Here is a 278,658-nt window from a genome sequence, read left to right as displayed (position 1 = left end):
GTACAGTACAATATTTTGAAAGTGAGAGAGATCACATTCACATAACTTTTTAAATAGTATATTGTTATAATTGTTCCATTTTATTATTATTGTTGATAATCTCTCATTGTGTCTAATTTATAAATTATACTTTATCATAGGTATGTATGTGTAAGAAAAAAATAGTATATATAGGGTTCAGTACTATCTACAGTTTCAGGCATCCACTGGGTGTTTTAGCACATATCCCCCATGGATAAGGGCACACTACTATATTCTGCTGTTTTATGAAGTGTTCCATATGTGTATGTGTCTGTTAGGTCTAGTTGGTTTACAGTGTTGTTTAAGTCCTCTACAAGCATACCTTATTTTATTGTACTTTGCTTTACTGTGTTTCATAGATATAAAGGTCTTCTTACAAATTGAAAGTCTGTGGCAACCCTGCATCAAACAAATCTATTAGCATCATTTTTCGAACAACATTTTCTCACTTTGTGTCTCTGTGTCACATTTTAGTAATTCTCACAATATTTCAAACTTTTTCATTATTATTATATTTGTTATGGTGGTATGTGATTAGTTATTGACTTGCTGAAATCTCAGATAGTGATTAGCATTTTTAAGCAATGAGGTATTTTTTCATTAAGATATGTACATATTTTAGAAATAATGCTATTGCACAGTTGATAGACCACAGTATAGTGTAAACATAACTTTTATATGCACTGGGAAACCAAAAAATAAACTTGACTCACTTTATTGTGATATTTACTTTATTGTGGTGGTCTGGAACCAGACTCACAATATTTCCAAAGTATGCCTGTATTTACTTATTATGCTATGTCTAGTTGTTCTATCCATTGTCGAATGTGGGGTATTAAATTCTTCAACAACTATTGTAGAAATGTTTATTTTTCCCTTCAATTCTGTCAATTTTTGGTTCATATATTTAAGCTCTCTTTTTTAGATGTATGTATATTTATAATTGTTGTATCTACTCGATTAATAGATTGATCTTTCATCATCATATATTATCCTTCTTTGTCTCCTGTAACAGTTTTTCACTTAAAGTCTATTTTATCTGATATCACTAAGGCCACCCCAGATCTCTTTTGGTTACTATTTGCCTAAGATACCTTTTTCTGGTTTTTTTTTTCTACTTTAAACCTATTTGTATCTTTGGACCTAAAGTGAGTTTCTTGTAGGCAGCATATATTTGGTTCATGTTTCTTCATTCCCTCTTCCAATCTCTTCTTTTAAACTAGAAAGTTTAATTTATTGATATTTAAAGTGGTTACTGATAAGGAAGGATGTACATCAGCCATGTTTTTATTTGTTTTCTGTGTGTTAATGCCTTTTTTATTCCTTAATTTCAACATTACTGCCTTATTTTGTGTTCAATTAATTTTTATGTTGTAATGCTTTATTCTCTTCTCTTTTCATTTTCTGTACTTTTAAAGCTTTTAATGGTTACCATGAGGATTCCAATTAAAATCTTAAATTTATAACAATCTACTTTGAATTAATACCAACGTTATACAGTCTTATACAAAATTCTCCTTCTATACAGCTTTTTCCCTCTCCATTTATGTTGTTATTGTGATAAATTACACTATAAAGTTTATGGTTAACATTAAATTACACTACAAAGTTTATGCTTAACATTATGTTATCCTCATTAACTTTGATTTATGATTATTGTTTTATGCATTTTCTTTTCAATCATATAGGGAAAAAAATTCAGTTTCAACTGAAGTATAATGCCCACACTCAAATGTTGGATAGCATGTCTATATCCTAAATAGCACCTTGCACATTCAAGGCACTGTTAAGTAACATAGTGTCCTCATCTAGCATAGAGAGTTGTCAGAACTCTAAATTCTTAGCACATTTCATATTGGTCTTAATAGCTTGTTTAGGTTTTCTGAAAGTACTAAAGTTGTGTTCCTGACCTTTCCATCTGTCATATAAAATTACATTTGCATAGCTTCTTGGGGTACGTGACCAACATATCCAACACAGGTTGAGTGCAATGAGCTTAAGGGTTCATGTCATCCCAGACTCTGATTCATCTTTCCACAGGCTGAAAGAATCAATATCTGGCCTTACTTGTTATGTGTTCATGGCACATCAATTGAGAAGTTAGGCTATGCTTCATTCAGCCTCCATTCTGGATGGAGAATCATTCACTCAAGGGAGATTTAAAAAATGTAGTATGTCATGTTGTAGGTAAGATTATAAAATGTTCCCCAAAGATTTCCTTCTCACTGGTGTGTATGTCCTGCATGATCCCCAGCACTGTGAAGATGATGCATTTTATGCTTATGATTAGGTTATGTCCTGTGGCACAGTTCATCTTAAGATAGGGAGATTATGTGGTGGGATTATCCTAATCACATGAATAATTTAAAAGTAAAGAGTTTTCTCCAAAGAGGAAGTCAGAAAGATAAGCTCCAGGTGGTCTTGAATAAAGCAAACACCAATTTTGTGAGCTGCCATTGGAGAGGGACAGCCTGTAGTAGCAGAGCATTCTTCAGCCAACAGCTAGCAGGAAAATAGACTTCTACAGCTGCAAGGAAATGAACTTTCCAACAACCTGAATGAGCTTGGAAGCAAATTCATCACTAGAGTCTCCAAAAAAGAATGAAGTCCGGCCAACACCATAATTTTAGCTTTGTGAGACTCTGAGCAGAGAACACTGCTACACCATGTCTGAACTTTGATAGAACTGTGAGTTAATAAATGGATGTTGTTTTCAGCAGCCACGTTTATGGCAATTTGTTACACAGCCATAGAAAACCCATATATTTCTTTTCCCTGATGAATTCAGATTTACAGAGAAGACCATCTTAGAGACAAATGTGTGAGATCATTTACTTTAACTCTGTGTGCTGCTGTGGTTACTTTCTGGGAGTTTGTAATAAGATAACTTAACAAGGCTTTATGCTACTACTATTTTACTGCTATCAGAATCTCATCTGAAGGATAAGAATATTACTGAATCATTTACCAACCAATTGTGGATAAAAAGTTAGATGGGAAACTGTAACTGAGTGGATGACTATATAGTGTTGGGGGGTGTGAATACTTGGTGGAAGAAAGGAAAAGATGGAATAACCATCCTGTGAGTAACAGGAAATACATTGATACCTACCATATAGACTTGGAGGGTGAGTCAAGGGGTCTGGGAAGTTGTATTAGCCAATACCTCGAGAATGAAGCACAAGTATTTAAGGAAACAAAATAAGGCATGGGATATGGCTTAAGCATCTTGTAAGCAAATTAACTAGTGTGAAATTAGAAACAAGTTCTTCAAAATTTTGATTGTGTGTGTGTGTGCTGTACTTTTTTATTTTCCTTGTGTTCTTCCTTCGCATTTTTTCAAATCTTTTAAAAATTTCAGCCTTTTGCAACTGTGCTAAGAGAAACCAAGGAAAGAAGAAGTTGTTCACACTTTTGCCAGATATTTAATGAGAAAATAGTGTTCAACTGGAGGCCAAGCATGGTGGTTGGAGCTGGAAGACAAGCTTCAGGAGAGTATTTCCTCATAGAAGCTACTTCAGAGAGATTAAAATTTAGTTCAAATTGAATGCTCCTTGGGGATGCCTAACTGGCTCAGTAGGAAGATCATAAAACTCTTGATCTCAGGGTCATGGCTTTAAGCCCCATATTGGGTGTAGAGATTACTAAAATTAATTAATTAATTAATTTAAAAATTGAACATTCCTGATATGACTGACTATAAAAAAGTAGTACAAGGGAGCTTCTTTCTTGTGATAATACAGTTTTGTATTTTGATGGGGGTGGTAGTTACATGTGATAAAACTTCATCAAAAAATACCCAAATGAATATATGAATGCATATAAAATCTGATGAAATCTGAATAAGGTCTATGGTTTACATAATAGTATATTACCAATGTCAATTTCCTGGTTTTTATAATGTACTATGGTTAAATAAAATATTATCCTTGTGGAAATCTGGGTAAAGAGTACATGGAAATTATTACTTTTGCAATTTCTCATGTGCCTTCACTTATTTCAAATTTAAAACTGTTTAATTCAAAAACAGAACTGAACACCCTTAGATTTCTGGCACCTTACCAGAAATTACTTCCTGAAATTGCTATCCTGATCCAGACTATGGATCATGGGAAAGGGTTTTTATGAAGTGTTAACAACCATGAGACACCTGCTAAACCCTGGCCCCACAACAGAATCACAAAACACCTGGAAATGAGAGGCTCTGCCTCAGGCTGCTCTGTCAATATCAGGGCTGTAAACACATTCTGAAGAAATACCAACCATGTCTCTCAATCCTCTAACTCACTCTCCACCTTCCATCCCTAAACCAGCTCTCCTATGGGAATTAATACCCAAAAGTGAGAAGCAGAGGATGTTAAGGAAAGGTCAATAACATTGTTACTGAGCTGATTGCAAGAAAAACCCTCAGGCCTCTGATTTACATGTCATGCACCACATGACTTTGCTTATTGTCACCTCTCTTCTAATCATCAATGTGACTTAATATGAGGCACTGTCCCAAAGGCTAGTGCTTGACAGAGAAACAATGAAAGACTCAAAGAGCAAAGGCTTTGTCTGTACTAAGCAACTGTTCATCAAGGCTACATCCTTCCTGAGAGAATTCAGGCTCCTAACATGTTAGCTTCCTGTTTTACCATAAGAACATACCAGTTTTTGTAGATGTCTTCGTTTTCTTCCATCTTCTCTCCCTTTATATATTTTTGTAAAAATCCATCCTTGCTCTTCTTCAAAATCCAGGCTCAAAGAGCCTCAATGACCACATCATTCACCCTGGCTTAAAGCAAAGGGAAATGACAATTTTTAAACGAGGACAGAAGTGATATAATATATAAGAACGTTTTGTCTAGGCTAGTATTGGTGTAAGGTAGTTTTTAAAAAAAGCTTGAGGGGCGCCTGGGTGGCGCAGTCGGTTAAGCGTCCGACTTCAGCCAGGTCACGATCTCGCGGTGCGTGAGTTCGAGCCCCGCGTCAGGCTCTGGGCTGATGGCTCGGAGCCTGGAGCCTGTTTCCGATTCTGTGTCTCCCTCTCTCTCTGCCCCTCCCCCGTTCATGCTCTGTCTCTCTCTGTCCCAAAAATAAATAAAAAACGCTGAAAAAAAAAATTAAAAAAAAAAATAAATAAAAAAAGCTTGAGTTCTAAACTTAACCAGATGGAAATGTGCCTGCTGAGAATTGGACCTAATTCAGAAAAGGTTGTTAGCCAATAGACAAACTAATTTAGACCAGCATATGCCAAAAATGGTCAATCAAGTTGTCCCAAGTGTGACTCCCCCATAGCAGATGCCACTGTCTCTCTGAAGGCTTTTGAGTGTCATCTTTTAACATGGAGGTGGGTTTTTATGTGTACACATAGACATAAATAAAACCTTGGCCTGTAGCTACTCTTCGTTTTATTGCATTATGACCCTACCACTCTATCAGCAAAGAGCATTAGCTCTCTTTTAGGAATTTTAAATGAACACAGATTTTGCAAATCAAACAGAAGCTATGAACATACACAATCCAAGCAAATGTCTTCACTTTTCTTATCTTTTCATGTTCCTCTATTGTAAAAACAACAGAAATCTGAAAGTGTACTTGTCCATACTGTCATCACCTAATAAAAGTCAGTCTTTTCATTTTCCCATATTACTTTTCATTCCTTGCCATTTTGTTTATCCAATTTTGACATTTTCACTTTAATATAAACTAAAAATGAAAACTTGCCCTCCTAAAAATAGGCACACACTGGAAGGGCTCTGCTTTCCCAAACCTGGACAATAAAGGGATACCCAAAATGCAATAATGACCTTTTTGGTACTTATTGGTTCAAGAAGCCCTTTCATATCCATTGTCTCATTACATTCTTATGAAAAACTTGCAAGGCAGGTAGGACTCTAGAAACAGACAAAAGGTAGAGGTTTTCTTGTCAGTCCTTCTCCCCGACTAAACCAGAATACAAGCTCCCCAGGTAGGCCAGTGCAAAGAGCTTCAGAAGCATAGAGGAGGTTGAGGCCATTTCTAAGTGAGGTAAATGACATTTGAGCAGAGTACTAAAAGGTGGGTAACATTTGGATCTGGAGAGAGGCCAAAGGACAGAATAGAAGGAAACACAGCCAAGACAACAAATTAGGAAAGCATGTAACATATTCAGCAAGCTGTTTGCTGGAGTACAAGATACATAAAGACAAATCATAGGAAACAAGGCTGAAGAGATAAGTGACAGCCAGATCATGGAGGGCCTTGAATGCCATATTTAAAAGTTTCATTTGTTTTCAGTAGACAAAATGTTTTTTTTGAAGTAAAGTATGCCAAGGATTCCTTGTGATATTTAGGTTCTGTTGCTCTCTAATCAAGTGACCTTGGGCAAGTTAACCTCTCTGTGCTTCAGTTTCCTCATTTGTAAAATGGGTATAATAACAATTCCTAGTCCAGAGAATAACTGTAAAGATTAAGTGAGATAATGCATGTAAAGCACTTAGGGCAGTGCCTGGCACAAAAGAAGCATTCTGTAAATTCTAGATGTTATTATTGTAACAATTCATCTTCATAATCAGGCTCTGTTTCCTCAACTGTAAAACGAGATAATTGGACTATTTAATTTCTAAAGCCCCTTGACATCTTCAACACTATTATCATCTTCTTGCTCCCTCCTATACTTGTTATAGGGATGGTGAGAATTTAGGCTTTTTATATATAGAGAGAGGTTAGAAGTGATCACGAGGCCCTTACATATTTCATCCAGATGAGTAAACAGCAAGTGGTTAGGAGAGAACCTGCAGGCTTCCTTTGGGATAATCACAACTCCTCTGTGATAAAGAACATAATCAGTTTGGATGAGAAGTCCCAATAATTGTTAGATGCCCTGGGTTGAAGAAGACCAGCTTCTTCTCAAAAACAAAACAGCTATCCAACCCACGGGCACACAATTGTGTAGATTATTATGCACTTTCACATTTGAGGCTCACATCAACTCTGTGAGATTAATATTACTATCTTTATTTCTAGACTATGAGAAAATAAATGTATAGAGAAAGGAATGACTCTCCCAAGGTCACACAGCTGGTTAGTGGTAGAGTCAGCACTCAAACCCAGGTCTACAATATTGTGCTTGTCCTTACCACTACAGATCACCATCTCCACTACATCAATTACAGATCTAGAAACCTGTTAATTTGCCCAATTTCATTCAAAGAGGTGGACTGAGCCTTCCAGAGAAAATGGCAGCCCATTTGGCTCTCTGTGGAAATACCAATAACAATTTGTAACAACAGCACTTTGTAGGAAAGCAATTGAAACAATTACAAAAGAAAAATGAGATCTTTGACTTATATGAGAAATTTCTGCCCTTCCTCATCTGTATGGAAAATTGAAGGTGGACCTAAGCTCTGTTTTCATTGAGAACAAGTAGATGGTAACAAGATTCTGGATCTTTAGTTAAGATACATGGACTAATGATTTAAATGAATAAAGAATCTGCTATGTCAAGAGATAATGTTTCAAGATATTAAGAGAAATTGACCACAATTTGTGTTAATCTATTTGCATTAAGCACATTGGGCCTTGCATTAAAGTTGTGTTTTCTTACTTCATCTACTGAAAAGTAAGCTCCTTATGAGCAAAGAGTGCATCTTTCTTATCTGGGTCCTTATGGTAGGAATTTGCCTTAGACTTTGAATATTATAGACACTAGATAAATAAATACTTGTTCAGTGAATCAATCCGTTCTTTCATTGGTTATAAACTAAACCAATGATTCTCATCCTGTTATTTATTTTTGTGAAGTGAAATGGATAGGTTATCTTGTCTTCTCCCATAATGAAAAGTCATAGAATGAAATTAAGTTTGTAAATCTAAGTGAACAGCTAAAATCACTAGCAACCTTCATTAGTCAACACGTGTGATCTTTAAAAGTTACAATAGTTAGTACCAGAAAGATGGTGGGGTAGGAGGACCCTAAGTTCACCTTGCCCCATATTAACAACTAGTTATCAGTATGTACATGCTAATTGTTAAAAAGATATGTGCAGGGATAATACCATATAAATGATACAATAATAATAAAAAGTTGACTTAAAAAACAACTAGTTATCACTCATATCTGAGTCAGTAAACTTGAAAGCAATCTGAAGACTACCAGAATAAACCCCACAAATAAATGTAAAGAAGAAGCCACATCAGAGAGGTTAGGAAGGTCAGAAACTGTGGTGGGAGCTGCCCACAGGAGGGAGGGAGGTGTGGCCACGGAGAGGGAAAAGCACCAGGGAGCTTACACAGGGAAATGAATCCCCATAACATCTGGCCTTGAAAACTGGAGGGGCTCAATTCCATGAGCTTGTATAACCAGCAGAGGTACTTGGAGCCTGGAGCTTTACAAGTCGGCTAACTCAGCGTTGAGTGATAGCAGAGTCAGTCCCTTAAAGAAAGAACAGGCCATAGAGAGGAAACATACAATTGACAGTTTGCACAATGCCTGGGGCAAATGGGAAGGAGATCTGTTTATAAGGATTTCAGAGCCTGTTGGGGGACTTCTTCAGGAACAAGGAGCTGGCAGGCACTATTTTCCTCCCACTGCCTCCCAACATAAACACAGAGTCATCTGTGGGAAGGTGGCACTGCACAGACATTTCCTACCTAACCTGCTAGCAGTGTGCCCAGACCATGAGTTCTCCCAAGGACTTGCCCACTCTAACCTGTTGGCCTTGGCCCAGAGCTCAGCACCAATTTAACCCTGAGCAGGCCTCACACAGCTGCCACCTCTGTGCTGTGCTCCAGTGGCCATCACAATTCAGGGGATCGAGCCTAGAACTAAGAGCCCAGCTCAAATTTTGCTAATGCCATGTGGATCCCATACCCTCACCTTGCACACAAACACTGCACACTCCCAGCTGCCATTGTGCTCCACAACCAGAGACAACCTGTGTTCCTGTCTGCTGCCATGGACTTTGTCCCTGGCCACTGCTGCTAACCCATGCCATGCCACACCACCAGCCACTGCCATACTTTGGGGAGATCTGGGATAGGATTAGGAGCTCAGTGCATATTTTGCTAACATGCTCTTCCCAACCACGAGTCCCTACTTGCCACCTCACTCTGCACCAAGCATCTGCACTCACAGACACTACGTGCCACACCTAGTCACTGTGTGCCTCTGGCTACTAGGGCAGCCTCCCTCCTTGCCCTCAGCCACTGAAGCTAATGCACTCCACACCCCCTGGCCACCGCCATGCTTTCAGGAATCCAGCTAGGGCTAGCGGCTTAGTGAAAATTTTGCTAACAACTCCGCCCTGTCCCTGAGCCCTCCTTCTGCCATGATCCCTCAGAGCTGGTCTGATTTGGCCTCACTAACATCACAGAGAGAAAGCATAGTCACCACAACAGTCAGAGAATCAGTACAGATGTCTGTACTGAAAGGAAAAGTGACTCAGACAAAATAGCAGGACATAACACACATAGGAGACTCCCTGAAGTGTTAGTTTCTGGTGAACAGGGGACACTCCATTGCAGGGCACTACAGGGCCTTTTTTTCATAGAGCCACTCTCGATTTTCAAAATCAGAAGACATAGCTGACTTTCCTAAAACACAGAAACAGACACAGAGAGGTAGACAAAATGAAGAGACAGAGGAATTTGTCTCAAATGAAAGAACATAACAAAATCACAGCAGGAGATCTAAGCCAAACAAAGTAGTATGCTTGATAGAGAATTTAAAGTAATGATCATAAAAATACTCACTGGACTTCAGAAAAGGATGAAAGATGTTGATGAGATACTTGGCAAAGAGATAAAAAATAACATATCAGAAATGAAGAACTCAATAAAATTAAAAATACAATAGATGGTATAAATAGTAGGCTACAGGAATCAGAGGAACATACCAGTGACATAGAGAATAGAGTATTGAAAAACAATCAAGCAGAACAGGTGAGAGACAAATACTGCATAGTGAGAATAGATTTAGAAAACTCAGTGACTCAATCAAGCATAACATTTGCATTATAGGGTTCTCAGAAGGAGAAGAGGGAGAAAGTGGGGCAGAAAATATATTTGAAGAAATAATAGCTGAAAACTTCTCTAATGTGGGGAGAGGAACAAGGATCCAGATTCAGGAAATAGAGATTCCCCCAACAAACCCAACCTAGAGGTGTCCACACCAAAACACATAATAATTAAGATGGCAAAAAAATAGTGATAAACAGAAAGTGTTAAAGGTTGCAAAAGAAAAGAAGACAGTGACATACAAAGAAAATGCCATAAGGCTATAAGGATATTTCAGCAGAAACGTAGGCCAGAAAGGAGTGGCATGATATATTCAAAATGCTGAAAGGCAAAAATCTGCAGCCAAGAATACCCTATCCAGCAAGGCTAAAATTCAGAATAGAAAGAAAGATAGAGTTTCTCAGATAAACAAACTAAAGGGGTCCATGGCCACTAAACCAGCTTTATAAGAAATATTAAAGGGGACTCTTTGAGTAGAAAGGAAAGACCACACTTGAGAGTATAAAAAGTAAAAAAAATACAAAAGCAGTAAAAATAGGTATTTCTGTAAAAATAAGTCCAGGGATTCATATAATAAAAAGATGCAAAATAACATACCAATTATCTCAAACATGGAGGGGAGAGCAGTAAATAATGAGTTCAACATTAAGTGAGCATCAGCTTAATATAGATTGTTATATGCAGAAGATGGAATTTAAGAAACAAAACATATGAACATGGTGGGGAAGGAAGAGAGAGGCAAACCATATAATAGACTCTTAAATATAAACAGACTGAGGGTTGTTGGAGGGGACGTAGGTGGAGGGATGAGTTAAATGGGTGATGGTTATTAAGACGAGCACTTGTGATGAGCACTGCATGTTATGTGTAAGTGATGAATCACTAAATTCTACTCCTGAAATTACACTATATGTTAACTAACTGGAATTTACATAGAAACTTGAAACAAACAAAACCGGAATGGTAACCACACACACAAAAAAAAACAGTAATAGATATGCAAAAACTAAAGAGTAAGGAACCCAAATATATCATTAAAGAATAACAACAAACCATGAAGGAAAGAAAGAGTGGAAAGGATCATAGAAAAGCTACAAAATAAGAAATAAAATGACAATAAATACATATCGATAATCACTTTGAATGTAAATGGACTAAATACTCCAATGAAAAGACATAGGGTGCCAGAGTGAATTAAAAAAAAAAAAAAGACCTATCCATATGCTGCAAACAAGAGACGAATTTCAAACCTAAAAATACAGTCAGATTGAAAGTCAAGGTATGGAGCAATATTTACCATAAATACGGATGTCAAAAGTAGCAATACTTATATAGAATGAAATAGACTTTAAAACAAACACTGTATGTAACAAAAGATAAAAAAGGACACTATATAAAATAAAGGGGGGTGCCTGGGTAGCTCTGTCAGTTAATAGTCTGACTCTTGATTTTGGCTCAGGGCATGATCTCATGGTTCATGGTCTTAAGCCCCACGTTGGGCTCTGTGCTGACAGTGTGGAGTCTGCTTAGTATTCTCTCTATCCATGTCTCTCTGCTCCTCCTCCACTCACTCATGTGCACTCTAAAAATAAATAAACTCAAAAAAATAAAGGGACAATCAGACAAGAAGATCTAACAATTGTAAATGTATATGCATGCAACATGAGAGCACCTAAATACATGAAACAGATAATAACAAACATAAAGGAACTAATCGATAATAATACAATAATAGTAGGGGACTTTAACACGCCACTTACATCAATGGGCAGATCTTCTAAGTAGAACATCAAAACAGAAACAGTAGCTTTGAATGACACACTGGACCAGATGGTTTTAACAGATATGTTCAGAACATTCCATCCTAAAACAGCAGAATACACATTCTTTTCAAGTGCACATGGAGCATTCTACAGAATAGATTACATATAAGGCCAAAAACCAACCTCAACAAATTCAAAAATATTGAAGTTATATCATGCATCTTTTATGACCACAATGCTATCAAACTAGAAGTCAACCACAAGAAAAAAATCTGGAAAGACCACAAATACATGGAGGTTAAATAACATGCTGCTAAACAGTGAGTGGGTCAACCAAGAAATTAAAGAAGAATTCAAAAAGTACATGGAAACAAATAAAAATGAAACAGTGGTTCAAAACCCTTGGGAGGCAGAAAAAATGGTTCTAAGAGGGGAATTTATACCATTATAGGCCTATCTCAAGAGCAAGAAAAATCTCAAACAACCTAACTGTACACCTAAAGGAGATGAAAAAACAATAAAGAAAAGCCAAAAACAGCAGAAAAATGAAATGATAAAGATTAAGATGACAGCAGAGCAGGAGGACCTTAAGCACATCTCATCCCAAGAATACAATTAGATAACTATAAAATCATCCTAAATACTCCAGAAATTGACTTGAAGACTGGAAGAATGAACTCCACAACTTATAAGGTAGAGAAGATGCCACATGAAGAAAGTAAGAAGTATGGAGAAGCAGTTTGGAAGAGAAACAAATCATGGCCACTGTAGTGGGGAAGGAACCACAGTTGAAAGAACGAGAGACAGAATAGCACACAGGGACCCCACACAGGGAAGACGACCCCCCATAGCAATTGGTTTGGAGGGTGAGATGGGCTGAATTTCCTGAGTTTGTACAACCAATGGGGCTTATATCCTGGAGTTTAAAGGTCAGTGGGCTTGGCTCAGAGAGAGCCTAGAGAGCATTGCACTGCTCTTGGAAAGAAAGCAAGGCAAACAGCCTGCAGACATACAGTGTGGAAACAGAAATCTGAAGAATGTCTGGAGTACACAGTGGGGAGGGGTTTTTTTTGTTGTTGTTGTTGTTGTTTTTTTGTTTGTTTGTTTTTTTCTGTCCTTGGAGAGTGTTCCAAAGAGGCAGCATTCATGAAGATACCCCTTCCAGAACAAAGAAACTGGCTTGCACCATTTCCTCCCCTGCCTATTAGCATAAGTATAGGACCACATGTGGGAACCAGTGAAGCATGGACACTGGATACCTAACTTGCTTACGCCCAGCTCTGCCTTTGCACTCTGGAGGAAACATCTTTCCCAGTTATCCTTCTCAGTGTTGCGGGCTTCCTACCTCAGAAGACCAGCTCAAATCTCAGCCCACACTGTGTCTTCTAATCTGAGAATTTTGCAGGGCCTCCATTCCAGTGGCAGTGGTGACAGGTCTCATTTCACAAGCAGACCAGAGCATGCGTAGCTAAAATTGGCCGTTTACTGGCCAGGGACCAAATATTGCCCATTACAGGCAAAGAGAGCATCTGCAGATGAATAGCCTGAAGGATAAAGTGTCGAGGACACAACAGCAGAGTACATGCAGCACATATTTGAGACACTCCCTGAAGTGACAGACCCTTGGGAACAGGGGACACTACACTGCAAGGCACTACTGTACCTATTCTTTGTAAGGCAATACCTTCAAGAGCAGAAGACATAGCTGATTTTTCTAACACAGAGAAGCAGGAACATAGACTTAGACGAAATGAGACAACAGAGGAAATTGTCCCAAATGAAAGAACAAGACAGTGCCGTGGCCAAAGATATAAGTGAGACAGATATAAGTAACATTTCTGATACAGGATTTAAAGAAATAATCATAAAGATACTTGCTGAACTTGAGCAAGAATGGAAGGCAAGAGTGAGACCATTAACATAAAGATAAGGAATAACATAGTAGAGAAAAAGAGTTCAAAAATGAAATCAGAAACATGCTTGATAGAATGAACAGGAGGCTAAGAAGCAGAGGAGCAAATCAATGACCTAGAAGACAAATGATGGAAAGTAATCAAGCTGAACAAAAGAGAAAAAAAGAATTATACAAAACAAGAATAGACTTAGACAACTCAATGACTCCATCAAATGTAATAAAATTTGTATTATAGGAGTCCAAGAAGGAGAGAAAAGAGGGCAGAACTTTTATTTGAGGAAATAATAGCTGAAAACTTTCCTAATCTGTGGAAAGAAAAAGAATTCCAGGTGCTAGAGGCACAGACAACTCCCATCAAAATCAGCAAAAGCAGGCCAACACCAACATATATTGTAATCAAATTTGCAAAATATAATGAGTAAGAAAAAAATCTTAAAAGCAGCAGGACGAAAAAGTCACTTATTTATAATGAAAACACATAAGGGTAGTTGGAGATTTGTCAAGAGAAACTTGGCAGACCAAAAGGGAGTGGCATGATACATTCAAAGTGCTGAATGGGAAACATCTACAGTCAAGAATCTTCTATACATCAAGGTGGTCATTGAGAATAAAGGAGAGATAGTTTTCCAGACAAACAAACTAAAGGAGTTCATGACCACTAAACTAGCTCTGCAAGAAATATTAAAAGGGACTCTTTGAGTGGACAGGAGAACCCAAAAGTAACAGTAGAGAGGTAGGAAACACAAAAGCAGAAAAAATGAACATTTCTGTAAAATGGAAAAATGTAGTAATAAAGAAAAAAATTTTAGAGCAGCAAGACAAAAGAAGACAGTTACATACAAAGGAACCCCATAAGGCTATCAGCAGATTTTTCAGCAGAAACCTGGTAAGCCAGAAGGGAGTATCATGATACATTCAAAATGATGAAGGAGAAAATTCTGCACCCAAAAATATTCTATCTAGCAAGGCTAACATTCTGAATAGAAGGACAGATAAAGAATTTCCCAGGCAAACAAAATTAAAGGAGTTCATGACCACTAATCCAGCTCTAGAGGAAATATTAAAGGGGACTCAGTGAGTGAAAAGGAAAGACCAAAAATGACAGTATGAAGGTAGGAAACACAAAAGAAGTATAAATAAATATTTCTGTAAACAATCAGTCAAGAAACTCACAAAATAAAATGATGTAAAATGTCACAACATATACCTAAAACGTGGGGAGTAAAGGAGTAAAGAATAGGTTCAAACATAAATGACCATCAACTTAATACAGACTGCTATACGTAGATGTTACATACAAAACTAACGGTAACCACAAGTCAAAAACCACTAAAAATATGCAAAGAATAAAGAGAAAGAAATCAAAATATACGACTATAGAAACCCAACAAACCATGAAAAAGACAAAGACAAGAAAGGATAGAGAAAATCTTCAGAAAAAAAACATAAAACAAGTAATAAAATGGCAATAAATACACACACATAAATATATATATATACACACATATATATGTATTTATATGTATATATATACACACATACATGTATATGTGTATATATACACACACACATGTGTATATATGTATATATATAATTACTTTGAATGTAAATGCCCTAAATGCTTAAATCAAAAGACATAGGATGACTGAGTGGATTAAAAACAAGACCTATCCGTATGGTACCTACAAGAAATTCGTTTTAGACCCAAAGACACCTGCAGATTGAAAGTAAGGGTATGGAGAAATATTTACCATAAAAACCATGTCACAAAAAGCCAGAATAGCAAAATTTATATCAGAAAAACTAGACTTTAAAATGAATACTATAATGAGAAACAAAAAAGGACAATATATCATAATAAAACGGACACACAACAAGAAGATCTAACAATTGTAAATATTTACACGCCCAACATGAGAGTACCCAAATACATAAAAAGATAATAACAAACATGAAAGAACTATTTTATAACAATACGATAATAGTAGGGGACTTTAACAGTCCACTTACATCAATAGACAGATCTAAATAGAACATCAACAAGGAAACAGTTGCTTTCAATGACATACTAGACCAGATGGTTTTAACAGATATATTCAGAACATTCCATCTCTAAAAGAGCAGAATACACATTCTTTTCAATGCACATGGAGCAGTCTCCAGAATAGATCACATATAAGGCCACAAAACCAGCCTCAACAAACTCAAAAATATTGAAGTTATATCATACATCTTTTCTTTTTTTTTAATGTTTATTTATTTTTGAGACAGAGAGAGACAGAGCATGAACGGGGGAGGGTCAGAGAGAGGGAGACACAGAATCCGAAACAGGCTCCAGGCTCTGAGCTGTCAGCACAGAGCCCGACACGGGGCTCAAACTCACGGACCGCAAGATCATGACCTGAGCTGAAGTCGGCCGCTCAACTGACTGAGGCACCCAGGCACCCCAATCATACATCTTTTCTGACCACAATGCTATCAAACTGGAAGTGAACCACAAGAAAAAAATCTGGAAAGAACACAAATACGTGGAGGCTAAATAACATGCTACTAAACAGTGAATGGGTCAACCAAGAAATTAAAGAAGAATTGAAAAAGTACATGGGGGAACAAATAAAAATGAAAACACAATGGTCCAAAACCTTTGGGATACAGAAAAAGTGGTTCTAAGAGGGAAGCTTATACCGATACAGACCTGTCTCAAGAGTAAGAAAAATCTCAGGTACACAGCCTAACCTTACAGCTAAAGGAAATAGAAAAAGAACAACAAACAAAACCTAAAAGCAGAAGGAAGGAGATAATAAAGATAAGAGCAGAAATAAATGATATAGAAACTGAAAAACACAATAGAACAGATTAATAAAACCAGGTTGTCGTTCTTTGAAAAAAATCAATAAAATTGATACACTTATATCCAGACTTATCAAGAAAAAAGAGAAAGGACTCCAATAAATAAAAGTACAAATGAGAGAGGAGGAATAACAACCAGCACCACAGAAATACAATTATAAGAGAATATTATGAGAAACTGTATGTCAACAAATTGGACAATATAGAAGAAATGTACAAATTCTCAGAAACATATAAATGACCAAATTGAAATAAAAAGAAATAGCAAATTTGAATAGACCAATAACCAGCAATGAAATTGAATCAGTAATAAAAAATCTCCCCCTTCCCCGCAAAAGTCTAGGGTCAAATGGCTTCACAGGTGAATTGTACCAAACATTTAAGGAAGAGTCAATACCCATTATTCTCAAACTGTTCCAAAAAATGGAAAACTTCCAAATTCATTCTATGAAGTCAGAATTATTTGGATACCAAAACTGGATAAAGATACCACTAAAATAGAGAACTACAGGCCAATATGCTTGATGAACAGAGATGCAAAACTGCTCAAGAAAATACTAGCAAGTTGAATTGAACAATACATTAAAAAATCATTCACCATGATCAACTGGGATTTAATCTGGGTTTCAAGGGTGTTTCAATATTCATTAATCAATGTGATACACCACATCAATAAGAGAAAGGATAAGAACCATATGACTATTTCAATAGATGCCAAAAAAGTATTTGACAAAGTACAACATGCATTCATGATGAAAATCCTCAACAAAATGGAAGGAACACACCTCAACATAAGAAAGGCTATATATGAAAAACCCACAGCTAACATCATCCTCATTGGGGAAAACGTGAGAGATTTTCCCCTAAGGTCAGGAACAAGGCAATGATGTCCACTCTTACACCACTTCTATTCAACATAGTACTGGAAGTCCTAGTCACAACAATCAGACAGCAAAAAGAAATAAAAGTCATCCAAATCAGTAGTGAAGAAGCAAAACTTTCACTATTTGCAGATGACATGTTACTATATATAGAAAATCCAAAGGACTACACACAAAACTGCTAATACACGAATTCAGTAAAGTCATAGGATACAAAATCAAATAACAGAAATCTGTTGCACTTCTATACACTAATAATGAAGCAGCAGAAAGAGAAAATAAAAAAATCAATGCCATTTACAATTGAACCAAAACCCGTAAGATACCTAGGAATAAATCTAGCCAAAGAGGTAAAAGATATGTATTCTGCGAATTATAAAACAATGATGAAAGAAATTGAAGATGACACAGAGAAATGGAAACACATTACATGCTGATGAATTGGAAGAAAAAATATTGTTAAAATGTCTATGCTGTCCAAGTAATCTTCACATTTAGTGCAATCCCCAACAAAATACCAACAGTATTTTTCACGGAGCTAGAGTAAGCAATTCTGAAATTTGTATGGAACCGCTGAGGACTCCCAATAGCCAAAGCAACCTGGAAAAAGAAAAGCAGAGCTGGAGGCATCACAATTCTGGACTTCAACTTATATTACAAAGCTGTAGTGATGAAAGCAGTATGGTACTGGCACAAAAATAGACACATAAGTTAATAGAACAGAATAGAAAACCCAGAAATGAATCCACAACTATATGGTCAATTAATCTTTGACAAAGCAGGGAAGAATATCCAATGGGAAAAGGACAGTCTCTTGAATAAACGGTGTTGAGAAAACTGGACAGCCACATGCAAAAGAAAGAAACTGGACCACTTTGTTACACCATACATGAAAATAAATTCAAAATGGATTAAAGAGCTAAGTGTGAGACCTCACACAGTAAAAATCCTAGAAGAGAACACTAGGAGTAACCTATTTGACCTCAGCTGTAGCAACTTTTTTATATAAAGGTCCCCTGAGGCAAGTGAAACAAAAGCAAAAATGAACTGTTGGGACTACATCAAAATAAAAAGCTTCTGCGCTGGGAAGGAAACAACAAAAGTGAAAGGCACCCTACAGAATGGAAGAAGATATGTCATATCCACTGAAGGGTTAGTATCCAAAATATATAAAGATCTTATAGAACTCAACATCCAAAAAACAAATAACCCAATAAAAAGTGGGTAGAAGGCATAAACTGAAATTTCTTCAAAGAAGACATCCAGATGGCCAACAGTCACATGAAAGATGCTTATCATTACTTATCATCAGGGAAATGAAAATCAAAACTTCAATGAGATATCATTTCACACCTGTCAGAATGGCTAAAATAAAAAACACAAGAAACAACAGGTGTTGTTGAAGATGTGGAAAAATGGGAACCCTCTTGCACTGTTGTTGGGAAAGCAAACTGGTGCAGCCACTGTGGAAAAGAGTATGGAGCTACCTCAAAAAGTGAAAAATATAACTATCCTGCAATCCAGTAATTGGGTTACTGGGTATTTACCCAAAGAATACAGTAACACTAATTCAAAGGGATACATGCACCCCTATGTTTATAGCAGCATTATTTACAATAGCCAAATTATGGAACAAGCCCAGCTGTCCATGGACAGATGAATGGATAAAGAAGATGTTGTATATATGTACAATGTAATTATATATATATATATATATATATATATATATATACAAAAAATGTAATATTATTCAGTCATAAAAAGAATGAAATCTGGCCATGTTCAATGACATGGATGGGGTTAGAGAGTATAATTCTAAGCAAAGTAAGTTAGTCAGGGAAAGACAAATACCATATGATTTAACTCATATGTGGAATTTAAGAAACAAATGAGCAAATATATTCTCCCATTCTGTTGGTTGCTTTTAGTTTTGATGATTGTTTACTTCGCTGAAAGGGTTAGTATCCAAAATCTATAGAGAACTTATCAAACTCAACACCCAAAAAACAAATAATCCAGTGAAGAAATGGGCAAAAGACATGAATAGACACTTCTCCAAAGAAGACATCCAGATGGCCAACCAACACATGAAAAAATGCACATCACTCATAATCAGGGAAATACAAATCAAAACCACAATGAGATATCACCTCACACCTGTCAGAATGGCTAACATTAACAACTCAGGCAACAACAGATGTTGGCGAGGATGCGGAGAAAGAGGATCTCTTTTGCGTTGGTGGTGGGAACGCAAGCTGGTGAAGCCACTCTGGAAATCCACTCTTGGGCTCAGGTCTGGAAAACAGTATGGAGGTCCCTCAAAAGACTAAGAATAGAACTATCCCATGGCCCAGCAATTGCACTACTAGGTATTTATCCAAGGGATACAGGTGTGCTGTTTCGAAGGGACACATGCACCCCCATGTTCATAGTAGCACTATCAACAATAGCCAAAGTATGGGAAGAGCCCAAATGTCCATCGATGGATGAATGGATAAAGAAGATGTGGTATATATATACAAGGGAGTATCACTGGGCAATCAAAAAGAATGAAATCTTGCCATTTGCAACTACGAAGAAGGAACTGGAGGGTATTATGCTAAGTGAAATTAGTCAGATAAAGACAAATATCATATGACTTCACTCATATGAGGACTTTAAGAGACAAAACAGATGAACATAAGGGAAGGAGAACAAAAATAATATAAAAACAGGGAGGGGGACAAAACATAAGAGACTCTGAAATATTGAGAACTGAGGGTTACTGGGAGGGCGGATGGGCTAAATGGGTAAGGGGCATTAAGGAATCTACTCCTGAAATCATTGTTGCACTATATGCTAACTAATTTGGGTGTAAATTTAAAAAAATAAAATTAATTTAAAAAATAAACAAATGAACCTTCATAAGCTTTTTACGTGCAATGAGAAACAATGAAATATGGCCCTTTGCAGCAACGTGGATGGAACTGGAGAGTGTGATGCTAAGTGAAATAAGCCATACAGAGAAAGACAGATACCATATGTTTTCACTCTTATGTGGATCCTGAGAAACTTAACAGAAGTCTATGGGGAAGGGGAAGAAAAAAAAAGAGGTTAGAGAGGGAGAGAGCCAAAGCATAAGAGACTCTTAAAAACTGAGAACAAACTGAGGGTTAATGGGGGTGGAAGGGAAGGGAGGGTGGGTGATAGGTATTGAGGAGAGCACCTTTTGGGATGAGCACTGGGTGTTGTATGGAAACCAATTTGACAATAAATTTCATATTAAAAAAATAAATGAGCAAAGCGGAAAAAGAGAGAGAGGCAAACCAAGAAACAGACTATAAACTATAGAGAACAAACTGATGCTTGTCAGAGGGGAGGAGAGTAAGGGGATGGGTTAAGGGGAGGAGAGTCAGGGGATGGATGAAATTGGCGATGGGGATTAAGGAGTACACATGTTGTGATGAGTACTGGGTGATGTATGGAATTGTTGAATCAGTATACTATACAACTGAAACTAATATAGCACTATATGTTAACTCTAGTGGAATTAAAACGTAAAAATTAAAAATAATGAAATAAAATCACTTATGTCTTTAAAAAATAAATAAAAGTTACAGTAGACAGGATTTGGAAGAAGCCAAGTGTCCATCAATAGATGAATAGATAAGGAGATGTTATATACATCCATAATATATATGCTATACAAAAAGAATGAGATCATGCCATTTGCAACAAAATGCATAGACCTAGAAGTGAAATAAGTTAGGCTGAGAAAGACAAATACCATGTGATTTCACTCACATGTGGAATTTTTAAAAACAAATAACAAACAAAAAGCAGAATCAGATCTACAAATATGGAAAGCAAACTGATGGTTGCCAGAGGGGAGGGGAATGGAGGGATGAACAAAATGAATGAAGGGTAGTGGAAGATCCTGAAGGCTTCCAGTTATGGAATGAATAACTCACAGGAATGAAAAGCACAGCATAGGGAATATAGTCAATGATATTGTAGTAGTGTTATATGGTGACAGATTGTAGTCACACTTGTAAGCATAGCATTACATATAGAGAAGTTGAATCACTACGTTGCACACCTGAAATTAATGTAACATCGTGTGTCAACTATATTGAAATAAAAACAAACAAACAAACAAATAATAAAAATTCCTAGTCTTTTATGTAAAGACCAAATCAAAGTTTCATGGAGTAGTTAAAAAGCAATTAAGATATTTTTTAATCGAGTTGTGCCTGGGTGGCTCAGTTGGTTAAGTGTCCAACTTAGGCTCAGGTCATGATCCCATGGTTCATAGGTTTGAGCCCCACATTGGGCTCTGTGCTGAAAGCTTAGAGCCTGGAGCTGCTTTGGTTTCTGTGTCTCCTTCTCTCCCTGCCCCTCCCCCCACTCGTGCTCTGTTTCTTTCTCTCTCTCTCTGAAAAATAAACATGAAAATGATATTTGTAATTGAAAAACTCTACGTAGTGCAAAATTCAAGCAGTTCTAGATGTTCATTTGTAGGCTGCACTCTAATAATAACAACCATTATTGATCACTTATTATTAGAAGAATGTTATCTCACTAATACTTATTAGAATGTATTTTGTATCTGGTAAAACTGAACTTCAGGTAGTTCAAGATGCTTGCCCATGGTCATCAGGGATCTAAAACCCCAAAACCAAAACTGACTGATACTAGTCAGTGACCTTGACTACTTATGTTATATTCCTCTCAAATCCTTGCTAGAGATTTTCTACATGTGAGGGAAAGCCATCATGTGGGAAAATTGGTCCTAAAAGAAATAATGAGATAAAGAATGATCTTTAAAGAAAAATGTATCCTGATTGTATCAAAAGAGATTATAACTTTATAAGCAGTTAAAAAATTATTGATTAAATAGAGACCAATTGTTTGTTACTTTATTTTCTTTTTTTAATATGAAATTTATTGTCAAATTTGTTTCCATACAACACCCAGTGCTCATCCCAACAGGTGCCCTCCTCAATACCCATCACTCACCCTCCCCTCCCTCCCACCCCTCATCAACCCTCAGTTTATTCTCAGTTTTTAAGAGTCTCTTATGGTTTGGCTCCCTCCCTCTCTAACTTTTTTTTCCTTCCCCTCCCCCATGGTCTTCTCTTCAGTTTCTCACAACGGAACGGGAAAAGTTGTTTGTTATTTTAAAAGGACACTTACTAAAGGTAATTACTTACTGATTTTATGCTTATTTTTCCAATGCAGGGTACTATTTGTACTTTTTGATTTGTATTGAGAATTGTTAATACTTTTCCAGAAAATGAACTCACACCCCCCTTAACTGTCATTTTAAAAGAGTTCTTGCATTCTTTTTTTAAATGTTTATTTAATTTTGAGAGAGAGACACACACAGAGTATGAGTTGGGGAGGGGCAGAGAGAGAGAGGGAGACGCAGAATCCGAAACAGGATCCAGGCTCTGAGATATCAGCACGGAGCCCAATGCGGGGCTCACTAACTGTGAGATCACTGCCTGAGCCAAACCACCCAGGTGCCCCAAGAGTTCTTGCATTCTTGAGTGTGTACTTTTTAATTTATCATTTGGTCCCAATTCTTCCCATTATGGAAGGTTGTTGAAAATGTGATTTTATAGGGATTGCATTAAATCTGTAAATTTCTTTGGGTAGTATGGACATTTTAAAAATATATGTTCTTCCAATCTATGATAATAGAACACCTTTCCATTTCTTTGGGTCATCTTCAATTTCTTTTATCAATGTTTTATAGTTTTTGGAGTACAGATCTTTCACCTCCTTGATTAAGTTTATTCCCAGGTATTTTATTCTTTTTGATGCAATTATAAATGGGATTGTTTTCTTAATTTCTTTTTCTGCTACTTCATTATTAGTGTATAGAAATGCAACAGATTTCTGTATATTAATTTTTTATCCTGCAACTTTACTGAATTTATCAGTTCTAGTCATTTTTTTGGTGGAGTTCTTGGGGTTTTCTATATATAGTATCATGTCATTTGCAAATAGTGGAAGTTTTACTACTTTCTTACCAATTTGAATTGTCTTATTTTTTTCTTGTTTGATTGCTGTGGCTAGGGTTTCTAGTACTATGTTGAATAAAAGTGGTAAGTATGTATGTACATCCTTGTCCTTGTTCCTGATCTTAAAGGAAAAGCTTTCAGATTTTCACCAAAAAGTATGATGTTGGCTGTGGGTTTTTCATATATGGCCTTTATAATGTTGAGGTATGCTCCCCCAGATCTATTATGTTGAAAGTTATCATGAATGAATGTTATACTTTGTCAAATGCTTTTTCTGCAACTAGTTAGATGATCATATGGTTTTTATCCTTTCTCTTGTTGATGTGATGTATCATGTTGATAGATATGACAATATTGAATCACACTTTCATCCTTGGAATAAATCCCACTTGATCATGGTGAATGATTTTTTAAATGTATTGTTGGATTAGATATACTCATATTTTTTGAGGATTTTTACACCTATGTTCATCAGAAATATTGGCCTACAGTTTTATTTTTTGTAGTGACTTTATCTGATTTTGGTATCTGGGTAATACTGGTGGGAATGTCAATTGATGCAACCTGGGGAAAATAGTATGGAGATTCCTCAAAAAATTAAAAGTAGAATTACCAAATAATCCAGTAGTTCCACTACTGGATATTTACCCAAAGAAAACAAAATCACTAATTTGAAAAGATATGTGTTTATTGCAGCATTAGTACATTTTCCAAGGTATAGAAGCAATCCAAGTATACATCCATAGATGAATGGATTAAAAAGGTGTACACACACACACACACACACACACACGTGCGTGCTCACAATGGAATATTATTCAGCCTTAAAAAATGGAAATCTTGCCATTTGCAATAACATGTATGGAGCTACAGTGTATAATGCTAAGTGAAATAAGTAAGTCAGAGAAAGACAAATACCATCTGATTTCACTCATATGTGGAATTAAAGAAACAAAACAAATTAACAAGCAAGGAAATTGAGAAACAAACAGACTCTTAAATACAGAGAACAAATTGGTGGTTGCTGGATGGGAGGTTGGGGGGATGGGTGAAATAGATAAAGGCAATTAAGAGTACATTTATATTGATGAGTACTGAGAAAGGAATAGAATTGTTGGATCACTGTATTGTACACCTGAAACTTATGTAACACTATGTTAATTGCACCTCAATTAAAAAAAAGAAAAGAAAATGTGATTTGATTCACAAATGTGCTTTGTGGTAAGGAAGATTTTATTTAAAGTAAATATATTTAAATCAAAGGTAAGGAAGACTTGATTTTATAGAACCATGAAATATTGGTATTGGAAGGGAAACTAGAGGTCGCTGAGAACAACTCTGTATCTGACTCATGAATCAAATTATTAACTACAACATCTCTGACATTTTTCTTGGAAAAGTATTTTCTTACTGTTTGCTGTAGCCTTAATGCAGGTTCTTTTTTTTTTTTTTTAATTTTTTTTTTTTCAACGTTTTTTATTTATTTTTGGGACAGAGAGAGACAGAGCATGAACGGGGGAGGGGCAGAGAGAGAGGGAGACACAGAGTCGGAAACAGGCTCCAGGCTCCGAGCCATCGGCCCAGAGCCTGACGCGGGGCTCAAACTCACGGACCGCGAGATCGTGACCTGGCTGAAGTCGGATGCTTAACCGACTGCGCCACCCAGGCGCCCCCTTAATGCAGGTTCTTAAACTCAGCAGTAGATGTAGGTTTAATTTTAGAAGTTACATTCTAACACACTTTAGAGCAATGTATCATTTTTTCACTCTTTTCAAGATTAATTCTGCATCTACATGAGGAAATTAAATAATCATTTTTTTAATTTGCCAAAACCAATTAAAGTAGGTGCTTGTGGGGTCATTGGAAGGCAAATCATTTACTCTTCAGCATGGATATTGTTAAGTTATTTTTGGCCAAACTATTTTTAAAAAGAATTAAGATGTTTTATTTTAACAAAAACAACCAACTCATTCTGGAATATTTTCCTTTGCTAAACCATATATGTTTATTTTAACAAAACATGAATATGATCTCTCAAATTGTTTACTTAGTGATATGTCTGTCTATTTAACTATAATTTTAAATAAAAATCAAATCCCTTTCCATCCATAAAAAATTTTATGTAAAGAACTTCGTTTTCATTCTCAACTTTCTATTTGTGCGCTTGAAAGATTAATATTCTTTTTTATATTTTTCAAAATTCTTCTCAAAAATGAAAATGTCTAATGGGAGAAAATAATCCTTCTTTACCTGTATAAGAAGCTTTCTGGTATTAAAACCCAGATCCATCACTGTGAACATCTGAATTCAGGTATTTACGAGCTTTCTATTCATTTGCCTATGTGACTTTGCTGAAAGCCTTAACAGTAAGACTGTATCATTGAAGGATTGATCATTGACAAATATTTTTTGAGTGCCTTCTTTGTACCCAGTGCTGTGCTAGAGGCTCAGGATATAAGATAATTCCAACCCAGATCCAATCCCTACCATTGAGTTCAATTGGGGAGCTAGAGATATTAAAAAAGCAATTATAATGCAATGGCTATCACAGAGGATTGTACACAACATAGAGAACAAATTGACTACCTCTGCCTTAGGAAATCAAGGAAGACTTCACAAAAGAACTGACTTATGAGTTCAACTGATACGTAAGTAGGAATTCTCCAAGCAGAGATAGTGGGAAGGGCATTCTAAGCACAGGGAATAAGACGTACAAAAGCATGGAAGTATGAATAAGCATGGTATACTAGGAAAAATTTTTTTAAAGGTTAATATGCCTGGAGGGTACATGTGTGGTAATTAAGTGGTAGGATATGAGATTCAAAGGATGGACTAGATGTAGTTTGCGAAGAACACTGCATGCTAAAGATGTAAGGATGTTTTCCTGTCAGCAGTGAAATGTTATTAATGGTTTTCAACAAGGAAATGATAGGATGAGTTTTGTAGTTTTCAAGAAGATCACACCAGCTGTGATATGAAAGATTAAATAGGGTGAACAGGACTTAAAGTAGTGAAAATTGTTATGTTTCTACAGTAGTCCAGAATAAGGGCTTGACCTAGAACAGTGGCAGAAGGAGGAAAAGGGAAGGAAACATACCCAATAGACATTTCTGAGGTAGAATGGATATGGATAAGGGAGAGAAAGGAGACAAGGATGACTCAGATTTCCAGGGTACAGGGTGGAATTGTAAGGATGGTAGCAAGTTCAGTTTGAAATGCCTGTAGGATAGCTATGTAGAGAGGGCATGTTCTATATTTATTTAGTTCAGAAATATATTCCAGATAATGTCATGGCCAATATTGGCTAGAAATTTATGTCAGATTCTGTCTTTTAGTTTTGGCTGGGACCAATCACTGATACTTTCCTGAGAGAGAGCGCCACATGTTCTAGTGTGAAGGTACTTTGTAAGCCTTTGCGACTTGTTGATTTGCTAAGAAAACTTTTCTAAGCTGTTTTACTATCATTTTACTATCATTTCTATTTCACATGAATCTCAGAATGCACATAGATTGGTTTTTCCAGTGCCTATTGGATAAGTACCTGTTTTCTAGCCCAGGCCTTGTGCTAGATGCTGGGGCTACCAGGATGAGTGAGATTTAGTTTCAGCCCCCTCAATTCTCAGGGCCTGATGAGAAATATATAGAAGCCTTTCTGTTATTCCCTCAAACATTAAGTCAATTCCCTGTTCTTCTGGAGTTTAGCCCAAATTTAGGAGAAGGTGGGTAAGTTTTGAAAAGAAGAGACCATTGTCTTTCTAACTTAAGGTCATATTAACATGAAATTATCACAGAAACTTCAACTTCATCAGCCTTTGCTTTACAATTTTACCACAAGAAATAGACTATTGGTTTGTACTTACTTAGAAATGTTTGTGTCATACAGATTTTTGTCTTTATTTTGGGTGAACAGAATTTTAATTACAACGGCTAAAATACCAAGGTCATTAAAGCACTTAATTTTCACCAAATTGATTACATATGTTTTCTCACATGTGTACTTTATTTATTTTTCTTTTTGTGTGAATAATGGAAAACCTCAAAACAAAGAGGGCTTCATGAATGTGCATGCTGAAGCGTGACTTAGGTATTGTACTTGTTCTTACACAAGTAGTATCTCTTTTTTTCCTTTCTTTATAAAAATAATATTGATTTTTGCATATTTTTATTTTTTTCTTGGAGTTTTTATTTCATCTCATTTGATGCAAAAAATGCTTTTGGCAAAACCTAATACCTTTTCATGTTAAAAAAAAAACTCAAGAAACTAGGAATAGGAGGGAACTTCCTCAATGTGGTAAAAACCATATATAAAAAATCCACAGCTAACATTATATTCAATTATGCAAGACTATAAGCTTTTCTCCTAAGATCAGAAACAAGACAAGGATGCCCATATCCACTATTTCTTTTCAACATTGTATTGGAAGTGCTAAGAAAAGCATTTAGACGAAAGAAAGAGAAAGAAAGAAAGAGAAAGAAAGAAAGAAAGAAGCAAGCATCAAAATTGGAAAGGAAATAGTAACACTATTCCTATTGATAGATGACATGATCTTATATCTCAAAAACCGTCAAAAATCCACAAAAAACCCTATTGAGTTAATAAATTCAGCAAAGTTACAGGATACAAAATCAAGCACAAAATCACTAATATTTCTATACCATAGCAATGAACAATCCAAAAATGAAATTAGGAAAACAATTCCATTTAGAATAGCATCAAAAATAATAAAATAATTAGGAATATATCTAAAAATAGAATAAAACTTATATACTAAAAACTACTAAAAATTGTTATAAGAAATCTTATTTTATTTTTTTAACGTTTATTTATTTTTGAGACAGAGAGAGACAGAGCATGAACAGGGGAGGGGCAGAGAGAGAGGGAGACACAGAATCTGAAACAGGCTCCAGGCTCTGAGCTGTCAGCACAGAGCCCGACGCGGGGCTCAAACTCACGGACTGTGAGATCATGACCTGAGCCGAAGTCGGACGTTCAACCGACCAAGCCACCCAGGCGCCCCAGTTATAAGAAATTTTAAAAGACCTAAAAAAATAAAAAGACATCCCCTGTTTCTAGATTGAAAGACTTAATATTGCTAAAATGACAATACTCCCACATTGATCTACAAGTCCCTACAAAAATCCCAGCTGAATTACTTTTCTTTCTTTCTTTCTTCTTTCTTTCTTTCTTTCTTTCTTTCTTTCTTTCTTTCTTTCTTTCTTCAAATTTTAATTTAAATTCCAGTTAGTTGACACACAGTGCAATATTAATTTCAGGTGTAGAATTTAGTGATTCATCAACATCCAGTGCTCATTAGAACAAGCGCCCGCCTTAATCCCCATAAAGATAGAATGGGTTAAATAAACCCATACCCCTGCCCACCTCCCCTCCTGTAACTATCAGTTCTCTATAGTTTAGGGTCTGTTTCTTGGTTTGCCTTTCATTTTCCCCCATTATGTTCATTGCTTTGTTTCTTAAATTCTACATATGAGTAAAAATCATATGGTGTTTGTCTTTCTCTGACTGATTTCGCTTAGCATAATACATTCTACCTCCATCCAAATCATTGCAAATGGCAAGATTCCATTATTTTTATGGGTAATATTGCGCTCGCACACACACACACACACACACACAAATATATATATATATTTTATGATACATATATATTATGATATATATATATATATATATATATATATATATATATATATCACGTCTTCTTCATTCATTAGTCAATGGACATTTGGGCTCTTTCCATAATTTGGCTATAGTTGTTCATGCTTGTATAAACATCAGTATGATTGTATCCCTTTGAAACTTTTTTTTTGTATTCTTTGAGTAAATACCTAGTAATGTAATTCCTGGATCATAGAATAGTTCTATTTTTAACTTTTTTAAGAACTTGCATACTGTTTTCTAGAGTGGCTGCACCAGTTTTCTTTTCCACCAGAAATGTAAGAGGATTCCCCGTTCTCCGCATTCTCACTAAAATCGGTTGTTTCCTGAGTTGTTGATTTTAGCGATTCTGACATAAGGTGATATCTCATTGTAGTTTTGATTTGCATTTCCCTGATGACGAGTGATGTTGAACTTCTTTTCATGTGTCTGTTAGCCATCTGGATGTTATCTTTGGAAAAATGTCTATTAATGTCTTCTGCCCGTTTTGTCACTGATTATTTATTTTTGGGTGTTGAATTTTATAAGTTCTTTATATATTTTGGATATAACCCTTTATCAGATATGTCATTTGCAAATATCTCTTCTTAGTGTACAGGCTACCTTTTAGTTTTGTTAGTTGTTTCCTTCGTTGTGAAGAAGCTATTTATTTTGATGATATCCCTATGGTTTATTTTTGCTTTTGTTTCCCTTTCCTCAGGAGACAAATCTAGTAATAAGTTTCTATGGCCGATGTCAAGGAAATTACTGCCTATGTTCTCGTCCAGGATTTTGATGGTTTCCTGTCTCACAATTAGGTCTTTCATCCATTTTGAATTCATTTTTGTGTATGGTGTAAGAAAGTGGTATAGTTTTATTCTTTTGCATGTTCCTATCCAGTTTTCCCAGCACCATTTGTTGAAAAGACTTTTTTCCATTGGATATTCTTTCCTGCTTTGTCCAAAACTAATTGCGTTTATAGCTGTAGGCTCATTTTTAGGTTTTCTATTGTGTTCCATTGATCTATGTGTCTGTATCTGTACCAGTACTTTACTTTCTTGATCGCTACAGCTTTGTAATATAACTTGTGTCCGGAATTGTGATGCCTCCAGCTTCATTTTTCTTCTTCAAGATTGTTTTCACTATTCTTGGTCTTTTGTGGTTCCATACAAATTTTAGGATTGTTTGTTCTAGCTCTGTGAAAAGTGCTAGTGGTATTTTGATAGGGATTGCATTACATGTGTAGATTGTTTTGGGGAGTATAGATATTTCAACAATATTTGTTCTTTCAGCTCATGAGCATGGAATGTTTTCCCATTTCTTTGTGTTATCTTCAGTTTCTTTCATTAGTGTTTTGTAGTTTTCAGAGTATAGACCTTTTATCTCGCAGCTGAATTCCTTACAAAATTGACAAGCTGGTCATAAAACTCATATGGAAGTTCAATGGATAAAGAATAACCATAACATTCTTTAAAGAGAACAAAGTTGGAGGATTCACACTTCCCAATCTAAAAACATACTGAAAAGGTATATTGATCAAGACTGTGGTGTTGGTTTAAGCACAGAAATATGTATCAGTTCAATACAATTGAGTGTCCAAAAAACCATACATTTATGTTCACTTGCTTTTCAACAAGTATGCCAAGACAATGCAATGGGGTAGAGGAATAATAATGTTTTCAACTTATGGAACAACTAATGGAACAACTGGATATCTATCTGCTAAAGACCTAAGTTGGACACATACCTCACACCCCATAAAAATATTAAGTCAATATTGGTCAGAGACCCAAAAGTAAGTGCTAAAATTATAAAACTCTTAGATGAAAACAATTGGTGATTTATATGGGGGCTGACAACCTTGACTCCATCTTTGGCCCTCAATCTCATTCATGCTTGTGCAATGATATCCCTTGGGGCTATGTGTTTTAGGCCCCTTGGAGGTTGATGTATGTCTTGGAGTGGAATATGGGAAAGCTTGTTTTGACCTTCCCTAAAGAAGGTGCTACTTTTGGGGGGCCTGGGTGGCTCAGTTGGTTGAGTGGCCGACTTCAGCTCAGGTCATGATCTCGCAGTCTGTGAGTTTGAGCCCCACGTCGGGCTCTGTGCTGACAGCTCAGAGCCTGGAGCCTGCTTTGGATTCTGTGTCTCCCTCTCTCTCTCTGCTCCTCCCCTGCTTGTGCTCTATCTCTGTCTCTCAAAAATAAATAAATGTTAAGAAATTTAAAAAAAGAAGGTGCCACTTCATATAACTAGTAGAGATAGCTGGTGCACAGATGGCACCACTTTATTTATTTATTTATTTTTCAACATATGAAGTTTATTGTCAAATTGGTTTCCATACAACACCCAGTGCTCATCCCAAAAGGTGCCCTCCTCAATACCCATCACCCACCCTCCCCTCCCTCCCACCCCCCATCAACCCTCAGTTTGTTCTTAGTTTTTAAGAGTCTCATGTTTTGGCTCTCTCCCACTCTAACCTCTTTTTTTTTTCCTTCCCCTCCCCCGTGGGTTTCTGTTAAGTTTCTCAGGATCCACATAAGAGTGAAACCATATGGTATCTGTTTTTCTCTGTATGGCTTATTTCACTTACCATCACACTCTCCAGTTCCATCCATGTTGCTACAAAGGGCCATATTTCATTCTTTCTCATTGCCACGTAGTACTCCATTGTGTATATAAACCACAATTTCTTTATCCATTCATCAGTTGATGGACATTTAGGCTCTTTCCATAATTTGGCTATTGTTGAGAGTGCTGCTATAAACATTGGGGTACAAGTGTCCCTATGCATCAGTACTCCTGTATCCCTTGGGTAAGTTCCTAGCAGTGCTATTGCTGGGTCATAGGGTAGGTCTATTTTTAATTTTTTGAGGAACCTCCACACTGTTTCCCAGAGTGGCTGCACCAATTTGCATTCCCACCAACAGTGCAAGAGGGTTCCCGTTTCTCCACATCCTCTCCAGCATCTATAGTCTCCTGATTTGTTCATTTTGGCCACTCTGACTGGTGTGAGGTGATATCTGAGTGTGGGTTTGATTTGTATTTCCCTGATGAGGAGCGATGTTGAGCATCTTTTCATGTGGCACCACTTTAGATAACTCTCTTTCACCTCACCCCAGTACCCCTCACTCTATAAAAGCTGTAGGTTAAAATCCAGACTGGGGGGAGAATAGCTGCGTGGCACTTGGATCCTTTGTGTGCCCATCTCCCCAGTCAGTACATTACCCTGAATAAAACTGTGTAAACAGTATGGAGTAGCTTCCTTCATTTTTCTGTTGTAAAGTGCCTTCTGCATCTAGAGGATACTTTTCTGTCCCTCAGTCACCTTCGAACATGTCCTTGGATTAGACGTCAGTATGTGAGATATGACATAAAAAGCACAGGTGATGAAAGAAAAATAGATAGTTGGACTTCATCAAAATTAAAATCTTTGTACTTCAAAAAATATTAAGAAAGTAAAACGATAACCCAATGATTGGGAGAAAATATTTGCAAGCCTCATTTTTGCCAATTGACTTTTACATGGAATATATAGAGAACTCTTACAACTCAATAATAAAAGACATATAACTCAATTCAATTAAAAATGGGAAAAGAATCTGAATATACTTTTTTCCCCAAGAAGATATACAATTTGCCAATAAGCACATTAAAGGATGCTCAAATCATTAGGTAAATGCAAATAAAGACCACAATGGTATGCCATTACACACCCCATAGGAAGACATAACAAGTGTTGGTGAGAATGTAGAAAAATTGAAACTCTCATACATTGTTGGTGGGAATGTAAAATGGTACAGTTTCTTTGGAAAACAGTCTGGCAGTCACTCCAAAGATAAAACATAGAATTTCTACATAACCCAGAAATCCCACCCTTAGGCATATACACAGGAAAATGAAAACAAAATCTTGTATAATAATGTTCATAGCAGCATTATTTATAGTAGCCAATAAAAGGAAACAACCCAATGTCCACCAGTTGATGAATGGATAAATAATATATGGTATATCTATACAATGGAATATGATTGATCAATAAAAAAGAATGAAATTTTGATGTGAGGTACAACATAGATGAACCTTGAAAACGTTATAGTAAGTAAAAGAAAAAAGTCACAATGTTGTATGACTCATTTATTTATATAAAGTATTCAGAATAGGTAAATCTATAGAGACAGAAAATAGATTAGTGGTTGCCTAGGTTTAGGGAGGTTGGAGGAAATGGAAGGTTACTGCTAATGGGTACAAGGTTTCTTGTTTCTTTTATGAGTGACAATGTTCTAAAATTGATTACACAACTCTGTCAATATACCAAAACCATTGAGGTGAGTCTGGGAAGATGGTGGAGTATGAGGACCTTAAGCTTACCTCATGGCATGGATACAACTAGATAACACTCACATCTGTGTGAACAGTCCAGAAAATGACCCAAACTAGAAGAACAAACTCCATAATTAAAGGTAGAGAAGAAACCAGACTGAGGAATGTAGAAAGGACAGAAATGCAGTTCTGGAGTGAAGGAAACTGTGGCCATCTCAAGTCTGGAGTGAGCCAGGGGCACGGTGAAGGGTGAGAAACAGACTATCACACTGGGAAGCCTGCACAGGGAAGATAAATTCCCATAACATTTGGCTTTAAAAGCAAAAGGGGCCAAATTTTGTGAGTTCTTACAACCAGCAGGATTTAAAGCCTGGAATTTGAAAAATCAGTGGGCTTGGCTCTAGGAGAGCCAAGAGGGCATTAAGAAGTTGAGTACCCTCCCTTAACAAGACAGCATGCCAAATAGCCCATGCAGATACAGCATGGATACAGCAGTCAGGAAAAGGCCTGGGGCACAAGGGAGGGAGAATTATTTATTAATCTCAGAGTATGGCCTGGAGAGGCAGACATCCCAGGAAGATCCCTCCAGGAACAAAGGATGTGACAGGCACCATCTCCCTACCCTACTCCCCAGCATAAGCACAAGGCCACCTGCAGAAACTAGTGCAGTGCCAACACTTGCTTACACCATGCCCTGCCCCCACTGGCTTCAGTGGATCTACCCTTTCCAGTTACTCTTGCCTCAGTCCTGGTGCTGCAGGTTCCCTCCCCTAGAAGATCATCTCAAATCCCACCAACACTGTTTCTTCCCACCCAGATCTTTAGTTTCAGAGTCAGTGGTAGCAGGTCTTATGCAGGCAAGCCATCACACACCTTGTTAAAATGTGCCACACCCAGCTGGGGACCAAACACTTCCCACAAACAGGCAAAGAGAGCCTCTGCAGATGCGTGGGCTGAAGGAAAAATTGGCCAGGACAAAACAGCAGGGCACATGCAACACACATAGGAGAGATTCCCTGAAGTACCAGGCCCTGGGGAACAGGAAGCACTGCACTGCAGGGCACTACAGAACCTATTTCTCATAAAGCCATTACATTCAAGAGCAAGAGACATAGCTGGATTTCTTAACAGAGAGAAACAGACATAAAGAATTAGACAAAATGAAGAGACAGAGGGATGTGTCCCGAGTGAAAGAACAGGACAAAAACCACAGCAAGAGATCTGAGTGAAATGTATGTGAGTAATATGCCTGATAGACCATTTAAAGAGATGATCATAAGGATACTCACTGGATATGAGAAGAGTGGAGGACATCAATGAGACCCTTAACAAAGAGATGAAAAAGAACCAATGAGAGATAAAAAACACAATAAATGAAATTTAAAATACACTTGATGGAATAAATAGCATGCTAGAGGAAGCCCAGGAATGAATTAATGACCTGGAAGACAGAGTAATGGAAAGTAATCAAACTGAGCAAATGAAAGAAAGGGATTATACAAAATGAGAATAGACTTAAGGAACTCAGTGACTCCATCAAGTGTAATAACATTCACATTATAGGGATCCTAGAAGAAGAAGGCAGAGGAAAGGGAGAAGAAAATTTATTTGAAGAAATAATGGCTGAAAACTGTCCTAATCTAGGAAAGGAAACAGATATTCAGAGCTCAGAGTCACAAAGATATCCCAACAAAATCAATCCAAGGAGGTCTACACCAAGACACACAGTAATTAAAATGGCAAAAAGTAGTGATAAGGAAAAATTTTTTAAAGCAGCAATAAAAAAGACAGTTACATACAAGGAAACTCCATAAGGCAATCATAGGATATTTCAGCAGAAACATTGCAGGCCAGAAAGGAGCAGTAAGATATATTCAAAGTGCTGAAGGTCAAAACTCTGCAGCCAATAATACCCTATCGGGCAAGTCTATTATTCAAAATAGGAGAGATAAGAATTTTTCAGACAAAAAACATACTAAAGGAGCTCATGACCACTAAACCAGCCCTAAAAGAAATATTAAAGGGGACTTTATGACTAAAAAGGAAAGACCATAATTGATGGTATGAAAATTAGGAAACACAAAAGCAATGCAAATAAGTATATCTGTAAAAATCAGTCAAGAGATTAAAAAAATAAAATGCTGTAAAATATGACACCATATACCTAAAATGTGGGGATGAGAGTAGTAAAGAATACTCTCATCCCCACATTTTAGGTATATGGTGTCATATTTTACAGCATTTTATTTTTTTAATCTCTTACTACTCTCATCCCCACATTTTAGGTATATGGTGTCATATTTTACAGCATTTTATTTTTTTAATCTCTTGACTGATTTTTACAGATATACTTATTTGCATTGCTTTTGTAAATGAATATTATATAGAAACACAGGTAATCAAAGCAAAAGATAATGGAAACTAATTTTGTTTTGCCTGCACATAAAATACAATTAAATTACTCCTCAAATTAAAAAAAAAAAAAAAAAGAATGGGTTCAAACTTAAGGAATCATCAACTGACTGTAGACTGCTATATGCAGAAGATATTATGGACAAACCTAATGGTAACCACAAACCAAAAACCAGCAATAGATATGCAAATAATAAAAAGAAAGGAATCCAAGTATATAAACAAAGAATGCCAACAAACCATGAAAGAAGGCAAGAGAAGAAAGGAAACCACAAAACAAGTAGCAAAATGGCAATAAATAATACCTGTCAATAACTACCATGAAATAAATGGACTAAATGCTCCAATCAAAAGACATAAGGTGACAGAGAGGAAAAAAAAACACCCATCCATATGTTACATACAAGAGTCTCATTTCAAGTAATTTTTATGTCCAACATGGGGCAAAAACTCACAATCACAAGATCAAGAGTCACATGCTCTACTGACTGAGCCAGCCAGCCACCTCTAGAGACTCATTTCAGATCTAAATCCACCTGCAAGTTGAAAGTAAGGGGATAGAGGAATATTTATCATGAAAGTAAATGTGAAAAGAAAGCCAGGATAGTAACACTTATATCTGATAAAACAGACATTAAAACAAATACTGTAACAAGAGACAAGGAAGGACACTATGTGATAATAAAGGAGGCAACCCAACAAGAAGACATAACGATTGTAAATATTTATGCACTCAGTGGGAGTACCCAAATACATAAAACAATTAATAACAAACATAAGGAAACTAATTGATACTAATACAAAAATGGTAGGGAACTCTAACACCCCACTTACATCAATGGACAAATCAACCAAACAGAAAATGAACAACGAGACAGTTGCTTTGAATGACACACTGGACCAGGTGGAATTTCAGAACATTCCATCCTAAAACATCAGAATACACATTCTTTTCAAATGCACATGAACGTTCTCTAGAATAGAGCACAAATTAAGCCACAAAATGAGCCTCAATAAATTCAAAAAGATCAAAGTCATACCATGGGTCTTTATGATCACAACACTATGAAGCTAGAAATCAAACATGAGAAAAAAAAATCTGGAAAGACCACAAATAATGGAAGTTAAATAACATGCTACTACAAAATGAATGGGTCAACACAGAAATCAAAAAGTACATAGAAACAAAAATGAAAACACAATTGCCCAAAATCTTTGGGATGCAGCAAAGGTGATTCTAAGAGGGAAGTTTATAGCAATGCAGGTCTACTTCAAGAGGCAAGAAAAAGCTCAAATAAACAACCTATCCTTTAACCTAAAGGACCTAGAAAAATAATAAGAAACAAAACCCAAAACAAGAAGAAGACGGAAATCATAAAGATTAGGACAGAAATCAATGAAATAGAAACTAAAGAAACAATAGAACAAATCAATGAAACCAGAAGCTTATATTCTTTGAAAAGTTCAGCAAAAGTGACAAATCTGTAGCCAGACTTATTGAGACAGGGAGAGAGAAGAGGGAGAGGGAGAAAGAGAACTCAAAGAAAATCACAAATGAGAGAGGAGAAATAACAACCAACACCACAGAAATACAAACAATTGTAACAGAATATTATGAAAAAGTATATGCCAACAAATTAGACAACCTACAAGAAATGGATAAATTCCTAGAAGCATAAATTACCAAAGCTGAAGCAAGTAGAAATAGAAAATTTGAACACACCTATTACCGGCAATGAAATTTAATCAATAATCAAAAATCTCCCAACAAAGAAAAATCCAGGACCAGATGGCTTCACAGGTCCATTCTACCAAACATTTAAAGAAGAGTTAATATCTATACTTCTCAAACTATTCCAAAAAATAAAAATGAAAGGAAAACTCACAAATTCATCCTATAAAGCCAGAATTGCCCTGATACCAAAACTAGATAAAGACATCACAAATTCTTGATGAACATAGATGCAAAAATCCTCAATAAAATACTAGCAAACCAAGTCCGACAGTACACTAAAGAAATCACTCACAAATAAGTGGGATTTAGTCCTGGGTTGCAAGAGTGGTTCAATATTCACAAATCAATCAATGTAATACATCACATCAAAAAGGGAATGGATAAAAACCATATGATCATCTCAATAGATGTAGAAAAAGCATTTGACAAAGTACAGCATCCATTCATGATAAAAAACCCTTAACATGAGGGAACAAACCTCAACATAATAAAGGCCTTATATGAAAAACACACAGTGAACATCATACTCAATGAGGAAAAACTTAGAGCTTTTCCTCCAAGGTGAGGAATGAGACAGGGAGGTCCACTCACAACTTTTATTCAAAATAGTAATGGAAGTCTATCTACAGCAATTGGAAAACAAAAAGAAATAAAAGGCATCCAAATTGATAAAGAAGAAGTAAAACTCACTATTTGCAGATGCCATCACCAAAGACATCACCAAAAAACTAATTGGACTGATAAATGAATTCAATAAAATTGCAGGATACAAATTCATTGTACAGAAATCTGTTGCATTTTAATACACTAATGATGAAGCAGCAGAAAGATAAATTAAGAAAAAAATTCCTTTTACAGTTGTACCAAAATAATGAAATAACTAGGAATAAACCTAACCAAAGGAGTGAAAGACCTGTACTCTGAAAACTATAAAACATTGTTGAAGAAATTGAAGATGACACAAAGAAATGGAAAGGCATTCCATGATTACAGATTGGAAGAACAAATATTGTTAAAATGTATATACTACTCAAAACAAGATACACATTTAATGCAATCCCTATCAAAATACCAACAGCATTTTTCACAGTAATAAAACAAACAATCCTAAAATTTGTATGGAACCATAAAAGACCCTGAATAGCCAAAGCAATCTTGTAAAAGAAAAAACAAAACTGGAGGGATCACAATTACAGTCTAATTTATATTACAAAGCTGTTGTAATCAAAATGGTATGGTCCTGATACAAAAACAGACAAATAGATCAATGGAACAGACTAGAAAACCCAGAAATACACCCACAGTTATATGGTCAATTAATCTTCGACAAAGGAAGAAAGAATATACAATGTGAAAAATAAAGTGTTTTCAACAAATAGTGTTGGGAAAACCTGACAGCTACATGCAAAAGAATGAAACTTTGTTACACCATACACAAAAATAAATTCAAAATAGATTAAAGACTTAAATGTGAGACATAAAACCATAAAAATCCTAGAAGAGAACACAGGCAGTAATGTTTCTAATATCAGCTGTACCAACATTTTTCTAGATATGTCTCCTGAGGCAAGGGAAATAAAGCAGAAGTAAACTATTGAGACTACATCAAAATAAAAAGCTTCTGCACAGCAAAGGAAACAATCAACAAAACTAAAACGTAACCAACTAAATGGAAGAAGATATTTGCAAGTGACATATCCAATAAAGGGTATCCAAAATGTATAAAAAACTAATATAATTCAACACCCCAACAACAAATAATCCAATTTACAAAATGGACAGAAAACATGAACAGACATATCTTCAAGGAATACATGATCATGGCCAACAGACACATGAATAGATGCTCAACATCAGTCATCGTGAAGGAAATGCAAATCAAAAGTACAGTGAGATATTACCTCACTCCTGTCAGAATGGCTAAAATAAAAAACACAAGAAACAATAGGTGTTGGTGAAGATGTGGAGAAAAAGGAACTCTTGTACACTGTTGGTGGGAATGCAAACTGGTGCAGCCACTCTGGAAAACAGTGTGGATGTTCCTCAAGCAGTTAAAAATAAAACTAACCTATGATCTAGTAATTGCACTATGGGATATTTGTCCCCAAAATACAAGAACACTAATTCAAAGGGACACATGCACCCCTATGTTTATTGCAGCATTATCTACAATAGCCACATTATGGAAGCAGTCCAAGTATATATTGATATATGAATGGATAAAGAAGAAGTGGTATATATATACAATGGAATATTACTCAGTCATTAAAACAAATGAAATCTTTCCATTTACAACACCATGGATGGAGCTAGACAGTATAATGCTAAATGAAATAAGTCAGTCAGAGACAAATACCATATGATTTCCCTCATTGTGGAATTTAAGAAAGAAAAAAATGAACACAGGAAAAAAAGAGAGTAAATCAAACTAAGAAACAGACTTAACTATAGAGAACAAACTGATGGTTGCCAGAGCAGAAGGGTTGGGGGGATGGGTTAAATAGGTGATGGGGATTAAGGAGTGCACTTGTCATGATGAGCACCCAGTGATGTATGGAATTGTTGAATCACTATATTGTATATCTGACACTAACATAACACTGTATGTTAGTTATATTGGAATTAAAATTAAAAATAAAATCATTGAATTGTACACTTTAAAATAGTGAAATGTTTGCTATATATATTATGTCTCAGCTAAGCTTCTTTAAATATATAAAAAATAAACCATAACCAGTTGAAAGCATGGGGAGAGAGAGATGTGATGATGCTGAAAATTGCTGGAGTGACTGGGGCACCCGAGGCAGGTGATTACAGGACAGAGAATATCCTAGAGTTGGCAAAATAAATGCTATAAAGTAATTCCATAAAGTAAATTCATGGGCAGGGACTAGAATAGTGTAAACTGATTATGTCCAAGTGTTGCCAGGCAATGTGCTTACAAACACAGTCCTCTCAGTGGAATCTTGTTTTCCACCATTTTCTTTTTCCTATGGTACATACCTGAAGAACTCTGGTATTCCAGAGCTGCTATAGCCACTTCTGCCACTGGTGCCACCACTGCTACCACTGCTGGTGTACAACTAGCCATGGTGCTAGCACCAGGAGTTGATGTATGTTAAGGGCCTTATTTTCTGCACCATGTACCTTCTTTGAGCCAGTATATGCCTCCACTTTTGGGCTACATTTAACAAGAAAGTTCCCAAAGCAGGGCTGCCTTATGTTTCTTATATCTGATCTGTTTTTGGCAAAAGAGCTGTCACTGTTTTTCCTCCTGTCATACACTTTAAAAATCATATCTTGAGTGTCCCAAGATCTGGGCCAAAGAACACGCTAAGTGGTAGACACTGCAACCAGAGCTCTATTCAGTTTTACCTTTCTCTCTCATGCTATTGATCCAGGCTTGTGGACGTCCATTCTTTTTTTCCTTCAGCTGAATTCTTTTTCAGAAGACTTATCAGTCTCTCATCAAAATAGATCCCTAAAGAGACTACCCCATCAGTCCTTTATATATGTTGAATCCTATGCTAAAGGGTATGTGCTTAAGCTAAGACCTCTGCTCCATCCCATAAATGGTACAACTTTTATTCAATAATTCATACATTATTTCCTAAACACCTATTATGTGCCAGGTTCTATTCTAGACACTGAGGATATAATGGTGAACACAATGCAATCCCTGTTCTCATGAAGTTTCTGTCTGGAAGGGAACAGAAAATAAACAAAACATTATATAATTTTTTCTTTAATTGCATTTGTGATCTATAGGAAAAATATAGGCTGCTGTGACAAGATTTGATAGTAGGATCCAAACAACACAAAGGTGGCAGGAAAGTATACTTAAGGTAATGATATTTCTATTGCATCCTGGAGCCTGTGGAAGAGCTAATCAGGTAAAGGAGTTTGAAGAAGGGAGATGAGCTTTGCAGACAAAGGGAGCAACATTCATCATTCATCCATCTGTCCATTCCTTTATTCATTCATTCAGCAAGTATTTATTGAACACCTGCCATGTATGAGGCATTGTTACAGGTACTGAGGATTCAATAGTATAGGAAAAGTCACCAAATAAAATATGTGTTATCATGTTGCTTACATTCTAATAGAACAGAGGACAAAAATAAACAACACAAATATGTAAAATAATTAGTATATTAGATGGGAAATGCTATGGAGATAAAAAAGCAATGAAGCATGGGACAGCTGGCTGGCTCAGTCAGTAAAGCATACAACTCTTGATCTCTAGGTCATTAGTTTAAGCCCCATGTTGGGTGTAGAGCTTACTTAAAAATCGTTTTAGGGGCGCCTGGGTGTTTCAGTCAGTTAATCGTCTGACTTCAGCTCAGGTCATGACCTCCCAGTTTGTGGGTTTGAGAACTACATGGGCTCCAGAGCCTGGAGCCTGTTTCGGATTCTGTGTCTCCCTCTCTCTTCCCCTCTATCCCTCATGCTCTGTCTCTCTCTCAAAAATAAATAACCATTAATTAAAAAAAAAAAAGAAGCAATGCAGCATGATTGGGAGTGCTTTGAATAAGTATTGGGGAAGGAGGTGGGTGCAGATCTAAGGTAGGGAGGCTTCTACTACTTTCCAGAGGCTGAAAGTAGGCAAGCATGGCTGTGAGATGAAGAGTGAATGCTTATACTACATTTTTCTATTTATATGGCATTTTGTTTTCATGTACATTTCATACACTGCCCAGTGTTGTCTAGTCCTTGCCAACACAGCATAATTGACCCTTATTCACCAAAAGCTCTTGATTCAGTGTGTTTTGGGGACAGTTTCCATGGGGACATATCTTTAACTTTATAATGGAGAATTAGAGAATTAGGATTCTCTTTAGAGAAATATGGTTTTAGTCAACTTTGCTGCGTTGCAAACGCATTTGTGGAAATTAATATTTTAGAGCTTTAAATTTTAGCTGATTAGGACATACACACTTGAAAGCACATTGGCAGAATGACCAAATGTGCAAACCAAGATAATTCTGACTTCTGGGGGAAGACAATATTCAGACTTTTGCAAAGCAGGGAAGTGGTGGGTCTGGCTTTCACAGGAGGTGATATGTAGGTGAATGTTTAGAAGTCAGGTCTCCTCTAATACATAATCAAGTCAAAATCCATCATCATGTTTGTGTAGAATGAGTCTAAACTGCATTTCTAGAATGAGTTTCTGACACATTTGACACATTGCATGGCATTAAAAAAACGCTGAGAAATAATGTAGGTATTGGGGTTCAAGGTGGAGAGAAATGGAGACTTTATAGCTGGTAAGCAAACACACCTTTTAGTCTGGGCTTTGTCACTTACTACCTATAGACAAGTCACTTACTACCTTTGAGCAAGGCTGAACCTCAGTTTTACCATTGTAAAACTAGAATGGGAATATATCTTTCACAGGATGCTGTGAGAAATAAATGAGATGATGAATGTGGAAAGTATTTTAGGATAGCAATAGCTAATTTTTATTGAGGTATTAGTATCTTCCAGGAACAATTTTAAGCATCTGACATATATTAACTCATTTGATACAACAACCTGAGGAAATTGGTATTATTATTATTTTTCCAACTTTACAGTCGGGGAAACTGGAGTTCAAAAATGTTAATTGATTTACTCAAGGTCACACAGAAAACCAGGATTAAAACTCCGGAAGCCATGCTCCTAACTTTCATACTATACTTCCTGGGTAGCAATTAAAAGAGTGATGGAGTTAATTACTCAGAAGGAGGATATGAAATCTGGCTATTAAATAGCAGAAATAAGGTTCAAACCTTGGTCCGTCTACAGAGTCTGTGCTTTTTTCACCATGCAACCTTATGTGCTGACAGCACATAATAATAGTAGCTATAATTTGTTGACTGCCTATTTACCAAGCACTTTATGCCTACATAATTTTAATAAGATAAATAACCCTACAATGTAGATATTATCCTCATCTGACAGGTGAGGAAAATGAGCCTCAGAGTCCAAAGTCCCACCACTCAGAGTTTTAATCTACATCTGCTTCACACCAGAAATTATATCAACTGTACCTTGCTATTATTGTCGCAAAGTGTAAAGGGTACACCTGGTCATTTTCAGCACATGACAAAAAGCATCAGCTGTATGCTTTGGGTAACTCAATTGATATTATTTTATATGAGGATGGTGCCAATTAAATTAACTCTACAACATCCATCACCTAATTTAAGGTGGCATATCTGCTTATTTCTGATATCCCCTTCCCTTCTAGCTCTTTCTCTCCCTTGAATCTTTCCCTCCTTGTCTTCTTTTTCTTTCCTTCCTACTCTCCTTTTTTCTCTTCCTGTTTCCTCCTCCAACCCTTTCCCCATCTTTAAGGCCATTTGGGTTCAGGCAGGGAGACATGAGGGCATCTTCTGTGGGATAAGTTGTCTTCAGGGTTACACCAACCCTGGAACTGAAACATTAATAGGGAAAAGCCTGGAAATTGGCCCAGCCTCATCAGATTTTTTATGAATACGTTGACTAAGCCAGGCTCAAAAAAGAACCGACTGAGGGGTGCCTGCGTAGCTCAGTTGGTTAAGCGTCCAACTTTGGCTCAGGTCATGATCTCACGGTTTGTGGGTTTGAGCCCCACATCGGACTCTCTGCTGTCAGCACAGAGCCCGCTTCAGATCTTCTGTCTGTCTCCCTCTCTCTCTGCCCCTCCCCTGTTCATGCTCTGTCTCTCCCTCTCACAAAAATAAACAAACATTACAAAAAAACCCCATTCTTTGTAGACATTCATTAGGAACATTCATCTATGGGGCATGGCTGGTCAAAAATTATACATAAAAACATCAGATCATTCACTTATTTAGACAATTTATTCTTCAAATGTAAGTGCTGTCTGAAGAATAGACAAATTGTCTGAAGAATAGACAAAGAGAAGGAAGTAAGTTCCCCGGCCTCAAGGAATTTAGAAGTTCTAAGTTCATCGTGGGAGCAGACACATGCTCAAATAGTTATAATACATGGAGATAAGTGCTTTAATAGAGAATTATACTAGGTGTCATAAGAACCCAGAGTAAACAGCCAATTATTTTTGGGGGGAGGAAGGAAGAGTCAGGGAAGGCTTCAATAAGGAGGTGGCATTTAAGTTAGACCTTGACAGGTGAGCAGCAGATCACCAGAAAAGGAGGGAAGGACATGTCAGGAAGAACAAAGAACTTGTGCAAAGGCATGGAAGCGTGAAACAACATGCAGCTTCTGGGCACAGCAAGTAGTTCAGTATTTCTGGTAAGTATTCAACTTCATCACTTATCAACTACGTGACTGGGCTAAGTCACCTGCCCCTCTTGGCTTATTTCCTCCCCTATTAAATGGTAAGAATAAAATAATCATTTTATACACACTATGTATCAAATGAAATGGTTAAGGTGGAATTCTGGCATCATGTGGAGGTATGAATTTAGTAATTCTTTTCAATATTTAAAGGCTATGTTAAAGTAGATGTGAAGTGACTTTATAAATTATAAAGCACCATACATGTGTGCACTGGTAACACTATAAATCTTATGGACCAAAACTACAGCACCGCAGGAAAGCTAAAGAGTTTAGTTTTCAGCCACCTGGCTCCAGTCCCTCCCTTGGTTAGTTTGGTGCAAGGATTCCTCCCTCCATCTGCTCATCCCCCATAGCTACTTTTTACATTAGTTTATGTGGGAGAATATGTGAGCAAGACGATTTTCCTGTACCCACTCCCCATCCTATTCTTAGCTCCTTATCTTTTTGTCTCTGGGCCTCAAAAGGGAACATATATCCTTCAATTTTCCCCTCCTTACTCCACTCTCCCCTACTTCATTCCAGGAGTTTCAGGAAAACTTTAACATTCGTATTTATTCAAGAATTTTAATTCCAACATCTGGGACCCTGGATTGTCATTTCCAAAATCCTATTCACAATGTCTCCCATGGTGGGTGGGTAGTGTGTGTCTAAAAGACATCATCAAATAGACCTGGTGGTCTACCTTAACCTCTTAGGACTTCAATATGAAGAATTGAGTTACTTTTGTGTTTAAAGTGTTGGTGGTTAGAATGTGGAAATTAGACATGTTTTATTTTGATCCATGAAATGGGCAGGGTATATTTGCCCTGGGTAATTAGTAATGTATCATAGGAAACCCAAAGAAAATAGATGTTTCCAAAAAAAAAAAAATGGCAAGCTTTCCTGGCTGAGTCATCGTTCTAAGTTCTACTTAGGCAATGGACTCTCTGACCTATCCTTAGCAATATTTCATTAGTCATACCTGTCTGCAGATGATTATATCTGGCTCCATAAATGTCATATGTGTGTATGTTTCCTTTCTGGATAGACCCTACACTTATAAAAGGCACTACCTATATCTTGTCTATTTATGGATCTCTATGTCATGCCCTAGCTTAATGTGTGGCCCATAAGGGCTCAGTTAATTAAATGAATGAATTAATAAATGATAAAAAAATATGCTAAGGGAAACAGGATAGCTTGACTTGGGAATTCTCAAGAAATCTTTGCTGTTTGAACTATAATACTACAGGGAGTTACAATTTCCTCTTGGTGATAGGGGAACCAATACTTTCTCAGAGACAGGCACTTATTCTATCTACATCATAACTCTGATGGTTAGGTAGTACGTTGTTGCCCCCAGCCTACCTTCCACAGCTACTTACCTTTATCCTGGAAGTGGAAGGCAAATCAACCGTTTTGAAATTTCAACAATAATTAACTGAATGCCTAATATATGTCATGCCCTGGGATAAGCAACAGGTTACACAGAGATGAATAAGACATAGTCCCTGGCATTGAAGAATATGCCCTCTTATCAGAGACACAGACTTGTATTCACACACTTATAATATAGAAGACAGAATGCACCGTGTAAATTCAAAAGAAAGTGATATTAATTCAGTCTTGGAGGCTGTAGTGGATTGAATGGTGGCCTCCCAAAATATATGTCCAAGTTCTAATGTCTGATATCTGTGAATGTAAATTTATCTGGGAAAGGGGTTTTTGCAGATGTAATTAAGTAATGGACCTCAAAATAACATCATCCTGGATTAACCAGATAAGATCTAAATCCAATGACAAGTGTCCATATAAGAAGATGAATAATAGATGGGCATCTGAATGGCTCAGTTGGTTAAGTGTCTGACTCTTGAGTTTGGCTCAGGTCATGATCTCAAGGTTTGTGAGATCAAGCCTTGCATGGGGCTCTGCATTGACAGTGTGGGGCCTGCTTGGGATTCTCTCTGTCCCTCCCTCTCTCTGCCCCTCCCCTGATTTTCTCTCTTTCTCTGTCAAAACAAATAAATAAACTTTACAAAAAGAAGATGAACAATAGAAATACGGTCAAGAAGGTCATGTGAAGATGTAGGCAGAAATATTAGTTATGCTGTTACAAGCCAAGAAATATCAGGAGCTACCAGAAGTTGGAAGAAGCAAAGAAGGATCCTCTCCTAGAGCCCTGAGGGGAGCATGGCCCAACCGACACCTTGATTTCAGACTTCTGGGCTCCAGAACTGGGAAAAAATAAATGTATGTTGTTTTAAGCCATCAAGTTTATGGTAATTTGTTGCAACAATCCTAGGGAAATAATACAGGAAGATTAAAGAAAGACCTTAGAAAGGATATGACACTTTAACTAGACTTTAAAGGAAGAAGGATTTTGAGGTGCAAAGGAGCTCAGGCTGAAGGAACAACATGAACAAAGACATGGAGATATAAAATGGAAAGTGTCCATGTGTTTGGAGTGCCAGCTATGTAGAGCAGTAAAGGTATTTGGACTGTTTCATGATTATTAGTTTAGGGATTTAGACATTTTGTTATTCAGAGTTTAGGGAGCCATTGAAGATTTTGAAGGTTTGAAGTAACAAGAGAGAATGTCCTGTTATTTAACAAAGCTGAGGGCACGCATTGACTGCTAGGAACAAATAGCCACAGTGGGTAGTGTGTTGATTCTACATTTTCTGCCAATGGACTGGTTTGTGTGTAGCCAAAAAAAAAGTGCTCAGGGAGCATTTGTGTTAGATGAATGGGAACATCTCTTCTTGACTTGTTCTGCATTTACTCTTTTTTTTTTTAAGTAGGCTCCATGCTGAGCATGGAGCCTAACATAGGGAACAAACCCATGAACTTGAGATCAAGACCCTAGCCTAGATCAAGAGTCAGATGCTCAAAGAACTGAACCACCCAGGTGCCCCCACCCTTTACTCCTTTGAAACAAATCCTCCATACTGTGCAGGATCTGCTTAGAGGCTACATAATCTCTAGAGCAATGTTCTTGGGGATTTGGCATGATTGCCTATATGGATAGACCTAAAGAGGCTAGTTCAGGGAAAGACAGGCCTTGAATCCAGCCAGAGATTTGTTTCCTTTCTAAAGTAATTTTCTCTCACTCTCCTTTTAGTTTTATTATTTTTCTAAGGTCTGAGCCAGTCATTACTCTCCACATTATACTATCACCATCACCATCATCACCACCATTATCAAAATTAACAGCAGGAGCAGCAGCTATTAACAGGGCAAAAGGAGAATATCATGGGAACTGTTAATGTAGATAGAAGAAATTTCACAATTTCCCCATCAATAACTTAGGAAGCTTCCTGCAGAAAGGGAGATTTTAGAAACTTCTGGAGTACATGCACAGACATATTTATTATATGCTTCTATATGCCAAGCCTTTTGTCAGGTGTTTTTGTATACCTTAACTCATGAACTTCTCACAAGTTCTCTGTGAGGTAGAGATTATTATTATTATTATTATTAGCCTCTTTTTACAGATGAGATTATGGCTTTGAGAAGACTCAGTAAACCACCCAGGACCACATCAGTAAGGGACAGAACCCAAGGTCATGTGATTCCAAGTCCAGTGTTCTTTTTACTACAGTACAGCTTACCTGCTTGTCTCTACTTGGGTTGGTGGGAGCGTAGGACGAAGTACACTCTTGAGGTATTGAATTTTATATGAAGAGGAGTCTTTTAAGGTCCTTTCCTTAAAGGAAAAGAGATAACAATGTTCAAGAAACTCTGGACCAGATGTTTCGAGGGCTAGTTGAGCTTGATCTGTCTGGGTCTCCTCACTCTAGGACTACTGTTCAAACCATGAGACTACATTGCAATTTCCAACAGTGTACATTTGATAGTTTTAATACATACCTCCCACACTGAATAAAACTTGTGAGGCTGTGCCTGAGAAAGCTCACACTGCAGGGAATTCTGGGTGGTGCCTAAGCCAGGGAAACCCAAAACCCACATTCAAGACACTATCCACCTAATGGCAGTGCCACCTGGGCACCCAGCTGCATGATGGAGAGCTGAATTTCACTGTGATATCTGGTTAAAGAAGTCTGCTGATCTCTGTCCAAGGTCCTTCCCTGAGTCTGGACACACTTCCTCATGGCCCATGTTTCCACTCTTATCTTGCTCAGGACCTTCTCAGTGCCGCCATGCCACAAACATTTGGCCTGTGGCTTCATCTAGGGCTTCTCCAGTGGCCCTTGGCAACTGAGGATGGAAATTATTTTCTCCAGATCTCAATTCCCTAGCTTTGATTCACTCATCCTGTCTTACCATGTTTCAAAGGCTCACCCTGAGAAAGAAAGTACTCAGTGACAGAAGCTGTTTCTGCCTAGGCTGGCTTTGAACACAACAGCCAAGGCACATGAGCATGCTGGGAAAGTTGGATCAGGACACCCCAGACACTCTTGATTGGAACCAACACTTTGTTCATTTTACCTCAATTGGTGGTCTCAGCTGTTGCAACTCAGCTCTACCACCACAGGTAGTGAGTAGTCATGACTTCAACCAACAAATTTTGTTTGTTTGTTTTAAGGCTTAAGGAAGCAGGCTTCAAGGAGGGGGGGGGATTTGCAGTGGGACATTGTCTTTAAATACATTGCCATGACAAAACAGCATGATGTATGTGAAAGTTCATAATTCATATATGTTCCTCATTGCTATTATCTGAACCCAAAGATACAGTGCCTCATCTAGCTAGCTAGCTAGTGTGTGGCCATGACCTGAATTTTCCACATTTCTAAAGTTGAGAGCAAGAATCCAAAGATAAAATATCCTAGAGTTCCAAAACTTCCCAGTATGGCCCCATTCAACCTATCCAAATTTGGAAACTGGAGTGATCCCTGGCTCAAGCCACATTATATATGTCACTAATTCCCAAATACATTGCTCACCATACTGTGTCATACTCAGCTCATACTCTTCCCCATGCTCAATATACTCTTCTCCTCACTGCCTATCATAGTTATATTTCTCCCTCTGGCCCACCACACCTGGTGCATGCCAGGGGACCCCAAATTCCTTTGGTCTGCTAAGCAAAGTGTCCCTGAATTATTCTCACCTCTCACTGAGCCCTAATTATGCACAGCCTGGGTATTGCTTTCCTGTGTTTCCATCCCTAGGCTAATATACTATAGGCTCCTTTTAGGTAATAATATGCCTTTAATTGTCTCTATTTTCTCCTCCTGAGACCTAATACAGGACCTTAGCCAAACACTAGCTAAATAATTGATAGAATGAGGATTTCCCTTGCCCCTCTTAGGGCTGATGAATGAAAAAAATTAAATACTTGTCTATTGTCAAGAGGGAGAGAGCTATGGTTTTCTAATGACATTTAGGACAAAGAAGGGTAACTTGTTGGTTCCATTTTATTTAATGGAAGCCCTCAATGTTCTGGGTGCTGCCCCTGAAATAAGAAAAACAACAATGCTGGTTTCAAATCTGGATCCCCTGAGTTCCTTTGGGCCATTATTTGGAATTCGCCAGGGAAAGGTGTCATAAAGTCCCAGCCAGGTGTGATTATTACCATTGTTAAATAGTCTCTGGACACAATAGTGGTACATTATGTGAAAAACAATACGGTAGTTTCTTTCCTTGTATACATTCATGATACTGTGATAATGTTACTCTGTCATTTACCTTGTTTCCCCGTTTGAAATAAGTAGAGCATAAATTTGAGCTGAAAAATATGCTACATCTGTCCTCAACATTATAAAAAGAAACTCCCTGGGTTCATCTCCAGGATGGCAACATCTCTTATGCCCCCCAAATATCCAGACACTATCGCTCCCTTCACTGAGAACAGGCTGAATTGTGGGACTCTTAGGAAGTATGGAAGGCTGAAAACCACAATGCCTTTGACACTTGGTTGGTATCTGAAAGGCTGTGGCCATTTTGGATACCAGTTCCGGAGGCTAAGAATTATCCAGACATGTAAGATGGAAGTAATGGAGGAGTTAAATGTTTTCTCCAAAGAGAAATTCCAGCAAATATTCTTTAAACTTTGTTATCAAGCTTTAGTAGGTTATGAATAAAGAGATTATTCTCTCAATTCCCCCCCCATGGAAAAACTGAGGGTCAGAAAGTTTCAGTGATTTGTTACATATCACAAGTTTGCCAATGGAAAAATTAAGACCAAACCCCAAGATTCTAGGTCGTAGTCTGATAGGCTTTCATTACCCTAATTTGCCCCAATGGACATGCTATAATGGACTGTTAAAGAGCAGGGACCAATTGTTCCCAAATGGCACCTTCTTGCATTGAGGCCTCACAGTGATTCCTGCGATCTATCTTACAGGGAGAATAACTATAGAAAAGATCTTTTGTTACTGTTTTAGTCAATAAAATCCCAGGGAAAGGGATGGTGTTTGCCAAGACAGCTAACTTGACCTGAGTTTACCGTAGACAAAGCAAAGAATGTAGTGAAAATCTGATCATTGCCTTTATGTTGAGTGCCTCTGTTGTGCTAGGTACTGTGCTTAGGCATGGGCACCAAAGCTAAATGTACCTGCTCTCCTCAACAAGATACTAGCCAAATGGATCCAAAAATACATTAAAAGAATTATTCACCATGACCAAGTGGGATTTATACCTGGGATGCAGAGCTGGTTCAACATCCGCAAAACAATCAACGTGATACATCACATCAATAAAAGAAAGGACAAGAACGACATGATCCTCTCAATAGATGCAGAGAAAGCATTTGACAAAATACATCTTTTCTTGATAAAAACTGTCAAGAAAGTAGGGATAGGAGGATCATATCTCAAGATCATAAAAGCCATATATAAAAGACCCACCGCTAATATCATCCTCAATGGGGAAAAACTGAAAGCTTTCCCCCTAAGGTCAGGAGCAAGACAGGGATGTCCACTCTCATAACTGTATTGGAAGTCTTAGCCTCAACAATCAGACAACACAAAGGAATAAACGTCATCCAAATTGGCCAGGAGGAGGTCAAACTTTCACTCTTCACAGATGACATGATACTCTATATGGAACACCCAAAAGATTCCACCAAAAAACTGCTAGAACTGATCCATGAATTCAGCAAAGTAACAGCAAATCAATGCACAGAAATCAGTTCCATTCTTATACACCAACAATGAAGCAACAGAAAGAGAAATCAAGGAATCAATCCCATTTACAACTGCACCAAAAACCATAAAATACCTAGGAATAAATCTAACCAAAGAGGTGAAAAATCTATACACTGAAAGCTATAGAAAGCTTATGAAAGAAATTGAAGAAGACACACAAAAAAATGGGAAAATATTCCATGCTCCTGCATAGTAAGAACAAACATTGTTAAAATGTCAATACTACCCAAAGCAATCTACATATTCAATGCAATCCTTATCAAAATAACACCAGCATTTTTCACAGAGCTAGAACAAACAATCCTAAAATTTGTATGGAACCAGAAAAGACCCCGGATAGCCAAGGCAATCTTGAAAAAGAAAACCAAAGCAGGAGGCATCACAATCCCAGACTTCAAGCTATATTACAAAGCTGTAATCATCAAGACAGTATGGTACTGGCACAAAAAGAGACACTCAGATCAATGCAACACAATAGAGAACCCAGAAATGGACCCACAAACGTATGGCCAACTAATCTTTGAAGAAGCAGGAAAGAATATCCAATGGAATAAAAACAGTTTCTTCAACAAGTGGTGCTGGGAAATTTGGACAGCGACATGCTGAAGAATGAACCTGGACCAATTTCTTACACCATACACAAAAATAAACTCAAAATGGATGAAAGACCTCAATGTAAGACAGGAAGCCATTAAAATCCTTGCAGAGAAAGTGGGCAAAAAACCTCTTTGACCTTGGCTGCAGCAACTTCTTACTCAACCCATCTCTGGAAGCAAGGGAAACAAAAGCAAAAATGAACTATTGGGACCTCATCAAATAAAAAACTTCTGCACAGCGAAGGAAACAATCGGCAAAACTAAAAGGTAACCAACAAAATGGGAGAAGATATTTGCAAACGACGTATCAGATAAAGGGTTAGTATCCAAAATCTATAAAGAACTTAGCCTCTGGAACTGGTATCCAAAATGGCCTCAGTCTTTCAGATACCAACCAAGTATCAAGGGCATTGTGGTTTTCAGCCTTCCATACTTCCTAAGAGTCCCACAATTCAGCCTGTTCTCAGTGAAGGGAGCGATAGTGTCTGGAAATTTGGGGGGCATAAGAGATGCTGCCATCCTGGAGATGGATCCAGGAGATGGGTGGCTCAGTTGGTTGAGCGTCCGACTTCAGCTCAGGTCATGATCTCTCAGTTCGTGGGTTCGAGCCCTGCATTGGACTCTGTGTTGACAGCTTGGAGCCTGGAGCCTGCTTCGGATTCTGTGTCTCCCCCTCTCTCTGCCCCTTCCCCGCTCATTCTCTGTCTCTCTCTGTCTCTCAAAAATGAATAAACGTTAAAAAATAAAAAAAATAAAGCAGGCAAAAACCTCTTTGACCTCGGTTGCAGCAACTTCTTACTCAACACATCTCCAGAGGCAAGAGAAACAAAAACAAAAATTAACTATTGGGATCTCATCAAAATAAAAACTTCTGCACACCAAAGAAACACTCAACAAAACTAAAAGGCAACCGACAGAATGGGAGAAGATATTTGCAAATGACATATCAGATAAAGGGTTAGTATCCAAAATCTATAAAGAACATAACAAACTCAACACCCAAGAAACAAATAATCCAGTGAAGAAATGGGCAAAAGACATGAACAGACACTTCTCCAAAGAAGACATCCAGATGTCCAACTGACACATGAAAAAATGCTCAACATCACTCATCATCAGGGAAATACAAATCAAAACCACAATGAGATACCACCTTACACCTGTCAGAATGGCTAACATTAACAACTCACGCAGCAACAGATGTTGGCAAGGATGTGGAGAAAGAGGATATCTTTTGCATTGTTGGTAGGAATGCAAGCTGGTGCAGCCATTCTGGAAAACAGTATGGAGGTTCCTCAAAAAACTAAAAATAGAGCTACACTACGACCCAGCAATTGCACTACTAAGTATTTATCCAAGGGATACAGGTGTGCTGTTTCGAAGGGACACATGCACCCCCATGTTTATAGCAGCACTATTGACAATAGCCAAAGTATGGGAAGACCCCAAATGTCCATCGATGGATGAATGGATAAAGAAGATGTGGTATATATATACAATGGAGTATCACTGGGCAATCAAAAAGAATGAAATCTTGCCATTTGCAACTGCGTGGATGGAACTAGAGGGTATTATGCTAAGTGAAATTAGTCAGTCAGAGAAAGACAAATATCATATGACTTCACTCATAGGACTTTAAGAGACAAAACAGATGAACATAAGGGAAGGGAAACAAAAATAATATAAAAACAGGGAGGGGGACAAAACATGAAAGACTTAAATATAGAGAACAAACAGAGGGTTGCTGGAGGGGTTGTGGGAGGGGGGATGGGCTAAATGGGTAAGGGGCATTAAGGAATCTACTCCTGAAATCATTGTTGCACTATATGCTAAGTAACTTGGATGTAAATTAAAAAATAAGTTAATTTTAAAAAAGTTCCTGCTCTCAAGTGAAATCAATATCTTGAAGAGATATCTGCACGTCTGTGTTCATTGCGGCAGTAATAACCAAGGTATGGAAACAACTTAAGTATCTGTAGATGGATAAATGGATAAATAAAATATTACACACACAGATGGAGAGAGAGAGAGAAATATTATCCAGTCTTTAAAAAGAAGGGGATATTGCCATTCGTGACATGCATAAAGCTAGAAGATACTATAGGGTAATAAAATAGACACAGAAAGATGAGTACTGCATGATCTCACTTATGTGGAATGTGAAAAAGTGGAATTCATAAAAACAGAATAAGATGGTTTTTGCTGTCAGCTTGGGGTAGGGCAAAAGGGGAGCTATTGGTCAAAGGGTATAAAATTTCAGTTATGCAGGATGAGTATGTTTGGAAGATCTAAAGTACAGCATGGTAACTATAGTTAACAGTACTGTATTTTACTTGAAATTTACTAAGAGAAATTATCTTAAGATAATATATAACTATGTGAGATCATGGATGTGTTAATTAGCTTGATGATGGTATCCATTTCAAAATGTATACATATATCAAAACATCACAATGTACACCTTAAATATAAGCAAAATTTTTTGTAAATTAGAAAGTACCTGCTCTCCTCCCTTTAAGTGAGTAGTCTAGAAGGGGAAGAATATATATAAGTAGACAGTGTTAGTATCATATGCTTGGTGTGTTAATTAAGGTAAACCCAGGTTGTAATAGGAGCAGAGAGGAAGACACCTAGGCTAGACTACAGGTAGAGATAGGCCCTCAAAAGTTTTCCTGAAGTGACTACAACTAACAACAGTGCCTTGCCCATTGAACGCACTCAATAAAAGTTATCTATTATTACTATGGCAGTAGACAATATTCCTGCCCTCAAGGAACTCACAGTCTAGCATGGAGAAAGTACCAACACCTAACTATAATAATATGTAATTTGTGCTCAATAGTCTGTTGGAGAAAACAAGAACAGATAATAGCTCACATTCAATGAATGTTGCCTGTTTATCAAGCACTGTTCAAAGGATATCATATATATTCCTTCATTTAGTTCCCACAACAACCCTATGTTTAATTCCATTTCCTCAATTATAGATGAGGAAACTGAAGCACAGAGAAGTAAAGTAAGTTGTCTAAGGCCAAGTTAGTTACAACTAATAAATGGTGCTAAGTAGTCACATGTAACGGGAAAAAATGCAGCCCCTGATACATGAAATCTGGCTTGGCACTCACAGGTAGGCCATGTTGTTTCCCTGTTGGACATAAACAATCTCACAAAATACCAACATCAGACAAGGTTACTCTGAGAACATGATAAAGAGAGACAAAACAAAGACACCTCATAATGTAATCTAAGCACAAACAAAAACAAGGTCACTATACCATGCACAAAAACTTTATCCCTACTTGGGCACACCCTTCTTATAGGTAATATTTATTAAGATGCTCAATCATAAAAAGAATTCAAGGAATCCATCCCATTTACAATTGCACCAAAACCAATAAGATACCTAGGAATAATCCTAGTCAAAGACGTAAAAAATACGTACTCTGAAAACTATACAACACTTATGAAAGAAATTGAAGAGGACACAAATAAATGGAAAGACATTTCATGCTAATGGATTGGAACAACAAATATTGTTAAAATGTCTATACTACCTAAAGCAATCTACATGTGTAAGGCTATCCCTATCAAAATATCACCAGCATTCTTCAGAGAGCCAGAACAAACAATCCTAAAATTTGTATGGAACCACAATAGACCCCAAATAGCCAAACAATCCTGAAAAAGAAAAGCAAAACTGGAGGCATCACGATTTTGGACTTCAAGCTATATTATAAAGCTGTTGGATCAAGACAGTATGGTACTGACACAAAAACAGACACATAAATCAAGGGAACAAATAGAAAACCCAAAAAAGAACCCACAACTATTTGGTCAACTAACCTTCAACAAAGCAGGAAAGAATATTCAATGGAAAAAAGACAGTCTTTTCAGCAAATGGTGCTGGGAAAACTGGACAGCAACATGCAGTAGAAGGAAACTGGATCACTTTATTACACCATACACAAAAATAAATTCAAAATGGATATAAGACTTAAATGTGGTTGAGAACATCATCAAAATCCTTCAACCTCGTCTGTAGCAACCTCTTACTAGACATGTCTCTAGAGGCAAGGGAAACAAAAGATTCATCAAGATAAAAAGCTTCTGCACAGCAGAGGAAACAATCAACAAAACTAAAAGGCAGCCTATGGAATGGGAGAAGATATTTACAAATGACATATCTGATAAAGAATCTATACAGATCCATAAAGAACTTATAAAATGAAACACGCAGAAAACAAATAATCCAGTTACAAAATGGGGAGAAGACACGAATAAACATTTTTCCAAAACCATCCAGATGGCTAACGGACACATGAAAAGATGCTCAGCATCAGCTATCATCAGGGAAATACAAATTAAAACCATGATGAGATAGCACCTCACATCTGTCAGAATGGCTAAAACTTAACAACACAGGAAACAACAGATTTTGGCAAGGATGTGGATAAAGGGGAGCCCTCTTACACTCTTGGTGGGAATGCAAACTGGTGCAGCCACTCTGGAAAACAGTATTGCATTCTTCAAAAAGTTAAAAATAGAACTACCCTATGACTTGGCAAATGCACTACTAGGTATTTATCCAAAGGATACAAAAATATATATTTGAAGGGGTACATGCACCCTGATGTTTATAGCAGTATAATCAACAATAGCCAAACCATAGAAAAAGTGCAAATGTCCATCGACTGATGAATGGATAAAGAAGATGTGGTATATATACAATGGAATACTACTCAGTCATCAAAAAGATTGAAATCTGGTCATTCACAATGATGTGGTTGGAACCAGTGTATTATGCTAAGCCAAATAAGTCATTCAGAGAAAGAAAAATAACATATGATTTCACTCATATGTGGAATTTAAGAAACAAAACATATGAACATGTGGGGAAAAAAAGAAAGAAGGATACAAAGTAAAAGGGACTTAACTATAGAGAATAAACCAAGGGTTTCTGAAGGGGAGGTAGGTGGGGGTGGGTTAAATGGGTGATGGGCATTAAGGAGGGCACTTGTTATGATGAGCACTGGGTATTATATATAAGTGATGAATCACTGAATTCTACTCCCGAAACCAATATTCCATTATATGTTAACTAACTATAATTTAAATAAAAATTTGAAAAAAAAAAAGATTCCCAATCATAGAATTGCCCTTGCTTGCTGACAGCATTTAATACAGCATGAATCCCTACTTTCTAAGACTCTCCCCTAAATTACCCAACCAAAGCCCAAAGCCTAGAAGTCCTTACTACCATCCTTTTACTATGACACCCCATGTCCTTATTGTATTTGTCTGCTAGGGCTGCCATAACAAAATACCACGGGATGAGTGGCTTCAACAACAGAGATTTATATATTTTCTCACAGTTCTGGAAGCTAGAAGTCCAATATAAAGGTATTGGTACATGTGGTTTCTCCTCCAACTTCTCTCTTTGGCTTGCAGATGGCTGCCTTTTCACTGTGTCCTCACATGGTCTTTTCTTTGTTTGCATATGCCGCTGGTGTCTCTTTATGTGTACATATTTTCTCTTCTTATGAAAGAACATAAGTCAGATTGAATTTGGGCCCATCGTAATTACCTCATTTTAACTTAATCACCTCTTCAAAAGTCCTACCTTCATATACAGTCACATCCTGAGGTATTGGGGGTTAGGGCTTCAAGATATGAATTTGAGAGGGGAAACAGTTCAACCCCTAATATCTCTGATGTACATTCTCCCTCACTGTAACAAGTAATAAACCTAACTTTTTCAACTGAGGGTGCGTACCTGGTAGTCTTTGGATGGAGAACATTGACACAAATTATAACTGGTAACTAATAAGCAACTAACTTAAATTTTTTTAATGTTTATTTTTGAGAAAGAGAGAGAGAGCGATCAGGGGAGGGACAGAGAGAAGGGGGACAGAGGATTCGAAGCAGGCGCCCCTAAGTGACTAACTTTAAGAAAGAAGAATAGTGTACTTCATTAATATAGGTGAGAACAATGCTTTCCAACAATGGGAAAAGAGCAATTCATTGTAACACTTGAGATCCATCCAATACCATGGTGTAGCATTTCACATGTTGAATATTATTTGTTTGTTTTTGTTTTTGAGGGCAGAAGCCAAATCCTTTTTTTCTTCATATTTATCCCAGTGCCTGAAAGAAGCAAATGTATTTGCATAGTGCTTGATGAATAAGATGCAAGATAAAGGTTTTGTTTCTTTTCTCAAGTTGTCTGTATCTAACTTCTTTGTGACTCAATTTTCTCACTTGTAAAATGGGAGTAATAAAATTGTTAGGATTAAGTAAAATAATTTGCACAGTATCTGGCACATAATAACGACTCAGTGAGTGTCAATTATCTAAGGATGGGCTATTATTTATGGATGAGTTTCATAGATATGAAATGAGAGGGGGGGAGAGGATAAGAATGTTCCAGGGAGGTGGAATGGCAGAAACCAAGGCATGGAGATGACAAATTGTAAAAAGGCCCTCAATGCCCAGCCACTTTACTGCTCAGCAATGAAAGACCCATGGAGAGTGCATGAAACTTGATAAGGAAACCCATATTTTGTTGACAGTGGGATATCTACAACATTTGTCTCTTGTACTTTGTTAGGGATAGAGAAATCTCCGTCCCCCCTACCCCCCTCCAACCTGTGCTGTTTCTGGAGAGGGGTTGTGTCACAGGCCATAGAAACTCTGTTGAGGGTAACAGTGAGAAGTTGCACACATCCAGTCTCAAAGCCTGAGCAGTGGCAGCAAAATGAGGCTGCAGCTGTGGCAGTAGACAAACCTGAAATCTGGCCCTGACTGAATGGTGAAGCCGTACTTTAGCAATGGGCTGCTGCAACAAGTGCACACAAAGTAGCTTAGTTTTACCCCTTCTGTTCTAGCACCAATATTTCCCTCTCTTGCCCTGGCTCCTAGTGGTGGTGGTTCAGAGGCTCAGGCCCAGCCTTACATCCAGGGTTCCAGGGTGCTAAATAGTCCCTTCTAAAGTTGCTCTACAATCCTTTGCCATTTCCTGTTGGGTCCCCAGGAATTCTGAAGGGTAATGATCACCTAAGGGATTTCTTAATGACCGCAGTCAGGTAGATTACTCTTCCTTCCTGGGGCTTATTCATGTTCCCTTCTCTCCTTCTTTATTCCAGAAAACGCCCTTCTCCAATTCTCTGGGGAATGGCCCTTCATCTAATCCTTCATGACCCACCCCCTGGGGGCCTAGGCTCTGAAGTTAAGGGTAGGTAGAGATTGAATGGTTAGATGCTTGGTGGAGGAAGCCATTGGACTCTTATTCCCCAAACTTCAGAGCGCCCCTCTCTGTACACATAACTGCTCTAAAAGATGTGGGAGAGTGGTGTCCAGCTGTGAGTCTGCCTAGGGAAGAACTCACCACGGGCGCGGTGCACTAGGCTAGCTGCAAGAATGTGAGTGGGGGGCGGGGTGGGGTGGGGAAGGGGGGTGCGCGCCCTTTATGACAGGTGGCCGCGCAGTGCGCGCTCCCGGGCGCCTGAGGGGAGGGAGGGACAGACGGACAGAGTGGGAGGGGGTACATGGGGAAGGGACCGTAGACAAGGTAGAGAGAGCAGGATGGAAAGGGAAGGCTATGGTGGGGAAGGGAGATGGGGGTAGAACGCAGCCAGCAAGAACAACCGTTTTGGAGGAAACAATAGCAGGGGCAATAGCGATGGTGGCAGCTGAGGCAGTCCCACTCTGGGCACCTTTCTGAATGGGCAGAGGCATCTCAGGGAGAAGAGGAGACCAGGCAGCGCCCGCCAAGGCTCTGAGAAAAGCAGCGGAGGGAGGGGAAGGAGGAGAAGGAGGAGGAGAAAGGGGAGGAGGAGGGGGGACGAGGCAGGGGGAGAACCCGGGAAGGAAAACCAGTAGCATCAGCATCAGCATCAGCAGCCGCCACCGCCACACCAGTAGCAGTAGCAGTAGCGGCAGTAGCAGCATTTAGCAATAGCTTTAACGACTACAGCGACAGTAGCAGCCTCCCTCCTTCTCTCTCCCTCCCGCGGACCGCCGCAGCCGCCGCACTGAGAGGGCTCCAGCGCCGCGCGCGCAGCCGGCTGCTGAGATAGTCCCGGCCCGAGCGAGCGGTGGTACACCCGAAGCACGGACCCCGGGAGCAGCCCATAGTCACTGAGGCGCTGAGTTTCAGGGCCAGAGCCTGACAGCTCTGACTCCATCTAGCACCGCGGCGGCGGCGGCGGCGGCGCCTGAGGGACACAGGCGCGTCCACCTGGCGGGCCTGGCGCATGGAGCTGAGGCAGAGGCGGCGGCGGCGGCGGCAGCAGTAGCAGCGGCGGCGGCGGCGGCGGCGGCTAGAGCAGCTGCGGCGACAGCGACAGCCCTGCCTTGACTGCGACCGCGCTAGTTCCAGCGCCCGCTGCCTGAGCCCGCCAGCGACTTGCGCCTCTTGAGGCGGCCTGTGAGGTGAGTACCAGCGTTGCCATCCAGCTCCCTGGCCTTCTCGCAGGCTCCCTGGCTGACTCGAGGTGGAGGTGGCAAGGGGTGGAACGAATTGGGGGCAGCCGAGCTAAAAGAGGAGGAAGGGAAAACGGAAGGGAGGACCTCTGTGTGAGAATGGCGTACATGTGTGTGTTTGTATGCGAGGGAGCGAGGCAGCAAGGGCGAGAGATCTCGGCCAACCCTGACAGGCACTGCAATCTAGGAAAGGCCTCTGTGCTCGCGCCGGGAGAGGGGGGAGGGGAAGCGAGCGGGCCAGAGCGGTGGCGCTCGCACGCACGCAGCCGGGCATGGGAGACTGCAGTGTGCCGTCTTCTTTCGGGCTGGTGCCGAAGAGATCCTGGCCAGGAAACTGGCACCAAGACCACACGCTTCCGTGCGAGCGGGAAAACCCATGCGGCGGCCGCGACTGGGAGCTAGGGCCAAAGCGGCAGAGGTGCGAAGTACGGTCGCCAGCGCCCCCTACACGCTTGGGGCTCCCCTGCCAACCACAGAGCGCTCCCCAGCACACACCGCCCGACCAAGGGCCGCGGGCGGGCTTATGTTGGGGGTCCTAAAGAGCCTCGCCCAGCTTGTCACCTTTGCAAACATTGGCCCTCGGCCCCTTCCCGCTTTCGCTGGCAATCGAATTGACACTGTCCTGCGCGGCTTCTGGTGCTTCGCTCTGCCGCGCCCCTCTGCATAGGTCCGCTTGGGTCTCGCACACCCGGTGGGTCGGGAGGCCGCGAGCCTGAGTGAGGAGCCGGCCCGCTCTGGGAAAGTATGGAAATCGCGCCGCTGAGTTGGCGCCGTTCTGCTGAGGAATCCAGTGGTTTCAGCATGACTGCTTCTCTGTCTGATTCGTGAGGGACCGAATCACCCGCGCAAGGTTTCCAATCTTTTTCGAAGTTAAAAAAAAAAAAAAATTGGCCTCTCCATCTCAACATCGACATACTTGATTTTTTTGTCGAGCTTCTGACTGCGTTTTGGAATCAGTAGGTTTCATATTTTGCTTTTGGGTTTTGGCTCCCAGCATATTGTTGAATGCTGTGCACAGCATAGTACTTAGCTATGTGGCCTTTTCCTAACGTTCCATTTTCTAGATTCTTATCTGAAGAGACATGATTTGTGTGTAGGGCTGCTAGGGCTGTTTTTTAAAAGCATCCAAAGGCTGTCAACCAGTCATTTGAATATCTCCACGGTTGTTTTTGGTGGAGGAGCAGAGTGTGCAGATAGTTCCTGAAATATTTTGTTTGGTGAGAAAAGGTGTTCCAATAGTCTTCTCTAAACTATAGAGACAATTTAGGTTTCAGGGGACGAATATGCCTTACATCTTTTACAAATAGGGTGCCATAACCAAACATTTTATTTACAGCAGTGACGTTCTCATGGCTGAGGAGAATTTACACTTATTTAAAATATATTTTTAGAAGGGAACAGAAAAGCCCTAAGTAACTGTCATTTTACATATTAACAGGGAAACTGGCTAATCAAATAAAACTGGCTGAGTGTCTGAAACTATCCCAGTGAAATATGTGGCTGTGAATATAATTAACCATCTGTCTAGTGAGCAATTTAAATTTGGGCTGGTACATTTTTATTACAGTGTCTAATTTCTGGAAGACTTGTACATTCTACCCAACAGTAACAACAAAAACGTATTTGCTTACTAGGTCAAAGACTTACTTGTGTGGTGGTGGGATTTCCCTTCCTCCCCGCCCCCCCCCCCATCTTTCTTAAAGTCTTCACACTCCTTGATCTGGAAGGTCAAAATGAGCCTCTTGCTTTTCCAAATGGTATATTTCAATAGAAGAACTCAAACTGGTAGCTAGTGATTAGACATTTTTGTTTCTCAAAAATACCTTCCAATATTTTACCTTCCACAGAATCTAGAAAGATTGCATGCATTTGAGTTGAACAAAATATAATTTTTATGCACATGTGTTCAGATGGAGTTGGGTGATTCAACAAAATTTAAGACTTAAAATTTGACTCGTACTTCCTTTTATTCTAATTACACACTTGCTGTCCCCTAGCTGTCCCAGCCACCTTCCACACTTCACAAATACACACTCACACACATAAAATCATGTCCTTTTGTCCCTAAAGCCAGTTTCTTAGGTTAACAGTATTCAGATCTGTGATTTTAACAATATGTTGAGAAACTGTTTTTTTTTTTTTTTTTTTGGAAATCAAGAGTGTAAAATAGAATAACAGGAAAGGGCATTGTACATATTTAAAAATTTTTCCCTATGATGTGATTTTAATTAGAAATTTGTTACTAGGAAAAAAAGGAATAGATTTTGGGTGGAGATGAAATGGCCCTAGGAAGATTAAATTTAAAATAGCTGATGTTAACAGAACAGAATAAAAATGAACCACTGATTGATTGTGCAGTGGACTAGAGAAAGTCATTTAAAGGAAAATACTTTTAAAACAAATATTTGGCTAAATAATAGCTTTGATTAATGGGTAACAATTATGTAAGCACATGGTAGAATTTGACATCTGTCAAGTCTGTTAAATAAATCAACCTGTTCAGTGAATAAATCTTTGATGCATCAATGCTTTTTAAAACACACAAGCGCACATGCACATGCAAACCTATAACACCCTGTTGTCAAAGTCAAACAAGAGCAGAACACTGTCACTTTTTCTCTGTTTCACTGCCTCTTTTCTCTCTTTTTCATTTTTTCACAATCTTCTGATTATCTGTAAAGTACCCAGTGAGCAGAGAACTTAAGATATGATGGTGTTGCCTTAGGAGTGGGAGAAAAGAGATGAGGAAAATGATAGTGCTGGAATTTAAACACTCAAAGACAAGCTCATGGATTTCTGACACAATCACCATGGAGGTCTCAGTTTTGCCAAAGTATTTACTTAACCAAGAGGGACTAGCTTAACCAAAAAGCATTCACTAATTACAGTTTCTCTGCTCCTAAGTCCAGTTCTAACGAACACTTTTTTTGGTCTAAATCCCTTTGTAAGGGGAGAGGAGATTTTAATTGGCCTTTGTTTGTTACCTTATCTTTAAACTTATTTGTCTGGTGACACATACATGATTAAGTGTTCCTGCTTGTAGTTGGCAAAAGGAGAGAAGAACCAAAGTGGATCATAGGCAAGAAAAATGATAAAATAAGGAGTAGGTCATCTGGCTTCCCTGCTTTTTCCATATTAAAGATTTCAGTGACAATAGCCAGACTTTCAGGATCCTATAAGTCTTCTTTAACATATGAAAATCACTTTAGAAACTTCCTTTATCTCTACCGCCCAACTTAAAAGTATACAATCAATCACTCCTCACAATCATAGTGCAGCTCTTTCGGCCCACAGGCCATGTCCCTGTGCTTTAATAAAAACAACTTTGCACGGGAAAAAGAAAGATTTCAAGTTTGAACACTTTATTTTTTTTCTTTATTTTTCCCCTTTACCTCCTATGAAAAGTTGCCCATCAACTAGCTCTCCCACTAACAGGTTCTCCACCATAAAGTACCCTTTAAAACCATGGGGCCATAGGGGTTGGACATAAAGAACTTGCCCTGCTCTTTATGCCACTTTTCTAGGGCTGCTTGAAAACAAAACAAAGGGCACTGAATCAGAGACTGCATCACTTGGGCCTACCTTTAACTTCAGGCAGAGGGCAATATTCCTTTCCCAAGCAACACTGGTCTTGTGCATCAATAAGCATATCACAACCTTGGAGAAATCTGGTCTGGGATGGCGTCAGCCTGGAGAATGGAGGGTAGAGGGGAGAAGCTGCCTTATTCTGATGGTAGCACATTTCCCAGGCAAGTTACAGGTAAGGGGTGCTCTTTGTCTCTCTTCCCTTCAGTCCTTCATTGCCCATGGGTGATTCACAGGCCTCTGCTAGGGAGTGTGCTCTTTTTGGCCTCTTTTTCTGTAGATAAACACTATGACCTGATGTCTTTCCCTCCCTTGTTCTCTGGTTGTAAAAGGACTGAAGTCTTCAAGACCAACTACTATGCACATAATTTTTACTTTTCTAAAAGGGACTTCAATGGGTCATCTTACCCAGTAAGATTATTTTGATATAAACAATTATCTATTATTTTGTCAAACACCCTCAGACCGCATTTAAAAAGTTATACCTTTCTCCTTTACTAGCCCATTTCAAGTGTTACATAACTAGCTTAAGCAAGGAGGTACTCCTAATATTTAACCTCAGAGGGTTTAGAGATTAGAGACCAAGATTATACCATGGGCCTGACTGCAAGAGTAATGAGAAGCCATACTCCATTGAGAAAAGGCACAAAGATTCATTTTCTTTGGGGCAAGTTAAACCATCTCCTTTATGGAGGACTTTAAGCAGGGTGGCCATATATTATAGTTTATACCTCTTGTCCCAACATACTTATTTTACCCACAAAAGCATCCCAGTTTGGACAAAAAATTCTATGGTCATCCTAACTATAAGCCTGCTAAGTCAATGAGGAAATAAGAACAGAAGCATTTGTGCCATGAAGGCTGGTAATCTTGCCTCAACTTAGCTACAGATAATATCTGTTTGCAATGAATTTATTTGTTGTGTTAAAAAAAAAAACAGGGCATCTACACTTATTTTCTAATGAGATAATATATAAATAATAGAAAAATGCACCAAATTAGAAAAAGGATGGGATAAATTAATACAGATGACAAAAAGGCTCAACTAGGAACAAAGCTAATTTCCTATAAGACAGGAGAATCTGTTTTAATATTTTCTCTGTCCCCAGTATTTCAGTGCTTAGCACATAGTAGGTGCTCAATAAATGTTTGCTTAATTAAAATAGATATGATGATTAATGACCCAAATTTAGTATTCTATTAGCCCTAATGCTCTGCCATACTCCAAACTGCTAAGATAAGAAGCAGAGACAAGCAATAAACATTCATTTCTGGATAGGAATACCACCTATTCCTACCACCCCAACTGTAAGGCACAGATGTGGCGTATATTCTTGTTTGGAGAGCTTAAGAAGCTTTGACTTTAATATACGTTAGATCTCCAGTGGGGTTAATAATCCAAAAGGCCCATAAGTACCAGGGATCCTCATGAGGATATCTGGATACCACCTTCTTCTCTGATTCCACCTAACAATCAACATCAGGTCCATTGGCTAAGATAAATATACAAAGAGAGATAGAGGAAAGAGAGATGATGGGGGTAGGCAAATATGCATGAGCCTTTATGGAATATATTTTATATATTAATAATGAATTTGTGGAGAGTGTTGAACAGACATTCTTAAGATTCTGAAAGTTGACAAATCAAGGATTTGGAGACACTGTCCTTGACTTGTTTTTAGTGAGAATAGTAAGTCAGAGTGAGTGCTAGGTAATTTCTTTTTCATAATAAAAAAATACCCATGATGGCTAATCAGGAAAATGCTTGTAACAGTAGCTGAGAGCTGTGGACCATAAGTATATTAATAATAGGCTTTCTTGAAAGAATAATTTTCATATCTTCCATTTCAAGCTACTATGACCATAACAGTCATGCAACAGGAATTCTTGAGGAATTCTTATAACAACTAAGAAAAGGTTAGGGCAGAGGTTTTTAAGTCAGAATTTATGGCTGTACTTCCTAAAAATGTATGCAAGTATCATATATGTAAATGTGCACTTTTCTGAAGACAGTCTCCTTGACATTCATTGAATTTTCACAGGGTTTCATGCCAAAAATAAGGGTCAGGAACCACTAAGCTAGGTGGTGATGGCCCACTTTTTCTGCTCCTTTACTTAGTAAGGCATGTCTTTAGAATGTGTTCCAGTTACTTAGTAACTAAAGAGACAGAAGGTCTCTGTTCAAGCAGGTTACTCAGACCTGGTCTCTAGGTTAATAAATCACATGCATATTTGGAATAATATGGCAAATATTGGGAAGGAGGCCAGAAAGAATTTAGTAGCACCACGAAATTTAGGTTACTGAAATAGTCAGAAAACAAAAGATACTATTAACGTTTTGACTCAAACAAACAAATTCACATGTGGATTTTACTTTTGGGGTCATCACCCAGACACTCCACCAGGTTCTGGACAATCTCCCAAACCCTAAATATCAGCTGATAGGTACATGTTCAGGAAATGTGGACCCATTTTAACACTGGCCTAACTAAAGCTCAATTACTAAAGGGAAGTTTGGAAACATTTGCAAAAGCAACTCTAAATAGCTCCACGTTTTCTTCTTGTTTGCATTATTTCTTTTTCCATAGCAGGCCAGATTTGACCTGTGGACCACAGTTTCTTTTGACCCCTGCCCTAGATCAATGAAAGCCAATCAGAGATACTTAGAGCTGGAAAGTAGTTTAAAAGGCCATCTTGTCCATTACAGAAAAAGCAAATGGAAATATATATAATATCTATATATGACATATGCATATAGATATGGATAAAATTTATATATTTATATTTGGAAAGACCACATGCAAACTATTCTTGACAGACAGAGAAGTGTGCAATTCTCAAAACATATTTGAAAAAGATGACTTCACACTTCCATTGGTACCACCCTCTTTTGTCTTACAACAGCCCTGGTAAGGATGATCTTTCTAGCAAACCCAAATACTTCCTGATATGCTTTAAGTTTATTACCTATCACCAGTCTTTCATGAAAGTAAGAATAGCCATGCTCCATCATGTAGATTGCACCTCTTTGTGAGTATGTTTGATTTAAAGGTAGCATATTTAATAGGGAGTAACATGCCTCTTTTCCTTGCAATTCTGAAGCAAGATTTCTATCATTGCTATCATTGGTGATGTGGAGTTGCAAATGGCATTAGCCATGATGTATGAACTATTAAGGTTATAGTACATAGTTATTGACTTTTGAATCATGAGTGACTTGAATTGAGTGTACTCTGCAAAAGCCCATTGCCCATCTTTGAGTGAGTGAACTTTTAACCGCTAGTTGGTGGTTGTATTAGTTTGCTATGGCTGCTGTAACAAATTACCAAAAACTTAGTAGTTTATAAACAACATTAATTTATTTTAGTTACAGAGGTCAGGAATCTTAAAAAGGTCTCATGGGCTAAAATCAAAGTGTGGACAGGGCTGTATTTTTTTCTGGATGTTCTAGGAGAGAGTTTTTTCCTTTATTTTTCCAGCTTCTAGAGTGTGCCTGCGTTTCTTGGCTCATGAAGCCCCTCCATCCTCAAAGTCAACCATAGGTTGACTCCTTACATTGCGTTCCTTCAATCTTGCTTTCATTGTCACATGTCCTTCTCTGACTCTCATGCTTCTGTCTTCCTCTTCCACTTCTAAAGACCTCTGTAATTACATTAGGGCTACCTGGATGGATAAAACAGAATAATTTCCTCATCTCAGGGTTGGTTGATATGCAAACTTAATTCCATCTGCAATCTTAATTCCCCTTGTGACATATAACTTAACATATTTACAGGTTCTAGAAGTAGGATATGGACTAGTTTGGAGGATCATTACTCTGCTTACCACAGTCACTTGATTTTTTTTCTTTTCTTTTTGTAATAATTGTAGATTCACAGGATGTCATAAGGACAGAGAAGTCTTATATACCTTTTACCCTGTTCCCCCAGTGGTTACATCTTACATATACATATATAGTAAAAGATCAAAATCATGAACTAGACACTGGAACAATGGGTGTGTGTAGTTCTGTGTCATTTTATCACATGTGTAGATTTGTGTAACCACTGCTACAATCAAAATAAAGTACTTTTCCATCACCACAAAAGATCTTTCTTGTGCTATCCATTTATTTACCTTGTAGTCGCACTCACGTCCCTCACCCCTACTATCCCTAACCCCTGACAATCATTAATCTTTTTTTTCTATATCTATAATTTTGTCATTTCAAAAATATTATATAAATGGAGTCAGAGAGTATGTTACCTTTTCATGTTGGTTTTTTTATTCAGCATAATTCTCTTGAGATCTATCGAAGTTATTTGTGTATAAACAGTACATTCCTTTTTACCACTGAACAGTATTCCATGGTATGAATGTATCACAGTTTGTTTAACACTTACCTTTTGAGGAACATTATGGTTGTCTCCAGTTTTTGGCTCTTACAAATAAAGCTGTACAGGTTAGTGTACAGGTTTTTGTGTAAACATAAGTTTTCATTTCTCAGGAGACAACTGAGAGTTTTCTCTCAGCCCAGAGTGTGGTTGCTGAATCATATGATAAGTGTGTGTTTAGTTTTTTTAAGAAACTTCAGAATTATCTTCCAGAGTGCCTGTACATAACTTATCACAATCTACTAGTATCAACATTTTACCTGTTTGACTAAACTTTACCTTTTATCCACCTTTACTTATAATATTGTTGAATTAAAGACTTCCTCTGCATATATTTAGAACTACATCAGACAGTGTTACAGTTTTTGTTTCAACTGTCAAACATAATTGAGAAAACTCAACAGGAGAAGCAAAGTTAATTGTATTTACTCTTACTTTGGCTTTTTCTGTTGTTCTTCCTTCCTTCCTGAGGTTCCATGATTCCTTCTTTTATATTCTTTCCATTTAGAGAACTTCCTTTAGCTATTCTTTTAGTGCAGGTTTGTCGGCAGCAAATTCTCTTAGTTTTCCTTCATCTGAAAATTTCTTAATTTCCCCTTTATTCTTAAAAGATATTTTCACAGGATGTAGAATTCTGAGTTGACAGCTCTTTTTATTTCATCACTTGAAAAAGTTGTGCCACTGCCTTCTGGCCTCCATGGGTTCTGATGAGAAATCATTCAAATTGGTTTTCCCTTGGAGGTAAGGCATCATTTCTTTCTCACTGCTTTCAAGATCCTTTTTTCCACATGTCTTTAGAGTTTTCAGGAGTTTGACTATGCTCTGTTGTGACATGGATTTCTTTGGGTTCATCCAGTTTGAAATACTCCCAGTTTCTTGAATCTATAGGTGTATGTGTTATGCCATATTTGGGAAGTTTTCAGCCATTATTCTTTTCAATACCTTTTCTGTCCTGCCTTCATATGTTTTGTTGCTCCAGGCCTCTATGATGACAGGAAAGTTAGATATTTTTTATAGTCTCACAGGTCCATGAGGCCCTGTTCATTTTTTTCAGATTGTTTTCCTCTGTTGTTCAGATGAATAATTTCTATTATTCTATCTTCAAGTTGGCTAATTCTTTCCACAGTCCCCTCCATTCTGTTATAGAGCCCATCTTTTGAGAATTTTTTTTATTTCAGCTATTTTATTTTTCATTTTTAAAATTTCTACTTGGTTATTCCATGTATCTTCTGTTTCTTTGCTGAGACTTTTTTTTTTTTAATTATCATGTTAGTTAACATACAGTGTAGTCTTGGCCTCAGGAATAGAACCCAGTGATTCATCACTTACATATGACACCCAGTCCTCATCCCAACAACTGCCCTCCTTAAAGCCCATCACCCATTTAACCCATCCCCACCCCCATGAACTCACAGTTTGTTCTTTGTGTTTAAGAGAGTCTTATGGTTTGCCTCCCTCTCTGTTTTTATATTATTTTTCCTACCCTTCCCCAATGTTCACCTGTTAAGTTTCTCAAAGTCTACATATGAGTGAAATCATATGAAAACTGTCTTTCTCTGACTGACTTACTTCGCTTAGCCTAATACACTCTAGTTCCATTCATGTTGCTGCAAATGGCAAGATTTCATTCTTTCTCATTGCTGAGTAGTATTCCATTGTGTGTGTGTGTGTGTGTGTGTGTGTGTGTGTGTGTATGCCACATCTTAATCCATTCATCAGTTGATGGACATTTGGGCTCTTTCCATAATTTGGCATAATTTGGTTGATTGCTCTGCTATAAACGTTGGAGTATATGTGTCTCTTCCAGTCAGCATTTTTGTATCCTTTGGATGAATACCTAGTAGTGCAATTGCTGGGTAATAGGGTAGTTCTATTTTTAATTTTTTGAGGAATCTCCACACTGTTTTCCAGAGTGGCTGTACCAGTTTCCATTTCCACCACCAGTACAATAGGGTTCCCTTTTCTCCACATCCTCTCCAACATCTGTTGTTTCCTGAGTTGTTAATTATAGCCATTTTGATGGGTGTAAGGTGGTATCTCATTGTGGTTTTGATTTATATTTGTCTGATGATGAGTGATGTTGAGCATCTTTTCATGTGTCTGTTAGCTATCTGGATGTCTTCTTTGGAAAAATGCTTATTCATGTCTTCTGCCCATTTCTTCACTGGATTATATGTTTTTTGGGTGTTGAGTTTGGTAAGTTCTTTATAGATTTTGGCTATTAAGCTTTTATATGATATGTCATTTGCAAATGTCTTCTCCTATTCTGTAGGTTGCCTTTTAGTTTTGTTGATTGTTTCCTTTGCTGTATCTTTGCTGAGACTTTATTTTTTGTTACAAGAGAGTAATTGATCATTGAAGCATTTTTATTGTGGCTACTTTAAAATGTTTGTGAGATAATTCTAATGCCTCTGTCATTTTGGCAGAGATGAGTGCTAGGGAGATATGGGCTGCAGGGAACCTACCTGGACAGTATGGACCCAGCAGAGTTGGTAGAAACTATATCATAGTATTAACCAAATTTTTTCCTCTTGACTCTTGTAAGAGAGATGGAGTGACATGCTGCAGATTCCTGTACCACTCAACTTGGTTAAAGAGACAGTATCCCCTATTGGGGAGAAGTTAGTCTATTCATAGCAACAAACTCACTCCATCTCCATGATTGAAATTACCATCGATTGAGTAAATATTAACAGAAAAGAGAAGATTATGAAAAGGGTATTCATTCCATTTTGTTTTTAGAATCTAGGGGTTATCTGGCATCTTTGTGGCCCCAGTGCTCTGATCCTTGAGGCTTCCAGCCTGCTCAGGCAAGTGGGAAGCATTTGTGAAAGAGCTCTGTCCTTCACAGAGGTCCATGTTGACTTTTTGGCACTTTTTGTCCAAGGCTCAGAAAATCAGTAGACCTTGTTACACAGCTTCTTTGTGCGCTGGCATAACAGTTGCTTTCTCAAAACCTTCTTTCCTTACACTTATAAGGGTGTCCTCAGTGTAGATTCAGTGTTTTTGATCTCCCCTTGGGGCAGTTCAGTAACATTTTCTTTACTGGCTCTCTGTTTGTGTGTACATCTCTGTGTGCTTGTTTTTATGGGCTGCCTATCTACTGTATCCCTTGGGAAGGAAAGAGCTATACTCACTGCTTATTGAAGGTGTGTTGTATGTATGGTACAAAAGTCACACTGCTTTTTCCTATAGCAAATCCTAAATGTGCCAAGCTGTAGCCTTGACATGTTAAGATGTTTCATAAATGACCTAGTCAAATCCATTTGGCTAAATAGATGAAAGGAAGGGGAATTGTGCCAGTGCTACAGTGAGTTTTTCATATTTATGTGGTTTGACTTAAAGCTAAACAAAAACACATACACATCCGAGAAGGAAGCAATTTGAAAGTTGCGTGGTAAAGAGAAAGGTAGACATGCTCTATAACCCAAGGCCAATGTGTTAAACCCTAGGCTAGCTCACCTAGATCCTTATGTATGTGTGTTTGTGGGGAAGAGGTGAGTGTACCTGGTCTCTTACTCAAAGATATGGAAATGATATGGTGGGAGCAACCAAAATCTAATTTGTCACTTTTTCTCTCAAGAAGGCTCCAAATATGCTATTTAATTTTGAAGACAATGGTCACCAGTTAAGCAGAGAAGCCAAAGGATCAGGATACTGCTATATAGATCTGGGAAGAGAACTTGGAATCAATCTTCCTTGCCACTGACTTCACCCTTTTCCTATAAGCCACTGTGGGTTTTTTTTTTTTTGCCCTATTTCAAAAATCCTTTCGTTGCTACATATATGTGTATATTTAGCACCTGAATAAATGTAAAGACCCATTTATTTACTGTTCAAATAAGGTGGTGATGTCATGATATTGCCAATGATTCATGATTCATCAAGGACAAGTTCCTTCTAACCAACCAATGAAATATGCTAAGGAACAGGTAGGTGGACTAACCTCTCCTTTTGATTTTCACCTCTACATTCTACCGTTAGGTATGACTTTGATATCTTCCAGCATGGAGTCCCATTGGCTAATGGAAGCCCAAAGTGGATGCAGCTAATGTCAGGAATAAGGGTCCTTTATTTTCTGAAAATCCAGTTTGTTAGACTGAAAAATCCACAGAACTGCCTCAGGCATCCAGGCCATATACTAGACAAGAGCATAATCAAATTACTATTTTAAATGAAAAGTCATTTGGCATAATATGGACTTAAAGGAAAAGTGTGATCCTAGCTCTTTGTTTTGCCTTTAGTCCTTTTGGACTTCCTCAGCCTTTTTCTGATCTGTGTAGCTCTCACTCCATTCCCAATAACCCTCTAAGAAGCCCTTTGTAATGAGCTTATCCCTGCTGCATGTCATTTACTTACAGCACTGAAATGCTGGGTGTCACAGGGTATAAGATATCATTGGTCACATGGGCCAAGAAGAGAGTGCAAGGGGTCCATCTGTTTTCAGACCCTCAGGTAGAAGGGATGCTCAAGAAGTTGGGACAGTCTGAGGTGGGAGAGGCTGCAGTGAACAATAAGGCAGTGAGCTGCTGTCTGGGCTTGTTGCTAAGATGGCCAGCTGAAGGAGACAAATGTGTATTTAGTAGTCCTGTGGAAGTGAAAACTCAGACTGACATGTCTTCTTTCAAGAGACTAAATTACATTAGGGGAGTATAGGCACTAATACTGCCAATAATAACACCTCATAATTCGATAGCCCCTCTCTTCTAGAGAATTTAAAGGGCTCCAATGTTGATTTTCATTTGGCCTCACAAACAACCTCATGGACTTAGGAAAGGTAAATATTGAAGACCGTGTATGACAAGTTGCTTCCCCTCCCTGGACCTCAGAGTTTTTAAACTATGAATTGAGGGCTTGGTTGAGAGTTGATCGCTAAGGTCTTTTCCCACAGTAAGAGATTTCCATGATACTAATGTTTCCAGGTGGGGGAATTGAGTCTCAGGTACTTTGCATTGAGTTGCTCAAAGTCACACTGTAAATCAGGGACAGAATGATCATTACAGGCCAAGCTCTGATCCCTTCCCTTAGATTGCTCTATCAGTGGTCTTTTTGAACAGTGAGATAAGGAGGATTCTGGTTTCTGAACTCATGAAGCCTGTGCTTACTCATTCCATTTAACACTTTCTCCTACATGACCACCTTCCCAATCTAACCCACACGCCCCCTCACTTATCAGCAGGACCTTTAACCTTCCCCTTGATGTCGCCTGTGGTCCATAACTTGTTTCACTGTAGTGGATTTCCCGGCATATGGTGTGGCTGGATGCAAGGTCATTGCTACCCTGAGAGAGCAAAGTCTGGAACCGACACTTCAGTTACATCAGCTGAGAGAGGTTATGTCTCCTGGGTGTGGCAGATGGTCAGGGTGAAGAGCCATTTAAAAACATCATATTGTGAAGTGCCCACAAAAAGCAAGGAGGGTTTGGGGAAAAGGGCTGACAAAGGGGCCATGGGGAAAATCAAGAGACAGTGAGTTGATAAAAGCAAATGGATTAAATGGTCGTTCAATATGAAGCAAAGAACCAAGATGACTGAGATTTCTTCAGAGTTGGAGGATAAAATAACATTTCTGACTGTGACGGGGATTTAGCTTGGGGGAGGCCAGTAGGGGAAAAAGGAAAGCTTTATCTTCAGCATGTTCAGCTTTTTTAGTAAGACATTTCATTTAAGAAGTGTTGTGAACTGAGTACTGTGAGGCAGTAAATTCAGAGAGCCACATTCCCCATATGATTCCTGGAAACCAGTAAGAATTTGGCTCAAGAAGGGATGGCAGAAGGTGATTTGTGGTGTTGTAACAGTCGCCTTGGAAGCTGAGATGGAAAATTTGTCCCTGAAAGGCTAAGCGATTGGAGGAGACTCACTGGAAGTTTCTGTCCAGAGAAAAATCACTGAAATGCAGTGGGGTTTTAAATATATGGTGGAGGATGGAGGCTGGAACACTCAGGAGTTCCCATTTTGTAAATCGTTTGTAATTCGTTAAGTCTTTGGTTTATGATCTAAAATAAGAATTTGTTAGTTACTTTTGGAAAAAATCTAATCCTAGTGACACCCCTCTTTCATTTTTCTTTGTCCTGTTACTTTTTTCTCTTTTCTCTTTCCATTTTCCAAGTTTTGAGATTAAAATCACTTGTCATTTATCAAAAGAATCCCTGAACACTTTACAGATTTTGAAAAATATAAATCTAATCTTTTGTCTTTAATGATGACATGTTATTTTGAGTAATTAGAAAAAGTACTGAAAAACACTAAGAATCAATAAAATAAAAAACACACTTAGATTTCTACTCAGAATTGACAAACTTAACTTTTTTTTATTGTGGCAAGAACAGTTAACTTATCTACCCACTTAACAAATTTTTAAGTGTACAATACAGTATTTAACTATAGGCACAGTGTTAAAAAGTGGATCTCTAGAACTTACTCTGTTGAATAACTATTACCATTTTTAAAGTTTATTTTGTTTTTTATCTTTATTGAAATATAATTGACAAATAAAATTGTAAGATTTTTTTGTTCAAGTGTACTTGACATACAATATTATATAGTTTCAGGTGTACAACATAGTGATTTAACATTTGTATATATTATGAGGTGATCATCACAATAAATCTAGCTACCATCTGTCACCATACAAAGTCATTACATATTATTAACTATACTTTCTATACTGTACATTGTATCCCCATGTCCTACTTATTTTATAACTGGACTTTTATACTTCTTAACCCCCCTCCCCTATTTTGCACATCCCTACACCCTCCCCTCTGGCAACCACCAGATTGTTCTCTGTTACCATTTTTAACATCAAGTTTGCTTTAGATTTTTTTCTAGTGGGAAAATAAAATGTTACAGATAAGTCAAATTTTTCCCCTATTTCCAGCCCCATTCTTCTCTATCTATTCCCAGAGGCAAAGATGAATTTGGTATGCATTCTTCCATTTAATTCATATATATATGTGTATGTGTGTGTACTTAATATATTATATAGACTATATATGTGAATATATAGTCTATATATAAATACATATATATAATTTTTCTGTGTTCTTAATTTACATAAGTAATATCTTAATGTATGTGTCATTCTGCAGTGTGTGCCTTTTGTTCATTCAACATCTTATTTGGGGTTGTATTTCATTATCCTTTTTACATTTCCTTTTCCACTCTAACCATGCTCTGGAGTCAATGACATGTACATTACTTTTTCATTATAAAATAGTATATAATCACATTATAGGAAAATTGGAAAATTCTACCAACTAATAGCTCTTAGGACCAGAGAGGCCTAAGTCCTACTGTAGACTTTAATTTGCAAAGACTGTAGGCAGCTCAACCAGCCCAGTGATTTTGGCCATAAAATATTCAAGAGCAAAATTGGAGGGGTATCTAGGGATACCTTCTTTTCAGTCTCCTACCCCATTTCATGCGAGTAACAGAGGCCCAGAGAAGGTAAATGACTTAGCAAGGGCACACTTCCATTTAACATTGTACTTGAGACTCTTGGCTCCTTCTCCTGTATGTGAAACCTTTCCATGTTCAAAAAAGGAAAAGAGAGAAAAAAGAAACCTAAAGCTGTATTTTTCTCATTATAAAAATAATTCATTTTATAATATAAAAACAGGGAGGGGGACAAAACAGAGGAGACTAATAAATATGGAGAACAAACTGAGGGTTGCTGGAGGGGTTGTGGGAGGGGGGATGGGCTAAATGGGCAAGGGGCATTAAGGAATCTACTCCTGAAATCATTGCTTCACTATATGCTAACTAATTTGGATGTAAATTTTAAAAAATAAAAAATAAAGTTAAAAAATAATTCATTTTAATAAAGTGTGGGAAAAACAGAAGGGTAAAAAAATGAAGTAATCACATACTGCCCATTTTAATATTTTGATCTAATCTTTTTCCTGTATATTTTTATGTAGTTGGTACCTATCTTGATTTTCTTTCACTTAACATTATAATGTCATTTTGCACAGTTTTCAAAAGGCAGATTTCTACATTGGAATATTTTTTAAGGCACAACTTTGCTATTTAGTCATTAAAATAGCACAGGCAAGGATTTGTGTAGAGAAGGAAATGAGGACTGTGGTATATATCCCCAGCAAGTTTGTTCCTGTCTTTTGACCAGATCTTGTTCTAAAAGACAAAACAACAACACAAATTTAGATTGATATTTCCACAATTCCTGCTCCTGAAGTATTCATTCAGAATAGTTAGATTATGCTCTGAAATAGCTTGGGGTGTGACCAAGGGATGCCCTAATAGACTTCTCCACCTCCAAACCGAGGTCAATAGGTGCTGTTAAAGCCCACAGGAATCCGATTCTGGAGCTGCTTAGTTCAAAGAAACCAACTCTGAGGAAAAGACAGTGGTTGTTTTCCCTGGTCATTGGGGTAGGATGGGGTGTGTAATTTTTCCAGAACTGGAGCACAAAGAGGATGGCAGTCTTTAAAACTTCTTCAGCATTTACTGTGTGAGAGAGAGGCATCTGTCCCTAACAAACCACACCATTTCTATACACATACATACACAATTATCATTTGTTGAGTACAATTTTGGTTGCATTTATTGTAATACACACAAAACTGCATCAACTATCAAGACCTGCTGGGACAGAGGTGATGGTTTATCATTCTAGACAGTTGAATGTGTTTGAAACAACGAAGCACTGAGAGATTAAGCCAGTCGCTCAAGCAAAAAAGCACCATGCTGAAATTAAAAAATAAATAAAAAAAATGAAAGCACTGTTATTCTTGGTCTTGGGTCTTGAAAGACAGACCTTAGCCCACTGAAGCTCGCTGCGCTTCTGCTTTAATCAGTTTAATTCTTTGCTAGCTGGCCCTTGCTGCCTTTGATTCTCTTTGCATTGGCCAAATGTTTATTTGCAGTTGTTCAGAAGCGTTGGACAGTTTCAACTTTTCAGTTACGAGCTCTATTCTTTTACACAGGACTGGAAAGCTAGGGGTCATGTCAGTGGCTAGCTGCATCTCTGCCCTAAACTTACTGGGAGCTGTGTGTGTGTGTGTGTGTGTGTGTGTGTGTGTGTGTGTTCATTTGCATGTGCCTGTATGTCTATGAATTAGTGAGAACTGTAGGATTGGGAATATTTAAGATTTTAAATTGAAATAATTTTAAAAATCCCTGTAAAAAGAACCATCCCCCCTGCCAAAAGATTTTATTTTTAAGGATACTTATTTCTGCAGTTGATTGAAGTTTAGAAATAGGCAGGATAAGGCTCAGTAAACACGCATTTCGCTGGGACATAAGGTGCTCTTGTTTCCAGGCCATAGAAACCAATGTTGGAACAAGTCCCAGCTGTGTTTACGCCCCAGATTCAAGTTTCAATTCAAGGGAGCTTCTTTCCACACCCTTTTCCCCTACCACCAGCAAAAGCTGCTGAGCCAAAGCTGCCTTTAACAAGGAGTGGCTTTAGACACATAGTAGCATTTCCCCTTCAAAGTGGGCAGACAACTTCTTTGTGGGAGTCTTAACCTGCCACACCTATCAAAGGCTTTGGGAAATGTAAAGTGGCGCTTATTGCATCTAGACTACAAAGAACTTGCCTGCATGCTGACCTGCTTGGCCCTAGGAAACCTTGCAATTTTTTGCCTATCCAAAGGCCCCCACTTAACCAATAAGTTCTGAATGTGTGGGTGTAGGGAGCATAAGGGGACTGCAAAAAACTTATAGCTGTCCTCAGACTCAGGGAGGGTGGCAGACCAAGAATTCTATTTTTCATCTGTTTCCAGTGTCTTGGGTAAGTGAACATTGCACTTCTCGCTGGAAAAGACAAGGGAGGCAAGTAGATGAGGAAGCCCAAAAGAGTTGCAAGGGAATTCAGCCATGGATCAGCTGGATCAGTGCTTCCCAGCGTTTTCATACTTTTCCAAACCCTTCTGATATCTTTTTTATAAGGTCCAGGGCTTCTATGAGTTTTTCTTCTTCTTCTTCTTCTTTTCTTTCTTCTGAAAAAAACTGCATTTATTAAATAATATCTTCTCCATGTTCATGCATGTGCACACACGTGTGCATCAGACCTTCTGATCAGCATGGATAACCAATGATATTGTGCTTGGTTGCTGTAACTCAGGGAAAAACAAAGAAACTTGACATTTAGATAATTGGGGCATCTGTGTGATAGTTAAGTGCTCTGTTTTCTTTAAAGTTTGAAATCCTGAAAGTGACTTAAGGATCCGAATGATTACCTTTGTGGTCCATTAAGAGGACCAGAGACCTCAGGCTGGGAAGCACTGATCTACTTAACTCTTACCCCCTCCATTTTTGGGTCAGCAAGTAAGGCTTTTGGCCAAATAGAAAGTTAATCTTTGAGCTGGGATTAAAACTCACCTCATTAGGGGCCAGTTTGCATTCTTTTACTTGGCTTTCTTTGTGACACTTTTGGCCTATAACTTTGATTCATCTATGATCAAATTTTTTTGTAAATGTCGGCGCCTGGGTGGCGCAGTCGGTTAAGCGTCCGACTTCAGCCAGGTCACGATCTCGCGGTCCGTGAGTTCGAGCCCCGCGTCGGGCTCTGGGCTGATGGCTCGGAGCCTGGAGCCTGTTTCTGATTCTGTGTCTCCCTCTCTCTCTGCCCCTCCCCCGTTCATGCTCTGTCTCTCTCTGTCCCAAAAAAAAAAAAAAAAAAAAAATTAAAAAAAATTTTTTTGTAAATGTCACGAAGGGCACTTTTGATCAAAATCTGTATTAGTCAGAATTCTCCAGAGAAACAGATAGCTAGCTAGATTTTATATATATATATATATGAAGTAATTGGTTTACATGATTATGGAGGCTGAGAAGTCCCATTAAATGCTGTCTGAAAGCTAGATACCCAGGAAAGCTATTGGTATACTTCCAGTCTGAAACCAAAGGCCTGAGGACTAGGAGAGCCACTTGCGTAAGTTCCAGTCCTAAGGCAGAAAAGGACCAATGTCCCAGCTTAATAGTCAGGCAGAGACAGACTTTAATTACCTTAAAGGCACACAGTATGGCTTGGAATTGCCTTGAGATTTGAGACATGTCCTCAGTTTCTGGAAGGGATATTAAAGGAGCTCGCTCATTCCATTTATCTGAAGCTCAGTTGTTCATAGATACAGTATACTGAAAGACTACCTACTGAGTTTGAGATACTATAGCTGGGAGGAGGGAGGTGGTAGGAATAATAATGTGTTAGGTGAGTAAAATAGCCCTTATTTCAGGGAAACTGTTTTATTAGGGGAGAAATATGTGCACAGGACTATTTCTAAGGCAACATGTAAGATAGTGCATGCCTCTGGGGGTTGTAAATTGCATATGTAATACTTTGTTCACCAGGATTCCCTGGAAATAAAAGGTGTATAATGGAACGAAGTAAACCAGCGACTGTACTATTTCTAACTGCCTGCTAGAAGAAGACAAGTGTTGTAAGTTGTGCTTCGCTGGTGCTTTGTGCAGCAAATCACAACAAAATTTAGAAGCACTACCTTCATGCTATTGTATGTTTATCAGTTAAGTCTCACATTGACTCTTGGCCACAAATGTTTTCTGCCACCTGGTCATAACTAGATCATCAGTAAACTATTTTTATCTGATACATTAATCACCTTTTCTAGATTACCTTGCCTAGATATATACATGGACAAGCAACTACATCCAAAGGCAGTCCATGCCACAACACTATTCTTCTAATTTAATTTTATTATTTTAATTGTGCTAAAATACACATAACATTTAATTTGCCATCGTAACTATTTTTAAGTGTACAGTTCCGTCAAATTAAGTACATTCACGTTGTTATGCATCATCGCCACCATCTATCTCTGGAACTCTTTTCATCTTGCAAAACTAAAACTTTGTACTCATTAAATAATAACTTACAATTTTCCCCCTCCCTTCAGCCCCTGGAAGCCACCATTTTACTTTCTGTCTTTATGAATTTGACTATTCTAGGTTCCTCTAGTCCTTTTGTAACTGGCTTATTTCACCTAGCATAAAGTCCTCAAGGTTCATCCATGTTGTAGCATGTGTCAGAATTTCCTTTTTTAGGGCTGAATAATACTCCCTCGTATGTATATATTATATTTTGTTCATCCATTCATCTGTTGATAGATACTTACTTGCTTCCACCTTTGGGCTATCATGAAAAATGTTGCTATGAACAAATATTTCTTCAAGACCCTGCTTTCAAATCTTTTGGATATATACCCAGAAGTGAAATTTTGAGATCATATGATAATTCTATTTTTAATTTTTTGAGGAGCTATTTTCCATAGCAGCTGCATCATTTTACATTCCCACCAACAGTTGTTCAAGGGTTTCAAGTTATCTACATTCTTGCCAAAATTTGTTGTTTTCTTTTTTTTCGTAAATAATGGCCATCTTAATGTTTGTGCAGTGGTATCTCACTGTGGTTTTAATGTCTATTTCCTGGGGTGCCTGAGTGGCTCAGTTGGTTGAGCATCCGACTCTTGATTTTGGCTTAGATCATGGGATCCAGCCCCGCGTTGAGCTCCACACTGAGCATGGAGTCTGCCTAAAATTCTCTCTTTCTCCCTCTGCCCCTCTCTCATGCTCTCTCTCTCTAAAAAATAAGAGAAATATATTCATTTCCCTAACAATTAGTGATGTTGAGCATCTTTTCTTGTGCTTTTTGCCATTAAAAAATATTTTTTGGAGAAATACCTATTTAAGGTTTTTGCTCATTTTTTAATTGGATTATTTATTTTTCTGCTGCTGAGTTATAGAAATTCTTCATATATTTTGTATAACAATCCCTTTTCTGATATATGATTTGCAAATATTTTCTCCCATTCCATGGATTGCCTTTTCAATTTGTTGATAGTATGAACTTTTCCCCTGTGTTTTCTTCTAAGAGTTTTATAGTTTTAGCTTTTACATTTAGGTCTTTGATTCATTTTGAGTTAATTTTTGTATATGGTGTGAGGAAAGGGTCCAGCTTCATTCTTTTGCATGTGGATATCCCATTTTCCCAACACTATTTATTGAAAAGAGTGTCCCTTTCCCATTGAATGGTCTTAGAAACCTTGTTGAAAATTACTTGACCATTGGGGAGCCTGGGTGGCCCCAATGGCCTGGGTGGCTCAGTCAGTTAAGTGTCTGACCCTGGATTTTGGCTCACGTCATGATCTCATGGTTTGTGAGTTCAAGCCCCACATCAGGCTCTGCAACTGACAGTGCGGAGGCTGCTTGGGATACTCTCTGTCTCTCCCTCTCTTTGCTCCTTCCCTGCTCATGCTCTGGTGTACTCTATCTCTTTCTAAATAAATAAACAAACAAACAAACAAACAAACAAACTTTAAGAAAAGAAAATTACTTGATTATTAATTTGAAGGTTTATTTCTGGGCTCTATTCTGTTCCATTAGTATATGTGTCTGTCCTTATGCCAGTACCATAATGTTTTTATTACTGTAGCTTTGAAATACGTTTTGAAACCAGGAAGTATGATGCCTCCAACTTTGTTCTTCTTTTCAAAATTGTTTTGGTTATTTGAGGTCCCTTGAGATTCCATATGAATTTTAGGATGGATTCTATTTCTGCAGAAACTGTCATTGGGTTTTTTGTATGCACTGAATTGAATCTTTGGGTGGTATTGAAATTTTAACAATATTAAGTCTTCCAATCCATAAACGTGAATGTCTTTTTATTTATTGGTGTTTTATTTAATTTCTTTCAGCAACATTTAGTAGTTTTCAGTGTACAAGCCTGCCTTTAACTTTCTTGTTTTAAATTTATTCCTAAACATTTTATTCTTTTTGATGCTAATGTAAATGGAATAGTTTTCTTTATTCTTTTGGGTTGTTAATTGTTAGTGTATAGAAACACAACTGATATTTGTGTGCTGGTTTTGTATCCTGCAACTTTGGTTAATTTGTTTATTCTAACAGTTTTTTGTGGAATCTTTAGGGTTTTCTATGTATAAGGTCATGCCATCTGTGACTAGAGATAAATTTCTTCTTTATTTCCAATTTGAATGCTTTTTATTTCTTTTCAGAAAGCCTATTCTTAAATTGAGCCAAAATGTGTTTTCTTGAAGCTTTACCTGTTTTTTTAATAAACTTTTTATTTTAGAACAGTTTTAGATGTACAGAAACACTGTGACGATAGTAATAGAGAGTTCCCATATACCCTGCATACAGTTTCCTCTATTATTAATATATTTTATTACTATGATACGTTCATCACAACTAACAAACTACTATTCCTCTAATGTTTTTTTTCAAGGACCCCATCCAGGATACCACATTACATTTAGTCATCATGTCTCTTTAGCTACTCTTGACTTTGACAGTTTCTCAGACTTTCCCTTGACAGTTTTGAGGATTAGTGGTCAGGTATTTTGTAGAATGTCCCTCATTTTGGATTTGTCTGATATTTTTATAATTATTAGACTAGAGTGATGTATTTTAGGGTGGAAGACCAGAGAGGTAAAGTGCTATTCCCATCATGTCATGCCATGAGTACATACTATCAACATGACTTATTACTGTTGATGTTGACTGTGATGACCTGGCTGAAGTGTGTTTGTCAGGTTTCTTCACTGTAAAGTTACTTTTTAAAATTTCCATAATGTGTTCTTTGAAGGAATTACTTTGAGCAACACACATTTTAAAGACTGGGGAATTATGTACCATCTCTTGGAGAATGGAGTATCTACATGTATTATTTGGAATTCTTGTGCACTGGAGATGTGCCTGTTCTCTCTCATTTATTTATTCAATCATTTATTTATATCAGTATGGGCTCATGGATTTTTACTAAGTTTTTAATTTTAATTCCAGTATTGTTAATGTACAGTGTTATATTAGTTCCAGGTGTACAATATAGTGATTCAAAAATTGTATACATTACTCAGTGCTCATTATGATAAGTATACGCTTTAGACCCCATCACTATTTAACCCATTCCTCAACCCACCTCTCTTCTGGTAACCATCAGTTTGTTCTCTATAGTTAAGAGTTTCTTGGTTTGTCTCTTCCTCTCTTTTTTGTTATTTGCTTATTTGTTTTGTTTCTTAAATTTCACATATGAATGAAATCATAGGGTATTTGTCTTTCGCTGACTGACTTATTTCACTTAGCATCATACTCTCTAGCTCCATCCATGTTGTTGCAAATGGCAAGATTTCATTCTTTTTTATGGCTGAATAATATTGTATGTATGCACCACTCCTTTATCCATTCATCTATCGATGGACACTTGGGCTACTTCCATAATTTGGCTATTGTAAATGGTGTTGCAATAAACATAGGAGTGTATGCATCCCTTTGAATTAGTGTTTTTGTATTCTTTGGGTAAATACCCAGCAGTGCGATTGCTGGGTCATAGGGTAGTTCTATTTTTAACTCTTTGAGGAATTTCCATACTGTTTTCCAGAGTGGCTGCACCAATTTGCATTCCTACCAACAGTGCAAGAGGGTTCCCCTTTCTCCACATCCTTGCCAACACCTGCTGTTTCTTGTGTTGTTGATTTTAGCCATTCTAACAGGTGTTGGGTGATACCTCATTGTAATTTTGATTTGCATTTCCCTAATAGATTTTTATTTTAAACTTCGGGTTGTAGTCCAATACTACTTAATTTTGATTCTCAAATTGTTCCAGCTTTGGCCATTGGGAGCTTTTTCAATTGGTTCTTGTGTCCCTTTGACATGCTTCCATTATTGTGGGTCAATTTTGTTTTCTTTTGAGTCTGGTTGATTTTTGTTCTGCCTTCAGACACACACACACATACACACACACATCTTTGTTATATGTAACAACACTTCAGATTTCTGAAAACAGCCATGATTACTCCATGTAGTCTTCTCCAAACTAAACATTTCCCACACACTCCTTCAGACACTCCTCATGTAACAGATCTATTGACTTCTTCTCTCTTTGTTGCTTTCTTCTGGAAACATTCCATTTTGTCAGTTACTTGAACTACCTCCTTCCACTCTCTTTACCCTCCATTACGTTGTTTTATAAATTTTGAGAGAAATCAAAAGTAGTTTCACTTCTGGAAACTATTTTTGATAGTACTTAGTACATAAGCTTTATCAGTGAATGAATAAATAATCCTGTATTAGAATGAAGACTGCTAGGAGAAATATAATGCTTCTGCTTTGTGCAGAGCTTAATATTTTTCAAAGTGACTTAGGAACTTATTTCTTTGACCCTTCTAACCCTTTTGTATGCAGATAGGGCAAGTAGTGGCATGCCCAGAAAATGAAGGCTCAGAGAAAGTGCCTTGTCCAAAGTCACCATATAAGTTAGTTGGAACTGGGTTCTCCTATTATTCTGGTAACCTTTATATTTTGCTTAAACTTTGACTGTGTAGGCTAATATTTGTCAGACCTTCAACTTAATCAGAATTGCCAGTACATTTGCATATGGGCTGAAATTAGCCTCCTGTTATAAAATGAGATATAAAATGTAAGTCTGAAATGCAAACATTTATAAAATGTTTTTAAAAATAAAATTCATCTTTGTGTGCTTGTAGATAGATATCAATTGGGTGGTCAAGCCAGAACCTAGAAAGCATATGGTTAGCTTTGGGAATAGAAGTGTGAACAGAACAAAAATAAATGTTTTCTAATTGTCCTTGCTTGCTGTGAATATTAGGCAGCTAGCTTTGTGTCTTTTTTTTAACCACTTACCACATTCTAATGGAAAGGTGCTGAGTAGCAGCTAATCCCAATGTATAATCCCCAGATAATTTATACAGTAATATTTTGTCACACATACACACCCCAGTGCCCAGTCCCTGCTCTTCTGTTTTGGAGGTTGCAGAGTATGTACTAGGAGACTTGGCAAATGGCACCAAGTTTTATTACTGGGATGTCTCTGTTTTTTTATAACCAGGGCAAGAAGATAGTAACAGCCTTGTCATATGGGCTAGTACTGAGATGTGGAGAAAATAAAAGAGCTGGAAAAGTTTTCTCCCTTTCTACCTTATCACTCCCTCAATATTAAAACCAGTTTGTACAAACCAGAAACTGTAGTGTATACAGAATATTTGAGATCACAATTCTTGGGGGTGAATGGTTGCCACACCCAAAGAACCTGTTGCCTTCAAGGAGTTAGCGGTTGAAAAGAAACAGCTAGCTGTCTATGGCGCCACCTACTGGTGTGGGTCGGATGGAAAAGGTAATTTATTTGAAAGGAGGTGGGAGGTTTGGTTGGCAAATAGGGCTGAATTTTAGGGCTGAGGGAGGGGAATTATCAATAGAAAGAGGAGGGCAGCAAAGGGATGAGAACTAGACATTACAACTATAGTGACAAAGTATAGGGAGGATTTAGTGGGTATAGACACAAATCCCTACTACAAAAGTGGAGGTTGATAAGGAAGATCTCTTAGCTTTAATATTTTATGGATCTCTGAGATGGAGGATTGATAGAAGAACCTGGGAAGCACGACTAAGAAGTAGTTGAATCTTCTATAGAGAAAAAGGAGATTGGGATGGGCTTTTAATTATTTGAACCTATGAATTTGTTTCTTTGCAACCTGAAAGAGGTTCTAAAGTACATTGAGTAAGGAATGTGAATTCTGCAGATATAATATCTTTTTTAATAGAGGAAAGACTAAGCCCTTTGGAAACTTGAACTTTTTAATCCTCCTTTACCCCCCAAAATATTAATAATTGTAAATTCAATCAACATGCTCCTTCCCTAGATAGGGATAGAGGGCTATCCCTCTGACCTAATTAAGGGCGGAGCCAGGTAATGAATTGAAGTCCAAATGGCCCTGACTAATCCTGGTAATTGAGCAGCTTTTGAGTAAATTTAGGAGAAAAAAATGTCTGCAAAAGGTCTGATGAGCTCAAAATGAGACTTTGAGGAAAAGCTTCCACACCATCCATAGATATTATCTGATTATGTATTCATGGGCACTGAATATTTTTTAAATCTTCTAACTTATCTGAACCCAGTCTTCCCATCTCCATCTTGGGTGCCAGATATCCTCATTCTCTCATCTCTTCTCTGGGCCATGTTTGTTGAATGCACAAGATTAAGTAAAATAATGTTACACACAAAATAAAATGACTTGGTTGGCTATGACTTTAAGGCCAGGCATAAGATAGTCTATACAGGTCTTAGCTCCCTCTTCAGATGAACTCTTCAAGTCTTTTTAAAAAGGTGAGAGGGAGAAACAAGAAAACTTTGAGATTCTAATTCTTACATTTTCTCTGCAGCCTTAGGACTTAGAACTAGGTGGTGAAGATTGATACTCAAAAAAAAAGACAAAGTCCTTTTTCCTCCTTGTGCCTTAGCTTCTAGAATAAAATTAGACACATTCAGTTTCCTATTATCTGAAGTCATCTGCTTTGGAGATTATTCATACTTTTGTTTTTTTATGCTTCAGCTGTTCAGTGTCACTTCTTCTTTTCTCTCTCTCTCTCTCTCTCTCTCTCTCTCTCTCTCTCTCTATATATATATATATATATATATATATATATATATATATATTTCTGATCCTACTTGAAGAGTGGTTGCAAGGCTTAAGCATGCAGAAGGAAACAAAATTGTCGGGGCAAGAATCAGTCAATATTCTTGTACTCTCATTCTTTCATACCTAGGTCATCATCTTTAGTTTTAAAAAAGTAACTGTCTAGCTCCTCCTCCTTGCTCACTCCCTCTCCCATACATACATATTCTCTTTCCCCTCTCTCTCTGCGTCATCCTCTTCTCTTCCCCTCTCTCCCTCTTTGGCAAGTCCAGTGAACAGACTAGTCTGACACCTCAAAAATACTCTAATTCCAAGAAAGAAACTAAATTTTGCTTCTGACATTTCATTCCCCCTGTGGTTTTAATTAGGTGTAAATTCTCCTATGCTTCATTTGAAACATGCCTCAGGATCTTAGGGAAATGGTAGGCAGATGGGGTATTAATGCAGGGTGATGTTTCTCACTTCACAGTGCCCATGCAACATTTATTGTCATTAAAATAGTGCCATTTAAATGGGGTGGCTGATGTTGGGAAATGAATGCAAAGTTGATCATTGTTCTATGGATCTAAGCTTTGATGAAGTAGCTGAATAAAGGCAGCACTTCAACTCTGCTTATGCAATATGTATCTGTGTATCATTCAATAGTGAAACCCTAGAGACTCTGACAGGAGGACAAAGCCTCTAAGGTTCAGTTATGGTGGTGAGGATAAAAATATCTGCTTTTCTTATTTTACCAGGCTATGGGGAAAATGAAAATTATACTATGTGTACAGCAGCCTGAGTGCCTAAAAAGAAAAATGTACATGTTTTATTAGCTATGTGTAAGATCTTTGGTTAATTCTTCAGAGCCCTGTAGAATTCTGGAAGCCCTGTCACTAATTTCTCTTTTCCCTCCTTAGGTTTTTGTTTTCCCCTAGAGCCCAGGTTAAAGAGAAATTGATTCCTGTCTATCTTCTGTTTAGCTTTTGTCCCTTTGCATTGAAGCTTTGAATTAGACAAACCTCTTTGGGTCCGTATGGCTCCCCATTAATGTTTAGGCTTAAACATTGAACAATCTCACAGAACTAATTAGATTTTATCGCCTATGGCAAAGTCAACTAATTTTGCTTCATAGAATTTCCAAGAGAAAAATAATATTTAAGATGGTAAAACCTCCCTTAAAATATATCATGAAAGTATTGCTGACCCTGGGAAAATGTTTTGTACAGCCTGGGGACATACAGTTTTTTTTGTGCTGTACTCTTTATGACTTCAACCCAGGTTGAGTTGTGAAAAGGTGAAAGGGACAGGAGCCATTTTGGAGAAGTAGAATAGACTAAATCAAATATCTAAAGAGCATGGCTTGATTAATTCAAAACTGAAGTCTTAGGCTCCCCAGTCTCATGCTCCACAGCAATAATTTCTCCTTGGCCAGAGGCCTAAGCATCTGTCTCCAAATCTCATACTCCTTCCTGGACAGATTCATCAAGTCAAACCTTGGGTTTGCTTGAGTTTTTTTCCCTGCATCATCCCCTAATTTAAATTAAGCTTAAAAATGAGATCCATTAAATAGTAAAACAAACAAACACACAACAATAACAAAACATTATGTCCTGGCCCTCAGAGGTCAATTTAATGTGATTAGCAGCATAACATTTCGCAAAAGCTTTTGCTGGAGGATTACCAGAAACAGCATCATTTAATATGTTGCCACGTGCTACCATTCTTCCACTTTGGCATTATTTATTGATTGTAGCTGAAGCACAATACGTGTACCTATGAAGCCTTTTCGTTTCCTTTCAGCTTTTCCTGAGTAAAAGCAGAACTGTACCATTATTGTTAAACCATTCTCAAGGCCAGAAAACCTCTTGAATATTGTTTACATCCCTGGTTACAAAGGCAAGTACTGAGGTGGAGCTGCTCTGCCTGCTTTGATTCATTTCAAGGGTAACACTTATGCGTGTGTGTGTGTGTGTGTGTGTGTTCGTTCATGCAGGAAGGAGGAGTAAGTGGAGAAAGAAGTTTAAGGGAGGAGAGGGCCTGTAAGGGAAAACAACTTTCAATGAATTGAAACTGCATAATGAAAAGGTTCTGAAATTTAATTACAAAAAAAATGACTGTGTTTTTTCTCTCACCTCCTCCTCTCCTACTTCCCTCCTCCCCACCCTCCCCAAAAGCACTGAAGTAAAATGAGACTTTCAGATCAAATCTACACACCCACTCTAGGTCTGTTTTGAGAAAGGGTTTTTTTTCCCCTTATTTATTTTGTGGCAGTGACAGAATGGATACTGCAAGATGTAGTTATGGTGTGGAGTCTTGTCACTGTTTGGCTTAGTTCCCCTCCATTGTGCTGCTCTCTGGTCTGGCAAGCAGGGTCAAAGCTTCAAAAACTTGCTGTGGCCACATTTCTCACCACCTCTTGTGGTTTCACACTTGGCCGTTCGTTATTCAGTCACTGTTCCTCTGACATATGGCCTGGAAAGAGTTGGAAGTTTAGTTTCCAAGTTTGGAAATGCTTAAGTATTGCATTGGAGTGTGGGCTTGTCCTTGTAGCTTCAGGTTCTATTGAGTACTTTTGGAAAAGAAATAAAATGTCTTTTTAATCTAGTAATCAGGGATATGTTTGTGAACATGTACATAATTCAAATAATATATTTTGGAACATGCCCACATTATTGAATATTGGAGTTTCTCTTTTTTAATTTTTGTCTAGGACTCTTTAGAGTGCCTATACCTGATTTCCTTAATGCGTTTTCAGGTTAGTTGTCATTTTCCAGCTGCTCAAAATGTAGCTTCTGGATTTTCTTTCTCCTGGCTTCTCTTCTCTTCTACTTTGTGTTTTCTTTTCAAGGTAAAATTGCACTTAATTTATAAGGGTAAATTGATATTCAGTTTTAATACTGTCTGTGAGAGCCTGTCTCCTATACCTGCTCTCTGTTAGGAATATCTTCCTCACATGCAACACAAACCTCTCCCATAGTTGGTTGAGAGAAACATGTAGCTCTAGGATAAAAGTCATAAAACAGGATCAGGGTCATCAGATATACAACCAAGATGGAGACAGAGGCCTATGGGACAAGAGCCGGAATATGTAGTGTAGTGAGCTATGGGGTGGAAGAAGAAACTAAGTACAAGTTTGGTGGAGAAAGAGAAACTGGGTCAGGAAGAACCTGAAGCAGGAAGATAGAAAGAAGCTAAAGCAGACTCAGAAGTGTATTTTCGGTTATGACTGTTCACTGAACACACTTTGTTGCTCACTCTTCTTACTAAGTTATCCTTCAGCTGACTCTGAGATGTACACAATGTAGATATTTCTATTTCTTTAATGAATTTATCACTTTCACAGTCTTTTTAAACTCTCTCTTTTTCGTGGCCTTAGGAGCCCAGAACTAGATGTGTTACCGCAGGAAGAATTTGATCCGTGTTCTGGGAAGATAGATTTACCATTCTGTCTTATATTTGTAACATACAACAACATATACACTCAGCAATCACCATACTGACCCATTTTCTTTTCTATTCTTTTTAATTTTATTTTTTAAATTTACATCCAAAATAGCATATAGTGCAACAGTGATTTCGGGAGTAGATTCCTTAATGCCCCTTACCCATTTAACCCACCCCCCCACAACCCTTCCAGTAACCCTCTGTTTGTTCTCCATATTTAAGAGTCTCTTATGTCTTGTCCCCTTCCCTGCTTTTATATTATTTTTGTTTCCCTTCCCTTATGTTCATCTGTTCTGTGTCTTCAAGTCCTCATATGAGTGAAGTCATATACTTGTCTTTCTCTGACTGACTCATTTCACTTAGCATAATACCCTCTAGTTCCATCCACGTAGTTGCAAATGGCAAGATTTCATTCTTTTTGATTGCCCAGTGATATTCCATTGTGTGTGTGTGTGTGTGTGTGTGTGTGTGTGTGTGTGTATATATATATATATATATATATATATATATATATATATATATATATCTTCTTTATCCATTCATCCATCGATGGACATTTAGGCTCTTTCCATACTTTGGCTATTGTCAATAGTGCTGTTATAATCATTGGGGTGCATGTGTCTCTTCAAAACAGCATACCTGTATCCCTTGGATAAATACCTAGTAGTGCAATTGCTGGGTCATAGGGTAGTTCTATTTTTAGTTTTTTGAGGAACCTCCATACTATTTTTCAGAGTGGCTGCACCAGCTTGCATTCCCACCAACAATGCAAAAGAGACCCTCTTTCTCTGCATCCTTGCCAACATCTATTGTTGCCTGACTTGTTAATGTTAGCCATTCTGACAGGTGTGAGGTGGTATCTCATTGTGGTTTTGATTTGTATTTCCCTGATGATGAGTGATGTTGAGCATTTTTTCATGTGTCGGTTGGCCATCTGGATGTCTTCTTTGGAGAAGTGTCTGTCCATGTCTTTTGCCCATTTCTTCACTGGATTCTTTGTTTTTTGGGTGTTGAGTTTGATAAGTTCTTTATAGATTTTGGATACTAACCCTTTATCTGATATGTGATTTGCAAATACCTTCTCCCATTCTGTCGGTTGCCTTTTAGTTTTGCTGATTGTTTCCTTCACTGTGCAGAAGCTTTTTATTTTGATGAGGTCCCAATAGTTCATTTTTGCTTTTGTTTCCCTTGCCTCCATAGACGTGTTGAGTAAGAAGTTGCTGCGGCCAAGGTCAAAGAGGTTTTTGCCCGCTTTCTCCTCAAGGATTTTAATGGCTTCCTGTCTTACATTGAGGCCTTTCATCCATTTTGAGTTTTTTTTGTGTACAGTGTAAGAAAGTGGTCCAGGTTCATTCTTCTGCATGTCGCTGTCCAGTTTTCCCAGTACCATTTGCTGAAGAGACTGTCTTTATTCCACTGGCTATTCTTTCCTGCTTCTTCAAAGATTAGTTGGCCATACATTTGTGGGTCCATTTCTGGGTTCTCTAGTCTGTTCCATTGATCTGAGTGTCTGTTCTTGTGCCAGTACCATACTATCTTGATGACTACAGCTTTGTAATATAGCTTGAAGTCTGGGATTGTGGTGCCTCCTGCTTTGGTTTTCTTTTTCAAGATTGCTTTGGCTATTTGGGGTCTTTTCTGGTTCCATACAAATTTTAGGATTGTTTGTTCTAGCTCTGTGAAAAATGCTGGTGTTATTTTGGTAGATATTGCATTGAATATGTAGATTGCTTTGGGTAGTATTGACATTTTGACAATATTTGTTCTTCCTATCTAGGAGCATGGAATCTTTTTCCATCTTTTTTGTGTCTTTTTCAATTTCTTTCATAAGCTTTCTATAGTTTTCAGTGTATAGATTTTTCACCTCTTTGGTTAGATTTATTCCTAGATATTGCATGGTTTTTGGTCCAATTGTAAATGGGATTGATTCCTTGATTTCTCTTTCTGTTGCTTCATTGTTGATGTATAGGAATGCAACCAATTTCTGTGCATTGACTTTATATCCTGTAACTTTGCTGAATTCATGGATCAGTTCTAGCAGTTTTTTGGTGGAATCTTTTGGGTTTCCCACATAGAGTATCTTGTCATCTGTGAAGAGTGAAAGTTTGACCTCTTCCTGGCCAATTTGGATGCCTTTTATTTCTTTGTGTTGTCTCATTGCAGAGTAAGACTTCCAATACTATGTTGAATAACATTGGCGAGAGTGGACATCCCCTGATTCATTTTCTTTATAGTCCATTCTGATCCTGAATTTCTCTGATCTTAACAGAGAAATAAGTAAATAAATAAACAAACAAATAAATAAATGTATCAGGTCAAATATTTTTAGGAAATAATGGATTAAACAAAGTAAAATAATTTATTTACTGTAAGTCTTTCCAGGGTCCTTCTGTTAATATATATTATGAATCTACAAAATGCAATTTTTCCCAAACTCTTTTGCTCTAAATTCCGTTTAGTAGCATTCTGAGAAATACTTGGGTTCCAAGGCATACAGTTTGAGAAACACTTTTTTTTTTAAATTTAGAAGATGTGAAGTTTTTTTCTCTTTTGTAATGTTTATTTTTTCCTGAAAGAGAGAGAGAGAGCGAGAGAGAGAGAGAGAGAGCATGTACAAGGTGGAGGAGGGGCAGGGAGAGGGAGACAGAGGATCTGAAGGTGAGCTCTGTGCTGACAGCAGAGAGCCTGATATGGGGCCCAAACTCACAATCTGTGAGATCATGACCTGAGCTGAAATCAGATGCTTAACCAATTGAGCCACCCAGGCGCCCAACGACTTGAAGCTTTTAGATCAAATGTTTCCTTTATAATTTTGGTTTTCATGGCCATTTGGCCTTTGCCACTTCTATGCTTCAACAAAAGAAAACCTTTTGTCGTCTGATATTATTACTTGGTATCCATCCATCTTACTGTGGTTTTTATTTTTAAAACTTAGCAAGTTGCTTTCCCATCCCATTCCATTCTTTCCTACCTTTCCACTTTGGCCTGGGGAATTTAAATATCCTATCCTGCCCCTCACAGCTTATTTCTTCTTATCAGTTTTACAGGAAATAATCTTATTAATGGAAATAATAAGAACCTTGTAATTGTAAAGGCTCTCAGAGCACCTGAATAGTATTATTATGATGTGAAGAAATGAGTGTGCATCACGGTCAACTTGAGGGGAGTTTCACCAAGGGTATTGGGCTCCTCTGGGGTTGTAGGTACAGTGCACACATGCAAGGGCACAGAATCAGATGCCAACATTCGCCTGGGATTGGCTCTTTGTATGTCTGTCTTGTTTTTTGCTATCAATTCCCAGACTCCATAAGCCTCAATTCTTGTGGATTAGGCATCAGGGGCCGCTGTCAGCTTTAGGAAAAACCTGGTCAGAAGTGCCTAGAAGCTGCCTAAAGAAGCACTCTTTTTTTTTTTTTTTAAATGATACTTTATTTATTTTTTTTTTATTTTTTAATATATGAAATTTACTGTCAAATTGGTTTCCATACAACACCCAGTGCTCATCCCAAAAGGTGCCCTCCTCAATACCCATCACCCACCCTGCCCTCCCTCCCACCCCCCATCAACCCTCAGTTTGTTCTCAGTTTTTATTTATTTATTTATTTTTTTTTATTATTATTATTTTTTATTTATTTTTTAATATATGAAATTTACTGTCAAATTGGTTTCCATACAACACCCAGTGCTCATCCCAAAAGGTGCCCTCCTCAATACCCATCACCCACCCTGCCCTCCCTCCCACCCCCCATCAACCCTCAGTTTGTTCTCAGTTTTTAACAGTCTCTTATGCTTTGGCTCTCTCCCACTCTAACCTCTTTTTTTTTTTTTTTCCCTTCCCCTCCCCCATGGGTTTCTGTTACGTTTCTCAGGATCCACATAAGAGTGAAACCATATGGTATCTGTCTTTCTCTGTATGGCTTATTTCACTTAGCATCACACTCTCCAGTTCCATCCACGTTGCTACAAAAGGCCATATTTCATTTTTTCTCATTGCCACGTAGTATTCCATTGTGTATATAAACCACAATTTCTTTATCCATTCATCAGTTGATGGACATTTAGGCTCTTTCCATAATTTGGCTATTGTTGAGAGTGCTGCTATAAACATTGGGGTACAAGTGCCCCTATGCATCAGTACTCCTGTATCCCTTGGATAAATTCCTAGCAGTGCTATTGCTGGGTCATAGGGTAGGTCTATTTTTAATTTTCTGAGGAACCTCCACACTGATTTCCAGAGCGGCTGCACCAATTTGCATTCCCACCAACAGTGCAAGAGGGTTCCCGTCTCTCCACATCCTCTCCAGCATCTATAGTCTCCTGATTTGTTCATTTTGGCCACTCTGACTGGCGTGAGGTGGTATCTGAGTGTGGTTTTGATTTGTATTTCCCTGATGAGGAGCGACGTTGAACATCTTTTCATGTGCCTGTTGGCCATACGGATGTCTTCTTTAGAGAAGTGTCTATTCATGTTTTCTGCCCATTTCTTCACTGGGTTATTTGTTTTTCGGGTGTGGAGTTTCATGAGCTCTTTATAGATTTTGGATACTAGCCCTTTGTCCGATGTGTCATTTGCAAATATCTTTTCCCATTCCGTTGGTTGCCTTTTAGTTTTGTTGGTTGTTTCCTTTGCTGTGCAGAAGCTTTTTATCTTCATAAGGTCCCAGTAATTCACTTTTGCTTTTAATTCCCTTGCCTTTGGGGATGTGCCGAGTAAGAGATTGCTACGGCTGAGGTCAGAGAGGTCTTTTCCTGCTTTCTCCTCTAAGGTTTTGATGGTTTCCTGTCTCACATTCAGGTCCTTTATCCATTTTGAGTTTATTTTTGTGAATGGTGTGAGAAAGTGGTCTAGTTTCAACCTTCTGCATGTTGCTGTCCAGTTCTCCCAGCACCATTTGTTAAAGAGACTGTCTTTTTTCCATTGGATGTTCTTTCCTGCTTTGTCAAAGATGAGTTGGCCATACGTTTGTGGGTCTAGTTCTGGGGTTTCTATTCTATTCCATTGGTCTATGTGTCTGTTTTTGTGCCAATACCATGCTGTCTTGATGATGACAGCTTTGTAGTAGAGGCTAAAGTCTGGGATTGTGATGCCTCCTGCTTTGGTCTTCTTCTTCAAAATTACTTTGGCTATTCGGGGCCTTTTGTGGTTCCATATGAATTTTAGGATTGCTTGTTCTAGTTTCAAGAAGAATGCTGGTGCAATTTTGATTGGGATTGCATTGAATGTGTAGATAGCTTTGGGTAGTATTGACATTTTGACAATATTTATTCTTCCAATCCATGAGCAGGGAATGTCTTTCCATTTCTTTATATCTTCTTCAATTACCTGCATAAGCTTTCTATAGTTTTCAGCATACAGATCTTTTACATCTTTGGTTAGATTTATTCCTAGGTATTTTATGCTTCTTGGTGCAATTGTGAATGGGATCAGTTTCTTTATTTGTCTTTCTGTTGCTTCCTTGTTAGTGTATAAGAATGCAACTGATTTCTGTACATTGATTTTGTATCCTGCGACTTTGCTGAATTCATGGATCAGTTCTAGCAGACTTTTGGTGGAGTCTATCGGATTTTCCATGTATAATATCATGTCATCTGCAAAAAGCGAAACCTTGACTTCATCTTTGCCAATTTGGATGCCTTTGATTTCCTTTTGTTGTCTGATTGCTGATGCTAGAACTTCCAGCACTATATTAAACAACAGCGGTGAGAGTGGGCATCCCTGTCGTGTTCCTGATCTCAGGGAAAAAGCTCTCAGTTTTTCCCCATTGAGGATGATGTGAGCTGTGGGCTTTTCATAAATGGCTTTTATGATCTTTAAGTATGTTCCTTCTATCCCGACTTTCTCAAGGGTTTTTATTAAGAAAGGGTGCTGGATTTTGTCAAAGGCCTTTTCTGCATCGATTGACAGGATCATATGGTTCTTCTCTTTTTTTTTGTTAATGTGATGTATCACATTGATCGATTTGCGAATGTTGAACCAGCCCTGCATCCCAGGAATGAATCCCACTTGATCATGGTGAATAATTCTTTTTATATGCTGTTGAATTCGATTTGCTAGTATCTTATTGAGAATTTTTGCATCCATATTCATCAGGGATATTGGCCTGTAGTTCTCTTTTTTTACTGGGTCTCTGTCTGGTTTAGGAATCAAAGTAATACTGGCTTCATAGAATGAGTCTGGAAGTTTTCCTTCCCTTTCTATTTCTTGGAATAGCTTGAGAAGGATAGGTATTATCTCTGCTTTAAACGTCTGGTAGAACTCCCCTGGGAAGCCATCTGGTCCTGGACTCTTATTTGTTGGGAGATTTTTGATAACCGATTCAATTTCTTCGCTGGTTCTGGGTCTGTTCAAGCTTTCTATTTCCTCCTGATTGAGTTTTGGAAGAGTGTGGGCATTTAGGAATTTGTCCATTTCTTCCAGGTTGTCCAATTTGTTGGCATATAATTTTTCATAGTATTCCCTGATAATTGTTTGTATCTCTGAGGGATTGGTTGTAATAATTCCATTTTCATTCATGATTTTATCTATTTGGGTCATCTCCCTTTTCTTTTTGAGAAGCCTGGCTAGAGGTTTGTCAATTTTGTTTATTTTTTCAAAAAACCAACTCTTGGTTTCGTTGATCTGCTCTACAGTTTTTTTAGATTCTATATTGTTTATTTCTGCTCTGATCTTTATGATTTCTCTTCTTCTGCTGGGTTTAGGCTGCCTTTGCTGTTCTGCTTCTATTTCCTTTAGGTGTGCTGTTAGATTTTGTATTTGGGATTTTTCTTGTTTCTTGAGATAGGCCTGGATTGCAATGTATTTTCCTCTCAGGACTGCCTTCGCTGCGTCCCAAAGCGTTTGGATTGTTGTATTTTCATTTTCGTTTGTTTCCATATATTTTTTAATTTCTTCTCTAATTGCCTGGTTGACCCACTCATTCGTTAGTAGGGTGTTCTTTAACCTCCATGCTTTTGGAGGTTTTCCAGACTTTTTCCTGTGGTTGATTTCAAGCTTCATAGCATTGTGGTCTGAAAGTATGCATGGTATAATTTCAATTCTTGTAAACTTATGAAGGGCTGTTTTGTGACCCAGTATATGATCTATCTTGGAGAATGTTCCATGTGCACTCGAGAAGAAAGTATATTCTGTTGCTTTGGGATGCAGAGTTCTAAATATATCTGTCAAGTCCATCTGATCCAATGTATCATTCAGGGCCCTTGTTTCTTTATTGACCGTGTGTCTAGATGATCTATCCATTTCTGTAAGTGGGGTGTTAAAGTCCCCTGCAATGACCACATTCTTATCAATAAGGTTGCTTATGTTTATGAGTAACTGTTTTATATATCTGGGGGCTCCGGTATTTGGCGCATAGACATTTATATTTGTTAGCTCTTCCTGATGGATAGACCCTGTAATTATTATATAATGCCCTTCTTCATCTCTTGTTACAGCCTTTAATTTAAAGTCTAGTTTGTCTGATATAAGTATGGCTACTCCAGCTTTCTTTTGGCTTCCAGTGGCATGATAAATAGTTCTCCATCCCCTCACTCTCAATCTAAAGGTGTCCTCAGATCTCAAATGAGTCTCTTGTAGACAGCAAATAGATGGGTCTTGTTTTTTTATCCATTCTGATACCCTATGTATTTTGGTTGGTGCATTTAATCCATTTACATTCAGTGTTATTATAGAAAGATATGGGTTTAGAGTCATTGTGATGTCTGTATGTTTTATGCTTGTAGTGATGTCTCTGGTACTTTGTCTCACAGGATCCCCCTTAGGATCTCTTGTAGAGCTGGTTTCGTGGTGACAAATTCCTTCAGTTTTTGTTTGTTTGGGAAGACCTTTATCTCTCCTTCTATTCTAAATGACAGACTTGCTGGATAAAGGATTCTTGGCTGCATATTTTTTCTGTTTAGCACACTGAAGATATCGTGCCAAGCCTTTCTGGCCTGCCAAGTTTCAAAGGAGAGATCAGTCACGAGTCTTATAGGTCTCCCTTTATATGTGAGGGCACGTTTATCCCTTGCTGCTTTCAGAATTTTCTCTTTATCCTTGTATTTTGCCAGTTTCACTATGATATGTCGTGCAGAAGATCGATTCAAGTTACGTCTGAAGGGAGTTCTCTGTGCCTCTTGGATTTCAATGCCTTTTTCCTTCCCCAGTTCAGGGAAGTTCTCAGCTATAATTTCTTCAAGTACCCCTTCAGCACCTTTCCCTCTCTCTTCCTCCTCTGGGATACCAATTATGCGTATATTATTTCTTTTTAGTGTATCACTTAGTTCTCTAATTTTCCCCTCATACTCCTGGATTTTTTTATCTCTCTTTCTTTCAGCTTCCTCTTTCTCCATAACTTTATCTTCTAGTTCACCTATTCTCTCCTCTGCCTCTTCAATCCGAGCCGTCGTGGTTTCCATTTTGTTTTGCATTTCGTTTAAGGCGTTTTTCAGCTCCTCGTGACTGTTCCTTAGTCCCTTGATCTCTGTAGCAAGAGATTCTCTGCTGTCCTGTATACTGTTTTCAAGCCCAGCAATTAATTTTATGACTATTATTCTAAATTCACTTTCTGTTATATTATTTAAATCCTTTTTGATCAGTTCATTAGCTGTTGTTATTTCCTGGAGATTCTTCTGAGGGGAATTCTTCCGTTTGGTCATTTTGGATAGTCCCTGGAGCGGTGAGGACCTGCAGGGCACTTCCCCTGTGCTGTGGTGTATAACTGGAGTTGGTGGGCGGGGCCGCAGTCCGACCTGATGTCTGCCCCCAGCCCACCGCTGGGGCCACAGTCAGACTGGTGTGTGCCTTCTCTTCCCCTCTCCTAGGGGCGGGATTCACTGTGGGGTGGCGTGGCCCGTCTGGGCTACTTGCACACTGCCAGGCTTGTGGTGCTGGGGATCTGGCGTATTAGCTGGGGTGGGTAGGCAAGGTGCACGGGGGCGGGAGGGGCAGGCTTAGCTCGCTTCTCCTTAGGTGATCCACTTCAGGAGGGGCCCTGTGGCAGTGGGAGGGAGTCAGATCCACTGCCGGAGGTTTGTCTCCGCAGAAGCACAGAGTTGGGTGTTTGCGCGGAGCGAGCAAGTTCCCTGGCAGGAACTGGTTCTCTTTGGGATTTTGGCGGGGGGATGGGCGGGGGAGATGGCGGTGGCGAGCGCCTTTGTTCCCCGCCAAGCTGAGCTCTGCCGTCCAGGGGCTCAGCAGCTCTCCCTCCCTTTGTCCTCCAGCCTTCCCGCTTTCTGAGCAGAGCTGTTAACTTATGACCTCCCAGACGCTAAGTCGCGCTTGCTGTCGGAACACAGTCCGTCCGGCCCCTCCGCTTTTGCCAGCCCGACTCGGGGGCTCTGCTTGGCCGGCGAGCCGCCCCTCCGCCCCGGCTCCCTCCCGCCAGTCCGTGGAGCGCGCACTGCCTCGCCGCCCTTCCTACCCTCTTCCGTGGGCCTCTCGTCTGCGCTTGGCTCCGGAGACTCCGTTCTGCTAATCCTCTGGCGGTTTTCTGGGTTCTTTAGGCAGGTGTAGGTGGAATCTAAGTGATCAGCAGGACGCGCGGTGAGCCCAGCGTCCTCCTACGCCGCCATCTTCCCTTAAATCTAAAGAAGCACTCTTGAGGTCTGAAGATGGATTACTTTTTTTTAGGTTTACCTGAGAGGAAAATTCAGGGGTGGGTGGCTCTTGTGATGGTTTCCTAGGCTTTTCTCCAACAGTTTTATGTGTAAGAAGATATTGTCATACACCCAGCCACTGCAGTTGTGAACATGTGGGATCCAAGAAGAGAGCAGTGCACATGAGAGGAAGGGATGTAGCCATTTGGAGTGTGGAAGGGATGCCTGAGCATCTGGGTATGTGTTTGTGGTTTTATATTTGGGCTTCAATTCAAAGCCCCTTCATTCATGTGATAAATAATTTCCTATCTACTCCTGATTTTCATTGACTAATGGTGATTAACTTTTTCAATTTTGACATTATAGATAATAAATGAGGCTCCTTCTTTTAGGCTTTACCACAGTGCTTGTGCTTGAGTAAAAACAAAGACTGGAGTAACAGTTCCTTCAGTGCATTCAATGTGGCCCTAAAGGAATTACAAACTCTTATAAAACCTCTACTTATATTATGCAGAATATTAAGTTTTATAATGTAGGAGTGGAGCTCTGGGAGTTACCAAATGTAACCAAGGGCAAGTGTTGATAAACTCCTGGAAACCTGGCCTTTTCTGTTTTTTCCTTCACTCTTAGGCCTTCCTCATTATGTCAGATGAAATTCATAGGTGGCAGGAACTATGCTGAGCTTTGAGTTCTGTTGCTGGTGGAAGAAAGAGTTAAGTCTGTGACCTTCCTTAGGTGGTTACGTTTGATTTCTTCCTCTTTGCTGTTCCTTCTGAGTTTGTGTGGGATTTATGCATTGGGAAGTGGAGAGTGTTTACCCTCAAAGGGTATAAGATAAGATGATGTGGAAATAAAAACTTTGCCATTTGAAATAAATGCATTTAAGTTCCTAAAGGTTGAGTGTAAGCCTGGCAGCCATTAGCAAATATGATATAGTTTAATTGTGAATACCTATGAATTTATACGTGCACACATAATGTTGGAAATATTTTCTTGGTATGTTAATTAGAGAATGTATTTGAATATCAATATATGATTATTTCTCCATTATCCATGGCAAAGGAGAAAAGAAAGGGTTGCAAATAATCCCAAGTATCAGATGATTTTAAAATCTTTTCTGTTGAGTTTTAAAGTTAATTATTATGAGAGGCGCCTGGGTGACTCAGTCGGTTGAGTGTCCAACTTCGGCTTAGGTCATTATCTCACAGCTCATGAGTTTGAGCCCCGTATCGGGCTCTGTGCTGACAGTTCAGAGCCTGGAGCCTGCTTCGGATTCTGTGTCTCCCTCTCTCTCTGCCCCTAAACCACTCGCATTCTGTCTCTGTCTCTCTCAAAAATAAATAACATTAAAAAAATTTTTTAAGTAATTATTATGATTTTTAAAAATGAATTTCACCTACATGTGTCAAGAGACTATAGGAAATCATAATGGGATTAAAAATAAAAAATAATACACATGGAGAATTACCTTTGAATAACAAATAGTTCAATTATGTAGTCTATAAATATTATGACCAGTGTTCAGCAATGGCTCCGTATCAAACTACTCTTCTAAAGTGCAGTACCTTCTTGAAATGGGAGTGCTCTTTACTAGGTGTGCTTTGTATAGCTTTCCTGAAATTTACTTTCCAGTTGTTTTCACACACTAAATACGACAGGCTTGGTCTTTAAATGATAAATAATTGTCTAAATATCTTAACATTTTCCCTTTGTTTTCTCTTTACTTTTTTCACACTAGCCTTTTTTCTCCCATTTCATACCATCATCTAAATAAAATAATTCCTGATGAATTTGTCATAGATATATATGTCTAGGTGTAGATGCCTTTGAGTCTGTCCTATTAGAATTTGGAGCTTTTTGTATTGTTGATTAATGTTTCTTATTGAATTTGGAAACTTTGGGCATTATTTCTTCAGATATTCTTTCTTCCCTTTTTTTTCTCTCTTCTCCATTTGGATCTCCCATCATGTGTATGTTGGTGTATTTGATGTTATCCCACAGGTCTGTAAAGCTTTGCTCAATTTTCTTCATGTTTTTGTCTTCTCCATAGACTTGTTAATCTAACTTAACCTATCTTCAAGTTCGTTGATTCTCTCTTATGCCTGCTCAAATGTGCAGTTTTGCCATTCTAGTGAATTTTTCACTTCAGTTTTGTACTTTTCAACTTCATAACTTCTATATGTTTTATTTTTATAATTTATATGTTCTTAATTGATACTCTCTACTTGGTCAGACATTTTTTCATAATTTTCTTTAGTTCTTTAGATATGATTCCCTTTATTTCATGAAAATATTTTTAATAGCTAGTTTAAAGTCTAATAATAGGTTCAACATTTGGGCTATCTCAGAGACAGTTTCTAGTGATTGCATTTTTTCCTGTGTATGAGACATACTTTTTGACTTTTTATATATTTGGTAATGTTTTTTATTGGAAACTGGATATTTGAAGTAATACAGTGTGGCATATCTGGAAATAAGATCCTCTGCTACCTCCACAAGGTTTATTATTGTTGATTTCCTGAACTAATTTGGTAGAGTCTGTATTATTTGTCATATATGGCCACTGAAGTCTCTGCTGGACTAGCTTAATGGTCAGCTAATGATTAGACAGCAATTTCCTTAAACACCTGGAACCAATAAATCTCCCAGTCTTTGCCAAGGAGCTCTGTGTGCATGTTGGGGCCATGTCCTCAACACTCAAGCAGTTAGTTGACAACTTTACTTTAGCTTTCACTTCCTGCTTGTGTAAAATCTCAGAATCAGCCAGAAGGGAAAGCTTAGATCCTTCTCAAGTATTTTCTGAGCATGTACATAGCCCTGGGCATGAGTACAGCACTATAAGGCATTTGGCCATCGAGGTTCCCAGGAATATGTCAGAGCTTTTCAAATCCTTATACATATTTCCCCCAGCTTTCCTTTTAAGCTTTTTGGTTAGCCTGTTGTTTGCCCCATCTGTTGTTTACTGTCTCTGACAGCCATGATGTAAAACAATTGCCACTGATTGTTTTCAACAAATGCCATTGTGGGAAAGGCTGTTTGCACTGGGAGAGTTCCCAGTCAGGTCAAATAAAGGTAAGGCTTGTAATTGGTATATTCTGGGGAACCACCAGACAAATCAAATAATGACAGTTCTTTGAAACTGAGGCTTCAAAGAAGCTCCAACTCCATTCTGCTGCCACTAGTGACTACTAGATTTTGCTGTGATTGTGGGATATTGGTTTTTAAGGCTAATTCAGAGTTGGGGAAGAGAGACAGGAATAGGGAAAGTTAAAAAACCAGCAAAATTCACTGTTCTTACTGAAATACAACTATTTTTCTTGAATAAATACTCCCTGGATTGATGCAGACCTTTAATCTTAATTCTGACAGTGTCTGCCAGTGGTCTCATTGGGTTGATGAAGGAGAGGATTTTCTGACGTCTTTACTCCACCATTCCTGCTAATGTCACTCTGAATTCTTAGACATAGAATTTGACTTTTCTGGTGTTGGTGGAGAGGTGGGATAGTCCTTTTAGTCGGACCATTTTTTAACTTTTTATTTGGGAATAATTTGAAGTTTCCAGGAAGTTTGCAAAAATAATACAAAGAATACCTGCATACCTTTCACCCAGATTCATACATTGTTAATAATTGGTCCCATTTATCATTTTTTTCTCATGTGTGTGTATATATATGTAAAAACTTTTTCCTGAGCCATTTGAGAATAAGTTGCATATATTATGGCCTCTTAACCTAACAACCTTTTTTTACTTTACTTTTTACTTTTTATTTCCAAAGAATAAGAAAATTATCTTAAATAGTCACAGTACAGTTAACAAATTCAGTATATTTAATATTGGGGTAATACTTTATCTTCTGTATTCCTATTTTGCCAATTGGCCCAATAATGTTCATAGCATTTTTTTCTCCAGTGTAGAATCCTTTCTAGAATCATGTACTACATTCAGTTGTTATGTCTTTTTAGTCTCCTAAATGTATCCCCCTATTTGTTTATAAGTTTACAAGAGAGGAGAGTCATAGTAATTTGTCTAGAAATCATATTTCAATAGATCAACTTAAATAGTGGCTTAGGAAACTGTCTTCATTTCTCCTTTATTTTAAAACTTTCAACCCCAGGTCCATAAAGAGTTGTAAGGTAGAAAAAGGGGGAGATATTTAGCCTTCTGAATTCATGTATGTGATGAGAGTACTCCTAGAGATTGGCATTCTCCTGTCTCTCTCCTTTAGTTTAATGTCTCAAACCCATCTCCTTCCCCTACTGACTGCTATTCCTTTGATACCTAACATGTAACAGATATTTGTTTGGGTTTAATTTGTCACAAGATACATGATTAAGCAGCAGCATAAGAGAGCTGGGGACCACAGTGAGCATTCCTGACAAGAGATCTTATTAATTAAATTTTTCATGAAAGACCCCAGGCCCACCAGCAAAGGTCTTATTTTTTTCAAGCCAAAATGGAGCAGGCATTTCCCAAACAGACTTCATCTGTGCATTTGACTGTGATAATCAAATAGTGTTATAAATGTGCGATAGCTTTCTTTCAAAAAAAATTGTCATGATGCGAAAGTCTACACCTTAGCATAGAAGTTTCTGCCTTCACTCTTTGCAACTTAATTATTTTCTTGAGTATTTTACACCATTACTTCCCAAATATTAATTTGAAGTAGTTATTTTCTAGTGGTCATTAAACCTTTTCCCAATGTTGTGTAACCTAGTCTTCCCAGTGTTTTTTTCCTCCCTTTATTGTCTTCCCCCCAGTATGCCACATATTTATTGCCTGAAGCCAATGACTGCCTTGAGGCATTCTAGAGGCTTCCACTATCTACTTTCCTGTCCCTCCCTAAAATGTTTGTTTGTTTGTATGTCTTATAAAATGTGAAATGATTTGTTTTTGTATTTTTACATTTACTTTAATTTACAATTTTTATAATATACTCAAAGAACATTTTGAAGTCAATTGCAGTTTTTATTGAAGTATAGCTGTCACACAATATTATATTAGTTTCAGGTGTACAACAGTGATTTGACAAGTTTATACATTATGCCTTGCTCACAAGTGTAGCTACCATCTCTCATGATACACAACTATTACAATACCATTGGCTATATTCCCTTTTCTGAAACTTTTATCCTTGTGACTTATTCATTCTGTAACTGGAAGCCAGTATCTCCCATCCCCCTTCACCTATTTACCCATCCTCCACTCTCCTCCCCTCTGGCAACAATTAGTTTGTTTTCTGTATTTATGAATCTGTTCCTGCTTTTAGTTTACTCATTTGTTTTGTTTTTTAGATTCCACATATATGTGAAATCAAATGGTATTTGTCTTTCTCTGTCTGACTTCTTTCATTTAGCATAATGCCCTCCAGGTCTATCTCCACGTTGTTGCAGATAACAAGATCTCGTTCTTTTTTGTGGCTTATCCATTCATCTATTGATGGACCCTCAGGTTGCTTCCATATACTAGCTATTGTAAATAATGCTGCAATAAACATAGGGGTGCATGTATCATTTCAAATTAGTGTTTTTGTTCTCTTTGGATAAATAGTAGAATTATTGATCACATGGTCTTTCTTTTCTTTTCTTTCTTTCTTTCTTTCTTTCTTTCTTTCTTTCTTTCTTTTCTTGGAACCTCCATACTGTTTTCTACAGTGGCTGCACCAATTTACATTCCCACCAACAGTGCACAAGGGCTCCTTTCCACATCTTTGCCAACATTTGTTATTTCTTGTATTTTTAATTTTAGCCATCCTGACAGGTGTAAGGTGATATCTCATTATGGATTTGACTTGCATTTCCCTGGTGATTTATGATGTTGAATATATTTTCATGTATCTGTCATCTTTATGTATTCTTTGGAAAAATATTCAGGTCCCCAGTCCATTTTTTTAATTGGATTATTTTGGCATTGAGCTGTATAATTTATATGTTTTGGATATTAACTCCTTATCAGATACATCATTTGTGAATATGTTCTCCCCATTAAGTAGGTTGCTTTTTGCTTTGTTGGTGGTTTCTTTCACTATGCAAAAGCTTTTTGTTTTGTTGTATTACCAATATTTTATTTTTGCTTTTGTTTCCCTTACTTTAGGAGACATGTCTATAAAAATGTTGCTAAGGCAATGTCAAAGACATTACTGCCTATGTTTTCTTCTAGGATTTTTATGGTTTCAGGTCTCACATTTAGGTCTTTAATCGATTTTGATATTTTTTATGGTGTGAGAAAGTGGGCCAGTTTCATTCTTTTGCATGTAACTGTCCAGTCTTCTCAACACTGTTTTTTGAAGAGACTGTCTTTTCCCCATTGTATATTCTTGCCTCCTTTGTCATAGATTAATTGACCACATGGATGCAGATTTATTTCTTGGTTCTGTATCCTGTTTCATTGATCTATGTGTCTGTTTTTGTGCCACTACCACATAGTTCTGGTTACTATAACTTTGTAGTATATCTTGAATTCTGGGTTTGTGAGACCTCCAACTTGGTTTTTCCTTCTCAATATTACTTGGCTATTGGAGGTCTTCTGTGATTCCATACAAATTTCAGTATTGTTTGTTTTAGTTTTTTGAAAAATTCTATTGATATTTTTATTCTCCTTACATTATTTTAATCGGTAAAAATCTACTTAAAATTGGTCCATTTTTTGTTTTAAAGGGCCTTTTTAAATTGACTTTTAGTCTTTACCTAATTTTAGTTGATTCATAAAAATTTGCTATGTAACAGAATGCTGTAGTTTGAACTTAGTGTTTCTCAACACTGTATCCATTGTACTTTAGAGATCTAAGGGGTTAGATACTTTAATTTGAAACCTTCTATTTTTATAACACTTCTAAATGGTTAAACGTAAGGAACCTGCCTTTAGATGACTTGTTCTTCATTGATAATTTTCTCGCCCTTTTCTTCATGTTTCCCTCACCTCCATTCTGTTATCCACATGTGGGGACTTCTCATCTTCTATGTTTACTTATTGAAATCTTCACCCTTCTTATCCTATTAACCAAATTATACACTACAAAGGCAGAGACCTGTTTTATTCATTTTGAAATCTTACATACACTAAACAATAGTGTTTTGATACAATAGGTTCTAAATGTTGAATATCTGAATATTGAATAACCAAATTATATTGAAAAACTGAACTATGCTTCCATGAAACTTTCCTTGGTAATGCAGACAATGTTGCTCTTGTTTTTTTAAATTTCTTTTTCAACGTTTTTTTTATTTTTTTTATTTTTTTTTATTTTTGGGACAGAGAGAGACAGAGCATGAACGGGGGAGGGGCAGAGAGAGAGGGAGACACAGAATCAGACACAGGCTCCAGGCTCCGAGCCATCAGCCCAGAGCCTGACGCGGGGCTCGAACTCACGGACCGCGAGATCGTGACCTGGCTAAAGTCGGACGCTTAACCGACTGCGCCACCCAGGCGCCCCTCTTGTTTTTTTAAATTTTTATAGCCCTTTTACCTCTCAAGGTATTGTATCACAAGCTATTTAGAAATATATATATATATATATATATATAAATTTTTCTGAGCCCCTAAACCTATAAGGGTTAAAAATTCTTCTGGATTGAGTCTTTATTAAAATTATAAAATTTTTATAGCAAATATATCTCGATGAAATAGAACTTTTTTCGGTTAGTCGCTATACCTATGGATTAATATTGTTGTCAGAGTATGACAGGTTTAATACCAGTTTCTTATGTCTTTGTATTTTTAGTACATAAGTGATTAATAAGTTGTTCATGGGAATTGAAGTTTTCTTTATCAGTGTTACCCAACTCTTTGAACTTCTTTCAAGTTATTTCACACAAATTATAATGATCTATTATCAAAAATTGCTTTAATTATATATAAGCTTAAAATTCTTTAATTTTGTTCAAAGTAAAAAAGTAGATGCTATTTGCCTGGCAAAATATGCTTTATCCAGTTAACAGAATAGTTGACTTTCTCAACAGCTACAATAATATTTGGAATTATTCCTTTCTGTAATGCCCTGGAGACTTTTGTACTTGAAACTTCTCACATATTAAGATTCAAAATAAGTAAGAAGCATGTATTTCTTTAGTAAAGATAAGGAAGGATCATGGTGAAAAGGGACTCCTTAACCACAGATTCTTTCTCAGGCAGTTCAGATTAAGGAAAGAATACATATGGTAGTTGAAGATCTTCAAATGAATTCTCTTGAAACTATCTTGCCTCCTTATCCGCTGAAAAATCTTCATGGTACAGGCCACAATTCTAAGACCACTGTTATATAGCGTTTAGTGCATTCCTGTATTTGCTGAGTACTCCAAAATGAGTAAATAATGCTTATATTTATCAAAACTGTGGAATGGAAGTGTTACTACTAGAATCCATGAGTTGGTGAGACATCATCCTCAAGGTGTGTTGAAGACACCCCACCTTCATCCCAAACTAATGAGAATATCACTGTTTTTTTCTTTTTTGAGAAAGAGAGAGAGAGAGAGAGAGAGAAGGGCAGAGGGAGAGAGAGACAATCTTAAGCAGGCTCCATGCTCAGCATGGAGCCCAATATCGTGCTCGATCTCACAACTATAAGATCATGAGCTGAACTGAAATCAAGAGTCACATACTTAACTGACTGAGCCACCCAGGCACCCCAGAATATCACTGTTTTTAAAGATATCTTTATATATCTTGTTTTCCATACTTATGCTTAGCATCGTCCACTCTCAAGATAATCTCTCATTGAAAATCTATAGCTTTATAGGCTTATATTTATTGTTTTAAACATTAGTGACACTGTAAGTTGTACCATCTTATTATTTTTTAGTAATCTCTATGCCCAAAGTGGGGCTTGAACTCATTACTCTGAGACCAAGAGCTGCATGCTCTACTGACTGAGCCAGCCAGGCACCCCAAATTGTACTATTTTTGTAGGCACATGTGGCTGAAAAGATGAAATTTGTACCCATTTGCGTATTTAACTAATATCTTTATAGTCTTTGTGAGCATATTAATAATTACTGTTTTTTAAATGTTTATTTTTTATCAAGACCTCATTAGTTTTTCAACTATTCTGAACTTTTTAAGTAGGTGTTAATAAGTATCTTTATTTTTTAAGCATTGATTTTTATAACAGACTTGATGATGGCCCTAAAAAGATCTGTCAATGCCCTAATCCCCAGAATTTATGAAAGTTATCTTATTTGAGGTAAAAAAAAAAAAAAAAAAGAAGTCTTTGTGGGTGTAATTAAGTTAAGGACCTCAAAATGAAGAGATCACTTTGGATGATGTGGGTGGTCTTTAAATGCCATCACATGTATCTTATAAGAAATAAGCAAGGGAAAAAACACAGGTACACAGAAGAAAAGAGACATGTAGAGGAGAAAGCAGCATGAATATAGAGCAGAGAAAGATGCAGCCACAAGCCAAGAATTGGCAGTAGCTACCAGAAGCTGCAAGGAATGAATTTTCCCCTAGAGCCTTCAGAGGAGAGTGTGCCTTGATGATACCTTGATTTTAGACTTCTGATGTCTTGAACTGTGAGAGAATACATTACTGTTTTTTTATGCCACTACATTTGTCATAATTTGTTACAGCAGTCACAGGCAACTAATACGATTATTTTTTTTAATGTTTTTAATTTTGAGAGAGAGAGAGAGACAGAGAGAGAGAGAGAGAGGGAGAGGGAGAGAGGCAGAGAAAGGGGCAGAGAAAGGGAGAGAGAGAACCCCAAGCAGGCCCTGCACTGTCAGCACAGAGCCCGACATGGGGCTTGATCCCACAAACTGTAAGATCATGACCTGAGCTGAAATCAAGAATTCCACACTTAACTGACTGAACCACCCAGGCACCCCAAAACTAATATAATTATTAATGTACTTCAACTCCACAGTATTTTAAGGACATGGGTCAAATCGATGTTAAGTATCTGGCTTCTTTGTTAGCTGGCTTGAATTTGGTTTGTTTATCATGGAGGAATAGGTCATTTATGTTAATTACTTGCCCAACCAGTAGTTTTGCTTTATTGATTTTTTAAATAAATAAGGACACATATTTTTTACCACAGGAGAAAAATCAAGCATAGATAATAGTCATAACCTTTGAATGTTATTCAACAGGAAGGACTATTGTCTGTGGGAATGCAGTTTAAAATTGGTAAATAAGCAGTCCAGACCAGACATGAGCTGTATCAATGATTAGGAGGCAAAGAAATAATTCAGTCTTAGGACTGAACTCTTAACTGAACTGCCTGACCATTTAGTTGATTGAAGAGCCATTTAATGTGTGAAATGAATATAATACGCTCAGCAAATGTCTTACACATAGTATGTACTCAAATTTTAATTTTTATACTGTTATTATTACTACCATCAATTGTTTTGTGACCTTGAGTTGAGATAGTTACCATTTAAGAGCTATGAAGAGGGTGTTACAGACTGTGCATACTGCCACCTTGAAAATGACTTTGCCAACAAGCACTTGTAATTGAGGTGGAGAGACAAGGTATATGAACTGCAATCATAAAGTAATAGATATTTACTTTAAAAAACCAGCAGTTATGTATGTAAGTGCATATTGCCCATTCCAAATTGGTCACTTTAGGAAACATATTATTCTCACAAAATTGCCATTGCTTAAGGGTGGTTTTGGCATTCCTTCATTGAGATTGTCTCCAGAGACTGCAGCAAGTTGCTTAGAATCTACTTTGGCCTGGCAGGTCTTTTATCCTTTGAGGTTGGGGCAGCTTTATCATTTGGAACCAAGTTCAAGTTTTCTAGGGTGAATTCTTTGAAGTAGAACACATATGTATGCATGCACTTGGATTTGTTTTCTAAACACAAATTTGTTTCACTATTTTATGGGCGCACCCTATATAACATCAGCACTGAAATGGGACATTTTGAATCTTCTAATTCCATCCCTCCTTACCCCTCATCCCCCTTCATAGGATCCTTACCTCCAGCGGTTCTGATGAAAAGAGCTGATTGCTTTGTAAGACACACTATTCCATTGTTACTCAGTTATATTGTTAGACAAGCCTCCAGTAGTTAAATGAGACAAGATGGGGACATGTGCCCGATTTAGTACATGGAACATAGTAAGTACATGATAAATGTTTATAACTTACTCATGTAGTCATCAAATGTACTTCCTGCAAACTCTACTTTCTGGAACAATAAAGGTTAATTCTTAATTCTTCTACATGACAAAGCTTCAGTTACTTAAAAATGTATTTACTTAATGTGTTCATGAAACATCTCTTCTGCAGGCCAAACACCCTCAGGTCCTTCTGTCATCCTCACATATGAGAATTTCTAAACAGGATACAATTGAAACAATTGGGTAATAGTACTGGGTAGTGTATAATAAGGGAGAAATGAACGGTACAGAGAGCTAGTAAAATAGTCCATAAGTAGTGGGATGCCTGGGTGGCTCAGTTGGTTAAGCTCCAACTCTTGATTTCAGTTCAGGTCAGGATATTACGGTTTGTGAGATGCAGCCCCACATCGGGCTCTGCACTGACAGTGTGGAGCCTGCTTGGAATTCTCTCTCCTTTTTCTGCCCCCCCCCCCGGCCTCTATCTGTCAAAATAAATATGTAAACATTTTCTTAAAAATATTCGTAAGTGGGATATCCATAGGCCAGATTGGTCTTGGAAAGGTTTTGTGATGGAGATAGAACTTAGACTGGGCTTTAAAATTCAAGTAAAATTTGGACAGGATGAAAACAGAATGGAGTATACCTCTTAAGTGAGGTAAAGGAGCTTTTGACTGAGCCTTGTACAGAGATGAGTATGAATATTATTTGTTCTATCTTCCTGGAAAGGAGGGATTTGTTTTAAAGGGTATGAAGATCTTACTCAACACATCTCTGGAGGCAAGGGAAACAAAAGCAAAAATGAACTACTGGAACCTCATCAAAATAAAAAGCTTCTGCACGGCAAAGGAAACAATCAGAAAAACTAAAATGCAATTGACATAATGGGAGAAGATATCTGAAAATGACATATCAGATAAAGGGTTAGTATCTAAAATCCATAAAGAACTTATCAAACTCAACACCCAAAAAGCAAATAATCCAGTGAAGAAATGGGCAAAAGACACGAATAGACGCTTCTCCAAAGAAGACATCCAGATGGCCAACTGACACATGATAAAATGCTCAACTTCACTCATCATCAGGGAAATACAAATCAAAACCACAATGAGACAGCACCTCACACCTGTCAGAATGGCTAACATTAACAAGTCAGGCAACAACAGATGTTGGCGAGGATGTGGAGAAAGAGGATCTCTTTTGCATTGTTGGTGGGAATGCAAGCTGGTGCAGCCACTCTGGAAAACAGCATGGAGGTTCCTCAAAAAATTAAAAATAGAACTCCCTACGACCCATCAATTGCACTACTAGATATTTGTCTAAGGGATATAGGTGTGTTGTTTTGAAGGGACACATGTACCCCAATGTTTATAGCAGCACTACAAAAAGAGCCAAAGTATGGAAAGAGCCCAAATGTCCATTGATGGATGAATGGATCAAGAAGTGGTATATATATATATATATATATATATATATATATATATATACACATACAATGGAGTATTACTCAGCAATCAAAAAGAATGAAATCTTGCCATTTGCAACTGCGTGGATAGAACTGGAGGGTATTATGCTAAGCAAAATTAGTCAGAGAAAGACAAAAATCATAAGACTTCACTCATATGAGGACTTGAAGAGACAAAACAGATGAACATAAGGGAAGGGAAACAAAAATAATATAAAAACAGGGAGGAGGACAAAACATAAGAGACTCTTGAATATGGAGAACAAACTTAGGGTTGCTGGAGGGGTTGTGGGAGGGGGGTGGGCTAAATGGGTAAGGGGCATTAAGGAATCTACTCCTGAAATCATTGTTGCACTATATGCTAACTAATTTGGATGTAAGTTTAAAAAAATAAAATTAAAGGCTATGGAGGAAATAGTAGTAGATATAATTAAAGATGATTTCATCCCTTAAGGCTTTGCCCTTTAGCTAGCAGCTGTAGCAATCCAGGGTGGCTATGAGGAGAATCAGTGGTTTTTGAGCAGAACCTGTAGCTTTGGGAAAGTAGATGTTAATTACAATGGTGCTAATTGTTTCTATTTGAAATTTCTTGTAGCAGGTTTTCTGAAAGCACATTAAGGATTATGTGAGTAACTAAATTGCTTCCAGTAAAGCATCTACTACTTAAGTAGAAAGACTCGGTTGCATAATCAAATGAGCTTGGTGCCTCTTCTGTTATACTGTTCTTAGGAGCTGATAATTAGAAATGTTTTGAGAGAGAGGATTAAAATTAGAGTTTAGGGAGCCTGGTGTATAGGTTCTTTATCCCCCTTTTGATTTTTATTGTTTATTTTTAAGACAAATTTTAACTTTTAGGAAGGGAGGCTCAATTTTTTGTCAGTGGTCAAACAAATACATTGTGTATTTGAATTCTTGAATTACATTGCAAATGAGTTTGTGTGATATTGGAATAGCACTGTGTTTATGAAACAGTAGAGCTTGATTCACTTGTTACTTGCATAGTCATATAGGCCCATATACTTAGCATTTTCACTTTTCCTCCCTCTTTTCTCACTGCCTCCTTCATTCTCCATTCCCCACCAATATACCTTGAGCTGTTAATCTATATCTGTTGTATCATGATTGAATCTCTTGATTGGGATTTCTAGCCCTCACTGAAAATGAAGACATAGAATGTAAGTTATTTGAAATGTCTCAATTGAGACTCTGTCTGTTAGTGTGTGTGTGTGTGTGTGTGTGTGTGTGTGTGTGTGTGTGTAAACAGAACTTCTATTTTTGTTTATTTTTGATATTTGTGTATCCTTGCAGGAGACTGTCCATTTCCCGAAACAAAGAAACAAGGAATAGCATATTAGTGGTAGAACAAGGGCCTCTGTTGGCCTCTATTTTATACTATAGGGAAAATTATAATTCGATCGTCCTTATTTAGCATAGCTTCTATTTCTCTATGTAATGCCTCCCTGTCAGTGCCAATTACCGAGTAATGCACATAGTAGATAATTAAATAAGGTCAAATTTAGCGATCCCAACTTCTGTGGCCAGGGGCCATTTAAGCACTTAATAGTTAACAAGTGATATATGCAGATGACCATTAACTATCTTTACAAATAGGTACTCTAGTAGAGTTTGTTTGATTTGTTTGTTTGTCTGTCTATACCCATCGCTATATCTGCCAACCACTAACCAATCAGGGCAAGCCCTGGCTCCCATTTAAGTAATTTATGTCCAACTGATTTTGCTGAAAAGAATGGTGGTAGATGTATTACTAGATACAGTTAAGGTGATATACCAATCTCTTATGTATGTATTCCTTCCTACCTCACCTTGTACATAGGAAGCATTATAAAAATGTTCATTGAATTACTGAGTTGAATCAGAGATCTAATAACTCTCAAATCAGCAGCAACACCTCTTCCAAAATGTTTTGGAGCTCTGGTATAGTTACAATCAAAGGAATAGAGAGGGTCTGTTATTTTGGTTTAGATGAGTAACCAAGACTTGTTAGCTCAGTTAAAAAGAAATCAGACACAGAGAAAGACAGATACCATATATTTTCACTCTTATGTGGATCCTGAGAAGCTTAATAGAAGACAATGGGGGAGGGGAAGGAAAAAAACAGAGGTTAGAGAGGGAGGGGGCCAAAACATAAGAGACTCTTAAAAACTGAGAACAAACTGAGGGTTGATGGGGGGTAGGAGGGAGGGCAGGATGGGTGATGGGTATTGAAGAGGGCACCTGTTGAAATGAGCACTGGGTGTTGTATGCAAACCAATTTGACAATAAATTAAATATTTAAAAAAAAAAGAAATAAGACAGGTCATCTGTGGACTAGAAATCTCCTCAGTCTTTCCTCTCTAGCCCCCCTGTATTAGGTGTTCATGAGGCTTGCCAGGGGAGTTGAGGAGGTTTACTGCAAGCAACTATTCTTTGTTCTCTTGAGGTAAGTGGTGTAGGGAGGAAGGAAGCTTAGAAGGTGGGGGAAAGTATTGAAACCCAAAACAAGACCCATTAGTTTTGGAAGCTTTCATTAATGATAATAATTTGAAATCGTAGGTTAAGCAATGACAAATGCTACAGAGTTATAAATAGTTAGAAGGCTCACCCAAGTGATGTGGTCCAAAAAAGAGTCTGGAGCTAGGATAGTTCTTTTAGATCTCTAGTAGAGGACCCAAAGGGTCATTCTTAAGTAGGCACTGGGTACCTACTGTGTGAAAAGTTCTGTGGGGGGGGGGTGCAGAGATAATCAAGATCCCATCCTCTTGCCACCACCTAGTTTTTAGTTTGGTAGGTGAAGAGGAATAAAGAACAATGCAAGGGAAATTATGTTAACTATTCTAAATGGTATGAGGTGTTGAGAAGTGAACACTGATTTGTAAATAACTCTGAGTGAGATTATCACAGGGTAGGGAATACATGTTTTTCCTCCCAGGATAATTATTTTTAATGCAACTGGACTTAGTTAATAGTGACAATAGACTGCACTCCTTTGAGAAAAGAAGGATAATTTCTATCTTAAGGATTGAACAGGTTACTAGAATTTTGTCACAAAACTATACAGAAGAGTTAAAAATCATATTGGTTTATTCTTATACATATTTGTAGGTTTTCATTAGATTTTTGCCATTCCATGTTCTCTTCATACCATAATGATATATGATGATGATACCAAATGATGTATGAGAACCCTGTTTTCTTTATACCTGGGTATTGTAGGATGCAGTTTGGTGGGGAGAGCCCTTCAGTTATGGAATGACTGAGAGCTTAAGATAAAATCTTAAAAACCCAACAGTTTAAAGAAAAGTAAAGACCCTGGATCAGAGCAAAAGCTGTGTACACTGTCTGAAGCTTTCAAAAGACACTAATGTATGATTGCCATGTGTTGTTAATAGCACCTATACAAGGAACAGCCCATTGGCAAATTAGCTGATGGAAGTGAACAGCTCAATCTTCATTGGGAGCATAATAAAATGTCAATCAAAAGATATTGTTGCATATTTTTAAAACTTCCTTTGAAAAACAAATTTAATGTAAAATTACCCCACTTTGATTTTATTGTTTTATTTATTTTTAATTTAATTTAATTTAATTTAATTTAATTTAATTTGTTTTTGAGAGAGAGAGAGAGAGCACATGAGGGAGGGGCAGAGGGAGAGGGAGAGGGAGAGAATCTTAAGCAGGCTCCACACCCAGCATGGAGCCTGACTCAGGGCTTGATTCCACCACAGTGAGATCATGACCTGAGCCAAAATCAAGAGTCAGATGCTTAACTGACTGAACCACCCAGTGGCCCCTATTTTTTATTTTGTTTTAATTCCAGTATATCTAACAGTATTATATTACTTTCAGTGTACAATATAGTGATTCAACAATTTCATACATCACCCAGTGCTCAACATGATAAGTGCCCTCCTTAATTCCCATCACATATTTTACCCATCCCCCACCTCCCCTCTGGTGACCATCAATTTGTTCTCTACAGTTATGAGTCTGTTTCTTGGTTTGTCTGTCTCTGTCTCTCTTTTGTTTTCCTTAACTTGTTTTTATTTTAATATTTATTTATTTTTGAGAGAGCACAAGCGGGGGAGGAGCAGACAGAGAGGGAGACACAGAATCCGAAGCAGGCTCCAGGTTCTGAGCTGTCAGCACAGAGCCTGACTCAGGGCTCGAACTCACGGACTGTGAGATCATGACCTGAGCCAAAGTCGGATCCTCAACCAACTGAGCCACCCAAGAGCCCCTTGTTTTGTTTTTTGAACTCTACATGACTGAAATCATATGGTATTTGTCTCTGACTGACTTATTTCATTTAGCTTTATACTTTCTAGCTCCATGCATGATGCAAATGGCAAGATTTCATTCTTTTTATGGCTGAATAATACCCCATTGTGTGTGTGTGTGTGTGTGTGTGTGTGTGCGCGCGTGTGTATACCACATCTTCTTTATCCATTCATCTCTTGGTGGACACTTGGGCTGCTTTCATAACTTGACTATTATAAATAATGCTGCTATAAACATAGGAGTGCTTTCTTTATTTTGAGTATTTTTTTACTGAAGTATGGTTGACACACAATGTTGTATTAGTTTCAGGTGTATGGAATTGTTCTCTTAATTTTATTTTTGGATTGTTCATTGCAAATGTAGAAAAATACAGCTGAATTTTTTTGTGTATTCATCTTTGTCCTGCAGTGTTGCCAAACCCATTTATTCTCATAATTTTTAAGGATTTCTTAGCATTAAGTGTATGACATATATGTCATACATACATACATACATACATAAATGTATGACATATATTAAGTGTATGACGTATATGACATACATATATATATACATAGATTATATATACATAGGTATTCATATACATAGATATATATATACATAGATTATATATACATAGATATATATACATAGATTATATATATATATACATACATATACATATATACACGTATATATATATACATAGATTATATATACATAGATATATACATAGATTATATATACATATATATACATTATATATATACATATATACATATGTATATATAATGTATATATATGTTATATATATATACATATTATTACATATATACATATACATATATATACATTATATATACATATGTATATATGTATATATGTATATATATAATGTATATATATGTTATACATATATACATATGTATTAATACATATATACATATACATATATATATAAATTTTTTTTAACGTTTATTTATTTTTGAGACAGAGAGAGACAGAGCATGAATGGGGGAGGGTCAGAGAGAGGGAGACACAGAATTGAAACAGGCTCCGGGCTCTGAGCTGTCAGCACAGGGGCCCGATGCGGGGCTCGAACTCACGGACCGCGAGATTGTGACCTGAGCCGAAGTCGGCGCTCAACCGACTGAGCCACCCAGGCTCCCCTATACATATATATATATATATATATATATATATATATATATATATATATAAAATCTATGAATAGAGATCGCTTTATTTCTTCTTTTCCGATCTAAATACCTTTATTTTTTTCTTACCTGGTTTTTCTGGATAGGAATTCCAATATAATGTTGAATTAAAATGGAATGAGTGGACATTATTGTCTTCTTCCTGATCTTAGGGGGAACACATTTAGTCTTTCATCATTAAGTGTGACATTAACTATGTTTTTTGTAGATTTTTTTTCAAGTTAAGGAAATTTTCTTCTATTCTTAATTCATTGAGTGTTTTTATCATAAAAAGGGGATTAGATTTTGTCAGATACTTTTTCTGCATCTATAGAGATAATTTGGTTTTGAACATCTGTTAATATGGTGTATTATATTGGTTGATTTTTGGAGGTTACACAAACCTTGCATTCATAGGATAAATTCCATCTGGTCATGGTGTATAATTCTTATATGTTGCTAACGTTAGTTTGCTGGTATTTTTGTTGAGGATTTTTGTGTCTATATTCATGAGATATTCAGACCAATTATTTAAAAAAAAATTTTTTTAATGTGTTTATTTATTTTTGAGACAGAGAAAGACAGAGCATGAGCAGGGAAGGGGCAGAGAGAGAGGGAGACACAGAATCGGAAGCAGGCTCCAGGCTCTGAGCCATCAGCACAGAGCCCAATGCGGGGCTTGAACTCACAGACCGCGAGATCATGACCTGAGCCGAAGTCGGACGCTCAACCGACTGAGCCACCCAGGCACCCCACAGACCAATTATTTTTTCAAATGTCTCTCAGTTTGGACTTTTCTCATGTGTTTCTAATGGTTAGATACGTATTGTCTATCTAATATTTGGCAAGAATACCTCAGAAGTGATATTTTGTCCTTCTCAGTGTATCACATCAGAAGGTACATAATGCCCAATTTGTGTTATTACTAGTGATATTAATTTTTATCGCATAAGTGTTTCTAAAATTGATCTCTTGAAATTTTACCTGAGATGAGCAGTACTTGAAGATCAGAACAGCAAAGATATAGCTGCATAAATAGAAATTAACCAACCTCTCTTTGACCTTTGGGGAGACAACGATAGCTGAGTTTTAAAAGTGGCTTTCCAAGCTGCTGATTACTGCTGTTTGTCATATTGGATTGCCTGGAGACAGTCATGATGGACTTTCTGGAGTAGTGGGTATAACTTTTGGGAAATATAGAATAAAGAATGAGAGCTCTGGAATATGGGTGTTTGTGTTCAAATTTTAACTCTGCAATATGTAATTTTGTGACCATGGGTAAATTAATTAAGATTTAATTTTCTGACTTGTGAAAGGGGCTAATTGTATGTACTTTATAAAGATTTTGTAAGAATAAATGAAATAATAGTCAGTGCTTAGCTTGTAATGAGCGCTCAAATGTTAGCTGTTGATGATATAAAGGTAAATTTATGGCATCTTGCCCACATGCCCATAAAAATAAGCCCATTTTACCTTGCAAATAAGTGTCAAAGACTGCTGTACCCATCCCTGCCCTAACTCTTTCAGTTTCCATCTCTCCCAAGTTTTTATATATATTCTGAAAGTAAGGATGCTTATCTTTTATAAGATACCTTTAAGAAGGATCATCTAGAATTTGAAGACGTCAAGTATGATAAGGGAGCTCACAAGAAGGTACATAATGAAGCACAAAGATGACTTATGACTAATTTTCAATCATGCTACATTTTATTAACATATTTTGTTTTCCTAATCTTCTGTTGTCGACTCCCACTATTGTCCTTTTAACACCTCCACAAGGGAGGAAGTAAAGGAGAAATAATAGGGGAAAATGAAATCAGTCCATCCTGCTACTTTGGTGATAGAGGGGAAAGAAGAATGTTGAAAACGAATGAGTTAAATGAGGTTTTGATGTAGTTTTCATCATTAATGTTCTCTCTGCCCCCTAGCAGCTTAGGATATTGAGAGTTCATTGTAAGAGTAACAGAAAACTAGAAAGTGCTAAAGAAATACCTCATGGTAAAGACAAAGTATTTCTTTCCCTTTCAGGAAACCCTGACACAAAATAAATAAAAGTAAAAAATTAATCTATCTTAGTTATAGCATTTTCTAGATTTATTGAGATGTAATTGACATATAATATTGCGTAAGTTAAAGGTGTACAACATGATGATTTGATACACATATATATTGCCAAATGATTGCCACAATAAGGTAAATTAACACATCCATCATCTTACATAATTACCATTTCTTTTTGTGGTGAGAACATTTAAGATCTATCTCCCAGCAACTTTCAAGCGTATATACTACGGTATTGTTGACTATAATCACCATGATGTACATGATGTACATTTCCAGAACTGATTCATCTTATGACACTAAGTTTGTACCTTTGACCAATGTCTCCCCATTTTCCCCACCCCACAGCCCCTGGCAACCACCATTCTACTCTTTGTATGAACTTGGCCTTTTTTTAGATTCCACATTAAAGTGCCTCATAAAATCTATACAAGGAGAAACTCACCTTATTTTTAAAATTTAGAATGGGAGTCAAAGTAAATATCAGAAATAATTTAAGTCTTCTTCACTTTTATATCATGACCAGTTAAAAGATAAAAGCGAAGAAAGGAGGAGAAGAGAAAGAAAATAATTAATGTTGGGAAAAGAATGGAGGAGGTATAGGAAGAGAAGGCAAAAAGAATCCTTCTTTTAAAAAGCGGTTGCTTTCTACTAAAGCACTGAGATAGAAGGTTAATATTCTACTGTGTAAGATTACTTAGGACTAAAGAAATTAGGGCTATTATTAGGAAAGTGGTGTTGCATGAAAGATTAAAGAAGTAGGATTGTTTACCTTAAAAAGAGAAGGCTGAGAAGAAGTGTCATGATTTCTATCTTTATATATCTTAATGGCTTAAAAGAAAGAGGAATTAGACTTCTATTATATGGCAGAAGCTATATGGAAAAAGTTTGTTTTGACATAGGTGAGCATGGAATATGGTGACTACTTTTAGGAGGCAGTGGGAGTACTTTCCCTGGAGTACTTAACTGGAGTTACTTCAGCATCGTCTGAAGCTTTATTTTAGGTGACTTTTAAGGTCTTCCTGATCCTGTGGTATGTGGGCTATTAATTAAAGTAATCTGGTGTGTTATTTTTCACTATTCAAAAAAGATTGTGTGGAAAGCATTGTTGTCTTATTTGAATTTTCTGGAAGGTAGACCATGATGTTGTATGAACTATGTGATGACTAGCATAGTGTGGGGCTTCTTCAGTAGGAATTAATTTAAAACTTAGGTGACAGCATTGATGTAACAGTAATCTTCCATTCTTCTGAGTCCATTGGTAATGGCTAAAGACAAAGAATAAAAATAGCAAATTCATATATTGAAATTCTATTTAGCTTTCTATTCCCAGCATTAGATATTTGTCTCGCTGTGGGCTTTTGCTTAAATTAGAAGTTTAAATAAACATCCCTTGAATCTCTCAACTTCTTTTATTACACACCAGTGAACCAAATACACTTTTATATTCTAATGGTACAAATGAAAACAGAATATGGTGAATAAGAATCAGTAATTTAAATGGGGAAATAATATGTCAAATTGGACTTTAAAGTATATAAAATGCAGGGGCACCTGGGTCTCTCAGTCAGTGGAGCATCTGACTCTTGATTTTGGCTCAGGTCATGGTCTTGTGGTTCGTGAGTTCAAGCCCTGAGTCAGGCTCTGTGCTGGCAGTGTGGAGCCTGCTTGAGATTCTTTCTCTTCCTCTCTCTCTCTCTGCCCCTCCCTGCCTCTCTCTCTCTCTCTCAAAAATAAATAAACTTATAAAAATTTAAAGTGTATAAAATGCATTGTGTAAGAAATCTGTACAAAGTATGTTTTAATATGATAATGTTCACAGATTTTACTACATTACCATTTAAGTTGTTGGCAAGAGTTTAATAGGTCTCAGCAGATGCTATACTATCTTAGACCCATTTTATTGCCAAGTCCTCAAGTGCTGGAGAAAAGGAGTTACTTGTGATATGGATGTTCTGCCGTTATCCCTTTAAATAAAAGTAAGAAATTTTAGGGTTAGGTATAACACATTCAGGAATCTGTTTACTGATGAGGTTTTAAAGAAAGTCATATCAAGTGACAGGGGATGCACTTAAACAGGAGGATCATCAAGAACCATTAAACTGTTAATCTGACTTTTAAAAGCAATGCTTTTATCTCTAAGTGTAAAGAGGGTGTTTACTTATTCATTACCTATTCATTCTAAATAGAATAAGTCATTTGGGAATTAAGAAAGCAGGAACTCATCTTTTCCAATCTATAAAGAAAATGTTTGAATAAATGAGCTACAAAACCAATATTTTAGTTTCTTCTCATATTGACTGGGCTTGAATTTCTTAAAATAAACCCTTACCTTAGATTAGTAAAATTCAAAGATGTGTTAACTAACACGTAGATAATTTTGCTGTAAATAAAAATGGCATAAATGTTCATTGTTTTTGGTGATAAACAATCAAAAAATGAAGAGACAACCTATGGAATGAGAGAAGATATTTGCAAGCCATATATCTGATAAGGGATTAATATCCAAAATAGAGAAGGAACTTACAGGACTCAATAGCAAACAAAACAAAACAAAAAACAAACAAACAATCCAAGTAAAAAATGGACAGAGAAACTGAACATTTTTCTAAAGAATATATATAAATGGTCAACAGGTACATGAAAAGGTGCTCAACATAACTAATCAGCAGAGAAATGCAAATCAAAACCATGAAGAGTTATTATTTCACACTTGTTAGGATAGTTATCATCAGAAAAAATGAGATAACAAGTGTTGTCAAGGAGATAGAGGAAAGGGTACCCATGTGCACTGTTGGTAGGAAAACAGAATGGAAGTTCCTCAAAAAATTAAAAATAGGGGCGCCTGGGTGTCTAAGTTGGTTAAACGTCCGACTCTTGGTTTTGGCTCAAGTCATGATCTCATGGCTTGTGTGATCGAGCACCCAGTCGGGTTCTGTGCTGGTAGTGTGGAGTCTGCTTGCGATTCTCTCTCTCTCCCTCTCTCTCTGCCCCTACCCCACTGGTGCTCTCTCTCACTCTCTCAAAATAAAAATAAATAAACATTTTTTAACTTTAAAATGTGGACTACCCTGTGATCCAGCAATCCCACTTCTTGATTAAAAAAAGAGAGAGAGAGAGAAAGAAACCAGGGTCTTAAAGGGATATCTGCATTCCCATGTTCATTGCAGCATTATTCACAATTGGCAAGTATGAAAACAACCTAAGTATCAACAGAGGAATGGATAAAGAAGATGTGATATGTGAGATATGTGTGTGTGTGTGTGTGTGTGTGTGTGTGTGTGTGTGTGTTATTCAACCATAAGAAAAGGAAATCCTGCCATTTGGGACAACATGGGGGTATTATGCTAAGTGAAATACATCAGACAAAACCCAATACTGTATGATATTTACATGTGGAATCTAAAAATGCCAGACTCGTGGAAACAGAGAGTAGAATGGTGGTTGTCAGGATCTGGAGGGCAAGGGAAAAGGGGAGATGTTGGTCAAAGGGTAATGTCAATTATCTCTCAATAAAGCTGGAAAATTTTTAAAATAAATTTAAAAAGGAATACACATGTCATTGTGAGCTGGGATAGTTGAATAAAACTTTTTGAAAATGGTAGAACTTGAATAGGATAGTGAAGGAAAACTAGAACTTAAGGAAAATGATGTAGTTCCCTATGTAGTTAATGAATGGTGTTAAGGTATAAAGACAGAAATGGAAATATTTTTGTATGAAGAAGCCAGTCATGCAGTAATTTGTTTAGGGGGCAAGAATTTATATTAGGAAATAGTGGCAGAGGATGTTGAAACACATTAGGTTCAGATCATGAAGAGCCTTAATACCAGGCTAAGGAGCCATTGTGAGCAGTGGGGAACCACTGATGGTTTTTGAGTAGGGAAATAAGGACATGTGCAAAGAGGGTGTTTTTTAAGAGAGTGTTTTGCTAGCAGTGTACAAAATGTTTTAGAGGCAGAGAGGGAGCAGCTAGAAGGGTCTTGCCCTAACCCAACTGTGAGAGAATGGAAGCCTAGCATAAGGTACTACTAGCATTGCAAAAAGATCCAATAGAGATTAGATTTGATGATTCCAATAGATTTAGGGCACAGGAATGGTTCCTAGTCACTCAGATTTGAGACCCTGAAATGATAGTGCCTTTGACGGAAATAAGATAGTGGTCGTAATTCCAGACATTTTTCAGTGATCCTGAAAGGATTTGTTTCTGTTAGCTTTCATACATAAAATAAAATCATTCAGTTTAATGATGAAGCTGAAAATTAATCTTAAGATGTAAAATATAACTCACTTATTTTATTTTAAATGTTTTTTTATTTTAGAGAGATAGTGGGGTAGAGGGGCATAGGGAGAGAGAGAGAGAGAGAGAGAGAGAGAGAGAGAGAGAGAGAATCTCAAGCAGGCCCCATACTCAGTGTGGAGCTCAACACGGGGCTTGATCCCAAGACCCTGGGATCATGAGTCTGACACTCAACTGACTGAGCTACTCAGATGCCCCATAAGTCACTATTTTAATTATATACCTACATATCTTACAAAAAATAAATATAAACACCACATCTGTCTGAGTTGTAAAGAATGTGTATTACGGTTGAATCAAACAAGTATGCATTCTTTATAGAAATATCAATTTACTTTTCTTTATTAGTGATTTAAATCGACATACTTTATTCCACTAATGCAAAGATTTTGTGCCCTCTGGGGGTCTCTCTGGAAGGGCAAGGCAGCTTATTGACAGCAGGGACTGGAACATTGCCAAGCCAGTCCCAGAGCTCAGCCCACTTTGGCTAGAAATTAAAGCCAATAGAAAGTTCTCTGAGGCTCCATGACAATACAAAAAGCAAGAAGTCAATTATATTCAATCTCACATTGTTCTGTAATTCTTTTATATCAATTATATAATCAGTCATGTATTGTTGGATAATTGGTTTGTGTCAATTACATATTCTTCCTTACATTATTGACAAATTGTTTGTTTCACATGCATCAGACACAGTATTCCCATGTAAACTGGAAGCTCCCGAGGGACAGAGACTGTTTCCCTTTTGTTCCCCCAATGAACAGCATGGTAACTGGCAAATAGCTAAGAGTTGAGTTAGAATAAGGTATATAAGAATATTTGTCTGGATCCATAGTACTGTTGTGCATCTCTATAACACTTTAGATTTCACAACAGTACTGTAAAATGTTGATTTATACCAGCAAGATGACTTTATATTCCTATTACAGTTGTTCCCAGAGATACTGGGATCTTTGTATACAATCATGTGGAGCCAGACTAGAAAGTAGAAATATATACTTATCTGTAAAATGAGAGGATCTGACTGATTAATAATATGTTCTGGATTTTTCCACTCAGGCCTGCTAGTTAAATTCACTGAACTCAAAATTTCCTTACCTGCAAAACAGGACAAGAATTCCTACCTTGGCAACTGGTTGTGATGATTAAATACAATAACAGGTAAATATCCTGGCAGTGCCAGTTCCTGGGAGTGATAAGAGGTAACCCATTGTCCATTTTGTTGAGATGTGCTCAGGGATCACAATAAATCTCTTAGATACATCTATTCAAAAATTCTGGTTCTGAGTAGCGGTGTCCATGACCAATATTAGGGTAGTGTTAAGCTCTGAAATGCTGTGATTATAATTTTCACGATCCCTCTTCATGTGTATTGCCATTTATGGCAAACAAAATATTTTCACAACTCTTATCTCCTTTGACCTTCACAACTAAAATAAATGCGTTAAAAGCATTAATTTCTTATTGAGTCCTCAATACATGCTAAATGAATATGTGTGCTCAGTAAAAACACTGAGTACTGGTGATGCATCAGTGAAAGTACAGATGAGACAGATGAAAATTCCTACTGTTACGGAACTCACATTCTGGTGGATTGAACTGTGAGTGAAGAAACCTGGCTACTAGTTCTGATGTGGCTATCAACTCACTAGTTGTTAAGAGAAATAATGTGTGTTTTTCTCTCATATATGCATGTGTTCTTACCTCTAAATGCTTTCACAAGGTGTTTATTGTTTCAAATTGATTATTATCTCCAGTAGAATACTGGTTTAATCCTCCCGAATTTTACAAAATTTGTTGTTAGAATGCACAGAGTTGCTCTTGTCTCTGTTTTGTAGCATCTGTGGGCAGCACTTAGTGAAGTGCATTGTCTCAAGAAGGGACCTAAAGACCGTTATTCAGTGTGTTTTTTTCCCAGCATGTTATTTGATACATCTTCCTTTCATTTTGCTTTTTGTTTTGTTTCAGTTTTGAATTTAATTAAAAGTAAGGCAGAGGCTCTGTATTGTTAGCTTTCTGTCTTTTGTTTAATTAAGGCCGTGCCATCTAATTATTGCAGCTCCTTAAAGATTCTAAATTGAATAAAATAATTATTTTCCAAGTGTTTTCTCACCTCTGTAGTCTCACATCTTCCATAGGAATTTTGGGCCTGTTAATATGATTGCTGTTTGACAGCAAGAGGAACTAACATATAAAGAAAGTAAATACTCTCTAGGATCAAAAGGCAGTAAGTGTTACTCATAGACTTGTGCTTTGTTTGCTATAGCAGCTTTCTCCAATTCAGACTGCCAATAAATCCATCACACCAGGAGAGAAGGCTGCAGATGCGATGAACTTGAAGCCAAAAGACTTGGCCTCTGGTCCTATTCTGCCTCTTTTATGACCTTGAACAAGCAGTTAAGCATTTTGGATGTCAATAAAATGGGATAAATGATAAACTCTAATAAAACTCTCTTTTTAGATACCTTTCTTTAATCTTATCTTCCTTTTTTTGATTTTTTTTTACTCTCAGCTTTTCATCTTTTTCTTATCCTCCTGAGATTAGCTCTGTCTCTTGCAGCCCTGGCTCTGATCTTCTTTAGTTTGCCCCTCATTCTCTAGGTATCATACTGTCCTATGTAATATTTAGTTGATCTGTTCCTTGCATCATCCTTGAATGAAGAGAAAATGAACCTAATTTGGCATCTTTACAAAGGATACAATATCTTAATTCATTGCTTGGCAAACGAATATGAAATATTAAACACAATAAAGATCAAAGATCCAAAATAACTTGCTAAAGATCTGTTTTACTTTAAGGACCTAATGAAGAAGTTTATTTAAATATATTTTCAAAAAGAGGCTATCAAGCTAAGGAAATGATATATTAAGTTGGTGTGGGGGGATGCATGGACGTGTGTATATAATTGTAATTAAGTTTGGATGTTATTTGTATCTGATGTGTAAAGTGTACGCACCAAAGGAGTTATTGTTAATGAATAATAGTGAGTAGAATAGCTTTTGAAATGTGTTAGTTACTGAGGCTGAATGCTAGAAATACTGATAGCATGAAATGCTACCTCCTAATTACTCCCAGGGTCTAATCTGCCTTCTATCTAATCTTCACTAAATCATAGCATGTTTTTCAGCAAATCATAATTAAATATCTGGTTGAAAGGGGAGGGATTAGTCAAACAACATAAATGTTTTCTTTGAAGCTAGATTTTTCCTTCTCTTATGTTCATATGAGAATATATTACATCCACCCAACCCCCTTATTTTCAGATTTCTCTTGACGCCTGAAAGGCAAAGGCAAGGAGCACAGAAGCTTTATTCCTACATCATTCAGGAGTTTAGCATCCTGAGACCCTATGGGAAACAAAGGAATCTTGTTACTGTGATATAAGGAGCCAAGAAAGTGGGAAGCTGGCTATATGATGCTGCTAATCTCTACTAGTCTGGAACAGGGTGGGTTCAAAGAATTTAACTAGCCTACAGGCTCAGAGAGATGGCTAAGTAACACCATCTTGCTTAGAGGAATGGATGGCTTTTGCTGACAGCATGTGAACTGTCTTACCCTCACTGTTAGTCTTCTCAATCTAGGTATTGTGACAACTGCTACTAGCTAAAGAATGAGCTGTAAGTGAAACCCTGAAGCTCGTGGAGGGTTTGGATTTGTCTATAAAATTGTGCTAAATATGTGACTTGTAGTTTTAACACCAAACACAAGGAAAGCTACCATCAATAAGACCCTGAAAAGGAGACACCTTCCACTTCAAGTAGGATGATTTCTTACACGGTTTTTATGGGAAGGAGCCAGTCCCATGGCACATGGCCTACAGATAGTATATGGAAGGAAATGGAAAACCAAAGGCAAAGTCATACTGAAAGATGACACTGGAAAGGTAAACAATGTCTTGCCTTGGAAGATCTTGAATACCAGGCTGAGGAATCTAAAATTTGTTGCTTGTTAGAGCAAGTCTTGTTATGATCTGGATTAGAAAGGGATAGAAGAGTGTAGCCTTGAGGTTTAAATAAACCTAGCTTTGAATTCCTCTTTCTGATACTTACATGAGATTTTGGCTATGTTGCTGCTTCTTTCATGTGCCTCATTTTTCTCTGTTGTTGAATGTGGATAATAGTAATTTCTTTGACATAGTTATTAATATTAAATGTTATAAATATAAAGTGAGATAGTGTACATAATATTTAGTACCTGGCATGTTATAGGTACTCAATAACTAGTAGCTATTATGAGTAATCTTTGGACCTCCCATTATAGCCCTTTGATTCCAGTTTGATGATTGAACTTTGGAAGAAGCAAATGAGGTTGATCTCTGTTTAGCCATTATGTCACTTCCAATTTATAGAGCAGTTGATAACTTCATTTGATCTTCATAATGACTCTTAGAGTTGTTAGGGGGTGCCTGTGTGGCCCAGTTGGTTAAGTGACTGACTCTTGGTTTCAGCTCAGGTCATCATCTTATGGTTCCAGAGTTCGAGTCCCACATCACACTCTGCACTGACAGCGCAGAGCCTGCTTGGGATTCTCTCTCTCTCTCTCTCTCTCTCTCTCTCTCTCTCTCTCTCTCTCTCCTCTCTCTCTCCTCTCTTTCTCTCCCCTCTCTCTCTCTCCCCTCCCTCCCTTCCTCTCCCTGCCCTTCCTCCTCTCTCTCTCTTTCTTTCAAAATAAATAAACTTAAAAAAATGAAGTTGTCAAGTTCATTTTACATATAAGAAAACTGAAGCCTAGAGGAGAAATGGCTTGCCTAAGGTTGACATAGTAATGTCAGAACTAGGACTAGAACCCAGATCTCCTAATGCTAAATTCAATGTCCATTTCATTGCACCACAGTCCCCAAAACTGGAGCTTAGGTTATATTTACTTTATTTCTGGCAAGGCTATGGTAGAACATATTGGGAAGATTTTAAACTTACAGCTATATGAATGGCGCGAGATCAAGCAAGAATAGTAATTTACATACTAATGTACATTGTTTCTGGTAAACCTACTAGAAAAATCCCATACCCACATCTTTCCCCATTTTGTCCTTGAAATCTAGCAAATATTAAAAATTAATATAGTCAAAAGACGTCTTATCATTGAAATAAGTTTTCATAATGATAATTTTCTTTAAAAAATCCTAATTTCAAAGGAATGCAGTTTTTAGTTTTCTTTTTTTTTTAAATATATGAAATTTATTGTCAAATTGGTTTCCATACAACACCCAGTGCTCATCCCAAAAGGTGCCCTCCTCAATACCCATCACCCACCCTCCCCTCCCTCCCACCCCCCCTCAACCCTCAGTTTGTTCTCAGTTTTTAACAGTCTCTTATGTTTTGGCTCTCTCCCACTCTAACCTCTTTTTTTTTTCTTCCCTTCCCCCATGGGTTACTGTTAAGTTTCTTAGGATCCACATAAGAGTGAAACCATATGGTATCTGTCTTTCTCTGTATGGCTTATTTCACTTAGCATCACACTCTCCAGTTCCATCCACGTTGCTACAAAAGGCCATATTTCATTCTTTCTCATTGCCACGTAGTACTCCATTGTGTATATAAACCACAATTTCTTTATCCATTCATCAGTTGATGGACATTTAGGCTCTTTCCATAATTTGGCTATTGTTGAGAGTGCTGCTATAAACATTGGGGTACAAGTGCCCCTATGCATCAGTACTCCTGTATCCTTGGGTAAATTCCTAGCAGTGCTATTGCTGGGTCATAGGGTAGGTCTATTTTTAATTTTCTGAGGAACCTCCACACTGCTTTCCAGAGCGGCTGCACCAATTTGCATTCCCACCAACACTGCAAGAGGGTTCCCGTTTCTCCACATCCTCTCCAGCATCTATAGTCTCCTGATTTGTTCATTTTGGCCACTCTGACTGGCCTGAGGTGATATCTGAGTGTGGTTTTGATTTGTATTTCCCTGATGAGCAGCGACGCTGAACATCTTTTCATGTGCCTGTTGGCCATCCGGATGTCTTCTTTAGAGAAGTGTCTATTCATGTTTTCTGCCCATTTCTTCACTGGATTATTTGTTTTTTGGGTGTGGAGTTTGGTGAGCTCTTTATAGATTTTGGATACTAGCCCTTTGTCCGATATGTCATTTGCAAATATCTTTTCCCATTCCATTGGTTGTCTTTTAGTTTTGTTGGTTGTTTCCTTTGCTGTGCAGAATCTTTTTATCTTCATAAGGTCCCAGTAATTCACTTTTTCTTTTCATTCCCTTGCCTTTGGGGATGTGTCGAGTAAGAGATTGCTACGGCTGAGGTCAGAGAGGTCTTTTCCTGCTTTCTCCTCTAAGGTTTTGATGGTTTCCTGTCTCACATTCAGGTCCTTTATCCATTTTGAGTTTATTTTTGTGAATGGTGTGAGAAAGTGGTCTAGTTTCAACCTTGTGAATGTTGCTGTCCAGTTCTCCAAGCACCATTTGTTAAAGAACTGGTTCTCTTTGGGATTTTGGCGGGGGGATGGGCGGGGGAGATGGCGGTGGCGAGCGCCTTTGTTCCCCACCAAACTGAGCTCTGTCGTCCGGGGTCTCAGCAGCTCTCCCTCCCTTTGTCCTCCAGCCTTCCCGCTTTCTGAGCAGAGCTGTTAACTTATGACCTCCCAGAGGCTAAGTTGCGCTTGCTGTTGGAACACACTCCGTCCGTCTGGCCCCTCTGCTTTTGCAAGCCAGACTCGGGGGCTCTGCTTGGCTGGCGAGCCGCCCCTCCACCCCGGTTCCCTCCCGCCAGTCTGTGGAGCGTGCACTGCCTCGCCGCCCTTCCTACCCTCTTCCGTGGGCCTCTCGTCTGCGCTTGGCTCTGGAGACTCCGTTCTGCTAATCCTCTGGCGGTTTTCTGGGTTCTTTAGGCAGGTGTAGGTGGAATCTAAGTGATCAGCAGGACGCGCGGGGAGCCCAGCATCCTCCTACGCCGCCATCTTCTTCAATCCCCAGTTTTTAGTTTTCAAGAAAGATTCATTTCATGAATTGCAATCATTATCTTACTCAGTCTAGAGAAGACAACAACATTGAAATTTTCTTTGTTCTAAAATACCAAAGCAATGTTGATATATTTTCTTTCTTTCTCTTGATAGAGCCTACTTTCATAGAATTATTTTGTAATCCTGTTTATTTTTTAAGTTTTTATTTAAATTCCACTTAAAGTTAACATAACACTGTAATATTCCTTTCAGGTTTACAATATACTGATTCAGCACTTCCACCCAAAACACGGTGCTCATCACAAGTATACTCCTTAATCCCCATCACCTATTTCATGCATCCCCCACCAACCTCCCCTCTGGTAACCAACAGTTTGTTGTCTAGACATAAGAATCTGTTTCTTGATTTGTCTCTCTCCTTTATTTTTTCCCCTTTGCTGATTTGTTTTGTTTCCAAAATTCCACATTTGAGTGAAATCATATGGTATTTGTCTTTCTCTGACTTATTTTGCTTAGCATAATATTCTTCTAGGTCCATCCATATCATTACAAATGGCAAGATTTTGTTCTTTTTATCTTTTTATGGCTGAGTAATATTCCATTGCATATATATATAAATATACATATATATTAATATACATATATAAATATACATATATATTAATATACATATATATATATTCCTTCTTATCCATTCATAAATCAATAAAAACTTGGACTCATTCCATAATTTGGCTATTGTAGATAATACGGGTATAAACATAGAGGTGCATGTAGCCCTTAGAATTAGTATTTTTGTATTCTTTGGGTAAAGACCTATTAGTGCAATTGCTGGATCATAGGGTAGTTCTATTTTTAGCTTTTTGAGGAACCCCCATACTGTTTTCCACAGTGACTTCACCAGTTTGCATTCACAGCAACAGTGCAAGAGGGTTCCCCTTTCTCCACATCCGCACAAATGCCTGTTTCTTGTGTTGCTGATTTTATTTTTTTTATTTTCTTTTATTATATGAAATTTATTGTCAAATTAGTTTCCATACAACACCCAGTGCTCATCCCAAAAGATGCCCTCTTCAATGCCCATCACCTACCCTCCCCTCCCTCCCACCCCCCATCAACCCTCAGTTTGCTTTCAGTTTTTAAGAGTCTCTTATGCTTTGGCTCTCTCTCCCACTCTAACCTCTTTTTTTTCTTTTATTTCCTTCCCCTCCCCCCATGGGTTTCTGTTAAGTTTCTCAGGATCCACATAAGAGTGAAAACATATGATATCTATCTTTCTCTGTATCGCTTATTTCACTTAGCGTAACACTCTCCAGTTCCATCCACGTTGCTACAAAGGGCCATATTTCATTCTTTCTCATTGCCACATAGTACTCCATTGTGTATGGGAATTTACCCAAGGGATACAGGAGTACTGATGCATAGGGGCACTTGTACCCCAATGTTTATAGCAGCACTCTCAACAATAGCCAAATTGTGGAAAGAGCCTAAATGTCCATCAACTGATGAATGGATAAAGAAATTGTGGTTTATATACACAGTTGTGTTGCTGATTTTAGCCATTTTGGCAGGTGTGAGTTGATAGCTCATTGTAGCTTTTTTTATTTTTTTAATTTTTATTCACTTTTGAGAGACAGAGAGAGACAGAGCATGAGCGGGGGAGGGGCGGGGGGGGGACACTGAATCCGAAGCAGCCCCAGGATCTGAGCTGTCAGCACAGAGCCCGATGTGGGGCTCAAACCCACGAACCATGAGATCGTGACCTGAGACGAAGTCAGACGCTCAACCGACTGAGCCACCCATGTGCCCCTACTCATTGTAGTTTTGATTTGAATTTCCCTGATGATCAGTGATCTTGAGCATATTTTCATATGTCTGTAGGCCATCTGGATGTCTTCTTTGGAAAAATGTCTATTCAGTTTTTCTGCCCATATTTAGTTTATTTGACTTTCAGGTGTTGAGTTTTATAAGTTTTTTATATATTTTGGATACTAACCTTTTATCAAATATGTCCTTTGCAACTACCTTCCCCCATCCAATTGGTTGCCTTTTAATTTTCTTGATTGTTTTCTTCACTGTGCAGAAAAATTATTTTGATGAAACCCCAATGGTTTACTTTTGCTTTGTTTCCCTTGCCTCAGGAGACCTAACTAAAAAGAAGTTGCAATGGCTGATGTCCAAGAAGTTAATACCTGTGTTCTTTTCTAGGATTTTAATGATTTCCTGTCTCACATTTAAGTCTTTAATACATTTTGAATTTATTTTTGTATATAGTGTAAGAAAGTGGTCCAGTTTCATTTGTTTACATGTTGCTGTCCAGTTTTCCCAACACCATTTGTTGAAGAGACTTTTTCCCTTTGGATATTCCTTCTTGCTTTGTGGAAGATTAATTGACCATGTATTTTTAAATTCAGTTCTGGGATTTCTATTCTGTTCTATCAATCTGTGTGTTTATTTTTGTGTCAATACCATACTGTTTTGATCATTAAAGCTTTGTAATATAACATGAAGTCCAGAATTGTGATGCCTCCATCTTTGCTTTGCTTTTCAAGGTTGCTTTGGCTATTTAGTCTTTTGTGGTTCCATACAAATTTTAGTATTGTTTGTTATAGCTTTGTGAAAAATGCTGTTAGTATTTTCAGAAGGATTGTATTAAATGCATAAATTGCTTTGAGTAGTATAGACATTTTAACAATATTTATTCTTCCAATATATGAGCATGGAATGTCTTTCCATTTCTTTGTGTCATCTTCAATTCTTTCATCAGTGTTTTATACTTTTCAGATTACAGGTCCTTCACCTCTATGGTTAGGTTTAATCCTAGGTATCTTATGGTTTTGGGTGCAAGTGTAAATGGTATTGATTCCTTAATTTCTCTCTTTGCTCCTTCACTGTGGTGTGTAGAAACGCAACATATTTCTGTACGTTGATTTTGTATCCTGCAGCCTGACTCAATTAATGTATCAGTTTTAGCAGTTTTTAGTGGAGTCTTTTGAGTTTTCTATATAGAATATCATGTCATCTGCAAATATTGAAAGTATTACTACTTCCTTGGTGATTTGGATGCCTTTTATTTCTTTCTGTTGTCTGATTGCTGTGGCCAGGACTTCTAGTACTATGTTAAATAACAGTGGTGAGAGTGGATACCCCTGTCTTATTCCTGACCTTAGAGGAAAAGCTCTCATTTTTTCCTCATTGAGGATGATATTAGTGGTGTTTTTTTGTAGATGGCCTTTATTATGTTGAGATATGTTCTCTCTAAACCTACTTTGTTGTGGTTTTTATCATGAATGGATGTTGTACTTTGTCAAATGCTTTTTCAATCCTATCTATTGAAAGGATACTACGGATCTCATCCTTTCTTTTATTAATGTGCTATATCACATTGATTGATTTATGAACCCTTAATAACCCTTGCATTCCAGGAATAAGTCTCACCTGATAGTGTTGAATGATTTTTTTAAGTGTATTGTTGCATTTGGTTTACTGGTATTTTATTGAAAATTTTTTGCATCCATGTTCATCGGGGATAATGGCCTTTTTTGTGCAGTCTTTATCTGGTTTCGGTGTCAGGGTAATGCAGGCCTCATAAAATGAACTTGGAAGTTTTCCTTCCTTTACTATTTTTTGGAATAGTTTGAGAATAATAGGTATTAACTCTTCTTTTAATGTTTGGTAGAATTTGCCTGTGAAGCCATGTGGTCCTGGACCTTTGTTTGTTGGGAGTTTTTTGATTACTGATTCAATTTCTTTGCTGATTATCAGTCTGCTCAAGTTTTCTATTTCTTCCTGTTTCAGTTTTGGTAATTTACATGTTTCTAGGAATTCATCCATTTCTTCAGGTTGTCCAAATTGTTGGCACATAGTTTTCAATAGTACTCTCATATAATTGTTTATATTTCTGTATTTTTGGTTTTGGTTGTTATTTCTTCTCTCTCATTTGTGATTTTATTTATTTGTGTCCTTTCTCCTTTCTTTTTGATAAGTCTGGCTAGGAGGTTATCAATTTTATTAATATTTTCAAAGAACCATCTCCAGGATTCATTGTTCTGTTCTGTTGTTTCTTTAGTTTCTATATCATTTATTTCTGCTTTAATCTTTATTATTTCCTTCCTTCTGATGGACTTAGTCTTTGTTGTCATTTTCCTAGCTTCTTTAGGTATAAGATCAGCTTGTTTATTTGAGATTTTTCTTGCTTCCTAGGTATATACTTGCTATATACTTCCCTGTTAGGATTGCTGTTCCTGCATCCCAAATGTCTTGGACTGTTGTGTTTTCATTTTCATTTGTTTGTTTCCACTTTTTGAAAGAGAGAGAGAGAGAAAGAGAGACAGGCGGTAGAGGCAGAGGGAAAGGGAGAAAGAGAATCTTGAGCAGACTCCACGCCAAGCACAGAGCCTGATGCGGGGCCCAATCCCACCCCCATGAGATCATGACCTTAGCCAAAATCAAGAGTGAGACACTTAAACAACTGAGCCACCCAGGCACCCCTGTTTCTATGTTTTTAAATTTCTTCTTTGATATTATGGTTGACCCATTCATTGTTTAGCACCATGTTGTTTAACTTCCATGTATTTGTGGTTTTCCAGACTTTTTTTTTGTAGTTGACTTCTGGTTTCATTGCATTTGGTCAGGAGAGGTGTATGGTATGATTTCAATATTTTTGTATTTGTTGAGGCCTGTTTTGTGAAATAACATGTGATCCATTCTGCAGAATATTCCATGTGCACTTGAATGTATATTCTGCTGTTTTAGGATGGAATATTCTGTATATATCTGTTAAGTCCATCTAGTCCAGTGTGTCATTCAAAGCCATTGTTTCGTTGTTTATCTTCTGTTTAGATGATCTGTTCATTGATGTAAGTGGGGTGTTAAAGTCCCTACTATTATTGTGTTATTATCAGTTAGTTCCTTTATATTTGTTACTGTTTCATGTTGGCTGCATAAATATTTACAATTGTTAGATTTTCTTGTTGGATTGTCCCCTTTATTATGGCATAGTGCTCTTCTTCATCTCTCATTATAGTCTTTGGTTGAAAGTTTAGTTTGTCTTGCTACTCTGGGTTCCTTTTGTCATCCATTTGCATGATAAATGTTTCTCCATCCCCTTACTTTCAATCTGCAGGTGTCTTTAGGTATGAAATTACTCTCTTAGGGCGCCTGGGTGGCTCAGTCAGTTGAGCTTCTGAATCTGGAATTTAGCTCGGGTCAGGACCCCTGGGTAGTGAGATCAAACCCTGCGTTGGGCCCCATATTGAGCATGGAGCCTGCTTAAGATTTTCTCTCTTTCCATATTTCCATCTCTTTCTCTTTCCATAAAAAAGACAAGTATCTCATTTTATAGAGATGCTGATTACATTTATAAACATACAAAAAATATGTAAATTCTTATTTTATTTTTTGTTTCTTAAGAATGTATCTTTATGATTTATTCATATATCAATGTATGCATAAATCTCCCTCATACTTATCTATATGAAAGAGAAATCATTCAGATTTTTTGAGAAAAATAAAGTTTAGGTGAAAAATGTGAAAAAAAGATTTTTTCTCTTTTCCTCTACCCCTCTCCCCTACTTGCTGTACCTCTCTTCTCTAAAAATAGATAGATGAGGGGCGCCTGGGTGGCGCAGTCGGTTAAGCGTCCGACTTCAGCCAGGTCACGATCTCGCGGTCCGTGAGTTCGAGCCCCGCGTCAGGCTCTGGGCTGATGGCTCGGAGCCTGGAGCCTGTTTCCAATTCTGTGTCTCCCTCTCTCTCTGCCCCTCCCCCGTTCATGCTCTGTCTCTCTCTGTCCCAAAAATAAAAAAAAAAAAAAAAAACGTTGAAAAAAATAAAAATAGATAGATGATAGATAGATAGATAGATAGATAGATAGATACAATTACTCTCTGTAGGCAGCATATAGGTAAGTCTTTTTTTTTTTATCAATTCTGACACTCTATGTCTTTGGTTGGCACATTTAGTCCATTTACATTCAGAGTAATTTTTTATAGATATATATTTAGTGCCATTTTATTACTTGTTTTGCCATTGTTTCTGGAGATTTTCTCTGTTCCTTTCTTGCCTTTGTCACTTTGGGTCTTTCCTTTGCACTCAAAGAGTCCCGTCTAATATTCCTTATAGGGCTAATTTAGTGGTCACAAACTCTAATAGTTTATGTCTGGGAAACTGTTTTTCTCTCCTTCCATTCTGAATGATAGCCTTGCTTGATAGAGTATTCTTGGCTGTAGATTTTTCAGTTCGGCACTTTGCATATATCATACTACTCCCTTCTGGCTTGCCAAGTTTCTGTTGAGAAATCTCCAACTAGCCTTATGGGTCTTCCCTTACAAGTTAAAGATTTCTTTTGTCTTGGTATCTTTAAGTTTTTTCTTTGTCACTCACTATATTTTGCAAGTTAAATTATAATATATGTTGGTGTTGATCTGCTTTTGTTGATTTTGACGGGAGTTCTCTGTGCCTCTTCGATATGGATGTCTGTTTCCTTCCCCAAATTAGTGAAGTTTTCAGCTATTATTTCTTCAAATATATTTTCTGCTCCCTTTTCTCTCTCTTTGTCTTCTGGGAGTCCTATAATAAGAATGTTACTACTTTTGATGGAGTCATGAAGTTCCCTAAGTCTATTCTCATGTTCCATAAATCTTCTTTGTTTTTTTTTAGCTTTTATATTTTCAATTATTTTGTCTTCTATCTCATTTATGCATTTCTCTGCTTCTTCCAGCTTTTGTTCATTGAATCAAGCCTGTTTCCCATCTCAGTTATTGCATCTTTCATTTCTTACTGATTCTATTTTAACTCGTTTATCTCTGTGGTAAGGGTCTTCCCGTAGTCCTCCATTCTTTTCTCAAGAGCAGCTAGTATCCTTAGTATTTTTGCTTTAAATTCTCCATCAGGTATTTTACTTATATATGTTTTGCTTAGATCTCTAGCTGTGACTTTATCTTATTCTTTCATTTGGGATGGATTCCTCCATGTTGGCATATTTTCTAAGTCTCTGCCTTTTTCTTTGTGTTATATAAGTCCATTATGTTTCCTGTTCTTGAGAGTAATGGCTTTATGAAGAAGAGGTCTTATAGTGTCCAGGGCCTGGTGCTTCAGGGATTGTCTCTGGTGTGTGCTGCATGTGCTCTGCTGTTGTGTTTTCATTGCTCTGTCTTCATTGCTCTGTCCTTCTGGCCTAGTCTTCTGCAGAGGCTTTCTTTACCTGCAGTGGGCAATGTTTAGTTCTTACCCAAAATGTGATGAGTTTTAACTAGGTGTACTTAGTTCTGATTTTTGAATGAAAACTGATATTACTTCCACTAGAACTGAAGCCCTGAAGAATTTTCTGGCTGGGAGATGTGGTGGGGGCAGGGGTTTCTGCTGGTCTTCTCGGGAAGGGGCCTGATGCATTGGGACTGAGGCAAGCTTGACAGAGAAGAGCAAGTGCACCAGCGTTCAAGGGTGGGGGATTTGGTTTAAACAAATTAGGCAGCCAATGTTGGGGCTGAGCTGCTTCCCTTAGTTGGCCTCATGTTTATCCTGAGGGGTAGAAGAGGAAAATGGCTCTTGCTGGCTCTTTTGTCCCTGGAGAGGTGTCTCCAAGAAGAGTGAGTAATCTTCCCACTGTGTGCCTCAGGCACTCCTCAAATAGTTGTTTCCACACCATCTGACCCCAGGTTGTTAACCTACCTTGGCTCCAAGAGTAGGGAAGTGCCCTCAGGGCTCTATCCTAGCCAAGCCCACTTACCTTTCAAACTCCAATCTTTAAGCTTTGCTGATTGCAAGAACTCAGGAAAATCAGTCCCTCTCACTTTTCCAGCCAATGGGTTTGGGGAAGTGTTCTCCTTCTTAGTTGTCCTGTGTGCTTCTCTCTCTCCTGCCTTTCTGAATGACCACAGCTCCCTCTCCTCTGCAGTATCAGCAATCTATTTCTCCCCTAAACCACATCTCCATATTTCCTACCTTTTTTGATGTGGCTTCTTCTCTTTCTTCAGTTGTGGAGTTTATTCTGTCAGTCTTCAGGTTGATTTCTGAGGTATTTATAATGATTGGATAGTTGTCTAGTTGTGTTCATGGGACAAGACAAGCCTAGGGTCCTACTCCTCTGTCATCTTTATCTCTGTTTTTTCCTTTATTCTATTAATGTGGTGTATTATATTGATAGATTTTTGTATGTTAAGCCACTTTTTCATTGCTGGGATAAATCCCACTTCATCGTGGTATACAATCCTTTTAAATATGATGCTGGATTCTGTTTGATAGTTTTTTGTAGATGTTTGCACCCATAGTTATAAGAGATACTGGTTTGTAGCTTATTTTTTCTTGTGATGTCTTCATCTGGTTTTGGCCTCATGGTATGAGTTAGGAAACGTTTCCTCCCCTTGTATTTTTTGAAATATTTGAGGATAATTGGTTCTAATTCTTCTTTAAATGTTTTATAGAATTTACCAATGAAGCTATCTGGTCCTAGACTTTTTTTTGTCAGGAGGGCTTTGATTACTGATTCAATCTTATTACTAGTAATCAGTCTGTTTAGATTTTCTATTTCTACTTGAGTCAGTTTGGATAGTTTGTATCTTTCTAAGAATTTGTCTGTGGAAAAGGTGTAAAAATGAAAATAAAAAGTCTATGCTCTATCACTGTCTAACTGGAGCTTCTGTGTTGACAGAAAACATCCTGGGAAAAAAAGATTTAAAAAATTTTTTAAAGCTGTTAAGAAAATTATACAGCTGGACCCAAATGTCCACGTTTCTCTGTATGAAAATTATCTAAATATAAAGATAGAAGCAAGACTGTTATCTAAGAAACACCTTCTGCAGAAAACTCCTTTGCTTCAAAGCTGTAAACTTCTGGCACAATCCAGAGTTCCTCAGGATGTCTGTCACACTGACGGTTAGACTTGTTGACTTACTGAGGGAAGAATGAAATATAATAGTTGTTGGGTTTAAGCACATCTATGGTGGTGGCAGCAATCACTTTGTGTTCTATTCTGAGTGAGAAACACTCCATTATTCTCTGGCAGGTTAACATTTGGAAATCTTCATTGAATTTTTGGTTTATTTTCTACCTCTATTATTTTAATCTTCCCCTTCTTGCCTTGGCTGTAAGCAGGCTGGAATGGGCTAGGAATACTTTTGCTGGTTTAAATTTTTACAAGATGGTATCTAGCCCTTTAGTTTTGTGGTTGATGTACTGTGTGCAAGTATATACATTTATCACATGCAGTCCTTGTCTTTGAAACTGAGCGTGCGTCTTTCTCAGTCATCCCTCTCCTATAAAGCCATTGAAGTGATGCCAAGGTCTGAAGCTAGCACATTCTGGTTCTAGGGAGTCAAGGGTTATTTCCTTGAAGAGTTTGACCTGACAAAGGTCCTTTAAGAGTAGGAAGTGTTACTAGTGCGATTGCCATGAGTGGACCCAACTCTACCGTGGGAATTAGGCATTACTTGCTTTCAAATATTACCTCCCCATGTCTGATGAATAGAAAGAATGACATTTTTTGAGAGAGAGAGACAGACAGAGGGAGAGAGAGAATAGTAAGCAAGTTCCATGCCCAGCATGGAGCCTGTCATGGGGCTCAGTCCCATGGCTGTAAGATCATGACCTGAGCCAAAATCAAAAGTCAGATGCTTAACCGACTGAGCCACTCAGGCACCCGTAGAAAGAGTGACACTTTGAAGGCACTTTGGTTTATTTTCAATATGTCCTTGCTTAGCTAGAGTGGTTGAGAAGTGGTGGCTCAGCAAGAAGCAACATGTATCTTAACCATACAAATACAAGTTTTGGTTCATTTTCCCTTTTTCTTAAACCCCACCTATATATGGCTTTCACATTGTCCTCATTTCTTAGAGAACACAAAACTGTGCTCATAAAGGAGGTTTATACCATGCTCAGTTCCATTCTGCTTCTTACTGAATCCATCTCTCTGGGATTGTTGACAATTAGAACTCATATGGAGCATTGTACTTTGAGCTTGTGTTGGTAAAGCAGCTGATATTGTTAAGCAAACCCAAGGGAAGTTTTTGGGTTCTGTTCCTGACTCCCACACAGCTAAAAAGGAGCCCAGACTAAGTAGATGTGAGAAGGCCTTTGGAGACCATCTGGTTCAATCCCTCATGGTACAGATAAAAAAATTCAAGCTAAGAGTTGAAGAAGGAACTCGCTCAAGGTTACAAAGTCAGATAATGGTGGGCCTCTAACCTTCATAAGACGGTTTTAATCCCCAATTGTATATTAAGGAGGAATCTGATAAACATATATGTTTAAACTACTAACTGTGTGTGTGTGTGTGTGTGTGTGTGTGTGTGAGTATTTCCATATATTCCATATGGTTTAACTTTTATAAAACTATTTTGGATTAATTTTATATTATTTTATTATATAATTTATGTATCTCACTACTAATTCAAGAAGTTTAGCTTGGGTTTTGTGTTGGCAAGCATTCCAACAAGTAAACTTCTGTCATGATAAACTTTAGGTTACATAACAAGTTTTGGGCTTGGAATAAGGTATGCAGCATCATGTCATTTTTGTGTCCCTTGCTTACTTCACCACAAAGTAGGAGAAGCTTGGAATCTTGATGCCTGGATTCTAATGCCAGTTATCTAGTACTCAAACTCTCTCAGCCTCTTATTCATCATCTGTAAAATAAGGATAATAACACCTACTCATTTACACTCACAGAACTGTTGGGAGAGATCAACAGAAGATAATATGAAATATGTTGAAATATTTTATAAATTTAACATCACAAATATGCGAATTATTAATTCAGAACATAAAATGCTACACATTTATCTTCAGTCTTGAAGATAAAATGTTTTCCCTCCATCATAAGAGTTAGATATTTCATTCTTTTTAAAATTTTATTTTTTTAAATTCACATCCAAATTAGTTAGCATATAGTGCAACAATGATTTCAGGAGTAGATTCCTTAATGCCCCTTACCCATTTACCCATCCCCCATCCCACAACCTCTCCAGTAACCCTCTGTTTGTTCTCCGTATTTAAGAGTCTCTTACCTTTTGTCCCCATTCCTGTTTTTATATTATTTTTGCCTCCCTTCCCTTGTGTTCATCTGTTCTGTGTCTTAAAGTCCTCATGAGTGAAGTCATATATTTGTCTTTCTCTGACTAATTTCGCTTAGCATAATACCCTCTAGTTCCATCCACGTAGCTGCAAATGGCAAGATTTGCATTGCTGGTGGGAATGCAAGCTGGTGCAGCCACTCTGGAAAACCACTCTTGGGCTCAGGTCTGGAAAACAGTATGGAGGTTCCTCAAAAAATTAAAAATAGAACTACCCTACAACCCAGCAATTGCACTACTAGGTATTTATTCAAGGGATACAGGTATGTGGTTCCGAAGGGACACATGCACCCCCATGTTTATAGCAGCACTATCAACAATAGCCAAAGTATGGAAAGAGCACAAATGTCCATCCATGGATGAAGGGATAAAGATGTGGTATGTATATAAAATGGAGTATTACTCAGCCACAAACATCTCATTCTTTTTTTTTTTAATTTTTTAATGTTTATTTTATTTTATTTTTTTAATTTTATTTTTTATTTTTAAAAATTTACATCCAAATTAGTTAGCATATAGTGAAACAATGATTTCAGGAGTAGATTCTTTAATACCCTTACCCATTAAGCCCATCCCCCTCCCACAACCCCTCCAGCAACCCTAAGTTTGTTCTCCATGTTTATGAGTCTCTTCTGTTTTGTCCCCTTCCCTGTTTTTATATTATTTTTGTTTCCCTTCCCTTATTTTCATATGTTTTGTCTCTTAAAGTCCTCATATGAGTGAAGTCATATGATTTTTGTCTTTCTCTGACTGACTAATTTCACTTAGCACAATACCCTCCAGTTCCATCCACGTAGGTGCAAATGGCAAGATTTCATTCTTTTGGATTGCCGAGTAATACTCCATTGTATATATATACCACTTCTTTATCCATTCATCCATCGATGGACATTTAGGCTCTTTCCATACTTTGGCTATTGTTGATAGTGCTGCTATAAACATTGGGGTGCATGGGTCCCTTCGAAACAGCACACCTGTATCCCTTGGATAAATACCTAGTAGTGCAATTGCTGGGTCGTAGGGTAGTTCTATTTTTAGTTTTTTGAGGAACCTCCATACTATTTTTCAGAGTAGCTGCACCAGCTTGCATTCCCACCAATAATGCAAAAAAAAACCCTCTTTCTCCACATCCTCGCCAACATCTATTGTTGCCTGACTTGTTAATGTTAGCCATTCTGACAGGTGTGAGGTGGTATCTCATTGTGGTTTTGATTTGTATTTCCCTGATGATGAGTGATGTTGAGCATTTTTTCATGTGTCGGTTGGCCATCTGGATGTCTTCTTTGGAGAAGTGTCTGTCCATGTCTTTTGCCCATTTCTTCACTGGATTCTTTGTTTTTTGGGTGTTGAGTTTGATAAGTTCTTTATAGATTTTGGATACTAACCCTTTATCTGATATGTCATTTGCAAATATCTTCTCCATTCTGTCAGTTGCCTTTTAGTTTTGCTGATTGTTTCCTTCGCTGTGCAGAAGCTTTTTATTTTGATGAGGTCCCAATAGTTCATTTTTGCTTTTGTTTCCCTTGCCTCCGTAGATGTGTTGAGTAAGAAGTTGCTGTGGCCAAGATCAAAGAGGTTTTTGCCTGCTTTCTCCTCGAGGATTTTGATTCCTTACTGTCTTACATTGAGGTCTTTCATCCATTTTGAGTTTATTTTTGTGTATGGTGTAAGAAAGTGGTCCAGGTTCATTCTTCCTCATGTCGCTGTCCAGTTTTCCCAGCACCACTTGCTGAAGTGACTGTATTTATTCCATTGGATATTCTTTCATGCTTTGTCAAAGATGAGTTGGCCATATGTTTGTGGGTCCATTTCTGGGTTCTCTAGTCGGTTCCATTGATCTGAGTGTCTGCTCTTGTGCCAGTAACATACTGTCTTGATGATTACAGCTCTGTAGTATAGCTTGAAGTTCGGGATTGTGATGCCTCCTGCTTTGATTTTCTTTTTCAAGACTGCTTTGGCTATTCGGCATCTTTTCTGGTTCCATACAAATTTTAGGATTATTTGTTCTAGCTCTCTGAAGAATGCTGGTGTTACTTTTATAGGGATTGCATTGAATATGTAGATTACTTTGGGTAGTATCGACATTTTCACAATATTTATTCTTCCTATCCAGGAGCATGGAAACTTTTTCCATTTTTTTTGTGTCTTCTTCAATTTCTTTCATCAGCTTTCTATAGTTTTCAGTGTATAGATTTTTCACCTCTTTGGTTATATTTATTCCTAGTTTTTTATGGTTTTTTGTGCAACTGTAAATGGGACTGATTCCTTGATTTCTCTTTCTGTTGCTTCATTGTTGGTGTATAGGAATGCAACTGATTTCTGTGCATTGATCTTATACCCTGCAAGTTTGCTGAATCCATGACCCAGTTCTAGCAGTTTTTTTGGTGGAATGTTTTGGGTGTTCCATATAGAGTATCATGTCATCTGCAAAGAGTGAAAGTTTGACCTCCTTCTGGCCAATTTGGATGCCTTTTATTTCTTTGTGTTGTCTGATTGCAGAGGCTAAGACTTCCAATACTATGTTGAATAACAGTGGAGAGAGTGGACATCCTTATCTTGTTCCTGACCTCAGGGGGAAAGTTCTCAGTTTTTCCCCATTGAGGATGATATTAGCGTTGGGTTGTTCATATATGGCTTTTATGATCTCAAGGTATGCTCCTTCTGTCTCTACTTTTTTGAGGGTTTTTATCAGGAAAGGATGCTGTATTTTGTCAAATGCTTTCTCTGCATCTATTGACAGGATCATATGGTTCTTGTGCTTTCCTTTATTGATGTGATGAATCACGTTAATTGTTTTGCGGATATTGAACCAGCCCTGCATCCCAGGTATAAATCCTGCTTGGTCGCGGTGAATAATTTTTTAATGTATTGTTGGAGCCAGTTGGCTAATATCTTATTGAGGATTTTTGCATACATGTTCATCAGGGAAATTGGTCTATAGTTCTCCTTTTTAGTGGGGTCTCTGGTTTTGGAATCAAGGTAATGGTGGCTTCATAGAAAGAATTTGGAGGTTTTCCTTCCATTTCTACTTTTTGGAACAGCTTCAAGAGAATAGGTGTTAACTCTTCCTTAAATGTTTGGTAGAATTCCCCTGGAAAGCCATCTGGCCCCGGACTCTTGTGTTTTGGGAAATTTTTGATTACTAATTCGATTTCCTTACTGGTTATGGGTCTGTTCAAATTTTCTATTTCTTCCTGTTTCAGTTTTGGTAGTGTATATGTTTCTAGGAATTCATCCATTTCTTCCAGATTACCCATTTTATTGGCATATAATTGCTCATAATATTCTCTCATTATTGTTTTTATTTCTGTTGTGTTGGTTGTGATCTCTCCTCTTTCATTCTTGATTTTATTTATTTGGGTCCTTTCCTTTTTCTTCTTGATCAAACCAGCTAGTGCTTTATCAATTTTGTTAATTCTTTCAAAGAACCAGCTTCTGGTTTCATCGATCTGTTCTACTGTTTTGTTGTTGTTGTTGTTGTTGTTGTTGTTGTTTGTTTGTTTCAATAGCATTAATTTCTGCTCTAATCTTTATTATTTCCTGTCTTCGGCTGGTTTTGGGTTTTATTTGCTGTTCTTTTTCCAGCTCCTTATGGCATAAGGTTAGGTTGTATATCTGAGATCTTTCTTCCTTCTTTAGGAAGGCCTGGATTGCTATATACTTTCCTCTTATGACCGCCTTTGCTGCATCCCAGGGGTTTTGGGTTGTAGTGTTATCATTTTCATTGACTTCCATATACTTTTTAATTTCCTTTTAACTGCTTGGTTAGCCCATTCATTCTTTAGTAGGATGTTTTTCAGTCTCCAAGTATTTGTTACCTTTCCAAATGTTTTCTTGTGGTTAATTTCCAGTTTCATAGCATTGTGGTCTGAAAACATGCATGGTATGATCTCGATCTTACTGTACTTACTTAGGGATGATTTGTGTCCCAGTATATGGTGTATTCTGGAGAACGTTCCATGTGCACTGGAGAAGAACGTATATTCTGCTGCTTTAGGATGAAATGTTCTGAATATATCTGTTAAGTCCATCTGGTCCAGTGTGTCATTCAAAGCCATTGTTTCTGTCCATTGTTGTGAGTGGGGTGTTGAAGTCTCCTACTATTATGGTATTACTATTGATGAGTTTCTTTATGTTTGTGATTAATTGACTTATATATTTGGGTGCTGTCACATTTGGCGCATGAATGTTTATAATTGTTAGGTCTTCCTGGTCTATAGACCCCTTGATTATGATATAATGCCCTTCTGCATCTCTTGATACAGTCTTTATTTTAAAGTCTAGATTGTCTGATATAAGTATGGCTACTCTGGCTTTCTTTTGTTGACCATTAGCATGATAGATGGTTCTCTAGCACCTTATTTTTACTCTGAAGGTGTCTTTAGGTCTAAAGTGGGTCTCTTGTAAGCAGCATATGGATCGTTCTTGTTTTCTTATCCATTATGTTACCCTATGTCTTTTGATTGGAGCATTGAGTCATTGGTGTTTAGCGTGAGTACTGAAAGATATGAATTTATTGCCATTATGATGCTTGTAGAGTTGGAGTTTCTGGTGATGTTCTCTGGTCCTTTCTAATCTTTTGTTGCTTTTGGTATATATATATATATATATATATATATATATATATTTTTTTTTTTTTTCATCTTTTCTCCCCTCAGAAAGTCCCCCTTAAAATTTCTTGCAGGGCTGGTTTAGTGGTCACAATCTCCTTTAAGTTTTGTTTGCCTGGGAAACTTTTTATCTCTCCTTCTATTTTGAATTACAGTCTTGCTGGAAAAAGAATTCTTGGCTGCATATTTTTCTGATTCAGCACACTGAATGTATCCTGCCACTCCCTTCTGGCCTGCCATGTTTCTGTGGATTGGTATGCTGCAAACCTGATCTGTCTTCCCTTGTAGGTTAGGGACTTTTTTTCCCTTGCTGCTTTCATGATTCTCTCCTTGCCTGAGTATTTTGTGAATTTTACTATGATATGCCCCTTGATGGTTGGTTTTTGTCGAATCTAATGGGGAGCCGCTGTGCTTCCTGGATATTGATGTCTGTGTCTTTCCCCAGGTTAGGAAAGTTTTCTGCTATGATTTGTTCACATAACCCTTCTACCACTATTCCCTTCTCTTCCTCTTCTGGGACCCCTATGATTCTGATGTTGTTCCTTTTTAGTGAGTCACTGATTTCTCTAAATCATAAATCGGGCTCTTTTGCCTTAATCTCCCTCTTTTTTTCTGCTTCGTTATTCTCTACAGGTTTGTCCTCCATATCGCTGATTCTCTGTTCTGCCTCAGCCATCCTTGCCACCACTGCATCCATCCGTGATTGCAGCTCAGTTATAGCATTTTTAATTTCATTCTGACTATTTCTTACTTTTTTTATATCTTCAGAAAGGGATTCTAATCTATTTTCGACTCCAGCTAGTATTCTTATTATTATGATTCTAAATTCTGGTTCAGACATCTTGCTTGTATCTGTGTTGGTTAAATCCCTGGCTGTCGTTTCTTTGTGCTCTTTCTCTTGGGGTGAATTCCTTCATTTTCTCATTTTGAAGGAAGAAAAGGAATTAATGAGGTAGAAAAATGGAAATAAAAAATTAAAATTAAAAAAATATTGAAATTAAAAATTAAACACACACACATACACACACATGCACACACACAAATAGATGATGCTAGACCCTAGGTGTGTTTTGGTCTGGGTGTTGAAAGTGGTTTGACAGATTAGAGAAAAAAAACGGGGAGGGGGAGAAGGAAATCATTTGAGAATTTGAAAAAATGAATACACTGAAGCAGACTAAAATGAGATGATGGGGGTAAAATACAATTTGAAAAATATACACAAAAGTAAAGAATGTAGTAGAAAAAATAAAGAAAAATATTTTAATAAAAATTAAACTTAAATATGAATTTTTTCATTTTCTGTATTTAAGAAAAAAGAAAAATGAAAAGAGAAATAGATAAAAAAAGAGAAGAAAAAACCGTTTGAAAATTTGAAAAAGTGAATACACTGTAGTAGACTAAAATAAAATGATGGAAGTAAAGTAGAATTTGAAAAAAAATTACACAAAAGTAAAAAGTATAGTAATAAAAATTAAAGAAAGATATTTTTAATAAAAATTGAAAATAAAAATGAATTTTTTCTCTCTGTATTCAAGAAAAAGAAAAGAATTGTAAAAGAGAAAAGTAAAAAGAAAAAAAAAAGAAAGAAAATTGAATAGGTGAACCTGCTAACAGATTGAAGTAGGACTGAAATTGCTTCGTATTCCCCTAGAAGTCAGTCTATGTAGCTCTTTATAGTCCATAAATTAAGTCGGCGGTGAGACTTGTGTTCTTGAAGAGCCAAGTTGGCTCAGTTGGGCGGGGCTCAGTGTAACAGCTCTGCTCTCCACTATGTGGAGCTGCTAGTCTACTGGGGTGGATTGTTGTAGGGCTTGTAGGTGCGTATGTGCATGCGCGGGAGCAGTGAAAATGGTGCCACCCAGCTACCCAGTCTGTTCTCCTGGATCAGCAATCATGCACCCGTCCTCCGTCTTCAGCTCTCATCCACTCCCCACTTCTTCACTCTCCGTGACCAGGCCCCAGGCAGCACCTCTCTCCGAAGCCTTGTCTCAGATGCGGCTGTTTTCTCCAGCTCCCTACTTCTGAAGGACTGTGGCTTTGACCCGTTCCACCCCTCTGCAGGAGGGTCTCACCCATCAATGGCCAAATATGCAATGGCCGAATGTCAGCTGCACCCAGTTACGCCTGCTGGACCCTGTTGTTGCTGGTGCCCCGAGACTGCAGCCAGGTGCCAGCCCATCCCAGAAAATCTTTGTGAGACAGTGTAGCAGTAGCGTCTCAGGGATTATGGAAAATCACAATACACGTCTGGCACTAGGCTTCACCCTTAACGACCTAGCCCCAGCACCTGCGAATGTGGCCATTTCTGGGACCAGGTGGCTTCAACAGTCTCTACCAAATGTCCTTCCAGCAGTGGAACCACTTTTCCCCATGTGGTCCAAGAACCTCCTGGACCCCGCTCTGTTCCTGGGGATTCACCATTCCCTCCAGAGCACCACCAGGTATTAAGCTGCGGAGTTGCAGACTTTGCACTCCCCTTGTTTAACAGTCTTAATGGAATTTAAACCCTCTCCTTTCTCCTTTCTTCTTTTTCCCTTTTAATTTAGTCCCTGTGGCTGTTTCCAATTTTCCACTTTTCTCTCCAGCTGCTTTTGGGGAGAGGTGATTTTCCCATTTTCTCCCCCCCCCCCCCCCACCCAGTCTCCATCCTCTCTCCACCCGCAAAAGCGGTTCCCTACCTTTCGGGGCTTTTTGCTACCCAAGTTCAGCTCTCCGAGCCGTGTGCCTGCTGAATTCTGTGGTTCAGGTTGTGCAGATTGTTGTGTTAATCCTCCAATCAGATTTCTAGGTGTGTAGGATGGTTCAATGCCGGTCTGGTTGTATTTTATGGACGTGAGACACACAAAAATCTTCCATGCTGTTCTGCCTTCTTGGCTCCTTTCTAATGTTTATCTTATTTTTGTGACAGAAAGAGACAGAGCGTGATTGGGGGAGGGGCAGAGAGAGGGAGACACAGAATCCGAAGCAGGCTCCAGGTTCTGAGCTGTCAGCACAGAGCCCGACGTGGGGCTCGAACCCATCAACTGTGAGATCATGACCCGAGCCTAAGTCAGACACTCAACTGACTGAGCCACCCAGGTGCCCCAGCAATAGACATTTCATTCTTAAAGTGACACAGTATTTCTCTTGGAACTTAGTGGGTAGGTAACTTTTTATTTTAGCACTTGCAGAAAATATATTAACTTGACTTCTGATTGAGCTGATTTATTCTTTGCCCTCACAAAATCCACATTATTTCAGTTTATCTTGTAAACACTAGCACATTCAGTAGATACTTAATGATTATTACATGACTATTTGGGGTTTTGATTGGAATTTCTAATTGACTCTGGTGCTCTGGGCCCAAGTTATTCCCTTACCTTTGGTGTGTACCAGGGTCCAACAAACCCCAGCCTTAGAGGTGGTTTCATCTTTAGCCTAGAAATTATCTGTAATTTCTCTGACTCAGAGCCTAAAGTAAGATTTGCCTTCTAAGAATGAGGAGTGTGTTCTCTTTACATCAGCACAGAAGCCAATAGTCATTAAAGCACTGTCATCATAACTATGGTTAGATTCCTTTAGACCTTTCCTTGGTAGGTCAGCATTCCTCTTTTCCCAAAAAGAGACAAACTTCATTATAATGAAGATTCATTATAATCTTCTCAGCTTATGTGTCTGCATTTTAAAAAACTATCACCCTCTGGGCTCCCCTGCTTTTCTGAGCAAAAAACAAAAACCCTATGTGTATGTGAAGGCCTGCATATAAGAAGTAGGACTTGAAAGCACCATTAGCATCTGTCTTGTGGCATGTAATATGTGTTGCTCATGATGGAATCAAACAACCATAGGATATTAGCTGACTTGGGAGGTACACATCTGTCCCTTCATTTTACAATTGGGAAAACTGAGACCCAGACCAAAAAGCAATAGCTCTAATTTTCTAGGTAAGTTTCACTCTATTACTGGTCACAATGAGTGAATCTTAACAACAGCCATAGTAGGTATTCATTGGCCAAGTAGAAAAGAGGCTCTGAAATGCCCATGGCTCTGATCTTTATCTTCCTCCGGTGAAAGGGGCATAGCTTAACCAGAAATAGCTAGTGTGATGTAGAGTACTGGAGGGATGGATTGTGTATATGTATGTGTAAACAATCTTGTTTTTAATTACCTACTTACATTTTGCCTCTAAGTTCTGCAGTCCCCTCTCCTGTCAGAAAAATTGGGTAAATATGTACTTTTTTGTTAGTTTGCAAGTAAAGGCAGAATTAAAGAGTGTTTAGTTTAGGAATCTTGTATGCACATCTGGCTAAGTGTGTATCATTGTGTATGGGGACAGTTGTTGGATTCAGGTTAATAATAGTCCCTCAAACCTGGAGCTTTATGTTAAGTGTAAATGCTCTACTTTTTGTCTTCCAAAGCGTAGTTTTATTAATGGATATGATATGCTATGTGCTATTCAATGCCTGAAAATATCTTCATAAGTAATCGAGCTGCCCCATCCTCCCTTCTCCCCAAATATTCCCTACTATGCATGATAACAAACCAATCTCGATGTGTTTATCTGTCTCTCAGTGCTTCATCAGAGGTTTTTTTTCTCTCTGAACAAGCCAAATTCTATCCTTTCACACTGCACAACCACCATACTATTCACATAGGCAAACGTGCATTTTTCTGAGCGATATAAATATGTGAAAACTGTCACACGTTGCAATGAAACTGGACTTGCTGATGCCAAACAGAGCAGAAAGACCCTTTAGGAAGCCATTGTCAAGGATAAGATTGATTATTATATAGGTGGGTGTCTGTCCACTCTCCCTGCTCAGTGGGAAATTTTGCCTAGCTTGGCAAAAAAACAAAAAAACAAACAAAAAGCAAAAAAAAAAAATACTTAGCCCGGGACCTTGAAATTCACCCATTGATGTTTTTATGTTGGGGATAAAAGCAAGGTTGCAGCCTAATTCATTCATATGCTTTATTCTCTTTAAAACATATAACATATTTTATACATATCAAATTTAATGAAAGGGGATTCATTTCATAAGTTTTCTCTATTATCCTACCATGTCACAATCTTCCATCATTTGCAAAACATACAACTTAGTGAGAGACACAGACTGCACAAATGTATGTGGAGTGTTGAGTGACAAAGCCAGTCCTTTGGGAGTTTAGAGCAAGGCAAAGTTATGTTGGCATTATCAAGTCAGAGAAGGCTATAAATTTTCCCTTCCATTCTTACCCTAGTAATGACAATGAACAAACCCAAAGTCTTTCTCACATCCCTGTGTACAGTTGTATTTTTCAAGGACTAAGTATATTTCTTGGATAAAAGCATGCTTGGTATAACTAGCAATTGTTTAAAGTGCAGTTTTTCCTTGGCCATTGCATAGTGTCAGTAGAGCCCTGTATACCCTAAGACAGAAGTGAGGTGTGCAAAGGAGGAATAGGGAGAGATGACCTGAACAAACTTTGCATTATTTTAGTCATACTTCCCCCTTTCTTTTTTTTTTTTTAAATTTGGGCTTCTGGACATACAGTTATGGATTTTCAGAGCTGAAAGAGACATCTGATACCACTTTATCTACCCCTGCAACCTGAACAAAATTTATAGAGGGAGTTTTGTATAGTAGAAAAAGTGTGGGATTTGGCAAGAACTGTGTACTAGTTCCAGCTCAAGCACTAACTCTACTCTTGGGGAACCATTTTATCTCCCTGAAGCTCAGTTTCCTTATATGCAAAATGGAGATGATAATGATTATAACATTGTAAGACTGTATTGGTGGTTCCTGAGGCCACGCCCACACTCACCGGTGTGCTAGAAAGACTCACAAGACTTGGAAGTCATAATCAGGCTGTGGTTTATTACAGCTAAAGGATAAAAAACAAGACTAATAAAAGAAAAAGGTACATCAGACAGACGTTGCAGGATACTAGGTGCAAGCTTCCAAGAGTCCTTTCTCAATGGAGTCACATAGGATGTGCTTAATCCCCCAGCAATAAACTGCATAAACATGTGCAAAATGTTTTCTGATGGAGAAGCTTGCTTGAGCCTAAAATCCCAGGATTTTTATTGGGGTAACTACAGTGACTGATTGCAGTTATGGAAACTCCAGATCCCCGAGAAGGAAAACAGATGTTCACCATAAATCACAGTTTTTACACAATCTAGACAAGCTTATACAGTGTGGTTCAGGGCCCAAAGCATGCACAGTGCGCTTATCAGTTAGTAGCATAGGAAACATTTTAAGACTTCAGTTCCCAGGAGCCAGCCAAAGGCCAGACATACAAGTAGGCCCTTCTGAGAATGTACAAGATTTGAGCAACTCAGAGCTGCTAGGTTAACTCTCTTCTTCACAAATAGGTATTAAATTGTGAATTTAATATTCTGCTTTATCATATATATGATATACACAGGTATATATGTCATATATACACACCATATATATATACATATACCTATATATCATATATATATATACCTATATATACCATATATACACACATGTATATGTCATATATACCCATGTATACATGTATATGTGTATATATCATATATATGATAAATCAGTACATTAAACATATTAAATTATTAAATGTAAATAAATATATATCATAGACATCATATGGTATATATAAGATAAGCAGTACATGTGAAGGATTATTATTATTACAAATGACTAATGAAGGCTAAAGGTGTTTTAGGGTGTGATTGAGAGCAGTCAGAATGGAGATTTGCAAAACAAACCAACAGAGCAGTGAATGGGAGGTTATCAAAAAAATCTCACTGAGGATTTTATTTTTTTCAGTGATGGAGATAATTTTGTTACTGGAACCATTCTGTCCCTCTCAGTTTGACACTGTACTTTCTTATCAGTAGCTTTATGTTTGTTTGGGGGTTTTGCATAAGCCAAATTGTTCCAACACCTATAATAGAGTTTTGGCAAGGATGTTACCCTCCCAAGGAAAGTGCAGAATTGAGCCCGTGGGGAGAGGCATAGACAGGTGCTTCCCAGAAAACCCTGAACCAGGCCCAATAAAAACTATGGCTAATAATATAACTAATACCAACAGTGAATTTGAATTGCATTGAGATGAATTTATGTGAATGTGAATACTGTTGGAATATCAATTTGGGCTAAATACTGGGTTATATGCCCAGCCAAACACTGATTTTTTTTTTAATTGCCTTCTAAGGATGAAGAAAAAGACATGGAGAGGAAGCTTGGGCACTGTGCACTAGGATGGTTTTCTTGTGTGGAGGGGAGCAAGGAGGGTTATCTTGAGAAAGTGCACATACTCATTTCTAAAACTACTACACACATATGCCAAAGGATAGTCTTATTATCTGAACCCAGGTAGTAATGGCAGCCAGTAGATTGGAGATCAGCTTGGAGGAGGATAGATCTTACAGATGGAAAATAAGCCCCCTGATGCAACTTTGGTGGGGGAACCTGTTAAGAGTATTTTGGCTACTGTCAGCCTCCTCTTCTACTTTATACCCACATAGCTGCTGTACTTCCCTGCCTCCAAACCACCCATGAGTGAAACCTGTGGCAGTTGCCTTTATTCTTCATTTAAGTTAAAATTAGTTCATTTGTCTTTCTGGTATATTCTTTTACCCTTTATCTTTGGGGTATGTGAACCATGTCAGTGGTTCTTCTCAAATTGGCCCTCTGCTGCCAGAATTTCTGTTCTCCAAAGCTCTTTCTAAGCCCCCTGCTTCAGGTGGCCCTGGAAAGTTTTCATGCACAATTATTTATTTTTGTTTTTTTTAATTTCCATTTTCTTTTCTTGTTTTTTGCAGTCAAGATATTTTTTCATCTTTTTAAATATGAAATTTATTGTCAAATTGGTTTCCATACAATACCCAGTGCTCATGCCAAAAGGTGCCCTCCTCAATACCCATCACTCACCCTCCCTTCCCTCCCACCCCCCATCAACCCTCAGTTTGTTCTCAGATTTTAAGAGTCTCTTATGCTTTGGCTCTCTCCCTCTCTAACCTGTTTTTTTTTCTTCCCCTCCCCCATAGACTTCTGTTAAGTTTCTCAGGATCCACATAAGAGTGAAAACATGGTATCTGTCTTTCTCTGTATGACTCATTTCACTTAACATGACACTCTCCAGTTCCATCCACACTGCTACAAAGGGCCATATTTCATTCTTTCTCATTGCCACGTAGTATTCCATTGTGTATATAAACCACAGTTTCTTTATCAATTCGTCAGTTGATGGACATTTAGACTCTTTCCATAATTTGGCTATTGTTGAGAGTGCTGCTATAAACATGGGGGTACAAGTTCCCCTATATATCAGTACTCCTGTATCCCTTGGATAAATTCCTAGCAGTGCTATTGCTGGGTCATAGGGTAGGTCTATTTTTAATTTTTTGAGGAAACTCCACACTGTTTTCCAGAGAGATTGCACCAGTTTGCATTCCCACCAATAGCGCAAGAGGGTTCCATTTCTCCACATCATCTCCAGCATCTGATTTGTTCATTTTAGCCACTCTGACTGGCATGAGGTGATATCTGAGTGTGGTTTTGATTTGTATTGCCCTGATGAGGAGCGACGTTGAGCATCTTTTCATGTGCCTGTTGGCCATCTGGATGTCTTCTTTAGAGAAGCGTCTATTCATGTTTTCTCCCCATTTCTTCACTGGATTATTTGTTTCTTGGGTGTGGAGTTTGGTGAGCTCTTTATAGATTTTGGATACTATCCCTATGTCTGATATGTCATTTGCAAATATTTTTTCCCATTCCGTTGGTTGCCTTTTAGTTTTGTTGATTGTTTCCTTTGCAGTGCAGAAGCTTTTTATCTTCATGAGGTCCCAATAGTTCACTTTTGGTTTTAATTCCTTGCCCTTGGGGATGTGTCAAGTAAGAAATTGCTGCAGCTGAAGTCAGAGAGGGTTTTTTCCTGCTTTCTCCTCTAGGTTGTGATGGTTTCCTGTCTCACATTCAGGTACTTTACCCATTTTGAGTTTGTTTTTCTGAGTGGTATAAGAAAGTGGTCTAGTTTCATTCTTCTGCATGTTGCTGTCCAGTTCTCCCAGCACCATTTGTTAAAGAGACTGTCTTTTTTTTCCATTGGATATTCTTTCCTGCTTTGTCAATGATTCGTTGGCCATACTTTTGTGGGTCTAGTTCTAGGGTTTCTATTCTATTCCATTGGTCTATGTGTCTGTTTTTGTGCCAATACCATGCTGTCTTGATGATGACAGCTCTGTAGTAGAGGCTAAAATCTGGGATTGTGATGCCTCCTGCTTTGGTCTTCTTCTTCAAAATTACTTTGGCTATTCGGGGCCTTTTGTGGTTCCATACAAATTTTAGGATTACTTGTTCTAGCTTTGAGAAGAATGCCGGTGCAGTTTTGATTGGGATTGAACTGAATGTGTAGGTAGCTTTGGGTAGTATTGACATTTTAACAAAATTTTTCTTCCAATCCATGAGCACGCAATGTTTTTTCATTTCTGTATATCTTCTTCAATTTCCTTCATAAGCTTTCTATAGTTTTCAGCATACAGATCTTTTACATTTTTGGTTAGGTTTATTCCTAGGTATTTTATGCTTATTGGTGCAATTGTGAATGGGATAAGTTTCCTTATTTGCCTTTCTGTTGTTTCATTATTAGTGTATAAGAATGCAACTGATTTCTGTACATTGATTTTGTATCCTGCAACTTTGCTGAATTCATGTATCAGTTCTAGCAGACTTTTGGTGGAGTCTGTCGGGTTTTCCATGTACAATATCATGTCATCTGCAAAAAGTGAAAGCTCAACTTCATCTTTGCCAATTTTGATGCCTTTGATTTCCTTTTGTTGTCTGATTGCTGATGCTAGCACTTCCAGCACTATGTTAAACAACAGCAGTGAGAGTGGACATCCCTGTCGTGTTCCTGATCTCAGGGAAAAAGCTCTCAGTTTTTCCCCATTGAGGATGATGTTAGCTGTGGGCTTTTCATAAATGGCTTTTATGATCTTTAAGTATGTTCCTTCTATCCCGACTTTCTCAAGGGTTTTTATTAAGAAAGGGTGCTGGATTTTGTCAAAGGCCTTTTCTGCATCGATTGACAGGATCATATGGTTCTTATCGTTTCTTTTATTAATGTGATGTATCACATTGATTGATTTGCGAATGTTGAACCAGCCCTGCATCCCAGGAATGAATCCCACTTGATCATGGTGAATAATTCTTTTTATAAGCTGTTGAATTCGATTTGCTAGTATCTTATTGAGATTTTTTGCATCCATATTCATCAGGGATATTGGCCTGTAGTTCTCTTTTTTTACTGGATCTCTGTCTGGTTTAGGAATCAAAGTAATGCTGGCTTGATACAATGAGTCTGGAGGTTTTCCTTCCCTTTCTATTTTTTGGAATAGCTTGAAAAGGATAGGTATTATTTCTGCTTTAAATGTCTGGTAGAATTCCCCAGGGAAGCCATCTGGTCCCGGACTCTTATTTGTTGGGAGATTTTTGATGACTGATTCAATTTCTTCACTGGTTATGGGTCTGTTCAATCTTTCTATTTCTTCTTGTTTGAGTTTTGGGAGTGTGTGGGTGTTTAGGAATTTTCCATTTCTTTCAGGTTGTCCATTTTTGTTCGCATATAATTTTTCATAGAATTTCCTGATAATTGCTTGTATCTCTGAGGGATTGGTTGTAATCATTCCATTTTCATTCATGATTTTATCTATTTGGGTCCTCTCCTTTTTATTTTTGAAAAGCCTGGCTAGATGTTTATCAGTTTTGTTTATTTTTTCAAAAAACCAACTCTTGGTTTCATTGGTCTGCTCTACAGTTTTTTTTAGATTCTATATTGTTTATTTCTGCTCTGATCCTTATTATTTCTCTTCTTCTGCTGAGTTTAGGCTGCCTTTGCTGTTCTGCTTCTATTTCCTTTAGGTGTGCTGTTAGATTTTGTATTTGTGATTTTTCTTGTTTCTTGAGATAGGCCTGGATTGCAATGTATTTTCCTCTCAGGACTGCCTTCGCTGCATCCCAAAGCGTTTGGATTGTTGTATTTTCATTTTCGTTTGTTTCCACATATTTTTTAATTTCTTCTCTAATTGCCTGGTTGACCCACTCATTCGTTAGTAGGGTGTTCTTTAACCTCCATGCTTTTGGAGGTTTTCCAGACTTTTCCTGTGGTTGATTTCATGGTTCATAGCATTGTGTTCTGAAAGTATGCATGGTATGATCTCAATTCTTCTATACTTATGAAAGGTTGTTTTGTGACCCAGTATGTGATCTATCTTGGAGAATGTTCCATGTGCACTTGAGAAGAAAGTATATTCTGTTGCTTTGGTATGCAGAGTTCTAAATATATCTGTCAAGTCCATCTGATCCAATGTATCATTCAGGGCCCTTGTTTATTGATCCTCTGTCTAGATGATCTATCTATTGTTGTAAGTGGAGTATTAAAGTACCCTGCATTTACCACATTCTTATCAATAAGGTTGCTTATGGTTGTGATTGTTTTATATATTTGGGGCTCCCGTATTCGGCGCATAGACATTTACAATTGTTAGCTCTTCCTGATGGATAGACCCTGTAATTATTATGTAATGCCCTTCTTCATCTCTTGTTATAGCCTTTAATTTAAAGTCTAGTTTGTCTGTTATAAGTATGGCTACTCCAGCTTTCTTTTGACTTCCAGTAGCATGATAGATAGTTCTCCATCCCTTCACTTTCAATTTGAAGGTGTCCTCAGGTCTAAATATGTCTCTTGTAGACACCAAATTGATGGGTCTTGTTTTTTTTACCCATTCTGATACCCTATGTCTTTTGGTTGGCGCATTTAGTCCATTTACATTCAGTGTTATCATAGAAAGTTATGAGTTTAGAGTCCTTGTGATGTCTGTAGGTTTCATGCTTGTAGTGATGTCTCTGGTACCTTGTCTCACAGGATCCTCCTTAGGATCTCTTGTAGGGCTAGTTTAGTGGTGATGAGTTCCTTCAGTTTTTGTTTGTTTGGGAAGACGTTTATCTCTCCTTCTATTCTAAATGACAGACTTGCTGGATAATGGATTCTCGGCTGCATATTTTTTTCTGTTCATCACATTGAAGATTTCCTGCCATTCCTTTCTGGCCTGGCAAATTTCAGTAGATAAACCCGTCACTAGTATTATCGGTCTCTCTTTATATGTTAGAGCCTGTTTATCCCTAGCTGCTTTCAGAATTTTCTCTTTATCCTTTTATTTTGCCGGTTTGGCTATGATATATTGTGCAGAAGATCAACTCAAGTTACGTCTGAAGGGAGTTCTCTGTGCCTCTTAGATTTCAATGCCTTTTTCTTTCCCTAGATCAGGGAAGTTCTCAGCTATGATTTGTTCAAGTACACCTTCAGCCCCTTTCTCTCTCTTCCTCTTCTGGAATTCCTGTTGTACGGATATTGTTCCATTTGATTGCATCACTTTGTTCTCTAATTCTCCCCTACTTCTCCTGGATTTTTTTTATCTCTCTTTTTCTCAGCTTCCTCTTTGTCCATAATTTTATCTTCTAATTCACCTATTTTCTCCTCTACCTCTTCAATCCAAGCTGTGGTCACCTCCATTTTTTTTTTACAGCTCTTTTATAGCATTTTTTAGCTCCTCTTGACTGTTTCTTAGTCCCTTGATCTCTGTAGTAATAGATTCTCTGCTTGAAAACTTGTTTTCAAGCCCAGAGATTAATTTTATGACTATTATTTTGAATTCATTTTCTGTTACATTGCTTAAATCGTTTTTGATCAGTTCGTTAGCTGTCGCTACTTCCTGGAGTTTCTTTTGAGGAGAATTCTTCCGTTTCGTTATTTTGTATGGTCCCTGGAGCAGTGCAGAACTGCAGGACTCTTCCTCTGTGCTGTCTGGAGTAACTTGCGTTGGTGGGCAGGGTGGCAGTTAGACCTGATGTCTGCCCCCAGCCCACCACTGGGGCCACAGTCAGACTTGTGTGTACCTTATCTTCCCCTCTCCCAGGGGCAGGACTCACTGTGGAGTGGTGTGTCCCCTGTCTGGGCTACTTGCACACAGCCAGGCTTGTGGTGGTGCTTCGATGGGATCTGGCGTATTAGCCGGGGTGGATCCGCAAGGTGCACACAGGTCGAAGGGGCAGACTCAGCTCGCTTTGCCTTTGGTGGTCCGCTTCCGGAGGGGCCTTATGGTACCGGGAGGGAGGCAGACCCATCGGAGGGATGGATCCGCAGAAGCACAGCATTGGGTGTTTGCATGGTGCAAGCAAGTTCCGTGATGGGAACTGGTTCCCTTTGGGATTTTGGCTGGGGGATGGACGAGGGAGGTGGCGCTGGCAAGCGCCTTTGTTCCTCACCAAGCTGAGCTCTGTCTTCCGGGGCTCAACAACTCTCCCTCCCATTGTCTTGTAGCCCTCCTGATCTCAGAGCAGAGCTGTTGACTTATAACATTCCAAATGTTAAGTCCCGCTTGCTGTCAGAACATATTCTGTCTGGCCCCTCTGCTTTTGCAAGCCAGACTCGGGGGCTCTGCCTTGCTGGGTGGGCTGGCTGCCCCTCCACCATTCCGGCTCCCTCCTGCCAGTCTGTGTAGCGCTCACCTCCTCTCCGCCCTTCCCACCCTCTTCTGTGGGCCTCTCGTCTATACTTGGCTCCAGAGAGTCCGTTCTGCTAGTCTTCTTGTGGTTTTCTGGGTTATTTAGGCAGATGTGGTGGAATCTAAGTGGTCAGCAGGACGAGGTGAGCCCAGCGTCCTCCTACACCACCATCTTTCTCTCCTTCATGCACAATTTAATGTAGGATCTTTTGTGTGCTGGTAGAAAAGGGCAGAGAATAGGTGAAGGCCCTGCCATCAAGGGAGCCCATTGCTTCTTCTGAAGTAAAGTATTTGGCAGTTGGATTAAAAAATTAAGGTATTGAAGCACTCCTTGCCTCATCTTATCACTCCTTAGAACATTTTTTTCTAACAAGGGCTAACAACTAGCCCTCACATTTGTATGATATCGTGCAGTTTTCTAACACTTTTCCATATATTATTTGGTCGTTAGAACACTTTTGTTCATGCTCCAAGGCCAAGTTAAAATGCTGTTCTCTACAAAGAGAAATTTAATTTTAACTTCCCTGACCTCTTGAGAATCTTCCTTTGATGTTTTCTTGGTATTTAACCAGTGTTTCTATTTTTGTTCTAATTATATATAAAATTTATTAGACTATAAAATCCTCAGTAGGAAGATCTAGATAGGATTCATTAACAACTAGCATATATCAGAGAAGTAATGAATAGTGGAGTAGAAATAGAGTAGAAAACAAACAAATGCTTGACGCTTAGATAACTTTGCCAAAGTCATTTACTTTCATTACTGGGAGCCGTGAACTTGAACTCAAATTTTCCTCCAATTTTATACTACTATTTTAAATTCTCTTCCACACTGCTTCCTTTATCCTCACTTCCTACTGCAGATCACATTTACTCTTCAGGAGGAAGATCAGCAAATTCTTTAATATTATAGGCTTTAAGGAAGAGGTGAACTTTGACACATGGGTATAATTTCACTGGGTATAATGCAGAGGAGGGTGTTCCAGACAGAGCTAACAGTAAAAGTACATAGGTAGGTGGAAGAGCATGATCTGTGGAGAAATGAAGCCAAGCTTAATCAGGGCACCAGGACTTGTTTGGAGTCAGGTCTTGAAAACCATGCAGAAATGTTAAGATTTGATGTAGTAGGAAATAAGGGCTCATGCAGGCAGCCTCATATGAAGGAATGGTTTGTAGTAGGAAAGACTTAGGATTTTCTGGTCTGGTAACTCTTTTGGAAGTTAGGAATGATGGTAAGGACCTAAGTCCCTGAACTTCCTGCCTCCTGGCTTGGTCCACTATGAATATAAAATATATATTATTAAAATATTCTAACGTGCTCAGTGCCTAAAATATTAGTTGCCAAATTTCTAAACCTCAGCTCAGAGAGGACCCTCATGCATGTTTGAAAGAGTTTCAGAATTCTTTTTCATGGTAATAAGGATTTTTTCTTGCCTAGGGGCCACTGCCAGCTCCTAAAGGCCTCTCTCTGGCACTCTAATTAGAGGAATTTAAATTAAATGAATCTTCTGTGGGAGAGGGTGCCTCCTTAAGCCACTCTCCCCTCAACCTTTTTGATACCTGGATCTAGCCTTTATTTGGCTCATGGCATTCAAGTTCTTACCTACTATCCATGTTCAAATGTCCATGTCATCTGGTTGGCCCCCTATATTGCAAAGACTTACCAACATTTTTAATAATGTTTATTTATTTTTGAGAGAGAGAGAGAGAGAGACAGAGTGCAAGTGATGGAGGGGCAGAGAGAGGGAGACACAGAATCTGAAGCAGGCTCCATGCTCTGAGCTGTCAGCACAGAGCCTGACATGGGGCTCAAGCCCATGAACCAAGAGATCATGACCTGAGCTGAAGTTGGACGCTTAACCAACTAAGCCACCCAAGCACCCCAAGACTTACCCAGTTTTTAATCTGTCCCTCCCCAGCCTGTCCTTAAGAATAGCAAGTATGAAAAAGCCATTGGCTTCCAGTTACAAAGCTACATCATACTCTTGTAAGAGGGTAAATCTTAATATAAATTTCATATACGCCAAACCTGAGGGTTCTCTCTCCCTCTTCTCCCCTACTTCTCTCTTCCTCTACTCTTCTTCTGCCTTCTGTCAGGCATATTTCCTATGGTTTGTTGTTTGATATAAATTGCATATTTGACAATGGACAAATATACAAAAATCTTGCTCTCATTTGTTCACACCACTAACCTCTTGGTTCATTTGTCTCTGCAAAAGATCATAGCAACCTCTCCTAATGTTTCTTTCCAATATGCTGTCTATCCTTTATGTGGAGAGCCATGGAACTTCACTAAAGTCTACTTTGTTAATTCTTCCAAAAGACAGCCTCTGAAAGCTAAAGGGAGAAGAAACAGAAGGTGGTAAGTGGGAGCTGGGCCCCTGCAACAGATTTGTGGGAGGCAATGTGGAATAATAGAAGGAGCATAGGTTGGAAGACTGCACTTTAGACTTAGTTTTGCTTTAACTAACAGTTGTCCAAATTTTGCATACATTTCTCACACATTTATGTGTCTTTGGGGTAAGGATTATGGTTAATATTTGTATCATCTAACAGTACATAGCACACAGTTGTTCAGTTGAGTCACTAGAGCCCCCACTATGCTGTACCCTCACTTTGCTACCCAGTTTCTCTATACCTTGGGTTTATATCTTCTTGCTACCACTTTCTAGCCTTGAGGGCTTGAGTAGTGTTCTTAACTTCTCTAATTATGAATTTGTTTCACCTTACACAAAATACATATAATACTTGATTTATAGTTTTATTGCACATATCAAATAGAATAACAGATAAAGTGCTTTGGAAAGTGTAAGGTGGTTTTATCATATTAGTCAAGAAATATCAAAAAGCACAATATTTTATCGCATCTGTGAACCATGCTCCCAACCAGATTATGTTGTTTTGTTCCAGGCCCATTTTATAGACTGAGGTTTTCTTAGAATCACCTTATTTGGACATTTTGATTAAATTTAACATTAGGAAAGAATAAAGTGTTTGATACAAAGGCCAATAGCAATTATGTCACTCAAATATAGATCATTTTACTTTGGTATCTTGGTGAAATTCAGAAAGTATATCTGTGACTAATTAAAGCAGACTGGTTCTGGTGTAGGAAGTACATTAAAAACAATTAGTAAAATATAACAAACTTAGATAAAAACCAAATCTACATTTCCCCAGCCATTTCAAAATATTAACTATATAAATCTGTGTTCTAATTTGCCCAAAAGAAATATTTTTAGGGAGTCAATCAGCGAAGACTTATTGACCACTTGTTGCATGCCTAGCTCTGTGCCAGGGGCATGGTGGGTCATAGATGTAAAATCCTGAAAGTCTGCTTTCCAGAAGCTCAGATTCTGGTTGAGTCCACAAAACATAAAATATAATATGGTTATTTTTGTGTGTCTATAGGATTGGCCTTGAAAGGTGGAGTTTAGAGAGGCAATGAAGAAGGCAGGGGACCTTGACTGTGTTAGGATAGTAAGCATGTTGAGTGCTGTGCATGGTGGTAGGTATGGCTGCTGAGGTATAGTGGAATCAGATTATGGAAGCCCTTGAAAGCCTTGTAGAGGAGACTGGATTTCGTATGATTGGCGTTGATGATTCATTGTGAATTCCTGAGCCAGGACACTGATAAAAGAATAGTGTGTTAGGAAGCAATGAGCAGGTTGAATTACAGACAGGCACCTACTAACAAAAAATCACTTGGCTCCTCTTTTAAGATGTGGTAAGCATGGAGAAGGACTATTGAAAACAAGATGTGGCTAAAGAAAAGAGAACAAGGACAGTGGGGGTCAGAAGGTCAGATGACATCTTATTTAATCAGTCAGAACTCTGGAATCTGGTGATTTTTGTTAAAAAAACGTTTCTGTCAGAAACAAATGTTTAACATTAAATAGTTTATAGGCTTAAAGTGTAGCATGTTCCCTAACAGTAGATTAGCAGATGAAGAAGAATGTATCAATGATATTGAAGACAATGTAATGGAAAGCACCCAAGCTGAATCACAAAAAAAGAGAAAAAAAATTGTTCAAAAAATTTTTAATGTGTGTTGTTTTTGAGGGAGATAGAGACAGAGAGACAGAGAGAGACAGAGCAAGCAGTGAAGGGGCAGAGAGATAGGGAGACACAGAATCTGAAGCAGGCTCCAGGCTCTGAGCTGTCAGCAGAGCCCAATGTGGGGCTCGAACTCACAAGCTGTGAGATCATGATCTGAGCCGAAGTCAGATGCTCAACCGACTGAGCCACCCAGGTGACCCTAGAAGAAAAAAATTTTAATTAGGATAGGTTAAGGGATTTCTGGGGCAACATCAAGCAAACAGACATTCACATTATTGGGATCCCAGAAGACTAAGAGAGGGGGGCAGAAAACTTATTTGAAGACATAATAGCTGAAAGCTTCTCTAACTTAGTGAAGGAAATAGATGTCCAGATTTAAGAAACACAGTTCCAAACAAGATGAACTCAGAAAGGTCCACACCTTGACACACAGTACTTCAAATGTCAAAGTTTTAAGATGAAGAGAGAATTTTAAAAGCAGCAATAGAAAAGCCAAAAGTTACATACAAGGCCACCCTATAAAGCTGTTAGCTCAGTTTTCAGCAGAAACATTGCAGTGCATGACATATTCAAAGTGCTGAAAAGAAAAAAAAATAACAACCAAGAATAATTTACCTGGCAAGATTATCATCCAGAATTAAAGGAGAGATAAAGACTTTAGCAGAAAAACAAAAATTAAAGGAATTTATCACCATTAAACCAGCCTTCTAAGAAACGTTAAAGGGAAAAGAAATGGCCATAATTACACATGAGAACAATATGAATAAAAATAATAAAAAGATGTAAAATATGATAGCATTTACATATACATAAAAAGTGGAAGAGGGAATAAAAAAGGTGATTTTTAAAAAAATGTGTTTGAACTTAAATGGCCATTATTTAGTATAGACTTAGGATGTTATATATGAACGTTACATTAAAAGCAAAACTAAACCTATAATAGATACAAAAAAAATAGAAAACCAAATATAGCACTACAGAAATCAGAAAGAAAGGAAGTAAGAGAAGAAGAAAGGAACAGAGAAGAACTATAAAAATAACTAGAAAACAATTCACAAAGTGGCATTAAATACATACATATCAATAATTACTTTAAATGTAAATGGACTAAATGCTACAATAAAAAATACAAAGTGATGAAATGTATAAAAAACCAATACCCATCTATATCCTGCCTAAAAGACACTCACCACAGATTTAAAGACAAAGACTGAAAGTCAAGGGATGGAAAAAACATTTACTATGCAAATGAAAGTGAAAAAATGTCAGACTAACAATACTTATGACAGACAAAATAGATTTTAATACAAAGACTGTAGAGGAGAAGATGGTGGCAGAGTAAGAGGACCCTAGGCTTGCTTCCTCCCTACAACTGATAACTATCAAATCACCCTAAATACCCCAGAAATCTATCTGAAGACTTGCAGAACAAACCCCATAACTAAAGATAGAGAAGAGAGAACATCAAAGGCAGGAAGTGGGGAGATGCAGCTAGGAGAGAAATGGACCATGGATGCTGTGGTGGGGAGGGAGTTACGGTCAAGGGGAAGGGCAAGAGACAAACTAGCACACAGGGGAGCCAACCAAGGAAGATGAATCCCCATAGCAATTGGCTTGGAAAGCAAAAGGGGCTGAATTTCTTGAGTTCTTGCAACCAGTGGGGCTTAAAACGTAGAGTTCTTAAAGGTCAGCAGATTTAGCTCAGGGAGAGTCCAGAGGGCATTGGGCTGCTCTTTGAGGGAAGACAGGACCAACAGCTCACAGACATACCTCATGGAAAAGGCGATCTGAAGAATGCCTGCAACACAAAGTGAGGAGGTTATTTGCTTATCTCAGAGTGTGTTCCAGAGAGGCAGTGTTAACAAAGCGACCCCACTGGGAACAAAGGAACTGGATGGCACCATTTCCCTCCCTTGCTTCTCAGCATAAGCACCGGGCCACCTGCAAGACCTAGTGCAACACAGGCACTAGCTACCTAACTTGCATAGACCAAGCCCCACACCCCTTCCTGTGCTCTGATGGAACTGCCCTACCCGGTCACACTTGCTTCAGTCCCAGTGCAGTGGACCCCCTCGCCAAACCCTGCCCAAACCACATCTCCTGATCCAGGAGGCTTGCAAAAATACAGTTCTAGCAGCAGTGGCAACAGGTCTCATTTCATAAGCATTCCAGAGCTAACATAATTAAAACATGCCACATTAAGGCCGGGGAACAAATATTGCCCACAACAGACAAAGAGCGCCTGTGCAGTTGACTGGCCTGAATGATAAAGCAACCAGGACACAAAAGCAGAGTGCACACAGCACAAATTAGAGACACTGCCTGAAGGGCCAGGCCCTGGGGAACAGGGGTCATTACATGGCATGGCACTAAGGACCTCTTCTTCATAAGGCCATTACCCTCAAAAACAGGAGGCATACCTGGCTTTCCTAACATAGAGAAAAAGGCACAGAGACTTAGACAAAATGAGAAGACAGAGAAATTTGTCCCAAATGAAAGAACAAGAAAGGCCATAGCCAGAGATCTAAACAAAACCGATATAAGTAACATGCCTGATGGAGAATTTAAAGCATCAGTCATAAGGATACTCACTAGGTTGAGAAAAGAATAGAGGTCATCAGTGAGACCCTACCACAAAGATAAAAAATTTAAAAAAGAATCAGTCAGAGATGAAGAATGCAATAAATGAGATTGGAAATAGGCTTGATGCAATGAACACATGGCTGGAAGAAGCAGAGGAATGAATTAGTGATAAAGAAGACAAAATGATGGAAAATACTGAAGCTTAATAAAAGAGACAAAGAAGAATTATGGAACAAGAGAATAGATTTAGGGAACTCAGTGACTCCATCAAAAGTAATAACATTTCTATTATAGGAGTCCCAGAAGAAAAAGAGAAAAAAGACCACAAAATATATTTGGAAAAATAATAGCTAAAACTTTCCCTAATCAGGGGAAAGAAACAGACATATAGATCCAAGAGGAAAAAAGAATGCCAATCAAAATCAACAAAAGCAGGCCAACGCCGACACATATTGTAATTAAACTTCCAAAATACAGTGACAAACAAAACATCTTAAAAGCACCAAGAGAAAATAAGTCCTTAAATTAAAAGGGAAGTCCCATAAGGCTAGCTGGAAATTTCTCAACAGAAATTTGGCAAGCCAGAAAGGAGTGTCATGATATATGCAAAGTGCTGAATGGGAAATATCTGCAGCCAAGAATACTCTATCCAGCAAGGCTATCATTCAGAATGTAAGGAGACATAAAGAGTTTTCAGGACAAACAAAATCTAAAGGAGCTCATGACCACTAAACCAACCCTGCAAGAAATATTTCTTTGAAAGAAAAACCAAAAGTGACAAAAACTAGAAAGGATCAGAGAAAATCTCCAGAAACAACAAAACAAGTAATAAAATGGCACTAAATACATATCTATCAATAATTACTCTGAATGTTAATGGAATAATGTTCCAATCAAAAGACACAGGGTGTCAGAATAGATTAAAAAACACAAGATCCATCTACATGCTCCCTACAAGAGGATAAATTTAGACCTAAACACTTGCAGACTGAAAGTGAGGGGATGGAGAAACATTTATCATGCAAGTGTATGTCAAAACAAAGCCAGAGTAGCAATACTTAAATTGGACAAACTAGACTTTAAAATAAAAACTGTAACAAGAGATGGATGAAGGGCATTATATCATAATAAAGGGGACAATCCAACAAGAAGATCTACAATTGCAAATATTTATGCACCCAACATGGAAACAACAAACTATATAAAACAATAATAAATATAAAGGAGCTAATTCACAATAATACGATACTAATAAGGGATTTTAAGACCCCACTTAACATCAACGGACGGATCATCTAAACAGAAAATCAACAAGGAAACAATGGTGGGGAATGACACACAGGACCAGATGGACTTAACAGATATACTCAAAACATTCCATCCTAAAACACATTATTCTATCCTGAAACACATTATTTTCAATTGTACATGGGACATTCTACAGAATAGATCCTGTATTAGGTCACAAAACAGGCCTAAACCAATACAAAAAGATTAAAATCTTACCATGCATCTTTTCTGACTACAACACTATGAAACTTGAAGTCAACCACAAGAAAAATTTTGGGAATACTGCAAATACATGAAGGTTAAACAACATGCTACTAAAAAATGAATGGTTCAACCAGAAAAATCAAAGAAGAAATTAAAAAAAATACATGGAAACAAATGAAAATGAAAACACAACAGTCCAAAATCTTAGTGATGCAACAAAAGGGGTCCTAAGAGAGAAGTATACAGAAAGTAGGAAAAGTCTCAAATAAACAAACTAACCTTACACCTAAAGGACCTAGAAAAAGAACAACAAATGAAGTCTGCAGCCAACAGACGGAAGCAAGTAATTAAGACTAGAACAGAAATAAATGATATAGAAACTAAAAAAGCAATAGAACAGATCAATGAAACCAGGAGCTGGTTCTTTGAAAACATTAATAAAATTGATAAAACCCTAGTCAGATTTATCAAAAAGGAAAGGGAAAGGACCCAAATAAATAAAATCACAAATGGGAGAGGAGAAAGAACAACCAACACCATAGAAATGCAAAGAATGATATGAGAATGTTATGAAAAACCATATGCCAACAATTAGACAATCTGGAAGAAATGGATAAATTCCTAGGAACATATAAACTACCAAAACTGAAACAGGAACAAATAGAAAACTTGAACAGACTGATAACCAGCAATGAAATTGAATTACTAATAAAAACATCTCCCAACAAACAAAAGTCAAGGTCCACATGGCTTCACAGGTAAATTCTACCAAACATTAAAAGAAGAGTTAATATCCATTCTTCTCAAACTATTCCAAAAAATAGTAAAGGAAGGAAAACCCTGATGTGTTTATATCCTGATGGATATAAAAATCCTCAATAAAATACTAGCAAACTGAATGCAACAATACATTAAAAAATCATTCACCACCATCAACTGGGATTTATTCTAGGGTCCTTGTGTGGTTCAGTATTTGCAAATCAATCAGTGTGATACACCACATTAATGAAAGAAAGGATAAGAACCATATGATCATTTCAATAGATGCAGAAAAAAAAACATTTGATAAACTACAACACTAATTCATGATAAAAACCTGCAATACAGTAGATTTAGAGGGGAAATACCTCAACATAATAAAGGCTATTTATGAAAAACTCACAGCTATTACAGTTACCAATGGGAAAAAACTGAAAGCTTTTCCTCTATAGTCAGGAACATGCCAGGGATGTCCACTCTCACCATTGTCATTTAACAGTATTTGAAGTCCTAGCAACAACAATCAGACAACAAAAAGAAACAAAAGGAATCCAAATAAGCAAGGAAGAAGTCAAACTTTCACTATTTGCAGATGAGATGAAACTTTATATAGAAAACCCAAAATACTCCACCAAAAAACTGCTAGAAATTTACAAATTCTAAAAGTCACAAGATATAAAATCAACATACAGAAACCTATTGCATTTCTATATACCAATAATGAAGCAGCAGAGAGAGAAATTAAGGAATAAGTCCCACTTACAATTGCATAAAAAACAATAATATATCTAGGAATAAACATAACCAAAGAGATGAAAGACCTGTACTCTGAAAAGTATAAAACACTGATGAAAGAAATTGAAGATGACAGAAAGAAAGGGAATGTTATTCCATGCTCATGGATTGGAAGAACAAATACTATTAAAATGCCTATACTACCCAAAGCAATCTATACATTTAGTGAAGTCCCTATCAAAATACCACCAGCAGTTCTCCCAGAGCTAGAAGAAGCAATTCTAAAAATTTGCATGGAACCCCCAAATCCCTGAATAGCCAAAGCAATCTTGAACAAAGGAAAGTAAAGCTGGAGGTATCACAATTCCAGACTTCATGTTATATTGCAAAACTGTAGTAATCAAGACAGTATGGTAGTGGCACAAAAACTGTGGAACTCACTCAATGAAACAGAATAGAAATCCCAGAAATAGACCCACAACTATATGGTCAACTAATGTTTGAGAAATCAGGAAAGAATATGCAGTGTAAAAAGGCAAGTCTCAACAAATGATGTTAGAAAACTGGACAGTTATATGCAAAGAAATGAAACTGGAGCACTTTGTTATACCATACACAAAAATATATTCAAAATGAATTAAAGACCTAAATGTGAGACAGGAAACCATCAAAATTCTAGAGGAGAATGTAGGCAGTAACCTCTTTGACATTGACCATAGAAACTCCTGGTAGATATGTCTACTGATTCAAAGGAAACAAAAGCAAAACCAAACTATTGGGACTTCATCAAAATAAATAGCTTCTTCACAGTGAAGGAAACAACAAAACTAAAAGGAAACCTATGGAATGAGAGAAGGTATTTGCAAATGACATATCTAGTAAAGGGTTAGTATCCAAAATGTAAAATGGAGTTATAAATTTCAACACCCCAAAGACAAAGAATCCGACTTAAAAATGGGCAGAAGACAGGAACAGGCATTTCTACAAAGAGGACATCCAGATGGTCAACAGTTATTTGAAAAGATGTTCATTATCACTTTCCATCAGAGAAATGCAAATCAAAACTGCATGATACTGCACCTATCAGAATGGCTACTAACAATGCAAGGAACAACAGGTATTGGCGATTATGTGGAGAAAAAGGAACACTCATGCAACGTTGGTGGAAATGCAAACTGGTGCGGCCACTCTGGAAAGCAGTATGGAGGTTCCTAAAAAAGGTAAAAATTGAATTTACTCTATGATGCAGCATAGCACTACTGGGTAATTACCCAAAGAATACAAAAACACTAAATCAAAGGGATACATGTACCCTAATGTTTATAGCAGCATTTCCTAAAATAGCCAATTGTGGAAGCACCCTAGTTGTCCATCTAGAGATGAGTGGATAAAGAAGGTGTGGTATAAAAACCCTAGAGGAGAAAGAAGGAAAAAACCTCTCTGACCTCAGCCGCAGTAATTCCTTACTTGACACATCCCCAAAGGCAAGGGAATTAAAAGCAAAAATGAACTATTGGGACCTCATGAAGATAAAAAGCTTCTGCACTGCAAAGGAAATAATCAACAAAACTAAAAGGCAACCAACGGAATGGGAAAAGATATTTGCAAATGACGTATCGGACAAAGGGATAGTATCCAAAATCTATAAAGAGCTCACCAAACTCCACATCCGAAAAATAAATAATCCAGTGAAGAAATGGGCAGAAATGAATAGACACTTCTCTAAAGAAGACATCCGGATGGCCAACAGGCACATGAAAAGATGCTCAACGTCGCTCCTCATCAGGGAAATACAAATCAAAACCACACTCAGATATCACCTCACGCCAGTCAGAGTGGCCAAAATGAACAAATCAGGAGACTATAGATGCTGGCAAGGGTGTGGAGAAACGGGAACCCTCTTGCACTGTTGGTGGGAATGCAAATTGGTGCAGCCACTCTGGAAAACAGTGTGGAGGTTCCTCAAAAAATTAAAAATTGACCTACCCTATGACCCAGCAATAACACTGCTAGGAATTTACCCAAGGGATACAGGAGTACTGATGCATAGGGGCACTTGTACCCCAATGTTTATAGCAGCACTTTCAACAGTAGCCAAATTATGGAAAGAGCCTAAATGTCCATCAACTGATGAATGGATAAAGAACTTGTGGTTTATATACACAATGGAATACTACATGGCAATGAGAAAGAATGAAATATGGCCTTTTGTAGCAACGTGGATGGAACTGGAGAGTGTTATGCTGAGTGAAATAAATCATACAGAGAAAGAGAGATACCATATGTTTTCACTCTTATGTGGATCCTGAGAAACTTAACAGAAGTCCATGGGGGAGGGGAAGAAAAAAAAAGAGGTTAGAGAAGGAGGGAGCCAAAACAGAAGAGACTCTTAAAACTGAGAACAAACTGAGGGTTGATGGGGGGTGGGAGGGAAGGGAGGGTGGGTGATGGGTATTGAGGAGGGCACCTTTTGGGATGAGCACTGGGTGTTATATGGAAACCAATTTGACAATAAATTTTATATATAAAAAAAGGAGGTGTGGTATATATATACAATGGAATATTACACAGCCATACAAAAAGAATGATATCTTGCCATTTGAATATGACATGGATGGATCTAGAGAGTATTATGCTAAGTGAAATCAGAGAAAGACAAATAGCATATGATTTCACTCATATGTGAAATTTAAGAAACAAAACAAATGAGCAAAGGGAAAAGAGAGAGAGAGCGGAGCAAACCAAGAAACATTCTGAACTATAGAGAACAAACTGATGGTTACCAGAAAGGGGGGCATTGGTAAAATAGATGATGGGTATTAAGGAGTGCGCTTGTTGTGATGGGCACAGGGTGTTGTATGGAATTTTTGAATCACAGTATTGTACTCCTGAACCTAATATTACACTGTATGTTAACTAACTGGAATTTATTTTTTTTAAGTTTGTTTATTTTGAGAGAGAGAGAGAGAGAGGAGTAAGATAGAGGTAGAGAGAGGGAGAGAGAGAATTTAAGCAGGCTCTGTGTTGTTAGTGCAGAGCCTGACACGGGGCTTAATCTCACGAACCATGAAATCATGACATGAGTTGAAATCCAGAGTTGGATGCTTAACCAACTGAACCACCCAGGTGTCTATAAATAAAAACATTAAAAAAATGTTTTTTAATGTTTCTTTATTTTTAAGAGAGAAAGAGAGAGACAGAGTGCAAGTAGAAGAGGGGCAGAGAGAGGGAGACACAGAATCTGAAGCAGGCTGCAGGCTCTGAGCTGTCAGCACAGAGCCCAATGCGGGGCTCGAACTCATGAACTGTGAGATCATGACCAGAACTGAAGTCAGATGCTCAACCAACTGAACCACCCAGGCGCCCCATAAATACTTCTGAGAAAGGAATATAAGGAGAAAAATATAGTGAACAAGGCAAAGAGAAAAACCATATTCTTAATTACAGAGAACACACTGATGGTTACTAGAGGAGAAGGGAAAGGGGATGGGGGAAGGGGTGAAACAGGTGGTGGGGATTAAGGAGTGCACTTGTCATGAAGAGCCCTGAGCATTGTATGGAATTGTTGAATCACTCTATCATATACATCTGAAACTATTATTACACTGTATGTTAGTTAATTGGAATTAAAATAGAAAGTTATGGGTGTGCCTGGGTAGCTCAGTCGGTTAAGCGTCTGACTTCAGCTCAGGTCATGATCTCATGGTTTCTGGATTTGAGCCCTGCGTCAGGCTCTGTGCTGACAGCTCAGAGCCTGGAGCCTGCTCGGATTCTGTGTCTCCGTCTCTCTCTTCCCCACCCCTACTCTCACTTTGTCTCACTCTGTCTCTCAAAAATAAATAAATGAAAAAAAAAGTTACAAGTTTTTTGTAACTTTGCCTCCCCAACTTTGCCTCCCCAAAGTTGGAGGCATTACACTTGTAGATTTCAAGATATGCTACAAAGTTGTAGCAATCAAAACAATATGGTACTGGTACAAAATAGACACATAGAACAATGGAAAAGAATATAGATTCCAGAAATAAACCATGGTTATATGGTCAATTAATCCTTGACAAAGGTGGGAAGAATACACAATGGGGAAAAAACAGTCTTTTTAATAAATGGTGCTGGGAAAACTGAAGAGCTACAGGCAGAAGAATGAATTTGGAACACTTTCTAACACCATACATAAAAATGAATTGACAATGGACTAAAGATCTAAATGGGAGATATGAAACCATAAAAGTCCTAGAAGAGAACACAGGCAGAAATTGCTCTTTAGCAACCTTTTTCTACATGTGTCTCCTGAGGCAAGGGAAATTACAGTAAAAATAAACTATTGAGACTATATCAAAATAAAAAGCTTTTGGACAGCAAAGGAAACAACAAAACTGGGAGACAACCTACTGAATAGGAGAAAATACTTGCAAATGGCATATCTGATAAAGGGTTAGTATTCAAAATATATAAAGAACTGATACAACTCAGCACGCACACACACACACACACACACACACACACATCCAATTAAAAATGAGAAGACATGGATAGACATTTCTCTAAAGAAGACATACAGATGGCCAACAGACACATGAAAATATGCTCAACACCACTCATTATCAGGGTAATTGAAATCAAAACTACAAAGAGATATTACCTCACACCTTTCAGATGGCTAAAATAAAAAACAAAGAAACAAGTGTTGACGAGGATGTGGAGAAAAGGGAACTCTCATGTACTGTTGGTAACCACTATGGAATTTGTGTAACCATAAGAAAAACAGTATGAAGATTCTGCACAAAATTAAATATAGAACTACCATATGATTCAGTAATCACACTACTGGTTTTTATTTACCCAAGAACATGAGAACACTGAATTGAAAGGATATGTGCATCCCATTTTTTTGCAGTGGTTTTTACAACAGCCAAATTATGGAAGTTGCCCAAGTGTCCATTGATAAATGAATGGATGAAGGAGAAGTAGTATATATATTCAATGGAATATTATTCAGCCCTAAAAAATGAAATATTTCCATTTGCAACAACATGGATGGAGTTAGCGAGTATAATGGTAAGTGAAATAAGTCAGAGAAAGACAAATACCATAGGATTTCATTCATGTGGAATTTAAGAAACAAAACAAATGAGAAAATGGGAAATATATATATATATATATATATATATATATATATATATACTCACACACATATGTATATATACACATACGTACATAAAGAGAGACAGAGACAGAGAAACCAAGAAACAGACACTTAATTATAGAGAACAAACTGATGGTTATTAGAAGGGAGGAAGATGGGTGGTTTGGGTGAAATATGTGATGGGGATTAAGGAGTGCACTTGTCATGATGAGCACGGGGTGATGTATGAAATTGTGGAATCACTGTATTACACATTTGCAACTAGTATGACACTGTGTGTTAAATAACTGGAATCAAAATAAAAACTTAAAAAAGGAACAAAACAAAGGGAAAAAACAAAGCACAAACAAACTTTTTTTTAGTAGGCATTTCTGCATTTTGTTTTAATTTTATTTTTTATTTTTTAACAAACTCTTAACTGTAGGGAACAAACAGGTGGTTACCAGAGGGGAGATATGTGGGGGAGGGTTGAAACAGGTGAAGGGGATTAAGAGTACACTTATCTTGATAAGCACTGAGTAATATATGGAATTGCTGAATCACTATATTGTACATCTGAAACTAATATAACACTGTATGTTAACTACACTGGAATTAAAATAAAATAAAAAATAATAATCATAAAAAGTAAACTATTGGGGGTACATGAAAATAAAAAGCTTTTGCATACCAAAGGAAACCATCAACAAAACAAAAAGACACTCTAGTGTTTGGGATAATATATTTTCAAATGATATATCCAATAAGGGATTAATGTCCAAAATAAAGAAGGAACTTACACATCTCAACACCAGAAACAATCTGATTAACAAAGGGGCAGAGGATCTGAATTTATATTTTTCTAAATGGCCATGCAGATGGCCAACAGACATATGAAAAGATGCTCAACATCACCAGTCATCAGGGAAATGAAAATCAAAACCACAATGAGATGTCACCTTTCACCTGTCAGAATGGCTAAAGCAAAAAGATGAGAAATAAGAATTGTTTGAGATGATGTACAGAAAAAATAGGTTTTATGCACTATTGGTAGAAATGTAAACTGGTATTAGTCATTATGGAAAACAGTACGGAATTTCCCCAAAAATTAAAAGTTGAACAACCATACAAAACAAAACAAAACAAAAACACTACTTCAAAAAGATATATGCACCCCTATGGTTATTGCAGCATTAGTTATATAATGCAAGATATGGAAACAACCTAAGTGTCCACTGACGGTGAATGGATAAGGAATACATGGTGTATGTATGTATGTATATGCAATGGAATAGTATGCAGCCATTAATAAGGATGAGATCTTGCAATTTGTGACAACTTAGATGGACCTAGAGGGTATTATGGTAAGTAATGTAAGTCAGACTGAGAAAGAGAAATGCCATATGATTTCACTCATATGTGGAATCTAAAAACAAATTAACAAACAAAAAGCAGAATCAAACCTATAAACAGAGAACAGAGAACAAACTGATAGTTGCCAGAAGGAAGGGGGTGGGGGAGTTAGGCAAAATGGGTGAAGGGGAGTGGGAGATACAGGCTTCCAGTTATGGAATGAGTAAGTCACAGGAATGAAAGATACAGCATAGGGAATATTTTAAATCATATTGTAATAGCATTGTGTGGTGACTGATGGTAGCTACACTTGTGAGCATAGCATAACATATGGACAAGTTGAACCACTATTTTGTACACCTGAAACTAATATAACATTGCGTGGCAACTATGTTCAATTTTTTAAAGAAAAAAAATGTAGTGGATTCCCACAGCCAAATCAATGAATGGTTTCTGCACGTGAGCTGTTGTCAGTAGCAAGCATGCGCAAGAATCTCTCTTTAGGCTTTCCCAGAGCTGGTAGGCCTAGTATTTATGTTATTATGACTGAATTAAAATTAAGGCCTCTATTGTCTCTGAGGAGAAATTAAGAAAGTGCCAGAACTGAACAAAACATGAGTGCAAAAAGACTGAAAAGGAAAGGGGAGTTACATGAAAATAAGAGAAAACTAGTGAAGTAGCAATTTGTTCTTTTTTTAAAAAATTGAAGTATGGTTAACATGAAGTATTAGTTTTGTGTGTACAATGTAGTGATTCAACAATTATATACATTATGAAATGCTCACCAGAATAAGTGCAGTTACCATCTGTCACCATACATAGTTATTACAATATTATTGACAATATTCCCTATGGTGTATTTAGTTACTCAGGAAAGTACTGTTAACTTTACACACACACACACACACACACACACACACACACACACACACACACGTATATATCTCTTTCTTCTATTAAAATTTATGCATGTGACCTGAACATATTGGCCTAGAATGATGGTAATAAGGCTGTGTGACTTTGAGTAAGTTACTTAAACTCTCTGAGAAGCTTTAGTTTTCTCATTTTTAAAACAGTAATGCTAATTCCTCCCTACTTCACATGGCTTTTTAAAGGATTAAATGAAAATCAGTATAAAGCTTCTACTACATAGTAAACAATGCATGAATGTTAATACCCTCATCATTAGACATCATGAGGTGATAGGTCAGCTTAGTGTTGGAACTTACTTACATTCATATAAAGGTAGCAAAAGCTTTCCCCAGGTTGTTGTTTAAGTAGTTGCTAATGTTTAGAATTTAACCCAGTTGCATCAACAGCTGCTTAAATAGCAGTCTGACTTTTCAGTTCACATATCTGCCTACAATTGGATTGGAGTTATGTTGGGGGAAAGCTCAGCAGCTAGTAAATCCAATGTGTAACTTGTTCCAGGGAAATACCTTATTTTTAACCTTAAAAAATTGACTTATTTATTGTAATATAACATAATCCCACTTTCTGGGAATAAAGTGAACCCACTTCTAAGGGTAACATGACTCCAGTTTAACTGGTTAGAAATATAAATCCTTGCATTTCCCCATGAACCTTGACTGTGGTGTGACTTCACTTGGCAGACCTCAAAAGAGAATGAAAGCTATCATATGAGAGGTGTTGACAGTGAGAGCTGTTTATTACCATTCACCTGCAAGAGCTGTCCATGCCACCCATTCATGCATATCAGGCACATGAACGCTCTCCTTTTATTTGCAGTACATGGAGCAATGATGGCATGCTCATATTTTGAGAAAAATTCCCCTTCTGCTTGGATGAATTTTCTTCTCTGTTCAACAGGGCCAGGATTTTATCTAAGGAAGTACAAAGGCCACCAGGCCTTTTCCAGGTAAAGTACTGTACACATCTTGCCCCCTTGCCCTTGATCACTTTTATGGTTAAATAAATAAATAAACATGCTTTCAGTATAAATAAATTGTATAGAAAATAACAAAGAAATCACTTAGCTGCAGTTCAGTGTTTAGAAATCATTGGCTCCAGGGTACCACCTAATTCTCTTTAGTAATTTAGTAGATAATACTATGCTGAGCCTGCTGTGGCCACTTGATTGAAATGGAATCATCAAATCCCAATTGACTATCACTCCAAAATATCTGGGTGACAACAGGGTGACCAGAAATTTTAGATAGTGTCAGCAGCTGGAGCAGCTGGAGCTGCCACCCTGAGGTGACAGGATTGAGCCCTAGTATATTCAAGCTGGTGGGAGAGGTAAGAAATAGCAACAAACTTTGTCATGTTAACCCACCTGAAAAATTTTCAACTTTCCATACCCATTGATTGGAAAACTCCAGTATCTTAGTCTCTGTTCTTCATATTTCAAGAATTCAAAAATGCTTGTCTGGCAGAGCTAACTCAGTAATGAGCAAGGCATTAGCAAAATGAAAGGTTCTAAACTGATTCTATGATGTGTTTGTAAATGGCAACTTTTATTAGATAGTCTCAGTAGGGGTTCTGAATTGTTAATTACTTGATTACATTTTAGACCCTGTCTTTATAATACTGGCTTTTACCCTTTCAAATCCATGCATCCTGGAAAAAGCAAAAACAAAAATAAAACACCAATTCAGATAAACTGTAGGGTAGGGCAGAGATGGGAATACCCTATCTGAATGTGGTACAGTTATTTCAGAACTGTTGTAAATATGTTGGAACATTTGTGAGCAGAAGAGGTGAATGATAGCATGAAACTGCTTGAGACAGAAAAATTGGAAAAATAGGTGGAACAAAAATGAAAATGCAGGAGGGGAATATAAAAACATGGGTTATATAATAATATTCCTCTCCCAAAAAACCTTGTTATAGGTGTCAGGATGCTGCTACTTGCCCACAGTCCACAGGAAGGTGTAATAGTAACTCATTTGATCTAACTATATTACCATAATTTTATCTAGGTATATATTAAGAGCTAATTAAACTATCTCTGGCACTGTGAAAAGATCAAAATGTGAGCGTGCTGATTTTCTTCATCCCACAACCTCATGATGGCAAATGATAGGAGGCATTTTGGTGTACCTCTCTCTCCTGTGACTCATAAGCTCACTATTCCTGCTTTTTTGCTTGTATCTTGGCCTTTAAATTAGGCTGCTTCCTTAGAACCCTAGTGGTCCTGGAAAGTTGGGTTGAGTAAAGAGGTAGCCAGATAAGGGAAGAGTCAGTGATTCTATCACATCATCTTACTCTTAACTTGCTCAAGAAAAGTACCTAAAGTATCCAAAAGCTATTGGGGCGCCTTGGTGACTTAGTCGGTTAAGTGTCTGACTCTTGATTTTGGCTCAGGTCATAAGAATATCTTGGGATATTCTCTCTCTCTTTCTCTCTCAAAATAAATAAATAAACAAAATATATAAAGTATCCAAAAGCTATAGAGCATATTTTCAGGTGAGTCTTATTTCTTCACTAGAAATGTTTTAAGTTGGCACAACAATGTGTTTATGTACCATAAGTGACAACAGAATAGATGATCCTCAGAATACTTATTAAAAACTAACTGTGACTCCTCTAGTCACCAAGGGTCTAATTTACTTCAAGGTATCTAATGACCTATTAAACACTCTTATACCATTATTTCTCTCATTTGAGTCCCCAGCAGCACTGTTAAGTAGAAATGTCAGGGATCTTTATTTTACAGGCTCACAGATTAATAAAGTGATAAAGCCATGACTAGAACCCAGAACCCTGATTCCCACTCTAGCATTACTCTAGTCCACAGTTCTGACTCTCATGATTCATTCTGAGTCAACTAATATTAAGATATTACTTTGATCATGTTACCCACCACCTGTTCAAAATATATTAAAAAAAGGATACCATTCATGACTTCAGGACCCACCCAGCCCCATCTCAACAACCTTATATTATTACTTCCCTGGTATTCGGTTTTCTCATCTGTAAATAGAGGTAATGACACTCCTTTTCTTGACTCACAGTGTGGTAGTTTTCAAGTGTCAGGATGGGTGTGATAGTTTTACTAAACTGGAAAGCCCTCTATAGTCCTGTCACCCTATTCATTTAATCCCTTAATTTTAATTAGAACTAGCAGTGGAAAAATAACATGCATGACTTTCTTAGCTGTGCAAAAATTTGTTCCTTTGTAAGACACTATTGTGTTGTTATTTTTGTTTTGTTCTTTTATTAAAGTTTGACCAGACAGAAATACCTCTTGACTTCAGATGATCTTTAGATTGGGAATCTACTACAACCTCTTCTCTCCTTTCCTTCTTACTTTCCTTTCAAGGAATGTTTTATATGAAAAGAGTTCAACTTAAATGTTTAGAGAAGCATGTTACTCAATTGGAGTTGCCCTATCAGTCTTGGGATAAGTCAGTTGACTTTTATCGTCCCACCAAAGACTAAAAATGGTGAGCTTTGGAGTAACTCAATGCTAGGTTTGAATACTGATTCCCCTACAGCTATCTGGGTGGGCCTGAAAGAGCTGGTTAACTTTTTCTGAATCTCAGTTTCCCTATCTACTGAAGAAGATAAAAATACATATCTCATAACACTATTGTCTAAATTAAAGTTGTAAATATATTTAAAGTACTTAGTAAAATGTCACTCAATAAGTGTTAGTCTCCTTCCCTTCCAATACTATGGACATAAAGAGTAACCAGCTGAACTTGTGGACAGATCAGTGTAGAATCCCCACTCATAGAGAAAGTCCTTCTGAATATGTATCTTAGTAATGGGGAGGGTTACCAGCATCATATCTGAATACTAATGACAGCATTATTATAGATATACATGCACAGCAAAGACATCATCTTTAACAGCTGTGTTTAGTTCAGTAACATATTAGAAAGTACAGACTATAATCTATGGTTTCTCCTGGGATTTAATCACCATTTGATTGTTTTTCTGGCTAAAAAGTATAATTTTATCTTGGTTCCCCCTATCTTCCCACCCCCCCCCCGCACACACACACACATCTGAGCCATCCTCCCAAGAAGTAGCTGCCTTCTTAAAATATGAATAAGAATATGGATAAGCATTTAAAGAACAGGAGGACAGTGGATACTGGAGGAGCTAAGGAGCTGAGGACTTTAGAATGAAAGCTCATGACATTTTTTTTCTTTTCCGCAGAAGGTCCTATTTCCTTCATATCTGCAGGGAATAGATGATGCTGAAGATACTATATCAAAGCTTGATTCCTCCTTGTTGCATAGCTGAGTGAGGCAATAAGCAAGACAGAAACTGTCATTGAGCAAAAGAAGCTACCTGGAGCAAGTAGTGGAAATAGAGAATTTTCTGTTTCCCCAAAGAGGGGCTGAAGAGGAAAGATAAAAGAGACTTTGTTATCAACTTTCTGGGGGCACAAACCACAGGTTCCTATCCCTGGGTACTCTCTCTTCACCTAAAAACCCAGATGAATTCTGGGTTCTACCCCTTGTCTCTTTTAAGATTTGACAGATTATTTCCAGACATGGGGAAAAGATAAGGTACGGTCACCAGGAAAGCCCTAGTCGGGAGGGGATAGAAGGTAGGGAATAAAAAGTAGGATTATCTTAGGGTCACGTAAAACCATCCAGTGTGCAGTTATGGGGCAGGTTGGCTGCATGGCAGAGGGCAAAATTTTTCAGCTTATCTCTCCTCTCCACTCAGCAATACTTTGAAGGCACCAAGTAGATTGTAGAAACTTTACTATTCTCATTGCTTTTGGTACCACAAAATATCTTAGAGATCAACAGAAAAGATAAAGGAAGGATCGGACTGCTCCATTCATGTAGTTCTCCTGTATCAACCTGTTGAGTAACTCTGAACACTGGTTTCTGTGCACACTGCCTTGAAGAACCAAGGCAACAAGATTCTGTTTACCCTGCTTTGAAGATTCTAAGATCCTGGGGATTCCACCTCCCAATTTAAAAGTATCCTGTGAAGAACTGTTTAAATGGCATTCTGGATTGGGGAAAGAGAAGATTAGAGCTTTCACTTTTGAGGAACCACTATGAGCCAAGTGTTGTACTACTTTATATATATAAACCAGTTAACTCTCAGGGTAATACTATGAGGTAACTATTACCTTTGACATGAGGAAACTGGAACTCAGAGAGTTTATATGATGTCCCCAGCATCAAAGAGCTAAGTGGCAGAGGTGGGACTAGAAGCCATCCTACTTAGTTCATTCAATACTAATTAATTTATTTTCCCCATACCTACTTCTACTCATCTCTGAAGGAAGATAGCACTATTTAAGTATTAACTATTATTGTCATTATCACAGTTATTATTATATCACATACCACTACTGAGTGGAGCTGAAGTAAGTCTAGATAGGAAAAGGGAGAAAAAAATGAAACTGATATTTACTAAACTCTGTAATAGGGACTGAGGAGACATATAATAAAAAATAATAGGTAGCTATTTTTGAACTAAGCCTTATGGTTGATGTATGAAATCAAGGATTCCAAACCAACCAACTTTTTTTCTTAATTTTTTAATGTCTGTTATTATTTTTTTAATTTTATTTTTTATTTTTTAAAATTTACATCCAAATTAGATACATATAGTGCAACAATGATTTTAGGAGTAGATTCCTTAGTACCTCTTAGCCATTTAGCCCATCCCCCTCCCACAATCCCTCCATAACCCTCAGTTTGTTCTCCATATTTATGAGTCTCTTCTATTTTGTCCCCCTCCCTGTTTATATTATTATTTTTTGTTTCCCTTACCTTATATTCATCTGTTTTGTATCTTAAAGTCTTCATATGAGTGAAGTCATATGATTTTTGTCTTTCTCTGACTGACTAATTTCACTTAGCGTAATACCCTCCAGTTCCATCCATGTAGTTGTAAATCGCAAGATTTCATTCTTTTTGATTGCCGAGTAATACTCCACTGTGTGTGTGTGTGTGTGTATATATATATATATATATATATATATATACATATATACCACTTCTTTATCCATTCATCCATCAGTGGACATTTGGGCTCTTTCCATACTTTGGCTATTGTTGATAGTGCTGCTATAAACATTAGGGTGAATGTGTCCCTTTGAAACAGCACACCTGTATCCCATGGATAAATGCCTAGTAGTGCAATTGCTGGGTCATAGGGTAGTTCTATTTTTAGTTTTTTGAGGAACCTCCATACTGTTTTCCAGAGTGGCAGCACCAGCTTGCATTCCCACCAACAGTGCAAAAGAGACCCTCTTTCTCTGCATCCTCGCCACCATCCGTTGTTGCCTGAGTTGTTAATGTTAGCCATTCTGGTATCTCATTGTGGTTTTGATTTGTATTTCCCTGATGATGAGTGATGTTGAGCATTTTTTCATGTGTTGGTTGACCATCTGGATGTCTTCTTTGGAGAAGCATCTATTCATGTCTTTTGCCCATTTCTTCACTGGATTATTTGGTTTTTGGGTGTTAAGCTCAATAAGTTCTTTATAGATTTTGGGTACTAACCCTTTATCTGATATGTCGTTTGCAAATATCTTCTCCCATTCTGTCGGTTGCCTATTAGTTTTTCTGATTGTTTCCTTTGCTGTGCAGAAACTTTTTATTTTGATAAGGTTCCAGTAGTTCATTTTTGCTTTTGTTTCCCTTGCCTCTGGAGACGTGTTTAGTAAGAAGTTGCTGTGGCCAAGAACAAAGAAGTTTTTGCCTGCTTTCTCCTCGAGGATTTTGATGGCCTCCTGTCTTACATTGAGGTGTTTTATCCATTTTGAGTTTATTTTTGTGTACGGTGTAAGAAAGTGGTCCAGGTTCATTCTTCGTCATGTCGCTGTCCAGTTTTCCCAGCACCACTTGCTGAAGAGACTGCCTTTATTCCATTGGCTATTCTTTCCTGCTTTGTCAAAGATTAGTTGGCCATATGTTTGTGGGTCCATTTCTGTGTTCTCTATTCTGTCCCATTGATCTGAATGTCTGCTCTTGTGCCAGTACCATATTGTCTTGATGAGTACAGCTTTGTAGTGTAGCTTGAAGTCCGGGATTGTGATGCCTCCTGCTTTGTTCTTCTTTTTCAAGATTGCTTTGTCTATTTGGGGTCTTTTCTGGATCTGTACAAACTTTAGGATTATTTTTTCTAGCTCTGTGAAGAATGCTGGTGTTACTTTGATAGGGATTGCATTGAACATGTAGATTGCTTTGGGTTCTATTGACATTTTGACAATATTTGTTCTTCTTATCCAGGAGCATGGAATCTTTTTCCATTTTATTTTTTGTGTCTTCTTCATTTTCTTTCATCAGCTTTCTATAGTTTTCAGTGTATAGATTTTTCACCTCTTTGGTTAGATTTATTTCTAGGTTTTTTTTTTGTGCAACTGTAAATGGGATCTATTCCTTGATTTCTCTTTCTGTCGCTTCATTGTTGGTGTATAGGAATGGAACCAATTTCTGTACATTGATTTTATATCCTGAAATTTTGCTGAATTCATGAATCAATTCTAGCAATTTTTGGTGGAATGTTTTTGGTGTTCCATATAGAGTATGATGTCATCTGAGAAGAGTGAAAGTTTGACCTCCTCCTTGCCAATTTGGATGCTTTTTTATTTCTTTGTGTTGTCTGATTGCCGATGCTAAGTCTTCCAATACTATGTTGAATAACAGTGGCGAGAGTGGACATCCCTGTCTTGTTCCTGACCTTAGGGGGAAAGCTTTCAGTTTTTCCCCATTGAGGATGATATTAGCGTTGGGTCGTTCATATAAGCTTTTATGATCTCGAGGTATGCTCCTTCTATGCCTACTTTTTGAGGGTTTTTATCAGGAAAGGATGCTGTATTTTGTCAAATGCTTTCTCTGCATCTATTGACAGGATCATATGGTCCTTGTGCTTTCCTTTACTGATGTGATGAATCACGTTAATTGTTTTTGCGGATATTGAACCAGCCCTGTATCCCAGGTATAAATTCCGCTTGGTCGTGGTGAATCCTTTTTTTTAAATTTATTGTTGGATCCGGTTGGCTAATAACTTCTTGAGGATTTTTGCATCCATGTTCATCAGGGAAATTGGTCTATAGTTCTCCTTTCTAGTGTGCTCTCTGGTTTTGGAATCAAGGTAATAATGGCTTCATAGAAAGGGTTTGGAAGTTTTCCTTCCATTTCTATTTTTTGGAACAGCTTCAAGAGAATAGGTGTTAACTCTTCCTTAAATGTTTGGTAGAATTCCCCTGGAAAGCCATCTGAACTCTTGTGTTTTGGGAGATTTTTGATTACTAATTCGATTTCCTTACTGGTTATGGGTCTGTTCAAATTTTCTATTTCTTCCTGTTTCAGTTTTGGTAGTGTATATTTTTCTAGAAATTTGTCCATTTCTTCCAGATTACCCATTTTATTGGCATATAATTGCTCATAATATTCTCTCATTATTGTTTTTATTTCTGTTGTGTTGGTTGTGATCTCTCCTCTTTCATTCTTGATTTTATTTATTTGGGTCCTTTCCTTTTTCTTCTTGATCAAACTGGCTAGTGGTTTATCAATTTTGTTAATTCTTTCAAAGAACCAGCTTCTGGTTTCATTGATCTGTTCTATTGTTTTTTTGGTTTCAATAGCATCAATTTCTGCTCTAATCTTTATTATTTCCTGTCTTCTGCTGGTTTGGGGTTTTATTTGCTCTTCTTTTTCCAGATCCTTAAGGCATAAGGTTAGGTTGTGTATCTGAGATCTTTCTTCCTTCTTTAGGAAGGCCTGGATTGCTATATACTTTCCTCTTATGACAACCCTTTGCTGCGTCCCAGAGGTTTTGGGTTGTGGTGTTATCATTTTCATTGACTTCCAGATACTTTTTAATTTCCTCTTTAACTGCTTGGTTAGCCCATTCATTCTTTAGTAGGATGTTCTTCAGTGTCCAAGTATTTGTTAACTTTCCAAATGTTTTCTTGTGGTTGATTTCGATTTTCATAGCATTGTGGTCTGAAAATATGCACGTTATGGTCTCAATCTTTTTGTACTTACTTAGGGCTGATTTGTGTCCCAATATATGGTCCATTCTGGAGAACGTTCCATGTGCACTGGAGAAGAATGTATATTCTGCTGCTTTAGGATGAAATATTCTGAATATATCTGTGAAGTCCATCTTCACATCTTCACATCTGGTCCAGTGTGTCATTCACAAAGTCATTGTTTCCTTGTTGATTTTTTGATTGGATGATCTGTCCATTGCTGTGAGTGGGGTGTTGGAAGTCTCCTACTATTATGGTATTACTATCAATGAGTTTCTTTATGTTTGTGATTAATTGATTTGTATATTTGGGCACTCCCACATTTGGCGCATAAATGTTTACAATTGTTAGGACTTCTTGGTGGATAGACCCTTTGATTATGATATAATGTCTTTCTGCATTTCTTGATACAGTATTTTAAAATCTTGATTGTCTGATATAAGTATGGCTACTCTGGCTTTCTTCTGTTGACCATTAGCATGATAGATCGTTCACCATATCCTTATTTTCAATCTGAAGGTGTCTTTGGGTCTATAGGGGGTCTTTTGTAAGCAGTATATACATGGGTCTTCTTTTCTTATCCATTCTTTTACCCTATGTCTTTTGATTGGAGCATTGAGTCCATTGACGTTTAGCGTGAGTACTGAAAGATATGAATTTATTGCCATTATGATGCTTGTAGAGTTGGGATTTCTGGTGGTGTTCTCTGGTCTTTTCTACTCTTTGTGGCTTTTGATATTTTTTTTTTCATTTTTTTCTCCCCTCAGAAAGTCCCCCTTAAAATTTCTTGCAGGGCTGGTTTAGTGGTCACAATCTCCTTTAAGTTTTGTTTGGGAAACTTTTTATCTCTCCTTCTATTTTGAATGACAGCCTTGCTGGAAAAAGAATTCTTGGCTGCATATTTTTCTGATTCAGCACACTGAATGTATCCTGCCACTCCCTTCTGGCCTGCCATGTTTCTGTGGATTGGTATGCTGCAAACCTGATCTGTCTTCCCTTGTAGGTTAGGGACTTTTTTTCCCTTGCTGCTTTCATGATTCTCTCCTTGCCGGAGTATTTTGTGAATTTTACTATGATATGCCCCCTTGATGGTTGGTTTTTGTTGAATCTAATGGAGATTCTCTGTGCTTCCTGGATTTTGATGTCTGTGTCTTTCCCCAGGTTAGGAAAGTTTTCTGGTGATTTGTTCACATAACCCTTCTACCACTATTCCCTTCTCTTCCTCTTCTGGGACCCCTATGATTCTGATGTTGTTCCTTTTTAGTGAGTCACTGATTTCTCTAATTCGTAAATCGTGCTCATTTGCCTTAATCTCCCTCTTTTTTTCTGCTTCGTTATTCTCTATAAGTTTGTCCTCCATATTGCTGATTCTCTGTTCTGCCTCATCCATCCTTGCCGCCGCTGCATCCATCCGTGATTGCAGCTCAGTTATAGCATTTTTAATTTCATTCTGGCTATTTTTTACTTCTTTTATCTCTGCAGAAAGGGATTCTAATATATTTTCCACTCCAGCTAGTATTTTTCTTATCATGATTCTAAATTCTGGTTCAGACATCTTGCTTGTATCTGTGTTGGTTAAATCCCTGGCTGTCATTTCTTCGTGCTCTTTCTTTTGGGGTGAATTCCTGATGAATTCTGTGGTTCAGGTTGTACAGATTGTTGTGTTAATCTTCCAGTCAGTTTTCTAGGTGTGTAGGATGGTTTAGTGTTGGTCTGGCTGTATTTCATGGATGCAAGACACACAAAAAACTCCCATGCTCTTCCGCCATCTTAGCTCCTCCCTAATGTTTATTATTTTTGAGAGAGAGAGAGAGAGAGAGAGTAAGGGAGGGGCAGAGAGAGAGGGAAACACAGAACCGGAAGCAGGCTTCAGGCTCTGAGCTGTCAGCACAGAGCCTGACTTGGGGCTCAAACTCACGAACTGCGAGATCATGACCTGAGCTGAAGTTGGAAGCTTAACCGACTGAGCCACCCAGGGACCCCTTTCTTTATCATTTCTAAGGAAGCTGTTAGTGTCTTCATAGCTTTGGCATTTTATTTTCACTTTAATTATCAGGGTATGCTTCACTTAATTGGAACTATGACGGGTTCACTGCATGTTGTTTTCCTTCTTCATACTGATTGTAATTGAGTCTGAGCTAAAAGGGAAACAGGAGAGTACAGCAGCTAATAAAATTCAGCAAAGTGGAATGATGTCACTGGGCTTTCCATCTCTGGGTAGAGCCCTGGAGAAAAGTGGCAGAGCCATCCTGGAGAAATTACTTTTATTTTTCAGTTTGGGAGGGGAGGTAGTGCCAAGATGCTAAAGGCAAAAACCCTCATTTACTTAGGCCAATTTACATGACTCTCAAAGGCTTTGAAAAAACTGTCATGACTGTGGCTGAGAAAAAATTATGTATAGGTTCTAAGAGATTTTTTTAACTACAGCATTCCTTCAGTGACCAAAGCCCCTTGTTCCTGAGAAAAATCCCTCCATCCTTATAAAAACATGCTTCAACATGGCTTGAGTCCATGGGCAGGCCATGTACCTTGTTGCTATGGTACTTGGTGTCACAGTGTGGGAATGTCTTCTGTTATTCTTTTTCTCACACACATGGCTGGGTAGCTTGAGTAGGACATAATTTTATTAGCTTTGCTGTATGTTCTTTTGCATCTTTCTAAAAGCTCCTTGAATTTGCTTCAGATTTGTAGAACTGATTTTCTTGTTGTCACATTGAATTATAAAGTATTAGAATTAGAGTAGTCTAATCCAGCTTTGCCTTCCCGTGCTTAAATTTGTTCTTTATTGTTGCCTGTTGCCTGGCCTTTGCTAGTGGCAGTGAGCTCACTTTTTTTCCCTGTGCTTCTCCCTGAGGAGCCATTTCATCTTTGGACATCTCTGTTTATTCATATGTTGAGCTACAGTCTTCCTACTTCAAGTAACTTCCCATTGTGGTCTAACTAAACAAGTTTAGCTTCACTTTTTTGTATTAGCTTTTCAAGTATTTGAAGACAGAAAACACATTTCTTGAATATTCTTCCCTGAGTTTAATACCAGGTTTGAGTCCCCCTGTTCTGGACATTTCCCTCTAAATGAGTTCCAATTTGTCTATGTCCCTTATCAAAGTTCAGCAGAACATATGTTTGTTCTCTTTCTGCTACTTCAAAGACAGCAAGTGTCCCCTATTCAGTTTTTTCTTGTATGTTTGTAGATTAATACATTTTTTAATGTTAGGTCATTAGCACTGACAGATGATTTTAAATAAAATACATACCTTCACCTTCTCCTTCTGACCAACCCTCCTCCCTTCCCAGAAGACAAACATTCTAATTTGGTATGACATTATCTGGCCTAACAGTGCCTGGTATATGAAGTGCCTAAAAGGTCATCTTCCATTGTTTCAGCTTTCTGGAGTACTTGAATTAAGTTCAAACTCAGGATGTTTTTGAAATCTTAAATCTCTCTGGGGATGTTTTTCACAACATCTTCAAACTGGATAATGCTGCAATAAATGAAGTATGCTGCACTGGATTAAAAAGTTATTTCCCTTGTGTGTCAAGCTAACAGAGAATGTGATACCTCCCATTAGGCCCTGGATGTTTCTGGCTGTCAGTACGACAATCCTGTCTCCATTAGGTTCCTAAGCCTCCATTGTTCAGTGAAAACTTTAGTCAGAAAACTACCCGTCAAACTGAATCGTGAGTGGCATCAAGGCAATTAAAAGAAGCTATAGGAGGAATCGGAAATAAACAGAAGAAATAAGGGAATTTATAAACTAATAACCTGAGTCCAGGTAATCAGAGCCAAAAACCAATGAAAAACTATTATTTGAAATTAAAAATAAAGATGAAACCTCATATAAGACCAGAGCCAAACAAAAAATACACAATGATCAATAACAGAATGATTCCAGTAAGTTAGAACATTGAAGGATAGCACAAGGGTGTATATTTTAGGAGGTTAAGATACCCTTAGTTAAAAGTGAGGTCACATACTCTGATTACAACACTTTTGGTTATAATTTTTTTTTAAGATTTTCTGTAAAACCAGGAACTTCTGCTAAGAGTTCGGTAAAGTGTGATGCCAGGCATCCTGGGTGTCTATCATAATGAAAGCAAATAGGTAAGATGTAGTTGGTGCATGCCATAGAGAATTATGCAGCGGATAAAAGCAACAGATTAGATATATGCATAGAAGTATGAATGGGTCTTTAAAAACATGATTTATAGTAAAAAAAAAAAAGAATGAGGTCTGTAGCATGATTCCATTTACACAAATTTTTAAAACATACACATAAAACAATGCACCTTAAAAAATGTTTAGGGGCGCCTGGGTGGTTCAGTCAGTCAAGTGTACGACTTCAGCTCAGGTCATGATCTCACAGTCCATGATTTCGAGCCCCACATTGGTTTCTGTGCTGACAACTTGAGCCTGGAACCTGCTTCAGATTTTGTGTCTCCCTCTGTCTCTGGCCCTTCCCCTCTTATGCTTTATCTCTCTCTGTCTCTCTATCTCTCTCTGTCTCTCCCGCTCTCTTAAAAATAAATAAACATTAAAAATTTTTAAAAATAAAAAAAAGGAAGATGGCAGCGTAGGAGGATGCTGGGCTCACTGCATCCTGCTGATCACTTAGATTCCACCCACATCTGCCTATATAACCCAGAAAACCGCCAGAAGACTAGAATAACGGATTCTCCGGAGCCAAGTGTAGATGGGAGGCCCACGGAAGAGGGTAGGAAGGGCAGAGAGGTGGTGTGCACTACACGGACTGGTGGGAGGGAGCCGGGGTGGAGGGGCAGCCCACCGGCAAAGCAGAGCCCCGAGTCTGGCTTGCAAAAACGGAGGGGCCAGATAGAGTGTGTTCCGACAGCAAGGGGGACTTAACATCTGGAAGGTTATAAGTTAACAGCTCTGCTCAGAGAGCAGGAGGTCTGGAGGACAATGGGAGGAGAGTTGTTGAGCCCCGGATGACAGAGCTCAGCTTGGCAGGGAACAAAGGCACTCACCAGTACCATCTGCCTCGCCCATCCCCCAGCCAAAATCCCAAAGGGAACCAGTTTCTGTCAGGGAACTTGCTTGCACTGCACAAACACCCAAAGCTGTGCTTCTGCGGATCCATCCCTCTGGCGGTGGGTCTGACTCCCTCCCAGTGCCGCAGGGCCCCTGCTGAAGCGGATCACCGAAGGAAAAGTGAGATGAGCCTGCCCCTACCGCCCCTGTGCAATTTGCCAATCCACCCCAGCTAATACGCCAGATCCCCAGCACCACAAACCTGGCAGTGTGCAAGTAGCCCAGACGGGCCATGCCACCCCACAGTGAATCCTGCCCTTAGGAGAGGGGAAGAGAAGGTACACACCAGTCTGACTGTGGCCCCAACAGTGGGCTGGGGGCAGACATCAGATCTGACTGCAGCCCCACTCACCAACGCAAGTTATTCAAGACAGCACAGGGGAAGTGCCCTGCAGTTCCGCACCACTCCAGGGACTATCCAAAATGATGAAACGAAAGAATTCTCCTCAAAAGAATCTCCAGGAAATAGCGACAGCTAACGAACTGATCAAAAATGATTTAAACAATATAACAGAAAGTGAATTTAGAAAAATGTCATAAAATTAATCACTGGGCTTGAAAACACTATAGAGGACAGCAGAGAATCTATTGCTACAGAGATCAAGGGACTAAGGAACAACCAGGAGGAGCTAAAAAAATGCTATTAATGAGCTGCAAAATAAAATGGAGACAACCACAGCTCACATTGAAGAGGCAGAGGAGAGAAAAGGTGAACTAGAAGATAAAATTATGGAAAAAGAAGAAGCTGAGAGAAAGAGATAAAAAAAATCCAGGAGTATGAGGGGAAAATGAGAGAACTAAGTGATGCACTAAAGAGAAATAATCTACGCATAATTGGTGTACCAGAGGAGGAAGAGAGAAGGAAAGGTGCTGAAAGTGTACTTGAAGAAATAATAGCTGAGAACTTCCCTGATCTGGGGAAGGAAAAAGGCATTGAAATCCAAAAGGCACAGAGAACTCCCTTCAGACGTAACTTGAATCGATCTTCTGCATGACATATCATAGTGAAACTGGCAAAATACAAGGATAAAGAGAAAATTCTGAAAGCAGCTAGGGATAAACGTGCTCTAACATATAAAGGGAAACCAATAAGACTTGTGACGGATCTCTCTACTGAAACTTGGCAGGCCAGAAAGGAATGGCAGGAAATCTTCAATGTGATAAACAGAAAATTCTGCAGCCGGGAATCCTTTATCCAGCAAATCCGTGATTTGGAATAGAAGGAGAGATACAGGTCTTCCCAAACAAACAAAAACTGAAGGAATTCATCACCACTAAACCAGCTCTACAAGAGATCCTAAGGGGGATCCTGTGAGACAAAGTACCAGAGATATCGCTACAAGCATGAAACCTACGGACATCACAATGACTCTAAACCCATATCTTTCTATAACACTGAATGTAAATGGACCAAATGCGCCAACCAAAAGATAGGGTATCAGAATGGATAACAAAACAAGACCCATCTATTTGCTGTCTACAAGAGACTCATTTTAGACCTGAGGACACCTTCAGATTGAAAGTGAGGGGATGGAGAACTATTTATCATGCCACAGGAAATCAAAAGAAAGCTGAAGTAGCCATTTTATATCAGGCAAACCAGACTTTAAATTAAAGGCTGTAACAAGAGATGAAGAAGGGCATTATATAATAATCACAGGGTCTATCCCTCAGGAAGAGCTAACAATTATAAATGTCTATGCGCCGAATACAGGAGCCCCCAAATATATAAAACAATTACTCACAAACGTAAGCAACCTTATTGATAAGAATGTGGTAATTGCAGGGGACTTTAATAGCCCACTTACAACAATGGATAGATCATCTAGACACACGGTCAATAAGGAAATAAGGGCCCTGAGAGATACATTGGATCAGATGGACTTGACAAATATATTTAGAACTCTGCATCCCAAAGCAACAGAATATACTTTCTTCTCGAGTGCACATGGAACATTCTCCAAGATAGATCACATCCTGGGTCACAAAACAGCCCTTCGTAAGTATACAAGAATTGAGATCATACCATGCATATTTTCGGACCACAATGCTATTAAGCTTGAAATCAACCACAGGAAAAAGTCTGGAAAACCTCCAAAAGCATGGAGGTTAAAGAACACCCTACTAAAGAATGAATGGGTCAACCAGGCAATTAGAGAAGAAATTAAAAAATGTATGGAAACAAACGAAAAGGAAAAGACAACAATCCAAACACTTTGGGACGCATCAAAGGCAGTCCTAAGAGGAAAATACATTGCAATCCAGGCCTATCTCAAGAAACAAGAAAAATCCCACATACAGAATCTAACATCACACCTAAAGGAAATAGAAGCAGAACAGCAAAGGCAGCCTAAACCCAGCAGAAGAAGAGAAATAATAAAGATTAGAACAGAAATAAACAATATAGAATCTAAAAATCTGTAGAGCAGATCAATGAAACCAAGAGTTGGTTTTTTGAAAAAATAAAGAAAATTGATAAACCTCTAGCCAGGCTCCTCAAAGAGAAAAGGGAGATGACCCAAATAGATAAAATCATGAATGAAAATGGAATGATTACAACCAATCCCTCAGAGATACAAGCAATTATCAGGGAATACTATGAAAAATTATATGCCAACAAACTGGACAACCTGAAAGAAATGAACAGATTCCAAAACACCCACACGCTTCCAAAACTCAATCAGGAGGAAAAAGAAAGGTTGAAAGACCCATAAGCAGTGAAGAAATTGGATCAGTTATCAAAAATCTCCCAACAAATAAGAGTCCAGGACCAGATGGCTTCCCAGGGGAGTTCTACCAGACGTTTAAAGCAGAGATAATACCTATCCTTCTCAAGCTATTCCAAAAAATAGAAAGGGAAGGAAAACTTCCAGACTCATACTATGAAGCCAGCATTCCTTTGATTCCTAAACCAGACAGAGACCCAGTAAAAAAAGAGAACTACAGGCCAACATCCCTGATGAATATGGATGCAAAAAATCTCAACAAGATACTAACAAATGGAATTCAACAGCATATAAAAAGAATTATTCACCATGATCAGGTGGGATTCATTCCTGGGCTGCAGGCCTGGTTCAACATTCACAAATCAATCAACATGATACCTCACATTAATAAAAGAAAAGAACCATATGATCCTGTCAATGGATGCAGAAAAAGCATTTGACAAAATTCAGCAACCTTTCCTAATAAAAACCCTCGAGAAAGTCGGGATAGAAGGAACATGCTTAAACATCACCAAAACCATTTATGAAAAGCCCACAGCTAACATCATCCTCAATGGGGAAAAACTGAGAGCTTTTTCCCTGAGATCAGGAACACGAAAGGCATGTCCACTCTCACTGCTGTTGTTTAACATAGTGTTGGAAGTGCTAGCATCAGCAATTAGACAACAAAAGGAAATCAAAGGCATCAAAATTGGCAAAGATGAAGTTAAAGCTTTCACCTTTTGCAGATGACATGGTATTATACATGGAAAATCCAGTAGACTCCACCAAAAGTCTTCTAGAACTGATACATGAATTCAGCAAAGTTGCAGGATACAAAATCAATGTACAGAAATCAGTTGCATTCTTATACACTAATAATGAAGCAGTAGAAAGACAAAGAAACTGATACCATTCACAATTGCATCAAGAATTATAAAATACCTAGGACTAAACCTAACCAAGGATGTAAAAGATGTGTATGCTGAAACCTATAGAAAGCTTATGAAGGAAATTGAAGAAGATACAAAGAAATGGAAAAACATTCCGTGCTCATGGAGTGGAAGAATAAATATTGTTAAAATGTCAATAATACCCAAAGTAATCTACACATTCAATGCAATCTCAATGAAAATTGCACCAGCATTCTTCTTGAAGCTAGAACAAGCAATCCTAAAATTTGTATGGAACCACAAAAGGCCCCGAATAGCCAAAGTAATTTTGAAGAAGACCAAAGCAGGAGGCATCACAATCCCAGACCTTAGCCTTTACTACAAAGCTTTCATCATCAAGACAGCATGGTATTGGCACAAAAACAGACACATAGACCAATGGAATAGAATAGAAACCCCAGAACTAGACCCACAAACGTATGGCCAACTAATCTTTGACAAAGCAGGAAAGAATATCCAATGGAAAAAAAAGACAGTCTCTTTAACAAATGGTGCTGGGAGAACTGGACAGCAACATGCAGAAGGTTGAAACTAGACCACTTTCTCACAGCATTCACAAAAATAAACTCAAAATGGATAAAGGACCTGAATGTGAGACAGGAAACCATCAAAACCCTAGAGGAGAAAGCAGGAAAAAACCTCTCTGACCTCAGCCACAGCAATTTCTTACTTGACACATCCCCAAAGGCAAGAGAATTAAAAGCAAAAATGAACTATTGGGACCTCATGAAGATAAAAAGCTTCTGCACAGCAAAGGAAACAGTCAGCAGAACTAAAAGGCAACCAAACGGAATGGGAAAAGATATTTGCAAATGACGTATCGGACAAAGGGATAGTATCCAAAATCTATAAAGAGCTCACCAAACTCCACACCTGAGAAACAAACAATCCAGTGAAGAAATGGGCAGAAAGCATGAATAGACACTTCTCTAAAGAAGACATCCAGATGGCCAACAGGCACATGAAAAGATGCTCAACGTCGCTCCTCATCAGGGAAATACAAATCAAAACCACACTCAGATATCACCTCCCACCAGTCAGAATGGCGAAAATGAACAAATCAGGAGACTATAGATGCTGGAGAGGATGTGGAGAAACGGGAACCCTCTTGCACTGTTGGTGGGAATGCAAATTGGTGCAGCCACTCTGGAAAACAGTGTGGAGTTTCCTCAAAAAATTAAAAATAGACCTACCCTATGACCCAGCAGTAGCACTGCTAGGAATTTGCCCAGGGGATACAGGAGTACTGATGCATAGGGGCACTTGTACCCCAATATTTATAGCAGCACTCTCAACAATAGCCAAATTGTGGAAAGAGCCTAAATGTCCATCAATGGATGAATGGATAAAGAAACTGTGGTTTATATACACAATGGAGTACTACGTGGCAATGAGAAAGAATGAAATATGGCCCTTTGTAGCAACGTGGATGGAACTGGAGAGTGTGATGCTAAGTGAAATAAGCCATACAGAGAAAGACAGATACCATATGTTTTCACTCTTATGTGGATCCTTAGAAACTTAACACAATCCAATGGGGGAGGGGAAGGAAAAAATAAAAGAGGTTAGAGTGGGAGAGAGCCAAAGCATAAGAGATTCTTAAAAACTGAGAACAAACTGAGGGTTGATAGGGGGTGGGAGGGAGAGGAGGGGAGGTGATGGGTATTGAAGAGGGCATCTTTTGGGATGAGTACTGGGTGTTGTATGGAAACCAATTTGACAATAAATTTCATATATTAGAAAAGTAAAATTAAATAAAATTTAAAAAATAAATAAAAATAAATAATAAAAGCCAAAAATGAAAAACAAAGTTTATGTATTTATTTTGAGAGAGAGAGAGTGCACATTCGCAAGCAGGGGAGGGACAGAGAAAAGGAGAGAGAGAATACCAAGCAGGCTCTGCACTATCAGCATAGGGCCTGATGTAGGACTGGACCCCTTGACCTGTGAGATCATGATCTGAGCCAAAATCAAGAGTTGGACACTTAACCAGCTGAGCCACCCAAGCACCCCAAAACAATATTCCTTTTAAAAGAACACATACAAAAAAGATACGCATTCACCACATTAGAATAGTTACCTATGAAAGAATGTAAGAATAAATGGGAATGAGTGAATAATGGAAGAAAGAAGCTTTGCTTTGATTACTGATGAATTGAAGAATATGTTAATCTTGTGTACATGAGACCAATAAGATAAATAAAACGCTAGGCCATCCTGTACAAATAAGAAAAGTGACTAGATCACTAGAAATAAGAATAATAGTGCTATCTAGTAGAACTTTCTTTGATAATAAAAATGTTCTATATCTGTGAACTTCTTTGATAATAAAAATGTTCTATGTCTATGCTGTACAATATGGTAACCACTAGCCACGTGTGATTACTTATCACTTGAATATGACTAGTGTGACAAGGAACTGATATTTTAATTTACCTACATTTAAATTTATTTTTTATTTATTTTTTTTATTTATTTTTGGGACAGAGAGAGACAGAGCATGAACGGGGGAGGGGCAGAGAGAGAGGGAGACACAGAATCGGAAACAGGCTCCAGGCTCCGAGCCCTCAGCCCAGAGCCTGACGCGGGGCTCGAACTCACAGACCGTGAGATCGTGACCTGGCTGAAGTCGGACGCTTAACCGACTGCGCCACCCAGGCGCCCCACATTTAAATTTAAATAACTATGTGTTACTAATGGCTACTGTAGTGGACAGTGCAGGTTAGAGGTTGAAAGTGAGCCCAGATATTGGCACAGAAATGGTAAATAGATGCTGTAGTTGCAGACAACACTCCTTCTAAAAAACACTCAACCCTGCTTGTAGATGAGAAGATAGCAAAGGAACCTAAGGAATCCAGGATCACTAGGAAAGAACACTACTCATCCTTGCCTTCTTCAGGACTTGTTTTGCCCATCAGTAGGTGAACCTCCAGAAGCCTGAGAAGTTCTTCCCTACTGTGGACTTGGCTGCTGGAATTGGCAAGAGCCTTTCAGAGCCTACTGCTGCTGTTTAGCAAATGTGGGCTTTGGAATTGCACATGCAGTTTGTGTTTCCTATATAAACCTCAATGAACAGAGGACCCCAGAATGCCATCTGTATGGCTTGGGGCATTAGCCAAGTTGGCTTGAGATGGGTGCTAGGGAATATGCTCCAGGGGGCTATTTCAGAGACTCTGGTATTACAAGGACTTTTTCCTCAGTTTGCTATGGGTGACAATAATAAACTGCCAGGAGCCAGAGTAGAGAGATAGTAGTCATAGATGATTGCTATGTTATTGTAGAACTCTAAATCGAATGACATTTTACCTATTCTTAGACTCAGCCTCTCTTCTGATGTCTCCCCATCTCGTACCCCTATCATTTCCCTTGTTTTGGGGTAGTCATTCTTGGTCCCATGTAAAAAATTAAAGGAGTATGAGAAAAATTCTTCTGATGGGAGGGGGGTGCATGGCCTTATGAATATATGGAATTGGGTTCCTGAGTGATTTTGTGGGGTTATTGGAATTTTCCTCCCTGTGTTGACTAAAACTTCTATAGCAGTCAAAACTATGTATTTAAAAAAAAATTTAATGTTTATTTTTGACAGAGAGAGAGAGAGAGAGAGACAGAGCATGAGCAGGGGAGGGGCAGAGAGAGAGAGGGAGACACAGAATCAGAAGCAGGCTCCAGGCTCTGAGCTGTCAGCACACAGACCGACGCGGCGCTCAAACTCACACACCGTGAGATCATGACTTGAGCCCAAGTCGGATGCACAACCGACTGAGCCACCCAGGTGGCCCAAAACTATGTATTTTTATAAACAAACTCATTTTAAAGTATCTTTCTTTACATATAAGTAGCTACACAAAAAGATACTTTGGTGGAGTCCATTTACTTTTGGAGAATGTCTTGGCCATCTGACCTTTGGTAATGGCAAATCCTCTGGTGTAAAAAGGTCCAGGCATCTACAAGCTTATCATTTTGACAGTAACTGCCAAAATCTACTGCAAGCATATCTGAAAAAGGAGTGTGATGAAGGTGGGGTGATATCTGAAACAGTAGTCTTACCACCTGTTAGCAGCTATGTATTTAATAGGAACAAGCCCAGAGTTGAGTGGGAAGTTGCACTTGTCTTCATGGAGTGATCAAAGATGGATTCAGTTTTATTTAGCCTTTGACATATGGATTAGAGGGATTTTTCTTTGATAAAAGAAACCCCAGTTACACTAATTGGAAGACCTATTCTGGAGGCTTCTGAGGCTAGAATAATTTGAAAGTAAAATCAAAACACAGAAATAAATATTTGAGCCAATCAAAGACTGAGAGATACCTGCTATGCCAAGTATACTCGTACTTCCCCTAAAGTATAAGTGCCTTGGCTGTAGAGCTTGTTTTTCTCATTTCTCTTCTCCTCATGGCATAGTCTAACATATAAAACAGAAATAGTAAACATACATTCACACTCTTGTGACAGTTTCAGCCTTCCACCCACCTGTTTGTACTGATCTCCATATAGCCGGGGGTGGGGGGTTAGGAACTAGGGTACTCAACTAAGCCCCAGATTCTCAGATTTTCATCAGTGTTAAACTTTGCTTTTCTTCACTGCTTAGAGTAGAGGACGGGTGCCTCTCTTCAAATATAGCCTTGTAAAAGGCTTGTTGAGAAAGCCTTGGAACTATCTCTGAAATTAGAAAAGAAGGTCAGGGGTTTTATGAATGATGAAACTGAGGCCCCTCATTATCTGTAATAGCTAGCTCAGCAGCCCATGGAGAGATTCTAGCAAGACCAAGATTGATTGCAAATTCTTGGGCCAAGCTAGAAGTATCACTTTTGCTCATGGGATGTTTTGTATTTGGGTATGTGTTGTCTTTAATTTACTTATAGATGATTCTTGTCTACTTACCTAAAAATAGCTGATCAATTAGAAAATGAGTAAATATATCTGTAATTCTTTAGGGGTTCTAAATATATATATTAATTAATTTGACGTTTATTTCTTTATATTCTTGTTTTCTGCTTTGAGGGTAGAATGAAGTAAGGGATAAGTAAACAACTATAGAAGAAAACTACTATGATCACTTGGGATTTTTTCAAAAAATTTTTACTCATCATGGTATCCCCAGTCCCTCAACCCCAATTCAGAATTTTGAGTGGTATTTCAACTAGGCATTATTAAATAGTTGGATTTATTTAGCATGTTCAGATAAAATGGAATTCCAGCTCTGTTTGTCTTCCAACTCTGGTCCAGTATGCAGCATCCTGCTTCCAAAATAGAAGAATAAAGGTACTTTGATTTATTGAGTGTACATAAACACATTGTGTGTGTGTGTGTGTGTGTGTGTGTGTGTGTGTGTGTGAGAGAGAGAGAGAGAGAGAGAGAGAGAGAGAATGGGAGAAGATGGTGTTTGGACTGGTATGCCTCAGGGTGACAACATAGAGCTCTAGAATCCAGAGTCTAGAAGAGCTGTGCCTCCATCCCAGGTACATTTCGGGTTTGGCCTTTTCTCCACTCCCTTTAACCCCCACCTTGGGGTAAGCAAAGACATTTCTCCTATTTGTGACAGCATTTCCTCCAATACAGACAAACAAAAAGTTAGTAGTGCTCTAATTAGTGGTTATTTTTATTTACAAATTATATTTCTCCTGATATGTAACTTGGTGCCATGGGGTTATTTCCAAATATGTATGTATTACCAACTCACTGTGTGACATTGGGCAAGTAGATTCTCCTTTGGGGGACTTGGTTACCCCACTTGTAAAATGGGGAGTTTGGGATTAGACTATCTTCTAAGATCCTTTTAACTCTGTGATTCAGTGATTATATTTCTGAAAAGAATTTAATAGCATTTTTAAAATGCAAATTAACAGGATAGATTAGTAGTAAGAAAAGAGATTATAAACCACATGGAAAAAATCAAAGGATAATTCAGCCTACAATTATTGCACTCAAGCATTAAATGTAACTCAATGCTGCCTGTTAATGAAGGCACTCAGTGATTAGGACACAGTCCTTGTATAAACCCATTCTCACAAAGTGCCAGGCTACAGTGGCATGCTCCTTCTTAAGACTCACCATCTTGTACACACCAATGGGTGTTCTAGGTTGGTGTCTCTGTGCTTACTGTGTCATTATACTGCCCATTTAGATCTGGTGACAAGAAGAAAGAGACTCTTTTTGGAAATATCCATTCTTTACCTGACAGTGATTGGACTCATCTATCACTTGTTCTTTGGACTTGAGAGAGAAAGCAAGCAGGAGAAGTCCTGAAAATAAAAATTTGCAAAGGCAAAGGGGCTCAGATGTGCCCATAAAGTGAAGCTACCTGTGGTCTAAAAGTTTAGAAATTAGGGGTACCTGGGTGGCTCAGTTGGTTAAGCATCTGACTCTTGGTTTTGGTTCAGGTCATGATCTCACGGTTTGTGGGATCAAGCCCTGTGTTGGGCTCCATGCTGTCAGTGCAGAGCCTGCTTGGGATTCTCTCTCCCTCTCTCTCTGCCCCTCCCCAACTCGTGCTGTCTCTCACTCTCTCAAAATAAAAAAAAAAATAAACTTTTAAAAAATGAAAAACAATTGGGGCACCTGGGTGGCTCAGTCAGTTAAGCGTCTGACTTTGGCTCAGGTCATGATCTCACTGTTTGTGAGTTCAAGCCCCGCATCAGGTTCTGTGCTGACAGCTCGGAGCCTGGAGCCTGCTTTGGATTCTGTGTCTCCTTCTCTCTCTGCCCCTCTCCAGCTCACAGTCTGTCCATCTCTCTCTCTCAAAAATTAAATAAATAAATAAATAAATAAATAAATAAACATTAAAAATTAAAAAAATAAAAGTTTATAAATTAAGTCTAGTAGAGAGGTTGGCTATTCATGACTTGGGTGCATGAGTACATCTGCTTGTTTCTACCCCTACTTCAAGTCTTATTGAATATTCGGGTTTTATGTCATTGGCATATTTAACATAGACAATACTTTCTTAATGATTTATGGTCTTATGTACTTGCTCTTTTTGGAAATCACTTTAGAGTGATGTCAAAGGATGGTGCAGATAAGAACACTAAGTGAAGGGAAAATGAAAAGTGGAAGAAGGGACACTCAAACACTGAGCCACTGATTAGGACAAAAATGCACCAAAGAAGCCCTCACCCCAGATTGGTAGCTGCCAAAACTGAAGCCATGTGGAATATATAGAGCCCTGTTACCAGCAGCAGCACCCTATTTGCTGCCTATGATAGGACTGGGGTAGGAATGTACAAAAATCAGAGGAATACAGGAAGGAGCATGAGATGGAAGACAGTAAAGAGTTCCCTCAAATGTACATCTTAGGCTCATCTCAGAATCACATAAAAATTAAATCAGAACTAATTTTTCTTGCACATGTAATTTCAGTCTTTTTAAAATATATATTTTTTTATTTTAGAGAGAGACAGAGCACACAGGCAGGGGAGAGAGGAAGAGGGGGAGGGAGAGGGAGGGTAGGAGAATATCAAGCAGGCTTCATGCTCAGCCCAGAGCCCAATGTGGGGCTCAATCCCACAACCCTAGGATCATGACCTGAGACAAAATTGCATACTTAACTGACTGAGCCACCCAGGCACCCCTGTAATTTCAATCTTAAGATTAAATAAATTATAATTTTTAAAATCTAGGCAAGCCCTTAGATATATAATCTCCCTTATTGTATAGCTAATAAAATTTAGGACCAGAGAGGGGAAGGAGAGACACCCAACTAGTAAGTAGTTATACTCCATCCATTATATTATATGAACTCTTCTGTAAGAGTTTATTTGTGCATATCTTTTGAATTTTGAATCTTTATAATAAGAGATGGAATAGATTTATACTTTACTTTTGAGATATATACAATTCTTTATACTTTACTTTTGAGATATATACAATTCTTTAGTTTAACTGTGATAGTCTCTTTTTCATGCCTCTCTCACCCTTAATATTTTTAAAGTTACAAGGCTCCTCATTTAAGCATGTTTTCTGTACTTAAAAGCATCATACCTCAATATTTCTAAAGTAGTATCTTGAAATCCTGGAAAGTATTAGAAAATGGAATTAGCCAAGCAGTATTATGGATAAGAATGTGCTCTCTGAACTATTGCTGATTCTGTCATCCATGATACTGACTGAAGTTGAACTTGGAAAAGTCAGACTAGACAGAGGTTGCATAGGTTAGCCTGGAAACCTTCTCTGGACCTGTTCGCTATAGCAGTCCCATCTCCGTGCTCCATTTCAGTCCCTAACTAAACTTGTAGATTCCCCATCTATAACAACTTCTGGTCAGTTGTCTCCTTTGCAGTATTACAGCTAAGATCCTTGTCAAATTCATTATCCATGTTGGACCTGATGATTATTCCTTACCTTGTTTTATTCTCATGAAGATCTTGGTATCCTTATTTCTGAGGCTACTCTGGCCTGGAATCAAACAATCTCTAGTGCTCCTTTTATTAACTCCTGGACCTCTCCTTTCTCTGTATATACTGACTCCTGCCCAATTCTCACCTGCCACTTCTAAATTATTTTCCACTCACCTGCCACTTTTAAATTATTTTCCAAACACACCCCTGCAGTTCTACTCAAATCTAACATCTCCTTTCCATTCCTATTTCCTCCTTCTTAATTCTAATCTTCTTGACTTCTTACAACTGAACATTGTCTCCTAACCTATTTCCCTACCTCTGGTTTTTCCACTTTCACTGGTCCTAATGTCCTACTCAAAACCATTCAGTGTCTTCCTGAATTAAGATTCAGGTGGCCTCCACAGTGTAGCTCTTTTCAGCCATATCCTCTTGTGTGTACCTGATATTTCAGCCAAATGCTTACTGTTTCCCGAAATCTCCCCCCAGCTTTTCGTATGATTCAACATTATTGTTTAATCAACTTTTACATGATACATACCATGTTCTAAGCACTATGTGTGAGCTACGCCCTGCGGAGGTGAAGGGAGCTTAGTCTATTGAGGGAATCAGATATAAAGAGGTAATGCTTATGTAAGGTGATAGACACAAAGGGGATCAATGTTATTTGGGAATGCAGAGAAGAGACTAATTTTGTTTGGGTGGGGCGAATCAAGGAAGGTGTCAAGAAAAAGTTGAGTAGGGAATAGAAGAGGGAGGTGAAAGGGAGGCTTGAAGGGGTAGGAATGGGAGAGGGTGTGGGGAGGCGTTCCAGACAGAGGGAATATCAAGTACAATATGCCTGGAAGCAAAAAATGCTCTAGCATATTAAGGGGGCAGACCTGGCTAGAATATTTGGAAGTATAGGGAAAGATAAACAGAATGAAAGGAAAATACAACTTGAGAAGTTGAAGATTGATTGAGAAGGGTGTTGTATGCAAGTCAAAACAAATATTTAGGGCAAGTTGTCAGACCTATAATTCTGTATCAGTTGTTTAGAGGATAGACTAGAGTGGGGAGAGACTCCTGGCATCTCATGAAGATCCTTCAGCCTGGAATGCCTTTCCTCTATACTTCTCCATCCTCACCTCCTGAGAGACCATCCAAGAAGGTCCATCTCAAATGCTGCTGCTACTGGTAAAGCCTTCCCTGATCTCCCTCCTCTCTAGAGGTGGATTAGATCTATTCATTTGAAACTCCCATAGAAATGTTTTGTTTCTCTTTCAGCATACTATACATTTATTAGAAATTTTTTATGGCTTATTTACCCCCAATAGACTCTTAGTACCGTAAGAACATGGATCTAGTTTCATTCACCTGTCTTTTCCATGGCAGTGCCTGGTACACTACCATTACCACCGGTGGTGCCTAGTCAATTTGTTGAATTTATTTAAACTGGTATCCTAAAGATCAGCACTACTCAAACCCCAAAGGTTATGTTGTCTTTATTTATTTTCTTGCCTTGATTTTTCCTTTTTTAGTTGGAAACGCCAAGAACAGCCCTTCAACACAAATGCTAGGGTAGGTCACTTAGACTCTGAGACCTGAGGCTTAAAGGCCTTTGGGGAAGAACATAGCAGCCTACTGTGACAGTATATATGAACCCTTTACAGGCCCAACTGAGGGGAAAGGCAGGTGAGAGGGGTTGCTTTTCCAGTTTAATTGAGCATTCCCTTGCTTCAAAATACCTATCTCCATGCTAATGTTATTTCAATACCATTACACTGATGATTTACCATGATCAGCAAAGCAATTTGTTGTACATAGTTCCAAAAGTGCTAATCAATTTTAGCTCAAAATAGGTTTTTAAGACCCCACAAAATTTGTTGTCCTAAAATGCTGATCAGTCAGTAAAAGCTAAAGCAAGCCAAGAACTGTTTGTGTTACAACCATACAAAATTAAAATCCCTCTCCCAAATCATTTTTATAAGCAGCCAAGATATAAATAAATAAAAATGTGAGAAAATATATGCCTTTGGGTTGTCTCGCTTAGAGCTGAGCTTTGAAAAGACATAGGAAAGGACCACAGGATTATCTATTCAGGGTTTAGCCTTCTAATTCTGCAGAACAAAGGCCCAAATAATTTATAATCATTACATTAATATCTATAATACTTAGTTTTACCTGTTGAAAAAAAATGTGAATCTAATAAAGCCAACCTTACAAGATAATTATAAGTACAAAATGAGATAATTTCTGTAACCTGGGGGGTATTCATGCATTCTCTTACTTTCCCCTTCCCAACTCAATAAGCTCCCATACCCATCTCCATTTCTCCTTTATTTCTTGCTAAAGTATATTTCTTCTATTCTCAACCCTTTAAGATTCCATTTAATTTAAGGGTGCCTGGGTGGCTCAGTTGGTTCGGTGACCGACTTCAGCTCAGGTCATGATCTCACAGTTTGTCAGTTCAAGCCCTGCGTCGGGCTCTGTGCTGACAGCTCAGAACCTGGAGCCTACTTCAGATTGTGTCTCCCCCTCTCTCTACCCCTCCCCTGCTCATGCTCTGTGTCTCTCAATAATAAATAAATGTTTAAAAATTTTTTTAAAAAAGGTACTCTTTAATTTAGAGCCATAAATCCTGGGTGCTTGATCTGATTTTCTATTAGAGGAAAATTATGTGCTTTTTTATGTTTATTTATTTTGAGAGAGAGAGAGAGAGAGGGAGGGAAGGAGGAAGGGAATGAGAGAGACAGAGACAGAGACAGAGACAGAGACAGAGACAGACAGACAGATGGGAGAAGGGCAGAGAGAAAGGGAGAGAGAGAATCCCAAGCAGTCTCTGCGCTTAGCACAGAGGCTGACTTGGGCTCGATCTCACGAACTGTGAGATCATGGCCTGAGCCAAAATCAAGAGTTGGATGTTTAACCACCTAAGCTACCCAGGTGCCCCAAAGAAAATTATGTTCTTACAATAATAACATCCCAGAATAAAGTTACAATGACATTAATATGTCCCCTGACATAGTGTCCTTGTCTTGTGTGACATTGTATAATTCTTCATATTTAAGTATATTGCTCCTGCATATATTTTATGGTACATTAATTTTTACTAATAATTACTACTTGTCTGAAGCAGCTGTTCTTTATTTTATTACCTGAAAGAGGATGGAAGTATATAGATCAATAACATGTGGAAATTTGTATTTCTACATCTTTCTTTTGGCCAGGGGTCGGAGGTGGTAAGAATTATAGAGAAAGCATTTTATGTTTTAAGAAAAAATACTTGGTCTCTTGGTCAGGAGACTTGAGGTTTTTTCACAGATCTGCCATTAGGTTTTTTTGAGACCTTATTTTCTTTTTCTGTGCCTTGGTCTTCCTGGTGATAAAAATGGACTTCCTTGTAATTAGCCTTAGGCATAAGGGGCAAGAAGATACCAAATTATTGAAACCTACAAATAATTTGACCTTTATGAAGTCCCTGCCAAGATGGAGTTAGTTAAGCTGTGGTTAAAAAAGAATAAAATGATACCTGAAGTTCAGTTGAGTTTCTTAAAAAGAAAGTTGCACAGAGAAATCCATCATGGCAGTATGATTCCACATGACCCATATGATTCTCTCTGAAGCAGAAGCTAAACCATCTGATCTGTTTATTCTTTTCTACCACAAATGAGCCCTTCTTGCCAAGGGGTGGGGACTTTGACATTGTTAGCCTCTCCTCTCCACTTATTTTTTTATTATTTTATTATTTTTTAAATTTTTTAATGTTTATTTATTATTGAGAGAGCATGAGCATAGGAGGGGCAGAGAGAGGAGGAGACACAGAATCCGAAGCAGGCTCCAGGCTCTGAGCTGTCAGCACAGAGCCTGACACGGGGCTCGAGCCCACAAACCACAAGATCATGACCTAAGCCAAAGACGGACATTTAACCGACTGAGCCACTCAGGTGCCCATTCTCTCCACTTTTTAGAAATCTCCAGCCCTTCTTTTTGTGTAAATACAACAAGTAAGCATATCTTTCTTTTTTTCCCTGGCACCTTGGTTTATTGGCTACTCTCAAATCAGGCCTTGTGTAAGTAGAAAGTTTGGCAATTCTGATATATAAATGTTAGGGGAAACTCAGGGCCATCTAACATTTTTAAAACTAGATGATTGCCTAATACGGACTTATTATTTTACAGATAAGGAAATAGGTAAAATAGTATAGAAACTGAATCATGTAAAACTCTGCTTAACTGCTTCTTGTTCCCTCAATGCTGGTCCTACCTTTTATAGTATATCCATGTAGTAGGATAAATGAATATACTCTTGAGATTTTTGTAACAGCTGCTTGGCCATCAGCAGTCTGTGCTTTTTAATAAAGGGATGGATACTTGGCTGAGAAGAAGGTCTAGGAAAAGGGGGGTTGTGAAAAAAGGATTTATAGATTTTCTGATAGCATATGGCAGATAACTCCATCTCAGATGGCCTTGTCTTCTACTGTTTTGCATATACCTACCACCCAAGTAGGCGGGCAGGAGATAAGGGACTATAGATATGTATTCTATGCCCTAAAATAGATGATGTAGGGACTTTTCAGAAATTTAAGCTCTTCTTTGTAGTAACATTTTAAAATCCTGCTGGGCTTTGAGGAATATTTGTCATTAACAGAGTTAAGATCATGAAAGTTGAGAAACCAAGAAAAGAATTCTTTACCTTTTTCCATCCTTAGCAGTCAAATTTTAAGGCAGAGAGAGAGAAAATCTGAGTGTGATATATATGTGTGTGTATGTATGAATTGCCTTGTTTTTGAAGAGCTTTAGATCTTCTGAGGTGGAAATGAGGCAAACAAAAATAAAGCCAATCTTTACATGCATACATTCCTTCTCTCATGTTACTCTGGACTCTACTTTGCATCCTTTCTAACTGTATGGCCATGATTAGGTTAAATATATTCCTATCTGGAAGAAGGCATAAGTCTGCCTGCTTCAGATTTCTATTATAAAAAGTATGGTGGCCTAGAGGGGATAGAAGGATCTAGGGTATAAAGTATGAAACAAAAAACAACAGTGGTGATGAAGCCAGTCTGGAAACAGGTAAATTACAGTGAGCCTTTTAAGATCTCTCTGGCTGAAATAACCTTAAAACAGAGAAAAAATATATTTAATGACTAACATTATATATTTGAAATGTGCAGGTTGGACAGAATTTGGACTTGGAATGAAAAAATAAGAGGTTACATTCATGGATAACCAACAAGATAAGGCTGTTGTTGCCTCAGCCAATGGAGAAAACACTCTGATTAATGGGGTCAAAGAAAATGGTAAGAGAATTTAATTATAGTATATACTACCTCTCCTAGTGGTCCTTTGGTGTTACTACACCAAATAGATTTTTAGTATCTACAAAGTTGGAGCAGGTTAAGTCTAGGGTGCCTTTGAGATTGATATTAATCCTAAATTTTATTCCACCAGATTTCTAACTGGGCTAGAAGGGTCTCCAAGAGCTATTTAATCCAACCACTGTGCTCTTGCAAATCATCTCTGTCAGATGAATAAGTTCCTCAAAATTCCTAGTGAATTAGGCTTGGAACATCTAGATTCAGAGGAGCTGCTAGAACAGAGGTCTGATTGATAGGACTAAGCATTATAGATTGAAACCATAAATATCCCATCTGAGCATTTTCCCACCCTGGAAGCCTTAACTTTCCAATTGATCAAGCAGTCCAATTATTTCCCTGTTTCTGAGGAGAGAGCTCTGTGTCTAAAGAAAAGGCTGAATCTAAAGAAATACTATTTTTCACTTTCATGAATGTTCAATATAAAATCAGCGTTGTTCTTTAACTTTGTAGTTTCTAGTTCTAAAGCTAGAGAAGCTGAACCTTAGTTTATATAAGATCAAGTACCAGAAACTGATCTAGGGAAAGAGTGGTCTAATGAGTAGTGGTCTAAGACCTTTAACTTTATTTCTGTCATTTCTTTCCCTTTTCTCCAGATTCAGAGGACCAAGATGTGGCAATGAAGTCATTTGCAGCTCTAGAAGCTGCTGCACCAATCCAGCCTATACCAGTGGTTCAAAAAGAGACCCTAATGTATCCCAGGGGTCTCCTGCCTCTGCCTTCTAAGAAACCCTGTATGCAGAGCCCCCCATCTCCTTTGGGCCTAATTGAAGCACCTGAGCATGCTGCTAATAGTGCTTCTGTGAATGCCATCTCCCTTACATCTGGTGTTACAAAAGGCCTGCATACATGGTCACTGCCCAGTGAATGTGAGAAAGCTCCATTTGCCATAATGGAGCCTGCAGGCATGTCAGCTCTGAATGGGGACTGCCTCATGCAGCCAAGTCGGACTTGTTTGGGCTGCTTCATGGAATCAAAGGATGCAGTAGATCCTGAGCCAGGGATCAGTCTGAAAGTTGGTGATCTAAATAAGGATTGTGAAACCTGTGCAGTCTCTGATATAGGGATTCAGTGTATTAATGCTGGAGAAAGCATGAAATATGGAGAGCAGCTGCTTTCAGACCAGCTCCTAGGCTTCCCCCTGCACAAATCAAGGGCAGGGGAAAAACGAGAAGCTGAGAAATCTGACATCGACTTGGAGGATCCAGCTCAGAAAAGTTATTATGAGGCATTACTGTTAGACAAGTGTAATACAGAAGAGGCTTTGCTGGCAAATTCCAATCAAGATTGGGGTTACTTTGAGACTTTCATTAGTGAGAGTAAGATTGAACTGCTTGACCTCTGTTCCAAAAATGAGCTGTCCGTCAACTTATTCTCTGAAGAAGATGTGGATAACTACATGTTCGATGATGATGAGTCAACACTGGGCAGTGATGTCTGTTCCTTGAAAATTCGATATGAGTCCTTCCAGGACAATGTTCGAGACAAGACCACCCTTCTAATGCAGGAGGATGCCCAATTCAACTTTTTTCCCAGTGTCTTTACTACTTGCCCCAAACGGGAGTCTAAGAGTGGGGTTTTGAAGCAGAACAGCGATCTTTCCCAATTCAAGGTTCCTGATGTGAACATCATCTGGGGGGAGGAGGATAAAAACTTGGACAAGAAGAAAGGCAAAGAAGAGGGACAGGAAGACAAGGGTGTAGAGAAAAAAGATGAAAAGGATAATGGAGAAAAATCTGCCTTAAATAAACCATGCAGTGGGACTGAAGTAGGGCAATTTAAGAATCCAAAGCAGGGCCATCTTGCTAATTCCTTGGAGGCATCAGGGAATTTCAGTGATGACAGTTCCTTCATTGAGGTCTCTTATGATGCCATGGGGGAGATCAAGGACTGTAGCCGCTATATGGCTCGGGACACTAATTCTGGCAACTCCTTCTCCCAGCAGAACTATGGTCTACGAGCCAAGAGAAAAGTCAGGTACAGTGAAGATTATCTATATGACGTTGACTCACTAGAGGGTGAAAAAGTAAATGAGAGGAAGGAATGGTTGCCAGGTGGTTCCAAAGAGGAAGATGATGATGAATGGTGTCCCAAAAAGAGAAGAAAAGTAACCCGTAAGGAGCCCCCTGTTATTATCAAATATATCATCATCAATCGCTTTAAAGGTGAGAAGAACATGCTGGTGAAGTTGGGTAGGGTAGATTCCAGTGAGACAACAGTGAATTTGAGTGAAAATCAGCTCAACAAATATGCCAAGCTTGCCCCCTTGAAGGGCTTCTGGCAAAAGAAGAAAAAACAGAGAAATAGCAACATTGACTCCAACAAGACACCCTTATGCCAAAAACAAAACTTTGAACCAGGTAGCTTTGAGGCGTCATTCCTGCCACCTGCTCGCAAACGAAAATCTAAACTTGGCAACAGGCACAGGATTCAAAGAATCCCATCTGTGGAAACTTCAGCAAGTGGTAAGCAAATTTCATTCTGCAGTGATCAGAGGCAAGCTTGTACTCATAAAGAAGATGGAGCCATGAAAGGTACACTAAAGTCAGCACCTCTGGCTGTCCCCAGCTGTGCAAATGGATCACATCTAAATGACATTACAGGCCCTGACTCAGTGAAAGTCAAAGCCCAAGATGCAGGATTTAAGGGGCCAGAGAGGAAAGTGCTCAACAAAATCAAATTTAAAAGTGAAGCCAGGTTAAAATCCAAGAAAATCAAAGCTGGTCAAGAAAGCAAGTCAGTTGTTCAAATGAGCCCTCTTTTGGAAGATCAATCATCTACACCTAATTTAAAGAATGAAGCTACCCCTGGGACTTCAAACAGTTCTCATCTATCTGAATTTCATGAGGCAAAGGTTGCCAAGAATTCTACTTTCTTACCAACTACCTGTTCTTCTGAAATGCCTCTATCATCTGCTAATGTTGCCACCAATATACCTGTTATCCCTGGAGGGTATTTGCAGACACTGTTAGATGCTTCTGACTTGTCAAATAATACTGGTATATCATACTTTGCTCACCATTCTCCAGAGCAAAATGAAAGCAGCCTCACTCAAACAGAAAAATCATTTGTGCCTCTTCAGCCTGCCCAGGACTGTGTGCTTTCCTCACCCTCTGAGTCTGAGCTACAGCAGTCATCCCAAAACTTCAAAATGGAATCAAACAACTATGGAAATGTGTGGCCCAACAAACCTACTTCTGGCCCCCAGGAATTCATGGCTGAAGTCTCAAGGGAGATAGCTCCAACACAGTCTAATGAATTCGGAGTCTCCCAAGTAGTCTCCATGGAAAATAACCTCACATCTACAACATACAATCGAATCTGCCTCAGTAGTGGTGGCAGTAATTGCAACAAGGTCCTATATGCCTCTGTGCAAGACACTCAGCTCCCATCTGATGACTCTTATCAATTATGTCACTTTAATAATGGAGAGATATGCTTTCCTTTCCAGCAGGGCCCAGCCAATATGGATGATGATCGGCTCTTTAGCTTTGATTCAATGGCCCAACTCTCTGTCAACTCAAGCAATTATTGTTCCTTAAGCTTGAAGTCCTGTGAAAAGGATGGTGATGATGATATTACTGATGACTTCCTGGCCCATTGCAGCCCCAAGCTGGTTATCCAGCAGAGCATTGATGAGATAACACCATTAAAGGAGTCCACTGACCTCCTGGATATCTCCAACTTCACTCCTGACAAATTCCGTCACTCTTCTCTTTCAGAAGTGTCCCCACCTGACACCCCCAGTCTTTCCCCTCAAATTACCAGATGTGAGAGTATTAAGACACTGGGAACACTGAAGGGGTTTCAAGAGGGTGTCCCAGGACCATTGGGCAACATGGAGAAAATCAAGTGGGACTGCAGTACCCTTTCACGGCAGGTCCAAGTGGATGATGGATTTACTTTAAATAACCATCAGTTTCAGTTCCATATGTTCAATGATGAGGATTCTGTCAGTCTTCTCCAAAAAACCCCTTGCTTATCAGCATTTAATGATCCATCTGGTCAAATGAGTACTAACAACAAAATGTCAAAATCAAGAAAGAAAAGTTCACCAGGCAAGAGTGGGGCTCTGAACCAAAGCTCTTCTCAGAAAAACACCAGGAAAAAATCTCTCAAAGCCAACAACAAAGGAATTGAAAAGCCACCTGGCAAAACCTCCCGCCAGGCCCCTAAGTCAACAAAAAAAGGGAAATACATGGCTGCAATCAATGGAGAGAAAATGCAAGTTGGTATTGGCCGTGGAGGAGGCCAAATCAACAACATATCCTCCACAGGAAAGACATTGACCGAATGTATCCAACACGGTGGCCCTGTGGCCTCTATGAAGATGCCAACTCAAAAGGGACTTTCTGGAGATTGGGCTCTGGGGAAGGAGAGTAACCCAGGATGGAGCGACATGAACATGAGCACGAACACCAATAGCCTCCTTGATGACGACCAACGGGAATTTCAAGAGCCTTCCTATATCTTGTCTAACATTGCCTCTGGTATGGCAGATGTGCAGAGGTTCATGATGGCCTCCATAGAGCCCCTTTGGGAACCCATGGAACACCATGGAGACCCCAACATATTCTACTCCCCTGAGTCCAATAGTCTAAAATTAAAAACCCTTAAAATATTGGCTGGGACACCACAGGAATCTAAGAAAAAGGTCAACAGTGGGTCCCCAGGAGGCACTAAGAATCACAGGTCCATCAAGGGTGTGAGTAAAAGCAATGGAAAAGCAGCAATAGGTGATCCTGGTCGTGCAAACATGCATGGTTATGAGGACTCTCGCTCTGCCTTCTTTGATAAAAAGTGTAATAGCCTGAGCACTTTAGGCAATAATGGACCGACACACAAAAAGTTATATCGTCACAAATCCAGCTCCAAGGCCCTGAGAGATGAGAAGTGTAAGGGAAAGTGCGTGGAGCGAGAACAGGTCCACAAGGATGAGGCTGGGACAGCTTCTTTTGAAAAACTGAGGTAATACTGCACCAAAATGGCTGAGATGATGTACCCTTAGCTTTCCTACTACCTGCTAAGCCCACAGTCCCTCATTTTTTCCCTCTTGAAAGCAAAAGTTTGCATGAAAGAAACTGTCACATTCCCTTCTTTTTCAAATTAAAAAGAAAAAAGTGCATGAAAATCCCTATCCCTTTAAGCCACACAAAAGATTGGGCAATTTTTTTTGTGGCTTACCTAGGGATAAACTCTAACAAGTCTACTTTTTCTGCTATTCTGCATTGGTTTTTACTAATTGAGAAAATAGAACTAAAATATGCTCTTGAGTGATTTTGGGAAGGGAAGGGCTTTGCAGTAAAAAAAAAAAAAGTTTTGAACAACAGAATCAAAAAGTCATATAGACAAAAGGCCAAGATCATTTAAGCAAAAAGAGCGTAATTTGGGGGGAAAAACAGTCTCATTGTGTGGCAATTAGGAGTGCTTTCTAGTGCCCCCTGCTATTTGTATCTATCTCTGCATTATACAGCATTTAATATGATGTAAACAAATTTAGATGGTATGATCCCTTTGTGGGACATACACTAAAGCTAACTAAGGTGGCATAAATTGTTTGGTTTTTCTGCAGGGATTCCGACTACAATCTCCTAAAAGCAGAAACAGCATTTTGGGTTTTACCTGTGTTTGAAGAAGAAACTCACATTTTCCAGAAAGACATTTGATGTTTGTGTTTTATTTCTTTCAAAATATGCCTTGTGGTATGTATGTTGACATGTAAGTGCTTAAAGAAGAGATTTTTGAAGTGTGGGAATAAGTATTTGGAAGCAAACTTTAATCTGATGTTCTATGTAAAAGACTTCAAAAAGTCATACAGTTGCACAAGTAGTTTATGCACTATTTACCCAAGGGAAAAAAAAGGAAAACATTGTGCCAAACTACAAACAAGTGACTGTATTGTATATATTTTTACTTCTATATCAACATTTGTTTGTATTTGGGGAGCTTCTCCCTCTTGATTTGCTAGAAACATTCCAGTGATTCTTGCTATTAACCACCCCCACTTATGTGGATAGCACCTATAGATCACAGTGGAAAAAATGTTGTGTTACACAATTTACCAAAACTTAAAGGATACTGTTTGAAATGTGCCAAATTTTCTTACCTCATCTCACAGATTCACCCCACAGCTTAAATCTCATTAATAAATTTAAATATATATATATGTATATATACACACACACACACACACACACACATATATATATATATGCACATACATTATTTTGAAATTTTAAACTCTACTGTCCTGTGTGGAAAAATGAGCAATTAAATAAGGCACAATAAAGTTTTGTTTGTTCCATCGTCTAATGGTTAAATTGTTGGAAAAGTCTGGAAGTCATAACAGCTAAGTCCATCAGGGACCTAATATATGCATTTACAGAACCTTTTACAAGGAAACAAAACAGCTGCTTTAAAGTTTGTTTTCTAAAAGCAAAATCTGTAGCTGAAAATTATTTAAAGTGCAAAGTTATATTGCTGATACTTTATATCTCAGTTTTATATATTTTATAATAGTCTGGGATAAATTATAAAATAGCTATAAAATCAACACTAACGATAAATGAAGTACATAGATTGCTTTTATTTAAGTACTTTCATAAATGTTCATAAATGTGCACTCATATCAAGGCTTTAGTGTTCTTTAAGTGTTTAATCTTGCAATGCCAATGTCATTTAAAGAAAATGTTAAGGCATCTCAGTTCAACTCCTATGAGTTACGTACATATATTAGATAAGCTGAGCAATTTGTGGTAACAACTAATCAGGGCCATATATACTGAGTCTGAGGGGGACTAGTATTTGATGCCAAACACTAAACTTAAATTTCAATTTTTTATATAAATTTTTGAAATCACATTTTTATTTAGCCCTTCCCCCTTTTGTCTTTAATTTCACAGCTACAACATCCCTCACGACTAGCTTTTTCTTCCCCTTTATTCACCACTTGACTTCTAACATTTGATCTATTTTCCTTGCACAGTTGAAGGCCTATGTGTCTGATGACTGATGCATTATGGCACAGATGAGATAATGGATGTAAAAGCGCTTTGTAGATCATAAAGTGCTATACAGATATAGGGGATTAATATTATTAATGTTGTTGGTTGTTGTTGTTGTTACTCTTACTATTCTTACTAATACTGTTACTAACCTATTAACTTGTGAATATATAGGCTGTGGGTGGGAGGGTGGAGAATAAGTGGGTGGGGGAAAGGGAAATTTAAAAAAAAAAACAAAGGAAGATGTTTCAAAAGGAAACATTTAAGCAAAATATAAACCTACCTAGTCATTGCCACCTAAATATATTCACAAACAGAGAAGCAACATTTGAAAGTAGTCAGAGAGAAATGGAAGGAAGCCTGTCACTTATATAAGTATACACACTTCCCAGTCCTTGATTCCTTTCACCAGCCTGCTCTACTACTTATAGCTAGGTAGTAAAATGAACAAGCCTGTGTTCTTGATGGTGTGATTGTGTGTGTCTATGGGGATGAGTGGGTGAGGAGCATTTTGTGAGGCTGCTTCAGGCCTGTTCCTAGGTTTTGATGCTCTGTGTGCAGTGAGTCTTAGACAATTACTTAGTGGAAAGGCACCAGATGAAACATGTCTCCTACTCTACAGCTGCCATCCAGAAGGGAAAATAATCAAACTGGAACACTTTCTTCTATTTCTCCACTCTGATAGCTAGCTGTTTATACTTAATGCTATGGCTGGTTCTTAGGAACTAGTTTTTGTTTTGTATTTGTTTTTGTTTTTGTTTGTTCTGCTTTGCCGCTAAATTTTGGTTTGGAATCTCTATCTGTATTATGATCCCCAAGACTCCAGACCTCAAAATCACTTACAGGAATGGAGTGCTCTCTATGTAACTAAAAGGTGGCAATTAAAGAAGAAATAAATAAAATGTTCCATGGGTGCAATGTGTTTATAAAATAAATATGGGAACAGTTGTCCCAGTTTTTCTCAGTATCAGTTCAGCTTTGGAAAATGGGGTAGGGGTGGGATAGAAGGACAGCCTGAAATTTTGGAAAGAGTTTCCTTGTCATAACTTGCCATTATGAGTCCTTTGGAATGGATACTCTTTTAGTTGCTCCTATGGAGCCCATTAGAGGCCAATTCTAGGGCATGGTTCATCCCTTTCTCCGAAGAGAATTGACATTTTAAAGTACCGTTTTTACTGACTGAAGAGAACTGACATTTTAAAGTACATTTTTAATGGCCTACAGTGCATTATATGTTTTTAACACATATATTAGTGACTTGTAATCAATCATTTTGTACTAACACATAACAAGAAACTGAGTTTGATTAATGACCAATAGGACAAAGCAGAAGATGCTTATTCTCTTAATTTCACTTAATACCCTCTCAGTACATTATGTGCTGAGCTCTTCAGTTGTTATGGCTTTTTTGGTCCTGTCACTGCTAACAATTTTTTTTCTTCCTGTCACAACATAGTAGGCCTGAATTTTGGAGATCCCTTATTCGACCATCTGCCTTAGTGGAGTGAGGACCACTGATACAAAAATAGTGTCTTGCCCTGTCACTGATTATTCAAGTCAGATGTATGAAATTTTCCTTGGTCTGAAATTCCTGATTTCTAGACTCTCCTCTCTGATTCTTATTACTGCCTCCTCAACATAATCCTATTTAATCTTTACTTTCCTGGAAATGGTATTCTCCATTATTCTTTCTATCTAATTTCAGTTCTTGGTCTTAGAATTTTTCTTATTTTATAATCTTATATTCCACCTACCGAAAGTGTCAGAGTTTAAGAACCTTAGCCAGGCTACTTCTGGAATTTCAGAGGGCAGTCTTCTCAATCTTAATACCTTTACTTGTCTTGACCACTTTCAAATCTAATTTTAAATACACACACACACACACACACACACACACACACACACACGGAATTATATCACATGACTGAGGAAAGTTGGAAACGCCTTTTCCTTGAAGGTAAAAATCTCTCTGATCCCCTTTCAGTCCTGGTTAGGTGCTAGACTATGTGGAGCAGGGTGCTGAAACAGTAGCCTTGACCAAGATTCTTCGAGACTTTGGGGGTTATGTTTGGGCTGTGATAACTTGCTTAAACCAGTGGCCTCTCCAGCGTCTCATATACCAGCTTCCTCACATATGCTGCTTCCTCTCAGCTTTCTCTTCTGACTTCTTGTTATTCTGTGCAATTATGTGTTAAGGCCTTACCTTATCCTAAATCTTTTCAAACCTCCTGCACTACCTTGATCATCACTTCTTTAGCCATCTCCCTGAAGTCTTTGGTGCTAGGTGGGCTTTTGTGACAACTTTCACCTTCTCTGACCTTTTTCCTTGCTGAGAAGCATCTGTATGTGTGCAGGGGGGAGGGAGGGGAAGGGAGGGGATTAAGCATGTGTGTAAGAGAGAGAAGCATAAAGGATGCTTCAAAAGCTGTAAACAGCTCTGGATAGCACCCTATGTCCTGTTATGTGAGGTTTTGCAGTTCTAGTGAATTTCTGTTTTACTGGGTCCTAATGAGCATTTACTCCCTAAAGGAGAAAGACCACATCCAAGGACCTCTTAACCAAGCTTGCTCTTACCAAGCTGAGTCAGTCTGATGCAGATCTGCCATATCTTCAATTTACAGATGCTCTCAGAACAGTTCCAAGAATTGAAGAGAGCTGAGTTTCTTCCCCAAAGAGGAGAATAGAGCACTAGCTAGTCCTAACTAGTGCTATAACTGTGTTTTCTCCTGGATTTTTAAGAAGTTATCTAATTACAGGTGATTTTTTTTATTTAGGATTTTTCAATGATTGCTTATTATAGGAATATGTCCTTTTTATGAAATAAAACTAATATGAGATTTACTTTCTAATCATAAAATTCACGAAGCCCACCATTATGTTTAGAAGGTTTAGTACCAAAATAAAACACTTTAGTAACTAGGGATAAATAAGGATCTTGTCAACACAATTTAGGCCAGGAATTTTTGTATAAGTTTCTCAAGGACCCAAATAAAGAAGAAACAATTTTAGCTGGACTGTTTAACTTGGGAAACACTGTCATCAACTTGAAGGTCCTCAGCCAGCATGGGATTATTTTGATGGCAGTACACAGGCTACCCTGTAAGGTACATTTTACTCAGAGCATTAAACAGTAGCTACATTCATGAAACAGAGTTCCCATTGCAGCTATGTGATACTTGAGATGTACTCTTGGTTTCAGAATCATAACTAAGAGATGAAACATTGGAGAAGGACAATGTAAAAGAAAGAGGCTTAGTACAAAGCTTACGGTGTGAATGAGGCTTTAAAAATCAGTATCTGGGTAAATAAAAAAGAAACACTCAATATGAAATGGAAAGAATGTCTATCCATCTGTCAGGCTCTGGTTTCTGAGTGTTCAACATCCCCTTCAAAAGGAAGAAAGGTATTTAAATCATTCTGCCTCTTTCAGAGAAACCTGGTTTTACAGTACAAAAGGAAAGGCTTAGAATGAAATCTAGAAGAGGCCTTTTGTTTTTTACTCCCAGTGAGGAGGGTAGAAAGCTTAAAATGCTCTACTGGGATACCTGTAGCACTGACTAGAGTGTGCTGCCTACAGAGTTTTGAATGTACTAGTCCTTAATTTAATTTCCATAAAACTGAATGCACCTCTTTAGTAAATTACTGATTTATGGTGCTAAAGAAACTATTGTCTCCATTTTCTCCTCTCCCAAGCCCTTTAAACATTTAAGAAAATTTAAAATAAATATGTTAGAGGCCCTTTTCATGAATGTAACCTAAGTTTTTGTTTGACATATGACACTGCAACTTTAAAATGTTAGGAAATTGTTTGCCTTTTCTTTCAGAGTTAAGCTTTATAAATAATCTGTAGAGTCAATTGAGGTATAAAGCTTAAGGATCACTCTTAAGACGCCTACAAAATCTTGTATATTTTTAAGTGTGCCAATTTGTAACATATTTTGTAAGTGTATATTTTTCTTAGAAAAGTGCTGTGAAGTGTCTGTATGTGAGAGTTTTCCTTTTTCTGCACCACTGGGTGCTAATAAAAGGATATTTACTTCAAAGTTTCTGGTTTTAGAAACCATAATACAAAGAAAAAATACACTTTTGTTGGGAATTTTGTAACACAAAACATGTTGTGAAAGAGTATAGTGATCTTGTGCAAATGAAAATGAACATTTGTGAGCTTCTTGCTGTTTTATAGATTTTCTTGTAAATTATTCTTGTAACACCTCTGGTTTTGTTGTTCTTGTTGCAAAGGTTTTAAATATTTGTGACTGAGTGTATGGTGAAACTGTCATAATGTACCTAGCTGAGTTTTGTTATTGTTTATGGAATAAATAAAAAGAAAAGTTTAAAAAATACTACTTTGGAATCGTATGTAATAGAAATCAAACCATTTCTAAATAAATTCTATGTCCCAAATAAAAAGTTCTTCATTGCCTAGAAATTGATGGAGCTAGAGAGTATTATGCTAAGTAAGTCCATCAAAGACATATACCATATGATTTCACTCATATGTGGAATTTAAGAAACAAAACAAATGAACAAAAGGGGAAAAGAGAGAGAGGCAAACCAAGAAACGGACTCTTAACTATAGAGAACAAACTGATGGTTACCAGAGGTTAGGTGGGTGGGGAGATGGGTTAAATAGGTGATGGGGATTAAGGAGCACACTTGTGATGAACACCGGGTGATGTATGGAAGTATTGAATCACTGTATTGTACACCTGAAACTAATATTACACTGTATGCTAAATAACTGGAATTTAAATAAAAACTTAAAAAAAAAGTTCTTTGTTGTCTAGAGCAGTGTTTCTCAAACTATCCGTGGTGAAGGACCAATTTTTTTTTCTCCATCCATCACAGACTGATACTAGTATAAAACAAAATAGGAATAAATTTCTTTAAAATTGAAATGGAGAAAAAGATATACAAAATAAAAACTCTAATGTGTTTGATTCAAAATGTAAAATTACATTTCAAAGCAAACATAACAGGGAAAATTGCAAAGACTTAGTACCCTATTTGAGACAAGTCCACTGATCAATGTCAAACAGCCATAGAAAGCTCTAACCATGCTTTGAGTAACACTTTGAGTAGGAGCAACAGCATTACTATCATCTGGAAACTTGTTAGGAATGCTGTATTCCAAGTCCTACACCAATTCTACTGAATCAGAATCTGAATATTAACAAGATTCCTAGATGATTTATATACATGTTAAGGTTTGAGAAACACTGGGCTAGAGATTTTTGCAGGAGATTCTTCTGCCCTCAAATTGGGGAATCATTTTCTAGTGTGTCCTGCCTTCAAAGACCTTAGAAAAATTGGTGTCCTTGTTTTGCAGTCCAGATGGATTCTTTAGAGATGTAGTCCTCTCAAAGTGTTAAAGCTGCTTATTGAAAATAATAAATGCTAATTTTCTTGGCACCCCAAAAATTTCAGATTTTCTATAATTCCCTACAATTCCTATGTCATTTTACTTACCACACATCCAAAGACCCTGTCTCCTTTAATCAGACTTCCTCAAGCTCTATACCCACTGTGCTCAGTATTTTAATATTGGCTGTGTCTAGAAAAACTAGACTTTGCTCCCAAGTGCCCAGATCATGTGATCCACCCATCAGAGCCTGGAGCCCTGACCAACCATAGGAAGGCCATTGTGGCACACACAACTCAAGAGCCACTTCTTGGTTTTAAATATCACTACTCAAAGAAATTGAAAAATGTGTATGAGAGAATAACCCTCTATTCTCACTGGATGATCTCATTCACTTCTACCACTTCAACTACCTCCTAGATTTTTGCAAATCTCTCCTGAGTTCCTAGCCTATATTTCCAGCTATAGGCTGGCTATCACCACTTGGACATTCTACGAATTCCTCAGACTTACCTATTCAAGATAGTTTCATAAACCTTTTACCCTCTGAGTATGCTTTAGCTCAGTGAATTATGCTGCCATTCATCCAGTGACCCAAGACAGAGAGCAAGGTTCACCAGCGACTCCTTTATCTCCCATCCTCACATTCAATTGGTTACTCTTAATTCTCCTGCCTTTCTATCCCCAGTGGCACTGTCTTAATGTAACCTTCATGGTATTTCACCTGGATTATTGCAAAATTGTCTTAATTCAGTGATTACCAGACTTAGATTTCATACCTGGACATTTTCAAGTAAGGAGAAAAAAATGGAGTCTCTACAGAGCTGCCAACTTTTTATTTTGTTCAATAAAGTCACTTTTAAATCTATGAAAAACTATTATCAATTCATAGAAGATCATTTTAATACCAAAATACAATGAGGCAGTGCTTTATTAAATATACACTATGTTCTCTTTTTCTCTTCATCATGGACCATAAGAGACTGAAACCAATCTCTCAACCCCTTACTTTAAAGAGTAAAAAGAAATTTTGAGTTTCAGTGCTAAAGGAGTGGGGGAGGATAAAGAATGAGGGGCAGAACAGTTAAAGCCCCAAGAATTGGACCCCTCTAATATTGTGAAGCTTTATTTTTCCCAATTTCAATGAATTCCCTATGTGATGAAGATTAAAAGTGTATATTCTTCACTCTGTGCATGATTCAAAAGTGTATTCTGGTGAACATGGCCCTAGAGAAAGATTTTTCTTGAACTAAACTAAAATAGCAGGGTTGGAGTAGTTGAGTGGTTCCATTTTTTTCCCAGTAGGTTTACATCCCTTTTTTTCTTTTTTGGCCAAAGTTGAGAAAGTACCAGGGCTTAGGGGGAAGAGGGTAGGTCCTTTGACTAAAGACATTTGATCTGGGGTGCCTGGGTGGCTCAGTCAGTTAAGCATCCGACTCTTGATTTCAGCTCATGTCATGATTGATTTCAGTCAGATATGGTCCACTCATGGTTTGTGAGTTCGAACCCAGCGTTGGGCTCTGTGCTGGCAGTGCAGAGCCTGCTTGAGATTCTCTCTCCCTCTCTCTCTACCCTTCCCTGCTTGCTCTCTCTCTCAAAATAAATAAATAAATTTTTAAAAAATTTAAAGACATTTGATCTGTCTTGGAGTTGAGCTTTTGATGGACTTAGTTTAGGGGAGGAGTGATTATGAAACTGTTTTAATACAGTATTCTATTTAAAGTACTTGGATTTGTGGTTATTAAACTTTTCAGGATACATACCACTTGGATAATCTAATGAACTCAATGGGCCTTTGCCTCAGGGAAATTAACATACTCAAATTTTTTCATAAAATTTCCAAGGACTCACAGATTAGGAATTTCTCTATGAAGGGCATCAATTTCCCAAAATGTCATCCCCACCTTATAATGGGGTTTCTTAGTATATCTCTTCTTCTCCACTGACCCCAGATAATATTATCATTTATTTATTGCCTACTATTTGCCAGGCATTTCACATGAATTATAATTTCCCACAACAAACCTGCAAGAGAGGTAACTTTCCTATTCTACATTTAAGTAAATTGGGACACAGACAGGTGAAATAAACTTTCTCAAGATACACAACAGTTCTCAAAGATCTTCACTACAGCTGACCTCCATGCTTGCCCCATCACAAGCCCATGCCTCCAACTCAAGACATTTATTTCTAGCATAAACAATATTGTCTATAACACTTCAAAAATATGATGATAAGTTTCAATAAATGAATATTTTTTACTCAATAAATATTTGACTCTGTATCAGGTATTGCGCTAGATGCTAAGAAAACAATAAATAAATAAATGTAAAGCACATGACTTTCCTTTTATGAGCCCACAGATAAAACATAGAGGTACAATTTAATAATTGAAATAGAAAAACACTCACTGATCAATTTAAGTTGAATAATTACATGTAAAGTAACTAATGATTTGCTGTTCTTAAGCACTTGAGAAGAAAAAATCCTCCACCCATTGTTATAGAGGAACTAATATCAAAAAATGTCACTCCCAGTAACCAATATCTCACCTTCTACCTTTCCCTTATTCTGGAATCAGAGTTGAGTGTGAGCCTAGATCCACCACTTACCAGCTATGTGATTTGGGACAAATTATTTAAGTATATTTGTACCCCAGAGTCTCTGCCCAAAAAAACCCTAGTATAACAAGACTATTGCTCCCATAGTTAATTTTTAATATCATACTTGTGAACTCTTGGCACCAAGTGGGCAGTTGGGTAATACTTAGCACTCACTATTGTTTAACAGATGTGAAGAGCATTTTCCTAATAGCTCCTATTTTGATTCCTTAGAAATGACTCCAGCTTGCTACCCTGAAATGTTTGTTTTTTTATTAGGCTACAAACTAAGAAAATGAGTAAACTTGTAGCACAAAGAGCCTTTGATCTTTATTTGGAGAAAGATGTCATTTTAAAGATAAAATTAAAAGTCATTACATTTAACATACAATAATATGTTTAATAATTGCATGTAATAGATATAATGATATGGATAATAGTTTCTTCATTAGATTTAATTTATTATCAGTGGCAGAGTGAGGTAGTTAAAAAGTTATAAATTATTAATCAAGATACCTGGGTTCTATTCCTGGCTTTGCCACTAAATTGGTTATAAGAACTTGGACAAGTCATTTCCCTTCTGGGTCTCAATTTCCCCATCTGGAAAATAGCTTAGCATTTAAGAGCATGGAGTGTGACGTAGACTGCCTGGGATTAAATTCAAGTGTATCCTCTTGCTAACAATAAGACCTACCTCAATTTCTCCATCAATAAAATGAGAATAATTATGATACCTATCTCAAAGTACTTGAGGGAGAATTAGGTGATATAATACATTAAAAAAACATTTAAAATAGTAGCTGGTACATATATAAAATGCTCAATAAATATTAGCTATTATTATATTGGAGGACCCTTCCTTTTAATTTAAAACCCATGATTCAATGTATCATCTGGGCTGCTGTTACAAAAGTAGAAATTACTGAATTAACTATGGACATATGTTCATGAATCAATTCATTAATTCAACAAACTATTATTTAGCACCTACTATGTGCCAGGAACTGTGCTGGGTACTGAGAATGTCATAGTAAGCAAAATGGGACTTTGACTCTCTCCTCATAAAACATATTATTCAAAAAAAATCACTTGGATAATGAACATATATTTTAAAACTGAAATAAAAACTCTGAAAGAAAGGAATATACTTTTTTGTGAGAATCACTGACAAAAAAACTTGACTCAGTACTGGGACTGACACCCTAAGGATGAGTAGGATTTACCCAGTTCAAAAGGAAGATGGAGGTGAGAACAGGGCACATCCCAGAAGTGCTACTGAAAAGGTCATTTGGCAAGAAGAAGATGGAAATAGAAGACTGCCAGTGTTGCTAGAAAACAGTAGAGAGATGAAGTCAAAAAGCAATGCTCCATGTGTTCCAATTTGGTCGCATTTTATAGAAATTCTAATTAGGCAAACTTCAGATTGTACAATACAAAAAATTGAGAGTTTGACTACGTGCAATTTTTTAAATAGTTCAGATAAAAACTTTATTAGAAAAAGCATAATTAATTTCAAAATGGACAGGTATGTGAAAAATAGGCTATGTCATTGCCACATTTCAGTACCATTTTAGACATTAAATGGAAATGCCTTCCATCATGTGTAAGAATTATAACAACTTTGAATTATGCTAAACCTCTCACAAACACACATAAAATGCAGAGAGACCTCACTTATCTTTCGTTTTGAGTTAATCTCACTGGACCTAATTTGCATCCTCTCAAAGTTGGCCCTCGAAGTGCCCTCCTAGCTCAGGCATTGTTTCTAACTTTAAAATGCATAAACATTGGGGCGCCTGGGTGGCTCAGTCGGTTAGGCGGTCGACTTCGGCTCAGGTCATGATCTTGTGGTCCGTGAGTTCTAGCCCTGCGTCGGGCTCTGTGCTGACAGCTCAGAGCCTGGAGCCTGCTTCATATTCTGTGTCTCCCTCTCCCTGACCCTCCCCTGTTCATGCTCTGTCTCTCCCTGTCTCAAAAATAAATAAACGTTAAAAAATTAAAAAAATAAAGTGCATAAACATTTATGTACAATAACTTAAATCAGTCCAACTTAATATATAAAACTATGCTGAACCTTATAATATTTAAAATATGCATCTGTTTCTATATATTTTCTCAGAGAGTTCCGGAAAAAAATAAAACTATCACTTTGCATTTTACACGAGAATTACTCAAATAAAAACTTGATCACTAGGGCCCTCAAAAATTTGAGTGTTGAGGATTGACTTTGCCTCAGATTCTTAGAAAACAAACACATATTCCTTTATACGTAAAATTTAAATTTAAAGGAGAAAACATATTCTCACTACATAAGTTCATGTTATGCAGCTACGAGTTTGCAGATATCAAAAGATCTTTTTACCACTTCAAATTTAAACTGCTTACAAATAGTTTTAAAGTATTAAAATTACTCATTGAGGAGGATATCAGCTGTGGGTTTTTCTTAGGTGGACTTTATTATGTTAAGGTATGTTTACTCCATCACTACTTTGATGATTTTTATCATAAATAGATGTATTTGGTCAATTGCTTTTTCTGCATCTATTGAAATGACCATATGATTTTTATCCTTTCTTTTATCAATGTGATGAATCACACTGATTTGTGAATATGGAACCACCCTTGCATCCCAGGAATAAATCCCACTTGATTATGGTGAATGATTTTTTAAATGTATTGTTGCATTCAGTTTGCTAGTATTTTATTGAGGATTTTTACATCCATGTTCATCAGGGATATTGGCTTATAGGTCCCCTTTTTAGTTGTGTCCCATATGGTTTTGGTATCAGGCTAATGCTGGCCTCATAGAATGAATTGGAAAGTTTTCCTTCCTTTTCTGTTTTTTGGAATAGTGTGAGAAGAATGAGTATTAACTCTTCTTTAAATGTTTGGTAGAATTCCCCTGTGACGCCATCTGGCCTTGGACTTTGTTGGGAGATTCTTGATTACTAATTAAAGTTTTTGCTGGTTATTAGTGTGTTCAGGTTTTCTATTTCTTCCTGTTTCAGTGTTTATAGTTTATATGTTTCTAAGAATTTATCCATTTCTTCCAGGTTGTCCTGGAAGACAAATGTAGGCATATAGTTTTTCATAATATTCTCTTATAATTGATTGTATTTCTGTGCTGTTGGTTGTTATTTCTCCTCTGTCATTGGTAATTTTATTTATTTGGGTCCTTTAACTTTTCTTTTTGTAAGTCTTCCCAGAGGTTTATTAATGCTATTAATGTTTTCAAAGAACAAGCTCTTGACTTCATCGATCAGTTCTACTGTTTTGAGTTTCTATATTGTTATTATTTCCCTTTCTCTGCTGTCTTTGGGCTTCATTTATCGTTTTTTTTTCTAGGTCCTGTAGATGTAAGGTTAAGTTGGGATTTTCCTTGCTTCTTGAGTTGGACCTGTATTGCTATATATTTTCCTCTTAGGACTGCTTTTGCTGCATCCCAAAGGTTTTGGATCATTGTGTTTTCATTTTCAATTGTTTCATGTATTTTTGTATATTAGTCTTTGATTTTTTGGTTGACCCATTCATTATTTAGGAGCATGCTGTTTAGCCTCCATGTATTTGTGGCCTTTCCAAATGTTTTCTCATGGTTGACTCCCAGTTTCATAGCATTATGGTCAGAAAAGGTGCATGGTATGAACTCAATCTGTTTGTATTTGTTCAGACCTGTTATGTAACCTAATAGGTGATCTATTCTGGAGAATATTCCATGTGTGCTTGAAAAGAATGTGTATTCTGAGAGGGGTGCTAAAATTATGGTGTAGTAGGAGGACCCTAGGCTTGTCTTATCCCTTAAACACAACTAAATAACTATCAAATCATTCTGAATACCTAAGAAATCAACATGAAGACTGACAGAACAAATTGCAAAACTAGAGGAAGAGAAGAGGCCACAACAAGAAAGGTAGGAAGTTTGGAGACATTGTTTGAGGGAGAAAGAGATTATGTCTGCTGTGGAGGGAAGGGGACCCTGGCTGCAGAAAAAAGTGAGAGAGAGTAAAACACACGGGGATACACACAAGGAGAACACTTCCTCAAAGCCATTGGCTGGAGAAATAAGAGGTTCAGCTTTTTGTGAGTTTTTGTAACCAGTGGGGCTCAAAGACTTGAGTTTCATTTTATTTTATTTTTGGAAAGAGAAGAAGAAAGCGAGCATGGGAGGGGCAGAGAGAGAGAGGGGGAGAGAGAGAATCTTAAGCGGGCTCCACACCCAGCACAGAGCCCAATGTGGGGCTTGATCCCACCACCATGAGATCCTAACTTCAGCCAAAACTAAAGGTTGAGTGCTTAATGGACTAAGCCACGCAAGTGCCCCAAAGACTTGAGTTTTAAAGGTCAGCAGGCTTAGCTGGGATAGAGCCCTACTCCTGGAGAGAAAGCAGGCAAACAATCCTGGGGCCAGTGGTGTGATCAGAGGATCATCTAAGGCACATGGGGAGAAAATTTTCACTCTTCTTGGGGCACATTTATAAGAGACAGAGTTCACAGAGATGTCTCTCTGGGAACAGAAAAGCCATTGGGCACCATTTCCCTTCCTTGCCCTTTGGCATAAGCGCAGAGACACCTGCTGAGGGTAGCTAACCTGGACACTGCCTGTTTAGCCTGCTTTGTTCCAAATCACATGCTCTTGTGCTCTGGTGGAACTATCTTTCTCAGGCAAAGCTGCATCTGTCCCAGTGCAATGAGACACTACCCCCAGAAAACCAGCACAAACACAGCAGGCAAGCAACTCAGAGACTATACTAAAACAGCAACCTGAAAAATACCTGGAATGCACAAGGAGATATTATTTGCTTTTCTGGGAGTGCGTCCCTTAGAGCAGCAAACACAGAGACTCCTCTTCAGGGAAAAAGGAGCTTGTTTGTGCCATTTACCTCCCCTATCTCAGAATAAGCACAAACCCACCTGCAGTAACTAGCACAGCACTGACACTGGCTGCCTGACCTGCTTACACCAAGTCCCCTCCCCCCCCCCCAACTCATGCTCTGCTAGCATGGCTTTTCTCAGGCAAGTGTGCCTCAGTCCCTGCACAGGAGGCCTCTTCCCCAGAGGTCAAGTGGAAACCCACACACACATCATGTCTACTGACCAAAGGGTACTGCAAGGATTCAGTTCTAGTGGTAGTAACATCAGGCTTCATTTAACAAGCACACCAGAGGACACATAGTTAAAACTTCTCACACTCTGGCCAAGGTCCAAACACTGCCCACTGCAGGCAATGAGGGTCTTTGCAGACTACTGACCTGAAAGATAGAGCAACCAAAACATAGCAGCAGATTGCACACATTACACATCAGAGACACTCCCCCAATTGCAAGGCCCTTGGCTCTATATGACCTCTTCTTCACAAAGCCATTACTCTGAGAAGCAGGAAACAACAGGCTTTTCTAACACAGAGAAGAAGATTGGGACTTGGACAAAAATGCTAAGACTGGGGAATTCATCCCAAAAGAAAGAACAAGAAAAGGTTATCGCAGGAAATATAATCAAAACAGATATAAGTAATATGCCTGATGGAGAATTTAAAGCAACAATCATAAGGATAATTTCTGGGCTTGAGAAAAGCATCAAAGACATCAGGGAGACACTGCAGAGACAAAAGACTTAAAACACAAGCAGAAATGAAAAAAATGCAATAACTGAGAATTGAAATAGACTGGATGTAATGACCACAAGATTGGAAGAAGGTGAGGAATGAATAACTGATACAGACAATAGAATAATGGAAAATAATGAAGCTGAACAAAAGAGAGAAGGAAGAATTATTGAACACGAAAATAGACTTAAAAAACTCAGTGACTCCATCAAACATGATATAATTCATATCATAGGAATCCCAGAGGAAGAAGAGAGAAAAGGGGGCAGAAAATTTATTTGAGGAATTAATAGCTGAAAATTTCCCTAATCTGTGGAAGGAAACAGACATCCAGATCCAGGAATCATAGAGAATTCCTATCAAAATAAAAGCAGGCCAAAACCAAGACATATTGTAGTTAAAATTGAAAATATAGTGACAAAGAAAAAAATCTTAAAAGCAGCAAGACAAAAGAAGTCTATCTTACAAGGGAAGACCATAATACTAGCTGGGGATTTCTAAACAGAAATTTGGCAAGCTAGAAGGGAGTGGCATGCTATATTTGATGGGCTGAATGGGAAAAATATGCAGCCAAGAATAATCTATCCAGAAAAGCTATCATTCATAAAAGGAGAGATAGAGCTTCCTAGTCAAACAAAAACTAAAGAAGTTCTTGAACACTAAACAAGCCCTGCAAGAAATATTAAAGGTAACTCCTTGCATAGGAAGGAAAGACCAAATGTGACAAACACTAGAAAGGAAAAGAGAACATCACCAGAAGCAATGACAAAACAACTAAAATGGCAATAAACACATATCTATAAAGAATTACTCTGAATGAGGGGCGCCTGGGTGGCGCAGTCGGTTAAGCGTCCGACTTCAGCCAGGTCATGATCTCGCGGTCCGTGAGTTCGAGCCCCGCGTCAGGCTCTGGGCTGATGGCTCGGAGCCTGGAGCCTGTTTCAGATTCTGTGTCTCCCTCTCTCTCTGCCCCTGCCCCGTTCATGCTTTGTCTCTCTCTGTCCCAAAAATAAATAAAAAAACGTTGAAAAAAAAAAATTAAAAAAAAAAAAAAAAAAAGAATTACTCTGAATGAGGTGTCTGCTTGGCTCAGTCAGTTAGGCCTCCAACTCTTGACTTCAGCTGAGGTCATGATCTCATGGTTTACAGGATCAAGCCCCATATAAGGCTGCATGCTGAAAGCATGGAGCCTTCTTGGGATTTTCTCTCTCCCTTTTTCTCTCTTTCTCTCTCTCTTTATCTCTCTTTCTCTCAAATTAAATAAAAAATATTAAAAAAAGAATTATTCTTAATGTAACTGGACTAAGCACTCCAATTGAAAGACATAGGGTGTCAGAATGGGTGAAAAAACAAGACCATCTATATTCTGCCTACAAGAGACTCATTTTAGACCTAAAGACACCTTTAGACCAAGAAATTGAAAATAGGGATATGGAGAAACATTTATCATGCAAATAGACATCAAAAGAAAGCCAGACTAACAATAATTATCAGACAAACTAGATTTTAAACCTAAGATGGTAACAAGAGATGAAGAAAGGCATTATATCATAATAAAGGGGACAATCGAACAAGAAGATCTAGCAACTGCAAATATTTATGCACCCAACATGAAAGCACCCAAATACATAAAACTATTAATAATAAACATAAAGCAACTCATAATAATACAATAATAGTAGGGGACTTTAACACCCCACTTACAACAATGGAGAGGTCATCTAAGCAGAAATCAGCAATGAAACAAGGTTTTGAATGACACACTGGACCAGATGGACTTAACAGATATATTCAGAACATTTCATCCTGAAGCAATAGGATACACATTCTTTTCAAGTGCTCTATTCTTCAGAATAGGTCACATATTAAGTCACAAACCACGATTCAACAAGTAAAAAAGAGTGAGATCATACCATGCACCTTTTCTGACTACAACGCTATGAAAATGGAAGTCAACCACAAGAAAAATTTGGAAAGACCAAAAATACATAGAGGTTAAAAAACATGCCACTAGGGGCACCTGGGTGGTGCAGTCAGTTGGGGGTCCAACTTCGGCTCAGGTCATGATCTCACTGTTCCTGAGTTCAAGCCCTGCATTGGGCTCTGTGCTGACAGCTTAGAACTTGGAACCTGTTTTGAATTCTGTGTCTCCCTCTCTCTCTGCCCCTCCCCCACTCGTGCTCTGTCTCTTAAAAATAAAATAAACATTAATAAAAAATATACAATTAAACAATGAATGGGTCAACAAGGAAATCAAAGAAGAAATAAAAAGTCATGGAAACAAATGAAAATGAAAACACAATGGTCCAAAACTTTTGGGATGCAGCAAAACACAGGTAGTAACCTCTTTGACACTGGTTATAGTAACTGCTTACTAGATATGTCTTCTGAGGCAAGGGAAATAAAAGCAAAAATAAACTATTTGGGACTGTATCAAAATGAAAAGCTTCTGCACAGCAAAGGAAACAATCAACAAAACTAAAAGGCAACTACAGAATGGAAGGAGATATTTGCAAATGACATATCTGATAAAGGGTTAGTATCCAAAATAAAGAACTTATAAAATTCAAAACCCCAAAAGTGAATAATCCAGTTAATAAGTGGTCAGAAGACCTGAATAGACATTTTTCAAAAGAAGACACACAGATGGCTAACACACAGGAAAAGATGCTCAACATCACTCACCATCAGGGAAATGCAAACCAAAACTATAATGAGATATCACCTCATGCCTGTGAGAATGGCTTAAACTCAACAACACAAGGAACAACAGGTGTTGGCAGAGATGTGGAGAAAGGGGAACACTTCTGCACAGTTGGTGGGAATGCAAACCGATGTAACCACTGTGTAAAACAGTATGGAGGTCCCTCAATAAGTTAAAAATAGAACTACACTATGATCCAGCAATTGTACTAGTAGGAATTTACCCAAAGATACAAAAATACTAATTCAAAAGGATACATGCAACCTGATGTTTATAGCAGCATTATCTATAACAGCCAAATTATGGAAAGAACCCAAGTGTCCATTGATGGATGAATGAAGAAGAGGTGGTATGTATATACAATGGAATATTACTCAGCTATGAAAAAGAATGAAATCTTGTCATTTGCAATGACATGGATGGAGCTAGAGTATTATTCTAAACTAAATAAGCCAGTCAGAGGAAAACAAATCCCATATGATTTCACTCATATGTGGAATTTAAGAAACAAAACAAATGAGCCAAGGAACAAAAAGAGAGAAAGAGAGGCAAACTATAGAGAACAAACTGATATTTACCAGAGATGCGTGGGGGAATGGGTTGAATAGGTGATGGAGATTAAGGAGTGCACTTGTGATGATTAACCAGTGTTGTACAGAAGTGTTGAATCACTATTTTGTACACCATAAAACTAATATTACACTGTATCTTAAGTGACTGGAATTCATTTGTTCTTGGTGTTTGTGAGTCTGTTTCTGTTTGGTTTTGTTTGTTCATTTGTTTTTATTTTTAGATTCCACATATAAGTGAAACCATATGGTATTTGTATTTCTCTAACTTGTTTCACTTATTGTACCCTCTAGGTACATTCATGTTGCAAATGGCAAAACTTTAGTCTTTTTTATGGCTGAATAATATTTGTGTGTGTGTGTGTGTGTGTGTGTCCTTTTAATGTATTGAATTCAGCTTGTTAATGTTTTGTTGAGGATTTTTACATCTATGTTCAATAGGGATATTGGTACACAATTTTTGTATTTTGTAGGGTTTTTGTTTAAGTATCAGTATGCTAGTCTTGCAGAATGTGTTTGGAAGCATTCCCTTCTCTTCAGTTTTTTGGAGTCGTTTGAAAAAGATATGTATTAACTCCTCTTTAAATGTTTGGTAGAACTCACCAGTGAAGCTGTCTAATCCTGGGCTTTTGTTTGCTGTGACTTTTTTTGATTAATGATTTAATTTCATTACTAGTAATTGATCAATTCAGATTTTCTATTACTTCCTGATTGAGTCTTGGAAGATTGTATATTTCTAGTAATTTACCCATTTCTTCTAGGTTGCCCAGTTTGTTGGCATATAATTGTTCTAGTGTTGTCTTATGGTCCTTTGTATTTCTGTGGTATTGGTTGTAACTTCCACTCTTTCATTTCTAATTTTATTTGAGTACTCTTTTTTCTTTTCTTTTTGGTGAGTCTGACTAAAGGTTTATAGATGTTGTTTGTCTTTTCAAAGAAGCAGCTCTTGGTTTTATTGATATTTTCTATTTATTTTTTAGTCTATTTCATTTATTTCCACTCTGATTCTCATTATTTTTCTGTTCTTTAATTTTGGGATTTTTTTTTCTTTTTCTAGTTCCTTTAGGTATAAAGTTAGATTGCTTATTTCAGATTATTCTTTTTTCTTGAAATGGGCCTGTATTGCTATAAACTTCCCTCTTAAAACTGCTTAAGACTCCATCCCATATATTTTAAATGTTATTAATTAATTATGTATTTATTTTTGAGAGAGAGAGAGAGAGAGAGAGAGAGAGAGAGAGAGAGATACAGGCAGAGAGAGAAGGAGAGAGAATCCCCAAACAGGCTCCTCATTGTCAGTGAAGAGCCTGATGTGAGGCTTGAACCCATGAACCGTGAGATCATAACCTAAGCCAAAACCAAGAGTCGGATGCTTAACTGACTGAGCCACCCAGGCGCCCCTCAAAATGTTATAATTTAATTCTCATTTGTCTTGAGGTACTTTTTTACTTCCTCTTTGATTTCCTTGTTGACCCATTGTTTGTTTAGCAGTATGTTTCTGAGTCTTCATATGTTTGTGTTCTTTCCGTTTTTCTTCTTGTAATTATTTTTAATTTTATACCATTTTGGTCAGAAAAGACGTTTGATATGATTTCATTCTTCTTAAATTTATTCAGAATTATATTTTATAGCCTAACATTTAATATATACTGGAGAGTGCTCCATGTGTACTTGAGAAGAATGTATATTCTGTTTTGGAGTGGAAAATTCTATATATATCTATAAAGTGTGTATAATCTATTATGTTGTTTAAGGCCACTGCTTCATTTTCTGTCTAGATGATTTATCCATTAATGTAAGTGTTGTGTTAAAGTCCCCTACTATTATTGTATTACTGTCATTTTCTCCCTTTGTGTGTATTAATATTTGCTTTATATATTTCAGCCCTGCTATGTTGATACATAACTGTTTACAAGTGTTGTAGCTTCTTGTTGGATTGATCCCTTTGTCATCATGTAATACCCTTGGTACAGCACCTCTTTTAAAATTTATTTTCTCTGCTCTATGTATTGCTACCCCAGTCTTTATTTCATTTCCATTTGCATGGAATATCTATTTCCAACCTTTCACTTTCAATCCATGTGTGCCTTTACATGTGAACTGAGTCTCTTGTAGACAGCATACAGACAGATTTTATTTTTTGTCCACTCAGCTACTCTGTTTTTTGATTGCAGAATTTAATCCATTTACATTTATTTTTTATTTTATTTTATTTTATTTTATTTTATTTTATTTACATTTATTTATTTTTGAGAGACAGAGATAGACAGAGCACAAGTTGGGGGGGCGGGGCAGAGAGAGAAGGAGACACAGAATCCGAAGCAGGCTCCAGGCTCTGAGCCATCAGCACAGAGCCCGATGCGGGACTCAAACTCACAAACCATGGATCAGGACCTGAGCTGAAGTCGGACACTTAACTGACTGAGCCACCCAGGCGTCCCAATCCATTTACATTTAAAGTAACTCTTGATAGGTATGTACTGATTGACATTTTGTTTGTTTTCTGGTTGTTTTGCAGTCCTCTGGCTTTTCTTTTGCTCTCTTGTGATTTTGTGACTTTCTTTAGTGTTATGTTTGAATTCATTTCTCTTTATTTCTTTTTTGCGTATCTTTTATAGGATTTTTGTTTGTGGTTATCATGAGGTTTGTAACAACATATGTATATAGCAGTTTATTTTAAGTTGGTGGTCACTTAAGTTTGAATGCATTCTCTTCCCTCCCAAGTTTTATGCTTTTAATGTCATATTTTTCATCTTTTTATTTTCTGTATCCCTTAACTAATTATCATAGATATAATTGATTTTACTACTTTTATCTTTTAACTTTTATACTAGCTTTAGAGAAGTGGTTGATCCACTACCTTACTAACTGCTTACATTTACCACTGATATTTTTTCATATATTTTCTTACTTCTAGTTATGGAAATAACTTTTGCACTTAGAAAAGTCCTTCAATATATCTTATAAGGGCAGTTTGGTGGCGATGAACTATTTTAGTTTTTGCTTCTCTGGAAAACTCTTTATCTCCCTTTCAATTCTGAATGATAACCTTGATAAATAGCAAATCCTCAGTTGTAAGTTTTTCCCTTCAGCACTTTTTATATATCAAGCCACTCCCTTCTGGCCTGCAAAGTTTTGCTGATACAATCAGCTGAATGTCTTATGTGGGTTCCCATATATGTAACTAATTTCTTTTGTTGCTTTTAAGATTCACTCTTTTCTAAATTTTAGACATTTCAATTATAATGTGTCTTAATGTGAATTTCCTGGGGTTCATCTTGCTTGGGACTCTCTGGGATTCCTGGACCTGGGTGCCTGTTTCTTTCCCCAAGATTAAGGAAATTTTCAGCTATTATTTCTTCAAATAAATTTTCTGCCCCTTTCTCTCTTCTACTGGGATCCCTTTCATGCATATGTTTTATGCTTGATATTGTCCTAGAGGTCCTTTAAACTATACTTTTTAATAAAAATTATTTTTTCTTTTTATTGTTCAGTTTGGGTGATTTTCACTACCCTGCCTCCTACATTGCTGATCTGTTCAGCATCATCTAATCTGCTATTTATGCCCTCTGGTGTATTTTTCATCTCTGTTGTATTCTTCAGCTCTGATTGGTACTTTTTTATATTTCTAATCTTTTTGTTAAAGTTCTCACTGTATTCATCCATTTTTCTCCCAAGTTTGATAAGTATCTTTATGAACATTGCTTTGAACTCTTTATTGGGTAGATTGTTTATCTCCATTTTCATTTAGCTCTTTTTCTGAGATTTTTCCTTGTTCTTTCATTTAGAACATATTTCTCTGTTTCCTCATTTTGTCTAACTCTCTATGTTTGTATCTATCTGTTAGGTAGTTCAACTACATCTCATGGTCTTTAAGGAATGAGCTTATATAGGAGATGTACTGTGAGTCCCAGAAGCACAATCTCCCTTGGTTCCCAGAGGCAGGTGTTCCAGGGTTGTCCCCTGTGTGGATTTGATGTGTCCTACTGCTGTGGTGGGTCCATGACTGCTGTGGGCACACTGATGGGTGGGAGTGACCCCCAGTCTGTCTGGTTGCAAGGCCTGGCTGCAACTTCTGTGGATGCTTTGGTGGGCAGAGTTATCACCATGTTCACTGCAAGCAAGGCTCAGATGAGGTGCAGGATTGTGTGGGACTCTCACTGGTTCATATCAACTCATGTTAGCAGCCTAGAGGGAGAATTCCAAAATGTTGCCCACCAGCACCAGGATCTACATGGGAGAACAAGACAGCAAAGATGACTGTCACCAGTCTCAATCCCTGAGGCAAGGCCCAGCTGCCTCCTGCCTTGGAGGTGCTCCAAGATTAGTAAGTGAGTCTCCTTCACCTATGCATGAGTCTATTTACTTTTTCATATGGTATTTTGGGGCTGGTTTCCAGGTTGAGTGAGCCTGCACATGAGCCTTTTAAGAGAATGTTTTCCTTTTCCTACAGCCAGAGTTTTCCTGAATGCATTCCCTGTTGTTTTTCAAAGCCAGGTATCTCCGCCAGGGCTTGTCTCTCCTGTACGGGATATAAGGGTTGGGGTTACTAGAGAAAAATTTTTGCCCATTGGGGACATCTTAACCAAGGGTTCAAACATTGTAGTACTGGGGCACCTGGGTGGCGCAGTCGGTTAAGCGTCCGACTTCAGCCAGGTCACGATCTCGCGGTCCGTGAGTTCGAGCCCCGCGTCAGGCTCTGGGCTGATGGCTCGGAGCCTGGAGCCTGTTTCCAGTTCTGTGTCTCCCTCTCTCTCTGCCCCTCCCCCGTTCACGCTCTGTCTCTCGCTGTCCCAAAAAAAAAAAAAAAAAAAAAAAAAAAAAAAAACATTGTAGTACTATTATTAGGACAAGCTGACATTATAATGTGCCTCCTGATGAGATACAACATAAAGTACACACTAGGACCTATGAAGTATTCTTGCCAAAAATGTTTATCCTAATCTATTTTCTGTCTGAGAATTATCCCATGTAATAAAATACCACAATTTGTTTATCTGTTCCTCTATTAACAGTTAAACATTAACAGTTTCTAGTGTTTGATTGTTATGAATAAATATTCTTTTTTGGACATATCCTTTTTCTTTAATACAGTGGCATAATTTGGAAACCATAGCTTATTTCCTTATTTTTTCATTCTGCTCCTTTTATGGCTGAAGACTGAGCTTTGGTGGGTGAGGATTAAGTGTTAGTAGGTGGTACATTATGTTGTTCTTTACCTTATCCTGAATTATATTCACTGTAAAAGGTAGTGTAATGTGACTCACTTATAGATATATCTGGCTTGTGTGCCATGCTTCTAAGGCCTTCGTTCCCCTACAAGTTCCTGAATTTGTTCTGGTAATCCCTTAGGCAGACCCTAATCCCGGTTGTAGATTTCAAAGACCCGAAGGGTGATAGACTTTATTGTAAACCAGATCAAAAAGTGTGACAGCTATAAACACATGGGGACTATGGCTACTTGTAAGATTGGGGTAGCAGAAAAAGACAATGAAATAAATTATCACAAATCCAAAAGAGAAAATATAACAAAAAAAATAGTGTACTAAAAAAGGACTGTGGCAGTATTGCTTGGCCTTAAGAATCCACTTGGCACAGCAACAGCTTTAGGACTTTGGCAGCAGGCAGAGAAACTACAGTATGTTTTAAATGAACATGGAACCACAGCCCAAGAGACCATTTTGACTTTAGAAATGTCATAAAGCAGGGGTGCCTGGGTGGCTAAGTCGGTTAGGCTTCCCACTTCAGTTCAGGTCATGATCTCATGGTTCATGAGTTCGAGCCCCCTGAGCTTGAGCCCTGTGAGTTGGAGCCCCGTATTGGGTTCTGTACTGACAGCTCAGAGCCTGGAACCTGCTTTGGATTCTGTCTCCCTCTCTATCTACCCCTCCCCCGCTCATGCTCTGTCTCTCTCTGTCTCTCAAAAATAAATAAATGTTAATTTTTTTTTAATTTAAAGAAATGTCAGAAGGAAAACCAGAAGATTATCAAGAAATAAAGGTAGAGAAGGCTTAATATCTTAGAGGTCAAATTCAGCTTACATTAAAAGGAAAAGAAGAAGGAGCCCCCAAAGATGTCCCTAGGCCTAAAAACTGTTTGATATGAGACTAGGAAAAGGATATATTTTCCGTTATTAAGCCAAGGAAGATAACTCAGATCTAAGAGATTCAACAGAAAAGGAAAAATACGAGAGTAAACTAGAATGACCTCCCATCACCCCACCCCCTCCTGCCAGGGAACCCAGATCCAGAAAACTATTTAGGTGCCCTCTGAAAACTGCAAAGTGTAATCAACAAGAGCAGATTACAATCTTTTTGATGACTGATTATAAAATATTCAGAAAAAATTCAAGAGAACAAGATCATGATGAGCAGTGTAGGGTACTTCAAGAATTATTTAGTGTGTTTCAGGTGACACAGTACTTGTCATTGGAGAATCAGGTATGGCCTGGACCTGGAGGGAAGATGCTCATGGCACTTAGGGACTTAGGATTCCAAGGAAAGGGGAGAAAGTATTAAATCACCAAAGTAGGATCTCAATATATATGGGTCTGGTCTGCATTAGATAATTGAATGATGCGAAGATACCTCCTGGAAGAAATTCCCTTATTCTTCACAGGGATGTAAAAGTGGGTAAGGAGGTTTTATGTGACCAGCAGATACTTTCTGTAGACCTATAACTTTTTTCTTTACAGTTTTCACCATGGGAGGGATCCCATAAGGCAAAACCTAAAGAAGTATGTTTGGAAAACAAAGAGAAAGGAAAAAGGACAAAAGACACTATGATCCAACAAATAGTATGACCCTACACATGCTAGAGAGGACACAGGAACTTAAGAAATAAATAAGGGAAAAACAGAAGGAAATGGAAGAACTGGAGGGAAAGCAAGGTTTCAGGAAAGAAGACACGGCTGAAGACATACTGGTGCTCACTGAGGGGCACAACTTTTGGAAGCATCAACAGCAGCTTCAGTTCAGGAATTTGTTGAGGGTGCTTTACTTGTTGAGTCATTTGTGAGGACAAGCGGTGAACCTTTTCTAAAAGGCAGGTTTTTGTAGTCATAAGGAACCTAGAGTGGACAGCAACAACAGCATCAACTGTGGCACAAAACAAAACCCTTAAGAGTGGTTGTTAAGCCAAGTGAGAATGGCAAAAAAAAAAAAAGATTACAACTGCCTCACCTCCACTCCCTCCCTCAAGGAGGACCTTGTAATATGATTGGCTCAGATCCCTTGAGCCATGTTTGCTAGTGTATTTGGGTTGGTCACTATGGATTAAAAGATTATATACTGCAGATGGCTTTCTCTTTCGTGTTTTTCTGCCATTTGAGAAATTAAAACACTAAGCCAGAGTCTCCTGCATGACTAGCCATTTTGTTTTCTTGCCTCCTTCACTTGATATTTCAGGTACTTAATAGTTCTTACCAATTCAGTGGTCAATTACTAATAAGATTGGGGCTTGGCAGGAAAAGGTGAAGCCAATTTTGGACCTTCAGCCTAAGTTATATACTAAAAGCCAGCTTTTAATTTTTTTTAATTTTTAATTCCAGTAATCATAAAGTAGTGTTTTAATTCCTATCTATCCTTGTCCCTTACATGTATGACTCTTTTGTGGCTCTTATCATAGGAGAGGTAATGAGGTTAAGTCAAAATATGACTATTCCTGAGTCCCTGTCCATAACACCAAATTACTATGATCAAAAACCTTACCCCAGCTTTTAACAGTCAGGACTTGTGGGATCAGGGCTTACAGGACTAGCCATAGCCATTAGGATATGATCAAGTAACAGACTATAAATGAGGCAAAATGTGGCTAGTCCCTGGAAACACTGTCACTGATAAACTATTTTCTGATTTCTAATTAAAACTTTCTGTAGAACTTATTTCATCCTTAGTGCATTCATTTTATGACCATTTAGTATATGCTTCGAAAAGTCCCCACATCAGTGAAATATCCCTGTGGAAATGAAGTTAGCTTCTTATTGCTAAGCTGATCAATAGGAGATGGAGGAACAGAGTTGATTTCTCAGTAATGAAATAGCCTCTCTTTGCTATGTCTACTGTTTCTTGTGTCCTCTTCCTGGGGATATGATAGGTGATTTATTTCTTTATATAGGCTTTCTGTATTCCCAAATATTCTATAATGTCTCAAGAATCAGGAAATTTAAAAAAAACAGAAAATCCTATAAATTGAAGGGATTTAATTAGGAGAGAGAAAAAGATCTTTACCCATAATTCCAGTCTGATCTTAGAAATCAAAGCCATAGCTCTTGAGGGAGAATTGTCAATATTGAAATGCTATAATTAAGAATGATACCCATCATAATAAATGACAAATAATATACTATTTGCATATTTCACATTTTTAGATCACCATATTCCTAAATTGTTTTTTATTTTTTGTAAAACAATCAGTTGCTATCTCAACTATCTCTGAAAGAAAAAACTAATTATTAGATTTTTATCTTAGTATCCCTCAGTCTTGGTTGCCCTTTCCACAGGTGATGGGATTTAAAAAAATTTATCTTCAATTATCCTGTGTGCTCCTAAGGCAAAACATGGTCGTTAAAAGGTTGATGAAAGATCCCAGATACTGGTAGGGTAGAAGGCCCTGATAATGTCAGGGTATAAAATAGGAATAATGTCTTCCCATAACAGAGCAAGACTAAGTCATACTCTAAAAAGAGTTTTGACATCCAGGAGTAAAAGTTGAATTTGTTATTATCTGTTATTATGAACTTGGAGCAGACTACATCTTTAGCTGATATCAGAAAGAACAATGCCTAATCTAAGTTTGGAGGTCCTCGTTAGTGTGGATAAAGAATCTGTTAGCCTTCATTGCATCCCTAGAAGATAGAGTCTCTGGGTGTATTCAGAATTCTTACACTGAGCTTTTGTTTTTCACCAAGTAAAGATGAAGCAGCCCTCACTCTCATCATTGAAGGTAAGAAGATCTCTCTGGTTTGCATGAGGGCCTGTGATATGGTCTTCCCTGTTTTTTTAATTAACTTAACCAAATTTTTATGTCTATAGTTCAATGAGCATTGAGAAATATATACATACATCCATGTAATCCATGTAACTTTCACCCCAATCAAGAAATAGAATATTTCTATCACTCTAAAATATTCCTTCATGCTTCTTATCCAACTCCCAGCCCCAGGAAGCCACCAGTCTGTTTTCAGTCATAATTGGTTAGTTTTTTCTTTTCTAGAATTTTGATAAGTGCAATCATGCAGTATTTACTGTTTTGTGTCTGGATTTTTAAACTAAGCATGATTGTTTCAGATTCATCCATGTGGTGTTGTTTTTTTTTTCCATCCAAGTTGTTATATGTATCAATATTTGTGGTCTGTAAGAAAAGGTTTGTTAGAGTATTATTTATATACGATGAAATAGATTAACTGTGATACATTCATTTGTTGGAATACCGTACAACAATAAAAAGGAATGAACTAGGAAGAGAGAAGATTTGCCAAGTTCCTCACTCCACCATTCTGAAATTCTAACTCCTTCCATTTCATTATTTTATATTGCTGTATATTTCATTTTTGTATGTGTATGGTGTGAGGTAGAGGTCATGGTTTGCTTTTTCCCCATACAGATATCCAGTTGTCCAGCACTATTTATTGAAAACACTATCAGCTCTCCATTAAATTTCCTTTGTATTTTTGTGAAAAATCAAATGAAAAAAAAACATTTGCAAATCACATATTTAATAAAGAATATGTAGATAACTTTCTAAACTCAACAGTGAGAAAACAAAGAACCCTATATCCTAATGGACAAGAGATTTAAATAGATGCTTCACCAAAAAAGATATACAGTTGGCGAACACAAATGTAATGCCCCCGATTTCAAATCCGAGAGACCACCAAGGAGCTGATACCGATGCAAACGCACGAGGGTTTATTTGCAAGCTCAAGCTTGGGCCCAAGTATACCCAACACAGCGGAGCAGGGACTTGGATCCCTAGGATAAGAGGCGTAGCAGTTTTATAGGGGGCAGTGGCCAATGAGATTGTAACACACACAGAAAGTTGCATAGTCATGTCAGTCCACACGCAGGTGGCCAATTGAATTACAATTTACCCTATAGTAACTGTTTGAACTAGCCTAGCACTCTGGTCAGAATTGGCGCACAAGTTTGGCGGCCAAAAGGCGGGGTTTAGGAATTGGCGAGCAAGTTTGGTGGGCAAAAGGCGGGGTTTACATTCTTTGGCAGTTAGGGGTTCCGCATTCCTATATGAGCCGGTTTCCAGTAAGGGTGTGCTCAGCGGCTTGACTAGGGTGGGGGAGTGTCTTAAGCAATAAGTAGATCATGTGGGGGTTATACATGAGATGGTGGGTGTAGCACAAAATGGAGTTAGTCTTGCTCTGCATGTCCAGGGGTAGGGGATTTTTGTTAAATTCCTTGGGTCCCACAGAAGAAAAGATGTTCTACATTACAAGCCATTAGTAAAATCTAAATTAAGACCACAGAGGGGCACCTAGGTGGCTTAGACGGCTAAGTGTCCAACTCTTGATTTTGGCTCCAGTCATGATGTCACAGTTTGTGAGTTTGAGCCCCACATCGGGCTCTGGGCTGACAGTGCATGGAGCCTGCTTGGTATTCTGTCTCCCTCTCTCTCTCTGCCCCTCCCAGGCTTATTCTGTCTATCTCTGTCAAAATAAATAAAAATAAACTTAAAAATGATTACATAAAATGTACAAATGACTATAAGGCACATGTAAACATTAATCAGTTATCAGAGATACAAATAAAATTCACTACATATATACCAGGTGGCTAAAATAAAACAAAATATTTATAATGTTGAATGCTGGTAAGAACGCAGAGAATATTGATAAATGTTAAATGCTGGTGAGGATGCATCAACTTAAGATCTCTCCTATATTGGTGATGGGAATGTAAAATGGTACAGCCACTTTGGAAAATATTCTGAAAGTTTTGTAAAGTATTAAACAGAGATTACTTCCAGAATGGAAGCATGAAATTTTACATGATCCCTCTTCTCAGCAAAACAACCATAACTGGTGAAAATTACTTAAAAAAACCAACCATTTAAAGTCTCTGGAAATTTTTCTAAGGGTATAGCAAATGAAGAGAGATTTATTCGAGAAAACATACTAAATCTTGGTAAAAGCAGGAGAATCTAAGCTCAGTGACATAAGCTCCATTGTGGGCAAGTAAATCCAAGAATATGGGTTTTCTTCCCAAAAGGGGAAGGTAACTAGCATTTCTCATTTCCCCCAGATTCATATTGCAGCTCTATTACAACCAAACATGGTTGAGAGGATGGGGCTTCTTTCCCGCAACAAGACTTAACTAATAGTAGAAGCTCTAACCTAGGTGTGGCAGGCCAAAAACACTTGTCCCCTATCACCCTCACCCCAGCTGACTTAGAGGATATTTTCCAAAGCAAGAGAGGCAAGGCACTCTCTACTTATAAAGCAAGTGTGCCACTCTGATACAGGCCACTGTTCCCAACCTTAGCTCTGGGGCAGTGACACAGAGAATTTGTTCAAGGAAAGCCATAAGAATAGCGAACTCTGAAACTCTCCCAAAGGGAACTGCCTTTATTTGGAACACAGTGTGGTTAAGTTCAAGCCAAAGGGTGCTCTTGAAACACTGGAGATTTTTGTAGTAAGCAACTAAGAGGCTAGCAGCTTCATAAGAACATACTAAACTAACTATAGGCCAATTTATTAGAGAGACTGAGGGAAAGAGACAGCTAAGAAAAGCCCTCTTGGAGTCAGAGCAAAACTCAAAAGCTGGCCTCAAAAACTACCTCTGCAAAAGGGTCCAAGTTTAATTGGATCAGACTGAAGAGCAATTTATGCCACAGGGCATTGTTGAAAAGAGTAGAGCAATTAGCCAGCAATTACGGTGCCTAACAGTTCTCAGTGCTACCAACAAAGACAGACAGCTTAACAGAGAAATCAGGGAAAGAGACAAAAGGAGCTCTTCAAAAACCACTGTCATTTCAGAGTGAATGCTTACATGCCTAAAACTGTGCCTTCTGAGGAATGACATGAGGTCTGCACATTACAGGGGAAATAGACTTTACTAAAATATAGTGCATTTATATCACTAAACAAACAAAAAAGAACACACAAAAAATACTAACAATAAACCCTGGGAGATGGAGGATCAGTAGAGTTGCTATACTATCTAAAATATCCAGCTTAAAATATAATTATATATTATAAATTTAAAAAGCAGGCAAGTTTAATTTATACACAAGAAAAGAAGCAGAAACCAAAACTGCCAGTGAGAGGGGCTTGGTGTTAGATTTGGGACACAAAGATTGCAGATTTACTATTATTTATTGTCAAATTTGTTTCTATACAACACCCAGTGCTCATCCCAACAGGTGCCCTCCTCAATACCCAACACCCACCCTCCCCTCCTTCCCACCCCCCATCAACCCTCAGATTGTTCTCAGTTTTTAAGAGTCTCTTATGTTTTGGCTCCCTCCCTAACCTTTTTTTTTCCTTCCCCTCCCCCATGGGTTTCTGTTAAGTTTCTCAGGATCCACATAAGAATGAAAACATGGTATCTGTCTTTCTCTGTATGAGTTATTTCACTTAGCATAACACTCTCCAGTTCCATCCATGTTGCTACAAAAGGCCATATTTCATTCTTTCTCATTGCCACGTAGTATTCCATTGTGTATATAAACCACAATTTCTTTATCCATTCATCAGTTGATGGACATTTAGGCTCTTTCTATTTAGGCTATTGTTGAAAGTGCTGCCATAAACATTGGGGTACAAGTGCCCCTATGCATCAGCACTCCTATATCCATTGGGTAAATTCCTAGCAGTGCTATTACTGGGTCATAGGGTAGGTCTATTTTTAATTTTTTGAGGAATCTCCACACTGTTTTCCAGAGTGGCAGCACCAGTTTGCATTCCCACCAACAGTGCAAGAGGGTTCCTGTTTCTCCACATCCTCTCCAGCATCTATAGTCTCCTGATTTGTTCATTTTAGCCACTCTGACTGGCGTGAGGTGGTATCTGAGTGTGGTTGCAGATTTACTATTACAATAAATATGTTCCAAGAACTAGAGGAATTAGTATCCAAAATATATAAAGAACTTATAAAACTCGACACCCAAAAACTGAATAATCCAATTTAAAAATGGGCAGAGGACATGAATAAATATTTTTTCCAAAGAAGACATCCAGATGGCCAACAGACACAGGAAAAGATGTGCAATATCACTCATCATCAGGGAAATACAAATCAAAACTATAATGAGATATCACCTCACACCTGTCAGAATGGCTAAAATGTACAACACAAGAAACAACAGGTGTTTGTGAGGATGCAGAGAAAGGGGAACCCTTCTGCACTGTTGGTAGGAATGTAAACTTGTGTGTAGCCACTGTGGAAAACAGTATGGAGAACAGTATGGAGGTTCCTTGAAAAGTTAAAAATAGAACTACCCTATGATCCAGTAATTGCAATAATAGGTATGTGCCCAAAGAATACAAAAATACTAATTTGAAGGAATACATGTGCCCTGATGTTTATGCAGCATTATCAACAACAGCCAAATTATGGAAAGATCCCAAATATCCATGGATTGCTAAGTAGATAAAGAAGATGTGTGTGTGTGTGTATACGTACATATATACATACATACATATATACATACATATATATGCATATGTGTGTGTGTATATATATATATATATGTTACATACAGTGAAATATTACACAGCCATCAAAAGAATGAAACCTTGCCATTTGCAATGACATGGCTGGAGTTAGAAGAGTATTATGCTAAGTGAAATAAGTCAGTCAAAGAAAGACAAATATCATATGATTTCACTCATATGTGGAATTTAAGAAACAAAACAAATGAGCAAAGAGACAAAAAAGAGATAGATGCAAATCAAGAAACAGACTCTTAAATATAGAGAGCAAACAGAGGGTTACAGGAAGGGAGGTGTGTGGGAGGATGAGCAAAATAGGTGATGGGGATTAAGGAGTGCACTTGTGATGAGCACCAGGTGCTGTATAGAAGTGTTGAATCACTAAATTGTACACCTAAAATTGATATTACCCTGTACGTGAACTAACTGGACTTTAAATAAAAATTTTTTTTAAAAAGCTAGACAAAACCTTGCTTAATGAATTAAAGGAAAGAATGATGACAATGTCTCAATAAAAAGAAAAATCAATACAAAGAGAAATCATTTTTAAAAATCAAAATTCTGGATTTTAAAAGTACAATAATAAAAATGAAAAATTCACTAGAGAGGCTCTAGTAGATTTGAAAGAGTATATAGTTAACTGGCAGAGGAAAGAATTTGTGAACTTGAAGATAGATTAATAGAGATTATGCAATCTTAAGAATAAAGAGAGAAAAGAATACAGAAATGTAAATACAGCTTCAGGGACGTGTACAACAACATTAAGTGTGCCAACATATGAATGAGAGAGAAAAGCAGCATAAAAAATATTCAAAAATAATGGAGAACAGAAGGATGATATATTCAAAATGCTGAAAGAAAAAAAATCCTGTCAATCAAAAATTGTATATCCAGCAAATCTATCTTGTAAGAATGAGGCAAAATGAAGACATTTCCAAATAAGCAGAAACAAAGAATAAGTAGTTAGCAGATCTGCTGTACAAGAAATATTAAAGGAAGATCTTTAGGTTGGCAGCAAGTGACCTCAGACAAAACTAACTGGCCTAAAATCTCCTGTGAATATATATACAGATATCCTCAACCAAAAACTAGCAATCTGAATCCAGCAATATATAGAAAGGGTTATATACCACAACCAAACAGGATTTAGCCCAAGAATGCAAGTTTGTTTTATTTACTTTTAAATAATTTACATTTATTTATTTTTGAGAGACAGAGAGAGACAGAGCACAAGTGGGGGAGGGGTAGAGAGAGAATGAGATACAGAATTTGAAGCAGGCTCCAGACTCTGAGCTGTCAGCACAGAACCTGATGCGGGGCTTGAACTCACAAACCATGAGATCTTGACCTGAGCTGAAGTTGGATGCTTAACTGACTGAGCCACCCAGGTGCCCCAAGTTTGTTTTAAATATAAAAATTAGTCAGGGCACCTGGGTGTTTTGGTCAGTTGAGTATCTGACTCTTGATTTCAGCTCAGGTTATGATCCCAGGGTTGTTGGATTGAACCCCACACTGGGCTCTGTGATGAGCGTGGACCCTACTTGAGATTCATTCTCTCTCTCTCTCTCTCTCTCTCTCTCTCTCTCTCTCTGTCTCTCTCTCTCTCTCCCTCTGCCCCTCTCCACCACTCATGCTCTCTCTAAAAAAAATTGAAAATTATATATAAAAATTAGTCAATGTAATACACCATATTAATATATTAATTTATTAATAGAAAAAGGACAAAAACTACATGATCCATTCAAGGGATGTTGAAGGGTGCCTGAGTGGCTCAGTCGGTTGGGCATCTGACTTCGGCTCAGGTCATGACAGCTCAGAGCCTGGAGCTCAGGTCTATGCTGACAGCTTAGAGCCTGGAGCCTGCTTTGGATACTGTGCCTCCCTCTCTCTCTGCCCCTCCCCCGCTCGTTCTCTCTCTCTCTCTCTCTCTCTCTCTCTCTCTCTCTCTCTCAGAAATAAATTAACATTAAAAATTTTAAAAAGAGAGATGTTGAAAAGCATTTGACAAAATCTAATACCCTTTCATGATAAAAACACTCAACTCATTAGAAATGGAAGGGAGATTCCTCAGTATGATAGAGAATATCTACAAAAAAACCCCATAAGTATCATCATATGTAATAGTGAAAAAATGAAAGTTGTCCTCCTAAGGTCAAGAACAAGACAAGGATGTCCCTCTCATCACCTCTATACAGCACTACAAAGTTCTATCCAGGGCTATTTGGCAAGAAAATGAAATAAAAGACACGTAGATTTAAAAGGAAGAAGTAAAACTAATCCTGTTTGCAAATGACACAATTTGTATACAGTAAATACTAAAGAATTTTCAAAAAACTACTAGAGCTAATAAATGTGTTTAGCAGCATTATAGGATTCAAGATTAATATACAAAAACCATTGTACTTGTCTACATATAAAACAAACAATCTGAAAATGAAATTAAGAAAATTCCTGTTACAATAGTATTAAAATGAATAAAATACTTAGGAATAAATTTAACAAAAAATGCAAGATTTATATAATGAAAACTACAAAATGTTGTGGAAAGAAATTAAAGAAGATCTAAATGTAGAAAGATGTCCAATGTTCCTGGATGAAAACACTTAAATATTAAGATGGCAATGCTTCCCAAGTTGAACTACATATTCAACACAATCCCCATCAAAATCCCAGACTGTTTCTTTGCAGAAATTTACAGCTTGATCCTAAAATGCATGTAGATAGTCAAGAGATTCAGAACACCCAAATTAATCTTGAAAAAAAGAACAAAACAGAAAGACTCACACTTCCTAATTTCAAAACTTGCTACAAAGCTACAGTAGAGTAATCAAGATAGTGTGGTCCTAGCATACAGGTAAACATATAGATCAATGGCATAGAATTGAATATCCACATAAAAACCTTCAAATTTATGGTCAGTTGATTTTTGACAAGAGGAGCAGTAGAATTCAATGGGGAAAATATGTCTTTTCAACAAATAAACTGGGACCATTAGATGTCCACATGCAAAAGAATAAAGTTACATCCTTTCCTCAGATCATACACAGAATAAACCCAAAATGTATGAAATACCTAGATTTAAGAACTAAAATCATAAAGCCCTTAGAAGAAAATATAGAAGTAAATCTTTATGGCCTTGAGTTTGACAAAAGTTTCTTAGGTATGATACCAAAAACACAGACAACAAAAGACAGAATAGATAAGTGGCACTTCAAAATGAAAAAGTTTTGTGCTTCAGGGATGCCTGGGTGGCTCAGTCAGTTGAGCAGCTGACTGTGGCTCAGGTCATGATCTCATGGTTCCCGAATTCAAGCCCCATATCAGTCTCTCTGCTGTCAGCACAGAGCCTGCTTCAGAACCTCTGCCCCCCTCCTCTACCCCACCCCTGCTTGGGCTCTCTTCTCTCTCTGAAAAATAAATAAACATTTTTTAAAAACTTGTGCTTCCAAGGACACTTTTTAGAACATGAAAAAACAACCCAGGTAATGGGATAAAATATTTGCAAATCATATATCTGATGAGGAGCTGTACCCAGAATGTATAAAGGAACTCATAAATCAACAATAAAATGATAAATAACTCAGTTAAAAAACAGGAAAATAATTTGAATAGATATTTCCCCAAAGAATATAAATACCTAATAAGCATGTGAAAAGATGTTCAACATCTTAGTTTTCAGGGAACTGCTAATGAAAACCACAAAGATACCACTTCCTACTGGAATGACTGTAATAAAAAAGATGAACAATTACATGTGTTGGTGAGGATGTATAGAAATGTGAAACCTCATGGGGCGCCTGGGTGGCTCAGTCGGTTAAGCATCCGACTTCAGCTCAGGTCACGATCTCACAGTCCGTGAGTTCGAGCCCCGCGTCGGGCTCTGGGCTGATGGCTCAGAGCCCGGAGCCTGTTTCCGATTCTGTGTCTCCCTCTCTCTCTGCCCCTCCCCCGTTCATGCTCTGTCTCTTTCTGTCTCAAAAATAAAATAAACGTTAAAAAAAATTAAAAAAAAAAAAAAAGAAATGTGAAACCTCAGGGGTGCCTGGGTGTCTCAGTTGGTTAAGCATCTGACTTCAGCTCAGGTCATGATCTCACGGTCTGTGGGTTCGAGGCCCACGTCAGAATCTGTGCTGACAGCTCAGAGCCTGCTTCAGATTCTGTGTGTCTCTCTCTCTGCCCTTCCCATGCTCACGCTCTATCTCTGTCTCTGTCTCTCTCTCTCTCAAAAATAAATAAACATTAAAAAAATTTTAATAAAAAAAAGAAATGTGAAACTTCACAACATTGCTGGTGGGAATGTAAAATGATGTGGCCACTTGGAGAAACAAGTTGTTAGTTCCTCAAAAAGTAAAACATAGAAGTACCATATGACCCAGCAATTCCAAGAGAAACTAAAACATATGCCTACACAAAAATCTGTAGACAATGTATCTGGCAGCATTATTGACAATTGCGAAAAAAGTGAAAACAAGTAAATTGTCTATCAATTGATGCATGGATATAAAATATGTAGTATTGCTATACCATAGACTATTGTTCAGCCATAAAAATGAATAAAGTGCTGATATACACTACAAAATGGATGGACCTCCAAAACATTATGCTAAGTGAGAGAATTCAGTCACAAAAGACCACATTTGATTCCACTTATATTAAATGAAAGAGCAAATCCATGAAGACAGAAAGCAGATTAATGATTGCCTTGGGCCGGTGAAAGAGAATAGTGAACAAGTAGGATGGAACATGCTAATTAGTATGGTGTTTCTTATTAGGGTGAAGGAAAATGTTCTAAAATTAGTGTTGATGGCTCTACAACTTTGTGAATAGACTAAAAACTAGTGAATATTTTAAAAGGGATTATTTTAGGGTATGTGAATTGTATTTTAAGCTGTTATAAACACCCATACACAATGAGATATCAATTATGGTAGGCTAAATAATGCACCCTGCCCCCAAGATGCCTACTTTCTAAACCTTGAAACTTGAGAATATATTACCTTACCTTGTAAAAGGGGCTTTTCAAATGTGATCAAGTTAAGGACCTTGAGTTCAGGAGATTATCCTGGATTATTTGTAAGGGTTCAACATAATCACCATGCTCTTTTAAAGAGAGATGCTTAAGTATTGGAGTTGAAAAAAAAATATGTGACAACAGAAGCAAAAGATGTGCTTTGAAGATGGAGGAAGAAGAGGCTATGCATGACTCAAGGAATGTAAGTGGCCTCCAGAAGATGGAAAAAGCAAGGGAATGGAGTTCCCTTGCAGCCTCCAGAAAGAATACAATCTTGCTGACACCTTGATTTTAGTCCCATAAGACTCATTTCAACCTTCTGACTTCCAAAACTATAAGATAATAAATTTGTGTTGTTTCAATCTATTAAATTCATGGTAATTTGTACAGCAACAATACAAAACTAATATACCATCTCACATCCAATAGATAAGTAAATGGCCAAACAAAATTGTTAACCATACTAAATGTTGGTGAGAATGTGGAACAACTAGAAATTTCATATGTTTCTGATGGGGATGTAAACTGGTATAATCACTTTGGAAACAGTGGTAATTTCTTTTTTTTTTTTTTAAATTTTTTTTCAACGTTTTTTATTTATTTTTGGGACAGAGAGAGACATAGCATGAACGGGGGAGGGGCAGAGAGAGAGGGAGACACAGAATCGGAAACAGGTTCCAGGCTCCGAGCCATCAGCCCAGAGCCTGACGCGGGGCTCGAACTCACGGACCGAGAGATCGTGACCTGGCTGAAGTCGGACGCTTAACCGACTGCGCCACCCAGGTGCCCCGGTAATTTCTTATAAAACATAAAACACATCTACCATATGATCCAGCCATTTCACTCCTATGTGTTTTACCTAACAGAACTGAAAACATAATTCCATACAAAGAATATACATGAATATTCATAGCAGTGTTATTAACAACAGCTAAAAATTAAAGACAACCCAAATGTCCATTAACAGATATGTGGGTAAACAAAATGTGCTATATCTATACAATGGAATACTATTTAGGAATGAAAAGGAACAAACTATTTATAAACACTACCACATGGATAAATCTCAGAATAATTCTGCTAAGTAAACAAGCCAGGAAAAAGTGGCACTTGGTGTTTGATTACATAAAACTCTCAAAGAAAGAGAAATGCCATATGATTTCACTCATATGTTGAATTTAAGAAACAAAACAAATGAACAAACAAGGAAAAAAAGACAAAAAAACACCCCAGACTCTTAAATGCAGAGAACAATCTGGTGGTTTCCAGAGGGGAGGTAGGTGGGTAGAGGGGCAAAATAAAGGGGATCAAGAGTACACGTATCTTGATGAGCACTGGATGATGTATGGAATTGTTAGATCATTATACGGTATACCTGAAACTAATAGACCACTGTATGTTAATTATACTTCAATATTAAAAAGTACTATAAAGAAACTCTTAAAAATATAAAATAATGTAAAATTGTGACAGTGGTTACCTATAGACAGGGGATGGGAGTGGGGTTTCAGAAGTGGTGAGGATTGGGAGGGAGGAATTAAAATGTGCAATGTGGAAATTTTGAGGGGATGGATATATTCATCATCTTGATTTTGGGACTTCACAGTGATATACATATGTCAAAACTTATAAAAATTTACATATGTGTACTAATCATTGGGTTCATCATTTCTCAACAAAGTACTTTTTCAAAAACTACATAAAGTAAAATTATAAATATAACATAGCTCTGTCTCTTAACCATTTCGGGTATTGTGGGAATAATCTGTTTTTTATCTTGTGCCCAATGAGCAATTAGACATATCACAGTAACTGCTTCTGTGTGTGTTACCTCTTTCTCTTACTCTTAATATTTAGTTCTGTTTTAAGTTCAGCCTTATGTTTCTCATGTTGGACTCCAGTTTCCCTAGGAAGAATTCTTTGTTTTTCTGAATTCAGTGTGGAAATGAGTGTTGCGAAAAGCTTCTCAGTAATACTCTATTGACTTAATAATTCATTACTTTAATGCCCCCCTTTTTATTTCTTTGTTTTAAACTTTTAATTGTGGTAAAATACACATAACATAAAATTTCCCATATTAACCATTTTAGAACATAGAGGTCAGTGACATTAACTACATTTACATTGTCATGCAACCATCACCACCATCCACCTCCAGAACTTTTTCGTCTTGCAAAACTGAAACACTATACCCATTTTTTAACCATTATTTGAAAGGTTATATTTTTAAATTGTAAATAAGACATTTTTAAAATATAATTTATTGTCAAATTGAACACTATACCCATTGAACAGCAACTCCATTTCTCTTCCCCACAGCTCATTCTACTCTAGATATCTCAAATAAGTGGAATCATACAGGATTTGTCTTTTTGTGACTTAGCACAATGTTTCACTTATCACAACGTGTTCAAAGTTCTTCTATGTTGTGATGTATATCAGAATTCCCTTCCTTTTTAAGGTTGAATAACATTCCATTGTACATATATACCACGTTTTGTAATGGCACTTTAAAAATTCCAATCATTGCAAATAATGGAGCTATGAATTTTTAGATGTTTTGACCCTGGACCCCAACACAGTGCCAAAAAATAAAGTAGTTCTATCTCACTTAGAGATGGTTGAAATCGAGCCCCAGTTTATTTTTTTTTTTTTATTTTTTTTTATTTATTTTTTATTTTTTTATTTTTTTATTTTTTATTTTTTAATATACGAAATTTACTGTCAAATTGGTTTCCATACAACACCCAGTGCTCATCCCAAAAGGTGCCCTCCTCAATACCCATCACCCACCCTGCCCTCCCTCCCACCCCCTATCAACCCTCAGTTTGTTCTCAGTTTTTAACAGTCTCTTATGCTTTGGCTCTCTCCCATTCTAACCTCTTTTTTTTTTTTTTTTTCCTTTCCCCTCCCCCATGGGTTTCTGTTACGTTTCTCAGGATCCACATAAGAGTGAAACCATATGGTATCTGTCTTTCTCTGTATGGCTTATTTCACTTAGCATCACACTCTCCAGTTCCATCCACGTTGCTACAAAAGGCCATATTTCATTCTTTCTCATTGCCACGTAGTATTCCATTGTGTATATAAACCACAATTTCTTTATCCATTCATCAGTTGATGGACATTTAGGCTCTTTCCATAATTTGGCGATTGTTGAGAGTTCGAGCCCCAGTTTAGAGATGGCTAAAACATTAGTTAGACAAGGAGAAGGTGGGTTTCCAAATTGGTCTAGGAATCTTCCATTTTTCCTAAAAATTAGTGGCAAATACTATTTGATGAGACTAACTTGCCACTTGAACAGAAAGCACACAGTTAATCAGGCTTCTTCTTGGCTAGGAATGATACCAACAACTGACCAGAAAGTATGTTCTCCTTGGCAATGCACACAGCTCAAGAGGGATGCCCAAGGATGAAACACCTGCTAAGTCAGATAGCTCAGCCAACTCAATCCTGGGGACAAATGGAGTGACTGATCATACAGCAAGATCATCCTCACTGCTATTTGGGTTCCAGTCATTGTGGAGTTATTTCTAGAGAGTGTATTGTAATCCCTGGGAAAGTGAATGGGTTAACTGCTGAAATGTCAGCGATGTTTTGGTCTCAAGGCGGTCGAACACGATAGCGCTATGAGATCCAGAGCCCCATGATCTCCCTGGAGCCAGTTAAGGAACAGATAGACCCACTGTAATTGCCTAGCAGTCCTTGAAACTGCACATCTTCCTGCATGCTTTCATGTAAACACTAGATGTGTGTTTGGTCTGTCTGGAGGCTCTTTGTGTTTTCCTCCCATGCTTTAACAATCTTTGATGTTTATACCTGGCGAACATGAAATAAAGACTATGTGCAGTTTGCTGCTGCTGCTGTTTCACTGGCAGACGCAGCCCTGCATGTCCACTCAGTCTAAGTGTCTGAGAACTTTTTCTTCAGTGCGTGGCTACAAGTCATAGTACACCTGTAGCATGGATAATACCATTACAAAGCTCATGTCCATTGCCACCGGGATCTTTAACTCCAGGTCTACTTGGAAGTTGCAGCCAGGAAACCATGGTAGGAGACATAATAGCAGACATTAGAGGATATAGGGAACATGGGTGCTAGAATTGAATGCAAGAGAAGCTTTAGTCTTTCTAGTTCATGCAGAGTCCTATCTCTTTTGCTTCTGCTTGGAAAAATTGTACTTTTAGGAGAAGCCTAGAACTCTGAATGTCATTAGTACCTGGGTTGATAGAGCCTAGTCCTGTCATGATTTAGGATTCACCAAACAAATGCTTTTCCTTTTTCATTTCCCCATAATTGCCATTGTCCCCAGGACATGCCTTTAATGCATATACAGCAGCCTAATGAATGCTTCTAAAATTGTTTTGTATCATATGAATAAAAATAAAACTAAGTCCCTAAATAAGGTTATATTAAAAAGTGGACAATAGATGGATTAGGGAACTAAAAGTGAATGGTAACACTACAGCTTTAATAGAGGAAAATATTTTCAAAATACATTTTGACCTGGAGATAGAGGATGGAATGGGGAAAGAACTCCTTAAACAAAATTCTAGAAGTCAAACCATAAAGCAAATCTTTGATGAATTCAAATATTTTAATATTATAGACTTCTATTTGACATAAAACACCATGGGCAAAACTAATAGGAAGATGATAAAATTAGAGAAAATATTTTCAATGTCTGAAACCAACGAAGAATGCCTAAATATATGAGAACTCTGGCAAATCAACAACAAAATAATCAGCAACTCCAGTCGAAAAATAGGCAAATGCTATTTAAAAGCAATGTGCATACAAGCAAACCCAAAAGATTAATAAGCATATGTAGAGATGCTCAAACTGATCCATAATCAGAGAAATGTAAATTTAGAAAATCAATGAAATATCACTTTGTACTTATTAAACTAATAAAAATTAGGAAGCAGGGTCATGCCAAGTGCTGGTAGAATGTAGATTTATATATGCAGGTGAATGTAGATTTGTGGGGCACCTGGATGGCTCAGTTGGTTGAGCATTCACCTTCAGCTTGGGTCATGATCTTGCAATTCGTGAGTTTGAGCCCCATGTCGTGCTCTGCGCTGACAGCTCAGAGCCTGCTTGGGGTTCTCTCTCTCTCTCTCTCTCTCTCTCTCTCTCTGCCCCTCCCTCACTCATGCTCTCTCTCTCAAAAATAAAGAAACATTAAAAAAAGGAATGTAGATTTGTGCCATCATTCTGAACTAACTGGAAGCAATTAATTGCTCATACCTCAGCAATGTTTTCTTGAACCAATATCCCCTCAAAATTCCTACATGGGTTCAGGCAGGGCTACTTATAGCAGCAAGATTTGTGGTGGGGGGAGTTGGAGATGCTAGGAGAGTAATGCAGCAGGAACAAAAACCAATGGGGTAGATATGCACATAACAACATGGATGGAGCTTTTAAATACAGTGCTGAGGGGGAAATGAGATATATGACATAATTCCATTTACATACAGGTAAAAATATGTATATAAGATAATAGATATTTTACAAGAATACCTATAAGTTAAAAGATACACACAAATCATGTTAGCACAGTTACATATGGAGAATGGAGAAGTGAAATGGGAGTCCTATACAGGAATGAAAAACAATAAAACAAGAAATGGGCATTACCCAGGCCAATGGTATAAAAATGAAACACCAGAATATAAAATTATTCAGTTAGGGGGCAATAAAAGCAGCCAGTGTGCAGATTTCAAGAACTACAAAGGCCATGTTTCTGACTCTTCAAAAACTTGTAGGATAAGGAACAAAAAGAGGTGAAGTGAGTGGCTCAGCCTAGAAGCTGAGCTGCTAAAGAAAAATATCTAGAACTGATGCTTAGTGGTCACTTTTAGACAACCTCTCTTTTTCAAGGGTCCACTCTCTATAGTTCACCACACATTTTATGATGGACTGTATTTTGAAAGCTTACTTATACTCAATTTAACACTAGTAGACACTGAAAAATACCATCTCCTAGATTCATTTATCCATTTATCTACCAAGTATGTATTTAAGGCCTAGTATGCAAGGGTGAGACTGAGTATAGTCACTAGATTAGAGGTTGTTAGTATATTCTATAAGGTACAGATTTTGCCAGTGGTATAGAAGGTTCACAGTACAAGGAAGTAAGTGGAGCCATAGTCTTTTATACAAGGAAAATTATTTTTTAGTAAATATATTGCTTAGAAACCCTGTAATTCTCATTGACTCTCGTGTCAGTTCTGAAGTGTTCTCTTTATCATGAGGATACCCCCTGTGTCTCCCACAAAAATGCATAGTATAGGTTTTTTAGCAGATATCACTTCCAATGTAAAATCTGATGTGGTTGAGGGGCCCCAAATGGGTTATGGTTTTAATTATTTACAAATAACACTTCCTGGTTAATTTGAAAAACGAGTAAAACTGGATCACATGAGACCTCACTAACACTTTCTTCTGTTAAATCTCTGCTGAGAGTAGGGATCCTGCTGTCAGGACTTCAGTATGGGAAACTTACAGGGTTTGCTGATGAGCAGAGGAAATAGTAAGCCAAGGTCTGCTACATAATACTTTGGATTTTAGTAGTGACACTTTATAACTTGACAGTCCAATAAATATGTAAGAAGACAGTGGCATTAGTGTATCCCCCAAATACATACACCAACAGGTTAACATAATGAGGCAGTATAAACTCACAATTGGTCAATCTGCCTAAATTTCCAAAATCCCACTTCTCCAATTCCTACCTCATTGTGTAAAAACATCCTATGGGAGATTTTAGAATTAGTAATTTTCTATCAGGGGCTTTGACAAAGCAGAAGCCCAGCCTAATTATCTAAGGTGTCTCTGAGAGTAAACCTGAGTCATGATTAGGCCCCAACCTTTGTCATCAGCTCAACTAAAGTTATAATTAAATATAAACCATTATCTGCCTTTAAAATTCCCTGCACTTTCTATGCCTTCTTTGCACAGTCATAACTATTATTAAAAAAATCAAATCATCAAGGGCTCAAATTGGGTCTTTATCCTGTCCTCCCATTTCTGATATCAAATGTATAAATTCTTGAGCTCTGCTGTCTGATTCTGAAGAGCGTGTTAGAAGTTTTTAAAATAATTTAATGGCTTGAGAGATTTTGATACTCATTCCCTCTTGGGCACCTGCTGATATCCTGAAGTACAAGTTTTTTACTCATACAAGTTTTGATGCGGAGAATGGAGATTTGGAGATGAGAAATGAAATATGATTAAAGACCTGCAAACCTGTCCTTCTGGCCAGCTTCCCAATAGAAAGAGGCCCTTGCCACTTCAGCTGATTTAACACTGGCTTGTAAGAAGGAACCCAGATTGGGTACAGGTAGCGCATTTACCAGTTGCAGTGGTATGTGGCTTTTTAGTTAAAAATTTCCAGTAAAGGTGGGGCACCTGGGTGGCCCAGTCGGTTAAGTGTCCAACTTTTGATTTCGGTTCAGGTCACAATCTCATGGTTTGTGAATTTGAGCCCTGCATCAGGCTCCACACTTACAGCTCAGAGGCTGCTTGGATTCTTTCTGCCCCTTCCCCATTCTCTCTTTCTCTCTCTCTCTTTCTCAAAATAAATAAATAAACTTAAAAAACTTTCCAGTAAAGTACCCAGACAAGACAAGCTAATTAGTAGAACCACAAAAGATTTGGATGAGACTCAAGATTATCCAAACAGAGATAGTATAAGAAAATAATTGCTTGGACTGAAATTGACAAACTTGACTGGTATGACTCACAAATCTTTAATGGTCACTTTGTACTCTCAGCCTTGACAAGTGCTTTCCTTTCCCAATATATGGCAAAAGGCCTGTAGGCCTATAGTGCTTTTCAAAAAACTCTTTCACTTTTTTTCTCACTACTAGGGAGAAAGAGATTTGCATATTTAAATATGCATGCCCACATAGGTACATATGCACAAATTCAGTTAGTCAACATTTATTGAATGCAAAACACTATGTCCCAGGGAGTACCAGGAGAAATTTTTTTTAAACCTAATCTCTGCGCACATGATAGTTACAGTCTAATGGACAATTTGCAATGCATAAGAAGATGATAAAACCTGATTACTCTAGAGATAAAAATCTCTTTTTCTTTCTTTAATATTTATTTTTCTTCTGAGTACAAAAGTAATGCGTGCATCTTTCAGACACTTTGGGAAATAATGACCTGTAAGGCCAGTACCCAGAAATATATATTAACATTTCAATATATATCCTTCCAGATTTATTTTTCCTATATTTATAAAATATATCTTTAAACTTTTCCAAAGAAGACATCCATATGGCTAACAGACACATGAAAAGATGCTCAACACCACTTTTCATCAGGGAAATACAAATCAAAACCATGATGAGATACCACCTCATTCTGGTCAGAATAGCTAAAATTAACAACACAAGAAACAACAGGTGTTGGTGAGGATGCAGAGAAAGGGTAACCCTCTTGCAATGTTGGTGGGAATGCACACGGGTGCAGCCACTGTGGAAAATAGTATGGAGTTTCCTCAAAAAGTTAAAAATAGAACTACCCTATGATCCAGCAATTGCACTTCTAGGTATGTACCCAAAGCATACAAAAACACAGAGTTGAAGGGGTACATGCACCCTGATGTTTATAGCAGCATTATCAACAATAGCCAAACTATGGAGAGAGCCCAAATGTCCATCAACTGATGAATGGATAAAGAAGATGTGGTGTATATATATATATATATATATATATATATATATATATATATAGTGGAATATTACTCAGCTGTCAAAAAGAATGAAATCTTGCCATTTGTAATGACATGGATGGAACTAGAGAGTATTATACTAAACAAAATAAGACAGTCAGAGAAAGACAAATACCATATGATTTCACTCATACATGAAATTTAAGAAACAAAACAGATGAATATATGGGAAAGGGGAAAAGGGGAGAGGGAAACAAACTATGAAAGACTCTTAAAGATAGAGAACAAACTGAGGGTTGATGGAGGAAGGTGGTTGGGAGATGGGCTATACGGGTGCTGGGTATTAAGGAGGCCACTTTTTGGAATGAGCATTGGGTGTTGTATGTAAGTGATGAGTCACTGAATTCTACTCCTGAAACCAATATTGCACTGTATTATAACTAACCGGAATTTAAAGAAAAATTTGAAAAAGAAAAAAGTTAACAGAGAACCATGAGGGAGGGGAAGGGGGAAAAAAGTTACAGAGAGGGAGCAAGGCAAACCATAAGAGACTTAAATACTGAGAACAAACTAAGGGTTGATGGGGGGTGGGGGAAAGGGGAAAGTGGGTGATGGGCATTGAGGAGGCCACCTGTTGGGATGAGCACTGGGTATTGTATGGAAACCAATCCGACAATAAATTATATTTAATATAAAAAATAAGATAAAAAATAAAAGTACCAGCTAGAAAAAAAGAAAAAAGTTAAGATATTTAAAAATATGTCTTTAACTTCTCTAAAGAAGACATCCGGATGGCCAACAGGCACATGAAAAGATGCTCAACGTCGCTCCTCATCAGGGAAATACAAATCAAAACCACACTCAGATATCACCTCACGCCAGTCAGAGTGGCTAAAATGAATAATCAGGAGACTATAGATGCTGGAGAGGATGTGGAGAAACAGGAACCCTTTTGCACTGTTGGTGGGAATGAAAATTGGTGCAGCCACTCTGGAAAATAGTGTGAAGGTTCCTCAAAAAATTAAAAATAGACCTACCCTATGACCCAGCAGTAGCACTGCTAGGAATTTGCCCAAGGGATACAGGAGTACTGATGCATAGGGGCACTTGTACCCCAGTGTTTATAGCAGCACTCTCAACAATAGCCAAATTATGGAAATAGCCTAAATGTCCATCAACGGATGAATGGATAAAGAAATTGTGGTTTAGATACACAATGGAGTACTACGTGGCAATGAGAAAGAATGAAATATGGCCCTTTGTAGCAACGTGGATGGAACTAGAGAGTGTGATACTAAGTGAAATAAGCCATACAAAGAAAGACAGATACCATATGGTTTCACTCTTATGTGGATCCTGAGAAACTTAACAGAAACCCATGGGGGAGGGGAAGGAAAAAAAAAAGAGGTTAGAGTGGGAAAGAGCCAAAGCATAAGAGACTCTTAAAAACTGAGAACAAACTGAGGGTTGATGGGGGGTGGGAAGGAGGGGAAAGTGGGTGATGGGCATTGAGGAGGGCACCTTTTGGGATGAGCACTGGGTGTTGTATGGAAACCAATTTGACAATAAATTTCATATATTGAAAAATAAATAAATAAATAAAAATATGTCTTTAAAACAAAATTAGAATCATACCATGCATATGTGGTAAACTGATTTTTCTTACTTGACAATATGTCATAAACATTTCCCATGTCATTAAACTAAAATAAACCATTTAATGGTGCTATAATATCCCTTCATAAAGTGTGCCATAATTTATTAACAAATACTCTAGTTCACTACAAAGCTATACACTTAAAAATGGCTAAGATGATTTTAAACATTTTTAAAAACACCCTAATTATTGAAGAGAGGGCATTTTATTATTTTGCATTATAAATAATTTAATGATGAACAATCTTTGGGTGTTATTTTTGTGCATGTGTATATATCTCTGATTCTTTAGGAAAAATTACTAGAATTAGATATGCTAAGCTAAAAGGTATCAGCAAAAATAGAAATATCTTTATTGCTTTTCCTTATTTTAAAAATAATTCGTGCTTATACATTTTTTTAAGAAAATGTCAAAAGATACAAACAACAAAATAAAAGCTACCTGGAAACCTACCATCTACTAGATAAACACCATTAATATTTTGGTGACTTATCCAGACTTTTTTTTTCTTTGTATATATTATTACACATATTTGAAAAGGAGGATACTATATTTGGTAACCTGCATTTTCATATTACAATATAAGTATCTTTCCATACCAATAAATATGGAAAGACATAATTATATTTCATTCCTGAAATACATTTCACTGTACAAGTGTGCCATATGTTATGTAACGAATACTATATTTCTGAATATTTTTACTGTATCTAGCTTTACATTATTAACAACGTTTAATGAACAGTCTTATATATACAGCTTTGTGCACTTATGTGATTATTTCCTCAAGATAAATTCCTAAATGCAGAATTGCTAAGTAAAAGGCCATGCAGATTTTTAAGCCTTTGGGATACAATGCCAAATCTTACTTCAAAAAGAGTGGACCAATATATACTTTTTTTTTTCATTTTTTATATATATAAAATGGTTTTATCCAGATGGATGTTATTTTTTGTAACTTTTTTGTTCAAAGTTAATAAATTGTCTCAACATCATTGGTTAAAAAGTAATCTATCATACAGTTGATTTGAAATGCCATCTTTATCAGATATTTACATGGAATATTTGTGTATGATTTGAGCTTTTTATTCCCCCAAATCAACCAATACTGGCACTACTTCTGTTAAATTCTCTTAAAATAATAATAATTATAGGGGCGCCTGGGTGGCACAGGTGGTTAAGCATCCCAGCTTCAGCTCAGGTCATGATCTCAAGGCTCCTGAGTTCACCCCGTGTTGGGTGCTGTGCTGACAGCTCAGAGCCTGGACCCTGCTTTGGATTCTGTGTCTCCCTTTCTCTCTGCCCCTCTCCTGCTCTCTCTCTCTCTCTCTCTCTCAAATAAATAGTAAACATTAAAAGAAAATTAAAAAATAAAAATAGGGGCGCCTGGGTGGCTCAGTCGGTTAAGCATCCGACTTCAGCTCAGGTCACGATCTCACGGTCCAGTCCGTGAGTTCGAGCCCCGCATCGGGCTCTGGGCTGATGGCTCAGAGCCTGGAGCCTGCTTCCGATTCTGTGTCTCCCTCTCTCTCTGCCCCTCCCCCGTTCATGCTCTGTCTCTCTCTGTCTCAAAAATAAATAAACATTAAAAAAATTTTTTTTAAATAAAAAATAAAAATAAATAAAAATATACCTCATTTGCTCCCAGTTAAATTCTTCTTTAGGTAATCAAGTCTACAGAATTAACCTTGCCTGTAGTAACTGCCTAAGTGTGATTTGACAAGTGTCAACAAGCACTGTCACCTGAAAATATGTTCCCCAACAATCTGCTATGGCTCCCCCAAAAGACCTCTCCACATTCAAATTAGTTGGGGAGGTTTGTTTGTTTGCTTGTTTGTTTTAGTTTTTAAATTTCAATTCCAGTATATTTAATATATTCGTTTCAGGTGTACAATATAGTGGTTCAACAATTCCATACATCACCCAGTGCTCATCACAACAAGTGCACTCCTTGAATACAGATATGTGGACCCTACCTCAGTCTTACCAAATCGGAGTTACCAGGGTGAGCTCTGGCACCCGTGATTTGGAGGTTTGGAGATCACTGGTTTCATGAAAAAAGGCAGCAATTACCTCAAGAACGCAAAAGTTGAAACCCATATTTATTATGTGGAAGGAATCTCTTCCAATACCTTTTCCTAAGCTGGGAATTGGCTTATTCAATTTGAGCTAATTATCACTTTGAAATAGGCCACCAAGGAGGTTTGAGTCCTAAGAGGAAAAACTATAGAACTGGCTTAATTGGGAAGAGAGGGAAGCAATATAATGAGATATTCTGGACAGTATTGGGTTTCATGCCAGGAAGACCAATCCATAAATAAGGTTTCCTTTGTTTATGTTAGTCAACATGTTAAATGTAATCAGCCTTATCACAAGTGACATTCAAACAAACATCCTGTATTTTACTAATTATGTATTGATTTTTCTGGTTATCTTCCATCTATGGCAAATGATATGGTTTTCCATTTATAATACTAATAAAATATCCTTTTAAATAAATATATTTACATTTTAAAAGGTGAGTCAATTTAGAGGAAAAAAATCACTAACAGTAAGGAATATGACAAAACTTCTGAATATGGTTAGAAATAACTAAAGTTGGCTAAGCACTGACAACTTGATGCTCGGAAGTCTAGTTGGGGGAGCAATGCTGAAGGGACAACCACAATAGCTTTGCTATTTGATAGCTCTGCTATCTGGCAGCTTTGCTCAGGATCAGAGATAACACCAATTACATTAGTGTCTTTTAGCTTCCTCACCTAATCTTGTTTTGGCTTTTACTGCATTTATTCAACTGGCATCATGAGTCAAACTGTAAAATTTCAACTTTACCCTAATGGAAAGTGACCAGTCCAGCTACACTGCTATCAAAGACTGATGCTCTATTTATGACTGAAGGCTTCTTGTTGAATCAAGTTCTGGACCAGAGAAGAGAGTAGGAAATCTAGTTTTGTGTGTTAGTATGATGATATCTGCATTACTCTATATCTTTTTGTAAAATATTTTCTTCAAAAATGGATGGTAATTCAAGACTCCGGCATTCAGGATCAGAGAAATGAAGGTTCCTTACTCTGCTCTTAAAGAAACAGGCTCGCCTCTGTCAAGAAGAGTTTATAGGCATTCATAATCAGGCAGATTTAAGCAATAATCCTTCCTTTGAAAGTTAATGTTTCTTTTCCAGTATGGGAATAACTGAGAGACCACGATGGAGAAGATAGAACACTGAGTGAAAAGAAACACGGGGTATTTTCTCTTCTCTGCTCAGTACTCAAACCAGTGCAAGTCAGCTACCACTCAACATGAAGGGGCTCTAAGGGGGATAGGCACTTCACATGTGAGAAATGGATGCATCTGTTGCTCCAGTGCTCCATGGAGAAAATAAAATCATCCAAAATAAAAATATGCCCTTTCACTCCTTATTCTGAATTATGTGACCGCATCTTTAGTACCTGACATGGACTCTACAGTCTCACAGGCTTGGTTCGCATCCCTGGCTTCTCCACTTACTAGCTGTATTGCTTGATAGTTACTTCAAACTTTAATTTCCCCAGCTTTAATATAGGTATAATAAAACATACATCACAGGTTTCTGGTGAACCTTAAATAAAAGGACTGCTTAGTGTTAGTATAGAGCCTGACACTTTTTAAGTACACAATAAATATTTTATTATTTATATGTGTAAGTAGTATGGCATATTTTTAAACACCATTTTATTTCTCCTTGAAATATAGAGTTATGGAAGATTGATAGCAATTTTCTCACAGCTGGATTACCTTGAGTGTTTAGAAGCAGATGAGCACTGACCAGGTTTTCCTGAAGTCAGAGATTTCAACCTTTTTCTAGGTATTTCCAAGTGCTTTTGTCCTGTCAAAAAGAAAAAAAAGAAATTAACCTAGCCAAAAAAATAAGTGACTTTAGCATATTTCTGCAATATATACATAGAGAAAGGTGGGTAAAACGGGAGGAGAGAGAACTTTTATTTGACACACACAAAAAAATACCCATTCAAGATCTTTAGTATTATAAGATATATAGAACTTTTTAAGAATAACATTTCTAGCAGAGCTGGGCAATACCTTTTAAATCACCTTTAATGAAAATACTTTTTAAGGGGTGCCTGGGTGGCTCAGTCAGTTAGGCAACAGACTCTTGATTTTGGCTCAGGTCATGATCTCACAGTGGTGAGATTGAGTCCTGTGTCAGGTCCCTGTGGAGCCTGCTTGGGATTCTTTCTCTTCCACTCTCTGCCCCTCTTCCACTTATCCTCTCTCTCTCTCTCAAAAACAGAAAAACAAACATTTTTTTTAAAAAAGAAAATACTTTTTAAAATTTATTATTCACTTTAACCCTGGTTTAGGAGCTAGGAGATATGGGTTGTTAGAAGCAGCATGCACTTAGAGATGCAAACCTATCTCCATTATTTACAGTTGTATGATCTTATGCAAATTTCAGTTTTGCTTCTTTGAGCTTCATTTTCCTTAACTATTAAATGCTCATAACATCTTTCAAGGTTTTTTTGTGTGTATGAGAGAGTTAAATGAGGTAATATGCATAATGTTCTTGGCACATAGTAGGGACACAGTGAAGGATAACTATTATTGTTTTAAATAAGTCCATCTTCTAAGCACTTGTCTGCAGATAACCTGCATCTGAATCTTCTGGAAAGTCTATTTGAAATGAGGAAGATTCCTGAGTTGCACCCTAAAACGTCTGAGTCAGAATCCTAGGGTGAGGCCTGGGAATCTACATTTTAATTAGGTGCCCCTCCCATCTCTCCTTCTGGATTTGAGATTTGAAGACTTTTCTAGGAAAAACAGTCTGCACTTGGGTTTTTTCTCAGTGAATCTTGGGGGAGGGGAGGTCTTTTGGAAACTGGTACTTCTCAGTCAAAGTGCTAAGGATAGACCTTTCTACAAAGAGACTAGGAAAACAGGGGTATCTGCTAGTATTGAATGCATGGTTTCAGAGGGTCCAGTGGAAAGTGTTGAGGGGGTGCAAAACGGTGGAGATGGAGATGGAAGTGGATTTACAGCTGACCTCTATGGAGATGAAAGTTTGGGTGGGTGAGGGACCAGAGGGGCTTGAGGCTTTTATGGTGACTGAGGAGGATGGAGATAAGAAGCAGGCACAGAATCATCCTGTCTCCGCAGAGAAGTTGTTTGATGCTAAAGACAGTGCATAGTCAACCTAGTCTACTTTAAACAATTTATTCTTCACAGTTTAAATAATTAAACGACGATGCATTCATTAAAATAGATTACTAATTGGGAGACAAGATGGGTATTTCTTCTCTAATCCAAGCCTTCTGTCTTTTACCTGCTATATTGCACTTAATTTGTTAAAGAAAAATTGCATTCTGGTTGTTTTGGTATGATTTAGAAAACTGCTCTGGGGCGCCTGGGTGGCTCAGTGGTTTAAGCGTCCGACTTCGGCTCAGGTCATGATCTCACAGTTCGTGGGTTCAAGCCCTGCGTCGGGCTCTGTGCTGACAACTCAGAGCCTGGAGCCTGCTTTGGATTCTGTGTCTTCCTCTCTCTCTGCCCCTCCCCCACTCGCTATCTCTCTCTCTCTCTCTCTCTCTCTCTCTCTCTCTCTCGAAAAATATGTAAACATTAAAAAAATTAAAAAAAAAAGAAAACTGCTCTGTGCTTTCTATATCAGAGCATCTGAAACCTTCATGCTTGATACATAAGGTGCTTGATATTGCTTCCTTAGGCAGGTTGTTTTTATATTCCCAGAAAGCATAAAATGTAGAAAGATCTTTTCACTGCTGCTGTATTAGATGGGGAAAAAAAGGCACTACAGTAAATTTACTGAATTCCCCTACTAGTAACGTAATAACCAGGCATCAGTACATATTTTATTTCTACTGTGTTTGAATATTTGCAATAATACTTCCTATTTCTAGAGTATATTTTGTTGGAGAACAACTCCAGTTAGTTCATTACAAAGCATTGTAGGAGAAACAATATCCATCACCTTTTTCAAAGAGAGAAACTGAGAGAGCAACTAGGTTTTCTTTTTTTTTTTTTTTTTTTTTTTAATTAATTTATTTTTTTTTTTAATATATGAAATTTACTGTCAAATTGGTTTCCATACAACACCCAGTGCTCATCCCAAAAGGTGCCCTCCTCAATACCCATCACCCACCCTGCCCTCCCTCCCACCCCCCATCAACCCTCAGTTTGTTCTCAGTTTTTAACAGTCTCTTATGCTTTGGCTCTCTCCCACTCTAACCTCTTTTTTTTTTTTTTTTTTCCCTTCCCCTCCCCCATGGGTTTCTGTTACGTTTCTCAGGATCCACATAAGAGTGAAACCATATGGTATCTGTCTTTCTCTGTATGGCTTATTTCACTTAGCATCACACTCTCCAGTTCCATCCATGTTGCTACAAAAGGCCATATTTCATTTTTTCTCATTGCCACGTAATATTCCATTGTGTATATAAACCACAATTTCTTTATCCATTCATCAGTTGATGGACATTTAGGCTCTTTCCATAATTTGGCTATTGTTGAGAGTGCTGCTATAAACATTGGGGTACAAGTGCCCCTATGCATCAGTACTCCTGTATCCCTTGGATAAATTCCTAGCAGTGCTATTGCTGGGTCATAGGGTAGGTCTATTTTTAATTTTCTGAGGAACCTCCACACTGCTTTCCAGAGCGGCTGCACCAATTTGCATTCCCACCAACAGTGCAAGAGGGTTCCCATTTCTCCACATCCTCTCCAGCATCTATAGTCTCCTGATTTGTTCATTTTGGCCACTCTGACTGGCGTGAGGTGGTATCTGAGTGTGGTTTTGATTTGTATTTCCCTGATGAGGAGCGACGTTGAACATCTTTTCATGTGCCTGTTGGCCATCCGGATGTCTTCTTTAGAGAAGTGTCTATTCATGTTTTCTGCCCATTTCTTCACTGGGTTATTTGTTTTTCGGGTGTGGAGTTTGATGAGCTCTTTATAGATTTTGGATACTAGCCCTTTGTCCGATGTGTCATTTGCAAATATCTTTTCCCATTCCGTTGGTTGCCTTTTAGTTTTGTTGGTTGTTTCCTTTGCTGTGCAGAAGCTTTTTATCTTCATAAGGTCCCAGTAATTCACTTTTGCTTTTAATTCCCTTGCCTTTGGGGATGTGCCGAGTAAGAGATTGCTACGGCTGAGGTCAGAGAGGTCTTTTCCTGCTTTCTCCTCTAAGGTTTTGATGGTTTCCTGTCTCACATTCAGGTCCTTTATCCATTTTGAGTTTATTTTTGTGAATGGTGTGAGAAAGTGGTCTAGTTTCAACCTTCTGCATGTTGCTGTCCAGTTCTCCCAGCACCATTTGTTAAAGAGACTGTCTTTTTTCCATTGGATGTTCTTTCCTGCTTTGTCAAAAATGAGTTGGCCATACGTTTGTGGGTCTAGTTCTGGGGTTTCTATTCGATTCCATTGGTCTATGTGTCTGTTTTTATGCCAATACCATGCTGTCTTGATGATGACAGCTTTGTAGTAGAGGCTAAAGTCTGGGATTGTGATGCCTCCTGCTTTGGTCTTCTTCTTCAAAATTACTTTGGCTATTCGGGGCCTTTTGTGGTTCCATATGAATTTTAGGATGGCTTGTTCTAGTTTCAAGAAGAATGCTGGTGCAATTTTGATTGGGATTGCATTGAATGTGTAGATAGCTTTGGGTAGTATTGACATTTTGACAATATTTATTCTTCCAATCCATGAGCAGGGAATGTCTTTCCATTTCTTTATATCTTCTTCAATTACCTGCATAAGCTTTCTATAGTTTTCAGCATACAGATCTTTTACATCTTTGGTTAGATTTATTCCTAGGTATTTTATGCTTCTTGGTGCAATTGTGAATGGGATTAGTTTCTTTATTTGTCTTTCTGTGGCTTCATTGTTAGTGTATAAGAATGCAACTGATTTCTGTACATTGATTTTGTATCCTGCAACTTTGCTGAATTCATGTATCAGTTCTAGCAGACTTTTGGTGGAGTCTATCGGATTTTCCATGTATAATATCATGTCATCTGCAAAAAGCGAAAGCTTGACTTCATCTTTGCCAATTTGGATGCCTTTGATTTCTTTTTGTTGTCTGATTGCTGATGCTAGAACTTCCAGCACTATATTAAACAACAGCGGTGAGAGTGGGCATCCCTGTCGTGTTCCTGATCTCAGGGAAAAAGCTCTCAGTTTTTCCCCATTGAGGATGATGTTAGCTGTGGGCTTTTCATAAATGGCTTTTATGATCTTTAAGTATGTTCCTTCTATCCCGACTTTCTCAAGGGTTTTTATTAAGAAAGGGTGCTGGATTTTGTCAAAGGCCTTTTCTGCATCGATTGACAGGATCATATGGTTCTTCTCTTTTTTTTTGTTAATGTGATGTATCACGTTGATCGATTTGCGAATGTTGAACCAGCCCTGCATCCCAGGAATGAATCCCACTTGATCATGGTGAATAATCCTTTTTATATGCTGTTGAATTCGATTTGCTAGTATCTTATTGAGAATTTTTGCATCCATATTCATCAGGGATATTGGCCTGTAGTTCTCTTTTTTTTACTGGGTCTCTGTCTGGTTTAGGAATCAAAGTAATACTGGCTTCATAGAATGAGTCTGGAAGTTTTCCTTCCCTTTCTATTTCTTGGAATAGCTTGAGAAGGATAGGTATTATCTCTGCTTTAAACGTCTGGTAGAACTCCCCTGGGAAGCCATCTGGTCCTGGACTCTTATTTGTTGGGAGATTTTTGATAACCGATTCAATTTCTTCGCTGGTTATGGGTCTGTTCAAGCTTTCTATTTCCTCCTGATTGAGTTTTGGAAGAGTGTGGGTGTTTAGGAATTTGTCCATTTCTTCCAGGTTGTCCAATTTGTTGGCATATAATTTTTCATAGTATTCCCTGATAATTGTTTGTATCTCTGAGGGATTGGTTGTAATATTTCCATTTTCATTCATGATTTTATCTATTTGGGTCATCTCCCTTTTCTTTTTGAGAAGCCTGGCTAGAGGTTTGTCAATTTTGTTTATTTTTTCAAAAAACCAACTCTTGGTTTCGTTGATCTGCTCTACAGTTTTTTTAGATTCTATATTATTTATTTCTGCTCTGATCTTTATGATTTCTCTTCTTCTGCTGGGTTTAGGCTGCCTTTGCTGTTCTGCTTCTATTTCCTTTAGGTGTGCTGTTAGATTTTGTATTTGGGATTTTTCTTGTTTCTTGAGATAGGCCTGGATTGCAATGTATTTTCCTCTCAGGACTGCCTTCGCTGCATCCCAAAGCGTTTGGATTGTTGTATTTTCATTTTCGTTTGTTTCCATATATTTTTTAATTTCTTCTCTAATTGCCTGGTTGACCCACTCATTCGTTAGTAGGGTGTTCTTTAACCTCCATGCTTTTGGAGGTTTTCCAGACTTTTTCCTGTGGTTGATTTCAAGCTTCATAGCATTGTGGTCTGAAAGTATGCATGGTATAATTTCAATTCTTGTAAACTTATGAAGGGCTGTTTTGTGACCCAGTATATGATCTATCTTGGAGAATGTTCCATGTGCACTCGAGAAGAAAGTATATTCTGTTGCTTTGGGATGCAGAGTTCTAAATATATCTGTCAAGTCCATCTGATCCAATGTATCATTCAGGGCCCTTGTTTCTTTATTGACTGTGTGTCTAGATGATCTATCCATTTCTGTAAGTGGGGTGTTAAAGTCCCCTGCAGTGACCACATTCTTATCAATAAGGTTGCTTATGTTTATGAGTAACTGTTTTATATATCTGGGGGCTCCGGTATTTGGCGCATAGACATTTATAATTGTTAGCTCTTCCTGATGGATAGACCCTGTAATTATTATATAATGCCCTTCTTCATCTCTTGTTACAGCCTTTAATTTAAAGTCTAGTTTGTCTGATATAAGTATGGCTACTCCAGCTTTCTTTTGGCTTCCAGTAGCATGATAAATAGTTCTCCATCCCCTCACTCTCAATCTAAAGGTGTCCTCAGATCTCAAATGAGTCTCTTGTAGACAGCAAATAGATGGGTCTTGTTTTTTTATCCATTCTGATACCCTATGTCTTTTGGTTGGTGCATTTAATCCATTTACATTCAGTGTTATTATAGAAAGATACGGGTTTAGAGTCATTGTGATGTCTGTATGTTTTATGCTTGTAGTGATGTCTCTGGTACTTTGTCTCACAGGATCCCCCTTAGGATCTCTTGTAGGGCTGGTTTCGTGGTGACAAATTCCTTCAGTTTTTGTTTGTTTGGGAAGACCTTTATCTCTCCTTCTATTCTAAATGACAGACTTGCTGGATAAAGGATTCTCGGCTGCATATTTTTTCTGTTTAGCACACTGAAGATATCGTGCCAAGCCTTTCTGGCCTGCCAAGTTTCAAAGGAGAGATCAGTCACGAGTCTTATAGGTCTCCCTTTATATGTGAGGGCACGTTTATCCCTTGCTGCTTTCAGAATTTTCTCTTTATCCTTGTATTTTGCCAGTTTCACTATGATATGTCGTGCAGAAGATCGATTCAAGTTACGTCTGAAGGGAGTTCTCTGTGCCTCTTGGATTTCAATGCCTTTTTCCTTCCCCAGTTCAGGGAAGTTCTCAGCTATAATTTCTTCAAGTACCCCTTCAGCACCTTTCCCTCTCTCTTCCTCCTCTGGGATACCAATTATGCGTATATTATTTCTTTTTAGTGTATCACTTAGTTCTCTAATTTTCCCCTCATACTCCTGGATTTTTTTATCTCTCTTTCTTTCAGCTTCCTCTTTTTCCATAACTTTATCTTCTAGTTCACCTATTCTCTCCTCTGCCTCTTCAATCCGAGCCGTCGTGGTTTCCATTTTGTTTTGCATTTCGTTTAAAGCGTTTTTCAGCTCCTCGTGACTGTGCCTTAGTCCCTTGATCTCTGTAGCAAGAGATTCTCTGCTGTCCTGTATACTGTTTTCAAGCCCAGCGATTAATTTTATGACTATTATTCTAAATTCACTTTCTGTTATATTATTTAAATCCTTTTTGATCAGTTCATTAGCTGTTGTTATTTCCTGGAGATTCTTCTGAGGGGAATTCTTCCGTTTGGTCATTTTGGATAGTCCCTGGAGTGGTGAGGACCTGCAGGGCACTTCCCCCGTGCTGTGGTGTATAACTGGAGTTGGTGGGCGGGGCCGCAGTCCGACCTGATATCTGCCCCCAGCCCACCGCTGGGGCCACAGTCAGACTGGTGTGTGCCTTCTCTTCCCCTCTCCTAGGGGCGGGATTCACTGTGGGGTGGTGTGGCCCGTCTGGTCTACTTGCACACTGCCAGGCTTGTGGTGCTGGGGAGCTGGCGTATTAGCTGGGGTGGTTAGGCAAGGTGCACGGGGGCGGGAGGGGCAGGCTTAGCTCGCTTCTCCTTAGGTGATCCACTTCAGGAGGCGCCCTGTGGCAGCGGGAGGGAGTCAGATCCACTGCCGGAGGTTTGGCTCCGCAGAAGCACAGAGTTGGGTGTTTGCGCGGAGCGAGCAAGTTCCCTGGCAGGAACTGGTTCTCTTTGGGATTTTGGCTGGGGGATGGGCGGGGGAGATGGTGCTGGCGAGCGTCTTTGTTCCCCGCCAAGCTGAGCTCTGCCGTCCAGGGGCTCAGCAGCTCTCCCTCCCTTTGTCCTCCAGCCTTCCCGCTTTCTGAGCAGAGCTGTTAACTTATGACCTCCCAGACGCTAAGTCGCGCTTGCTGTCGGAACACAGTCCGTCCGGCCCCTCCGCTTTTGCCAGCCCGACTCGGGGGCTCTGCTTGGCCGGCGAGCCGCCCCTCCGCCCCGGCTCCCTCCCGCCAGTCCGTGGAGCGCGCACCGCCTCGCCGCCCTTCCTACCCTCTTCCGTGGGCCTCTCGTCTGCGCTTGGCTCCGGAGACTCCGTTCTGCTAATCCTCTGGCGGTTTTCTGGGTTATTTAGGCAGGTATAGGTGGAATCTAAGTGATCAGCAGGACGCGCGGTGAGCCCAGCGTCCTCCTACGCCGCCATCTTCCGGAACTCCTCTCAGCAACTAGGTTTTCAATAGCAATACTAGTATAAACATGGCATTGTGCTGCTAGGAATGAAAACAATTGTAATCTTTCCTACTAGCCTAAGGTGAATATACAAGATGCCATTCTTAAGTCTTTCAGGTTAATAATAACTTCTACAGATGGCAAGGAATAAAAGGGCTTTACTCTTACACTTTCTGTGCTTCACTCCCTAATCTTTCATTTATTTTTAAGTCCTCTAACATTCTGTGAATACAAATTTGTGGGTGACTTTCTAGAAAGTGTTGCCTGGGCCACTACAGTGAAACCAACACATCAGCTTTAATTTCTACATATTTTTACAAATTGACTGTAGATGAAACTAGATCCTGCCTCTTTTCTTCTGGACTGTAAATTTTCTCAGGACAGTGACTATATCTTTTTTTTAATTTTTAATTTTATTTATTTTTTAAATTTACATCCAAATTAGTTAGCATATAGTGCCACAATGGTTTCACGAGTAGATTCCTTAGTGCCCCTTACCCATTTGGCCCATCCCCCATCCCACAACCCCTCCAGTAACCCTCAGTTTGTTCTCCATATTTACGAGTCTCTTCTGCTTTGTCCCCCTCCCTGTTTTTATATTATATTTGTTTCCCTTCCCTTATGTTCATCTGCTTTGTCTCTTAAAGTCTTCATATAAGTGAAGTCATATAATATTTGTCTTTCTCTGACTGTCTAATTTCACTTAGGATAATACCCTCCAGTTCCATCCACGTAGGTGCAAATGGCAAGATTTCATTCTTTTTGACTGCCGAGTGATACTCCATTGTATATATATACCACATCTTCTTTATCCATTCATCCACCAATGGACATATGGACTCTTTCCATACTTTGGCTATTGTTGATAGTGCTGCTATAAACATTGGGGTGCATGTGTCCCTTCGAAACAGCACACCTGTATCCTTGGATAAATACCTAGTAGTGCAATTGCTGGGTCGTACGATAGTTCTATTTTTAGTTTTTTGAGGAACCTCCATACTATTTTCCAGAGTGGCTGCACCAGCTTTCATTCCCACCAACAATGCAAAAGAGACCCTCTTTCTCCGCATCCTCGCCAACATCTGTTGTTGCCTGAGTTGTTAATGTTAGCCATTCTGACAGGTGTAAGGTGGTATCTCATTGTGGTTTTGATTTGTATTTCCCTGATGATGAGTGAAGTTGAGCATTTTATCATGTGTCAGTTGGCCATCTGGATGTCTTCTTTGGAGAAGTGTCTATTCACGTCTTTTGCCCATTTCTTCACTGGATTATTTGCTTTTTGGGTGTTGAGTTTGTTATGTTCTTTATAGATTTTGGGTACTAACCCTTTATCTGATATGTCATTTGCAAATATCTTCTCCCATTCTGTTGGTTGCCTTTTAGTTTTGCTGATTGTTTCCTTCGCTGTGCAGAAGCTTTTTATCTTGATGAGGTCCCAGTAATTCATTTTTGCTTTTGTTTCTCTTGCCTCTGGAGATGTGTTGAGGAAGAAGTTGCTGCGGCCAAGGTCAAAGAGGTTTTTGCCTGCTTTCTCCTCAAGGATTTTGATGGCTTCCTGTCTTACATTGAAGTGTTTTATCCATTTTGAGTTTATTTTTGTGTACGGTGTAAGAAAGTGGTCCAGGTTCATTCTTTAGCACGTCGCTGTCCAGTTTTCCCAGCATCACTTGCTGAAGAGACTGTCTTTATTCCATTGGCTATTCTTTCCTGCTTTGTCGAAGCCATACGTTTGTGGGTCCATTTCTGGGTTCTCTATTCTGTCCCATTGATCTGAGTGTCCGTTCTTGTGCCAGTATCATACTGTCTTGATGATTACAGATTTGTAGTATAGCTTGAAGGCTGAGATTGTGATGCCTCCTGCTTTGGTTTTCTTTTTCAAGATCGCTTTGGCAATTCGGGGTCTTTTCTGGTTCCATACAAATTTTAGGATTATTTGTTCTAGCTCTGTGAAGAATGCTGGTGTTACTATGATAGGGATTGCATTGAATATGTAGATGGGTTTTGGTGGTATCACCATTTTAACAATATTTGTTCTTCCTATCCAGGAGCATGGAATCTTTTTCCATTTTATTTTTTGTGTCTTCTTCAATTTCTTTCATAAGCTTTCTATAGTTTATATCTTTTATATCTATAGCCCCAAGGCGTAGGACAGTGCCACAGCACACAATAAATATTGTTGAATGAATGACTTAACTGAATGAATGGATAAATTACTAATTACCCTTCACTTATCCCTTCCCATCCTGTTATTCTCATCATCAGGGCAAATTGAAGAAAACATTTTGAATTCATTTATATCTTGAATATTATTGTGAACCCCTGGAATCACTAAGAAGCAGACATTGGTTTTCTGATTAAATTAATTTTGGCCAGTAGTTCTTATTCAAAAGATTTTTTTTACATTTTATTTACTCTTGAGGGAGAAAGAGAGACAGAGCACAAGTGGGGGAGAGGCAGAGAGAGAGGGAGACACAGAATCTGAAGCAGGCTCCAGGCTCCGAGCTGTCAGCACAGAGCCAGACGTAGGGCTTGAACCCACGAACTGTGAGACCATGACCTGAGCCAAAGTCAGTTGCTTAACTGAGTGAGCCACCCAGGCTCCCCTTATTCAAAAGATGTTTTAAAAAATCTCCTTAGACACTACAGGTAGTATGTAAACTAAATAAATAGATATTTTGTGGGTGTCATTTGTTTTTTAAAACAAAACCTATCAAGTTTCTTAAAGGAGATTGGAATCTTAAAATAGTAAGTATACCCACTACAAAGAAAATTCAATCTTGAACATATGGCAGTCATAAAGCTCTTTAAAAATTTTTTAATTTTTAAATGATCTCTTTTTAAAACTCTTCAACAACTTTCCCTTGCTTTTAAGAATCCAAAATCTCTAATATGAGCTACCAGCTAATTCTTTGATTCTTTCAAGAAATACTGATTGTCTACTACATATTTTAGGCTCAGAAAATACAGCAGTGTAGTAGTGGGACAAAGCCTCAGTCCCCATGGAATTTAACACTGGGGGCAGGCTAGTAGCAAGATTGGCAGGCTAGAAACATAGACATACAAACAGTAAACAACATAAACAAATAGACAAGATAAATTCTAGTATGATGAATGGTAAGAAAAAAATCACATAGAGCTATTTTCTAAAGAAAATGAGCTATTCTTTCAGTTCTCCATTTACTCACCCCAGGAAATTTGTACAGATCATTCCCTCTTCCAGGGCTCCTCCTTAATCTTTTTCCCTTCTTAATTGTCATTCTTACTTCAGCTCAGGTCTTGGCTAAAAGTGGCAACTTCTCTAAATTAAACGTTCCTTTGTACCTACATGTCTCCTTTGTAACGTTCATTACATTTATAAGTATTTGTTCAGTGTGTCTTGCCATAAGGTTAGGGTCTTCCTGTCCGTGGTCTACTGATCTATTCCCAGCAACCAGCATAGAGTGGATGATCAATACATTTTGTTAAATAAATGAGCACAAGAAAGTTTGGGAAATTATTTTTTTTCCAGTTAAAGGACATCTTACCAGGAAGGGGTAAAAATCATTTGCACATCACTCATTATGTAAGAAGTGCATGGGAGAGAAATGCAATTAGACTGAGTGGGACCTGAATGAAGATTATTCAGTGGTTGTTTCCTTGGGTTCTTGGGTGGCTCTGAATGCCATCATAGGATAAACTGTTTTGAGAAGTCACTTCCAAGATTTTGGAAGTAAGCAGCTCCTTGCTGATAAAGCATCATGGAAGAATACATGGAAGAGAGGAAGAGAAAAAGGACAGAAGAAAGAAAGAGAGAAAGGGAATATTAAATGATACATATGGAAAAATAGGTGGATGGGAAGATACTCTTTTTTATTTTATTTTTTTTCAGATTCAGACTTGTCTTTCAAAATGAAAATGGCCCCTTCTCCTAATACCAAGTAATGCATGCACATTGCAAGATATTTAAGACAATGCAAAAAGAGGTAAAGAAGAAAGGTGGCTAATAATCCCTTTACATTTTATTTGCATGTATACACATCTAGACTTTTTAATGCATATTTACACCTATTTTAATATAAAAATCAGGTTAATCATGCATGCTATTTTGTAAATTGCTTCTTTCATTAAAAATGCAACCTGAACATATTTCCAGATCTAGCTACTAATTTTTAATGGCTATGTGAGAGTACATTATGTACATGCACTGTAAAGTATTTCACTATTATTGGATTGTTGTTTCTCTGATTTTCCAGTATTTAAATATTATAAGCCTCACTATGATTAAAATCTTTGTACATTCATTACATACACCTCTGCAAATGTATCCACGTCTTTTATTTATAATAAATTTCTGTATGTGGACTTGCTTGTCAAACAGTATCTTGAGGCTTTTGATATGTATTGCCAAGTTGCCTAAAACATGTTATATCAATTTGTACCAGTAGCATACAGGTGTGCCTATTTCATAGGATCTTCATCAACACTTAATATTATCAAATTTTTTATCTTTGACATTCTAAGAGGAAAAAAGAAACTACTGTTCTTGTTTTC

At 37.9% G+C, this 278,658-nt stretch overlaps 1 protein-coding gene across 1 annotated transcript; it reads left to right on the top strand.

The window, feature by feature from the left end:
* The first annotated feature begins 60,076 nt into the window (after positions 1 to 60,076).
* On the top strand, positions 60,077 to 215,392 carry NEXMIF (neurite extension and migration factor). The gene is made up of 4 exons (XM_058713548.1): positions 60,077 to 60,946; positions 209,062 to 209,187; positions 209,859 to 214,230; positions 214,835 to 215,392. The coding sequence occupies exons 2-4, from the start codon at positions 209,109 to 209,111 to the stop codon at positions 214,926 to 214,928; spliced, it is 4,545 nt and encodes a 1,514-aa protein (XP_058569531.1). The 5' UTR covers positions 60,077 to 60,946; positions 209,062 to 209,108; the 3' UTR covers positions 214,929 to 215,392.
* The last annotated feature ends 63,266 nt before the right edge of the window (positions 215,393 to 278,658 follow it).

The sequence above is a fragment of the Neofelis nebulosa genome, chromosome X, assembly GCF_028018385.1.
Source record: "Neofelis nebulosa isolate mNeoNeb1 chromosome X, mNeoNeb1.pri, whole genome shotgun sequence".
NCBI lineage: Eukaryota > Metazoa > Chordata > Mammalia > Carnivora > Felidae > Neofelis > Neofelis nebulosa.
The sequence above is the reverse complement of the archived record's forward strand: the minus strand, read 5'-3'. Positions and strand labels throughout refer to the sequence as shown.

Bases quoted from the DNA above. Each gene is read 5' to 3' on its own strand.
- NEXMIF (XM_058713548.1), top strand. From the start codon at position 209,109: ATGGATAACCAACAAGATAAGGCTGTTGTTGCCTCAGCCAATGGAGAA. The intron at 209,188-209,858 runs GTAAGAGAATTT...CCTTTTCTCCAG, and splicing joins TAATGGGGTCAAAGAAAATG to ATTCAGAGGACCAAGATGTG. The intron at 214,231-214,834 runs GTAATACTGCAC...GTTTTTCTGCAG, and splicing joins GCTTCTTTTGAAAAACTGAG to GGATTCCGACTACAATCTCC.